General features: G+C 35.1%; 9 protein-coding genes across 16 annotated transcripts; 4 read left to right on the top strand and 5 right to left on the bottom strand.

The window, feature by feature from the left end:
- Window positions 1-4,507: 4,507 nt before the first annotated feature.
- LOC138316651 (short transient receptor potential channel 4-associated protein-like) lies at window positions 4,508-38,249 on the bottom strand. Its single transcript, XM_069258326.1, has 15 exons — window positions 38,106-38,249; window positions 33,018-33,140; window positions 26,414-26,527; window positions 25,306-25,366; window positions 24,817-24,893; window positions 23,186-23,345; window positions 21,446-21,556; window positions 21,156-21,234; window positions 19,551-19,641; window positions 18,767-18,907; window positions 17,709-17,820; window positions 16,787-16,896; window positions 15,856-16,004; window positions 11,699-11,765; window positions 4,508-11,279 (listed from the first exon to the last, which is right to left on the bottom strand). Exons 1-15 carry the CDS (start codon window positions 38,205-38,207, stop codon window positions 11,157-11,159), a joined length of 1,620 nt encoding a protein of 539 aa, XP_069114427.1. The 5' UTR covers window positions 38,208-38,249; the 3' UTR covers window positions 4,508-11,156.
- Window positions 38,250-38,464: 215 nt separating this feature from the next.
- LOC138315614 (uncharacterized) lies at window positions 38,465-45,576 on the top strand. The gene has a single exon (XM_069256761.1). The coding sequence runs from the start codon at window positions 38,872-38,874 to the stop codon at window positions 40,564-40,566; it is 1,695 nt and encodes a 564-aa protein (XP_069112862.1). The 5' UTR covers window positions 38,465-38,871; the 3' UTR covers window positions 40,567-45,576.
- Window positions 45,577-59,499: 13,923 nt separating this feature from the next.
- Window positions 59,500-71,398, top strand: LOC138315613 (regulator of microtubule dynamics protein 1-like). Its single transcript, XM_069256760.1, has 9 exons — window positions 59,500-59,655; window positions 64,185-64,275; window positions 64,877-65,145; window positions 65,491-65,580; window positions 66,229-66,284; window positions 66,784-66,871; window positions 69,373-69,403; window positions 69,919-70,058; window positions 70,475-71,398. The coding sequence occupies exons 1-9, from the start codon at window positions 59,527-59,529 to the stop codon at window positions 70,568-70,570; spliced, it is 990 nt and encodes a 329-aa protein (XP_069112861.1). The 5' UTR covers window positions 59,500-59,526; the 3' UTR covers window positions 70,571-71,398.
- A 3,560-nt stretch (window positions 71,399-74,958) lies between these two features.
- LOC138315611 (protein CBFA2T1-like) lies at window positions 74,959-204,575 on the bottom strand. Of its 7 annotated transcripts, none has more exons than XM_069256756.1 (13): window positions 204,338-204,575; window positions 203,807-203,876; window positions 167,345-167,406; window positions 127,918-127,983; window positions 84,385-84,519; window positions 81,920-82,134; window positions 80,485-80,574; window positions 80,066-80,244; window positions 79,418-79,668; window positions 79,080-79,147; window positions 78,517-78,730; window positions 77,985-78,175; window positions 74,959-77,737 (listed from the first exon to the last, which is right to left on the bottom strand). In XM_069256756.1, the coding sequence occupies exons 5-13, from the start codon at window positions 84,500-84,502 to the stop codon at window positions 77,417-77,419; spliced, it is 1,647 nt and encodes a 548-aa protein (XP_069112857.1). In that variant the 5' UTR covers window positions 84,503-84,519; window positions 127,918-127,983; window positions 167,345-167,406; window positions 203,807-203,876; window positions 204,338-204,575; the 3' UTR covers window positions 74,959-77,416. The 7 variants fall into 7 exon arrangements, with proteins under 7 accessions (XP_069112857.1, XP_069112858.1, XP_069112854.1 ...); XM_069256757.1 differs by having other exon boundaries at window positions 167,350-167,406; XM_069256753.1 differs by lacking the exons at window positions 167,345-167,406; window positions 203,807-203,876; window positions 204,338-204,575 and adding an exon at window positions 147,129-147,725.
- A 956-nt stretch (window positions 204,576-205,531) lies between these two features.
- On the top strand, window positions 205,532-207,222 carry LOC138315610 (testis-specific serine/threonine-protein kinase 4-like). Its single transcript, XM_069256752.1, has 2 exons — window positions 205,532-206,353; window positions 206,780-207,222. Exons 1-2 carry the CDS (start codon window positions 205,631-205,633, stop codon window positions 207,098-207,100), a joined length of 1,044 nt encoding a protein of 347 aa, XP_069112853.1. The 5' UTR covers window positions 205,532-205,630; the 3' UTR covers window positions 207,101-207,222.
- A 331-nt stretch (window positions 207,223-207,553) lies between these two features.
- LOC138315609 (homocysteine-responsive endoplasmic reticulum-resident ubiquitin-like domain member 2 protein) lies at window positions 207,554-218,329 on the bottom strand. Its single transcript, XM_069256751.1, has 8 exons — window positions 217,832-218,329; window positions 217,031-217,114; window positions 216,712-216,789; window positions 216,216-216,364; window positions 215,577-215,759; window positions 213,352-213,663; window positions 212,787-212,913; window positions 207,554-211,822 (listed from the first exon to the last, which is right to left on the bottom strand). Exons 1-8 carry the CDS (start codon window positions 217,970-217,972, stop codon window positions 211,646-211,648), a joined length of 1,251 nt encoding a protein of 416 aa, XP_069112852.1. The 5' UTR covers window positions 217,973-218,329; the 3' UTR covers window positions 207,554-211,645.
- Window positions 218,330-218,525: 196 nt separating this feature from the next.
- LOC138315608 (mitochondrial inner membrane protease subunit 2-like) lies at window positions 218,526-219,864 on the top strand. The gene has a single exon (XM_069256749.1). It carries the CDS (start codon window positions 218,690-218,692, stop codon window positions 219,185-219,187), a length of 498 nt encoding a protein of 165 aa, XP_069112850.1. The 5' UTR covers window positions 218,526-218,689; the 3' UTR covers window positions 219,188-219,864.
- Window positions 219,865-222,752: 2,888 nt separating this feature from the next.
- LOC138315607 (kynurenine formamidase-like) lies at window positions 222,753-229,818 on the bottom strand. Its single transcript, XM_069256748.1, has 12 exons — window positions 229,479-229,818; window positions 228,586-228,642; window positions 227,731-227,824; window positions 227,335-227,439; window positions 226,772-226,820; window positions 226,206-226,291; window positions 225,872-225,950; window positions 225,373-225,476; window positions 225,062-225,140; window positions 224,784-224,919; window positions 223,301-223,393; window positions 222,753-222,893 (listed from the first exon to the last, which is right to left on the bottom strand). The coding sequence occupies exons 2-12, from the start codon at window positions 228,628-228,630 to the stop codon at window positions 222,861-222,863; spliced, it is 903 nt and encodes a 300-aa protein (XP_069112849.1). The 5' UTR covers window positions 228,631-228,642; window positions 229,479-229,818; the 3' UTR covers window positions 222,753-222,860.
- A 2,463-nt stretch (window positions 229,819-232,281) lies between these two features.
- On the bottom strand, window positions 232,282-240,992 carry LOC138315606 (beta-hexosaminidase subunit beta-like). 2 transcript variants are annotated; one of them, XM_069256747.1, is made up of 16 exons: window positions 240,840-240,992; window positions 240,248-240,383; window positions 239,449-239,895; window positions 238,944-239,053; window positions 238,600-238,710; window positions 237,978-238,079; window positions 237,784-237,889; window positions 236,356-236,566; window positions 235,870-235,986; window positions 235,574-235,660; window positions 235,191-235,281; window positions 234,835-234,991; window positions 234,301-234,397; window positions 233,725-233,832; window positions 233,326-233,503; window positions 232,282-232,470 (listed from the first exon to the last, which is right to left on the bottom strand). In XM_069256747.1, the coding sequence occupies exons 1-16, from the start codon at window positions 240,930-240,932 to the stop codon at window positions 232,369-232,371; spliced, it is 2,253 nt and encodes a 750-aa protein (XP_069112848.1). In that variant the 5' UTR covers window positions 240,933-240,992; the 3' UTR covers window positions 232,282-232,368. The 2 variants fall into 2 exon arrangements, 1 of the variants encoding a protein (XP_069112848.1); XR_011207512.1 differs by lacking the exon at window positions 232,282-232,470 and having other exon boundaries at window positions 233,473-233,503; window positions 234,797-234,991.
- Window positions 240,993-243,433: the final 2,441 nt, after the last annotated feature.

Raw genomic sequence — 243,433 nt, 5'->3', positions numbered from 1 at the left:
GGTAATGTGAGACAACAGGTAACACTATGTAGATCATTCAAAATACCCTCACACTGTTTTATGAATCCAAACTTCAACACACAGGAATATTTTTGTCATGCTCTATTTCCTTACACATTAAAATGCATTTCTGCTACTATACACACATTGCCTTAGGAATAACAATGGTGCTTTACTGTCAGCATACATGTAGTTATAGTACATGTAATTAAAAATATAAAATCCTCACTGACAGTTATAGACACAAGTTTTCGTCTCTATACATTACATGTATTTTCACATCTTAGGTAACCTGAGACCAAGCATGCAATTTTGCAGAAACCTTTGATAACCAAAGGTCAATCAAAATTGTGAGTTATGTGGTCCCTAACTCTAGGGGCTTGTGAGGGTGGGCCCAAAAAGGTCAAAATGGAGAAAAAAAATCAAATGTTCTCCTGGAGTCCCAGAAACTGTAGAATCAAGTATACTGCTTAGATGTATTACTATGCATAGATTGATTCTTACTGAAATCCTGGGGACACATCAGGGTTAAGGTCTTTAGGCGCGTAGGCATTGGTTGTGCTGGCTTTTCCTTTTAAGATGAGGTTATAATCTGTTGTTAACCTTGAAAAAATTTCAACAAATTCTGTGCATTTATTTTCAAGAAATTATTAATTATCCTAGGATCAAGATTTTAGATTACTTTTGGCAAGGATAAAGAGTAAAATGGTAACTCTAGTATTTTTTGTGTGAGTTAACACTAATAGAAAATGGGTAGTTCATTACCTTTATGTTCAAAAATACATATTTAACAAAAAATTAAAGGGACAATTCGCTCAGGCTAATTCTTTTACATAACCAAGAAGCAAAATATGGCATAAATGTATTGTTCTACATTTCTTATGAAACATATAACATAAAATATTGACAAATTCCATGTCATTGTTTAGTATTTCAATTAATATCGTTGAAATATCAAATCGTTGATCAATACAATTAAGTAGTTACAATATGGCCGCTGTACCCATACATGAGCCAAAGTCACGCATGTTAAGCAAATAAACTACATAACCACTGAGAAGGTGATGAAATGGTTTTTAGGCAAGATAATTCACCTAATAAGGTAAACACACTACTGTCAGAGCGATTTGAGCAGTTCTAGCTAGACAAAAATTGCATTACTCTACGAGCAAGGGACAGGGTTCGGCATACAAGAAGTTCGACCACAATGTGTAAAGGCGGACAGCGAGCGAGTTTGAACATCTACACACATGTCACAACCATGGGCTTTTCAGGCATATCACAGTAAAACCGACTGATCTAATTTCCATTAGAACTGGTTTTATCTGATATATATACAAATTTTAATGTTCTCTTAGACTGAATTGTCCCTTTAAACAAAATATCAATAATTGAAAAAATGTCCAAATGCATGAACGAACAATAGTGATGAAAATTCATGTCACTTGATTGTATATTTGTACCAAGACACAATGCTATAGTTTTATTGTACCAAGACACTGCTATAGTTTTATTGTATGTACCAAGACACAATGCAATTGTACCAAGACACAATGCTATTGTACCAAGACACAATGCTATAGTTTTATTGTACCAAGACACAATGCTATTATAGTTTTCTTTTTGATGTGTATGGTGCTTTACCTTTGCTGATCAGTATGTTTTGTGTGGTTTCTGTTTCAATATACAATCAATGTGTGTGTGAAGTAATGTTTTACAGATTTTCCAATCTGTATACCAGTAATTGATAATGTTATTAAATGTTATTGCTACTTTTTGTTTGTTCTCATTGTTTATTAGATCACCAGGTTCAAAGAACCAAGCTGAGCTTATGCCATAATGTAGCATCCGTTGTCGCACATCCACAGTAAATTACGTCTTTTTCCAAAGGTCGCCAATTAGAATTAAACCTTTTGACTTTTAGCATCACAATGACTGAGGATTAAAGGTTCCAACGGTTGGGCTGACCTCAAGGGACACAGTTAGTATAAATGTTTTGTTCTTCGATGTTAAACAAAAATTGAAAGACCAGTTTATACAGCACTGGTTATACTACTTTTAAACACAATTTTGGTTTAGAAGATTACTTGACACGACTGAAAAATAAAGATTCAAAAACTTTATGTAAATTTAGAACTTCCAATATGAAACTACTGGTAGAAACCGGAAGATAGAGAGGGTTGTAATGATAGAATATGTACCGATACATTGTGTAATAATGGTTAAGGAGAGTTTTTAGGTCATCTGACCTGAAGGGTCAGGATGATCTATTGTCATCATGCACCGTCTGCTGTCCGCCGTCCGCCGTGCGTAAATTTTTCATTCAAATGGCTTCTTCTCAATAACCGAAAGGCACAGGGTACTGATATTTGGCCTGCATGCTGGGATGAAGGGCTACCAAGTTTATTCAAATGAATGACCTTGACTTTCATTCAAGGTCACAGTGGTCAAATAGGCTAAAAATCCTTTAAACAACTTCTTGTGAATAACTAAAAGGCCTAGAGACCTGATATTGGGCCCGTGACATGCTTTGATGAAGGGCTACCAAGTTTGGTCAAATGAATGACCTTTAATTCAATGTCAGTGGTCAAAAAGGCTAAAATCTTTAAACAACTCCTTCTCAAGAACCAGAAGACCCAGGGTACTGATATTGGGCATGTAGCATACTGGGATGAGGGGCTAACAAGTTTGTTCAAATGAATGACCTTGACCTTCATTCAAGGTCACAGGGGTCAAATAGGCAAACATTTTTAAATAACTTCTTCTCAAGAACCGAAAGGCCCAGGATACTCGTATTGGGCTGCAGCCCAATACGGGGATGAAGGGATTCCAAGTTTGTTCAAATAAATGACCCTGACCTTCATTCAAGGTCACAGGGGTCAAATAGGCTAAAAATCCTTTGAATAACTTCTTGTGAATAACTAATAGGCCTAATGACCTGATATTGGGCCCGTGACATGCTTGGATGAAGGGTTTTCAAGTTTGTTCAAATGAATGACCTTGGTCTTCATTCAAGGTCAGTGGTCAAAAAGGCTAAAATCTTTAAACAACTTCTTCTCAAGAACCAAAATGCCAAGGATACTCATATTGGGCCTGCAGCATGCTGGGATGAAGGGCTTCCAAGTTTGTTTAAATGAATGACCTTGACCTTCAGTCAAGGTCAAAGGGTTCAAATAGGCTAAAATCTTGAAACGACTTCTTCTCAAGAACCAAAAGGCCCTAGATATTGATATTGGGCATGTAACATGCTGAGATGAAGGGGTACCAAGTTTGTTCAAATGAATGACCTTGACCTTTATTCAAATAGGCTAAAATCTTTTAAAGACTTCTTCTCAAGAATTGAAAGGCCCAGGATACTCAAATTTGGCCTTCAGCATGCTTTGATGAAAGGCTACCAAGTTCGTTCAAATTATTGACCTAGACTGTCATTCAAGGTCACAGGGGTCAAATCGGTTAGAATTTTTAAACAACTTCTTGACATTGTATTCTAAGAACTCTTCAGTAGTTGTTAGTGTGGTTAATTTAACCACTGTGATCTTAAAAGTAGGTCAAGGTCATTCAAGTAAACAATCTTTGAAGTGTTTTATCTAGCATGATGCAGGCCAAATATCTAAGCACTTTCATTTATTAAGAAAATTTACGATTACTGGTAATTATTATTGAACAAAAAATAGGAGTAAACCTTCATCCTAGCATACCACTTAGGTATTGGCAAAAATGTCTACTGATTTGAGCTTACATTATCATATTTGACCATTTTGACATTGATTGAAGGTCAAGGCGATTCATTTGAACAAACTTGGCAGCCCTCAATCCCACCCTCAGAAACCAGAGTCTAAACTCCACTACACTCCAGGGTCACACGGCAGGAATCAACATTTTATGTCTAAATATATCAAACAAGAGACCCTGATGGCCTGTATTGCTCAACTAGTTTATTTAGTAATTATCACAAAAATTTTATTTAAACTAATGCAAAAAGTAAAGCTGACCCCTTTTGACCCAACCACTCAGGATCTTTGGGGGTCAGCCCCACCATTTGAAAAATTTTGAATTTCCATCACAAGGATGTGCTTCAACCAGCATGCTTTAGGGCAAATATTGAGAAGTTTTATATCATCTTGGACCTCTCAATGATTCACATTTCACATATGAAGTTCTGATGAAGTAAAGGAAAATATTTATTACAATACACCAAGGGCGTAAACCATCTCCTTGCAATAGTCGCAAGGATAATGAGCGAAAGTACTAAGTACACCTGTTGCCAAGGATGATTCCATACAAGAAATTAAGGTCAGGAAGTAGTTAGCGAGCACTTCATGTCTAACAGGCATATTTCTAGTTTATTTTTTTTTTAATTTATTTATATATTTATTTTTTGCAAAAGTTTCACTTTTTACTTGTCAAAGGCTTGCTTCACAAAATCTATGATCATAAAAGATCCAACATATTTTATTATTAAAGTAACAAAAGCAACAGTAGTATTCCAAAGAAAACAGTGACTTCATTCATGTTTAAAATTTTTCTTTTAATGTTTTTTACTATACATTTAATTTTGTTTTTATTTATATACAGTGTATAATAAATTACGAATTATCTTCTAGTATCTTACATGTTGGCCCGTAAACTTTCAGACTTTCTCTCATCCCAGATTCTATTGGTTACACACACAAATGCTATTCTCAATCATACATGACACTAATGATAAAACTAACAATCTAAGTTTAACAGGAAATCATACAATTTTCCTGGTCAAAAATGTATTAAATATGACCACATAAAGATGAAAAATGAAAATGGTAAAATGATGCAACACCAGAGTTTTGGTGAAATATACAAGATCAAACTTGCAGTATATATACACACACATACAATTAAAGAGGTAACAAACTCTCAATTTAGACGTTTGTTAATTCCAAACACCTGACAATGAAAACACAAAACTTTTTAATAAAGCACTGTTATTAGGAGAGAGCAATCATCTGACAGATGTGTAGTTTTATTTTAGAGGTAGAGGTTCTATCTACACGACACAAGTTTCAACACCTGATTATTATCTACAGAAAAATATTGTACTGTAGACATAATTAGTGTACAGTGGTGCATTTCAATAATGGAATTTTGATGTTGTTCACGTAAATATGAACTTATACAGCCATATCATTTGTTATGGGAATTAATTGTATATACAGGTACAAAGAAAATGACTACTGATTCAGTAATATGCCGCTTCAGAAATAAAAGCAATAAAAAAATTACAACAGTTAAGTGTCCCTTTAAAGTTTAAACAAAAATCAGAGATAGGGTTCACATGTCACTGGCATGCCCTCTCCTCGGTCTGTTGAAATAATAACTTAACTTTAAAAGTCAAATGTTGATACTGTTATCATAGAATTAACACAGAATAAGACTTGCTCTTTTAATTTATGTTACGTACAAGACAAAATACTAAAAAAGATTTGAGTCGAGCTTCAGAACTTGGGGTATGCATCAAAAGTTGAGTTCCTTTCTGCTGAAAGTCATCTAATGTATAAAAGAATTTAAGATTATTCACTTAACAAATTTGATAGAAATCTTATCCTGAATGCCTTAGTTTATAAATATATAAATATTTCATCATCACAGATTATAAAATGCATTTTAATTTTATATTATCTTTGAAGTTTTAAATCCCTTTGTGACATCACTATAATTGTGTAATTATGTTGAACTTATATTATTTGAGGTTTATCAACATGTAACAACTAAGCACAGACTGGCTTACTATAAAACCTTCCATCCGTCATACTATCACTCTGACCCAGACTTACCATAATAGCAAAAACACCATTTCAATCAAGTAATACAAAATAGGTGAGCAAGTGTTTTCAATACTCTAGTACACACATTCAAATTCCATACATTTACAAAATCATGTAGGTACACATATATTTCTCTCTTTTTTTTTCTTTTTTTTAACTTTCACATCTATGCATAAAAGTGATATATATATATATTTATCTATCAATATTTCTTTTTTTTAATTGTCCTTCACTTCTAGTTAACACATAAAAATAAGCCTTTAAGTCAGGTCTATTCTTTTAAAAATATCTACCGAACCTCTAAAATGTATTGCTCTTTTCATTCAACTTGGATTTCATTCCTACTTTTGTGTAGTTCATCAAATCAATTATATTACCTAGAGTACTGCGCAGTGGGTAATTCATTCCACGGAATCATAAGGAGTAAAAAGTTCTAACACATGCAAATGCATACGTAAACAATAGCATTATTTTTTGTTATTTATATATTTATCTTAACCATGTATTAGACAAGCTGTTAAGCTCAACATGTAATAATCAAGTTTAAATAAAGTCTATTATCATTATTCTTATTATGATGTTCCATGACTTCATTGGAAAATTTTCAAAGTTATTCTTCATTCAAAATAGGTTCTAGCATTTTATCCTTTTGGCAATCAAACCATATTTTAACTAAAGACTTCCAGATTTGAAGTCTTGTTTCCCAACTTTGTTTGGATTATGAATAAATAAACTCAATTCCATTTATAAGCACTAGTTGAAGATTTCCATTTAAATCTCACAATTATCCTGAGGTCTACACAGTTTCTTTATGTGTAATTCCTATACGATAATTATAAGCTTGAGCAATGTTTTTTGACAGGTCATTGAAATTATGATATTTGTGAATCTAGATGTCAGAAAAATACATGTTCAATCATTATTAAAAGGCAATTAATGAAAAGAAAAGCATATTACATCAATTTCAAATGAGGTTGGTAATCTGCATTCAAAACTACACATATAAGGAATAGAATAAATTATAATTAATCAAAAACTTTCACCTTTAGCAACTGAAGTTGGAGCATGCAAAAAATACACAAAAATGTACACCACTGACAAAGCATGCTAAACCAAGTTCTGTAACATTGAAATCATTTGCGATTTGAAAATTTTCACTTACTTCCCTTTCATTAAATCTCTGCAAGTAATATCCCTGCATGAACTTATGAACTATAGTGCAAACCTTGACTTGACATACAAGTATTTTCATGTTTACACTATACCTCTGGCCATTTTTTTACAAAAAGAAACACCCACTACGAATTTGCATGTTGCACTCCGAAACAAATTACCAACATCTAAAGGAAATTTATGTTCAAAGGGACACAACTCATCCCCTTAAAATGCCCTAGGATGTAATCTCTGGTAAATAATCTGCTATATGTATATCATTGTGATATTGCAATAATAAATAAACTGGATTTACTTTTCTAATATTTGATTGACCAGCATTTGTACTGAATGATGTTCACTTCAGTAACTCCTAAATTTTTTCCCTAAAAAATCAAATTTTCAACAAATACTCAAGTGTTATATCAATATCAGAACAATTAACTCACAAAATCACAAAATTCTAATTACATTTTAAAGTGAATTGTAACCTTTCAAAATGTATACTTTCCATATGGTATGACATGAAATTTGTGTCTTAAAAGTATATTCTGTTCTGGAAATAAGCCTGCAACGAATCAAGCCATGCTAATTTACATACACCTATATTTGGAGCACCATTGCTACATAAATTAAATGCAGCAGCAATTGATAATGGCATACGTAATCCATTGAAATCTAAAAATTACATTCAAATATTACAAGAAACTGACACATTGTTTTATTAGACTTTAAAAATCATAATTCATCAATAATAACATTAGAGAATACTACCTAAAATGAAATTGTTAATTGGCCTGGCCTACCCATATTCTCATAAAGTTTTGAAATAAGTCCAAAACTTACAATGACAACTTTTAAGAAAAAAATTGTCATTGTAAGTTTTTCTTAAAAGTTTTTCGCAGTCACCTTAAAAGTGGTTAAGGGGCCATAATGGTCATCACTATAATGGTTTGATGCAGTATATCATGACCCCTATATATATAAGCTAGATATCAGCTAGGACTATATATATTTAGCTAGCATTCTGCATGTTCAAATCCAATTTCAATAGGACTTAAGTCAGTAGTTAGACTAAGAAAACCTAAGACTTATCTATCTCTCATAAATTTATCTTAGCAAATGTTTAAATTGAGGAAAGGATTTCTCAAAATTACAGTCCGATCCTTTTCACCACCATTCAAGCCCTTGGGGGTGTATTTTTCCCTTTTGCCACATCATATGAACAATTTGCAATATGCATGTACAGTCGGGTAATAAAATTCACACTTTTTGTAAAAAAAACCTCAAGACTTTTCTGCCTACGAGTCACAATTGATCAAACCGTAGCTGGAGTTAAAAACAATTCAATTGTCAATTATTGATTTAATCTTTTTAAGCCCCAACCTCAGGCTCCTGGGTGTGGGCAAATAATTCACAATCTTGGTTGACCATTGGCAGAAAGGTTTCTGGAAAACTTCATTGAATTTGGTTCAGTGGATTTGGAGAAGTCGAAAACGAAAATTATTTGCAGACATGCATGCACAAGAAACGACTTACAAATGCAGACGAAAGGCTATAAGATTGGGTCATCCTTGTGTCATTAACATTCTATCCTTGTTATATCCAGAATTACCATAACCAGTTAATAAACTTAATAAAAAACCCGAAATTACACAAGTTTATTCCTTTGTACTGAGACAATACAGTTCACAATATTTCCACATTAGTATTTTTCAACGGTCCGTTCTGAACACTTGTTAATATATTTTCTCCTCATATCACAAATTTAGCCTAAACATAAGCTCTTCTTCCATTACAATTCCTAATTGTTCTCTTCTCTTATTCACATGGACAGTTACTGTCATATTGTTAATAAGGCATTTCATAGGATGAGATCAAAGATTGGTAATGCACAAACATATTCGAACATTTTAAGAAATAACTGATTAGTAATTTCAGTTTTCATACAAAATGTAAACCATTCTGATTTCACAAGTACATATACATGTATTCCAATTTGTTATTATAACTTCCAACATGACATTCGTGTGACTTTTCACACAAAAGTCATGTTGGAAGTTATAATAACAAATTAATTCACAAGAAAATCATCCAGAGTGCATCTTTTTTTGTAAAAATAAATAGAAGTGGATTTTAATTAAAACCTTACTCTCCTCCTGAAATAATACGAAAATAAATAATATATGAAATATAATTGATGACACATGTCAGCTGCTAGAGCAGACAAAAAGGGAAATAATGAAAACCTACAAGATATGGTGGTTATTTTTTTTTATCATAAATAAAGTTATATTTTCATTACAATATTACATTTTTGTGTGTTAATCAAAATTCTCCTAGAACTGCACAAACTTCCAATATAAAACCTGCCATTCATAGCTAATAAATGTGTGAAGTTATATTTATTCTCTGTTCAGCCATTACACAAAATAATATTATAATTCACCAAAAAAAACGCAGAAATCTTATGATCCAAGCATACATGTTTGGATATTTATTTGAAACCTACATCTACCTTTTCCATAGTAAATTTTGCATGCATAAATATCGAAATTTCAATTAAGATAAATTCACACCTATAAAGTGAAACTCAACATTAGAAAAGCATATGTATATTGGATATTAAGCAAGTTTTGCCAAACATGCATTTACTTTAGCATTGTATGAAGAGTATGATATTCAGACAACATATATAGAAAACACTTGAAAAAGACTTGTATCTTGAACTCCAAAAAATGGTGAACAATGTAGATTTAAAGGTAAATGTAATTCATCTATAAAAGATTGTTTAGATTTACTGATAGTGAATGAACAGTAAATTTCTGAAATTTGAAACCTTATGTGCCTATTTCAGTATAAATCACAAGAGATCTAATCTTTCTAAAAGTAAAGTGTAGCGAATTGGCCTATAATTTTAATGTTCTAATTAGACTGAAAAGGCACAAGGATATGTTAACTGTAATCACTAGATGACAATGAAAATGAATTACTATGGTACCTTAAAGGCGTTTCTTTACCAAATCAACATTTAGCAAATATCCATTATCAAAATTCTTTATTTTGAAATAAATGTACAGAAGAGCATTTTATTTTAACTTAGTTAGCAATTCACTGTTCATAATTGTCATAGCGAAAGTGTTTTATATTTTTAAAGTCTTTAGTTTTATGATCTTTTTATAGATATCAAACACAAATATAATGTTACTGATTACGTTGTAATAATCTAATTTTAGACAGAAATATTCTGAGGAATTAACTTAAGATTATTGTTGGCTTCACCAAACACAATCTTTTTAATAATATACAATTAAAATTTACCCAAAATTGCTTGTCACTCTCCATACAATCAATATTAAAACAACATCCATACATTACACTCATATAACAAATATTTCCCTCACACTAGTATATGCACTGAAAGTCTGAAATAACATTAATTTGGAGACTCGTACCTCAAACATTTCTATGACATTTAAAGTTTTTACAATTTGTTTGCTGATCAAAAATAATCTGTCCAGCAAAATCTTGTTCAACGACAAATGGTGATACACATTCATGAAAACACTGACTATGTATAAATTTAACACCCATAAATGATTTATATCATCAAGATGATATCGGAACACATCAGGTCAACACGTTACCCAAGGTGTTGGTGTCCCTCGAGCTCAGTCAAAATCTCACCAACTGCAACAACAGTCTCCTTGTCATAGGAGGTAAAATTGAGAGCTAAGAATGGTGTACGTAAATAATTCTGTGTAAAGTGCTGAAGTAGTCCAGTCAAAGTCACACTTCCTCGCCAGAACAGCAGTTCAAAACAGTTGCCTACCGTCAGGTCCAGCTTGTGAAGCCATAACAGATCCAATGTGAAATTGTCTCACTCACACGACCTGTACAATTGAACTGCGGTCATGAAATTTCAATGAAAGACGTCTCATTCAAATGTGCATGATTTGTCAAAGCATATATTCCAAGACTTGGCACAACCAACCACAATGGCCTGTCTCATGCTAGCAAGTCTGCCCTAATAGGACAGCATAATGAAATCAATTGCGGAGCACAGCATGCTATGAAGACAGTCAACTTAATTAGACACTATGATCAACAGTTGTAAAAACTGACACTTTGTAGCAACTGCTGAACAGCTCAGCTTGTAGGCCAAGGCCTATTTTGAGTGTGTGAATGGAAGATGATGGGCTCTCAATTTGGCCGATCACACGGCATTGGAGACACATAGTGAAGGATTCCTGCCTTATCGTCTTTATCATCACATACTAACACCGACACTGTCTGCTTCCAGTACTCAAAGCTGATCCGCGAACTCTGCAAAAACAACCATGTTGATAGGTTAACATAGCAATGTTGTTACATTTACTTGTATTTCTAGCGATGAATCATTGTTTTTTTTTTTTGTTTTTTTTTTTTCTAAAGATAATAAATATGAACGCTACTAGTTTTATTGTTTTTTTTCAAAACAGCATATGAAATGGTAATTTATTCAAAAGTTTTGTGTGCTAAAGTTATTGCTGACATGGCTTTTGTAAAATATTTTTTTGTTTTTGAAAAATATTAATTATATCTCATCCTCACTTTACACACAGTAAGTTAAGGAAATACAAGAAATGTATCCCCCATCCACACACAATAAATAAACGAAATACAAGAAATGTATCCCATCTACACACAATAGATAAACGAAATACAAGAAATGTATCCCTCCATCCACAGACTATAAAACCTACCTTCTCAAGAGCACTACAATCTTTGTCTTTATGGAGGTAGTGGTCTTGCCAAAAGGTCAAGAGGTCCCTGGAAAGATACCATCTAGATACAGCTATCCTCAATTATAATCAACTCAACAACAGAAACACAGATATTGAAAGATTTTTGAAACATTTTGTGCTTCTGTTCTCTTTTTTAATTCTTTGTTGCCTTCAAACCTGCTATTAAAAGGAACAAGAGGCCCATGGGCCTTAACGGTCATCTGACTATTAGTACAATACAACATAGTCGTTTAAAGATTTTAGCCTATTTGACCTCTGTGACCTTGATTGAAGGTCAAGGTAATTCATTTGAACAAACTTGGTAGCCCTTCATCCCAGCATGCTACCAGCATGCCACATGCTCAATATCAGTACCCTGGGCCTTCTGGTTCTTGAGAAGACGTCATTTAAAGATTTTAGTCTATTTGCCGCCCGTGACCTTAAATGAAGATCAAGGTCATTCATTTGAATAAACTTGATAGCCCTTCATCCCAGCATCCTACATGCCCAATATCAGTACCCTGGGCCTTCTGGTTCTTAAGAAGAAGCCATTTAAAGATTTTAGCCTATTTGACCCCTGTGACCTTGAATGAAGATCAAGGTCATTCATTTGAACAAACTTGGTAGCCCTTTATCCCAGCATGCCACAGGCCTAATATCAGGTCTCTAGGCCTCTTCGTTATTCACAAGAATTTGTTTAAATGATTTTAGCCTATTTGACCCCTGTGACCTTGAATGAAGGTCAAGGTCATTTATTTGAACAAAGTTGGTAGCCCTTCATCCCAGCATCCTACAGGGCAAATATCAGTACCCTGGGCCTTCTGGTTCTTGAGAAGAAGTCATTTAAATATTTTAGCCTTTTTGACCCCCGTGACCTTGAATGAACGTTAAGGTCATTCATTGAACAAACTTGGTAGCCCTTCATCCAAGCATGTCACAGGCCCAATATCAGTACCCTGGGCCTTCTGGTTCTTGAGAAGAAGTCGTTTAAAGATTTTAGCCTATTTGACCCTCGTGACCTTGAATGAAGGTCAAGGTCATTTATTTGAACAAACTTGGTAGCCCTTCATCCCAGCATGCCACAGGCCTAATATCAGGTCTCTAGGCCTCTTAGTTATTCACAAGAAGTTGTTTAAAGGATTTTAGCCTATTTGACCTCTGTGACCTTGAATGAAGGTCAAGGTCATTTATTTGAACAAACTTGGTAGACCTTCATCCCAGCATCCTACAGGCCAAATATCAGTACCCTGGGCCTTCTGGTTCTTGAGAAGAAATTGTTTAAATATTTTAGCCTTTTTGACCCTCGTGACCTTGAATGAAGGTCAAGGTCATTTATTTGAACAAACTTGGTAGCCCTTCATCCCAGCATGCCACAGGCCTAATATCAGGTCTCTAGGCCTCTTAGTTATTCACAAGAAGTTGTTTAAAGGATTTTAGCCTATTTGACCTCTGTGACCTTGAATGAAGGTCAAGGTCATTTATTTGAACAAACTTGGTAGCCCTTCATCCCAGCATGCCACAGGCCTAATATCAGGTCTCTAGGCCTCTTAGTTATTCACAAGAAGTTGTTTAAAGGATTTTAGCCTATTTGACCTCTGTGACCTTGAATGAAGGTCAAGGTCATTTATTTGAACAAACTTGGTAGACCTTCATCCCAGCATCCTACAGGCCAAATATCAGTACCCTGGGCCTTCTGGTTCTTGAGAAGAAATTGTTTAAATATTTTAGCCTTTTTGACCCTCGTGACCTTGAATGAAGGTCAAGGTCATTTATTTGAACAAACTTGGTAGCCCTTCATCCCAGCATCCTACAGGCCAAATATCAGTACCCTGGGCCTTCTGGTTCTTGAGAAGAAGTTGTTTAAAGATTTTAGCCTTTTTGACCCCTGTGACCTTGAATGAAGGTCAAGGTCATTCATTTGAACAAACTTGGTAGCCCTTCATCCCAGCATGCCACTGGCCCAATATCAGGTCTCAAGGCCTCTTAGTTATTAACAAGAAGTTGTTTAAAGGATTTAGCCTATTTGACCCATGTGACCTTGAATGAAGGTCAAGGTCATTTATTTGAACAAACTTGGTAGACCTTCATCCCAGCATCCTACAGGCCAAATATCAGTACCCTGGGCCTTCTGGTTCTTGAGAAGAAGTTGTTTAAAGATTTTAGCCTTTTTGACCCTCGTGACCTTGAATGAAGGTCAAGGTCATTTATTTGAACAAACTTGGTAGCCCTTCATCCCAGCATGCCACAGGCCTAATATCAGGTATCTAGGCCTCTTAGTTATTCACAAGAAGTTGTTTAAAGGATTTTAGCCTATTTGACCCCTGTGACCTTGAATGAAGGTCAAGGTCATTTATTTGAACAAACTTGGTAGCCCTTCATCCCAGCATCCTACAGGCCAAATATCAGTACCCTGGGCCTTCTGGTTCTTGAGAAGAAGTTGTTTAAAGATTTTAGCCTTTTTGACCCTCGTGACCTTGAATGAAGGTCAAGGTCATTTATTTGAACAAACTTGGTAGCCCTTCATCCCAGCATGCCACAGGCCTAATATCAGGTCTCTAGGCCTCTTAGTTATTCACAAGAAGTTGTTTAAAGGATTTTAGCCTATTTGACTCCTGTGACCTTGAATGAAGGTCAAGGTCATTTATTTGAACAAACTTGGTAGCCCTTCATCCCAGCATCCTACAGGCCAAATATCAGTACCCTGGGCCTTCTGGTTCTTGAGAAGAAGTTGTTTAAAGATTTTAGCCTTTTTGACCCCTGTGACCTTGAATGAAGGTCAAGGTCATTTATTTGAACAAACTTGGTAGCCCTTCATCCCAGCATGCCACAGGCCTAATATCAGGTCTCTAGGCCTCTGAGTTATTCACAAGAAGTTGTTTAAAGGATTTTAGCCTATTTGACCCCTGTGACCTTGAATGAAGGTCAAGGTCATTTATTTGAACAAACTTGGTAGCCCTTCATCCCAGCATCCTACAGGCCAAATATCAGTACCCTGGGCCTTCTGCTTCTTGAGAAGAAGTTGTTTAAAGATTTTAGCCTTTTTGACCCTCGTGACCTTGAATGAAGGTCAAGGTCATTTATTTGAACAAACTTGGTAGCCCTTCATCCCAGCATGCCACAGGCCTAATATCAGGTCTCTAGGCCTCTTAGTTATTCACAAGAAGTTGTTTAAAGGATTTTAGCCTATTTGACCCCTGTGACCTTGAATGAAGGTCAAGGTCATTTATTTGAACAAACTTGGTAGCCCTTCATCCCAGCATCCTACAGGGCAAATATCAGTACCCTGGGCCTTCTGGTTCTTGAGAAGAAGTTGTTTAAAGATTTTTGCCTTTTTGACCCCTGTGACCTTGAATGAAGGTCAAGGTCATTCATTTGAACAAACTTGGTAGCCCTCCATCCCAGCAACCTACAGGCCAAATATGAGTACCCTGGGCCTTCCGGTTATTGAGAAGAAGTCGTTTGAATAAAAAGTTTACGCACGGCGCACGGCGGACGGCGGACGGCGGACGGCGGACGGCGCACGGCGCACGACGACGGACGGTGCATGATGACAATAGGTCATCCTGACCCTTCGGGTCAGATGACCTAAAAATGCAAATGAAAATGAAATGTTTTTTTTCTTGCACTATCGGTACTTTAACAAAAAATAACATCACATTTCAAACTGCTTATAAATCTGAGTTCAACTGAATAAGTAATAGTTAACAAGGTTATTTAACCAATGATGATCAATGGTTGATATAAAGGTCCCATATATTATGACAATGGTCGATATAAAGGTCTCATATATTATGACAATGGTCGATATAAAGGTCTCATATATTATGACAATGGTTGATATAAAGGTCCCATATATTATGACAATGGTCGATATAAAGGTCTCATATATTATGACAATGGTTGATATAAAGGTCCCATGTATTATGACAATGGTCGATATAAAGGTCCCATATATCATGACAATGGTCGATATAAAGGTCCCATATATCATGACAATGGTTGATATAAAGGTCCCATATATCATGACAATAGTCAATATAAAGGTCCCATATATTATGACAATGGTTGATATAAAGGTCCCATATATTATGACAATGGTTGATATAAAGACGTAAGAAAAAGATTTGTCAGCATACCTGAAGTTGCGTAAGAGATTAGCCGATCCACTAACGTCCATCAGATCCTCCTTTTCGTCTCTTAGGGCCTGTAGATACTTAGGGAGCTGACCCTTACGGTTAGCAAACATCAGAAAAACCAAGGTGGTGTTCAGGCAACTCACGTTTTCCTATCAACAAAAAAAATGTTATCAACTGTCTGCAATGATTCTGCAAACATAACAAGAGAGACTGCTCGAGGATGGAAGGTCTTTGCTAAAGTGTTTGTTAATTAACTTATTCAGCCCTGGACAAGGGCTGAAACACTTCATTATTAGGATTTTTGGAGGTGAATGAGTCAATAACTTAAGAGCAAACAAACATTCTTTCTCCTGGGACTACACTGCAATGAGACATACTATTCTCCACTTACATTATGGTGCAACAGTTCTTTTCCTTTTATGAAGAAAAGGGTAAATGTAATGATTCATTTTGTATGCCGGTACTGACCAATAAAAACCTAACTATTAGTATAGTCTACATTTACAAATACAACACTATTCCAAGTCACATTTTGTATCTAGATCTCTTGCCCTACCAGTGTCAAGATTATATATAAGAGCAGTGTAAAAGAACGAAAAAAGGGGAAAATACAATATGCATTATTTTATTAAAGAATATCATACCCATTTTTTAATATGATAATTACAGTATTCAGAGGTACATCACCAATCCATTTAAAAGAATTGCACAGCTTAAAATTATTCGCTGACTTACTTGTATGAGTATGTATACATATTCACTGATTTACCTTTGCAAGTATATATACCTATTCGCTGACTTACCTGTGTAAGTATATACCTATTCACTGACTTACCTGTGTAAGTATATACATATTCGCTGACTTAACTGTGTAAGTATATACCTATTCGCTGACTTACCTGTGTAAGTATATACATATTCACTGACTTACCTGTGTAAGATTCTCTACATTGATTATCTTGATGAGTTTGTAGAGGTAGTCTAGTTGTTTACTGAAGTCTCCAATATACATAAGTAATTTGTTGTCCTTTTTGGCATATTCTGAAAACAAAAACATATAATTCACACATTTCTTTGTTTATTCTACCTGTGCACCCGTAACACATCACACATGTTAATTCTACAAAAACCTGCCAATTAATACAAATTGTTGTTTATCTCTGTTAATTCTACACAAACCTGCCAATTAATACAAATTGTTGTTTATCTCTGTTAATTCTACACAAACCTGCCAATTAATACAAATTGTTGTTTATCTCTGTTAATTCTACACAAACCTGCCAATTAATACAAATTGTTGTTTATCTCTGTTAATTCTACACAAACCTGCCAATTAATACAAATTGTCGTTTATCTCTGTTAATTCTACACAAACCTGCCAATTAATACAAATTGTTGTTTATCTCTGTTAATTCTACACAAACCTGCCAATTAATACAAATTATCTTTTATCTCTGTTAATTCTACACAAACCTGCCAATTAATACAAATTGTCGTTTATCTCTGTTAATTCTACACAAACCTGCCAATTAATACAAATTATCTTTTATCTCTGTTAATTCTACACAAACCTGCCAATTGATACAAATTGTTGTTTGTCTCTGTTAATTCTACACAAACCTGCCAATTAATACAAATTGTCGTTTATCTCTGTTAATTCTACACAAACCTGCCAATTAATACATATTGTTGTTTGTCTCTGTTAATTCTACACAAACCTGCCAATTAATACATACAACCATACCACTGTAACTTTTCCTAAGTTTTGATATTACTAAATCATAATTGGCATAACATGCCTGTAGATGTGCCTGTACCTGGTAGCTTATTATCAGTTGTATATGGTCGTGTACCTTTATATGTGGTGTCCTCCTCTGTGAGGTGTTCCAGAGACAATACTAGACTTCTGATAAACATGTTGGAGTCTACTAGGTTCCTATTTACAGTAGTGATGAACTTCTCAAACTGTCAACAAATACATATTTATAGTGATGAACTTCTCAAACTGTCAACAAATACATATTATATAGTGATGAACTTCTCAAACTGTCAACAAATACATATTGATAGTATATACAGACCATACAAAAACTCTGTATAAGACACTCGAGATTAGATCTCTATAAACTTGATAGACCAGCATGTTATCTCTATTTAGAGTGGATGTTTTTCACAATCAATTACATATTTAAACAGCTCATAGAATTTGAAGGTTTTGAAAAAAAGGTATAAATGTATAGTAAATCAATATATATATATATATATATATATATATATTTAGATATTCACACAGATTAAGATTCTGTTAGTGGCAGAGATATAATTATTTACATTAGAAAGGATGAATTGATTCTCTTCAATAGATAATTGGATATCACAAGATGTCAATAGTTTAGAAGAGATATGATTCAAATAATTAGCAATGTCAACAATAAAGTGTCTGGAGTCAGTAAAAAGAGGACAGAAGGAAAAATAGTGATCAGCATTTTCACAAGCAGCGCCACAGGAACAAGCAGGGTCATCCTGTTAAATTTGTCATTTAGTTATTTACTTACTATAAATATACCAATTTATGAATATCATAAGCTAATCTTCTTGATGTAATTTTAATCTTATATCTTTAATCAATCTGAGTAAAGCTACACTATGTGTGTAAGTGTGTGTATGTGTGTGAGAGAGGGGTATGTATGTGATTGTTTATATGTATATATTCACTTACATTAATCCTGTAATATTGTCCATCTATGTATGTAAATATGTATTCAATGTAACCTCCGGGACAGGAGAAGACTTATATAGGCTTGCCTGCTGTCAGATCCCTTTAATATTTGTTATTAATAAAATATGTTGAAATGAAATTAAGATTCTGAACATTCGTTTTGCAGGAATCCTGTATTCAGTGTTACAATACCTTTGCCTGTGTTGTAAGGATTTCTTCAAATGTCTTGAAGGCCTCGATGTTGAACTTGATGAGCTCTCCCAGCAGGTCGAAACTGCTCTGTAGGATTTCTTTGTGTCTGATCTCATGTTCCACTATATTACTGGCTACATGCTGTAAATAGGAGTCAACCTCTCAATATGTACATCAATTACACTGAAAAACACCTCAGATTATACTCTATTCCATATTTTGTTCAGTTTAGAAACAGGATGATTTTGAGGATATCAAATTAATGACCAATCTGGTGATTTAACAATGTTTTCAGACAAGCATTGACAAAGCCCACATAGACCAATATCAAAATCTCAAGGTCTGTCAAAATTTATACTTAAACAACAGTCCAATCCTTATAAACGAAAACGGCCCTGGTCATAAACCCTGTCACAGAATACATACAAATACCAGAGATTTGTTTTTGTTGTAAAATCTGTGTATATTTGACCTTTATCATTTACATCAGCATTCCATGATGCAGATATTCCATAAATGCCATTACCATATCTCAATGATTTAGAAGTATTTACCCTTATTTGATCTTTAGGTCAAGGTCACATAGACCTAATAAGAGCAATGCACAATACAAAAGCAAAAGGTTATTCAATAACATTAAGCAATGCACTTCAAATTTGCCTTCTAAAATACCTACAGCCTTTTTTCTTGCAGGAAGATTTCCCGAAGTTAAATATAAACCCAAAATAACAAAGAAATAACAGAAGTTTAAACATTGCAGCATATAGACATTAATTCCACGTACCTGAAGTAGCCCTCTGCGCATTAAGAAGACCTGATCACAGTAAGATGTGTTTCCTCGTAGATAACTCTCCACAGCTCTGGCCAGCCAAAACCTTCAATACGAAATCACACAAGTTTAGTAATCCAAAGCATTCCAAATCTTGGTCTCTCACCTTATATCAGTACATTATATAGTTATATTTTCCTCATTCTATTACCTATTACTCATTTCACTGTACTGTTAACAGTACTTCTTTGTTTACGCAGTCAGTATCATATGATTAGCCGCAAAGTTTCGTATTTTACTCATGGATACAAAAATACTTGCTACGATGTTTTAATGCAGTTAATACTTGGATTAAGATCTGAAATATTATCAAACTATTGTCGTATCAATAGCAATACCGATCAAATTCCCAAACACGACGCAGTGTGAAAATGTGAAAGTATGGCTTCAACCCGGCGCCATTTTCCTACACATGTGCGTAACGATGTTACGAACAACTGCATCAGTGCATGATGTCGGCACGTTGAAGTTAAATCACGATCGTTTGCTCATTTGGCTGAGAAGAATGTACGTAAATTCTTCTGTTTATGAACAAATTTGATATGTAAACGTTTGCAGTGAATTTTAAATAGGGCCTGAGTCTGAACGGCGATCGTCCTTCCGATTCACGTGTTGACTAAGACAGAGATGTAGTTGTGATCGTAAACAATAACCTAATTTGAATATGTTTAAATTCTGGATTAAAGTGACATTGCTTATGATGCTGTTTCTTCGTTTTGATTCATTGGTGAATGTCCGCGTGACTCTTGCAAAAATGTGCGTTTCCCTTTCAGACTTACGTTACAACTGCCCTAGTATTGTTTATATTTTAATTTGTCATAACATTTGATTTAATTTTACTCACACGTCTTCATTATTATTATTGATACTTGAACATCTTGCTATTACCCATCTGTCATATGACAGATACAACAATGACAGGACATTAAAAAATCCAAGATGGCGACCTCATAGATCGATGTTATCAGGCGGGTTGTCCGCAAATAAGACCCCCCACCACTTTTGACCTTTATTTCTTCTCTGGGAGGGGGGTCTTATTTGCGGTGAAATACGGTAATCTGTTTAATGTGACGAATCAATTACACACATATACTTCGTTTAAAGCTCCAGACTATATTCATTTAGCCATTTAGATTTGGATATACCTTACTGAAGATTCACGATCATAACATGTCGGGTCATGAACACATGTGCTTCCAAAACGGAATTAAAAATAGAAATTTTAAGTGAGGTTTTCCTTTTATATTGCATATATACATTGATCATTGACTTAAAGATCCGAGCAATTAATCACAACCCTATCACGACAACATGTTCAAAATGTTACTGCACTCTTTAGCTGGGACCTGCCGGTCGGTGATCAGGTGATCATGACCCAGGCATGGCCATGCCTTGTACCTGCCTATAGTGCGCACCCCAACTTTTGACTTGATAATTTATGAAAAAAAGTGTGCACTATACGCGCAAAAATACGGTATTTGATTTTTCTATAGTATTACTAAATAAATTTAGGGTAATCTCAAGTTAAATCAAACTTCTTGCTTCCCTCAGAAATCTTACGTGGCACAATATTTACCTTGGTTTATGTCTCGAATATTAACAAAGCCTCTACTTCTTTTCTGTTTATTTTGTTGAAATACTGCAAAACAAAAATCAAAGGATATTACAAAGATCACAATGTGACATTGGTGTTAAATATTCTATATAATTATTAACTTTATAGAAGAAATTTTACAATAATATAGCCATTATTATTAACAGTAATTTTTTTCCATATTTGGTCCAAAACAATTGCTAAAATTTAAAAAGGTTAAATCTGAAAGTAAACAGGATATTTCTTGCTGACTTACAAGAGGATTTGTTTTCGTAGATGTCGAGGTCAGATATAGCTACAGCCAGGATCCTACAGAAGTTAGCTAACTGGTGATCCTCCAGTGTACTTATCAAACCTCGCAGATTATCTGTGAAATAGAAATTAAAAGCCCCTGTTATTAATGTAAACTTTATTTTATTCATTCATTATAAGTCATACAATACAAAAACAATCAAATAGATATAACATGAAATGGATTCAGAAACAAGTGTTTTACACTTATATTAATCCGTCTCCATTTTTGACTCATTAGTTCTGTACGGTAATTAAGTGGGAGAATGAATATGAAATATAGGTATTAGGAAATGAAGAGATGAAAAGGGGAAGAGAAGAAGAGAGATTGCCAATGCCATTGTTCACTTTAAATATATACAACTGTGAAACGATAACTACAGAAATGAATCATGGAATCAATCGAATCTCTTGGAGCTGATAATGAATTGTTGGACACATGTAAAAATCAAAGAATTTTCATCAATAGTTAAATCATTGGTGCCAAAAAGTAATAGTTCTGTTGTAATAGGATGATTTAGGACAGCAAAGGAACGATTACGAAGATCGGAAAAAAGTCTACAATGTAATAAAAACTGTTTGTTATTTTCATCAACTTGACAGTAGGAGCAAAGCGGACAGTTTATTAGATACCTACGGAACAAATAATATTTAAGTGAACTGCACTCCATCCTCAGTCTCGCATGGTGAATCTGACCCAATCTAATGCCGATAAGATAATATGGTGGGACTTGGAATTTTTGTGCTTTTAAATGAGTTTTAAGTTTTGTTATTTAGGGACTGCTTTTGATTTCATCAGGAAGTGCATTCCAAAGATTTATTACAGATGGCAGAAAGGATTTCATGAAAAGGCTTGTGCGACAAGAAGGTGGACGGAAGTTATTACCTAATCTAGTATTATGATAATGAATATTGTTGTTGCGTTGAGGAAGTATACCTTGAAGATACTGTGGAAGGAGACCATGAACTATTTTATGAAAGTGGATAATCTTGTGATGTTTACCTATTATTAGAGAAATAATGTTTTTAATTAAAAGGAAGATATCTACTCCAATTAAATCTAACATATCTTTCAAGTTAAATTTAGCTCTGATTTCTCTAAACTTGAAAGGCCCAGAGGGCCTGTATCGCTCAACCAAAATTTAAACAAACTCTACTCCTCTTCCCCCAAGGATAATTCTGGCCAAATTCGGTTACAATAAATATTGAACTCTATGCCTAGTAGTGATTTAAATAATAAACCTCTATTTCCCCTATTGTGCTCCGCCCCTCCTGCCCCCCGGGGTCAGAGCCAAAATTTATACAAACTCTATTCCCTTTCCCCAAGGATGTTTCTGACCAAATTTGGTTACAATCCATGTAGAACTATATGACTAGTAGCATTTTAAAGGTGATGTTGACGGACGGTCAGATGACATGCCATAACATGATCTCACCGGCCCTTCTGGCCAGGTGAGCTAAAAACACTGACTTAGGTCAAAAGTAAAGTTTGTTAATTAAGTAAAAATAATTTACTCCAGTCTGTTTTCTACTGCAGTTTGTTTCGAGATATTGGGGCCTGATTGGATATAAATTGTATCAATACTCTGGAATATTACTGAAATATTTACTATATAATAAATACTAAAAGATACCAATCTTGATGAAAACTAGAACATTTAATAATTTCTTAGCTTCATCAGTGGCTGCTGTGGCCCGTACTCACGGATTCTGTGGAGGTCCAGGACCTCTCGACGTGACTGAAGCATGTCCTCCACCAGTTGACATGAATTAATGAAGGTTTTCTGATGAGCCAGAAGGGTGAACACATAGTTGAGTACATCATCGCTAGCCATCAACTGGGCAGTAACTTTGTCACCAATACACTGAAAGTACAATCAGCTTTTAATATTCACAAATTAGTTTTGTCATGTTTTGTGTTTTCAGAAATCTATTGCTCCCATAATGTGAAGCTTCCTCTTTCCATTCACATTAATGTTTGTTTTTTATGAACATGAATAAGGGACTTACGATAAATAAGTATACTGATTTTTTTAAGACTTAATCTTATCTCTTCTTGCTGCAAAATATGTTAGCTATCTGATATTATAATCACATGATAGCATTTGTTTTAATAGTTTTAACACATCTGAAAAAGTGCAATTTTTTTTCTTTTTCAAATTAACAGATTAAGTATTTCGCAACCCAGGTAAAACGAGACCCAGAGGACCTGTATCGCTCACCTGGTTTTTTTTTGGTAATTATCACAAAGACTCTTAAAATTAGATAAATTAGCAAAATTGACCCTCACAATTTGTTGAATTTTGATTCCCAACAACAAATTGATACTATAGATACTATACAAATATGCTATCCAATACATACCGTAGGTTCAGAGAGGAATCAATTAATATGTAAATAATTGACCTTTTTGACCTTGCCCATCAGGCCCCGAGGGGGTCAGCCCCATCATTTGTACAATTTTGAATCCCCACCATATAAGGATGCTATCATTGCATTATGAGTGGTCTCCCATGCTTAGTTGCAGAGAAGAAGTTGTTTATATGATAACAGCCAAATTTTCCCTTTTAACCCTGCCCTTCAGCCCCCGATGGTCAGTTTCATCATTTGTACAATTTTGAATCCCCATCCTATAAGGATGCTACCATTGCATTATGAGTGCTATCCCATGCCTAGTTTCAGAGAAGTCGTTTATATGGAAATAGCCAAATTGACCCCTTTTGACCCTGCCCCTCAGGCCCTTGGGGGGTCAGCCCCATCATTTGTACAATTTCGAATCCCCACCCCTTTAAAGATGCTACCATTGCATTATGACTGCTATCCCATGCTTAGTTTCAGAGAAGAAGTTGTTTATATGGAAATAGCCAAATTGACCCCTTTTGATCCAGCCCCTCAGGCCCCGGGGGGAGAGCCCCATCATACAATTTTCAGTTAGTAGCCATAAGGATGCTACCAGTCAAATTTTGTTGAAATCCTACCAGTGGTTATGGAGAAGAAGTCGATTGTTGACAGATAGACAGAAGCCGGACACCACGGTATGGCATAAATTAATTGGTTATGATCAAAAATCTCACTTGACTCATCAAAAATAATACTTTACTTCATTTTTTAATCTTTCCTCACAAATTCACCTATTTTAATCCATGATCTTGGTGCCCTATCATTTACCTTTAATAGGAAAACTTGGTGACATGGCTTACTGTTGTTGTAACTTTGGTAACAACTCTGACTTACCATTGTAGTAACCTTGGTAACAACTTTGACTTACCGTTGTAGTAACCTTGGTAACAACTCTGACTTACCGTTGTAGTAACCTTGGTAACAACTCTGACTTACCGTTGTAGTAACCTTGGTAAGAATTTCTAGCACTAAACTTTTCACCCTCAGCAACAACTCAGACTCTGGAAATCCAACTGTAATAAAAGGTCAGAATAGAATACGGTGTTTCAAGATCCCAAAAAGACGTGGGTAAAGTAAATTACAATTTACCGCCGATTAGTCACACCTTCCGGTGATTATGATGTCATCATTTGAGGTGAATTTTGCCTAATCACCAGAAGGTGGGACTAATCGACAGTAAGTTGTACTTTACCCACGTCATTTTGGGATCTCAAAACCCCTGTATTAAAACTTAATTATATTATAATACTTAGATCAAAATAGACTTTCTATAAGTTGACAAATCTCTCAACCATTTTATGCTGCTAATTAAGAATAAAAGATTCCAATCAGAAACCGGGAATTTTCATTCCAGCACATGCTGTGTATTATTTCAATAAAAAATTTGCATGGAATGTGAATAGCTTTTACTGATATAAAGCTTACCTTTGACTTTTCTTCCAACTTTTGGAAAGACTGTGTTGAACATAAGTATGCGGAGAAGTACCTGAAGAAGAAAACATCATTTAAAATATGTCATGATTGAAAGACACAGGAGAATGTGGTCGTAATCAAGAGGCAATTAGTGTTAATTAGTTGTCATAATACAGAATCGTGAGGTGGTTGTAATACTGTAATTACAAATACAAAAATATATAAGGGGGAAAACATCAAGCTGAACAAAATGTACCCATAAATTGGCGTGCGTAACAAAGCAAGGTGGCTGTATTAAAATTAGAGGTGGTCAAGGTTTAATTGTCCTCTGGTAATTTGTGTTTCTTCCATCATTCAATCTAATTAAAATTAGACTTGTAACTTCACTCCACTACCAGGGCTTTTTCTAACTGCTTTGGGAATGGTGCATGTGGCTTTGCATGTGGGGGAAAAAGTGCAACAAAACCAGGATTTTGGAAAAATTATGAAATATGAAATAACATAACAAATAAGATTTTTTATTACAAATGTATTTTTATGCACTTTTCTGAAGCCAATTCACAAATATTTAAAGGCTTAACCAACTACGTTCATGGAATATGTTTGGATAGTTTTCAAGAAATTTTGATTTTGGGAAACTTATGGCTTGAATTGGGTAATGGTTTTGCCATGGGGAATGGGGCCGATTTTCGGCCCCAAAATCGGCCCCAAATCATGTTGAAAAAAGCCCTGACTATGATACGCTCCAAGATCTAACAACACCCGGTTCAGTGTCACCTCAGCATAACTCCAATTTGTGAACCAATTAGCCTGCCACCTTGAAAATCTTCAGTAATGTCGAATGTCTTGGAAGTATTAACGGCTCCTAGTGTATCTGGAGATGTTCCGATTCTAGGCCAGGGGTCATGCTAAGGTGAACCCTATCCTGGAGTTGTTTAATCTTGTATTAGAGCGTATTGTAGAACATCAGTAGTGGAATTCTTATTCTATTTAGAATGTTCCATTACCAAACCCAGCACATTCTTCATTAATGTCAGGCTTTTCAAAAGACGCCATATAAATTCTATCATAAGCCCAAATATCTATGATTTAGGGATGTTGCTTTAAATTCCCTAAATACCTCCACTCCACCATGTTCATAAAACTGTGTGGCATATTTGTTCTGTTCTTCATCCAGTGATGCCTCATCCTGACTTCTTCTTGGCTCAAAATTCATCAAGTTGCCAAGAAGAGTCTGAAACATAAAACAAGGCATTTGGGTTTATATTGAAAAATAATTAGAATTATGTCAGTATGACATGAAAAGCCTCTACAACAACAAACTTTGATTACTTCATCTTAAAAACAATCTATCCCACAGATCTGATGTACCTACAAACTTAGAAACTTATATTTGACACTTTTATGTCCACTCATTTTAATTTCTTTTTAGTGTTATTTCAATTTATGTGACGATCTTGAACAGAAAATAAATATTCAATATTCATCAGGACCTTATCATTTGATGCTAAGCCAAGATAAATAATTTTCTGATCTGATCTGATTTAGTACCCATGATTAACTACAGTCAAATCTGTACTAACGACCATCTGTATTAAGCGACCCTCTGTTCTAAACGACCGCTTCAATTCCCCCCAAGCGTTTTCACTATATATTTTAACTCTATTAAACGACCATCGCTCTAACGCGACCAGCGACCATAAAATTCCCTTCCCGTGGTCGCAAAAAATCTCTATACAGCGACCAGAAAAACGAATGTCATTTCAATCGTTCCAAAACGCCCATCATCCGGTGTGAAACAATTGGCCGGTAACTGAACCCCTGTATAAGTAATGTCACACCGGGGTCATTGTATCTGACTGGTCTTTTCACACCTTTATTACCATCAGACCAAGGGCCCTTAGACGGAATGGGTCAAGTTCAATGGCCATTTCTATCCATTTGAAAGGATATTACGGTTAAATAATAAAGTGTTTGATACAACATGATAAACATTATTTAACAAACACTAGTAGTGACTGACAATACTTTACTTACATGAAAATGAAAGATTAGATTAGATTTAGATTTAACATATTTTATTGCAAATATATACAAAAGGATTGGGTACAAGTTTTATGCAACTTATATTTCCACCCTTTCCAAAATACAGAACGAATACAAACATGATATGCAAAGTAATTGAAATATATAAATATGATTTAATAGTAAATAAGAACACTTTGGAAGAGGAAAACTTTAATAATATGGTATTTTTTAATAAATTTCCATGGTAACAGAAAAAGTATTGAAAATGGAAGGTTCCCATTAGAAAAAGGCACAACTAGAGCACTAGCCTAACATGTACAGAAAGTTTCGTGTAGCCAAATTGAACGGTTTTTCGAGTTATAGCCCAGAATAGAAAGGAAACTTTAATAAATATGGTATTTTTGAATAAGTTTCCATGGTAACAGAAAAAGTATCGAAAATGAAAGGTTCCCTTTAGAAAAAGGCACAACTAGAGCACTAGCCTAACATGTACAGAAAGTTTCGTGTAGCCAAGTTGAACGGTTTTTTCGAGTTATAGCCCGGAATAGAAAGGAAACTTTAATAATATGGTATTTTTTAATAAGTTTCCATGGTAACAGAAAAAGTATTGAAAATGGAAGGTTCCCATTAGAACAAGAGGCCCAAAGGGCCTTAACGGTCATCTAACTACCTTGGCAATAGTAAAATTAATTTCATATGGTGTCACTTTGTCAGGACCATGTCAGGATCATTTTCCATTTCCTTCAACAAATCTTATTTCAAACAAGAAGCCCAAGGGCCTTAACATGTAGGAAATTAATCAGATATAGTGTCATGGTAACCTTTCTTCGATTTGGGATCAACCAGAGATGTAACAATACTTTGTCGAACCATGTCAGGATCATCTCATGCAGATGAAGTTGCAGCCAAATCACAAAGGTAGAACTTGAGAAGAAGTTCAAAATGTGTTTTCAAGATGGCGGCTGTGGCGGCCATCTTTGGATTTTGGATCGACCCGAAAAATAACAACACTTTGTCAGGGCCATGTCAGGATCATCTCATGCAAGTTTCAGCCAAATCGCACCGGTAGAAATTGAGAAGAAGTTCAAAATGTGTTTTCAAGATGGCGGCTGTGACGCCATCTTGGATTTCGGATCGACCCAAAAAATAACAACACTTTGTCGGGACCATGTCAGGATCATTTCATGCAAGTTTCAGCGAAATCGCACCGGTAGAACTTGAGAAGAAGTTCAAAATGTGTTTTCAAGATGGCGGCTGTGGCGGCCATCTCGGATTTCGGATCAACCCGAAAAAATAACAACACTTTGTCGGGACCATGTCAGGATCATTTCATGCAAGTTTCAGCCAAAATCGTACTGGTCAAACTTGAGAAGAAGTTCAAAATGTCTTTTCAAGATGGCGGCTGTGGTGGCCATTTTGGATTTCAGATCGACTCGAAAAAATAACAACACTTTGTCGGGACCATGTCAGGATCATTTCATACAAGTTTCAGCCAAATCGCACCGGTAGAAACTTGAGAAGAAGTTCAAAATGTGTTTTCAAGATGGCGACTTTGGCGGCCATCTTGGATTTCGGATCGACCCAAAAAATAACAACACTTTGTCGGGACCATGTCAGGATCATTTCATGCAAGTTTCAGCCAAATCGCACCGGTAGAACTTGAGAAGAAGTTCAAAATGTGTTTTCAAGATGGCGGCTGTGACGCCATCTTGGATTTTCGGATCGACCCAAAAAATAACAACACTTTGTCGGGACCATGTTCAGGATTTTCATTTCATCAAGTTTCCAGCTAAATCGCAAAGGTATCAACTTGAGGTAGGAAGTTCATAAGTTGTGGTTTTCAAGATGGCTGGATGATGCGAATGGCACGCGAGCAATCTCGGAATTTCGGATCACACACGATAAAATAACAAACACTTTGTCGTGACCTTGTTCAGGATAACTTTCTTAGCAAGTTTTTTCAAGCCAAAATAGGTACTGGATCATACTTGAGAAGTAACGCTTCAATTTGTCTTTTCTTGATAGGCAGGCGTGTGGTGGAAATCTTTTGGATTTACAGATCGACTCGAAAAATAAACTATACATTTGTCTGGGACCATGGTTCAGGTTCCATTTCATAAATTTTTTCAGCACAAATCGCACGCGTTTAGAACATTGAGAAAGATGTTTTCAAAATGTGTTTTCAAGATGGCGACTTTGGCGGCCATCTTGGATTTCGGATCAACCCGAAAAATTACAACACTTTGTTGGGGACCATTTAAGGATCATTTCATGCAAGTTTCAGCCAAATCGAACCGGTAGAACTTGAGAAGAAGTTCAAAAATGTGTTTTCAAGATGGCGGCTGTGGCGGCCATCTTGGATTTCAGATCGACCCAAAAATAACAACACTTTGTCGGTGACCATGTCAGGTTCATTTCATGCATGTTTCAGCCTAATCGCACCGGTAGAACTTGAGAAGAAGTTCAAAATGTGTTTTCAAGATGGCGGCTGTGGCGGCCATCTTGGATTTTCGGATCGACCCGAAAAATAACAACACTTTGTCGGGACCATGTCAGGATCATATCATGCAAGTTTTCAGCCAAATCACACCGGTTAGAAACTGAGAAGAAGTTCAAAATGTGATTTCAAGATGGCGGCCTGTGGCGGGCCATCTTGGATTTCGGATCGACTTGAAAAATAACAACACTTTGTGTCGGGACCATGTCAGGATCATTTCATGCAAGTTTCAGCCAAATTGCACTGGTAGAACTTGAGAAGAAGTTCAAAATGTGAAAAGTTAACGCACGGCACACGATCGGACGGCGCACGGCGCACGGGCGCACGGCGCCACGCACGGACGGACGTCGACGGACAAAACATGACAACTATAGGTCATCCTGACCCTTTGGGTTCAGATGACCTAAAAAGGCACAACTAGAGCACTAGCCTAACATGTACAGAAAGTTTCGTGTAGCCAAGTTGAGGAGAAAAATAGAAGGACAATACAATGTCCTAAAATTGTAATACTAAATCGACTTAATTAATAAATAATAATTTGCGGCAACAGTTGGACTAATTATCTCGTTCTTTGCCTTCCCTCTAAAAGAATGTCCATCACACTCCTAAAATCTTTCTCCTAGCTGTTCAGGTCTTCCATCAAATCCATAAGCAATCGTCGCCTTAGTACCAACTTGCCATAATATCTAAAATAACGTGATTTAAGTCGATTTCTAGATAACACAAAAATATACAAAAGAGATATCGAAAAGAACTGATAGGTGTATAACAATAAAGGTATTCGTCTAATTTTAAAATCTTTTGCTAAATTTAATAAAGTTTTGAACATACAGTCAAAATTGTTTTAAGAGACCTTCCAAAGGAGATTGAAAAATAGGTCACATATGACAGTTGGTCTCTTAATTGAATCGCCCCTTTCGAAACAATTAAATACATGTATCAATGTATATTGTGGGACATGTTTTGTTGTACTAAAAAGAGTCAAAATAATAGGAAATTATTAAATATATAATATATCACATAATCTAATACATCGTTTAATTATGTATTATATTTTAGGCACTTTTATTTTTCAATTATCTATTTATTTTTTATTTATCTTTCTGTTTTTATTCATGAATAAGATTAAAAATTTCTAAAACAAATATTTGTTTAGGCCTACCACTTATCTATCATAATTAGCTACAAAATTACAATGTATTTAAAAGCAGAAAAACAAATAAAAATAGTTTTTAATGTTTTTTTTATTATTTTCTTTTATCATTTTATTCATTTATTTTATAGATAAAAAAATGGAGAAAAAAAAAATAGTGTGAAAAAAAATAATTAAAAAAAATCCGGAAATCAGCTATTTCCGACTCCTCTGTTACTATCTCCCAAAATGGCTGCCATCATGCTTAGCTAGACAAATACATTTTCAGTACCATATTTCTACATTCATGTCGTTCTTATGTGAGTAAATCATTGTTCATCATTATTTTAGTTGGTTTTGGGAGTGATTATTCTTGATTTTTATCACAAACATCGTGAATAAATAGTACATTTTCCTTGCAATATCCAGCTCGGACATGCAGACGGCTTCGGCCATCGGTACCCGAAGCCGAGAGACTTCATGCATGAATAAGTGCTAATTTATGTCAAAGTGAACACCTAGTGTATATAACCAAGCCATATGGATAGCTCTTTTGTCTTGCCTTAATGGGGCTGGGTTGGAAGCCCTACAGGATAGTTAACTGGCTTGGCTTTATATATGAATAGAAGGCAAATGCATGTGTGATTTGGGTCGTTAAATACAGAACATCGAGTGTCGTTGGATCCTAAAAGTATGGTCGCTTGTCGCATAAGACAGACGGTCGTTTAATACAGATAGATTATATAGTAATTTTCCCTGGGAGGAATAATTTAGGTCGTTTAAGACAGAAGGTCGCTGAATTCAGAAGGTCGCTAAGGCAATTTTGACTGTATAAAAATATTCCTGTGTTCGTTTCCAGAGACAGATCCTCATTTCCAAACAAGATTAAATTCAAATCAATAAGAACATTTAAATTCATATTATTTAGGCTTTCCAATAGCAAATTGGATGTACACTCTCACAAATATGTCCACAGTTACAGCATGGAGTTTCCACAAGGTTTATCCTGAACAAATCGTAATTTAGGGAACTACATTGATGTCTAAGTTTTGTATGCAATATATTTAACTTCCGGTCACCAATGCCAAAGTAAGAAGGAGAAGATTCAAAAACCAGTTTTAGTGAATTTCTAAAAAGGCTCAATGATATTGCTGACTTAACAGAGTTTTCTATGTTATTCCAAGAGCGAAGAGTAGAAGGTAGAAAAGAAGTGTTTGTAGATGAAAGTCTGAAATACGGAATTCTATAGTCATCTCTATTTCTTAATAGATAGGCAGCTTGATCTTGAACGGTAGAAGGAAGTAGAGAAGTAAGAAATTCAGGAGTTTGATTTGTACGCATTTTGTAGAGAAGATGAAGTTTTTTCCTTTTCCTTCTAGAAGATAGAGATTCTAAACCAGTTTCAAAATATAGAGAATCGATACTTGCATGAAAATGAAATAAGAAAGCAGTGGAACAGACAACACATGCAGGCTGCCATCTTGGATGGGTCATAGTAATAGACAGAACCAGAAATAGGTATGAAAAATCCGGAATTTATGACAAAAAAATAATTAAATCCTAAGAATTATACAATACAAATTTCCATTTATTGTGTAGCATGATATGATTTTTTTTTATAATACCAGGAATAATTAAATAACAAATATAATATACAATAATTATAATAAATAGAAAATAAACATTTACAATAAATCAAACAATGCCATACCTATGACCTTATTACCACACAAAATATATTTTTTGCTATAAAACTCACTGAGAACCTCATTATTATAATAATAAATTACTGAAATGATTTTTTTAGATTCGTTAATTTCTTTTTTTTATATTTATTTTATTTTAAAATGTTTTATAAATGTTTATAATGCACTGAATTATACTTTATTCATGAACAGTGAATGACAACTCATATTTTAAAACATCAAACTAAATATCCTCCTTAACCTGAGCTACTCTTATCAAGAGACCACTCTCTATTAAGAGACCACTTTTCAATTTCTTTGAGTGGTCGCTTACGACAGATTCGACTGTATATATGTACTTTAAAGATTCATATAACCTCACCTTGAGATTTTCCCAACACAAATCATCTTCAGCATCTAAACGGACACTGAAATGGTCAAGTTCTGCGATCAGCTCTGGTATTCCGCTGCCATCACTTAAATCTTCTACAATATGTTCAGGTAACTGAAACAAACCAATGTATCAAAATATCAAAAATGTAAACAATTATTTTTCAATTTTCTTCAAAAAGCTGTAATAAAAATTGCATCAATATTCAACTCATCTCAGACCATAATATTTTCTTCTTACCTCTACACAAGCATATATCATGACAAAAGAAGGATTTAATTATATCACTGCTATTCAAACTCTATAACTGCATATCACATTTAGGTTTTACCAATCAAGGAATAATTTTTCTAATTTTTCAAAAAATTTAATGAGGAAAATATTAACCTTTTCAATATCTGCTCTATCAATATCCTCAAATTTGTACCTGGAAGGTTATAATTGATTTTATCAATCAATATTTTTCGAAAGTTACTGAGCTGCATCAATAATTTGAAGAAATCTTTTTGTATGTACATGCATTCAACATTTCAATTTTACATTCCATATTCAACACAACACTAAAGGCACTTATTGGGCAGTGATGGAATAAAGTTTACATAGAATTTTAAGTTACCTTTAATTATCTATGAATATATATATTCTATAATCTAAATAAGTAAAAGTTTTCGTATACATACTGTACTTAAATTAGCACTATAATGTGAGTACAAAAGGAGCTAAAATTTGAGAAACATGTTCCACAAAAATTAGTACACTTACAGTAGAAGTACAGTACCAACTGAATTTTGACAGCCAAAATAAGTTATTCAAAGACTTAGAATTTAAAGAGTCTAATATCAAAATCTGTGGTTCCATGCTATGGTAATATAATATTCATGACATTTTGCAGATACTGCATGTACAGAGAATTGTAGCAAATTTCTTTTTGCTTGTTTGAAATGTATTTATTTTCCTTCTCCATAATTTCACATTGAACATCCTTGGCAAACCAGTGATTTTATTATTAGAGTCCATGCAGAGGTCACAGTAATATTATTGCACTGTGCCAGAGATGCAGAACACCCCTTGTCGTTTTATACCATGCCCTATATATATATATATTATCTCATTTAGCGATCACAGTATGAATGCCAAACCTATGAAGGCTAAATTATTGTTCTTGTTGCCATGATTTCAAAACTAGATAATAATTATATACATGTTAGGGCTGTGGATCGTCAAGCAAATGGTGATCCGATTCGATCGAACCACGAATCCCTAGCCATAGTATTCCATAAAATCCGATTCGATCGAACCACCAATCCCTAGCCATAGTATTCCATAAAATTTGAAAGAAACAATAAAATTCTAGACTTATTTGATTTTTGGCCTAAAATTCCACTTTATATTGGAAATAATCCTCATCTTATCTGTTAATATTATATAACATCAAACTGAAATGCATGATCAGTGTCAGTAACTGAAGGTCAGTGAATTCTTTTTGGTGGGAGGTCTTCATATATCAACGCATCAATTATACAATAAAAATTAATCTTTATATCAACATTTATCTGTTCTCTAAACACCAAAACAAAAAATACCATATTTGAACCAATAAGCGCCAAAGGGCGTTTAAAAAATTTTTAAAAAATGCAAAGGTGCTAATAAGACGAAACTGTTGCAAATCTATACAGTTTAGTAGTTTTGGTCTTTATTTATGCCTGGGCAATTGAAATTGATGAGGTCTCAAAAAGGGGGAGGGGAGCTTATAGGGACATGGGCTCTTATTGTGTCGAAAAAGGTACTCATAATTTGTAAACATCATCAGTTAGATAACACAGCCGGTTTTGAGTGTCTGCTTTAATTATGTAGAAATGTCTTATGAAGACATATTGGACAATCGGTATTTGTTATCTATAGTCAAATTATTAACATGAAATTAGCTATAATTATTTTCTCTCTATGTCGTGTTTTTATTATTGCCATGCTGACATGTAAACATAGTGAAAGTTTCATTGATTTATAAATTTGAATCAAACAGTGTTGCTAGCTTCAGTTTTAACTAATGACAGCATGTGTACAAATCATTGAACTTTCAGTTGAACTCGGAAGTGAAAAGAAAACAACAAATCAATGAAAACACCGAAAAAATTCAGCCTTCCATTGTATCTTATCATATTCCATGTTAACTCTATGAAGCATAAATAATTTTGGAGAAAAATCACTATCCACAAAAATTAGAAGTGACGAATATTCATATCTGATCTTTCTTAAAGATTCGCGAGTACTTGAGTGCTCTTAATACTCCTTGCCCTAATACTCGTAAATATTAAGGCTGTAGATCATGAAGCAGGTGGTGATACAATCCGATCCACAATTCACACCTTACTATTCATGGATCGTGCCATGAATCCCTAGCCATACAGTATTCAACAAGAGGCCCATGGACCTGAACGATCACCCGATATTTTATAAAAATTTGTAATTGTAATTTACTAGCAAACTTATGTCTTTCGTTCGAGAAATAGAAACATACATCTAATAGGTCTACATACAAAATTTCATTAAGCTTGGTGCATATTTACTCACATTACTGTGTTCACAACGTTCAATAATTATTATTGCAAAGGGTAATAACTCCATAAGTTATTCAAATCAAGCTTATTTTCAAACTTGATTGAGATATTTCCGATGTTAGTCTACAGACAAAGTTTCATTAAGCTTGATGCATATTTACTCAAGTTATCATGTTCACAAGATTCAATAATTAGAATTGCAAAGGACAATAACTGCGTAATTTATGATCTAATCAGGTCGATTTTCAAACTTGTCCGAGATCTTCTCAATTTAAGTCTAAATACAAAGTTTCATGAAGCTGAGTGCATATTTATTCAAGTCATCGTATTTACAAGATCAAACAATAATTATTAGTGCAAAGGGTAATTACTCCGTAAATTATTGTTGGATCAAGCTGATTTTTGAACTCAACTGAGATATTTAAAATGTTAGTCTACCTACAAAATTTCATTTATATTAATATCAAATGTTTCGCATAACTAGCGATGTCTGAACAATCTCAGCAGTACGAAAAGCTCTTCTGGTAACTATCCAAGAGACACTTTTTATAGCTAGCCTATGAAATTGTAGCAGAGGCCTTGCTCATACTTATAATTAGTGTTTCCCACAGGGAAAAAAAGGGCATGGTGCTGAGTTTTGAAAAGGGCACTTTGGCCGTGATAAATAACCATCAGAGGGGCACAAAGGTTATATCAACGACTTCCAATACAAGGGAAAATCTTTAAAACTGTCTTGTTTTTTATTCAATTCTAATATTCAAATATCATTTAAATGCTTTAAAGTCTCTGAGTTGCTAAGTAATATCAGGACATCTATTTAATTATTCTGAGTGAACAAAATTATTTTGGAATTGTAATCTGCCGATCACATGATCATGACTATAATTGATTCACAAGAAAGATCTAAATTTCATTTATATTAATTAAAAGAATGGGAAAAATGCAAAATGTATTCCTTTATTTCAATGCAATTACCTTTATTTTAATGTATATCTTTATTGAAATATTAAAAATACTGTATTGAATTGAATAAGATAACATGTTTCATAATAATGGAGAATTAATCAAAATAATGTTCTAAATTCACAAGCACTAAATTAAGAAAATACAGATAATTGTTAGAGTAGTATTCAAAATATTTTAATTCAATCTGATAGAGAAAAAAGTTGATTTCTTTTAATTTGATTTATTTTAATTACTTTGCTATTAATAATTTTATTATTATTAATATATCTTTTCTAAAAATAAATTCACATCGAAATTCTAAAAAAATAATACCGTTTTCATTTTAAAAAAACGTGAATATTAGTAAAAATCCTGGAATTCAATACCTCCGGATCTACTTTTACAATACACCAAAAATGGCGGCCATTACGATTGCAAAGCTTGTGTTTAACATTAAAAACGTGAGTAAATAATTTACAGTTGTAAGCAGTATTTGTTTTTAAAGTAATGCTAACTAGCTGTAGTCATATATCTTATTGAAAGGCCAGCTGATTGTTTTCTTGGCTGCAGATCGGCTGCTTGACTTCAGCTTACGTAATACACAGACCTGAAAGTGACACCACAAGCCAAGGTGGAAATAGCCCAAGGCTGCTAATTAGGGCCACTGGGGTGTTGGTCAGGGAGTGGTCACACCTCTTTTGTTTACTTAATTATCAAGCCACTGCCTGGTATTTTGGTAGTTTAGTAAAAGTGTACTGGAGACAAACAGGGCAGGGCGTTAGGTTATAGGGGCATGGCGTCGGGTAAAAAGGGCACGGCGCGGCGCCATGCTAATCGGAGCTGTGGCAAACACTAATAATATTGGCACAAGACACCATGAATTTTAATTAGAAGACTTTCAAGAATTAGAGTAATGTTTTGCAAATTGGGCTTCAATCATCTTAGTGACAGCGCTTTGTATAGATGTGTAGGATGATTTTGAAAGTAAAATTATCGCTCTTTCCAACGATAGTAACCGTTTTTATGAAGATGTGCTAGAAATGTGTTTTTAAAGCCGCTAAACTAGGGGGGTTGGAAATTTTGAGTCTAAGAGCTTTCCAACCTTTTTATATAATATATATAGTACTATGTAGAGTATTATTTTTACCGATTTTTGATCTTGACCCCTAAAACGCCTAACATGGTCTTAGGGCACTCTGGTGGGTCCATAATTATATAATCTGTAACAAATTCTCGGATCTTGTGGGTTGCATAGGTCAAGCATGCGCTTCAAAAATGTCATTCAAGACAAAAGTAAACACAGCAAAAAAGAGCTCAATGACAAAAAAAAAACCTTACATTTCAAAGATTCGATTCACCCAAAACAATAATTGCAGGGCTGCTTAAAATTGAAAAAACACAATGTATGAACAAATAGCAGGATTACACAAGGGATACTTCAAGGAAATGAAATCGAATAGGGTATGGTAAACTATCACGTAGGAAGGTCCTTATGACAAATTGAAAATGGATACAACAATGTCAGCAACCATCCCAATTCTAAGACCGATTTTCCGCATTTAGAGGCTAAACTCACCTGACTTATTCGTCTGTATGCATTTCCTGAATATTGCCATAGTTCATGAGCAAGGAATACAGAATTTTTGTTCACAGATTTGGCTAATTTTCGCCCAAGCATATTTCTTTCGATGAGATCTTTTCTGTGCTCGGCGGTAAAATTTTCATGCGCACATAATTTGCGCATATCCGCAAAGTCGCTTCTATCATTACACATAAAAACATCATTGTATATAAATATTTGTATTGAATATTTTCTTTGTATTGAATTTTATTTGATTTAAAAGTATCCTTTCATTATCATGCACACCGTACCACATAAAGAATTGCTATTTTAATGCGGATTATTATTTTAAATGATATAAGCGACCGGGTACTTGTTGTTGAACAGGGTTACCCTTGGAGAGAGGTCGGTATGAAAATTATTTTTCGGTAAAAGAATTGGAAAATGTCTATTTCAAGCGAATGGAGTCGACGGATCATTATTCTGGACGATTGCCGTGGAGTAAAGACGTCAATGAAAAGTAGTTGTTTTAACCAGTAACAACTACAACTACATCTATGGCCCGTGCTGGTTTTGCGTTCCCTATGTTGCTTGAACGGAAAATATGAGAACACTGAAAAGAAAGGTTTCATTTTTTTTATGTGGGGGAATGGTATCACGATTAACCTTGATATTGGACTGTGTCAACTTCAGCGTATCTAATGAAATAATTTATTTATGGCATATTATTAATGCAAAATCCTAAATAGCCACAGGCACAATTCCAGAATTTTGCCTGAAAATGTCTTATGAAAACCACATGGAGAATGAGCGAGATGTCACGAGCTGTCTGATCGATTTTAGTGATGGAAGTAAACACACTGACAGAAGTACATTCAAAACAAAGCTCAACTGTGATTGGGCTGAAGCAGTTACTGGATGGCAAAACATAGTCCCATCACCGCAATATGTTCCACATCATGTCTCAAATGTGATCAGGAAGAGGAAATCAGATAAGTTGCCTGAATGGCAACGTAGTGCAAATATTGATCATTTTGCTGATATGCTTGGTGAAAACTCTAAAGCTGGGGTACGTTGTGTTGGAGATGACTTTGAAAACTTTCCAATACCTCCATGGAAAGCAAATGTTGAACAAGGGACCTTTCGCTATGTTCCTAACAATGGATTTTATAGAACAATCAAATTTCTGACATTTGATGACAGAAGGGAATGGTTCACAGTCACAAAGAAACAGCCTGAAAAAGTTTCAATGAGTTGGCAGAACAAGAGATTCCAAAAGGAATTAAAACGTCAATTAAGGAGAGAATTCTCAAACTTCAATCACTACCGTAATAGACAAAGTCCAAGTGTGTCTATGCAAGATTCTGTTGACACTTCTGCAGCTACAAGTGAAAACCCAACTGCAAGGAGCGAGTCTCGCCGATCCATGAGGCGGATCAAAAGTACACATTCACAAAGTAGCTCAACAAGTCACATGTCTGAACCTCAAAAGCTGTCAGAATCTATCAGAAGTGCCCCAGTGGGTAACCACCTTCAAAAGTCCACCAGTGACTTATATATTGAAAATTTTACACATAGGATTACTGCTTTAGAAGAAGAGTTAAAGCGAGATTCGAGAATTGTGAGAAAAACCCACGATGAGCCAGCTATAGTAACAAAGATCAATTCAAAATCAAAGGGTCATAGTGTGAAAGACCTTACACAAAAACAACGTGAAAAGGACACAACACCACGCCAACCTCCACCTTATAAGGAGGTCATGTCTAAGGAATCATTTGTAATAAAACCTGTGGGTAACCGGGATCTCAAACCAATCGAGAAACATGTTCCAGTTGTACAAGGTTCAAATGTAGAACATGTTGATAAACATGCTGTCGCTCATCATGCGTCTGACAAACATTCTGTTTCTCACCATACAACAGATAAACATTCAGTTGCTCATCATACAACAGATAAACATTCTGTTGTTCACCATGGGACAGATAAACATTCTGTTGCTCATTATACAACAGATAAACATTCTGTCACTCATCATGTAGGGGACAAACATTCTGTTGCACACCAGCTGAAATACACTACAACTGCAGGTGGAGATGGAGCTGTTCTCAATCTTTCAAATTTTCAAAATCAAGAAAACATTGTGGGAGGTGAATTAGACAAAACTTTGCATTCTTATAAGGTAGCCATTGAAACAACAAAACAGTCATTATTTCAAACTTTGTCTGCAACGAAAATCAAGAGGAGAGCATCCGGGAAAGGATTTACCTCTCCTGCTACTGTAGGTGCCTGTGATAACTCAAATAATGATAATGTTCCTGAAAAAGTAGGCAAAAATGGCCATCCTAGAGGGCATGGTTCTTCAATTACTCAAAAGGAAGTGAAAGCACATGATAAGAAAGCACCTATTGTTGGAATATTACCAGAGATTGCCGGGAAAAGACTAGAAGTACCTCCAAATGGCCATCGCTGGTTGTAGTAAATGTTTTAACTTTTGTCATATATAGGTTGTTGATATGTCATAGTAAAGAAAGTTTTGGGTGCCTTTATTCCAGGTGGGTTTTTGTTTATGTTTTTTTGTTTTTATTTTTTTTTATTTTGTCATTGTGATGTTGTTTACAAGAAGGAGGATTGGTTAAAAAAAAATCAAAGAAAACTGAAATCATAATTATATATCAAATTTAATATCTAAAAGTGAAATACTAGATAATTGAAATTTTTTAGATGTACGCAGTGAAATTCAGAAAGAAAATCAGTACGATATTCCAAAAGAGAAAGCTTCAGATGCTGAAGTTTTAATTAAACTTTGTTTTCCTTTTGAACCTTAAACTACATGCTCTGACTAAATTGATTAATCTAGAGAATTGTTCCCTTGATACATTTTTGACTGTCTACAAATATATAATTATTATACATTTCTTTTGAACGAATGGTCAGTATGAAGAAATTGATAAAAATGTGTGTTTTCTGACTTGTCACCTCATGTTATAATAGTGTTCTTTTCAAGTTTTTATGTAGTGTTTTTGTAAATTATATTTTTATTTTTCTATACTTATTCATTTACAGTATTTATTATATATTCTACTTGCCAATATTTCAAACATGTCAGATGTTCTTACTGTAGAATGCACTAATTTGAACTCCGCTGATCACTAAAATCCATACCTGTGTATTCACATCTTTTTTGAGGTATTTTTCAATACCTTAGGGCTTTAGTATAACTTTGTAACTTTAGTAACTTTATTATAACTAATCTAGATGACAAAGGGCTGTAACATATAGTTTAAGAATCTCTAGGTATTGGGTTTTCTAAATGTTGAGACATAATATTTATAAGTGTGTCCACAAACTTTCAACACCTTACCATATAAAGATAGTTTCAGGGTTACAATACATACCTATCACTCAATCATTATCTGTCTTTGCAAAACTTTTCATTTCCTATGAATCTGATTTACTGCTCAATGGTATTAAAATTGCAATATTTTCAATTTTTTTCGCAATATGTATATTTCTAAAATTATATTATGTATTGGTAATATTTCATATATATATAATTTCAAAATGTATACATATGTATATGCATTTGTTAATTGAATTTGTAGCGTTGATTTGCGCATCCAATTTATATTTTATAAGATCTCACAATGTCTAAGTATTTTAATCAAATGTTTAGAAAAGAGCTATTACTGTTTTAAAAGCTATATGATCAAAATCAAATAAGCTTTCTTGTGAAATTGTAGAATTATTTAGGAAATTGTAGAATAAGAAAAAAAGAAATCTTTACACAATTTACAATGCAATATTTTATTAAAGGTAGGTTTCGCCCAACCAAATAAATATTTTTTTGTGAAATGCGATAAACGGAAGAAAAGATGGAAAAAACATATTAAAATACCTCAATTTAATTTCTTTATGCGTTTGAGATTGAACAAATGTGTCTTGAATACAAAATTGAAGGAAATCCTTGATTTTATTACGGTGTCTGTCATATGCAGTATGCAAATGAAGCTGCGATGGATTGTGTTGTCGAAGTTTCGCGCATGCGCATTGTCACGCACTAAAAGTAAACAAAATGGCTGAACGAAAGTGAAATTTAACTCACCACGTGCAATGCCGTTACACGAGTCCCAACAGATTCGGGCAAGTTCCACTTGAGATGTGGCTTCTGTTTCTTCTATTGCACATGCCATCTCTGAATTTAATTCCCTATATATATCCTAGGACGCTAACGAATCCATTATAATTTCCTCCACTTTGTTGCCGATTCAGATATATTTTTCTTTATCTCACACACTTTCGTTCAGCCATTTTGTTTACTTTTAGTGCGTGACAATGCGCATGCGCGAAACTTCGACAACACAATCCATCGCAGCTTCATTTGCATACTATTTTGTCTGACGGACACCGTAATAAAATCAAGGATTTCCTTCAATTTTGTATTCAAGACACATTTGTTCAATCTCAGACGCATAAAGAAATTAAATTGAGGTATTTTAATATGTTTTTTCCATCTTTTCTTCCGTTTATCGCATTTCACAAAAAAAATATTTATTTGGTTGGGCGAAATCTACCTTTAAGGTGAACCTGGTAAAAAGAGTTTCATCCTTAATTCTAGATGTTAAGCCATTATAATTGATTTTTAAGGTCAACTTTTTAATTCAATCAACAGTTGACCAAAGAAGACGTAATTTTTGCACTAGTTTGGTAAGGCATTAGCAGTATTAGCACATTTATAATTCTCAGATGTAGCTGTAGGGAGTAATCTCCTTATCACAATGTACAGTGAACATATAATTCTCCACATGGTATCGCATTAGGTGCAGGTGCCAACTATGGTAGAGGTGTCAGAGTAGGTCAACATTTGTAGGTGTTACATAGACATCATAGCTCATATAGCTGTCGTGTCATGCATGTCAAAAGCACGTCATAAATTTGAAAAAAAAACCTTTGATAAAAAGTTTGTTATACTACCACAAACAAATTTGATGTATTCGTCCTTCTTTTGTTTCATTATTGACCATTTTGAACAATGTCACTTGTTAAACATTAACAAATAAATATTACATTGTTTCATCCATTTGTTCCAGTAGATTTTAAATAAATATGTACCTACTGTGTACAATATGTTGGCAGATTCACTCTGAATGACTATGAAATAGTCAATAATCTGAATAATCAAAAACAAAAAGCCCTGCAATGTAGTATTAGTATACTGAATAGTTTGTAGGTACATGTATTAATAAATTATGATGGCAACCTTATGACACTATTCTGGTTTAACATATATGCTGTTAGACTTTCTGGGTTTTTTTTTTTTTTGAGAAGCAGAAAAATAATTGCAGTACGTTATGGGTAATTAAAGATGCTCCACCACTGACAAATAGTATTTTTTCACTATCAAAAACAGGAGCAGACGATTTAGTATTTTTCTTCCGTTACAAAAGTTACTTATTTTACACCATTACCAACATTGAGAAGTTTCAGCTTCTCATTTTACTTCAAGTTAAAGATATAAAAAATAATTAATTGCATCCGGAAAAAATTCCATGGCACTATTTCCTATATGGAATGAAGTACTGATTGCGCCTGCACCAAAGGCAAAATAATCTTTTTTATTTTATTTTTTGTGTTAATTAGATATATATATACATGATTAAACACCAATTATTGTTCAAATGATGAATATCATTTATGCTCTGTCGGCGGTGGAGCATCTTTAATGATTGCAATATCCAACAAAAAATGTTCGTATGACTCTTGATAATACATAGAAAGACACAGAATGTCTATTAATCAGCTACCGTATTCACCTACTTTTAGGCTAATATCTGCACAGTACGTATTTCTGAAAATATTAGAAATCATTTAAGTGAACTTTGACTTTTAGTTCAGGCTCTAGTCTAGATATTGAATTTAGGGTCTGAAATTTTTACTCTATACTATGCAAATTTACTACGTGATGGGTTAGAATATTTACAATTCAAACTTTATGTAAACATGCACTTACTGTACATGTATATATCAGATATATAGATCTATAAATACTATACGATATGTGTATTCTGTTTGGCAAATTACAGAGTAATCTGATTTTGCAGGTATCGATAGGCACTGACTGTGACATCATTGATTTGTGAAAAATGATATGTTGTTTTTTCTGAAACATGACGTTACCCATACAAAACATGACAAAACAATCAATGAAGGGAACCTATATATCCTTATAGGGCAGATAACTGTAATTTGTAAATACATTGTACTGTCTATTTAGTTATACATGCATTCAGGTATAATATAAACGTTACAATATGCAAGGTGCCTTTCATATTACATAGCAGAAAATCTTTGAAAATTTAAAAAATATTGTAATGGTAAAAATATGGTATATATATATATGTCATGTTTACAAATTATTGCCTTGTTTATATATGCTACTGATGCAATTTGATGAAATGTTGTCAATTTTTCAATAGATCAGAAATATAGAGCTGTAAATATCAATTGTATCATGACATGTCACTTAGCAGTCATTCAAGAGATTTTCAAGGAAAAAATTAACAGAGGCAGTAATTTTATTTCACCAATTTTGGTATTGTGTCATTGATGATACAAAAGTATTGATTCCTGCTGAATACAGAGGTTTGGAGATACCAAAACAACGTGGGTGGAGTATGATTTCAGTAGTCCCACCTTCTGATGATTATGACATCACCAAATCACATCAAAATCTGACATCACAATCACCAGATGGTGGGACTATAATTTGTGAATTGTACTTCACCAAGTAATTTGGTATTTCTTAACCGATATATTACCAGTATTCACTACTGAATATTGACATATGCAATAAATATTACCGAGAGGAGTTCATTATGTACTTGTGAGTATGCATATTAAGTTTGTTATCTGTGATATATTGTCCGACGTAAGATTCATGAAACATGTTTTTCATATTTTTGTTTAAATTTTAATGTTATACGATATTTGCTGAACATATCAAAGACAAAAAGATTTGACGTAAATGTCCATGTTGGGTTTGTACTATCCCAATTTTAATGTGAAAAAATGTTGAATACATGTACAATGAACAGTCTGTAGTTAAACATATCAATATACTATATGCATATTTAGAAGACTATGTACATATTGTACATGGTTTATGCTAATTTATTTGTTTATTATTGAAAGTGTGTAAATATATGTGTACATGTATATTGAAATTGTTGAGTAGGTTTATCACACTAGATGTTATACTTATCACACATAGTGTACTGTGATCAATCGTGGGTCTCCGACGGTGCATACAACTGTGTCTGATGAACATTTTGTTGCTGATGTTGAATATGCCCATAATAAGTGCTGAGCTAAATGAAGATATTCCTTTATTGATGTTGATTTGTCAGGTTGAAGTATTATAGATAGAAGTACACTGTATTTGTTTTTGATGTTCATGGTGATTAAATCCCAGTTTCTGTTTTTAAAAAAAGTGTGTCTGTTTGATATTGTTCAAATTACCGGTACTGATACAAAAATGGGAGCGTTGGACTTGACATAGTCCATAGGACAGATAAAGTTAGTTTCAAATGCCAAACAAAAACAAGATCACTTCTTCTTTGATTTTTTTAGTGACATTTGTTTTATGAATATGATGCTTTAAAGATGCCGAAATTTACTTTAGAATTCCAAAAAGATAATGGATGTGAAAAGAAATCCGGAATTGACTATTTACCTACAGTGATTAAGAATTGTAGTGTAGTGGGATTGGACTGGGTTGATTATCAGTGACCAGGTAGCTCAGTCAGTAGAGCACTCGGCTAGTGTTCAGAGTAGCCATTACATTTTCTCCTCTCCTGTAACAGAAGTGAACAGTTGTTTTGTGATCATTCTGATCTATGATGAGTAGACATTTCTAACATCGACAAAGGAACACCTGTGGTACCTGCAATAAGGCAGTCACGTGCACGTGGAAATCCAGTGCTATATGTTGTGATTCGTGCAATACCTGGTACCATGTGGACTGCCAATATATGGACCACAGTGGAGTCTCATAGGATTACATTCAATGCAGACTAACAAACTTTTCATCTACACTATTTGACAACAACATTAGCATAAATACATCAAATAGATTCTCACAACTAGACACAGATACAGACCTTAATATGCAGAACATCACCACCAGCCCAGGACCTCCCACTGCATCCTCCTCTCCAATTAAACACAACAAAGATATCACTAGGAAAAATAAATTCAACCAGCCAATCCGCATAGCCACTATTAACTTCCAATTGATCTCCAACAAAAAACCAGACCTCGATCAAATATTACACTCTTTAAAACCAGACATCATCATAGGCACAGAAACGTGGCTAAACACAACATCTTCCTATGAGTACTTCCCGATCCAAGAATACACAGTATATAAGAAAGACCGCAAACAAAATAAAAAGGGACAAAGTCATGGGAGGGGGGGTTACTAATTGCAGTCACAAACAAATACCGCTTAGAACAAATACAAGAACTTGACACTGATAACGAATCCATCTTCATCAGCATATTCATGGCAAACTCGCACAACCTCACAATAGGATCTTACTACAGACCACCCTCAGACAAAGGACATTCACGTGAACAATTAGAAATCTCCATGAAAAGACTAGGACATAACAACAACACAATTACTTTCATTAGTGGAGATTTCAACTTACCACACATAGATTGGCAAAACAACACAACAATTCCAGGAAAAACAGACACAAAACTTCACCAACAACTACTTGATATTATAGACGACAACTCTCTCACACAAATGACTACCAACACAACTAGAGGTGACCACATTCTTGACCTAACACTAACAAATCGCCCTTCAATTGTCAACAAGACTGAAACATCACCACCGATAGGGAGAGCTGATCATGACATCATATTCACTGAAATTGATGTGCGACTCAAGAAAATTAGGAAGCAGCCCAGGGACATCCCCCTATATGGTAAAGCTAACTGGGACAATATTAGAAATGACCTGACTCACATCATCACGAAACTGGACGAACCAACAAACCAAACAATAGACGACCTCTGGAACCTTTTTAAGAACACACTTAATGACTCCGTAGATAAAAACATACCAAAAAAAACACATCACCTATAAATCTAAACTACCATGGATAACACAACCCATCCGTCAACTCATGAAGAATTGTAAAAAAAATACATATACAGAGCAAAAACAAACAAGACCAAGAGCTCAAACAGAAATACAAAGCATGCAAATCAGAACTACAAAAACGCACTAGAAATGCATATCTGAACTACATAGAAAAAATAATATAAGACCTACCAATAGATGAGCAACAGCAAGAGTCACCCCAGAAAAGAAGAAAATACAACCCCAAAAAATTATTCTCATACATCAAAACAAGGATGTATATGAGATCTCACTTATAAATCCTTGATCAAAACAACAAGAAAAGAGAACACAGATATCACAGCACTAAGAAAGGATGGACACCTAATGACAGACACCACTTGTAAGGCAAACATATTAAATGAACAACCAGCCTTCACAACAGAACAGGATCACCCCATACCAGAAAAAGGACCATCACCACGCCCAGTCATGCCTGATATTAACATTACACTACAAGGAATAGATAACCTCCTTAAAAACATCAACCCACACAAAGTAACAGGACCAGACAATATACATGGCAGACTATGAAAAGAACTTAGGGACATAACAGCACCCATACTTACCAAACTGCTCACTCACTGTCTAAATACAGGCACATTACCAACAGATTGGAAACACGCAAACGTAAACCCCATATACAAGAAAGGCGACAGATACAACCCCACTAACTACAGACCAATATCACTCACCTGTATCACATGCAAACTTATGGAACATATCATTACAAGCGCCACAATGTCACATCTGGAGAACAACAACATACTTTACAACTTACAACACGGCTTCAGATCATCCAGATCATGCGAGATACAACTTGCCACATTTATACAAGACCTCGTAAGTAATAATAAAAGCAACAAACAGACAGGCATCATAATCACGGACTTCACCAAAGCCTTTGACAGAGTCCCACACAGACGCCTACAATACAAATTAAAATACTACGGCATAACAGGCAACACACACAAATGGATCACAGGCTTTCTCTCAAAACGCACCCAAACTGTAATACTTGAGGGAAATCAATCAAATAAAATACAAGTAACTTCAGGAGTCCCTCAGTCAAGGAACATGTTTGGGCCCAATTCTGTTTCTCATATACATTAACGATTTCCATCAATACATGCAGCACAGCACACTAAGATTATTCGCAGACGACAGTATTATATACAAAACAATAAACAACAAAGACGACACAATAAAACTACAGAAAGATCTGGACGCAGCAGCACAATGGGAAACAGACTGGCTAATGAAATTTCACCCAGATAAATGCAAAATCATCAGTGTTACACCAAAACGCAACAAAATACATCACAACTACACAATCCATGCGTTTTAAGTATTCACAAAATGTTGGTATTTTTTATGGGGAATAAAACATTAAAAGCTCTTCTTTATTCGTGAATATGAAAATTACGGCACATATAACCTTTAAGAGTTTAAGAATAATAATTGGAATTTTTTTTCAAATGATCATCAAACTTAGATAGAAACCTTGAATTAATTACCTGTTTTGGTATGTAAGCATGATACATTATTTATTGTGATAATTCAAATCAAAACCTAGAAAAATGTTCTTGCAAATAAAAATAGTCTTCTGTTCTTGATCACATTTTGATTTTTTTGGCGATTGGTCAAAGTGATATGAAAATATATGACAAACACAAGAAACCAGAAAACAATCTACAGTGAAAAGATACCACTTACACAATTGTCTTTGACTTGTATCTCTTGACTGACTTAATATGCTTTATAATGTTATACAATAAATTGCATGTATATGCTCCATGCATAATACACACAGGTAGCATCAGTGTAGATTGCTGTAATTCTAAAGTCTAATTGAAAAGTTCGATAATTACCAGATCAATTATCGACATGAGGCTTATACTAATAAACCTGAATCTGGTAATCGTTCCTTTAATGCAGTGTCCTGAGATTTTTGTGATTATTTATGTACATGCGCTGGTGTTTACATACTTTCAATATATGCCATTAACACAAATTAAAATATAAATAGCTATACAAGCTATCATTAATCACTTTAATGAAACGAGTATCCTATAACCAATTCAAACTAAAACATTGTTATTCCTAATATTAAAATCATGATTTAATTTAGGCCTGTAATTTATAAATATTTAAAAATAACAGGTATCTAAAACTACATTTAAATATTAATTAGGATCAGTGCTTCAACATAATGCTGATGGTATCATCATAAATATGTAATTTTAGTTTAATTAAACCCAATTTAGTAAAAAAAAAATTAGCAAAAGTTTTAAACCCGATTTAAAACTTATTTAATTTCATTAACAATATTCAATTTTGAACAAATATTTATTTCATTTCGCTATTGAACAGTTTTATTTTGTGGGAGTTACCTCCCCTAGAACAGCTTCACAACAGAAGCTACAGAGCATCATATCCCGATAACACTCTTCCGTAAATCTCACATTTTCACGACATAAACACTGATAATTATCGGTCCACCTGCCACAAAATGAACACAAATACTGCTTACACTCTTTATGTATACATCTTATACATCACACTGTATCTTATCGAGTCTCTGCTCCAGAGATGGATTTTGAAGACCCTAATCAGTGGTTGGTCAATCCAGAGATTTAAATCTCTGGTCAATCCAATATATCGGTTTCTCAGGCCATAAGACCACTGCTAGTTTAACATATTATTATGCTGCTGACAATCAGATTCAATATAACTAAATATAACACTTGAAAAAAAAGTTTCAAACTTTGAAGCCTTTAAGTGTGCACCGACCGCCGTAGTGAAATGAAGGGAAGTAACCCGTCGAGAAATTTTCTCGACGTCTCCAGACTACGTTTTAGTAGAATATACTGTAGGGATTTCATATCATCTTTGACATGCAATATGTTACTGTCCAATAACTGAAACATGTAATATTTTTCAATTTGTGTGTTTTTTATGTATTTGAATTGTTTGTGTTGTTACAATTTGAATGCACACAGAAAATGATATTAAATAATGGCGGCAAACTTGATTTTGTTGGAAGATATTGTCATCAGGCGGTTATAGTAAATTGTTGGAATAATTGAACCAATCAGATTGCTAGGATTGTTGTCAACTTCCATGGCATAAGGCTGAGCCGCACTGTAGTACGCTAAAGCCTAAAAACCTAAAATGGGACATGCACATAAATAATATCACCGCAAATGCAAACAGATAACTAGGGTTTTTAAAGCGCAACTTAAAATTAATTCACCACATATAAAAGCACACGCATACAAAGCACTAGTCCGACCCAAACTGGAATACTGTTCTTCCATATGGGATCCCCACAATACACACCAAATTCAACAGATAGAAAAAAACACAACGCAGAGCAGCAAGAAATGTTCACAACAAACATGATACATGTTCACAACAAACATGATACATCAACTCAACTGGCCAACATTACAGACACGACGGCTACACACAAGATTAATACTTTTCTACAAAATAATACACAATATAGTTGCCGTCGAATACCATACTCATACCAGTAGACCACAGAACAAGACACTCCAATCTACACTCCTTCAGACAAATCTCTGCTACAAAGGACACATACAAATATTCATTTTCCCGTACAAAAACAAAATGGAATCTCCTCCCAGTGGCAGTGCAGAGTACAATGCACCACACTCGAGGACTTCAAAGCACATAATAATTATTTCCAAAGTAGCCCTTGAAGCCCTCACGCATTAGTTCTGCACACACCTTTTATATACTAAAACAAGAGCTGTTGGAGAACAGCGAAGCTCGCCTATTCAGAAGAAGTTGATGTTCAAGTATTTACTATTTTAAACATGGAAATATGACAAATTAACAGACTCAAAAACCCCCTAAAGGGCCCCAAATTGGTTGTATTATCACGTTCAGCATACATACACATTAGGAAAATAAAATCATAAACATTTATGATGACTTAAGCTTAAACAATAGACAAAATAGAAACTTGCTCAAAAACTTTAACATGGAAATATGACAAATTAACAGACTCAAAAAAACCCTAAAGGGCCCCAAATTGGTTGTATTATCACGTTCAGCATCCATACACATTAGGAAAATAAAATCATAAACATTTATGATGACTTAAGGATGTATTCTTCTGTGGTTTACAGTCCCGTTGAAGGTCTCGTTTCGACATAGATCAAAAACGTATATGAGATTTTCAAATACGATTTATCAATATCTGTAGCATGTGGTCTGTAGCAAATTTTGTCAAAAAAATTACATTTCTATTTTGAGTAGATTTTTTTACACAGCGATTTTAAGAAATGGCACATTTGGCGGCCATTTTGAAATTGTGTCTTTTTTGGCTTTGAGTAGAGCACATCGTTTTCCCTATTTTTTTACCAAAATTGTTTTTTTACTTAAATCATCACTGCTGATCAGCATTTTTCAGCTGTATCAAGTTAATTTTTGCTTAGTAAATCTTCACTGGGGGTTCATGTTAGGTAAAATATTGAAAATTAATGTGTGAAATGATACACTTTTGTCACTTTTATTTCTACATTTAATGGTGATTTGAGCACTTTTTATTTTTTAGTCAAAAATATTGAAAAATAACAAATATTTAAATGGGGGCAAAAAAGTAAGCACACGGACCACCCATTTTTCTGCCTGATTTAGAAAGAACAACCATTTCCCTATTGATATGCAAACCTATTAACAAAAGTTTTTTTAATACCAGAACTTTTTCTAAAAAGGGTTAAATTTGACAAAAATGGCTTGAAAATGGTGCCAATTTTGGAGCTCAAAATTAAGGGGTAGGGTAGCATATGTTGTTATTTTCAGAAAAAATATGACTCCTATTAGAATCATAACTGGTGTATTTTTTAATGAAGGCTACTCTGAAAATAAATTCTACAAACATCCATACATATCAAACAACCTCATTAGGGAATTTATGGCTTTAAATTCTAGTTGTATGTGAGTCAAAATGGGTACTAAATTCCAATAAAATCCACTATTTTTGTCATTTTGGTGTCTTTGAAGTGACAATAGCTCAAAAATGAGCACACGGACATATGTTTTTTTCTTCCATTTTCTCTTTCATGGTATGAACTCCTATTTCCAAAAATCTATATGAGAAAAAAAAGTTTAATACAAGAAATTTTTGGACTTCTCAGAGGAGTACATGATGACTTAAGCTTAAAAAATTTACGGAACAGAAACTTGCTCAAAAACTTTAACGTGAAATGGGACGCCAACGCTGACGCCGACGCCGACGCCGGGGTGACAACATTAGCTCCCCTTATTCTTCGAATAGGAGAGCTAAAAATTCACAAATTTAAACCCTTTATACCCTTGCACCCCTACAGATCACCGTAACATAATCGTCATATTTTGACGGCGTCATGTAAATAGAAGAAGACGGAGACACAGACTCTGAGTACGACTTCGACGGTTTGAGGGGTCATCTCACAATGCATAACAATGTAATATTAACATATCTTTGTACCTTTCTCTTACACTGTAGTTACATATTCGCTTATTGCGGCGCATTTAAAGTATCTACATTTAAAATTTGTAGTTTTGCAGCGTCATAGAAACTACGATTAAACTCAAAGATCCGCCGGAGTACATAATCGTGTACACTTATCCCGGTTGAGACGCGTATTCTTTAATAGCTAGATATACTATCATGTGTACAAGCCATTTCGTCACATCATACATATGCTGTTAGGGAGAAATGACTTTAAATATTCAAAAAGATTATGTTAGCTCTTGACGATATTTCATTTTACCTTTATGATTGGTCAATCCGAGAGGTCACCGGAACTTGAGCTCTTATGGCAACTTAGTGCTACGTTAAAAAAATTGTCATCATTAATGTTCGATTCGCACTTCAATTCGAAATAGACATCGTGCGTATATTGTGCGAGAAGCTCATGGGTCGCCTACCCGATCACTTGGGTTTTCTCCGGGCATTCCGGTTTCCTTTCACTCTAAGACCCATCGTGCTCTTTCATCCGGGCCATCGAAAGTGATTTGTTTAAGTTGTATAACTTTATTTTGCAATCGATGTAAAATAAAGTTCATATTTTTATATCGTGCAGACATGATTTTAAGATTGTACAACCCCAAAACTTGGCATAAACAATTGGTTTGTTTTCAAATATTAAGAAATTTAAAGATACGTGTATTATAAAATAAGTAAAACCGAAAGAAACAGTGAAATCAATAAATCAAATCAAATAGCGCTTTTTTAAAAAGAAAGAAACTTTGAAAACTCATCCTCAATCAAAATATTTATGTTAACTGTTTCCAATGGCATTGACTCCATTAACCATTTTTTATACAAATGTAATAAAACATATGAGCGCAAATGATAGTAATCACGTAAATAACTTAAAGAAACGGGACTAAAGACCTATATAATGCGAATATTAACGGTTTATTAGACACTTTCTACTGACTCCAACCCAAAAAAATTCTGGAAAAACTGTTCGTAACCCTGTATAAAGACATCTGACAAGACAAATCTCATTACCACCACTTACGAATCCTATGACAGGTGACACAGAAACGTATGACGATAGGAAAGTCTAACATATATAAACGATTATTTTGTATCTATTTCAACAATTGACGACACTGACGTAGAACGTACCAAATGCTGACCAAAGGACGGAACTCCTCGTTAACCAGACATTCATTTCACAACTGACGACATAAACTGACATTTTAAAATCTCTTAATATATTAATAAAGCAATAGGGTGCCTGATACTATTAGTAACAACATGTTAAAAAAACACTGCTCAGGTCGGTCTCTCTTATCCCTTATATCTCTCATTTTTCGGTCCATGCGTTTAGACAATGGAATTTTCCCTCGAGCTTGGAAACATGCCCTGGTAATGCCCTGTTAAAAAAATGGGAGGATAAATCTAAAACCTTCTAATTACCGCCCATATATCTCTACTCAGCACAGTTGGTAAAGTTTTTGAGAAGGTTAGTAACCAAATAAATTTGAATAACTATTTAATTGAAAAATTCTCTTATCTATAGATATCAATCAGGTTTTCAAGCCAGGCCAACTCCACTGTACATCAACTCAATAGAAATTTTTGAATAACCATATTTTGTGAAAATCTAGAAAAAAAACATCCAACATGTCTGATTTTTTGTGTGATATATCAAAGGCCTTCGATATGAGTTTATGGCATAAGGCCCATAAGGGGCTGGAAGTGAAACTAAATGAGTATATGGGATATTAATACTGGTATGTAATGATTATGGGAAAAACTGGTTAGTTGTGACTATATTACTGACAGACAGACAACAGGAGTTTTCGTAGGTGGAAACAGCAGATCTATCTGTAAAGAAAAAAACTTAATGCAGGAGTGCCACAAGGCCTTTCAGCTCCCAGTCCTCACGGTTTCCTTTTAAAACCTATATCATCTTGTTATATTTAATATGATATAACCGATAAATCTTGATTGTATATTAATCAAAAACATAATTGACATGAATGAAATACTTTCACTACTTTTGTTATCAGATGAATCCTCCTTAGTTAGTCATCGAAAAATTAAAATTAATAACGATCCTTTCTTCTATCCAAACTTGGGGGCGAAAATAATAATTGGTTAGTTATAAAAATTTAAAAATCCATCCAAAAACAGAAAGCTCTGCTGATTTCTAATGTTTGAAATTATTAGAACATGTTTTATTGACATCAACTTTTAATAAAACGTAAGTGTAGACTTTGTTGACCAACACATAAATACACCCCTCGGTTTGTATTTTATTGATTCAAAAACTGTTAAATGGATGCTCCCTACCATAAATGCATCATATCTAAAACAAGCATCCCAAAAACTAGTTGGTATCTTTAAGAAAAAATAAAAGTATATTTTAAAACCTAGAAATACACAATGAGCAAGATATGATATAGAAACATATAAATACCTACTTCAAACTTTAAGATTATTGATGCTGTGAATTATGGTGGAAAGGGGTGTAATTGTTGTGGTTTGCTGGATGCTGACAAATTAGAGAAAATTCAACTAGAAGCTGCCAGGATAGTTAGTGACTCAGGACCCTTAAACCCTTTCATAGATACTAGTAAAAGCCATCTCTTTATTCCGAAACTGGGCTGGGAAAAGAACTATATCTGACCGCAGATTATAGAACGTAAAAATTTAACTTATTTTCAAAGCTTTAGTACATAATGGACTAAACACCCTCTTATATCCTTTATCTTTCTACCTCTACTACCTCCTATTTCCTTAATTCAGAAAACACTTAGATTCCCAGACTAAGAGAATTCCGAAAATTACAACTTACCCAATATAACCGTCTAGAAACAACAAATTTTGTCTTTTCTTTTCCATCAACTATAAGGATCTGGAACAATTTTTAGATATTAATATTAGATAGACATACAAAGTTTTGGATTTAGCATTTTTTTTAGAGATACCATCCCAGTAAACAATAACATGCTATAATCATGTCCACTACCTATTACCCCCCCTAATCTATTTCTCCTTGGTGACCGGAAAAACTAATATATTGAGCATTGCAGAATTAAGAAATAAAATCAAGTACTATACTAAAATATGAAATGATAGTACAGTGAGAAAATTGATTCTGTTGGTGGGAATTAATGCAAACGTCACTCATCTGTAATCGGAACACTTCATGAAAAGAAAATGAAATCCGATTGAAAGGCTGTTAAATCTTAGATGTTGTCAATGACTTGATGCAGTGATGACAAAGATTATGAGGAATATGAATAGATTATTTGTTGGACAAATGGGCACATTTTTATTTATAGCTACACTATAACCATAAGGAATACTTTTTTTTTTTACTTTTGTAGAGATTATTGATAGTGAGACAGTGTAATTGTTATAAAATAGCGTTAATAATTGAAGATAAAAAAAATAAAGATATGAAAAATAATGCTTAATCAAGGTGATAATAAATACTCTTGATAATAATATTATTTGCCATTTAAGCAGTATGGTGACTGTGCCTGATGTGTATTATAAAAGGAAAAAAATAATTAAGAAAAGTAAGTAACAACATAGCTTTAGTGAGGATCGAACCCGAGACCATTACATCTTGTGCCTTTATGCAGTATCCGTGTAACAACGACAAATAATACATAGCTGGGATGTCCTCGGCGACGTCCGAGCAAAAATTTGAAATATTTCGAGATGATCCCTGAAAATAGTCGAAGTTGGTCTCGAAGTCCGTGGTATGGTGTATATGAAACAAGGGCACAGCCCTTCGTGCCCGAGCCCGAAGGACACGAAGTGCGAAGCACTTCTAAGGTAACAGATACACGAAAATATAAGAAAAAACACAATCTCCAAAATTCAATCCTACACACTGACAGCTTCAGTTTGCGGACGTCATTTTTTCATACATAGGTTGTGCGTTGCTCCGGTACCAGGGTACTGCTCTCCCCAGTCAATATATATTTAACTAATGCAAATGCATAACAGGAGTAATTAAACATTTTTTTTATTATCTTTTAAATAATTATAATAACACTTTGAAAATTAAAAGCTATAGAATGCAGTCAAAATATCCACCAAGGCGAAGATGAGCACAAGGAATCATGACGTCACATAACGTCAACAAATTGCGCGAAATCATAAGATTCGCATACGCGGCACTCCAGGCCTTGAATGGACACAGAGAAATCCGAATATTTGAGTTCATTTCTATAACTTTATGCTTGACAATTATAACATCATATACATCTTTAGTTTAAAGTGCGTCCTTTTATTTCTAAATTATGTCTTCTACATGAAAAATAAAATAAAATAAAAAAGTGCATTATTTATATTAAAACATCTGGCTGCGCCCTTTAAGAGCCTTGCCTTCAGTCATATTATATCAGTAATATAACAGGTGAACCTGTCTCACAATACTAGTTTAAAAAGTCACTTAATACCATATTTGACCCCTATGACCTTAAATGAGGGTCAATCTATCAATCTGAACAAACTTTGTAGTCCTCTTTTCTCACATGCTACAGACCTATTTTAGGCTTCTATGCTTACATACATTTTATGAAAAAGTTGTTTAAAGAGACTGAGTTTATCCTATTTTACGCCTTTGACCTTAACTGAAGGTCAAGGTCATTTATTATAGCAAAGGGAGTAGTCTTTTATCCTAGCATGCCAAAATCAAAATATCAGGTTTATAAAAATATTGGTCAGTGAGGAAATATATTTATTTAAGTATTATGATTATCAAGGTCATTAGAGCAAACTCGGTAGCCCTTCATCATTGTAAACTACATGCTTAGTAGAAGTCTCTAGACCGTTTTTCGTTAGTGGCAGGAAGAGAGTTCAGCCTATTTGACCTCTGTGACTTTGAAAGAATGTCAACATCATTATTTTGAACAAACTCTATAATCTAGTACACCCTGGCATACTACAGGCCAAATACCCAGTTGCCACTGATCTTGTAAAAAGGTAAAGGCCAATCACTTGAAGAAACAAGTGGTAGCACTTCATCTCAGCATGTTATTATGCCTAATATCAGGTATATGTTAAGAGGGAAACATCAAGGCTGAACAGAGGGGCACAAACTAACTGGTGTCCTGATGAGAAATGCCATTCGCTACAAAAATGCCACTTGGTCAAAGGGATATTTGACTGAAATGCTTCCAAATATTTTCCATTTTTCAAACAGTGTTAGAACTGGCGCCGTCGCGTGATTTCGTAAAACTCAGTGTTGGATAAATCACAGGCATTTGACTCAATAGACATTTTCTCTAGATATATATTTACGTAATACTGTGTCCTTAGCCAAACGCCTGTGGATAAATCATTCTACGTCGTACAAACACATAGCAGTTTAGTACATCTAGTCCTACTCGTACTCACAAGGAACGATTTGTTTATTACATGTGTAATGGAACTAATTAAAGCGTGTGTTTTAATCAAATTACAACGTTAGATTTATGAGTGCCGTATTTGATATTAACAAATCAAGAAGAATTTTTAATATGTTATTTACCACTAAAAGATCGCAACATTTTGAAAATTGCAAGAGCTGAAAACGATTTTTGGAATAACAGCCAAAAATCAAAAATCAATATATTTACATCCATTTACAATGCAGTGAAAATAGTACATACGTTAATTAGTAAAATCAAGGATTTATAAGTATACGTCCTTGGTAAAATCTATAAAGTGATTTCTGCAGGTTGGTATGTTTCCATCTAAACAGACATTTATTTAAATAAGGTAATAATTTCTATGTTGTAACTAACGATTATAAGGCATCATTTCTATTTGTCTATCCATTTGAACTTGATGATTTTCACTAAATTTAACAATTTAATTTATCAAATCTTATGGTTTTCACTAACCTCTAGATCACAAAAAAACCCCAAAAAACCACACATTTAAAAAAATTCGCCCAGTTACGGCACGTATAAATTTAAATATCTTTTAGCCTAAGTATCGAGTGACAAAGGTGCAGTCATGTATTTGCATGTGCAATCCACTCCAAACACGTACGAGGAACGCTACCTACGTACAAGACTTGGACCTTTATTTTCCAAAGACGAACACACGCAGTAATAATAGATAGTAATGCAACTGTGTCACAATTAAACTGCTAACATCGCAACATGGACGTCAAGATATCGGGTGCTGTACATAGTTCATAGGCAACGGTCGATTAATAAACAGCTGTACTGTAATCCAGTGTTTTCAGACTAATTACAAACATTTTAAGTGGAACACACGATTAGATTATCTGGCGCTCTGGCTGGAACAACAAGTACATGGTCGCGGTGATCATGTTTTGAGCCGCTTCATTTTGCATGCATGTCAACATTTCATGTTGTGTTGTTTCATGCTCAGAAATGTAAACAAATTCAACAAATGTTTTTGTTGGAGAAAATGTCAAGATGATCCAGGCCAAGGATTTATAAGCGAGACTCGTACATGTATATACGTCCTTGTCCAAGCATATTTTATCAGAAATATACATGTTTAGAGTTTTTACGGCATTGCATATTTATAAAACAAACTCATTCGCAATCATTTTATTCATACTGTTTATTAATATCCTATGGATCTTCTGCCTAGCAATCAAATCTCACAATCGGATTTGTTTAAGAAGACCAAGAAAGAAGCATGCTGTTTTCGTTTTATCAGGCGCGTGTGCTGCTCTGGGAACTCTCCTCGTCGGAGGTCAGTTTGCTCCATTCGTGTGATCAACAAACATGGCGGCGTCCACAGAGAAACTTTACAGGTTACTTCAGTTTTTTAAACAATCACGCAAAATTACTTTGGGTTTTCATCGTAACCAAGCCAGGATACAACTCCTCAGGAATCAGTGGTGTACGCTACAGGTATGTTAAAGGTGTCAGGCTTTTGAAGATACATGTAAGTGCTCCTGAGCTGTTGAGTGTTGTGGATCAGGCGTCTGCATCTGGTTTTGGAAAAATAAAATATCCTACCCCTACTATGAGTAGGGGTAGGTTTGTATGAATTTAAGGCAAAGCCTCAGAAGAGCGCAGCTGCATATAGAAAATGTAAACATAGTTAGGATTAATATGACTGAAGGCAAAGCCTTAAAGGGCGCAGCCAGATGTTTCAGTAACCATTAATTATGCAATGTTAAAAAGTTCAATTTCAGGGCTCGAATTTTACATTTTTTGTCACTTGCTAAAAATAGCAAGTGCCCAAAATTTGTACTTGCTAAAATACATTCTTAATTTTAATTAAATATTTGTATTCAAATCACTATTTTGTTATATATAAAATCATTTATTTTTGCATAATGATGTGAAGTGTATAGGTATATCAACAACATTATAATAAGAACTGTGTCCTCATATTTTCCATTAATACTATTTTTCAAAATCATCTATCATTTTTACAGTTGTCCATAATAAAAACCACTTGCTAAAATATGCTAGTGCGTATTTTTTCACTTGCTATTCTGGTATATCTACTTGCAAAAAGCAAGTAAAACAGGCTGAATTTCGAGCCCCGAATTTATGGAAATAACGGAGCCGAATTTTCTGTATATATTTTATTCATATATTCTCACTCTATCCTTGTCCCAAAAACCCTATTTGAGAAGGAAATCCACATAAGGGAAAGAAGATTTTTTTTATTTCTGTAACAGATATTCCGTTTTGAGTCAGCTGAATATATTGGAAGGTGGTTTATCACTTGAACACTTGCAAATAAAGAGCAATTGCACTGAGCTTCTGCCGGATGAAGATTACGTTCATCAGATCATAAAAGCGTTTGAACCGCTTGATTATATATTGAGCTGACTTCAAAGCATTGCATTCACGCTGATGGGATTTTTTACAGTGGGTTAAATAATGGTGGCCGCAAACTGAAGCTGTCAGTGTATAGGATTGAATTTTCAAGATTGAGTTTTTCCTTATATTTTCATGTATGTGTTACAAGTCAAAGACCAACTATAGACTATAATATGACTGAAGGCAAGGCCTTAAAGGGCGCAGCCAGATGTTTTAATATGAATCATGCACGGCATAGGAAGAGGAAAGCTCTACTTGTTTATTTTATTTTCTATTTCATGTTGAGACAAATGTATTTCTCCCTTCATCATACACAAATTCAATATTAAATAGTGGTGTTCCGATTAATCAAGTTTGTCAAGTACCACTGGTTTGAGGTGTCTCAATTAATCGAGTAAGACATCTAATCAAGTTTCGTCAGAGGTTTCTGACACCATGATATTCCAAAGTATAAAGTTACTAGTTAGCTGATCAGTAAAACATGCCAAAAAACATAGCCAACTCGTTAAAATCATTCCCTTGTGTGTGATTGTCATTTGTCATTTAAAATTTCAATCGTCTACTCTACTGTAGACGAATTGAAGAGCATATAAGCACTACATAGTGATGAAACGTTCAGATGAACTGCATGATTTGATTTGTGAAGAAAAGAAGCGACATGAAAACATGACAGCACAAAGGCCTCATGATTGTAAGCCTTTGAAAGAAATTTTATATGAGACTTTTTTATACATCAAGGAAAAAAATAATTGATTTTATTCTATCATTGATTGGTTAAACAAAAATGATGATCGACCATAAAATTTCAACCAATTCTCAACACTAATATTAACACATGTACATGACTACAATACTGGATTTATATATAAAATATTATAGATCACACACAAAAAATATACTTCAAACCTCAGTTCCATCATACTAAAGTTATTCTTATTAAGGTTTTAGTGATTTTTGGCCCTTTTCAAAGATACAAAAGTCTCATCGTTTGATACCATATTAATGATGTATCTAGTTGTAACACAAGGAAAATAGGTGATAGTTAGCGGCTGGTGATAGTTGTATGGGTGCACACATACAAATAGCTCTCTAGATCTGTGTCTATCAGGTTCTCTCTATAGATCTGTGTCTATCAGGTTCTCTCTAGATCTGTGTTTATCAGGTTCTCTCTATAGATCTGTGTCTATCAGGTTCTCTTTATAGATCTGTGTCTATCAGGTTCTCTCTAAACCTGTGTCTATCAGGTTCTCTCTATATATAGATCTGTGTCTATCAGGTTCTCTCTAGATCTGTGTCTATCAGGTTCTCTCTACATATAGATCTGTGTCTATCAGGTTCTCTCTAGATCTGTGTCTATCAGGTTCTCTCTAGATCTGTGTCTATCAGGTTCACTCTAGATCTGTGTCTATCAGGTTCACTCTAGATCTGTGTCTATCAGGTTCTCTCTAAATCTGTGTCTATCAGGTTCTCTCTAGATCTGTGTCTATACAGGTTCATGCCGTGTAGATCTTAATTATTGTAACCCAAAGGGAAGCAACCTATTCTTGATATTGCTGAAGTCCTGACCAAAAGTGTTAGATGCAGTCTTTGACTTCTAACATCACACTTTTTTGAGAAGTGGCACTTGCTGCCGTTCAATCAATATATGAATAATTATAAACAAATAATTATACCCTGCCTTTCACTTCAACAAAATCTTCTGTTTGTTGTCCAGAGCTGGTTGAGCTCATTAACATGCATCATCACAGTTACAATCATGCATCTATCAATATTCTTCCATCCAGAGCTTCATCATCACTGCTAGTCTGATTATAGCTTCCTGTCCACGCGGGGGTCACAAAATGTTGTAAAACTCGAGGCTTGCCGAGGGTTGTACAACATTTTGTGATCCTGAGGGAAGAATATCCCTATCCTTCACATTCTGGTATGAAAGAGTATTTTCTCTCATACCTCGACGTTTTCTTGCAATTTTACTGCCATTAATTTCCGCCATTTTGATATAAATTCGAAAAAAGAACCACGGCTGCAAGTCAAATCTCCATGTATAAAAAAATGTGAGATATTTTCAAAGCAGAAAAAGAAATTGTTATAATTGTGCCTAGAAAATAGTAATTTTGTTGATGCTGTGACGTCATGAGGTTTTATTGCATGGGTAGCCATGCAATACAGCTCCAGGCGACATGGGTGTATTGCCCTGGACCAGCCAGTATTACACGTATAGGTTTGAGAGAAATACATATACATGTATATGATGACATCAAACTCCATGTGATGTCATGATAGTGTTATTACACATGTGCACGTGTCTAACGATATTTATGACATGGCCATATGATTTATGATCTTATTTGTGATTTTTATAAATGATTTACCGGAACATACCACACCAAATACTTTCCTATTCGCCGATGACACCAAAATCTACAGGGAAATTAGAAATGAAGATGATAAAAAGGCTTTACAATCAGATTTGGACAAACTGCAAGAATGGTCAAACACATGGCTACTGAAATTCCACCCGCTAAAATTGTAAGGTTCTAACCATAAAAGGGAAAAGCAATGAAAGTCGGAAGTACAACATGACAATGCAGGAGGTAATAAAATTAATCTTGAGAAAATATCATCAGAAAAAGACATAGGAGTGCATGTGGACAAGGATCTAAATTTCTCTATACACATTCAACAAGCAGTCAATAAAGCCAATAGTATTCTTGGACTAATAAGATCATTTGTATACATAGATGAAATATCATTTAAACAACTTTTCAAAGCATTAGTAAGACCACATTTAGAATACGCTGCAAGCGTCTGGAATCCATACAGAACAAAGGACATTGAATCCATAGAAAAAGTGCAGCGTAGGGCAACCAAACTAATTCCAGGGCTTAGAGATCTACCCTACAGCGAGAGATTAAAGTGACTAGGTTTACCTTCACTATCCTACTGGAGACTGAGACTGAGGGGAGACATCATAAATGTATACAAGATAATGAAAAATTTCCATGACGAAAGGGTTACCATTGGAATATTTGATCGTGATACCGCATCCCGGATGAGAGGTCATTCGCAAAAATTAAAGAAAAACCATTGCAAGTTAGATATACGGAAATATTCCTTTGGATTTAGAACTGTCAATATATGGAACAGTTTACCTGAAAATATCATAAACACAACAACAATAAGAGACTTGGAGATAAGTCTAGACAAGCACTGGGCTAATTTGGAACTTAAATACAACCACTTGGGGAGCTATAAAATGGAACACGGACGTGCCAATTAACTGACTTCATTTAATAATTGATATCACTTAAATACTAATTGTACATCATGGATATTATTTCATTGTTTTTTATTGTATGAGATATGGACATAGAGGCATGTTACTTGCCTGCGTCCATAAAATATCTTATTAATTCTTCTTAAAAAAAATGACATGGCTGGATGGGCCAGTCATGTAATAATTGTATATTTATATTCATTGAATTATTATTAGATTGTTCAGGGACTGAAATAAGATTTTATAAACCAGTTTGTATTGATCCTGTCTGATTCCTTAATTGGATCCGAAGATGCAAAAGTAATCCTCTGCTACTTTATTTCAGAATTACTCTGCCTTAAAGCTGTTGCCAAGGCGATCGACCATAACGTCCATAACAACAGTGTGTGCAGTAAGCTGGTTTAAAAAGACAGAAGGTAGGAAGCAAGAAAAGCCATAGTTTTGCATATTACTGGTCAGGGTTCTCGTTAAAAGTCGGTTGCCGGTCTATTTCCTTGTTTACAACCAGCTATTTTTGTCAGAAATAAGTATTGGCCACCACAAGGACCCGTGGTCTCCAACCACCTATTATTAATTTTCAACCATCTATTGAAAAACTTAGTGAGAAACCTGCTGGTACATTTAGCTTGGATACCATATAGGGATTAGAACTTGAGCAAAAGTTACGGGGTAATGAAACTGATTTAAAAGAAGCATTTTTAATGAAGCTGTCAAGTGATCATGAGTCTACAATGATTAGAAATAATGCCTATAATTAATTTTATTTTACAAAAAATGTATTTTAACAATTATACACTATTCTAAGATTACAATAGTCCATGCTTCCTCAACCATAGCATGCATGTCATTTGTTGAATTTTTTTGTACCAAAAATTTCTCTGTTATCATTCACTCCAGAATCTTTATAGAATATTGTGGATTAAGAAGTCAAATGTGAATAAAAGAAACAATTTGTCTTATTTTGCTATCTGAAAACTAATATTATATCAAATATGAATGTTGTATTAATTTCTACAGAAGGTGAAACTGAAGTAGGAAAGAAACTGTCAGTGGTAGAGAAGGCAGATGAACTGTACAGTGCCAATGAGACTATAGCTTTGTATAATTTACTAAAGGACAATGTAGATGAGACAGATGATGAAGTACTATGGCGTTTAGCCAGAGCATGCTGTGATATGAGCAAAATGACACAGAACTTTATAAGAAAAAGGGAGTACATGTATGAAGGATTTGAATACATTAAGAAAGCAATAAAGCTCAATGACAACAACTTTGCCTGCCACAAGGTATAGTATTTTATTTGATTTCTAATAAGTATTAAAGCTGTGTTTCTTCCTTTCATATTTACTGAGATCATACTATCTGTTGACCTCAGTAACATTAATGATTGATGTTCCCTGTTTTGGCTTTCGACAGAATAAAGCTGGTGGCTATAGTCATCATTGATGCCAGGCTAAATAGACTGCATATATACACTAATATGTATACAACCATACTTTACAAAGTTGAAGAAAATAAAAATGCAAATATTTCAATGATATAATTTCACAGTATTGTCCATGTAGCAAAAAATGAAATTGTTTAATTTGTTGAAAATAATTGATTTACCATGATACTTAATTTTACTTCAGTGGTTTGCTATCCTACTAGACAAGACAGCTGAATTTGAAGGAACAAAGAAAAGAATAGAAAATGCATATTTGGTAAAACAACATTTTGTGGTAAGTAACTTATTTATTAATTCTAATTGATCCAAATCATCATTCGAAACCCACACTCTATCATTTGTGACAAACTATAGAGATGTGACTTGTAGGTTTTCGATGATGGATCCAAATTGGTCTTTGGATTATGATAACATTTAAACCTTTATAGCTAACTTCCAATTCAATTTTTATTTATTTGTAAAATAGAGGATCTTGCATGAGTGGCTATGTAATATGAAATTTATGAAACAAGTTCATTAATTTGATATGCCAAGAGCCTTAAGGCGAGCCTTAAGCCAAGGAGTTTGATAAATTTCATATTACATAGTCACGAATGGATCAGATTTATCACATAACTTTTATAAATAAAATTATAAGTGAAACTTTTAATTTCGTCTCTATATAAAACAGTAGAAGTCCGGCTCGGATCTACGGGAGACTACGGAGACAATCATACGACGTCATATATAGATTATGACGTCAAATATCAATGTGACGTCATAATAATGTTATTACACATGTGTCATAACATATTTATATTTATGACATGGCCGTATGATATGGCTAAATGGGCTAGTTATGTGATAAAATAACTTTTGAAATGCATACATTGTCCTCCAAGATTATGAAGTTACATGTAAAGGTCAATTGTTTCTGTTTCAGAGAGCTGTGGAACTGAATCCAAAAGATGCTACATCCATGTATTCTATAGGACACTGGTAAGGCCACTGCTAAACTATTACTGATTTAGGCATTAGGGCCTCTTCTTAGTACTAGTTAAATAAATGAGGATTGTATAGAGTGAGAACTTGTCAGGATTTTGGTTTGCGGTAACATTTTAGTTAAGTTTGAGTGTTAGGTCACTTATGCTTTAAATCTTAACTTGCCTAATAGTGTATAAAAATAAATTTCCATTTGTCTGTCTTTTTGTCAGTCTTTGTTGTAATGATTTTTCATTCAACGCGGAGCTCTTGTATCATGGCTATCTGGTATAGCACATCTAGTGGTGACCTCTTGAACCATTTTAGTTATAAATTTTCCTTCATAAATTCCCTTAATCCTATGAGATCTCTTCTTAAAGATCTACAATACATCTTAAAACCAGATAAAATGGTATGGTAGGTGACAGACTATCTATGATACACTTATCCCCCAGTTAATATCAACCGTGGGTCTCTCACCATGTTTATCACTATTATTCAGTAAGTTTGTTTTCAGGTGTTACCTATTTGCTGACATGTCATGGTTCAACAAGAAAATAGCCAGTGCCATCTTCTCAACACCACCATCTTCTACATTTGAGGAGGTCAGTAAAAGATTAATTACTTACCATATTTTTCAGAATATAAGTCGCGACATTTTCCCCTGAAAATTGGTAGTGTAACTATACACCAGTGTGACTTAAATGTGGCAAAACGATAGTCAGACCATGTGTTTGCATTATTACGTCGTGATTCACATGTGAAAATCGTAAGTTTTACTCGCTGGTTTAGTAAAGTTATATGTAAAAAAAATCTCAGCAGAAGTGTTTAAAAGATATAAAATGTATTGTAAATATAATAAAGATGAAAATTATTACCTACCAGATGCATGTTCAGTCGTAAAATAGTTTAATTCCCGACAGAAGCGTGGTTGTTTACAATCACAACACAAAGGCAGACTGATTTCGCTATCAATTTTTTGGGGAATTGTTTTCGAGGAAATAATAATAAAAACATTAAAAGTTATAATTATATAAATATTATGTGTTTGCAAGAAATGTGGCAGACAGTAAAAAAATGATCTTCTGAATGACTTCTAACTTGCACATGTGTTACACATATATCAGGTGTATCTCCCAGAATTCTGTTGCTGTGATTTCAATGAAATAATCAGCAATCAGGTTTATACATATAAATTACATGTAATATAGAACATAATACTGATTTTATAAACACAACACAGTCGTATAAAACATCATTTAATCAATCTCTGCCACGGTAAACACCACAAGGTCATATCCGATATTTTACAAAAATAAGGCTTTTGTAATGCATCATGGGACACATTATTGACATAGAACATTCCAGAAACAAAGTCGATTTTAGGTTACGATGCGAGTCTTGATAATACATTATAGTTAACCCTTTACACAACAATATCTTAATACACGAAAGGATCATTGAAAAAATAAGAGATGCAACTCCTGAGCCAGGTACTAAATGGTATATTCTAGGTTCATCTGGTGCTGCTGGTTGCCGACATGTTTCGGCCTTAAAGGCAGGCCTTCATCAGGGCACAGCTTACATGGTGTACAAATACATGTAGTACAGTATGACAATAGAGGTCATGTGATAATAACAATGTATTATGATGTCATTGATCAGTTGCTAAGGAAGTAATGGAGGAAATGATACAAAGCTAAATGGTGATCGGTCTGAAATCTAGGAATGTGAATGCAAAAGTTTCATGAAATTTTAAAGATGAATGATACAATAGAAATAATGAATTAGTTTGATGAGGATATATGAGTAGAAATAAATTAAATATGTATAGTTCATAAATTTTATATAGTAAATATATTAAGCTGTATGAGGATCTCATATATAGGGCTATGCGAGCAAGCTTAAGGGCTAAGAAATATGTCAAAAGTTGTCAGAATTATCAGTATTAGATGGCCATTGAATCCTATTAGCAATTTTACCACGACTGACCCCCCAGGGGCCTGAGGGGTGAGGCCAAAAGGGGTCAAATAGACTAAAACTTCAAAAATCTTCTTCTGAAATTCCAGAAATGGTAGAATCAAATATTAATACTCTTCATAGATTGAAAGGTCTTGAGGTCTTTTACGAAAATTGTGAATTATATGACCCTGGGGTCTTGCGTTCCCCTCTGGGGAGGGGGTCAAGTTTACTATAGTTTATATAGGGAAAAGACATTTTTGAGCATTATTTGGTCATTTGTAATAAGAAATAAGTCAAAAGTTGACAGAATTATCATTATGAGATGGCCATTGAATCCTATTAGCAATTTTTCTACGACTGACCCCCAGGGGCCTGAGGGGGTGGGGCCAAAAGGGGTCAAATACGCTAAAACTTCAAAAATCTCTTTCTGAAATTTCATAGGTTTGATGGAACCAAATAATCTTCATAGATTAAGAAGTGAAATTTATAAAATCACTGACACTGACTGACTTCTAGTTTGGTTTTGTTGTTTAATATTGGCAAAGAAAATTGGAATTCAAAGCATACGGTTTGGTAACATAACTATCAAAAAGAAAAACAAAAAATAAAAATACTGATACGAAGGTTCAACTTTAAAGTTAATTCTAATTGGTAACTACTTTTTACAGATTTAAACCAACTTTGCAATGCTCTTTCTGTATCAGCACTCAGGTGACCGTCAAGGCCTCTTGGGTCTCTTGTGTGTTATATATTTACTGTACAAGTTTACAGACTGTTTTAATTATACTAACCAATCGGTAATCATTACCGTACTTCATTAGAGATTGATCATATACACAGAGGGTTACATGGGTACATAGGCCTAACTTTTAGGTGCAACTTATTTTCTAGTGCGATTTTGTGTAAGAAAATTGAAAAAAATTGTTAAAAAAGGCCTTTGCGACTTATACACATGGCAACTTATCATCTGGAAAATATGGTAACTGTATTTAATTAGTGAATAAGAGTTTCATTATTTTGGTCAGTTGTAATGGAGACAAACTATTTTCTATTTGACAACTTTTGTAACAGAAACTGTTTTGTACAAAAATAATGCAATAACACAAAAGAATCAAACTAATCCACAAAAATCTTTATTTAACAGGCCTTAAAGTACTTGGAAATGGCTGAGGAAGGTAAAAGACAAATTCCCTATCTCCAAATTCTTTGTAAAACAATACCTTAACTGTCAACTAAACAACTGTCTGTTTCCAGACCTAGTCACATAGTTACAATATTAGGTAGTTCAATTTTACAATATTAGATAGTTCAATTTTACAATAATAGGTAGTTCATTTTGACAATATTAGGTAGTTCAATTTTACCATATTAGGTAGTTCAATTTTACAATATTAGGTAGTTCAATTTTACAACATTGTCATCCACTTTCCCAAGAATTTTATTTTGTTTTGTTCGTTAGAATTTTTTAAAGCAATCATTATGGAATATTTATTACAGTAGATTTCTTTGGTGCCTACCGGTTTTATTCTAATCATGTGTCTTTGACTAATCAGGATACAGCTTTCATAAGGATTCATGAGGCATTTATGCCTTGTGTTATATAGGTAATTCTTTAATCTTGTGACAAGTTTTAAGTTAGATGCTCAAATTTGCGATAAATCTGTGATTTATTTTGATGGTTGATTGACAGCTGACCCCGATTTTTACCTTTGGAACCATGTTTACCTGGGGAAGACCTACCTACAGCTTGGTGAAGTAGAAAAGGGAAAGTGGTACCTAAATAGGGCCAGGGAAATGACACGAAAGAACATTTCACTGGACGAACATGAGGTAATTTATATTTTTAGTTACAGGTGAATTCAAGTTACTGATAGTCAATAAAGTTAACTCCAGCAAAGTTTGACTGCACACAAAAGTCCTTAGAATTACGATTTACACAATTTTAGAGTTACCGGTAGTGAGTGTGGTTCTGCTAGTCTAAATTTAAGAATGTATTTATGTTTTTACTGGTGTAATTACTGTTGAGAGATCATACATGCCCAAAATTTAGGCAAAAATGAAGCCCCCCCCCGCCCCCCCCCTCCCCCCCAACCCCCCCCCCCCCCAAAAAAAAAAACCAATTATGATTTTGCTTTAAAATATTGAAAGTAGAGCTCTTAAATGATTTACTTTCTAAAATAGAAACGATTGATTTATGTACAGAAGTATGCAGTGGTAATGAAATAACAAAATATACTTTGTTTTAGGCTCAAATGGAGGCTTTCAGAACATTGTTGAATCACAAGTTGATTGATCCTAAAGATAACGACCCCAAAAAGAAGAAAGCAGAAGAATCATCATGAAACCATGGGACATAGAAAGACAAAACTGGTGTGAAATAGGTAGACTTAGATCGAGCTGTGTAAAAACAGAAATAGAGGAGAAGCCCATTTGGAAGAAATACGAGTACATAATATATACCAGTTAATGCAGGAATTATTAAAGTCTATATTGTGCCTGTATATCAAGTGTGAGATTTAAAGACCATCTACAAAGATGCACTGAGTGATTGTGAACGAATGAGAAGAAAGAATGATGAAAATGCTTATGTTGTGATGGAAATCAGTGAAGGAAAACATTGAATTTTATTGAAATTGTACATCAAACCTGAGATTCAAAGACCAGATAAAAAGGATCCTGGAATGATTGTGAACGAATAAGGAACAGAACAGGACGATATGTTGTGTAGTTATATTTATTGTATCATTAGTATGTGTGGACATTCTGAGACCTTGTTGGTATGTGTATCTCTGATGTTGGCTGGTTTTCCTAACTGTTGAGATATTTCTTGTGTGAATGTTTTAAAGTTTTAGTGTTGTGGTCAGAGTGTTTGGATCTTTAACAAAATATCCAATTCTAATGTGCACATATATCACATAATCACAGACTATTATTTAATTCTAAGCAGATACAAACTATTACTTACAATGGAACTGTTATAAAATAACATTGATCAACATGGATTTTATATACAAATTGCTCCTAAAGTAAACAAATATCATGAGAATAGGATTTGGGTAGCATATATTCCATTTTACCTAAACTACAGTTATGTATCGATCGATGTGAAGTGAGTGTTGTTGTGAAAATAGATATCTAAATTTATAGAGGATTAAAAACATCTTCTTATCCTTTCTGTTAAAATTTTATTTCAAGTAACTCCAAACTCACAGATATACATAGTAAAGTTGATATTTTTAGTTCTACTTTTATTATTGTTAGGTTTCACCAGTGGTCAGTCTTATATTGTGACCATCCATAGGAGTCCGTGACATCTTTAGGAAACATAAGGAACCGCATAATGAAGTATAATTTGCTTGATAATTATTTTTAGATAATATAACATTAAAAAAGCGGTTAACGTGTATGTGCAGTTCATACTGACAAATCAATAAGAGCTTTTCATTTTATTCACCGCCTACATTTTTGAGAATGCATAAGGTGTTATTTTTACACAGTCAAATAAAAACTCAAAATGAATTTGGCAGTACTGCCCAAAATCTACAACCATGTAGAGACATACTGATTGTTTGACAAATTAAATTTTACTATTCTATTCCTTGTTGAAGCATTAGACAGCCTATTCCACATTTATTTGAAATGAATAATCAAATGGAAGATACCTTAGCAAAACAAATAAAGCTACATGTGCCATAATTTTCATACTGACATATCAAGAACAGTTTTTGATGTTATTCAGCACCAAAAGCTTTTGTTTTGTAGAAGTTGTCTCCCTTACAACACAAAACCAAAGGCATGAATTGGTTAGGCCTTATTTATGATAGGACAGTATTGTTCCTGTATTCATACTTCTATTAGATAAAAAGATACGTTTTAAAGGAAAATTAATATATTTCAGTGTAAAATATACAACTTTTTGTTTCCTTTGATTACTTTTTAGAGTCCAAATTTCAACATCAATATTAAACAGATTGTTCAAACATTAGTTATGCTCAGCTGAGAACTTAAATATAATTTTGGAATTTTGAAAAGTCTTTATTCAGCTTTAACAAACTCTAAATAGTTGAAATCCTGGTTTTCATTGGTTCTAAAATATAGTATAAAATTTTTATTCAAACAACTTCTCATTAAAACCAGGTAATGATATTATTTATATGCTGTAGATGAAGGACTGTAATATTTGTTCAAATGAATTATCTTGACCTTAATTCAAGGTCACATGAGTCAAATAGGCTAAAATCTTTAAACTGCTTCTTGTCAATAACCAAGGATTTATAAATGAGAAGGATTTGTCACTCTGGTTTTTGGACGAATACATCGCGAGCGCTTTTGTGTTTGTTACTGACCATGACATTGGGTGACGACTGATTTTCTTTCTTTAACCACTAGAACAACCTTTGATATAACCTGTGGGTGCCAGGCTTACGTCTTACTTTCTAAAGGGGCCGTCATTTCATGAGCTGTCAGATATAATTAATGAAAATTTAAGAGATTTCTTCTAAATCTTCCGTCCTTAAAACAAGGACTAGACATTGTGAAATTTATTAAGCTTTATATGGCTTTTAACTTTATAAGACAAGTATTTGTTGAGAAAAATGGTTTTTATTCCCGGTTCATAGGCGTCTCGTGTGGTGTTTAGTAGTGTTAAGAGACAGTGAAAAATCCTTTTCACTTAAAAATCCCTGCAATAACCAAGAAGCCTAGAGACCTGATAGTGGGCTTGCAGCATTCTACTACATTTGTTCATATGAATGACCTTGACCTTCATTCAAATTCACAGGGGTTAAATAGGCTAAAATCTTTTTAACTACTTTTTTCAATACCGGTAACTAAGAGGCTTGGAGCCCTGATATTGGGCTTGAATGCTTGGATGAAGGGCTACCAATTTGTCAAAATGAACATCTTCGACTTTCATTTAAGGTCACAAAGGTCCAATAGACTAAACAATGTCTTAAATGATAATAATTAGTATATTAATGGATGCAGGCAAGCATATGCCTCTATATTCAGATCTCTAAGAGAAATTGATTTAATCATTTTTGAGGTGTTTTTTTAATTATCTTATTCTGATATTGTGTCCGAAAACAACACAAAAAAAGTTCTTCGGTTTCCAATGATTTTGCTTCTTTTTCTCTCCCTTCTTTTAATAGATAGTTTTCGTATCTGTACAGCGGGAAACTTATGATGGGGCTTCAGTTTTTGTGTCGCCTGCAACGCAAGGGCAACACTTACCCGGTAGGTATCACTATGTCGGCGTCGGTGTCCAGGAAATGGGTTCTGTGCGATAACTTAAATATTTATTGTCAGATTTCAACCAAATTTGGTATATTACTCAATATTAATGAAATCTCGGATGAGTTCGATAGTGGTCAAAATCCGTCAATATTTACAAGAGTTATGGGGCTTTAAAATCATCAAAACAGATAAATACATGGTTTCCGCTCGATAACTTAAATATTTATTGTCCGATATCAACCAAATTTTATATATTGTTTTATATCAATGAGATCTCGGATGAGTTTGATAATGGTCAAAATCTGTTAATATTTGCAAGAGTTACAGGACTTCAAAATTGTCAAAACAGATAAATCCATGATTTCCGCTCATACACTTCAATATTGATAACTTGATAACTTCACCTAATTATTACGAACAATATCTTCAATGTAACTATTTTTTGTGATGCTGTGGTATTCTTGTTAATGTTTCTGAATTCTGTTTTTTATGTAACTAACAAGGACCGGCTGGTTGGTGCCGTTTGCCTCTGGTGTCCTACCCAGTCGAATAACATTCCTATTCCTTTTCACTTGTTGACTTTGTTGTATATCAAATACATTCAACAAGTCTTCTACCATCGCTGTATTGGACTCCATTCGTTTTCTTCCGTCATGTTCAGATTGTTAAGGGATTCCAAATAGGACGATGTTATTTCTGTTTCTTCCTGTCCTTCATTTCTGACACGATCATGTCTGTATTTGGCTGCGATTCCTTTGTTTTTATCTGTATCTTAACTTTAATTTATTCTGTATAAAGGCTTTGATCTCTGTTATATCAGTTTTACATTTCACATTTATCAAACGTTCCAGCTCTGATATCCTTTGTTCATATTCGTCCATTAGTTCTCGACATCTTTCTTTGATCTTCTTATTCGTTAATATGCTTTTTTCCACTGTCACTCTACAAGGTAAACAAAACCAAATGGAGTCCAATTTTCATAGAATTTCATATTTGCGTTTGTCAAAGTCTAGGCATCCAATGCAGAAATTGCCTTGACATCAATCACATTTCATCATTTTCGTTTTACTTTCTACGTATTGTTTTGAGCATATATAACTTACAGTAACTCTCTGTCTGTACACACATCCTGAGAGGATTAATCAGATTGCGAAATGGTTGCTTTGGATCCAGACTTTGGAACAAATTGAGCTTGTGTTGCTACAGAGTCTACAGGATTCCTTGAACTTTTGGTTTTGCTTTTTGTCATTTTACAAGTATCTTTTTCATACTCGATGACAGAAATGCACACAAATCAGATCAAAAATGTAGACAAGATCACATTCATACCTAATTTGTTAACATTTACCTCATCATACAGTAAATATCAGGAAAAACTGCCCCGGCACCACAGAGCTTCCTGGAACACAACTGTAACCATGTTGTGATGTTGCAATCTATGTACAGCTCTTGTGACTTTCCGTCAATGGTGTGACAAAAAACAAAACACTCGAAGTTCTATTTTTCATCATGAGTATTTATTTCAGAGTTCTGAAAGATTTCAAAGAAACGTTTACTATTCAATATATGAGCACTGACCTACACACTGGACACTAGGAGACAGGACACATCTACATATATTGCACAAAGGAAGGGACTATAGGCTGAAGGGGCTCTCACAAACCTCTTACTGGAATAGGATGGGAACTTTAGAATAAACATTGTAGTAGGCTGTACAGGCTCTCACAAACCTCTCACAAGTCTCTTACTGAAATAGGAAGGGGACTCTTTAGGTTGTTTGAGACAACAAAGGGTCTTAAAGGACTAAGAAGTGGACTTAACCTTGTGTAATGCTACACAAGCTCTCATAGAAATAGCAGTGAGGTCTCCAGGCTCTACTGGGAGACTTAGGTTGTATAGGCTCTCACAGGAATGAAAAGGAAACTTTAGGCCCTACAAGCTCTCAAAGGAATTAGAAACAAACTCTAGACCCTAAAGGCTCTCAAATAGATAGAAAGGGGATTTTACCAGCAGGCTGTACAAACTAGGGAATAGGTAGGAGACTCGGAGCCTCTCTTAGAGAAATAGAAATGGAAACTTATAAGTCTATAGAAGGCTGTACAGGGTTTCACAGGAAAAAGGGGTCCAGACTAGATGTACATGAGGCTGTAAAGGCTCTCAAAGACATATAGGTCGTACAGGACCATACAGTATAGAAATAGGACCATTTAGTCAAGTAGATAGGACCATACTAATTCTAGTAACAATATAGCTACATTTATGTATATTTTTGGAAAATTGTGTAAATATTAAGACATTTTCAGTACAGAGTGATATGTTCGACATTTATTTGTAAATATTTGAAAGGTCCTAGACTAGATTTCTCATGAATCTAGATATACACTTTTCCAACTTTACTATTAGAGCAACAAAACAAAAGTAAAATTGAAAAACAATGGTATATGATCCCACATATAAATTTCATTATCAGGGGAGATAATCGAATGTTCCCGCTTTATTAATGACCAACAATAAGTAAGCCATAATTGAATGAGACTTGTCATGGATTTCGTCACCATTTACATATATCAACTTGGTTTTGAAATATGTTATAAATAACTCTTATCAATCAAATTTCAATCATTTTTTTTGTATGAGGAAGTTTTAGAAGATTCGGATTCTGAGCAAATTTTCAGAAATCAGGTAATTGAATAGGAAATAAAAGTCTTAATTGTTTGGAGTGTGAGATCCTTAAAGGACATTTATAAACATTATAATTAATCCAAAACTGACAAAATAATTAGCCTGCAATTATTTGTCTGCATTTAGAGAACATATGTTATATTGCTTAGCTGCCAATTAATACTCTGAAAGTTCAAACTTTATGTATAATGCTGCTGTTTGATTTCATGTAGTTTTGGTTTTCTTATATGTCAATGCTCTAGAATGTATTTTGTAATTCTAAAACAAAGCATCAAATGCGACCTTTTTATCATCAGATATCATTAGTGAAATTATTGACCTGACAGCGATTTTGCAGGTGTTATTTCTAGAGGTACTGTGATTGTTTCAAAGGTAAAAACAGAATGGATATATATGAACAAAGAGAACAAAATTCTTTTTAGGGCTAAATTTCCAGGAAAGATTACATTCATTATCCCTAGTGTGTACAATTTAAACAATGGATTTGTTAGTATGGACCCTAGAGACCGAGATAGAATCTTTACATTACATGACAATATATTACGATACCCTGTTTAACTGGAGATATACACGTCGTTAGGTGACATTGATCAGAGAATTCATCATGCGTATATATATATATATTTTAGTCTCCAGTGTTAACACGATACACCACCAAACACAATATCACATTGTCTTTGTTACACATATTGATACACAGATCTGCCATCACAGCACACACTGCTCCTCAGACTTTTATTGCTGGGTACCAACACACAGCCCGACAAGTCCAGCCAAGAATTACCAGTTCAATGACAGAAAAATGTGCACATTTTGTCTTTTCAAAGAGCAAACTTAAAATCCATAGAACATGGTCCAATACCATCACACTGCTGCAGTCCATAGCTGCATGGTAGTCTCTCAAACCATAATTAGTTTCTTCATCACCACTTTTAAAACATGGCTGTGTGAACATCTTGCACATCAAACCAGTGCTACTGTCTCTAATATATATAAATCTTGTGTTGAACATCTATAATAATGTCTCTGCCATTTAGTAAGACTGTTGCAGTATTTTCCTGAATACTGCCACATAGCCTTGTAAAGTACCTGAAGTTATGGGTCCTGCCATAAATTTGAATAAATTCAATGAAAACATCTAACAATGTCATGGTAATACATTTATGTAAATAATTGTCATGATATTGGTCCAAAAGTTTTTTTTTCTCTGTAGGGGAGACAACTCTGGAATCTTCTTAGTAGAGTAACTCCAAATCGCTACCCCCACTTCCTTAATGTGCCGCCTCTGCTGGTTTGGTTTCAGCCGGCGTACTAGACCGAGAGGCCCCCGAGGAGTGGGTGGGGGAAGTTGTCGAGCGGGCGGGGCTAGATGCTTGGGTAGTAGTAGCGGGTGGGTTGGAGTCTGATTGTAGTCCGGGACCCTGGGGTCGATGAGAGCGTGACGAGTCGGAGCGGACATCCGACACCTGTGACTTTCCACAGACATGATGATGATTCTCCCAATCCTTGTGTTGACAGAATGAGCCACAGTAGCGTGCTATGTTACAACCGCTGCACGTCTCGCTGGCCTTCCTTCCACAATTCCAGCAACTCTGTAATACAGACAAAATTATGTTATTAGAATAAGAAACAGCATACATGTATTTGATTAATTACTTTAAAACCTTTGAGCAAATCTTTATATAAAATGAGGTATTGTTTGTGACCAAAGATAATTTTCAAACTCTACTTTCATACAAGTCTTAATGGATTTGCAGATAATAATATACTAAAATTTTCAATTTTTTCCCCCAAAGAACTGGAAATTCCTGTGGATGAAATATTTATAATTACATGTACCTCACTAGAGTCTTCCTGATGATTCAGACTGGCCAGAGTTTCATTGTGAGCTTGTTTACGTGCTTCACTGACTGCCTGGTCCATCTTGAGTCGTTCAGCTGTGACCATTTCTCTTGATTTCTGCTCGGCTGCAGCTACGGCCTTCTGTAACTCCAGCATAGCCTGTCTCTTTACTTCATTCACAGCCTCCTCTGTAATATAATGTTATCATCAGCAAATGTCTCCAAGACATCTAGGTGCATCTATTACATATCACTAGATGCTTTCAAGAATTGAATTAATCATGAAATACAGATTCCTTTGCATATTGCTTACAATAAGTTCATTATCAAGTGTGGATAAAACTGAATTTTCATTCATTATCAAAACACTGATGCTTTCTTATTATCAAAATTTGATCGAGCAATGAAGCAAATGGAATTGAACTTGTGAAACTGGCTTTCATAAACTAGTTTTTACGTTAAATGTGTAACACTTGCGTCAATTTCTTGATTCTTCATTAGAATTCTATTTATCAAGTGAGTGAACTCACCAGCTCTTCGCCTCACATCAGAGACACGGTCCTCTGTGTGACGTAAAGTGTGAGCCATCATGTCATTGGAGCGTTTTTTCATGTCCTGATCCAGACCCTCGGCATGGCGACGCATCCATAACGACAGTTCTTCTCTGTCTCGCAGACTCCGTTCCTGGAGAACAGCCAGGGCTCTCTTGGTCTTATCAACCATCCCAATAATACAGTTTAGCATCTGTAGTGAAAGTTATAAAATGTTAATGAACGTCTCAATTTGTATCTTATCCTTAGCAAGATCACCATTTGATTATTACTATCTTTAGTTAATTTACTTTGAAGAAACATCTACATCAATGATTTGAGCTATAATGTACGATGAAAAATGGCACCATTTGTTTGATAAGGTTCCAGTAATAATTAATTGTTAAAACTTGCTATGGAAGGAACTAAAACATCAAATTAACACAAACACTTTCAAAAATGAAGCTTTTAACATGATTCCAAATTTTTTATCATCTTTGTAAACTACTGAACAGATTTCATAAGAAGTTGTTTCAAAATAAGTGCTAAAAAACCATACTTACTGTTTCTACATGTCGCCAGTCATCATCCAATCTCTCAAGAGGTTCAAATGAATCTGAGCGATTAAAGTCTGCAAAATCAGAACAGAAAAATCATCCACTGAATATGATCTAAATGTTGTCTAGACTTCATAACTACCCATTAACACAATATAGAAAACAGAAAAATGTTTGTCCTCATTACTACAAAATTATTACATTTCCCTTATAGCATTTGCAAACCTCTCACTTTACTGACTTTTCTCTCTTTTTATAACCTACTTTCATAAGCAGAAAATAAAACAATTGCTACAGGATAAAAACCAATCTGAAAAAAGAGTTATGTCCCTTTGTCCACTTACTGTTGTTATTGAAAGGTGCCGAAAAATTAGGCTCTCTGTCACGGTCACCATGTTCTCGGTCAGTCCGTTCTCGCTCTACTCTCTCCCGTTCCCGAAGTTCACGTGATATACTGATGTCCTCTAGTCGAATTGGTCCTGCAGTGAGATTTAGGACACCATTTGGGCTGACCCTCGGGCTCAAGGAATGATGGCGTTTGGCAGGATGCTCTGGTTCGGAGTGTGGGGGTCCAACACCATTGTCCTTGGGTCGACTACAATGACAATAAAATAGTTGCTTAGGTACAATTGTTGGGTTTGACAGGTAGTTTTCAGATAATTCTACCAAAACTACAGTTGCTAAGGTAAAATTGTTGGGCTTTAAAGGATAGTTTTCAGTGCATTCATCATTGTAGAAGATAGACAATTAATTACAAAGAGGTAATTTTAATTGATGTTGAGATACATGTTTATTGGATAGACATGTTTATATGTAAATCATTTGAAATATTTCAGAAAAAATATGAATCTCACTTTTCCTTTATTTTGTTACAACAACATAATGTGATGTAAATGAATCAAAATTCACTTAAAATAGAAATTCAGTATTTCTGATTTTGTCAATAGTATTTGTTACATCAGAAGCCAGAGTCAACCAGTAATTATACATACCTATCAGGAGAACGACGTTTTCCATTTTCATTAAGATCTGTCGGGATGTCGTGGGAGTCAATGGGTGATGATGAAGCATCAAACAGAATGTGTTCGTTCTGGTTTAGGAATTGCTGTGGCGTCTGCTTGGCCATCCGTGCACAGTGAAGTAGCTCCCTCTGGAGTAAGGGCAGGTTTGCCTAAAGTTGGATATTATTATAAGTAAATTATGTTAAACTTCGGCAAACATTAATAGCCACAATAGGATAATTCAACAATTCTATATGATGTGTTTGCAAAAGAATCAAGTATATATTCTTATAAACTTGTTGTATCAAATTATTCTTGCATACATTTTATACTGGTGCATAGAAGTCTATTTTTTGCATCTATATCATAATATTAGGAACAACTATGGAAGCACAAACAACCAAACATACCTTCAGAAATGGTATCACAAATGGTCGCAGAGGAAAATTTGTTGCTTCTTGTAGTTTTGCATGGAACTCTTCAATGGAAAGGTGAGAATTCTGCAAAAACAAACAAGTAAATATAGACAGAGGATATAAATATATACCTATGTAAACAGTAATCCATATATTTTATGGTATTTATCTTTGTGTATTCATTGTTGCATAGTGATATTGTCATGTGGCAATTCAAATCTTTATTTTTTTTGCTACGCCCTAAATGCAATCTGAATATGTCCATATCTTTTTTTAACCCTTTTATTGGGCATACTGGCATACTTAGAACAAAAACAAAATTTAAAAATAACTATTATTCCTAATTTGTGAAGAAATTGCCAACAGTGTAAAAAAAAATTGACGCTTTTGTCAATTACAAGCATCTCATAGACATTGACTTTGTGACAAAATTACGTGAACCCTGTGTATAAGTGTCGCCTTTATTATCTGTCAAGAAACATAACCAATTCAGTAAAACGAAATTTCATTACAGCAGAAAGCAAATTTCACTCTAAACCAATTAAAGAGAATTGAGACTTGCACATTCTCCTACTGGTTTTTGCACTTAATTTGTAAACTATCTCCTGAGTAAATCGTTTCGCTGAAGAGCAAAGTGGAATATTTCTTGCTTACGAAGGTCAGAAGGCCACCTGAGGCTAACTCAATATCAGCTTTGTGACATTTCCTTGTCAATAATCTATTAAAACTCATTTCGTTTCTAAATGATAATTGATTTAAGCATCCCCAGTTGGGGTTAATGATTTTCTTAAAGCTATATTCAGCTGAAAAGGATACGGCTGTAAAAATATTTTAAAATTAAAATGACAGTTTAAAGTGTTTCTTTCCCTTGAGTCTATTTGACTACAATATTTCTACTGTACATTATTGGTAACTGAAATTCTAGCATTGTATTTTGTTTTATTCTTTCTGGAAAATTGTTGACATGTAATTTGCTTTGGGCAACTATTGTTACTGTAACTGCTGCATAATAAGTGATTATATATACGATCTATTGTAATAATATACATTAATATCATATTCGATTATTGAAGTAACATTTTAAAGACAAGGACATGAATTAGAATTTTGCAGTCGCCAATGAAAGTAGCAGTGATAAAGATCTGTTACTGACATAATCTATTAACCAATAAATCAACTTTCAGGTACTATGTAGAAATATAATGAACATTTTTTAAAACTTTATATTCCTTGCATGAATATTTTGTTATTTCATTAAATGATTGATGGGCTAATTGGAGAGTGTATATGAATTTTGAGAGAGATCCTTTCAGTACCTTTTGAGAAATAGCGTAAGGACGGATTGATAGACCGAAGGAGGGACGGATGGACCATGGACACCATCTGATGATTTGCAATGTCTAATGTAGTATCACTTGTTATAACTTACCACTAATCCTAGCACTAGTGTTCGCACTCTCTCCCCGATCTCTGGTGAAATGTCGGAACCAAACTGCTGGAGTGTTGTAAGAAAGCGTTTTAATTTGCTGAGTTGTCGGGCGCCACATGCAGGAGGAAGCTGCTGGCTGACTGACGAACTGACCATAAGATTTGGTGATGGTGTGCGACCATTCAGACCACTCAGAGGAGAGTGTGTTCCATTCACTGCAAAAACAAACATGTACCATCTTTTAAATGGTTAAAGTGCTGAAAACATTATACATCTGCCATCTTATCATATCTTATGAATTGCCATATTTTTTTGGCGAACACAAATAAGTCATAAGATATTATATTGTAAATACATTACTGAGGCCATTGTTTGTAAATTCTGATGACAAAAATAAATAGATAAAACTGTTATCATCAGAATAATAACATATTTTATTTTTTTCTAAATTTCACTTTTGAATCATTGAAATTTTCATTAAAATCGTTTATTGATTACATCTCTACATCGATCTATCTCTTTTTCTTAATGACCTTGACCCTTTTCTAGATATTTGTTCATACATTAGTAAATTAATGATTCTTGTTTTTTAATAACCTTGATCCTATTCTAGGTGATTGTTCATACATTAGTAAAATGATTCTTGCTTTCTTAATGACCTCGATCCTATTCTAGATGAGTAAATTAATGATTCTTGATCTTATTCCAGATAACTGTTCATACATTAGTAAATTAATGATTCTTGTTTTATTAATAAACCTAGTAGTTGTGGAGACGATTGGAGACAAATACATTTTAACCAAGTATACAGATGACATATATATATACTTCTCTTCATGTTAGGCATTATTTATACAAATACTGGATCATCTGAATTTTACTTGCCATGGAAAATTCATGATCACATATGGCATATTGGGGACAGGTTGTGTTTTAATACACAGAATAATACCCACATGTCAACAATGCAGGAGAAGGCGAGCCCTCATCTGTTCAGCAATGGTGGGCTTCAGGCTTATGGTACCAGCATGCGTAAGCTAGGCCTACAGTCTACGGCCAGCAATGCCATTATTGAATTGGATCGCCTTAATTTCATCAATTTCAGAGCCTAAACGTAATATTGGATCTCACTGTACAATCAATATTTGTCAACCCATATATTTCTTTGTTTTTCATCCAATTATGTTCAAACAGAAAAATTTGCTACGTTGATTAATTTTACATGGCATGTTCCATGAAAATCTCTGAAGACAATGGAGATTGATTCCGATAAGATAGCTCCTTTGATTTAGAGCCCACAACATTATAAAAGAAACAAAGAGCTGCTTACTCTGAGAAAATCACAAAAAATACTATGTATTTCTATCCTCTCCCAACAGTTATATTTCAACTTAAGTTCTTGTCAGTTATCTTCTTTTTTTATTTACCAAGAATTATTCAGTTTAATCCTTTAAAAGCAAGCATTCACTTTTTTGTGTGGTTGATGCTTAATTGATGTAAAAGTCTCGATTTATATGATGTTTTCGACTTCGTAGAATGTAAAAAACAGATTTATTTCATATGAAATTGATACAGTGAACACACATTATATAAATTTACAGATTTGTGACCATTTTAATCTATGAATCACACAGCTCTATTACCAAACGTCCCCACTTGAAAGGAAATAATTTTCTACTGACAAATTGTCTCCCCTTACTTTTTTTTCTTTATCAAACCTTTGTTATGTTGAAAGTGTGTTGTTATGTTGAAAGTGTGTTGTTATGTTGAAACTGTGTTGTTATGTTCAAAGTGTGTTGTTATGTTGAAAATGTCATCTCAATAATTGATAAGCAGGATTACATTGTCATGACTTATTGGTCATGTTTAAATCCCTAGACTGGCCACCAGACCCTAAGTTGTTGATAAACACAGTTCTTTACTAGATTACCTCCCCTTAGTTTGAAACTTAGAATCAGATATGTAGTAGAGATAAAAATAATCAAACCAAATTTTAGTGTTTTTTTCCCCAATATACTAGAGACTGGTGGTCAGTCTATTAAATGCATGTGGGACAAAAGCCATGTATCTGACCGCTATAAGGAAGTTTTTCTCCATATAACTCCGGCTTTACTTTACCAAGTAAATCTGGCACATATTCCTTAAATGACTAAAAAGCCTTGTCTGTAGTCTACATAGGTCTTTGTAAATGAGCTGAAATATCATTGCTCCTATTATTTACATAACCTCTGTCATTGACCTAAAAGACTATTGTCCATACAATCTAGATATTAATCAAGCTAAAGTCATGCTGCTCATGACTATATTGCCGTGCTAAAGAAGTATTGTTTATAGGAAATAGACTAACCACAATGGGAAACTAAAATTTGAATCCTGTCAGGGTACTCAGAACTAATATTATTTTCATGGTTTTCCCCTACACGGCTGTTTCTCCTTTTTAATAAGGGAACTTTTGCGGTTCTCACCTGACAGGGTGCTTCCCCTGGAATGGGGACGTGGCACATCGCGGACGGAGATTCCCCCGGCCATACTGGATGCTAGCGGAGACTGTAGTGCTGACTTAGGGTCTGGTGATTCGGGCATTATATTCTCTCGGTAATCTAAAAATAGACAATACATATGAAATATAAGTAAATTAGCCCAATGATTCTAGTTTTCGTAAGCTTTGAAAGTGAAGATTCATATCTAATGATAAACTACAGTACAAAATATTCTTCTTGATATCTCAGATTAAAGCTGGTAACTCCCAGGAAGCATCAATATGAATAACCTGCTTTGACGGAAAAAAACAAATGTCAAATCAGAGAAACAGATCTGTTATGTGGAGCAGGTGATTATTTTTCTTCTGGTATCAGAGTTGTTAAAAACACAACCCAAACTATCAGAGTTATAAACCTACCTGCAGAGATAGTTTTAACAACATAGTATGATAGAATTAATATTTTCAATAAAACAGTCCAGAAGATCCCAGATGTTCAGGCAAGTTTTGCCAATAATGTCAATAAATGGACTGAACGTTCTCATTGGCTTTTCGATCGCTATGTCTAATTGAGTCCTCAATAGTCTTGCATGCCTTGTGGTACCAAAGTTTAGAATAGTAATACTTGTTATCCCTAAATCTAGATGTTTTTTACCCATACTGTGTCCTTCTTTATACAGATATAACAAATTTATGTGTGGAATCATTCTGTGAAAATGACAGCTGGTCAGAGGTTCATTTACTTATTGATCATATCATTTAATAATTATATGATATAGATGTCACAATGAGTACTTATAATTCAGCTTCATTGTAAAATATTCGCATTTCTATTTAACGATATTTTTTGTAATTTTCATGGGTATACTTCCTTTCATGGTCAACTTTCTTAGTGGAAACATCCACAGCAACCATAATAACATTCAATGATAATTATACATTATGTCCAATACACTGTGTATATAAAGTGCATGAATTACAGAAGATAACATGTTTACATTATATATCACTGATTAATATCACAAACTGTCCATTATATAGATATATAACCCTGGGGGAGGGGATGTGGGGTGGGGATGGGGTAGGATATGATAGGTAATCTGGGGAAGTGGAGATGGGGATAGGTTATGATGGGTTGTCAGGGAGAGGGGGATGTGGGATGGGGATGGGGGTAGGTTATGGTAGGTAGTCAGGTAAACATATGAACAAGTCATTGATTAGAATATCAATGATTTGAAAACCTTTACAAATAATGCAGTCCTTACAAGATGCATGAATAAATAGATCAGCTATCAAAACAATTTCCATCAATAAGAATCTTGTCTTACCTTTCAGAATCATCCTCACACAGAATCATTAACAAACACACCAATAATGTTCCTTAGGTGGATAAAAACACTACAAATTGGAGTCTTATGGGAAACATATATCAAGTGAGTGAATCTTTAAGTGAACAGAAAAGTATCAGAGCACTTAGAGAAGAAAACAGCACAGCTCATTATTGTATCCTAAAGAAGTCTTCAGGTGGAGAGGATTTAAATCACAAATATCAATGAATGGATATGAAATCACCAGTGTCCTTGGATTGGCATGAAATCACCAATGTCCATGAGAGGAAATGAAATCACCAGTATCCTTGGATGGACATGAAATCACCTATGTCCCTGAGAGGATATGGAATCACCAGTGTCCTTAGATGGACATGAAATCACCAATGTCCCTGAGAGGATATGAAATCACCAGTGTCCTTGGATGGACATGAAACAACCAGTGTTTTTTAAATGGATATGAAATCACCAGTGTCCTTAGATGGATATGAAATCACCAGTGTCCTTGGATGGATATGAAATCACCAATGTCCCTGAGAGGATATAAAATCACCAGTGTCCTTGGATGGATATGAAATCACCAATGTCCCTGAGTGGATATGAAATCACAATTGACAGGATATGGAATCTCTGGTGTCATTAGATATAAATGAAATCACCAATGTCCTTGAATATAGATAAGATATCACTATAAATCTGTGACCTTGAGTGAATTTGTCACCATAAGTGGGTCCTTGATAGATATGAAAACACCTTGCCACACAATGACTTCCTTGAGATGTAATAGGGCTGGAAGGATGTGTGCAGGCCTACGATGAAGATGGTTACTCTCGACAAAATAAAGGGCCACAATTAAATAGGAATCTGCAACTTCCTGATAGAGAAGGTTATCAACTTCCGAGGGCCTTCTGTCACCAACAAACCTCTACACTGATAGCCTTAGGACAATCATACTAAAAACACAATAGCTGTGTCTTCCGGGGGGCTCACCATGGGGGCATTGTAATTAATGAAAAACAGGGGAAACTTTGTGTTACAACTTCAGCTTACACAATAACCAGAGGGCCCAGAGGGCCTGTATCGCTCACCTGGTTTGTAATGCCAAGTAATGTTCTGAATACAAGTTCATTGTTTCTTTTCTGAAGGAATTTTAATATTAACCTCTAAATCCCCTATTAGGCCCCCACCCCTCCTGCCCCCAGGGGGTCAGAGCCAAAATTTATAAAAGTTCTGTTCCCCTCCCAAGGATGTTTGTGCTGATTTGGTTACATGGGAAATTAATTGTTCCTGCCCGGGGGTCAGCAAATTTATACATTCTGAATTTTGTGCCAAATTGTTGATCAAAAGATAATTGTTCATGATTTTGTTATCACTCTGTTCCTTCAGTAAACATATGTCTGTCTCTAAATATCTGTTATATTAAGTTTTACTATTCTTTGTTTATTATTTTTTACTGCAGTACATAATAAATTTTATCTAAAGCCTTCAATAATTCCATTACGTAAAGGATAACACAAGTGAACATGGACATTTTTCGGAGAAGAATTAAATGAACAATGTCTTAAATGTGTCATATTTGTATCTCAATTATCATGGTTAAATATTTAAAAATCTCCTTGTATCCACCCTATATAAACTGGAGCATGTGGCAGGCTGCTCGGGTACATGGTCACGGTTGAGTGACTTATTGATCCTACCCTGCAACTTCCCTATCCTCTCGCCTACTGAAAGTCCTGTATACAATGGGTAACAATGCTACCCGCAACATAGCTGTCACAAAGACAACAGAAGACAGGTGATGGCCCTTATTCCCTACGACCCCTTGTGACCCCTCCCACCTGGTGAAAACGATGTCTGCGATGAAGCCCTAGTGTGATCTCATAATTAATGTAGCATGACCCCTTAAGTACTATGAAAATACCAATACTTTAATAAATCATTATCCACTCTATGTGATGTCCTTATTGATTTGATGCAAAATAGTGGTTGTGATCTGACTATTACATTAATATTTTGTTTATTTTCAAAGACAGGAACTTTTTTTCATAAAAAGTCATTATTACTTCCAGGAAATGCTGAAAATATCTGATGGGAAACGCAGCAACACTTTTAAGTAATATCATGTGGTACCCGTCCATTAATCATCAACAAAAAAAGACCCCAGCTATAGTATACAGCTGGAGTTTATTGGATTTTCATTACCTTAGGATAACTATTCCATTGCATGTTGTAACCAAATCCCATTACTTAAGCATTATTACTGACAAAGTATTGTTCTATATAAACATCATAACTTTGATTACATTTATTTTCCTTTCCAGTTCATTTTTTTCATACCACTTATCACTAATTTCTCTAGACTTGTGCAAGGTGACCTCCCTTTAATTATACCCTCTAAATGTCATAGACACACTTTACAAAATGTCATCTGTAAAATGTACTTTTATCTGTTAATATAAGTACAAAATAACCTAGAACCCTAGGGAGCTAACTACATAACATTCAGCCCTTTAGCCTCCTTCACAAATGTCACTAATTCCCTAAGACATCAGTCAGCTCCAATGGAATTTTTCTCCATTAGACATGAAATACCCCTGGGATTTTGCATCATTCTATATACTAGTATTTCCTTTGGCCTAAACCGATAGATCAGAGGAATTTAACATGTTTCATTTTTAACTAAATTGTAATTTTTTGGTGATGTAAATTGTCTAAGGTCTGTATTAAGTCATTCTTCATATCCATTTTGTAAGCACAGAAAATAAAAATAACCACATTTTCTTTCTGAGAGTCCAATTTAAGTATAAAGACCACATTTTTGTTTATTACATATCATGATGACTGACCTTCAAAGTATTGTTATCTCAACAGTTGCCTTTTTTTTTTACATAAACATCTACATGGTCTTGAAGATTATAACGTAACCTGTGTTGAAGACACAGCAAGTTACGAACGTAAGTGTTAAACATTCCTGTTTTTTCATGTATAAAACTAGACCTCCTTGACGCAGTGACATATTGTTTGCAGTAAGTCACAATTAAATTTCTGTCTAATTTTTTATTTACTTCTGTTACCTAAAACATGTTTATTGAATATCAGCATTTGTCATGACAAACATACCCTTTACCATAAACATTTTTACAAAGTTTGATAAGAATTTTATTCAAATTGTTGACAAGAAGGGAAATTGATGGCTCTCTATTAAAATCCTGATATCACATTCTAATAAATCTCTGATGTTGTCACATTCTATTATATCCTGATATTGTCACATTCTAATAAAACCCTGATATTGTCATATTCTAAATTAAACCCTGATATCGTCCCATTCTAATAATACCTTGACATTGTCACATTGTAATAATACCTTGATATTGTCACATTGTAATAAAACCCTGATATTGTCACATTCTAATAATATCTTGATATTGTTACATTCTAATAATATCCTGATATTGTCACATTCTAATAATATCTTGATATTGTTACATTCTAATAATATCCTGATATTGTCACATTCTAATAATATCTTGATATTGTTACATTCTAATGATATCCTGATATTGTCACATTCTAATAATATCCTGATAAAGTCACATTCTAATAATAGCCTGATATTGTCACATTCTAATAATATCCTGATATTGTCACAATCTAATAATATCCTGATATTGTCACATTCTAATAATATCCTGATTTTGTAACATTCTGAAAATATCCTGATATTGTAACATTCTAAAAATATCCTGATATTGTAACATTCTAAAAATATCCTGATATTGTCACATTCTAATAATATCCTGATATTGTCATCGTGAGACTATTATTTTGGAAAATCTTTTATCATAATTAAGTACAACATTAATATTGTTTCATTCTAGCAAATCTTCAATATTGCCAGGTGAAGGATTACTATTTTCACTTACATTGATATTGTTTCAAAATTATTCTAGCAAATCTTCAAAGTGAAGGATTGCTTTTTACTTGTGTCCTTTTATCACAAACATACAGTTAAGTTACAGTTAAGATGAGAAACAAATTGTAACAGTTGTAATCTGGACTGAAATTCCTCAAAGAGTCTAGTTAGGTCCAACCTAACAAAATAATGTAATGTGATATACATGCCATATAACTTGAAAGTCATGACCCTGACAAAGCAATGTCATGAAATGCATGACAACTAAAGCCAATGAGGGACAAATCCAACAACATTAGGCTCATGTCATGTACCTAACCTGACAATGGGGTCATTTGAGTATTTAAAGAACCAATAAAATCTGATAGGTGATGCACATTCAGAACAATTAACACATACACACTGGAACATCATCAGAGATAAACAGTATATGGAGTGCAAACCAACAGTATAAATTAGACCATGAGGTTGTATACAGAAACTTAAATTGATAACATAGGGTTATCTAAAGACAACCCTGGGTTGTATGATGTCTAAAGACAACCCTGGGTTGTTTGATATCTAAAGACAACCCTGGGTTGTATGGGACAGAAACTTAACTTTATAGGGTTACATGGAAACTAAACATCTCTATAGGTTGTATGAGGTAGAAAATAATACCATGCTAAAGTACCCACCAAAGTCACATGAGCTTTACAATACTTATCAACTGTGTGATAATTCAGATCAAATTCCAACATATATGTTCTGTTAACCTACATATTTTTATAGTAAAATAAATGAGCCTTCAAAAGGACATCTGTTTCCATGCATTATCACTGACATGTCTGGCATCTATAATTCTCAAATTGGAGGAAGATGAACTAAATCGTGAAATGTTTACCATCTTACCTTAGACATGGTATACCAATGTAACATTAATCCAAGTGTTGTTCTCTCCCTGTTGTGAAGACGATTATGTTGTTTACAATGTAAAAACCTTGAATCTATTCATAAGACTATCAACTGTAAACACAATGTACCACCCTCTCTCTTCATTCACAATCCAATACAGGAAATCTGAAGGAAATTTCAGCAGATTTTTTCCTAAAACTGCCACACATACAAACAACTCTTGCTACTACTATGGCTTGTAAATCTGGCCAAAGCACATGCCAGCTATGTTAGACTGAAGTGGTCAATACACACAATGTGTGTGTGGCTGCTGCTGCTGAACTAGAGATGAGGCAGTACAACCTGTGCCTGCAGCCTATACACCATCAGATTGTACCCACTTAACTACAGCAGCTGTTGTGTATCAATCTTCACATCTCTCTCACTGACATTTACATCCCTTCACTCACTTATTTCCTCCTTCCTTTCTCCTACCTTCACTCATTTCCTCGTTTTCTCGATGTTGTTTCTGCTCTCATTTCTCACTCATTTCCTTCATTTTTCTATATTTCTGTATGCCTAAATAATATCTCTTTTATTTAATCATTTCTGTAAGTGACCATTGTCTACACAATGTCTTTCTTCTTTCTCTCTACATTGGTTTTCCTCATTCTAGTCACGTTTTTTTTCTTTTTCATTTTCGTGTCTCCCCCCCCCCTCCCATTTTTTCCTTTCCTTTATCTTCTATTTCCACTCAACTATTTCATTTTTTTCAGTCATCTATACAATAATTTCCATTTTCCTCTCTTGCTGTTTCTACTTCATTTTATTACCTTTAGGTCGAGTTCTCTCTTTTTCCCCTCTAACCAATCTCCATTCTCCATCCACCCTAATTTCTTTTTTTATGTTCATTTACTCCTTGTTTTCTTTCCCATTCTCTCATTTCACCCAGACCTTTAGAAACTGATAACTTCAGAATCTTCTCTGGAGAAAGAACAGTTTTGTAATGCAGACTTTTTCTTCTGAAATATTCTGATAACAATTTAAGAGAAATCTTGAGAAGAATTTAATTGCTCTTCGTTAAAAAATATTTCACTCAACACAACAAATGTGAAATAGTAGACCAGCATTTTCTAATTGCTTAAGAATCCTATTGTAAATTTCCTTTCAATCTTTCGATTATGCCAAAACCATACTGGTACCAAAGATTACAAATGCAAAAAAATCTCTTCCAAATGGAGAAAGAAAAAAGAACTCATTAGAACTATTGTTTCACAAGCTACAGGTTCAGAAGTGTCTTATTCCCAGTGTAAATGGCGACATGTTTTTTCCTGTCAATTTCCACAAGATTAAGCATTAGATATAAGGGGCTTTGTACAGGACAGCCTCCATGTTTTTATCATAATTAACTGCCTTAATCGCCCCACCCACATCTGAGAGAGGAGCTCCAATCTGGTGCTAATCAGAGAGAGCAGGGCCTGGTAATAACTAGTGTTTGGCACCATTGATAAGAACCTGACAGTTGGAGTTATGGAAAACAAAGATGGCTTACCTTTCAAGTTTGTCTTTACAAAGATAGCATCTCTAGATTCATTAACATCAAACAATTTTCAATTTTCAGGCAAAAAATTTCATCTAACTATTACAATGTGTATTGAGAGTGATCATATGTTTCAAATGAAGGAATAATCAACAATCTCCTTTAAACTCGCAAACAAGTCTAACTGAGAAGATGTCTTTGATATCTGTGTACTGACGTGTGTTTGCAATGTAGACATTTGTAGCAGATAATAAGTTTATTCAATAAGCCTAAATGATTTTTCTCCAAAAATATATCGCCAATATATATCCTGATTCTCTAAAGTTTTTTTTATCTTTTCGTTTATGAATCTGGGATATATTTCTCTACAATCAAGGATGCCGTCATGATTAGCACATGTTTCTCATCTGGTATCTTCTTTGGTCTTAACTGTGCAAAAACCTAAAGTATTACTTATGTGATGTATTAATGACATGTTGTTTATTGTCATATTTCTCTTATAATCATGATCCATAACTGCTTGTTTTAGACATGTTGCAGAAAACTTAAAATTCATTTTATCATTTTCTACAAAATACTGTTTATTATCACACTTTTCTTAACTGTGCATAAACCTAAAGTATTACTTATGTGATGTATTAATGACATGTTGTTTATTGTCATATTTCTCTTATAATCATGATCCATAACTGCTTGTTTTAGACATGTTGCAGAAAACTTAAAATTCATTTTATCATTTTCTACAAAATACTGTTTATTATCACACTTTAATTTAATTCAATAAAACCATATATTTTTTTATTGCATGTCATACGAGTAATACACAACTAGTCCTTGTTTTATTCACTAAATGGCATATTGCTTATTGTGATAATTCTGTTAATACCACAGTTCTTTAAACAATTGCTCCCTTTTGCTATTGTAAAATATGTATTGGACCTCACATTGCCCTGTAGTTCATTTATATTGTTACAATAATTAAATCCAGTAAATCTAACCACTGAAAAGTTTTCTATCATAAACTTTTATTAAGATAAAACATCTACTGTATGAAACATGTACATAGTCTCTGGGTCTTTGTGCTTCCAAACCATATGTATATTTATCAAGTACAATATCTGGAAATACCTATGCACTGGTTTCAGTGAAGTCCTTCAGCACACAAAGTTGACAGTCTCTATATATAAAGCTACATCTGTTCCCACCACAGTGAACAAGAAGCACATGTCTATATGTGTTCCAGTCTAGTTCCCACAGACTAGTAAAAAACCCAGGAATGTCTTTTGGCTGTCACTGCCAGTCTCCTGCCCACATGGCCACACCCTCTACAGCAGGTGGCCTCACCCTCCCTGGTACAGACAGATCTGATCCCCTCCCAACCTCTCAGAAACTTTATAACCACTACCATCAATGCTACAAGTAACATGACCACTACCATCAATGCTACAAGTAACATGACCACTGCCATCAAAACCAGCACCACTACCACACAAACACCACCATCCTGACCACCACATACCACCACAAGCACCACCTTCTGAGCCACCACCAACAGCACCATAACCAACCCTATCACTACAATCACCACCACCTGGTTCACTGTTGGTACCACAATCTTAAATATAATTAGAGCCACATTATTGTCACTGCACCACAAACTATCAACAGCAAAACCATATAAAAAGTCTTGTTTATCTAGGTCTTGCTTCAGTGGTAGTGACTTTGGTCACAGCTTTCAAGGTTAAGTTGGAATAATAGATATTAGTAATAAACAAATGAAGTTATAGCCTGGTGGCCAGTCTATCAAATATGTTAGTGTCTTATATTGGACCCAGCTATCAAAATATTGATAATATTAAGTCTGACCACAGCTGTCCACATGGATAGCCCCAGCCACATCAACTTTATGTACATAATTGATCATCAATGAGCATGTGTTCTATGTAACCTGATTTGTACCTACAGCTGGCTTAAATTAGGAAATCTACAAAACAACATCACATCTCAAATTTCAAAACAGTCAGCAAATGGAAACAAATAATTTCGGAATCAAAACTGTAAATACCAAGAACTTTCTCATTTTTCCTGTTTCATAAAATATGATGACCATGCATTGCAACATGATATTCATCTATAAATAACTTGGTTATTTTAGTTCTGCGCCCTTTACAATTATACTTGACCTTTATTACAATAAAGGTTGATGACCTTGACTTGTTGACTTTCACAACCATCAAAGAACTCCCAAAATAATAATCACTGTCTTTATATCCGCCAATCAACAATTGTCCTTGGCATCTTTGCAATATCTTTAAATGACCTTGACCTCTATGACTATATTGGTATATTTTGATGACCCTGACCTCTATGGCTTTGAAATCATCACTGACCTCTATGACAATATATCTTTTATTGACCTTGACCTCTATGACTACATTGAATTTGACATGATACAGCTTGAAAGTTAAACTGGACACCAACACAGTGTAACACTAAACAGACTTTAATTTGTTTCATTAGGGTAGTCACAACAGATACAGATAACAGGTTAAACAAATTTGATCAATTCAGTCAAACCAGAAGCAGCTCCCATCCATCACTTATGTGGTCAGTGTGTGGGCTGGACACTGGCCAGCAGGTTTGAGGTCAGTTACTTATCAGTATGGCTAGGATGAGACTAGATACAGCTGCTGGGATGAAAACACTGCTCACATGTGGTTTTTCTCTGTATCACATTATAGATAAAAGCCTTTTCCCTTGCTCGCCAGTTCTCTCCTTCAGTATATCTGAAGTTGACCATTCTCATGTATCTATATAAGAATCACTAAATTACTCTTCCATTAATGTTTTCAATAGAAATATTTTTCCTTTTTAAACTTATTATGTTTACTTGTTGAAAACTCTTAACTTTTTTTATCCCCCCCCCCAAAAAAAAAAAACCAAAACAAAACTTCTTCCTTAGTTCCTCTTTTCTCCTAATGGTACCCAACAAACCATCTTTATAAAGAAAAAAATCAATATGAATATATCCTGATATTCTATTTTTTCAGGACAAAAATTATACATTACACAAAAATTCTCCATTGAATCCCCCTTCTACTTTCAGGATTTCCCTGTTCCTGGATGAAACCCTCGCCTGCCCCTCCCCCAGTGTACTTTAGCCTATCTATGTCAGGTTTATTTTGACAGCAGTTGATATTCCCCTACCCTGGATTATCTGTTGATCTGTTCAGATGTAGGTATTACTGTAGCCTTTCTCAGATTATTTATAAGATGCTATCAGTTTCAGTCTTTGCACAGCTGTCTTCCTCTCTTCAGATATACAGAACAAGCTGTATCTGTCCTATGTTTTCAACATAAGATTCTAATCTTAAATCACTTTTCATTCGTTCAATATTGTTTTAAATTCCCAAAAAACATTTTTATCAACTTAAAATAGAATGATAAAATGCAGAAAGTATCTCTTAAAACTTCATTTTTGCTGTAAGAAACACATCCTCTTGATGCTAATCCTAATTGTACATTGATTCCATCATCTAAAAAAAAATTATGAATCAATTAAAAAATTAACTATATTGATTGATTATGAAATGTATATGTGTTTTGGTACTATACTATACATATTTTAGCAACATTCTTGATGACCTGATTAATTGTTCCATTAAAAGTTTCCATCTGTAGCGGAAATATGCATGGTTGGAGATAATATTCATTAATCACCATGCTTATCTGTTCAATTAAATCACACTTCTTATTGAGTATGGTGAAACAAGTACTAGGGACAGTGGATCCCTGCCTACATATGTAAACAAGCACCTTGACATATGCAATGTTTTCCAATTAAATGCTGCCCATTTTCCATCCAATATAACAGAGTAGAGCCTCATTGATCTACTCCCAGTAATTTACACAGTGTCTAGTCTGGCCAGCATGTTTTGGTGGGCCCCACCAGCTGGTAGGTACCAGGCACATCTGGCCAATTTATTGGTGGGGAGGGGGACACAGGAATGGGGAGGGACAATAGGATAGGGAGGGGGACACAGGAATGGGGGGGGGGGGCAATAGGATAGGGAGAGGGATACAGGGATAGGGAGAGGGACACAGGAATGGGGAGGGACAATAAGTTAGGAAGAGGGACAATAGGATAGAGGAGGGACAATAGGACAGGGAGGGGGACAGAGGAATTCGGAGAGAGACACAGGAATGGGGAGGGGGACAATAGGACATGGAGAGGGACACAGGAACGGGGAGGGACAACAAGATAGGGAGAGGGACAATAGGATAGGAAGAGGGACAATAGGATAGGGAGGGGGACACAGGAATGGGGATGGACAATAGGATAGGGAGAGGAACAATAGGATAGGGAGGGGGACACAGGAACGGGGGGTAATAGGATAGGAAGAGGGACAATAGGACAGGGAGCGGGACACAGGAATATGGAGGGACAATAGGATAGGGAGGGGGAAACAGGAATGGGGAGGGACAATATGATAGGGAGGGGGACACAGGAACGGGGAGGGACAACAGGATAGGGAGAGGGACAATAGGATAGAGGAGGGACAATAGGACAGGGAGGGGGACACAGGAATGGGGAGGGACAATAGGATAGGGAGGGGGACACAGGAATGGGGAGGGAAAATATGATAGGGAGGGGGACACAGGATAGGGAGAGGGACAATAGGATAGGGAGAGGGACAATAGGACAGAGGAGGGACAATAGGACAGGGAGGGGGACACAGGAATGGGGATGGACAATAGGATAGGGAGAGGGACAATATGATAGGGAGGGGGACACAGGAATGTGGATGGACAATAGGATAGGGAGAGGGACAATATGATAGGGAGGGGGACACAGGAATGGGGATGGACAATAGGATAGGGAGGGGGACACAGGAATGGGGATGGACAATAGGATAGGGAGAGGGACACAGGAATGGGGATGGACAATAGGATAGGGAGGGGACACAGGAATGGGGATGGACAATAGGATAGGGAGAGGGACAATAGGATAGGGAGAGGGACACGGGAATGTGGATGGACAATAGGATAGGGAGAGGGACACAGGAATGGGGGAACAATAGGATAGAGAGAGGGACAATATGATAGGGAGGGGGACACAGGAATGGGGATGGACAATGATAGGGAGAGGGACACGGGAATGGGGGAACAATAGGATAGAGAGAGGGACAATATGATAAGGAGGGGGACACGGGAATGGGGATGGACAATAGGATAGGGAGAGGAACAATATGATAGGGAGGAGGACAATAGGATAGAGGAGGGACAATAGGATAGGGAGGGGGACACAGGAATGGGGAGGGACAATAGGATAGGGAGAGGGACAATAGGATAGAGGAGGGACAATAGGATAGGGAGGGGGACACAGGAATGGGGATGGACAATAGGATAGGGAGAGGGACATGAGAATGGGGGAACAATAGGATAGGGAGAGGGACACAGGAATGGGGGAACAATAGGATAGGGAGAGGGACAATAGGACAGGGAGGGGGACACAGGAATGGGGAGGGACAATAGGATAGGGAGAGGGACACGGGAATTGGGGAACAATAGGATAGGGAGAGGGACAATAGGACAGGGAGGGGGACACAGGAATGGGGAGGGACAATAGGACAGGGAGAGGGACACGGGAATGTGGAAGGATAATATCATTGAAAGGGGTGAAGAATGGTGTGACAAGGAAGGATACACAGCTGTGAATTTGGGGCGATAGGATTGGGAGGGGTAAGGAATGGTGTGACAAGCAAGGGTGGAAAAGGGGGACACAGGAATGGGGGGCAATAGGATTGGGAGGGCTAAGGAATGGTGTGACAAGCAAGGTTGAGAGAGGGGGACACAGGAACGGAGGGGGGGGGGACACAGGAATGGGGGGCAATAGGATTGGGAGGGCTAAGGAATAGTGTGACAAGCAAGGGTGGGGGAGGGGACATTGACAGGTTGGGAGGAGGAGCAAACAAATAAGGGGGAGAGATTGAGAGAAAGATAAGAATGGGTAGACAAGGATGGGGAAAGATTAGAAAGATAAAATCAAACTAGAGAGGGTTAAAATTAGAAATGGGGAAACAAATAAAAGGTGAAAGAAAAGGACAGGGAAATGGAGGTGAGTAGAGACAAGAAAACGTGGGGAAGGGATAAGAAAAAATGTGAGTTGAGGGGGGTGTGGAGAAGGGGGATAGGGGTATGAGGGAGAAAAAGATAAGGATAAATAAGAAAAGACTGAGGACCAGATGATTGGGAGGGGGGATTGGAGCAGACAAGGTGGAAGGCAAAGTGATTCTTCTCCAATCTAATTTAATCTCTCACAATCAAATGTAATGAATGAAATCTGGGATTGGGCTGTAATACAATGGTGTTTTGGTGTTCATCTGTCTGTCCATCTGTCTATTGTCTTAAAACAGATCCTGCTGCATGGACAGAGAATTATCTGGGGAGATAAACCAGATAATCTGACAAAACAAACATGCCAATTTTTTCTGGCATTTGTACATTTCCAAATGAAAATATAAGCAAGATATATATCATTGGATAGAAACCAGCATTGCACTGACACGAAAAAGTCAGGGAGATTTTCAAAAGATATTTCTACATTTTCACATGAAAACTGTAAAGTTCACAAGATAACGGGCCATAATTTGATGGAACTTATCTTGACAGAGAAATTCACACAACTGGTACTGATCAAAAGTCAAGTTTGAGGAGATATCTACTTCTACATGTACATGCATCCAATTATGATAAATGGATGTAACCAAAAGTTTGTATAAATATGGTCCTGTGAAACCGCCCAACATTCCTGACAATTACAGATAATTCAACCATTAACTAAACTAACCCTTTGTATTCCACAGGCTCTTTTGTTTTCTCCGTAATAATAAAAGAAACAAAAAACACCCATCTTTTGGCATCAAATACCTCGTGTAGAGCTATTGTACATGGAGTTGAAGCTTATGTGTGCCATCCTGCCCTTCTCTCTGCCATCTTGACTGTTTCAGCCAAGACTCTGCTCCTAATTGCAGCTGACGGCGGCCATGTGTTTTTGGAATTCCACCTGATAGATCAACATGTTGTAACATCTGGTGCTAGTTTACATCTGGCCGACTATGTGGTACCAAAGTGGAATGCCGCCCTGCCACTCTCTCATAAGCACATGCACTTCCTTTTTCACTTCCGAGTGAAAAATGTATTTTTTCCCTCATTTAATTTCTCACACACGAGTAAACCTCTCAATTCCATTACAACTCTATGTAGCCTTTAAAAATATCCAAGTTTCAATGAAAATTGAAAACACATTTTCTATAGGTTTAAAGGGAAATGGGAAAATGCCAGTGTATATTAGGAGCAGACGGTTCTGATAACTTCTCCCCCTTAGAAAGAATTGCTTCAAAAATTCTTGGAATATGTTTATGAAGTATACCTAATGAAATCGCACAAGTGTAAAGGATGTTTTCAATCTAACTAACAAGATGCTGAGCATTAATTCATCCTGTGGGAAGGTTTTCCACACAATTTGTTTGTGAAAAGATTGTTACGTATTATAACTTTACCAGACAAGGTGGTTCTCATTAAACACAAAGACAGATGATGGAGTGAATTAACGGGTAGATTCGGTCAGAATTATAACTAATAATGTAAATTGTGTTTTGATATACACGTGATCATACTATTTGTATATTGACCAATCAGATGGATTGTAACTTATTTTAATTGTTATCCACCTATTCCCAGGGAAGCTTATCTTTAACAGCTACAAAGGTGTAGATTTCTAACTGACACTGTTCATAATAATTTCCATTTAAAAAACTGCTGTTATCTGATGTGCTCTTGAGAAGTGTAAAAAGGCATTAAAGCAACATTAACTTAAGGAACAAACATAAGATTTTAGAGAAATCATAACTTTATAGTCTCTCATAGCATTTCATTTCCAAGTTGTCCTTCATTCAGATTGCATAAATATATATTGACTATAATTGTAAACACAAAGTTTATTGCTAATTCCTGTTGCAACACTTAAATTAATCTACCTCTGTATAAAATTGATATCCGTCTATAACTTCCATGTGTCAAATCATATCTTTGTCTATAACTACTTTTCTTCTACCACCTGTCTTCAACTACGGACCGAAATAACCAAAGTGGTCATGTGTTCCAACATTTCACCACTAGCCTTCTACCTCTAGGTTTCTAGTTTGAATTTCATGAGTGTAAGTTGTCATGACCTAATCATAGGTCTGTGGTATTTCTCTGGGTAATATGGCTTTCTTTCTAAGCATTGCCCTTCTTTAATGGCGCTGGCTGTTAATTGATTGGACGTAAAACAAACAATGCCTATATGCTTACTATTCCTTGCCTATAACTACTGCTTATCTAGCTATAACTACCATATTTATCTATCACCTGTCTACCAGTATATATCTTTCACTTGCCTTTACCTGTCACCTGTCTACAAATGTACCCATACCTATCACCTAACACTCTATATGAACTAATATGTCTTCAAATAGATTATCTCTAACACAACTAAGATATGAGAATTTTAATATATACATACCAAACAATCTTCCAATCTATCTGGCTGTCTTTAATACAAGATGATTAAGGTCACAGTCACAGTGAAGGAAGGATTAAAGTTTTCCAAGCTACGGTATGTCACCATCAATCTTTCTCCTGGTCCTTTAATAGTACAAGTCTTTGGCACTACTGAAGTCTCTAGTAATAATACTCGTAGGTCAATGACTTCAGTCAGAAGGTTTTTACCTTCTATATATACAAAGTTTTTTTTGTTTATTTAAATTCCTCGATTATCTCTTAGGATATTTAAATTTCTATAAAATGAATGTTGCTAATGTTTATTACTCCTCTGAAAACATGGCTGATTGAACCGAGTACAGGTGTGTCTTACCAGATATATTGTCTCGTTAACATTGTCTCCAAGCAGCCATATGTCTCAGCATATAAAACCAACAACCATAGACATGTTTAAGTTGTTAACATTCCTCAAGAGATGCGACACAATAGTCAGCCAGCGATGCCTTCTGCTTCAATCGCATCTTCTTCCAGGGAAATATCTGTATGTTGTGTGTTGAGGACCGTGTATGAGAATCAGAAAATTATGCTGGGGAATTTCCAATAGTCTGTGCCTGGCACCACCGAGGAATCATCAATACAGCGATGTTGTCTCCGAGACGGACTCAAACTGAATGACAGAGAACCGTCTGCTCCATACCGTCACCTTCTGTCACCTGCATCTTTTGGCCAGCCTCAGCAGCTGCCATCTGGTAGCCGTGGGGACGGGACTACAGTGTAAGACACCAAACCGATCAATAATGGTAATAGGATACAAAGCACCGACCAACCATTGCCCACGTCTCAACAACACTTCTTTCTACCTGGTAACTATCGCAGAGCTATGTAATCGCAGAATATCATTTGGAGTTTCAGTGGTAATTTTCTCGATCACAGTGCTACGTAATCGTAATTGTAGAATATCATTTGGAGTTGCATGGTAACTTCCTCTATCAAAGACTACGTAATTGTAATCATAGAGTATCATTTGGAGCTACCTGGTGGCTCGCTCCAACCAACATTTACATCATCGTTACGACAGAATGTCATTTTGAGTAGGTGTCTTGTTAAATATCTGTTGTATAATCAATGATTCGCTTCATATAAAGGCCTGGACCGATGAAAATGGAAACTGTCCGATATAGAGCTTATAGAACTAGCTACAGCATTCTCAATTTATTGGAAAAATTGATAAAAGTATACAAGTATCAAGCAAATGCATATGTACAGGTGCTAAGTGATTGAAACTCATTGGGATGTCATCTTTGTCAAGGCCAAGATGTTCTTTTACTGACACATGTTCATAAATGCAGATCTTATATCAGAAGATAAATATGCGATATTCACGATCAATAATTAAGCAAAAGTAGAGACATGTGACATTTTGATAGCAAACTGTTACTTTCAGCAGGCCTGCTAATAAATGACCAGTGAGTAGATTGCACACACTGCAATGGTAAAAGTGTACAATATGGTAAAAATTCTAGTAAGCATTAAGTAAGCAATCATTTATGATCTTAGTACAACACAAATGTTGCTTCTTTAAAGTCTACGGACCCCCTAATCTCTTTAGAAAATTTCCAATGAGTTGTATCCAGATGGAATAGATATACACACTCTTTTCATTTTCATACCAGGGTAAACTTAAAAAGTGTGACATATCTTATATCATTTGTGACATCCATACATGTGTTTAAGATATAAAACAGGCTATTTTGTGACAAATAAATCTTTTAGTGCCATATATTATTTAATTGAACAAATATTGCAAGAATTTAAAAATGCTTCCCCTTTATTTAAATTTTACACATACAGGAAGTTTACATATGGTAGATTTAGAGATGAAGTTTTTGTAGGTTGATAAAAATAACATTTGTCTTTTTTATTTCAAATAGTCCAATTTCCATCAAAAACAAAAAGGAACGAGGATATTTGACAATATCAGTTTGGGATATCCCTATTTATAAATATATCACTAGCAACAACAAAGCTGTTTTTCGGCCTCTGTGATTTAGGGAATAAAATTAACACATAACCTTGTGTATTTTGATGAAGAAGGTGACAAATATTGCATTGTCAATTCTAAGTCACCCAGATTGCATGCCATTCTATACTTTGTCTTTTGCCTTGCTTAAGTTTGCATAGAACACACAGATCAGAGCGTCCCTGCAGACTTATTAACCAATGTTTTAGTCCACATTCCATGAAGCTGCCGACTAGTTTTTCCTCTCAGCATGTCACGATTAAGCCGATGATGCTCCTGTTTGACCTCAATGACTCCAATCTCTATCAATGTTGTCACATGGGAACCAATGTCAGGTGCAGGGAAAAATGACTTCATTAGCCAAATGACTTGAGAAGCCAGTCAATGCAGGGATCAGCAGACCATCTGACAACCAGCACAAATCAATCCATCTGTTTGTCCACTTTACTTCTTATTCCTAGAACAGGACACCCAAGGGATCTGTATGACATTAATGGGGCACCATCAAGGGAACTGTACTGAATGTAATAGTGTGGAAACACAAAATGGGGGCTCCAAGACTGCCCCTGTGGTGGGAATTTGTTTTTGTTCAAATGAGGGTCTCTTAGAATGACCCCTTTAAGGGTTCTTTTTTTTGAGGTTCCATCAAAGTCTTTGGGGTTCTTTTGTGAGGTTACAATGTGAGTCTTTGAGACTTAAAGACTTAAGACTTTTGGAAATCTTTGGTGACCTCAGGTTCTTTAGTTTTAAACTTGGTGGATGGAGGGTAGTGATATCAAGAAGTACATACTGGCCATTTGTGGGGTTTGTGACAATATCCCTTTTATGATAACAAGCTTTCCTCACAATTTAGGATTAATGATGATGAAAGACAACTATATCTTTCTTAATATGTTTACTGTGCATTTTTCTGATTTTTTTTTTTCAATTTTGTTTTATGATATAAATGGGAAGATAACTCTAACACTTAATGTGTAATGTAACAAATACGGCATTAACCCAATGGGAATAAGGAGGATTCCTTTATGGATCCCTCTTTCAGGATTTTACAGTTTTATCACAAGTCTGTGGAATTAGAATGATTATCTCCTAATATCTAGTCACTGTCCCTGAAATGGTGGGCTCCCCTGGGGCCCAAATGCCTTAGAGGGAGATGAAGGAATCCTTGTTATATCATCAACAATGACTTTTGTTGTTTTATGATTATAGATATCAAGCCACACATCACCGGCAAATCTATCGGGGGCTATCAACCATGCTCTTTGAACCAAAGAGAAACACAGCACTGCCGTCTACGCTGTAATGTCGATTTATGACAGAGACTAGACACGAGACATAAGTCAACAGTGCTGAAGACCTAAAAAAACACTAGTAGTTTTTTTTCCTATAGAATGCTATATCTGCTGCATCAAATATACCTAGAATAGGATTTTAATGAGGAATTTGACTTCAAATTTTGGTACATGAAGTTTTACTATGGACAAGGATTGGTTTGGTTAGGTTAGTATAACGTCCTATTAATATCCAGGGTCAGTTAAGGGCATGCCAGGACTAGGTCGGGGAGGAATTTTCATTAGGTTATGGCAAAGAAAACCTTTTCATATAGCATTAAATGGTTATTATTGAACACTAACATTTATTTCCTTATTGATTTTAAATTCAGTTTTCATTAACAATAATCAATATAAATTATTCAAGTCTGTCAAGTGTTTTCAATTTAATTGATCTTTTTTTTGAAATGATAATGTTTCATTACAGACTAAGGTAAAATATTTCACCTTATTTGTATCTTTTGGTATTTCTATTAATCTTTTTATCAAGAAGACAAATCTACAAAGTCAAGATCTTTTAGAAAGCAATCTTTCATTGATTTAAAACAAAAAGCTCATAAAAACATTGAAGAGTTGACATTTTGATAATAATTAGATGATGAACAGCTGTTGAAGAAGTTTTCTTACCACAATATATAAATATAAAGCATTTGATATGGGAAAAAAATCGTCCACAAAGAGTTAATTGTGTTGTGTTTTGGTAAACATGATGAAGTGTGTTTATCTACGACAATCAATTTTACAGAAAATAATCGCTGATTGCTGCGTGAAAGCGAAGCAGTGTTGTGTGACACTGGCGAGTGCACCAATATACCTCACATCTGGTAAAATTGCCCCCTCCCTACAACTTCTGTATATACACTCATACATATACCACATGTAACTATTTGAAAAGAAAACAGCTCAGTGGCGCCATACTGCTATTAATTCCGTATGTTCTGTCTGAATGATGAGGGACACAGTGTTTTTGAGTGGAAACACAGACATGCTACACCCCCTCCCCCTTCCGCCCCCACCCCCACCCCCTCTATATATAAACTCATTATTGATGACATCACATAAGTATAATCTGCAGCGTGACCATGATCACTGACAGTCATAAAATTCTGCAGGACAATAACGTGGAGGTGCAGTTCCTGGGAGAGTTACATAATTAATGCAGGTGGGGTGACATTTCTAAGGGGGAGGTATTGAACATTATACAAACACTTGTAGACGCTGGGAGTAGCCAGAGTCGACACATGGTTTAGTAATTATGAGGTAAATATTTCCCAGTCCCCCTCCCCCGAGAGGCTCCTCCACTACCATCAATCAAGATAAGTATATATATATATATGTATGTATATCAGAAACACATGTCAGACTAAGAACTTCAACAAAATAAAGCAACATCTAAATCTAAACAACACAAAAGAAATACTACACCATGAAAATGATATTCATTTTTCATAAATGTAAGGATGAATTAAATATTTGTAAACATATTATCATAATATCTGGGAAACAATTTTTTATTCCATTTACATGTTATTATGTATCTAGTCGATGTTTCTGGTCATATCAAAGAATGTTTTATGAATAAACAAGGATGTTTTGTTGATAATACACTGTACATACATCTGTTGCATTCAGGTTCACTTGTAGTAGCTGGTGACTATAGTTCAATGAATAGAACATCAGCACATAATTGTCCTTAAAATTGCCTCATCTTATCATGCAGTGGAGTACAGACTATTTGATATTCTGCCCTCTAAAGATAATCATCTTAAATTACTGTTATAGTATGTTAGTAATTTATGTGGGGCAAAATTTTTGCAAATTTTAAGTAAACGTAAGAAAATTAAATTAAAATGGTTGCAAAGGTATATATATCAATCCTTTCTTAATATTTAGGAGATCAAATTTTCGAAATTATAGCAATGTTCTTCAATTAAATTGCAATAACAATCACTGCAAATACAAAGGTGTGTCCTTCCCCTCTTAAAGAATATTATGTTTTCTATCCCTAACACCAGTGACCACCCAAACAGTAACCCACCCCTCTTACCATATCATCCCCACTCACCAGTACCTCTTACCATATCATCCCCACTCACCAGTACACTATCCTTCTAACAATGTCCCTCCCCTCTAACCATATCATCCCTATTCACCAGTACACTATCCTTCTAACAATGTCCCTCCCCTCTAACCATATCATCCCCACTCACCAGTACACTAAACAGATCACATTGGAGGGCCCAGTTATGATTAGCAGAAATATGCCAGTAGGAGATTCGCCCCCCTGGTATCAGAACAAGTGACAACAGTGCTCCTCTGTTTTCTGTCCCGTCTATACTTATCAGTCTGTGACATATTATAGTACAGAAAGTTTTACTTATCTCTCCATACAAAAATTTACAGGTGCTTACATCTGCTTTTAATACTGATAATCCTGCCACAAATGTTTATCTGAAAATTGTCTAGAGATGTGCATGTCTGTGGCATTAAATCTCCTGCAGGTTAAAAGTACAAGTCGTCTTACATTCTTTAATCTTTTAAAACAACAACACGAAAACCATTACTATCTCTAATATCCACTGCTTCACTATCAATCTTTCCTAATGCTGCATTGGCATTTTTTGTCCAATGTCATCATCCACCTTTTTTATTATTTTTTTTGAATCTTAAAAAAACAACCTCCTTTTTAGAATTTTATGACATTTGGCCACTGCAGCTGTATATTCCTGATTTTGAAGAGAGTAATATTATTTGTCCATTCTATTCACTTTCAGATTGCATTTTTTTTAATTACTTTGTACACATTCAACATCATAGAAATCATTTTTGAACATGAAAGACTGGTTTAAACACTTGTTAAATGAAACATACAAATATCCGCCCATTTTTGATGAAAACAAAAAAGGCAGCCAAAGGCCTTTGAGTGAATTTGCCTGTTCCTCCAAAAATAGTTTGATCAGACATAAATTGTAATTGACACAAGCCACCTGCTTCACTCAGGGGAAGTGGCCAGCCCACTGCTGCCACTACAAGGTTGTGTATTGACAATTGACACATAACAGGCAGGGCCTGGCCAGTATAGCAGACACTCTACTGTCCACAGAACAGACAGGGCCAGGCCAGTACAGCAGACACAACAGTCCACAGAACACACAGGGCCAGGCCAGAATAGCAGACTGTCCACAGAACAGACAGGGTCTTGCCAGTAAAGCAGACATTCTACTCTCCACAGAACAGACAGGGCCAGGCCAGTACAGCAACACTCTACTGTCCACAGAACAGAAAGGGTCTTGCCAGGAAAGCAGAGACTCTACTGTCCACAGAACAGACAGGGCCAGGCCAGTACAGCAAACACTCTACTGTCCACAGAACAGACAGGGTCTTGCCAGTACAGCAGACACTCTACTGTCCACAGAACAGACAGGACCAGACCAGTACAGCAGACACTCTACTGTCCACAGAACAGACAGGGCCAGGCCAGTACAGCACACACTCTGCAGTCCACAGAACAGACAGGGTCTTGCCAGTAAAGCAAACACTCTACTGTCCACAGAACAGACAGGGTCTTGACAGTAAAGCAGAAATTCTACTGTCCTCAGAACAGAAAGGGCCAGGCCAGTACAGCAGAAATTCTACTGTCCATATAACAGGATGGGCCTGGCCAATACAGCAGACACTCTACTGTCCACAGAATAGACAGGGCCTGCCCATTACAGCAAGACACTCACTACTATTGTCCACGCGACAGAACCAGACATAAAGAGTCTCCTGCCAGTAAAGCAGACATGCTCTATTGTCCACAGAACAGACATGGCCAGGCCAGTGAAGCATATAGCCTACTGTATCCTAGCCAGTCAACATACTGTCTACAAATGCCAGTACTTCACTGCATAAAACAGTAAACACTGTCTATAAGGGCCAAACTACACTGTCTATAAGGGCCATACTACTTCACTGTCTATAAGGGCCAGTATTTCACTGTCTATAAGGGCCACTACTACACTGTCTATAAGGGACAGTGCTTCACTGTCTGTAATGGCCAGTACTACACACTGTCTATAAGGGTCAGTATTATACTCTCTATAAGGGCCAGTACTACACTGTCTATAAGGGCCAGTACTACACTGTCTATAAGGGCCAGTACTACACTGTCTATAAAGGCCAGTACTACACTGTCTATAAAGGCCAGTACTACACTGTCTATAAGGGCAAGTACTACACTGTCTATAAAGGCCATTTCTACATGGTCTATAAGGGCCAGTACCACCATTCAATAAAGGTCAGTCTACTACACAGTCTATAAAGACATTTCTACATGTCTATAAGGGCCAGTAATACCTAAAGGACCAGCAATACTTTGTTTCCAGTGGCCAGTAATGTCAAATTACATACTGGATAATAATTAGGACTAGTCATACTGATATCACAAATACTTGACACACACCACCAATAAGGCCAACAATAACACTGTCCATTAAGGTCCAATCACACAGACTAAATTTTCTTTTGTTATCTGTAAGTGAAATAATGACTAAATTAAACATTATTTTCATGCCTAGAACGCTTCTTAGGGACACAATTTACCTGCACCGTTGATGAACAGCTACGAGGTATGTACATGTTTAAGGCATTGTCATGTGCTATCCAGGTATTATGACCAAACAACACTTTGACACACCACTATCACAGGCAACTGGCAGCACAATAACTTAAATATAAGGACAAGTTTAGGAGACTAACAAGTGTTCTTTTTCTCAGGAATGCTCTGTGTATTCCCAAACTTATCAAGGACTCAGGTCAGTGCAAGTCCAAGAATTCTTTATGGTTTGAACATATGCCACCTAAAATGAAAATACTGGAACAGTGTTTGACTAACAATCATACTTTGCTGCAGATTAGGTTGAGAATCACGGGAAATAAATGCATTTTGTCATTGTGGCAAAATAAGTTTGTTTCAAAAATGATTTTCAATGGATTAACTGAGAAAGATTGAGTCAGAAAATTCAATCAAAACATTAATTTTGGAACAGAACTGTGAAGGAACTATCACAGACAACCAGGAAGCTTTTTCGGTAGAACAATCCACTAGTGTACCATGATCTGGTTGTTCATTTACCACTTCTACAAAAGTTGGTGTCCATATTCAAACCTTTTATGAAGAGTGGTGAAATTTTTTCAAGGGATATCTAAAGCTAGATGTGAACTTGATTTTTAGGGATGAAGGTTTCAACAGGGGAGTGAGGATTCAGCTAAACTGGATCTATTGATCATCAGTGACCAGGGGCTCAATTTAGTGTTTAGGGGACCTGGGTTTGAACCTAGTGTATTTTCTTGCTCTTAGTAAATTTGTATAGAAGATAACATTACAGTGAATATTTGTATTGAAAATTTATCAACTCCCATACTGACCTAAAAATTTGAAAGACTGGCATCATTTGAAGCCCAGTCTTTATTTAAAAGGCCTGATCAAGACTATCTATGACCAATGTCAAAAATTACTTCTTCTACTAAATAGTTGTTTTGTTTTGAATTTCAATTAATGTTTCAAATCAATAATTACAAAGCTTTTATAACAATTTCATCTAAGTTTATAAATTTAGTTATAAAAAAAGAATCCCTAAATAGCACAAAAAGAGAGAAGACAGCATGAAGTAAATGTTGATAATAAAAGGAAAATGAAAGTAGAAAACTACTTACAAAGGTGTCAGAACTGATGTAAACATTTGGGAACAAATAGTGATAGTGAAATTTGTGAGGCCTTTAGCGACATCACCACTCAGATCAGTCATTGATTGTTCCAATACAGACTGAATCATAATGAGGTCTGCTAGAAATATTCAATATGTATGCCTGATGTCTCGCCTCTCAAGTGTGGGCAGAACAGGTACGAAACTGACAGGTGTGCAATGGGAACCAAGCCGGCTGTCAGACTAAATACATATCGACATTAGGTAAGCTAGTATTTACAAAACTATCACCAAAGGTTAAGGCTGCATGCTCCGACTTTTATTTGTAAATATGAGCGCCACTTGATCGAATGAAAAATATTCAAATAAGCCATTAAAATATACTTTCAAACTATTTGCTGTTTTTGAATCAAAATATAAGGCTGACAATGCATCCTGGCATATTAGCATTGTTTTTTATGTTTGTATTTTCTTTTTCAGGCAAAATTTTCTTGAAATAGTTATAGGCTCTTTTATTGAAATAAAGTATAGAAAAGTCTTTTTTTCCCCTTCTATTTATATCATACAGTATCATGATCAAAATAGGTAATGCACTGTATAAAGGGCATTACCACAATAGTACAGACCTGTCTGTATGGTAGTTTCTCAACATCACAAACCACTAAAGATCAACACAAAACATCAAAAATAATATTGTATTACCCTATCCTTCACCTCATCCCTCACTACTATGGACTTACACACATGGAAGGTTAAGCCTCCTTAATTATATAGCAGAAAGGTGATACAGCATCACAACAGTACAGACTTATTTCCCTGGTAGTTTCTCACCAGTACCAGAGACAGATGAGCTATCACCCACCTCTCCCCACCACACCCTAGTTTCCCACACACAGGATAAGTCCTTTTATAGTACAACACATATCACAACAGTACAGACTTATCTCCATGGTAGTTTCTCACCAGTACCAGTACCAGATGGACTATCACCCACCCTCTCCCCACCCCATGCTGGTTTCCCACACACAGGATAAGCCTCCTTATAATACAAGAGATAGGTGGAGAAGCCCCCTTAATGACACTACTGATAGATGGCACACAGACGGTGACAAGCATCCTTAATGAATTGATCTGTCCACTTACACCATGCACTGACAATGATGAGTCCATTTAGACATCAATAAATCGCCTGCCATTAAACAGCCCATTAAATGTTTCCATTCCTGCTGTTAGATCTGACCTCATAATACTAAATGACCTCATCCGCTGACCATCTGCTGTTTACCCAAACAATTCAATATTGTCCAGAGACCATCTTTAAAAGACACCAAAATAAAAAGGTACTTTGTCAGAATGGGAAATTTGTCAATGGTATTATTTTATATCAACATCTGTATGAGTTGACTGGTACTTGGTTTGATCCAGATATAATATTACCCATTCCCCCTGTTGTGCTATGATAACATATTTCCTTGCAAGGTTACCATTGTCATCCATACAGCTAAAGATCTTTTGAAATATGGAACATCATTATAATTTACATATTGATTGAAGATCAATAGATCATCATATCAAAGGGAAAAATCATTGTAGATGTATTCTATAACCATGATCAATTAATTTGTGAACGGGTCCTTTTAGGGAATTAATTTGCATAGTTGTCCACTCATCACTTTCGAACTTTTTAAAAAAAATTCACTTTTCAACATTTCAACACTTTTCATTAATACTGTAGTTTAATCCTGACAAATCAAAAGAGTGAAATAATTTAATAATTGAATCAACATTTTAAGTACTTTATAGGTTATATCTACCTTTCTTTGTCTTCATTTCTTTTTTTACCTTATAATCCTCCTCCTTATGTTGATTTAATTCCTCTTCAATTCCATTATCAACCTAATTCATGAACTCCCAAGATCACTCCCTGCAGAGTTCTTGGATATAATTTGATTTATTATTACAAAAAGCGCAAAAATCTCTGAAATGTTTTTATTTGCATCCATTATTACAAACACTCCTCTAAAACAGCCATGTCTATAGAAAGTTTCAACTGTTGCAATACAAGAGGATAACAAACTCTACATTGGTAATTAACAGTAAAGGATTGATAATTACTTCTGGCCAAGTGTGACAATGTTAACGACAAAAGTGAAATTAATTACCAGGTACAAACATTTATATTAAAATGGAAAGAGTTAAATCAACTCAGAATTTGGACATTTCCTGAATATTGGATATTTCCATGGAGATACTGACTATTTCCTGGATACCAGGAACTGCGGGGAAAATTAGAATTATCCACTACCTGTATTGTATATATAATTTATGTGTGACCGCGGCAGAACCAGATGGCATACACGCTGCTATGATTGCCATCTATGCAGCCTCTGCAGCAGGGAAGGTAGCCTATAATCTTGGAACAGCTGGGGAATGCAGATTGCAAACTTTACTGATATTTTGGAAAGCAATCTTTTAATCCCTGAACAGATGGTAATGGATCGGCCCCAATCAATACACAGGAGAGCCCACTGTTCAAATTAAGGGGTGATTTGCCAAGTTAAAGGAACACCATATGGTCATTTGGGGCTGACAGTTGTGGAAAAATACAAGTATTGATTAGATATAAGAAAGACAATTGAATGGGGAATCTCTATGAAGTGTATCATTAAATTGTGATTCTACACCTGTGATCTTAATAAATCCAGGTAAAAAACACACGTCATTAGCTCAACGCACACCTGAGATCAGGTAATGTAAAACGGTGAGGCACATCAGAGCTCTCATCTAGGGAATTAAACCAGATCCAATCCAATTTTAGAAAATTGCAGATTGAAATACAACAGAAAAAAATAACGAAGGAAAGTAACCAAAAAGCATTAAAATGAAAAGTTTCTTGGTAAAGAAATCAAAATGTAAAATAAATTTGAAAGCTTGAAAGGTTCATTGGTTTTATGCACCTGTTCATATATATCATTAAAACTATAAGTTATAGTAATTTTATCATTCTTTAGCCATCAAATAAAGAATATAGCAAATCAAGCTATTTTACTCTCTTTGATGTCAGATAAATTAACTCAAAAACTGAATGTCCTTCAAATGAGAAGTATATTTTGTCATTTGTGCTCATTACACACAAATTCTAATTATTAATCAGGAATAGGATATGTGCATGAAAAGGTTTAAGAGAGATTTTTATAAAATTTGAAAGTAAATCAAAATCATGCCATTTAATTGAACAAATTTTGAGATTTTCTCCTTAGCATCGCACTGGGCCATGAGAATTGCTCAAGTTAAGATGTGTTTTGTCTCTAAAACCCTGTGGTTTTCAGGAAAATTACAATGCTATCTTTTAAACACTGAAACACATCTCACCTATGTGAAGCACTTAAACAACATCATTAATATCTTCATGGAAAAGTTTGGCTGGCAAGCCTTATTCTGGTCAGCCAGAATTGTTCACTACAATAAACATATATATACATGTACCCATATTTACTAGACAGACCAAAATAAGATTCTATAAAATCACATTAACTTTTCAAACATCTGATACCACTAACTCACTCTGCACCTCCTGACCATTCAATTAGTAATCATTATTAAAATTTTATAAACTTTGAACAAACATGAAAAATGTGCAAATGACTTTTTTATTTGGCAATTCTTGATACTTGATTGGTTAGGTATACAAGATTTCATTTGAAGAGAAGCCTGTGACAGCAAGTGGTTAAGATGTCCCAACCTTTGGGTCATGAGTAAATACTGACCACTGGTCAACAGTACCACTGGCCAGTGGTTATTCTCCTGTGTACTCCAGCTCCCCTCCACTCATAAACCTGATGAGTCCTTAAATGAACCTGGTTGTCAATAGGACATTAAAATAACCAAACCCAATCTTTTGAAGTCACATGAAGAGATACTAAGAAAGACTAAATGGTATATGGCACTTGTTTTGAGTATAAAATCTTATTCACATAGACCAACAATAAGTAACCAATAATTGTCCACTATCTATTTTCTGAAGCTTATTATGAAAGCAAAGCTCGTTAATTTGCCATGAGTTGCGAGCAGACACTGACTGGGGTGTATCAATATTTGATGTCAATTCTGTCGTGTAACATCTGGTGCTGAGGACGTGTCACCTGTCCACTGATACTCGTATAATGTAGCCATTACAGCATACTTTAATGCAAATTAGGTTCAGAGAAAGGCAGCGAAGATAGAGAGAAATAAATAGAGAGAAAGGAAAGAGAAGAGAGGGAGGGAGGGATGCAGTTATTTAATAGAGGAGAGAAATAAAAGGAAAGAGAGGGAGAGATGCAGTTATTTAATAAAGGAGAGAAAGAAAAGAAGAGAGGGAGAGATGCAGTTATTTAATAAAGGAGAGAAAGAAAAGGAAAGAGAGGGAGAGATGCAGTTATTTAATAAAGGAGAGAAAGAAAAGGAAAGAGGGGGAGAGATGCAGTTATTTAATAAAGGAGAGAAAGAAAAGGAAAGAGGGGGAGAGATGCAGTTATTTAATAAAGGAAAGAAAGAAAAAGAAAGAGAGGGAGAGATGCAGTTATTTAATAAAGGAGAGAAAGAAAAGGAAAGAGAGGGAGAGATGCAGTTATTTCATTATAAAACAGACAGATAGTCCTTACTGTGGGAAAAGGTTGTTATATATAATTTAGCATTCCCAGATAGGTTTTCAGGAACAATTAATGATAACACACATAATTGATCTTAATACAAGGCACATACCTGGACTAATTAATAGAGGAGGATGCAACAGTAATGGCAACATGCTTTAATACCCTTTCCAGTTAGAGGTTAATAGGGATCCAATAACTCCTTCAGGTGAGCTCCCCCTCCCCCCTCTTAATGATTGTGTAAATGCATAGATCATTAAGCTTGTGCTGTTAGACTGTGTACTATGGAAACACAGATATGGCTTGAAGATGATGTTTAGTTAGCCACCAGCTGCTACTAACAATCCTGCCAAACATTTTATCTTTTCAAAGGACATTTTCATTATAAATGTCACTTATAATCAACACAGTTGGTTTTTAGTCCTAAATTCATGGTTAATACTAGACTAGCCACCAGTCTTTAGAATACTAAAAAGATCATAAAAATTTGGCTTGATTAATTTCTGCCTTTGATTCTAGTTTAATCTAGGGGGAGATATTCTAGTATTAGAACTCTGCTGAGAAAGTCATATCAACAGTTAAAGCCAGTGGCTCCAAATTTCTGGTACAGAAGCTAGAATATCACCATAACTGGACACATTTTATTGAAATTAATTTTTCATTTTAACAGAAAATATTTTAAGACAAATTCACACTATAAAGACAAATCTACACTATAAAAAGACAAATCTACACTATAAAAAGACAAATCTACACTATTAAGACAAATATACACTATAAAAAGACAAATCTACACTATAAAGACAAATCTACACTATTAAGACAAATATACACTATAAAAAGACAAATCTACACTATAAAGACAAATCTACACTATCAAGACAAATTTACACTATACAGACAAATCTATACTATAAAGACAAATTTACACTGTAAAGACAAATCTATACTATAAAGACAAATTTACACTATAAAGACAAATCTACACTATAAAGACAAATTTACACTGTAAAGACAAATCTACAAGACAAATCTACATTATAAAGACAAATCTACACTATAAAGACAAATCTACACTGTAAAGACAAATCTACACTATAAAGACAAATCTACACTATAAAGACAAATCTACACTATAAAGACAAATTTACACTGTAAAGACAAATCTACACTATACAGACAAATCTACACTATAAAGACAAATTTACACTGTAAAGACAAATCTATACTATAAAGACAAATTTACACTATAAAGACAAATCTACATTATAAAGACAAATCTACACTATAAAGACAAATCTACATTATAAAGACAAATCTACATTATAAAGACAAATCTACACTATAAAGACAAATCTACACAATAAAGACAAATCCACATTTTACCAACATTTAAACAAATTTGTGAATGTTACACAGATAAAAGAGGGGAGATATGGATAATTTATACAAGACCATATAAGGAGAATCTAATTATTATACAAATAGGTACGTCAGCTTGAAATTTATATTCAAAACAAATATATTATTTTATAACAGAACTTATTATTCAAAATGGGGAAAGCCATTAAAAAACACCCCAAGTTAATTAAAAGTGATACCGAATGTTATGTGACGTGAACTACTGCCTAAAGAATGAGATAATGATAAATATAGAGATAGGTTAAACAGATATATACTGCACATGAAGACAAATACAGGTAGTATAGTTTCATATTTGCATTATTGATGGTAAAGTAACAGCTGTCACAGAACGGAATACACAGATGTTCATTTGGGGACCAAAAGGGGGTAACTGCAGCAGGTATTGGAGGTCAAAAAAGGGTAACTACATTGTGTATTGAGGGACAACAAAGAAGGTAGCATTTTGCGAACACATATCATCAAGCCTTAAATGGGTGAATGTGACCTACACAGGTTACTGTTTACAGACATAAAAAATGGTCATGATTACAGCCAAGTTCATTTAACGCAGGCCAAGTTTTCAGTACTGATAAAATCCAGACTAATTGGAGCAAACACCATCAACCTTCAGTCAGTATATGACACTTGCTCTACATAGGGTTCAGCTCAAGTCATCAATGAACTGTCCAAGCTCAAGTCATTATTTGACTCTTCAGGAATCAACAGAAACTATTTGGGTCTCACAAAGGTTAACTGTTCACCGAGTGTACAACAACCTTCAGTCAGTATATGACACCAGCCCTACATAGGCTTAAGTCATCAATGAACTGTTCAAGCTCAAGTCATAACTGGACTGTTCAAGCTCAAGTCATCGATGAACTGTTCAAGCTCAAGTCATAACTGGACTGTTCAAGCTCAAGTCATAACTGGACTGTTCAAGCTCAAGTCATCGATGAACTGTTCAAGCTCAAGTCATAACTGGACTGTTCAAGCTCAAGTCATAACTGGACTGTTCAAGCTCAAGTCATAACTGGACTGTTCAAGCTCAAGTCATAACTGGACTGTTCAAGCTCAAGTCATCAATGAACTGTTCAAGCTCAAGTCATCAATGAACTTTTCAAGCTCAAGTCATAAGTGGACTGTTCAGCAATATGCAGAAATTATTTGGTTCCCACAAGGCTTAAGTGTTCACTGATTGTACAGAAAAATAATAGGATCACAAAAAAGTGTAAATGCAGTTAAGCTACAGCAGAATATCTAAGGGGTGGGGATGGGGAAGGTTGCTTGGTTCGTAAAAAGTGTTTGTTTTGAGATACACAGAAACATATTGTATGTTAAGGGGTAACCATTGCATGACACCAAAGTGAAAGAAATAGAGCCAAACTAGATATATCTATAATACATAAATACAGCTGGAACAGGACAGACATGGGTAATACTATATGTCTCCGCCTCTCAATGAAATATACCCCCACAATTTTCACTGAGGGGACATAAAGTGTTAGCATGTTTAAGTGACCTTTTATGAGCACTTTTGATGTATATCAATAACAATCAAGGAACATCACACAAGCACAGCTCAAAATGACAGGGTTAACAAATAAAACTTAACTCCTAATGGAATTCATTTTCAGGTTAAAGCTCCATGAGAAAACAGAAGTCTACTACAAACCAATCCCCATTTTTTGAAAAAGTAAACTCTATAGAGTGTTTTAATGCTGCACAACAAAGTCCATTGTCCATATGTCCACTTAAACGAGAATATTCAACTTTGTGTTGTAAAGTTATTGAAAATCAAATCTAATAAAGGTTTAATAATAACTTTTCCTTCTCCACTTAATCACTTTAAACCATATGTCCAGGAGTCAATATTTTTACTACCAGGATGGCTGGATATGATTTCTATTGCCAATTGAATAAAAGTTGTTGTAATTGTGGTTGAGATGTAGAGCTTTAATCTTTATGAGGAGGAGTTCCCATCTGGTTGGACATCTGGACTCGTGTGGACATACGGAAGTGTTGTCGTGTATAACACAATTACATAATTAACGGCCTTCAAAAACAACAAAAAAAAAGAGAGAAAAACTCCTACATATATATCAATGACCAATAACCTCTGCTTTCACAATTCTACAAAATTTTATCAATGAATAACAGACTCTGCTTACTAACTTCCGAAATTCAAAAAATAAAAAAAAATAAATCCTAAATATACCAAATGAAGTACACACTCCCGTCTCACTAACTTCCTAAATTTTCTTTCTTTTTAACAAAATTAAAAAATCCAAAAAGAAAAACAAAAAAATCTTTATTGGTCCTAATCTGGGCCATTAGTGTTTTGTGCTAATTTGATGAATTAGGAGCCAGGTGTGGGTTGAAGTGTGGTCAGATACTGGTAGGGAACAGACTTAGTACCATATGGCCCCTCTATTTACTGCTACAATACAACACATCTGGCACAGTCTACACCAAGACCTGCAAAAACTTCCAATATTGCATAAAATTAAGAAATGGACAGAGAAACCAAATCCATGGTGATATGGCATATGGCTGTCTGCACTCGTTTTAATCAGAATCCAATTTAAGGCATTTTCTCCGTGAGCCTGGGAGAACTATGATTTTTCCACTGCACCAGATGCCAAGGACCGATTCTTCATTTTCTCTGGTCCCTAGGCATTTGGAAAGTTCTATGTGTTAATCTGAGATAATAGTATCATGGCCAATGCTTTATGTCACAACGTCTGTCAATAATACTGTAATGCACACACCTTTAATCTTAATATTCAGTATATCAAATTATGACTAATTCATTTTATAATGATTAAGAAATAACTTAATTTCATTCCTTTAATTTTTTCAGCCTTTATGATTCGGTGTAAGTCAGAAGCATTGTGTAAAATTATTGGCACCTTCACCCTTGAATACCTTAAAGAAATAGACTTATTCAAGAGTTTGATGTCTCAGAAATCAGAAGTGCATATTTCATTTTTATTCATTAATTAATGCATTTTGATGCCATGAATGATATTGTGAACTTCAAAATTTATAATAGTACACATAGCAATTATATAATTTCAAATTGCACATTTTTGCTTTATTTTAAAAGATTTATATTGATTAATCGGCACAAAGAGTGGGTGACCTTTGATTTTGTATTTATAACACAAAAACATCACATGTTTATGTGTTATATTTATAAAAAGTGGGTATTCACCTGTCATTCTATAAAGAAAGTTTGATATATGATTTCAACTATAGAAATACAAGTTTATGCATGCCATACATTGTCAAATTTGAAGTCATAATGATAATTTTTAAACCAAATCAAAAATGAGAAATAACAAAAAAATAATTTCTATGTATTAAGTCACATACCACAGGTATTATAACACAAACTAATGAAATCTTAATTCATTCCCAATTAAATCTTATACTTCATACATATCTTTATAAAACATATTCTTCCCTTAATTGAATGCTTGCAATTAACATCAATCAATTGATTTGGTTTAAATACCATTCCATTTTCTAATTTGAGTTTTTGATTTGGTTAAGTTAACAGTGCTTGACTATCATGCCCCTGAGCCGTTAGATGGCAGATGTTCATAGAGGATTCTGGGCCTCTCTCCAATGCGATTGTCTGTCATTCTTGTCAGCAAGAAAACCTGTCATCTCAGCCAATCGTATCCGGTGAGGTAAAGATAAGGAAAAGAAGAAATTATTGATAATGAAATATTAAAAGATTTTGGAGCTGCATGCCTACAGATACAAACGTTGGTGAGAAGTAGACTAACTCCAGGAAATCTGGGGGAAGGTTGTCGACATCTGGAGTCCCTGATAATACCAGGAATGGACCATGTCCCTACTCTGAGTCTGGATTTGAGGTGGCCAAATCCTCCTAATTAAAACATACACTACCAACTTACAGGAGTCCCACACTTATCAGCAATGCTCCAGTTGACAGGGATATCTTAATTATTGAAACAGACATTAATTTACATTATCAAAGTCGTCAGTTTCAATTAATTTTTTTTTAATAAATGTAATCCATACAATCACATAGACCCACATAGACTTTAAATATCTTCTACACATTGTGTGTTTTTTAATATCCTTTTTCAGTTTAAATTAATTTTAATGTCTGTTTAAATATTTTTCATCAAAGATTTTTTTTATTTAATTTCACATGCACATATTTGATTTGTTAAAGTTCTATTGTCTCCACAATAATAATCTGAATCAATGTTTGAAATGAGTGTATTTACAGAATGGAATATTCCAACCTCTGATGTAAGATGTGTAATTTAATCTACCTTGATTTTATAAAAGACATTTGATGACAATTACAGTCTCCAAGTTAAGAAGCCTATCAAGACTATACAATGAACTTAGATTAACCAGATAAAGCAACACATGAGACTGAGCCACAAGATTAATGCTCAGGTATAAGCATATTATTTTTACCGAACGAAAATAAAAACTTATCATAATTACATTCAGTGACTTTAAATAGTCACAAAAACTAATTCTTTCCCAGCAGATGAGGTTAATCTCAAGCAAAACTCTGTTCCAGGGACGTTGGACATCCACATCATTTGTGGTAAGAGCAGATAAATGTTGCCCTAGGGATGGCCGTCTCGCACCAAACAGCTGATGGAGAAAACATTGTGAGTAAGGGATGACACACTTGTTAAGTTTACCATCTGTGTGTACAGATAACTGTATTACCAATAGGCTTTTCCTTTTCCTCTCATTGTGTCAGCTGATTCATGTGTGTCAGCTCTACAGTCTGGTGGTCGGCATGTCATATTTTAAGATGGGGGGTATGGGAGTAAGATATGGGGTAGGAAATAGGGGGTGGATGGTAGTAAAGATATATAGTGTGGGGTGGGGAATAGAGTGTGGGGTAGGGAGCAAGATGTGGGGTGGGAATGGTGTGTTTAGTAGAAGATATATAGTGTTGGGTGGGGATAGGGTGTGGGGTAGGGAGTAAGATATGGGGTAGGAAATAGGGTGTTTGGTAGAAGATATATAGTGTTTGGTAGAAGATATATAGTGTTGAGTGGGGGATAGGGTGTGGGGTAGGGAGTAAGTTGTGGGGTAGGGAATAGGGTGTTTGGTAGAAGATATATAGTGTTTGGTAGAAGATATATAGTGTTGAGTGGGGGATAGGGTGTGGGGTAGGGAGTAAGTTGTGGGGTAGGGAATAGGGTGTTTGGTAGAAGATATATAGTGTTGAGTGGGGGATAGGGTGTGGGGTAGGGAGTAAGTTGTGGGGTAGGGAATAGGGTGTTTGGTAGAAGATATATAGTGTTTGGTAGAAGATATATAGTGTTGAGTGGGGGATAGGGTGTGGGGTAGGGAGTAAGTTGTGGGGTAGGGAATTGGGTAGAAGATATGTAGTGTTGAGTGGGGGATAGGGTGTGGGGTAGGGAGTAAGTTGTGGGGTAGGGAATAGGGTGTTTGGTAGAAGATATGTAGTGTTGAGTGGGGGATAGGGTGTGGGGTAGGGAGTAAGTTGTGGGGTAGGAAATAGGGTGTTTGGTAGAAGATATATAGTGTTGGGTGGGGGATAGGGTGTGGGGTAGGGAGTAAGTTGTGGGGTACGGAATAGGGTGTTTGGTAGAAGATATATAGTGTTGAATGGGGGATAGGGTGTGGGGTAGGGAGTAAGTTTTGGGGTAGGGAATAGGGTGTTTGGTAGAAGATATATAGTGTTTGGTAGAAGATATATAGTGTTGAGTGGGGGATATGGTGTGGGGTGAGAAGTAGGATGTATAGGGGTAAAGGACCACGGAGAGAGTGAAGACAGGTAGGGAGAGAGGAATAGAGTTTTGTTTGTGTTTTATATGGAAGAAAAGTCAGAGGTCCTGGCCCTCATAGCTAGGACTGAAGAAATGCAAGTAACTGAAGTGTATATGGGCTATAGATATGAGAAGAGGTATTATATATAGCTAGGGAGAGATACCAAGTATTACAGAGAAATCTATAAGGATAACTAGGGATAATAATTTTTCAAAAATCGAACACACAATACAACCTACCCCAATTTACACACAGACTTCATTGTAAGATACTGACCAGTGATGGTCAATCCATCAACTGACCACTAGGGGATCAGAAATAATGGCTGACCTATTCTTCCAGATGGATTTATCACCTCCTCCAAGTAAACACATGGGTTTATCTATCAACATTGAGTTATCACACTTCCAATATACCCCAGCTGGCCACACCAGTATTATAACTTATCTACACCTAAACCTGCTCAAGTGACTCCTCAGTCAAATTTTTTTGTATGATCAAAAAATTTACTTGGATTGTTTTTTGTATGAACACCAAAAATTATAATAAATATTGTTCCAATGAAACCAGGAAGCAGCTTTGTTGACAGCAATGGCGTCATAGGTTATCAGTCAATGCCGTCATAAGTTATCAGTCAATGGTGTTATAGGTTTTCAATCAATGGCATCATAGGTTTTCAGCCAATGGTGTTAAAGGTTTTCAATCAATGGCATCATAGGTTTTCAGTCAATGGTGTTATAGGTTTTCAGTCAATGGTGTTTAAGGTTATCAATCAATGGTGTTATAGGTTTTCAGTCAATGGTGTTTAAGGTTATCAGTCAATGGTGTTATAGGTTTTCAATCAATGGCATCATAGGTTTTCAATCAATGGTGTTATAGGTTTTCAGTCAATGGTGTTTAGAGGTTATCAGTCAATGGTGTTATAGGTTTTCAGTCAATGGTGTTTAAGGTTATCAATCAATGGTGTTATAGGTTTTCAATCAATGGTCTTTAAGGTTATCAGTCAATGGTGTTATAGGTTTTCAGTCAATGGTGTTTAAGGTTATCAGTCAATGCTGTTATAGGTTTTCAGTCAACGGTGTTATAGGTTTTCAGTCAATGGTGTTATAGGTTTTCAGTCAATGGTGTTATAGGTTTTCAGTCAATGGTGTTATAGGTTTTCAATCAATTAGGTGTTATAGGTTTTCAATCAATTGTGTTTATAGGTTTTCAATCAATGGTGTTATAGGTTTTCAGTCAATGGTGTTTAAGGTTATCAGTCAATGGTGTTATAGGTTTTCAGTCAATGGTGTTATAGGTTTTCAATAATGGTGTTATAGGTTTTCAGTCAATGGTGTTTAGGTTTTCAGTCAATGGTGTTATAGGTTTTCATCAATGGTGTTATAGGTTTTCATCAATGGTGTTATAGGTTTTCAGTCAATGGTGTTTAAGGTTATCAGTCAATGGTGTTATAGGTTTTCAGTCAATGGTGTTTAAGGTTTTCAGTCAATGGTGTGTTATAGGTTTTCAGTCAATGGTGTTTTAGTTTTAATCAATGGCGTCATAGGTTTTCAGTCAATGGTATTATAGGTTTTCAATCAATGGCGTCATAGGTTTTTCAGCAATGGTGTTATAGGTTTTCAATCAATGGGTCATAGGTTTTCAGTCAATGGTGTTATAGGTTTTTAGTCAATGGTGTTTAAGGTTATCAGTCAATGGTGTTATAGGTTTTCAGGTCATCAATGGTGTTAAGGTTTTCATCAATGGTTTATAGGTTTTCAGTCAATGGTGTTATAGTAGTTTTAATCAATGGTGTTATAGGTTTTCAGCCAATGGTGTTAAAGGTTTTCAATCAATGGCGTCATAGGTTTTCAGTCAATGGTGTTATAGGTTTTCAGTCAATGGTGTTAAGGTTATCAGTCAATGGTGTTATAGGTTTCAGTCAATGGTGTTTAAGGTTTCATCAATGGTGTTATAGGTTTTCAGTCAATGGTGTTTAAGGTTATCAATCAATGGTGTTATAGGTTTTCAGTCAATGGTGTTTAAGGTTATCATCAGTCAATGTGTTATAGGTTTTCAGTCAATGGTGTTATAGGTTTTCAGTCAATGGTGTTATAGGTTTTCAGTCAATGGTGTTATAGGTTTTCAATCAATGGTGTTATAGGTTTTCAGTCAATGGTGTTAAGGTTTTCATAGGTTTTCAATCAATGGTGTTTAAGGTTATCAGTCAATGGTGTTATAGGTTTTCAGTCAATGGTGTTTAAGGTTATCAGTCAATGCTGTTATAGGTTTTCAGTCAACGGTGTTATAGGTTTTCAGTCAATGGTGTTTAAGGTTATCAATCAATGGTGTTATAGGTTTTCAGTCAATGGTGTTTAAGGTTATCAGTCAATGGTGTTATAGGTTTTCAGTCAATGGTGTTATAGGTTTTCAGTCAATGGTGTTATAGGTTTTCAGTCAATGGTGTTATAGGTTTCAGTCAATGGTGTTATAGGTTTTCAGTCAATGGTGTTAAGGTAGTTTTATAGGTTTCAGTCAATGGTGTTATAGGTTTCAGTCAATGGTGTTTAGGTTTTCAGTCAATGGTGTTTATAGGTTTTCAGTCAATGGTGTTATAGGTTATCAGTCAATGGTGTTATAGGTTTTCAGTCAATGGTGTTATAGGTTTTCAATCAATGGTGTTATAGGTTTTCAGTCAATGGTGTTTAAGGTTATCAGTCAATGGTGTTATAGGTTTTCAGTCAATGGTGTTTAAGGTTATCAGTCAATGGTGTTATAGGTTTTCAGTCAATGGTGTTTAAGGTTATCAATCAATGGTGTTATAGGTTTTCAGTCAATGGTGTTATAGGTTTTCAGTCAATGGTGTTATAGGTTTTCAGTCAATGGTGTTATAGGTTTTCAGTCAATGGTGTTATAGGTTTTCAGTCAATGGTGTTATAGTTTTCAGTCAATGGTGTTTATAGGTTTTCAGTCAATGGTGTTATAGGTTTTCAGTCAATGGTGTTAAGGTTATCAGTCAATGGTTGTTATAGGTTTTCAGTCAATGGTGTTTAGGTTTCAGTCAATGGTGTTTATAGGTTTCAATCAATGGTGTTTATAGGTTTTCAGTCAATGGTGTTAAAGGTTTTCAATCAATGGCGTCATAGGTTTTCAGTCAATGGTGGTTATAGGTTTTCAGTCAATGGTGTTTAAGGTTTTCAGTCAATGGTTATAGGTTTCAGTCAATGGTTTGTTTCAGTCAATGGTGTTTATAGGTTTTCAGTCAATGGTGTTATAGGTTTTCAGTCAATGGTGTTATAGGTTTTCAGTCAATGGTGTTATAGGTTTCAGTCAATGGTGTTATGTTTAGTCAAATGTGTTATAGGTTTCAATGGTGTTATAGGTTTTCAGTCAATGGTGTTTATAGGTTTTCAGTCAATGGTGTTATAGGTTTTCAATCAATGGGTTCATCAATGGTGTTATAGGTTTTAGTCAATGGTTAGTTTCAGTCAATGGTGTTATAGGTTTTTTCAGTCAATGGTGTTATAGGTTATCAGTCAATGGTGTTATAGGTTTTCAGTCAATGGTGTTATAGGTTTTCATCATCAATGGTGTTATAGGTTTTCAGTCAATGGTGTTATAAGGTTTCAATCAATGGTGTTAAGGTTTCAATCAATGGTGTTATAGGTTTTCAGTCAATGGTGTTTAAGGTTATCAGTCAATGGTGTTATAGGTTTTCAGTCAATGGTGTTATAGGTTTTCAGTCAATGGTGTTATAGGTTTTCAGTCAATGGTGTTATAGGTTTTCAGTCAATGGTGTTATAGGTTTTCAGTCAATGGTGTTTAAGGTTATCAGTCAATGGTGTTATAGGTTTTCAGTCAATGGTGTTATAGGTTTTCAGTCAATGGTGTTATAGGTTTTCAGTCAATGGTGTTTAAGGTTATCAGTCAATGGTGTTATAGGTTTTCAGTCAATGGTTTTTAAGGTTTTCAGTCAATGGCGTCATAGGTTTTCAGTCAATGGTATTATAGGTTTTCAATCAATGGCGTCATAGGTTTTCAGCCAATGGTGTTAAAGGTTTTCAATCAATGGCGTCATAGGTTTTCAATCAATGGCGTCATAGGTTTTCAATCAATGGTGTTATAGGTTTTCAATCAATGGTGTTATAGGTTTTCAGTCAATGGTGTTTAAGGTTATCAGTCAATGGTGTTATAGGTTTTCAGTCAATGGTGTTATAGGTTTTCAATCAATGGTGTTATAGGTTTTCAGTCAATGGTGTTAAAGGTTTTCAATCAATGGTGTCATAGGTTTTCAGTCAATGGTGTTATAGGTTTTCAGTCAATGGTGTTTAAGGTTATCAGTCAATGGTGTTATAGGTTATCAGTCAATGGTGTTATAGGTTTTCAGTCAATGGTGTTTAAGGTTATCAATCAATGGTGTTATAGGTTTTCAGTCAATGGTGTTATAGGTTTTCAATCAATTGTGTTTAAGGTTTTCAGTCAATGGTGTTATAGGTTTTCAGTCAATGGTGTTATAGGTTTTCAGTCAATGGTGTTATAGGTTTTCAGTCAATGGTGTTATAGGTTTTCAGTCAATGGTGTTATAGGTTTTCAGTCAATGGTGTTATAGGTTTTCAGTCAATGGTGTTATAGGTTTTCAGTCAATGGTGTTATAGGTTTTCAGTCAATGGTGTTATAGGTTTTCAGTCAATGGTGTTATAGGTTTTCAATCAATGGTGTTATAGGTTTTCAGTCAATGGTGTTATAGGTTTTCAATCAATGGTGTTATAGGTTTTCAGTCAATGGTGTTATAGGTTTTCAGTCAATGGTGTTATAGGTTTTCAGTCAATGGTGTTATAGGTTTTCAGTCAATGGTGTTATAGGTTTTCAATCAATGGTGTTATAGGTTTTCAGTCAATGGTGTTTAAGGTTATCAGTCAATGGTGTTATAGGTTTTCAGTTAATGGTGTTTAAGGTTTTCAGTTAATGGCGTCATAGGTTTTCAGCCAATGGTGTTAAAGGTTTTCAATCAATGGCGTCATAGGTTTTCAGCCAATGGTGTTAAAGGTTTTCAATCAATGGCGTCATAGGTTTTCAGTCAATGGTGTTATAGGTTTTCAATCAATGCCGTAGTAGGTTTTGAGTCAATGGCGTCATATTCCAGTCATGTTTTGGACTAACAGTCCAACATTGTGTTTGATGATGATTTTCACTTCAGCAAATACTGTAATAAACAGATACCTGAGTGTGAAGATTTAAGAGAAGATTGTGGAGATTTTGAGACCTTCTGAAAGTACAGTTTTGGTGTTAAGAGATCAACAGTACTTAGTTATGACTTTATGAAAGGAAACCCTTTGTTGAAAGAAGATAACTTTGTGAAGTGTTAAAGTACCAATATATCATACATTAATGCAAAACCTAATGTTATAAGATCCACTTGTGTAAAGAGACCACCTGTGTAAAGAGACCACCTGTGTAAAGAGATCACCTGTGTAAAGAGACCACCTGTGTAAAGAGATCACCTGTGTAAAGATACCACCTGTGTTAAGAGAACAACTGTGTATAGAGACCACATCTAGACCACCTATGTAAAGAGACAACTTGTGCAAAGAGATCACATGTGTAGAGAGACTATCTGTTTAAAGAGTCAAACTATGTAGAGTGACCACATGTGTAGGGAGACCACCTGTGTAAAGAGACCACCTGTGTTTAGAGACCAGTTGTCTAGAGAGACCACATGTGTAGAGAACACCTGTGTATAGAGACCACTTGTGAAGAGAGACCACCTGTGTAAAGAGACCACTTATGTAGAGAGATCCTTTGTGCATATAACTCTTAAATTAAAATTCCAAAATAGTTGTTATGGAATCAGTTTTGGTATCATAATATTATAAAAACACTTATGACATATAAGTCTTCACAGTGACCTTCATGTAAAGTTTATTGTAGTATTTAAGGTTGTTTTAGTTAAAACAATACAACAGGATTGTTTTCCATGTCACTTGATTAGAAGTATAACATGCTATTTATCTTTTACAGGTTCTCTACAGTACATAAATCCAGACCAATATATTTTCTATCAGACTGATTTTTTTTTCAGGCGGACAGGCAGAACTTAATTAATTTGCAAAAAACATTTCACCTACATACAGCAAATGGACATATAGAAAAGCTGCTTCTATTTGAGAAGGCTTGCTTACCCTAATGACATCTCCCACATCTTAACTACAATGTGGTCATCCAGAACTGACCTTCATCAAGGTCATTTGTATCCTAGTTTGGTTCAGTATCATACTACAGGCCTATTTCCTACCACACAGAGTAGAGAGTATTGTCTATGGACAGTGCCACAACAGGGTAGACCAGACTGTTTCTTAGCTTACCAAGCAGCAGGAGCCAAACTGGTCAGATATAATCATCAACATTTTGATCTAGATTTTAACTACAAAATAAAATAAGCACACTACTATATAAATACTTACAAGTCGATGTTACAGCTGAATGGAAAATGGGTCGCCTTCTCAACACACTACCGGTCAAATTGTGGCCTGAAACAATACAACAGATTTATCTTAAGTCCTCAATACAGGCAAAGAAGGCTGCATGCCTATGATCAAATACATCTAATACAAGCTCAATAAAACTTAAACATAATACTGGACATTTTGAAACCTTAAATACTGAGTTACCAAAACTGTAAACTGATTTTTGCAAACAAATTTCAACACCAACATCATCCCTCACCACTTGTTCCCTTCTCCAATTTTTTCTTTTTCACCCATTACCTATTCCAATGACTGACCACCAGACCTTAAAATGTTGATAAGATTTTCTCAGTCAAATTCTTACAGTAGATTACATGTATCTCCCCTAGTTTCTAAAAGCAGACAAAATATGTCACAGAAACAGAGAATTATCAAGCAAAATTTGGGTGATGATTTTAGAGACTGGTTGGGAATCTGGTCAATGATTATATACTTTTCTAGACAAGAAATTGATTTACAGATTTTATCAATGTAAGCTACTGTGATGGTATAAAAACTTGGTTCTTCTATAAGTGATGGTATGATTAACTCTTCTTTGACCTTGACATACAGACAGCGCCACCTATCATTTTGTTCCCTAACTAGAACCATCTCTGTGATATATCTACCTATGTATGTACCAGGTAGGGTCTGGCATACCTCAAATATCACAGTAACGCCAAAACATAAACTACGTCTTTTACAGATTAAAACATCGATTTTATTAACATGGAAAGTGAAAACATGACAGCAGGCCAAAGTCTCTGGCTATTCCTATATCTCTAGTGGAGGGTCCTAATGTTTTTGAACTTTTGACTTTGACTTTAGATCTGATGATAATGCTGACACCCAAGTAAGCCAGGTCTGTTCTCCTTGCCTGATAACATGACAGTGTGCCTTTGTGGTATTTTAAACCTATTTCTATGTGATTGTAAGACAGATGCTAGACAAGAGTTTACCCCAAATTATATAGTATACACTGCCATCAAACCTTCTGGGATGTTTTGGATGATGGAGCTTTTTTTAGTGTGACCAGACCTATGCTGCTGGCCTGAAGGGACAAAATTACTTGCTTGACCACAGACAAACCAGGGTCATTAAAACCAATAGTCAGTAGCCCAAACGTCTGTAGGAACCGATAATTCTATAAGACAATGCTGTTTGAGCACGGCAAAGTTTATCTAGTCTGACCATATCTGTATAAACTGAGTTAGGAATTAAAGAGCAGCACCATGAGGGGGCCCAGTCCTGTTATGTTAAACTCCAGTAGACAAACACAAATGTTATCTTTATAATTTGTTATCTCCCCCTATTATATATATTCTTATAGGTTTTGTATATATCTGGTCTAAATGTCCAAAGTACTAATATATTCTTCTCAGGATACAAAGGTATAATATTACTTTATAAGCAACATGTTGTATATTCTGTAATTCAATAATTTGTTTCTCAGAAAAAAAATATCAATGAACAGTTGTCAATAAAAAAAAAGAATAGCTTTAGCAGATACCTACAAATGTCATTGTAGTTACCTACAAATATCAAAGCTAAGATATCAATAAGACCAACGGCAAAAACTGTTTTCGTCAAGGTTATTCCTTGATTTTATCTCATAATTTCCTCAGAATGCTATTATACATACATACATAATATTACACTAAAATATGACTGTAAAAATTGCAACATATTTTATGTTGTTCATTAGCAGCCCCTGTGAATGGGCAAATTCATTATTTGAGCTGATAATCTACTGTGTAAAATCAGGTAAGATATGGCAAGAGAGATAAATAATGGTAAATGTTAAATTTCATATCATAGTTTATAATTATGGTATTACATGTACAATGGAATATTCTAAGATTTCTATAACTAACAAAGAAAGGAGAAAGAAACTTTAACACAGAACAAAATCAAAGAAGGAGAAAGTAAAAAGTATTTAATATATTCAAGTTCTATATTATCAATTAAGCAACAAATAATGATTGATTTACAGCAACAACAATACTGTAATCAATTAGAATATTATTAAGATCAACAAAACCTCATTAATTTCCCACATTACATAAAACTGTGATCCATTTCCTTGAGTTTTTTCAACTCAATCATAATATTAAGATGAAAGAAAATACAACTGTTTAAACACGAGAATTCCTAGGAATACCCATTCAATACCTCTCAAATATTTATTTTTCCACCACAGGCCTGTGACTAGACTGTGCAGCCATGAGAAAGTTTGGGGTGATAACAGACAGAAGACTACCCAAGACCCCAATAATTGATCTAAAATCTATAAATCCATAGGTACTGGTAAAAAATATGTTTGTTTTTGTGTTGTCAATTTCTTGCACTGAAATTGACGTAGCACATTTTGAATTGACAAGCCTGGGAAAAGAGCATTTGCAGTAAGAAGGCCTCCCAAGAGAATATAAAAACTAATAAAATCAATCATTACTACTGGATATTTTTACTTTAAATTTTTATAATGAAATATGTTTTTCAAAATGATAGCTTATATTTTAATAAAAACAGAAAGGGCACATTTTACACGCACCAATCTGATATTATGCAAACAACAATATAGGGGAGATATACAGTACTTTTACTCAAATAAATACCTAGGTAACCATGCAGTTCATAAAAGTATAGGTACATATATATTAAGGTACTTAAAGACTTCAATTCATCCAAAAACATGTAAAATAATTTGCCTGTCTTCAAGAATATTTTGTAATCTTAAAGATCAAATAGCAGGTCCTTTTTGCCTTTTCTGTATTCAAGAAAATTTTGAAATTTTACAGAAAAAATAAAATGTCTTTTGAAGCCTTTTCTGTCTTCAAGAAAATTTTGATATAAGAAATAAAATGAAATTATTTTTTTTGTCTTTTATCACATAGGTATGAAGAACAAATGTATCTCGATATGAATTATGTCTTTGATAATTATAGATACTTTAATTACAATTTGAGAACAATATTGTGAAAAATAAACCTGTTCTTTCCATCAAATCAATGGTATGTTGTTGCTGTTGGCCAGTCAGCACCACCCAATCTTATCAATTATCGAGTGAAATTCATCACTATACATGAACAATAATGTCAAGAATTCTAAATAGATCTCTTAAGCATGTTATCTTGTCTGTCATGACCATCGATAGCTGTAACTACTGTTCATCTCAGTAACAGGTGCATTTCACATTGGGCAGTTTTTTTGAGGAAGTGAAATAAAAGAAAATTGATTACGAGGCTATTAAGACAGGAGTAGATACTGAATTATTGAGGCCATAGCCTCAGATGTTCTCACTTTATTGGATATTAGTTTATGAACAGCCAGCTGCACAATTTTAATTGTGTACATGCGAAAGGTTGGAATGTTTAGTTAATCTCGACCACTGATAGGTGGGAACAGGTTTAAGCCTCAGTGTATTGCCTACAGCTTCCAGAACAAAAATTAAGAATTGTTGTGTAAGGAACATTTCCCTTACATTACAAGGTCATAGAAAAGGCATAACATCCTTAAGTTTCCATGTCACAGTAAGGTAACATACACCCTTAAGTCTCTATGTTACAGTAAGGTAACATACACCCTTAAGTCTCTATGTTACATTAAGGTAACATATAGCCTTAAGTCTCCATATAACAGTAAGGTAACATACATCCTAATTAAGTCTCTATGTCACAATAAGGTAAATATACAGCCTTAAGTCTATATGTTACAGTAAGGTAACATAAAGCCTTAAGTCTCTATGTTACATTAAGGTAACATACATCCTTAAGTCTCCATATCACAGTGAGGTAACACACAGCCGTAAGTCTCCATGTCACAGTAAGGCAGTATACACCCTTAAGTCGCTATGTCACATTAAGGTAACATACATCCGTAAGTCTCCATGTCACAGTAAGGCAGTATACACCCTTAAGTCGCTATGTCACATTAAGGTAACATACATCCGTAAGTCTCCATGTCATAGTTAGGCAGTATACACCCTTAAGTCGCTATGTCACATTAAGGTAACATACATCCTTAAGTCTCCATATCACAGTGAGGTAACACACAGCCGTAAGTCTCCATGTCACAGTGAGGTAACACACAGCCGTAAGTCTCCATGTCACAGCAAGGTAACATACACCCTTAAGTCTCTATGTTACAGTTAGGCAGTATACACCCTTAAGTCGCTATGTCACATTAAGGTAACATACATCCGTAAGTCTCCATGTCACAGTTAGGCAGTATACACCCTTAAGTCGCTATGTCACATTAAGGTAACATACATCCTTAAGTCTCCATGTCACAGTAAGGCAGTATACACCCTTAAGTCTCCATGTCACATTAAGGTAACATACATCCGTAAGTCTCCATGTCACAGTAAGGCAGTATACACCCTTAAGTCGCTATGTCACATTAAGGTAACATACATCCGTAAGTCTCCATGTCACAGTAAGGCAGTATACACCCTTAAGTCGCTATGTCACATTAAGGTAACATACATCCGTAAGTCTCCATGTCACAGTTAGGCAGTATACACCCTTAAGTCGCTATGTCACATTAAGGTAACATACATCCGTAAGTCTCCATGTCATAGTTAGGCAGTATACACCCTTAAGTCGCTATGTCACAATAAGGTAACATACATCCGTAAGTCTCCATATCACAGTTAGGCAGTATACACCCTTAAGTCGCTATGTCACATTAAGGTAACATACATCCGTAAGTCTCCATGTCACAGTAAGGCAGTATACACCCTTAAGTCGCTATGTCACATTAAGGTAACACACAGCCGTAAGTCTCCATGTCACAGTTAGGCAGTATACACCCTTAAGTCGCTATGTCACATTAAGGTAACATACATCCGTAAGTCTCCATGTCACAGTTAGGCAGTATACACCCTTAAGTCGCTATGTCACATTAAGGTAACATACATCCGTAAGTCTCCATGTCATAGTGAGGTAACACACAGCCGTAAGTCTCCATATCACAGTGAGGTAACATACATCCGTAAGTCTCCATGTCACAGTAAGGCAGTATACACCCTTAAGTCGCTATGTCACATTAAGGTAACATACATCCGTAAGTCTCCATATCACAGTGAGGTAACACACAGCCGTAAGTCTCCATGTCACAGCAAGGTAACATACATCCTTAAGTCTCCATATCATAGTTAGGCAGTATACACCCTTAAGTCGCTATGTCACAATAAGGTAACATACATCCGTAAGTCTCCATGTCATAGTTAGGCAGTATACACCCTTAAGTCGCTATGTCACAATAAGGTAACATACATCCTTAAGTCTCCATATCACAGTGAGGTAACACACAGCCGTAAGTCTCCATGTCACAGCAAGGTAACATACACCCTTAAGTCTCTATGCTACCGGGTGGGGTGTGTTGCTTGGTGTCTTCAGCGGCATGCTTCAGTGATATAGCACTATAAAAAGGGCAACAGTTCCACTATGCAAAAATACACAGGCCCAAAGGGCCTTAACGGTCATCTGACTACCTTGGCAATAGTAAAACTAATTATATATGGTGTTACTTTGTCAGGACCATGTCAGGATCATTTTCAATTTCTTTCAACAAATTTTATTTCAAACAAGAGGCCCAAGGGCCTTAACATATAGGAAATTAATTAGATATAGTGTCATGGTAGCCATCTTCAATTTGTGATCAACCAGAGATGTAACAATACTTTGTCGGGACCATGTCAGGATCATTTCATGCAAGTTTCAGCCAAATCGCACCGGTAGAACTTGAGAAAAAGTTCAAAATGTGTTTTCAAGATGGCGGCTGTGGAGGCCATCTTGGATTTCGCATCAACCCGAAAAATAACAACACTTTGTTAGGACCATATCAGGATCATTTCATGCAAGCTTCAGCCAAATCGCACCGGTAGAACTTGAGAAGAAGTTCAAAATGTGTTTTCAAGATGGCGGCTGTGGCGGCCATCTTGGGTTTCGGATCAACCTTAAAAAATAACAACACTTTGTCAGGACCATCTCAGGATCATTTTATGCAAGTTTCAGTCAAATCGCACCGGTAGAACTTGAGAAGAAGTTCAAAATGTGTTTTCAAGATGGCGGCTGTGGCGGCCATCTTGAATTATGGATCGACCCGAAAAATAACAACACTTTGCTTGGACCATGTCAGGATCATTTCATGCAAGTTTCAGTCAAATCGCACCGGTAGAACTTGAGAAGAAGTTCAAAATGTGTTTTCAAGATGGCGGCTGTGGCGGCCATCTTGGATTTCGGATCGACCCGAAAAATTACAACACTTTGTCGGGACCATGTCAGGATCATTTCATGCAAGTTTCAGTCAAATCGCACCAGTAGAACTTGAGAAGAAGTTCAAAATGTGTTTTCAAGATGGCGGCTGTGGCGGCCATCTTGGATTTCGGATTGACCCGAAAAATAACAACACTTTGTCGGGACCATGTCAGGATCATTTCATGCAAGTTTCAGTCAAATCGCACCGGTAGAACTTGAGAAGAAGTTCAAAATGTGTTTTCAAGATGGCGGCTGTGGCGGCCATCTTGGGTTTCGGATCAACCTAAAAAGTAACAACACTTTGTCAGGACCATGTCAGGATCATTTCATGCAAGTTTCAGTCAAATCGCACCGGTAGAACTTGAGAAGAAGTTCAAAATGTGTTTTCAAGATGGCGGCTGTAGCGGCCATCTTGGATTATGGATCGACCCGAAAAATAACAACACTTTGCTTGGACCATGTCAGGATCATTTCATGCAAGTTTCAGTCAAATCGCACCGGTAGAACTTGAGAAGAAGTTCAAAATGTGTTTTCAAGATGGCGGCTGTGGCGGCCATCTTGGGTTTCGGATCAACCTTAAAAAATAACAACACTTTGTCAGGACCATCTCAGGATCATTTCATGCAAGTTTCAGTCAAATCGCACCAGTAGAACTTGAGAAGAAGTTCAAAATGTGTTTTCAAGATGGCGGCTGTGGCGGCCATCTTGGATTTCGGATCGACCCGAAAAATAACAACACTTTGTCGGGACCATGTCAGGATCATTTCATGCAAGTTTCAGCCAAATCGCACTAGTAGAACTTGAGAAGAAGTTCAAAATGTGTTTTCAAGATGGCGGCTGTGGCGGCCATCTTGGATTTCGGATCGACCCGAAAAATAACAACACTTTGTCAGGACCATGTCAGGATCATTTCATGCAAGTTTCAGTCAAATCGCACTGGTAGAACTTGAGAAGAAGTTCAAAATGTGTTTTCAAGATGGCGGCTGTGGCGGCCATCTTGGATTTCGGATCGACCCGAAAAATAACAACACTTTTTCGGGACCATGTCAGGATCATTTCATGCAAGTTTCAGTCAAATCGCACTGGTAGAACTTGAGAAGAAGTTCAAAATGTGTTTTCAAGATGGCGGCTGTGGCGGCCATCTTGGATTTCGGATCGACCCGAAAAATAACAACACTTTGTCAGGACCATGTCAGGATCATTTCATGCAAGTTTCAGCCAAATCGCACTGGTAGAACTTGAGAAGAAGTTCAAATTGTGAAAAGTTAACGCACGGCGCACGGCGGACGGCGGACGACGACGGACGAAACATGATGACTATAGGTCATCCTGACCCTTCGGGTCAGATGACCTAAAAATACACAGCAATAGTGACAGCATAGTAATATACCAAAGTCTCCCAAAACATGCACCTCGCACAACATACACACAACACACCGCATACATGGGAGGCAGTCCTTACATGATCATGGCTGTTAATAGGACGTAAATTAATCAAACAAACAAACAAACTGTATGCTACAGTAAGGTAGCATACACCCTTAAGTCTCTATGTCACAGTAAGGTAATTCACCTTAATTCTTCAAGTCACAAAGGTAGGATAAGCAAGAAAGTTCGAATTTGAAGTAGTAACCATGGTGAGGTTTAGTTCTCATATAAACCAATAAGAAAATGGTTCATAATTCCACAAGCCCTAGAAGGTTAAAAGTTTAAGGGATATAAGTTTGATAAATTTTATTTAGAGGCTGTAATGATTTACTTAGATTTTGACAAACACCTAAAAACATAACAATTTCATTAAAATGTTCAAGTTAAAGTAACAGACGTGATCTATAGGATATGCTAAGGTAGAATGGTCTTTTTAATGTCCTGCTAATTTACAAATTATTTCATTTTATAGGATCTAATATCTTAACTTGACTTTTGGAAATTGGTCAATTGAAGCTAAACGATACTGTTCCGCCTGTGATCTATTTTATACCCATATATAATGCTTAATTAAATTTAGTTCAAGCAGAATAAGTTGCTTCAGTGTGAATCAGTTTGAGAACTTATACTGGACATTCAGGATGTATATTGGATGGACCACATGCACTGCATACCGTATAATATGTGTAAGATGAACTAAAACAATGGCACGGTGAACGAACAATAAATAACAGCACTTCTGTGTGCAATAACAAATAGATATATAGCCATGGAAATGATTTGTGGTACTTGTTACGCAGTAGGCCCGCAGGCTGGCCGAATTAGTCGCCACATGTGGTGCCCACATGTACACACCAAAATACATATAGGCCTATAATTATGATGTGGTGGCCGTGCTCCAGGAAATCTTACAACACACCTGATCACAATTACAAAAGTGATACCAGGTTTGTGGACATACCATAAGTAATATGCTACTAATAGCCAAATTGTTACCTGGTGTTTACCTGTCGGTCGCCCTCGCTATAAAGCGTAGGTATATTACTGTATTACAGACAGACTTATTACCCCTGTATTCCATAGGGAAAATCCGTTTACTATACACTCAACATGTGTTCTGATTTGTTTTCCTGTATAGTTTTCATTTGCATACTGAACAATACCATACCACACAGCTGGATATCATTAGGGCTGCTCAAAGAAGTACAAAAAATTCCAATCCTTGGCCAATATACCAGGTACAGGCCATAAGAAAAGTAGTATAGTACTGTGATCAAACATACTTTGGCAATAGTGTAATATTTTGTAGATTTTGATGCTGGTAGCAATTTCACACAAAGACAAATTACTACAGAATAAAAATAGAACAAAATTTTGAAATGCACTAAAATAAGAATCCTAGAATGTCCATTAAGAATTGTTGCACTGTAATTTTAGTGTACATGTTACACATTTTCTATCAATTTGTATAGTAATCAGTAAATCACCTATAATTATATATTATACATATCATTCAGTAAGTCTGTCACGTCCTTTCACTCATATATTTGATTATATTCTTAAAGTATTAAATATGAATGATGAAATAGGTACATTAATTTATAGCACATTAATCCATCAACTCTACCTATTTAAAATGCAAAACTTCTATTAATATCTTTAAGAACCTCATCATGAGGGATGGATCTTGGCGCCCACCAAAGAATGATCTCCATCTGACAATGGACAGGGATCTTTTCTCTGCTTTTCAAAATTTGACTACATACAACATAAGAAATTTGAGAAAGATCCCTCCAGTACTCTCTAAGATATATAGCAGTAACAAACTCCAATTATGAAAATCCAAGATGGCGGCATCTCAGCCATCTTGTTGACCAATCGGTCTCAAAATGCAGTATGCACAATTAGGCTCCTAGGGTAACCTATACATATAAAATTTAAGACAGACCGCTTTAGTACTTTCTGAGAATTAGCAATAACAAACTTTAATGATCATAGGTGTGTTGAGGTGATATTGATGGCCTTTAGCCACATTTCAAGATTGTTTAGGATTACAGTACCTATACTTTTTGAGAAAAAGAGTTAAGTATAGTTTAGCATCACTAAGTTTCACAGCCTTTGAGTCCCACACCCTGAACTGAATCCTGCAATAATTAGGTGTGTTGAGGTAACAAGAATTCCACGGAAGTGGATGTGTTGCCTACACAGAATCGCAAAAGTTATTTACAGTTGAAAATATTGTTAATAATTAGGTGAAGTTATCAAGTCCCGTAACTCTTGCAAATATTGATGGATTTTGACCAGTATCAAACCCATTTATGATCTCATTGATATAAAGCAATATACCAAATTTGGTTGAAATCGGACAATAAATACTAAAGTTATCGAACGGAAACCATGTGTTAACGATTTTAAAGTCCCGTAACTCTTGCAAATATTGACAGATTTTGACCAGTATCGATCCCATCTAAGATCTCATTGATAAAAAGCAATATACTAAATTTGGTTGAAATCGGACAAAATATACTAAAGTAATCAAGCGGAAACCATGGATTTTTCTGTTTTGACGATTTTAAAGTCCCTTAAATCTAGTAAACATTGACGGATTTTGACCAATATCGAAGCCATTTGAGATCTCATTGATACAAAGCAATATTTTGATTGAAATCGGACAATAAATACTTAAGTTATCACAGGGAAAATGTTTACAGGATGCTGACACTGATGCCGACATAGTGATATTTAAGTGTTGCCCTTGCGTTGCAGGCAGCACAAAAATGATGTCCTTTAGCTATGTTTAAAGTTTGTTTAGGATTGGATTTATAGTTTTTGAGAAACAGAGCCAAAAGTAAAACTTTAAAGTGAAATGTTGACTACAACCCTGCCTCTGCGCCGCTGGAAAACTAACACCTAAGTTTCGATTTGCAAACTATCGTCACGGGCGATTTAAAAAACCTTGATGACAGCCTGTCGGCCATCTTGTTTGTTCACTGATCGGTCCAAAAATGCATTTTGCACAACTAGGACCCTAGGGGAACCTAGAAATGAAATTTGAGAAAGATTCCTTCAGTACTTTATGAGAAATAGCGATAACAAGAATTGTTAACTGATTGAAAGAGAAATAGAGGTAACAAGAATTGTTAACTGATTGACAGAGGGCGATTTGGATAGCTCATCATCATCAGACCTATGATTTGGTCGATAGCATAGATATTTTCAGACTCTTTGAAAGATTGATGACATTAAATGTTCTCAAAAAGAATTGTATACCAGTTTTAAGTGAAATTAGACCATTCAAAAATTTTAAACACTTAAAAGGTCATTTTAGTCAAGAGCTTGTAACTTTTTTGTTTCTGATGTGGGGCCCTACTATTCAACGAAAAATATTACGTAACCAAAGTTGGACATGTTGTAATCTAGGAGATTTCCCATACACCTAGTCTTACCAAACCTTCCACCACAGCGGTAAGGCGTGGGTCGGAATCTTAATTCACAAAATGTGAGTATATTCCAGCAATTTATGAACAGTTCCTGTTTGGTTAAATACTATCAACATATGCTTGATACATTTAAATAAATAAACGACAATAGCAATCATTTTGTGATATGTGCCACATGTACAGTTCTAGGTACGAACATCTGGACCAGAGTCATGCCAAAACAGGACAACTATTACATCACATACACCAGGCACAGTTCTCCAGTCCTTATTGGAAAACATCATGCAATTTTCTCTGCGAAATCTGGTATAAAAGTGCTTAGCTAAATCTACCAGACATTTACACCAAGTAATCCCCAATGTCTCATGGCATGAAAGAACTATGTACTGAATGTTACAAATCACATGCAAGCAAAAACAATGAAATATGCTGTTTTCTGAAACCTCTGGCAATATAACATCATGATGTATTTCTGAAATTGAAAGTAAATTTGAAATAGTGAAACCTTCACTTCCCATATCTAGTCTATTTTTTGTTTTCAATTAGCAGCTATTGCTATTCAAAAAATATTTGGTCGTGAGTTTGAACCAGTTTGGAGCAGTTGCCAGGTTCTGATTGCTGGTCAGTGGTTCTTCTCCAGATACTTTGACTTTTCTGTACCATCTCAATCTGACATGTCCTTAACTGACCCTAGCTCTAATAGAACTACGTAATATAGACCTCCCAAACACTGTCATCCTTAAATACACCTCCCGTACCCTGTCACCTTATATACAACTCACATACACTGTCACCCTTATATACACCTCACATACACTGTCACCTATATACACCTCCTATACACTGTCACCTTATATACACTCCTCTGTCACCTTATCACCTCCTATCCTGTCACTATACACCTCCTATACACTGTCACCTTATATACACCTCCCATACACTGTCACCCTTATATACACCTCACATACACTGTCACCCTTATATACACCTCCCGTACCCTGTCACCTTATATACACCTCCCATACACTGTCACCCTTATATACACCTCCTATACACTGTCACCCTTATATACACCTCCTATACCCTGTCACCTTATATACACCTCCCATACACTGTCACCCTTATATACACCTCCTATACCCTGTCACCCTTATATACACCTCCTATACCCTGTCACCCTTATATACACCTCCCTACCCTGTCACCACCTCCTACGTTATATACACTCCATACCTGTCATACCCTCATATGTCACCTTATATACACCTCCCATACACTGTCACCTTATATACACCTCCTATACACTGTCACCCTTATATACACCTCCTATACACTGTCACCTTATATACACCTCCCATACACTGTCACCCTTATATACACCTCCTATACCCTGTCACCCTTATATACACCTCCCATACCCTGTCACCCTTATATACACCTCCCATACACTGTCACCCTTATATACACCTCACTATACCCTGTCACCCTTATATACACCTCCATACACTGTCACCTTATATACACCTCCATACCTGTCACCTCTAACCTGTCTATATACACCTCCTTCATACACTTCACCTTATATACATATCCCTGTCACCTTATATACACCTCCCATACCTTCACCCTTATATACACCTCCATACACTGTCACCCTTATATACACCTCCTATACACTGTCACCCTTATATACACCTCCATACCTGTCACCTTATATACACCTCCTATACACTGTCACCTTATATACACCTCCTATACCCTGTCACCCTTATATACACCTCCATACCCTGTCACTATATACACCTCCATACCTGTCACCCTTATATACACCTCCTATACCTGTCACCTTATATAACCTCCATACACTGTCACCTTATATACACCTCCATACCCGTCACCTTATATCCATACCGTCACCTTATATACACCTCCATACCCTGTCACCTTATATACACCTCCCATACCCTGTCACCCTTATATACACCTCCTATACCCTGTCACCCTTATATACACCTCCTATACCCTGTCACCCTTATATACACCTCCTATACACCTGTCACCCTTATATACACCTCCATACACTGTCACCTTATATACACCTCCTATACACCTGTCACCCTTATATACACCTCCTATACACTGTCACCCTTATATACACCTCCTATACACTGTCACCCTTATATACACCTCCTATACCCTGTCACCCTTATATACACCTCCTATACCCTGTCACCTTATATACACCTCCCATACCCTGTCACCCTTATATACACCTCCCATACACTGTCACCTTATATACACCTCCTATACCTGTCACCTTATATACACTCCTATATACTGTCATTACACCTCCATAACCCTGTCACCTTATATACACCTCCACCTGTCACCTTATATACACCTCCTATACCCTGTCACCTTATATACACCTCCTATACACTGTCACCTTATATACACCTCCTATACACTGTCACCCTTATATACACCTCCATACGTCACCTATAACACCTCCATACCGTCACCTTATATACACCTCCTATACACTGTCACCTTATATACACCTCCTATACCCTGTCACCCTTATATACACCTCCATACCCTGTCACCCTTATATACACCTCCTATACCCTGTCACCCTTATATACACCTCCTATACCTGTCACCTTATATACACCTCCCATACCCTGTCACCCTTATATACACCTCCATACTGTCACCTATAACACCTCCTATACCTGTCACCTTATATACACCTCCATACACTGTCACCCTTATATACACCTCCTATACCCTGTCACCTTATATACACCTCCTATACCTGTCACCTTATATACACCTCCCATACCCTGTCACCCTTATATACACCTCCCATACCCTGTCACCCTTATATACACCTCCCATACCCTGTCACCCTTATATACACCTCCTATACCCTGTCACCCTTATATACAACCTCCTATACCCTGTCACCCTTATATACACCTCCTATACCCTGTCACCTTATATACACCTCCCATACCCTGTCACCCTTATATACACCTCCCATACCCTGTCACCCTTATATACACCTCCCATACCCTGTCACCCTTATATACACCTCCATACTGTCACCCTTATATACACCTTATATACACCTCCCATACCCTGTCACCCTTATATACCCCCTCCATACACTCCCATACCCTGTCACCCTTATATACCCTCCCTATATCACCTTCACGTCACTTATATACACCTCCCATACCCTGTCACCCTTATATACACCTCCATACCCTGTCACCTTATATACCCTTATTATACACCTCCCATACCCTGTCACCCTTATATACACCTCCATACCCTGTCACCCTTAATATACATTCCTATCCCTGTCACCTTTATATACACCTCCCATACCCTGTCACCCTTATATACACCTCCATACCGTCACCTTATATACACCTCCATATACCCTACCCTTATACATCCACCTTCACCTTATATTACCCCCTATACCCTGTCACCCTTATATACACCTCCATATCCTGTCACCTTTATTACCCCCTATACCCAGTCACCCTTATATACACCTCCATATCCTGTCACCTTATATTACCCCCTATACCCTGCCACCCTTATATATAATGGTAGTTTTGTATCAATAGAAGTCACTTGTTTTCTGCCTGTCTATGATAACAACCACACAGCCCTGCCTCAGCACACAGATGTGCCTCTCATCACAGGTATAATGTTTAAGGCATTACCATGCCACCAAATACTCATCTGGTTTGTATTTTTTGTTTTGGCGGAGGTCAGAGTTAAAAACGGTTGTGCAGATTTTCAAGCGACAGACTGGCGCCAGTTGGAATGAAAGAAACATGTGCATCACATCCAGAAGGACTGAGTAAAAACGCCCGCTAACCCCCCTAGTATGGCTAACACATGCAGCATATTTCTACATGGTCTGTTATTCATCAGGGAGATCGCTTAGTATCCCACTCGAGACCATGCAATATTCTCTTGTGATACAACTATCCAGTTATGCTAAGGAAAAAAACATGTACACAGAAAAAAACCACAGTAGTCGTTATATCGTCATAGCTCAGCTCGCATCTTCTCAGCAGCACTAAGCCTTTTAAAGGGCTGGCCCAGTATCTTACAGAGAAAACCAAATCTTCGTTATTCATTTAACAGTTGGAATTATTGTCTGACCGAAACGTTTCGTTAATTGAATAAAACCAATTGTGATAACTTTGATTAATTCTATCACTGTAGAACCTTGTTTAACCAGGTCCTTGTTAATTTGGAGTTGTTTTAACCAAGTTCACTAATTAATACAGACAACACAATTTTCTTTACATTTATATCTGAAAATTGACTTTATTTTTGTAATGCTTTTTTCTAGTGTCAATAAATGCTTGGTTGTTTGAAATTCTAGTGAGACTTAATGCAAACTTCTCCGCATGAACCATTAAGTCTTATCATTTCTTATTTCTTCAATAATGTACAATTGTCTGTTACTTGTCAATTAGGAAAAGCTTTCGACAATTTTTCATATTTCAACTTATAACAGTTTTCAATGAAGCAGTTATGAAATAATTAAAATAAATTAGAGATCAAAGAATCATAAACAAAGGTTTACTACCATAACACAGAATATTTTCAACATTTATCAACTATACTTCAACAATATTTAGTAGAAGAATTACATTATATATAATATAACACTACTAAGACATAAAATATTACACTTAGTTTTGAGCTTTGGGATTTGCAACAGATATTAAGATTTTTTGCAATTGTACCTCCTTATAACCACCACCTAATTAGTATTAAACTTCACAATTTTGATTGTTTTATGTTATATCATCAGCCAGAGTAATTTCAGGATGTGCCAGGTTTTTCAGAATAGGAAGGCAAGAGTATCTAGAGAAAAAATACCCACTATGGTCAGTACCTTGCAACTGCCTTATATGAGAATCGAACCAGAAACCCAGGTGTGGAGGGCTAGTAGTTCGTTTTATGTTGAAACATCTGAAAAATAACACTTCCCTTTTATTAATATTGAAACAAGAGGCCCATGGGCCTTAACTGTCACCTGATAATTGATACAAATTAGTTATGTCATTTACTAGCCAATCAATTCTTTTGTTTACGAAATAGGAACATACATCTAATAGTTCTACATATTTACCCACATTACCATGTTCACAAGGTTCAATAATTATTATTGCAAAGGGCAGTAACTCAGTAAATAAGCTAGAGTTGAATCAAGCTTATTTTCAAACTTGTTCGAAATATTTCTAATTGAAGTCTATATGCAAAGTTTTATTAAGCTCAGTGCATATTTACTTTAGTTATTAAGATTCAATAAATTTTATAATTACAATGGGCAATAACCCCGTAATATACAATCTAATCAGCTCAATTTTCGAACGTGTCCAAGATCTCCCCAATATTAGACTAATCACTAAATTTCATGAAGCTAATTGCAAGCTGATTTTCAAACTTGTTTGAAACCTTTCCATTGTTAGTCTACACACAAACTTTCATTAAACTCGGTTATTATATTTACCCAAGCTATTGCTCTCACAAGGTTCAATAATAATTGTTAGTGTAAAGGGCAATAACTCCGTAAATTACAGCCGAATCAAGCTGATTTTTTTAAATTGAATGAGATAATTCCAATGTTAGTCTATATGCAAAGTCTCATTAAGCTCAGTGCATATTTACTCAATTTATTATGTTCACAAGATTCAATAATCATAATTGCAAAGGGCAATAACTCTGTAAGTTATGATCTAATCAGCTCAAATTTCAAATGTCTCCAAAATCTTTCCAATTTTAGTCTAAATACATAGTTTCATGAAGCTGATTGCATATTTATTCAAAGATGCTCCATTGCTGACAGAGCTTAAACGATATTAATCAATTTAACAATAATTGCGTATATATATGTCTAATTAACACAAAAAATAATATGAAATAATTCATTTTGTTTTTTGTGCATGAGCAATCAATACTTCATTCCATATAGGACATAGTGCCATGGAATCTTTTCGGGATCCAATTAGATATTTTTGATATTTTTGTCTTGAAATAAAATTAGAAGCTCAAACTTTTCAATGGTGGTAATGGTGTAAAGTAAGTATTTTTTGTAACTGAAGAAGAATACTAAGTCATTTGCTCCAGTTTTCAAACTTTTTTCCAGAAAAAATATCATATGTCAGCGTGGAGCATCTTCAAGTTATTGTATTCAAAAGATCCACTGATAATTATTAATGCAAAGGGCAATAACTACGTAAATTATAGTTGAATCAAGCTGTTTTTCAAACTCATCCCGGATATTTCTAATATTAGTCTACATACCAAATTTCATTAAGCTCGGTTCATATTTACTCAAGTTATGGTGTTCACAAGCTTCATTATTTATTATTGTAAAGGGCAAAAGTAACCATCCAATCAAGCCGATTTTCGAACTCGTCTAAGATTTTATCAATGCTAGTTTACATACAAAGTTCATTAAGCACGGTGCATATTTAACCAAATTACCGTGTTCACAATGTCCATTAATAATTATATGTGCAAATGGCAATAACTCCATAAATTACAGTTAAATCCAACTGATTTTCGAACTTGTCTGAGATCTTTCCATTGTTAGTCTACACAAAAAGTTAAGTTTGGTTTATATGGTCAAGTGACCTAAAAAAAAGTCCATATAAGAAGGTTTTTTTTTTCGCTAAATGTACAAGGTATATAGTCTATACTCCATTCTCACGTATAGACTTAAAAATCTACCTTTTGTAAAATTATGGCAGGCATGCATTTTTAATGTTTAAGAGTTAAAATTGCATAAACTTTCGACCTGTAGTATAAATTAGGTTGTTGACTACATGTGTTGGTGATGTAAGGTAGAAGTGCTATGATTGCAGTTTAAAAGCTACTTAAGTTATACAATATGTGCTTTAAAATGCCACTTCCGTGAAATCTGGAAAAAGACCTTGAGTTTAACCTTGAATTTGAACATCTTTAAATAGGTATCTTCATTGTTGTTTGAGTTGGCAATGTGTTCATAAAGATTAGCTTATAAATATGAAAGGCTATCTAGATTTAGGATGAAAATGTTCCTGTCTATTAGACAATTTTAAGGTGCATGATTCTATACCTTTTACAGATGGAAAGTCTCCAATTTAAGGTGATAGTAAAATAAAAAGAAACACAAAAATATGTTCACAAAGATTAAATGGGTCTGTTTAATTCTAATATATTTGAACTATACTGGCATTAAAGCAAAATATAAAAATAGGATCTTCTAATTTTTCTGAAAATATCTAAGCTCTTTGACCTTTAGAAACTTTAAGTCATCTAAATAAGTAAATATTTACATTTCATTCCAGCTATTTTGTAGCTCTATTTTGTCTTTAAGTCACAATTAATACCTGCTCACAGTGGGAGTTAGCGCTACCTTATTATGAAGGAAGGCAATATACAAAATGTATTCTTAAATATTTCATTCATGATAACTCAATCTAAAACCATAGCCAATCATGGTACACCTCATGAAGTCAGTGACCTTGATCACATGGAAAGATAAGAGGCATGCAACCTTGACCTAAAGCAGAGAAAAGAGGCCTTTGAACTTGACTATAAGTAGAGATAGGAGGCTTGTAACCTTGACCTGAAGAAGAAAAAAGAGGCCAGTAATTTTGACCTAAAGGAGAGATAAAATTGCTGTGAATATGACTGCAAGGCAAAATAAGAAGCTCTGACCTTGACTATGAGGGGTAATAATTGACTTATGACCTTGACCCCAAGAGATCAGAGGTCAATAACCTTGACATAGGAAGGGGCAAAAGCTCTGTGAACACAATTCATTGGCCTATCTAAAAGAAAAAATTCTAATTGATAATTAATTCAGAAATCATAGAGAAATTAAAGTATTTGAACTACTGATTTCAATGCATGCAAAATCAAAAATACATAGGGAAGCAACTAAAAACATGCACAACAGTAGACACCAACAACTGGAGCATGCAAGAAAGCATTAGATTTTGGTACCTACTTTTCGTGTCACCTTGGTAACGATGAGGATGACTGCTCATCAATTTCACCAAAGAAGTCTTTTCCTCCTTTGTTCCCAACATTATTAACCGTAATCCTCTTGTTTCTCGACAGAAGAATTTCACAAGTAATGATAGTGATTAACCTTCACAATGTCCTAATGCGTAGAGACTTGTTACAGAAAACTTTTTGTCAGTCATTGTAAATCTGCTTATTAATCACAATTAAAACAGTTAGAAATCCACAGCTTCTGTCATGTATCAGGTGTCAAAGGCAATGCTGTTGAGTTAACACTATTCCAAACAGTGTCCAATAACTTTTTTCATATCCTCTAAATCCAATTGTCAAAATCATGTGCTTAAATGAATACCGCAGAATCAAACGCCTCTGAAGAAACAAGAATAAATTTAAAGAGCGTTTCAATGCTGATGCAAAGAATGCAATGGAACTAAGGCAGTCTGGATGTCTTCAAATCACCAAAATTGTAAACCTCCCAGCAGTTGTGTTCCTGAAGTACTGTGTGTAAGGTGGTGGATTCCAATACCCGTCCAGCTGTTTAATTGAGGGATGTTCAGCTGTGACAAACACAGGTCAGTAGCCACCACCACAATAACACAAACACTCCAACTCAGTTATTGTCATCAATTTTCCAAAACAAAACATAGCCCCCCCCCCCCCCCCCCCCCCCTGAAAAGATCAATTATTACCAATAAGCAAACCAAAATACAACGCAAGACAGTGCAGTATAATTGGTAAAAAATTGATACCAGAAAGATTTTTTTTGCATCTGATTACCATTGGCAATAAACTGGGTAGTAATGGTTAAAAAAAGTAATTAAACATTGATGATGTAAGGTTTATGGTGAGTGGTACGTCACCCGAATAATCAGTATATATATGTGACTGCTGGTGCTGATGCTGCTGATGATGATGGAGAACTTAAAAGGCCACCTGTCACTAGAATTGTTTAGTGTATATACCTGAAACTGTGAGACAAACTGTGAGGTAACTTATGACAACATACTACACCTATCTCTGGAGTGACATTGTGAATTACGAGGTAAATCCTATCTAGGGGATAAAACATGTGTTGTTTCAGTCACATATTTATAAGAATGACTTTGTAATCAATAACAAATTAGGTCTTGGAATAAAAATATATTTGACTGTCTGGTAGGTTTAATAAAGACAATAACTTTAAAGTCATACAATACTAAAATGAGTTGTCACAATACAAAGAAATTAGATATAACTCATTTAATGAAGGATAAATATACTATCTCCTCCACATCCTTTTATAATGAAAACCATCAAAGGGGCATAACTCTTAAGGAATTTCTATGAAACTGTAAATATGAACAGGTAAAATAGTCTTGATTATAAATTTACCTTTCAAAGTAAAAAAAAAAAGATACAATCTTAAAATTAGTTAAGGATAGGTTCCAGGTACTTTATATATGTTGACCAAATTTTAATTTTGTCATTTTTAAAAAGGATCAATATTACATAAGCCATATCAGGTGGTTAAAGCCCATCTAAGTAGTATCCTTGAAACCTTAACCTTCAAATATTGACCCACCTTTACGGAAGATTCTAGATACTAATTGAATTTCGTCAACATTCCTGCAGGTATTAATGTGAATGAGCATTTTGGAAAAAAAAAGTTAATGAAGGTTGATGATTTAGATGACTTACATAAGATTGGTATCAGAAGTGAGCAGCCTTTGCACCTGGAGGAGGCTGAGAGGTCCTGCTCCAACACCTGAAGGAGACTGTTAAACCCAGCAGAGAACACCTGACTATTCACCTGTTGTATCTATATCTCTCTTCAGCTCTATATATCTATACAGCCAGGGAACAGCACTAGGTTACAGCTACTATTTACCCTACACTAAAATCACAAATATTCATATTAAATTACTCAATGAAAGAGAGAAAAAACAGGGACAAGTTTTGTGTACAACCTTGGGGGCAGCAAGGGAAAGGCCGGCTATCTCTTAGACATCTGGTGTTCCTACACTCAAGTGCCAATGATGGAAACACCAGCTGCATATAAGAATCACTGGCGCCAGAGTTTGATACCGAGATAGATACACCAGTTGGGCTGAATGGGAAAAACAGCCAAAGCATATGCACTCCAATGCGGATTTGTAGACAGACAGACGAAACTGGGGTCTGCTTCCCTTCAACAGATTCAACTTGGAGTGTGTACACCTTTCCATATGACAACTAGCTGAGCCAGCTGTTAGGTGATGAGCTTAGATGGGCAGAGTGAGGGTGGTGGGGAAATAAAGAAGAAAATGTATAAGGAGTAAATGAGAAGATAGAAATGTATTAGGAGTAAACTTGAACTGTAACCCAATGGCTGACAAATACCACCCACCCCACCCCTACCCCGCTTCCCTCTTCCTCTTATTAGAGGTGTCAAGTTTGAAAAAACAGCATGGTCACAGGAAATTTATAAGTTGTCAAAAAAAAATTAACCTGTGGATATTGACCTGGTTACCATGGCAACTACACTTTTGACTTAAAAAACCTGCATGCCCATCCCCACATAATTGATCTAGTTGTTTAGGTGGAATTGTTGGGACAAATTTTGAAACCTGTGTATAGTGACCTGGTTACCATGGCAACCAAAATTTCGACAAACGGAAACCTGCATGCACATTCTGACATGGTTCTCAACATTATTGCCAAGTTTCATCCAGTAGTTTAGCTGAAGTGTCCAGACAAATTTTGAAACCTGTGTATAATTTTGAAACCTGTGTATAGTGACTTGGTTACCATTGGGACTAAATTAAAAAAAAAAAAAAAAAAAAAAAAAACCTGCATGCATGTCTACACATGGTCCTAAACATTACTGCCAAGTTTCATTGAAATCAATCCAGTAGTTTAGAAGGAGTTGTTGGGACAAATTTTGAAACCTGTGTATAGTAACCTTGTTACCATGGAAACCAAAATTTTGACAACCAAAACTTTCATGCACATCTACACATGGTCCAAAACAATACTGCCAAGTTTCATTGAAAAGTAGTGTAAGAGAAGTTGTCCAGACGGGGTATAATGAAAAGACAGGAATGAGAGAACTGGGGAATAAAGACAATATATAAGAAGTAAATGAAAAGACAGGAATGAGAGAACTGGGGAATAGAGAATATATAAGAAGTAAATGAAAAGACAGGAATGAGAGAGCGGTAGAATAAAGAGGAGAATATAAAAGGAGTAATTAAAAGATAGGAATGAGAAAAGAGGAATAGGTTAAGAAGACAAAATAAAGATGAATGAGAGAGTTAATGAGAAGTAAATAATAGAAAGCAAGAGAGTATGAATATAGAAAAGAATGAAAAAATAAAAGATACGATGAATGAGAGGAATAAGACTGGAAAAAGAGTTATTTATTAAAGGAAAGGGGAAATAATGAAAGTATAAGATGGAAATAAAATAGTAAGGTGGAGAAGATTTGGATAGAAAGAAGAAAACATAGGATGGAAAGGGGAGAGAAATGGAGAAAGAAAAAATGATGAAAGGTGAGATAAAATAATGAGGAGGCATGAGATGAAAAAGGAAATACTGACAGAGGAAACTGGTTAATATTAAGACCTATCGATATAAGAAAAGGGATAATTGATGAGGAAGGAAATGTAAAAGCAAATGAGGACGGAATTCAGTCTAGTAATTTTAAAGTTGGTCAATGAGACAGAAAACTTCATAAGAATCAGATCGCTAACAGGACTGTAGAAGAACACCAATGGGAAAAGAAATGGAAACATGACACAAAAGGAAATATTGATAGGAATAAATAATTTGAAGAAATAAACGAGAGATGAGGTTTTGGGATCAAGTAGGATAGTAACAGTAAGAGCCACAGCAGGAGTGGGAGGGAACCGGAATGAAAACAGAAGCTGACTCTATAATTATAGTCTCCCTTATCACCACAGTGATAGAGCCCATGTGTGTGTGTCCCTATCTGCTCCACACCTGATCCTACAGCCCCCACACCTGTCCCGCCGTCTGATAACAGCCCCCTATCATAAGCAGCAGCCTAGCCGCAGAGTATACCTTTATTAACCTCCTGAATTATCACACATACTTTTGATGTAACTGATAAAACACAGAAATCACCACTAAAAACTCTTCTCTCCAATCAACATTTTTGATGTTTATATAGATGTGTCGGCATAATTTCCCATTTTAGCCATATCAACTATCTTTTAATACCAACAGCCTTTAATTCTAAAATTCAACTTTGTGAAAAAAAGTGTAAAATTTCAATGTGAAATACATTTTTCTTAAATAAATATTTGTAACAGGAAACAGTAAAAATTTAGCACATTAAAAATATTTTCTTTTTCTTCCGTTATTTTCTTTTTCTAGCCAATAATTCAAAGATATCAAAAAACTGATAGTTTCATGTCATATGGGTAAAGAAGGTAAGTATCTTTTAGTATTATTTCCCAACATTCCAAGCTGACAGATGGTACTGTGTCACAACAATATTATTGTTGTACCTAATTATGCTAAATCTGACCTAATTATGTTGATTAATCAATACTTCACAGGTATTACCTAACTCTATTGATTTATTTCAGTTTTAGAATTGCACTTGCTTCTGATTTTAGATTCTAAAGGACAAACTAGAATACCTTGAATTGATGTTAATGCAATGGTCCCAGTCTGTGACGCTGTAGAGAAAACTGAAGCAGATGTCCTAGACGTCACATGGTACAGATATCACATAATGTAGGTCCTATGACACATTTATAACATCATCTATTAATGGAGATGTGTTGTGTTGCCTCATTGTTTTTTTTATGTGTAAAAACAAAAATCGTTTCACATAATATTAACAGGTATCGTTATTTAATAATGAACAAATTTTTTTGTTAAGGACAAAGGCTTGTGTGAAGCAAATGTACTAAACCTCAAGTTCATGGTCAAAAGATTGATCACTAAAATTTCAAACACACTAACAATAAGATCTTATACCAATAGATTATAATGATATCAGGGGTATGGTAATTAATCTTAATGGATTTTCAACAAGAAACAACTATAGGACAGAGGAGAGACAATTCAAGAAAATAGCTGGGCACCTTAAGAAACCAAGGGGAGAAAACTATACCACAGAGGGGAGACAACTGTAGAAAATAGCTAGGCACCTTTAGAATTCAAGGGGAGATAACTATACCACAGAGGGGAGACAATTGTAGAAAATAGCTAGGCACCTTTAGAATTCAAGGGGAGATAACTATACCACAGAGGTGAGACAGCTGTAGAAAATAGCTAGACACCTTTAGAATTCAAGGGGAGATAACTATACCACAGAGGGGAGACAACTGTAGAAAATAGCTAGGCACCTTTAGAATTCAAGGGGAGATAACTATACCACAGAGGTGAGACAGCTGTAGAAAAATAGCTTGGCACCTTTAGAATTCAAGGGGAGAAACCTATACCCAAGAGGGGAGACAACTGTGGAAAAATAGCTGGGCACCTTTAGAAACCAAGGGAGATAGCTATACCCAAGAGTGGAGACAACTGTAGAAAATAGCTGGGCACCTTTAGAAACCAAGGGGAGATAGCTATTCCCCAGAGGGGAGACAACTGTAGAAAATAGCTGGGCACCTTTAGAAACCATGGGGAGAAAAACTATACCACAGAGGAGAGACAATTGTAGAAAATAGCTGGGCACCTTTAGAAACCATGGGGGGATAACTATAGTATACCCCAGAGGGCAGACAACTGTAGAAAATAGCTCGGCACCTTTAGAAACCATGGGGAGATAACTATAGTATACCACAGAGTGGAGACACCTGTAGAAAATAGCTGGGCACCTTTAGAAACCAAGGGGAGATAGCTATACCCCAGAGGGGAGACAACTGTAGAAAATAGCTGGGCACCTTTAGAAACCATAGGGAGATAACTATAGTATACCACAGAGGAGAGACAACTGTAGAAAAACAGCTCAGCACCTTTAGAAACCAAAGGGAGAAAACTATACTACAGAGGGGAAACAACTGTAGAAAATTGCTGGGAATCTTTAGAAACAAAGGGGAGATAACTATACCACAGAGGAGAGACAATTGTAGAAAATAGCTTGGCACCTTTAGATACCAAGGCGAGAAAAACTATACCACAGAGGAGAGACAATTGTAGAAAATAGCTGGGCATCTTTAGAAACCTAGGGGAGATAACTATAGTATACCACAGAGGGGAGACAACTATAGAAAATAGCTGGGCACCTTGAGAAACCAAGGGGAGATAACTATAGTATACCACAGAGTGGAGACAACTAGAAATTAGCTGGGCACCTTTAGCAACTAAGGGGAGATAGCTATACCCCAGAGGGGAGACAACTGTAGAAAATAGCTGGGCACCTTTAGAAACCATGGGGAGATAACTATAGTATACCACAGATTGGAGACACCTGTAGAAAATAGCTGGGCACCTTTAGAAACCAAGGGGAGATAGCTATACCCCAGAGGGGAGACAACTGTAGAAAATAGCTAGGCACCTCAGGATTCAAGGGGAGATAACTATTAGAATACCACAGAGGGGAGACACCTGTAGAAAATAGCTGGGCACCTTTAGAAACCAAGGGGAGATAACTATACCACAGAGGGGAGACAACTGTAGAAAATAGCTAGGCACCTCAGGATTCAAGGGGAGATAACTATTAGAATACCACAGAGGGGAGACAACTGTAGAAAATAGCTGGGCACCTATAGAAACCAAGGGGAGATAACTATACCACAGAGGGGAGACAACTGTAGAAAATAGCTGGCCACCTTTAACAAGAGGCACTTTGGCCTTAACAGTCATCTGACAATCAGCACAATACAACACCTCAAAGAATATAATACAGTGGACCCTCGATAATCTGGACACCTTCGTTCCCAGCCTAAACTGTCCGGATTACGAGTTTTCCGGACTGCTGAATTCCGTGTTCTTAGTCAATTAAATTGGCACGTACGAGTTACTCCCCTTGACCTTGTAATCGATGATAGGCTTTTATGTAATATACGTGTATCATAATTAATACTTTGTTTGTTATGATTTATAGGTATTTTTATACCATTACGTTAAAAATATTGAATACACGTATTTCTCCTACAAAATACGAAACCTAAAGCCATTGTTAATTGTGTACTATGTATGCATATAGCTACGTATCCCACTCTTGATCTATCGTACGGCAAATTGCCTAACAAAGGATCAATATCATCTACGTTCTTGGCATAAAAAAACTATGATAACAAATAGTTGTAAACATTTTATGAACTCATATAATAGTTATTTTGTATAATGTGTGTTTTTAATGACCATTTCTACAAGTCTTTGCTTTCTGACTTACAGACGTTTGTAACAACCACGTGCCCGTTCACGTCTAACTTCGTGCACAATGTCACACACGTGTAAATGGCATATGCCGTAGCCTTTATATCTTATATCATAGGCGATGAATTCGAATAGATTCACATACATTTAAAATTCGTATTAATTTTGTGAGTATTATCTCACTTTGTTGTATCCGATACTCATAGCGATATATTCTGCATGCGAAACAAGTAAGGTATCTACAGCATACGTACCCGTACCCAAACTCAAACTGCATGTTTAAAAGCGTGTGGCTAAACATATATTGCGTATCTCAATAACAACACTGAAGTTTGATCTCCTATAGAAAACCAATGAACCGTTACATGACTGCATGTACCCGTGTGAAAGGTGTTCAGGTAAACAACGCCCGTGGCTATAATCTGGCAGCCGTCGTTATGACAACACACTCAGTGTCAAGTGATTGTGTGTATTGTACACATGACTGTAGCTGACCTTGGATTTTCTCTGCACGTGGCGACAACAAATTGTCCGGATTATTGCGGGAATTTATTAACGAAAATGACATTCCGTTCCCAAAATGGAGGTCCGGATTTGGAATACGAATTTCCGGACTAGTGAGTATAAATAACGTTACGGAAATCCGTTCCCTGACATTTCCGTTCGGATTGTGAGTTTTCCGGACTACCGGCGTCCCGATTATCGCGGGTCCACTGTTGTAGCAAACAATTAAAGCAATACAAAAGCACTCTTTTAATAGAAGTTCTGGATATGATATATATGTTGGATTAGACTATGGATGAAAATCCCTTATTCCTCACCATATTACAAGTCCAATATCCATTCTCTAGGCCTTTTAGTTATTTGCAAGAAGTTATTTAAAGATTTTAGCCTATTTGATCCCAGTGACCTTGAATGAAAGTCAAGGTCATTCATTTGAACAAATTTGGTAGTCCTTCATCCCGACATGCCGCAAGTCAAATATGAGCAGCCTGGGCCATTCGGTCCCTGAAAAGAAGATGAAGATTTTAGCCTATTTGATCCCCGTGACCTTTAATGAAAGTCAGTCATTGATTTAAACAAACCCTTGTAGCCCTTTATCCCAGTATGTCACATGTCCAATATCAATTAAGTCTCTATGCCTCTTAGTAATTCACAAGAAGTCATTTAAAGATTTAAGCATATTTGACCCCAGTGACCTTGAATGAAGGTCAGTATTACAACACTTGCACCAAAATCTTTCCCTGGCTATTTCAGTCCATTGGGCCCCTTGATATTATCAAAATCCAACATTTTCCCTCATTAAACGATTGCCCATATCCACCAAAACAATTATAATCCTAAATAATTGTGGAAATCAATGTCATTTGTGACAGATAACAATATTACAACACTTGCTCAAAACCTTAACCTGACTATTTTGGCCCATTGCGCCTTTCGAAATTCTCAAAATTCAGTATTTGGCTCCTTTAAATGATTGTCCACACCCATAAAAACAATTGTAATCCAAAATGATCGCAGAAATCAATGTCAGTTGTGATGGATAACAGTATTACAACACTTGCACAAAAACCGTAACTGGGCTATTTCGGCCAATACGGCCTCTTGAAATTCTCAAAATCCAGCAGTTGGCTCCTTCAAATGATTGCCCATAGTATACCCATAGCAACAATTATAATCCAAAATGATTGCAGAAATGGCAGATAACAGTATAACATCACTTGCACCAAAACTTAACCTTTGATTTCCAACGCCAACGCCAAAGTGATTCCATAAGCCCCCTCTCTTCAAGAGGCGAGCTAAAAACTGACCCCTTTTGACCCCACCCTTCAGGCCCCCTGGGGGTCAGCCCCATCATTTGCAAAATTTTGAATCCAAACCCTATAAGGATGTAACCATTGCATTATGAGCGCAATCCCATGTTAAGTAGCAGAGAAAAAGTCATTTATATGGAAATTGACCACTTTTGACCCCGCCCCTCAGGTCCCCGGGGGTCAGCCCTATCATTTGCTCAATTTGGAATCCGTAGCCCATAAGGATGCTACCATTGCATTATGGATGCTATACCATGCTTAGTTGCAGAGAAGAAGTCATTTATATGGAAATAGCCAAATTGACCCCTTTTGACCCCGCCCCTCAGGCCCCGTGGGGTCAGCCCCATCATTTGGTCAATTTGGAATCCCCACCCTATAAGGATACTACCATTGCATAATGGGTGCTATACCATGCTTAGTTGCAGAGAAGAAGTCGTTTATATGGAAATAGCCAAACTGGCCCCTTTTGACCCCGCCCCTCAGGCCCCCGGGGGGTCAGCCCCATTATTTGTACAATTTTGAATCCCCACCTTATAAGGATGCTACCATTGCATTATGGGTGCTATCCCATGCTTGGTTTCAGAGAAGAAGTTGTTTATATGGAAATAGCCAAATTGACCCCTTTTGGCCCCGCCCCTCAGGCCCCCGGGGGGTCAGCCCCATAATTTGTACAATTTTTAGTTAGTAGCCCATAAGGATGCTACCAGTCAAATTTTGTTGAAATCCGACCAGCGGTTATGGAGAAGAAGTCGATTGTTGATGGATGACGGACGACGGACGCCGGACGCCGGACGCTGCGGTATCCCATAAGCTCACCTCGGTCCTTTGGACCAGGTGAGCTAATAAGGACTGTAGGATAAAGGGGAGACAACTGTTTAACAGTGTGGAGACAAATCTCTCACAAAGAATAAGGACTGTAGGACAAAGGGGAGACAACTGTTTAATAGCGTGGAGACATATCTCTCACACAGAATAAGGACTGTAGGACAAAGGGGAGACAACTGTTTAACAGCATGGATACATATCTCTAACGCAGAATAAGGACTGTAGGATAAAGGGGAGATAACTTTTTAATAGCGTGGAGACATATCTCTCACACAGAATAAGGACTGTAGGACAAAGGGGAGACAACTGTTTAACAGCATGGATACATATCTCTAACACAGAATAAGGACTGTAGGACAAAGGGGAGACAACTGTTTTACAGCATGGATACATATCTCTCATACAGAATAAGGACTGGAGGACAAAGGGGTGACAACTGTTTAAGAGCATGGAGACATATCTCTCACACAGAATAAGGACTGTAGGACAAAGGGGAGACAACTGTTTAAGAGCATGGAGACATATCTCTCACACAGAATAAGGACTGTAGGACAAAGGGGAGACAACTGTTTAACAGCATGGATACATATCTCTAACACAGAATAAGGACTGTAGGACAAAGGGGAGATAACTTTTTAATAGCGTAGAGACATATCTCTCACACAGAATAAGGACTGTAGGACAAAGGGGAGACAACTGTTACCCAGAGGGAGAGACATCTCTTACACAGAATAAGGACTGTAGGACAAAGGGGAGACAACTGTTACACAAAAGAAGCAGTCGCATTGATAAAATGTTTTGAAACAATATGAATTTTCACATCATATCTATAGAATCAGGCTTGAAAGTTCGCATATACAAGTTCTTGAGCATTTTGTAAATGATTTAATATACTTTCTAACTGTAAACAGCCTTATTTCAGATGTTTGTTCAAACATTTTGGCAAAAGAGAAACACATAACTGTGATTCTCTAGGAGATTCTTTGGTCAACCAGAGCAATTTCCTGGATTGAAATGCGACTAAACATGTGTTCAGAGGGAACCTTGACACAGCAGTATATACAGAGAGAGGGTCTCCAACCATCTGTATATAATTATGATGTCACCCGTAACAACACTGACATACACACCACCAAACGATTTGCCTGCCGTCATACTAAAGTAATCAGTAGTAATTGGAGTCATTACTGGGATAAGTAAGAGAGCTGTATGATGTGAATCAGCTATGTCGCAGACTAGTTACTCCCAATGTCACATCAAATCAAAGGAAAACCCAAAATTTACAGCAAACCAAGCCAGATGTAGTCCAAGATGAAGGAAGAAAATACTTCCCGGTTTGTAAAAAACTTTTTATAGAGATTATTTACAGTATAACAGTCTTCAAATGAAAGAAAAATAAAATCTGTTTTAGTCAAAAAAAGGAAATTCTTGTTACTGATTTCATTTTTATGCTATCCAATTAAATTCATTATCTAATAATTTAACCAGTCTCCCAATAAAAAACAGATTTTCTATAAATCTAATTTTGAACTAACATATGCCATTGAACAATCTGAAACCACAGCAGTTATGGTTGTGTCTATGAGGGGTGAGAGCGAGGGAGAAGAAACACCTGACAAGGGAAGTAACTCCAGATATAAATTGGTAATTGAAAGACTGCAACAAAATCAGTGTAAGCTTTTGTGTACTTGGAGGATAAAGATGGCATCAAGGTTGTAAATCTGGTTTGAATTGTACTCAAAAGCTTAGGAAGTTATAAATCTGGTTTGAATTGTACTCAAAGCTTAGGAAATTTAAAGTTTCTATATACCATTCCCTATATATACATGATAATAATAATAGTTTCTATATACCATTCCCTATATATACATGATAATAATAATAGTTTCTATATACCATTCCCTATATATACATGATAATAATAATAGTTTCTATATACCATTCCCTATATATACATGATAATAATAATAGTTTCTATATACCATTCCCTATATATACATGATAATAATAATAGTTTCTATATACCATTCCTTTATATACATGATAATAATAATAGTTTCTATATACCATTCCCTATATATACATGATAATAATAATAGTTTCTATATACCATTCCCTATATATACATGATAATAATAATAGTTTCTATATACCATTCCCTATATATACATGATAATAATAATAGTTTCTATATACCATTCCCTATATATACATGATAATAATAATAGTTTCTTCATAAAAAGTAACTCTACACTGAGCAACAAACTGTGAAAAAGGACAAATTATGTAGTACGATGTACTCGTTACATATAAATACTATGCAGCTGTAGAAACCTTTTTTTGATGAAATTTCATTAGCAGAACTGAGAAATACCAGAAAACAGAATCAAAAGCCTACCTCACCAAGAAAAATGCTTAATTCAAAAAGTCAAAAGATAAATGCTATCAAGGGATACTTGTTAAGGAAAAAGGACAACAATAATATGTTAATGAAAGTTTCTTCTCATGAGCAATGAGCTACAGACACTTTACCTGTAGAATATGCATGTACAAACCAATGTGTGCTATTACATTGTATAGATGTAAAACTGACAGTGTCAAGGCTTACCTAGAACAATACACAATATAAAAGATTTAAATTATAGACAAAATAACTGGGTCATAGAGAAAATAACTGGGTCATAGAAAAAATAACTTGGTCATAGAGAAAATAACTGGAAAAAAAATACAAGATTACATAAGAGTCATGGCAACTAATTATCGTGTCTATGTCAGATCTCTCATCATCTCTGAAATCTTTTGATAATCAATAATATGAGTAGCTTTGATAAGCTGTTCCTGACATAACACAGGTGGTGCTGGCCATTTATTAATTCAAAACAGAAAATTTGTTGCTACGATGTGATTAGGTCCATCATTACCTCTTTGATATAAATCACACCTTTTGTCTTTTCTTTAGCGATTATTAGAATGACAATATAACAAAACTAATCTCTTTTGATATATGTTACATTATCTTTGACTCAACAAAGACAGTTCTCATCTGTTTGATGTTTGTCAGAGTTATTAAGAAACTATCAATCAATACTTCAATTATCAACATAAAAAAAAACATATTTTGTAACAAATTATAAATTAATTTCTCTCGTCATTTGCCGTCATCTTCTATATTTTTGTCAGTCTAAACATCAAAATTTTCAAGTTCAATGTTCTCTATATCGGAGTACAATATATTTCTTAATTCCACAAAGACCACAATATTACCCTACCCTAACATTTGCCAAACAAAGACTACAGTGTTGCTCAACCCTAGCGTAAACTTTGCCCCACAAAACTACTATATTACCCTACCCCAAAGTTAGACACACAAAGACTACAATATTGCTCTACCCTAATGTAAACTTTGCCCCACAAAGACTACAGTGTTGCCCAACTCTAGTGTAACTTTACCCCACAAAGACTACAGTGTTGCCCTACCCTAAAGTTTGCCACACAAAGACTACAGTGTTGCTCAACCCTAGTGTAAACTTTGCCCCACAAAGGCTACAATATTACCCTACCCTAAAGTTTGCCACACAAAGACTACAATATTGCTCTACCCTAGTGTAAACTTTGCCCCACAAAGACTACAGTGTTGCCCAACTCTAGTGTAAACTTTGCCCCACAAAGGCTACAATATTGCCCTACTCTAGTGTAATCTTTTCACCACAAAGACTACAGTGTTGCCCTACCCTAAAGTTTGTCACACAAAGACTTCAATATTGCCCAACTTTAGTGTAAACTTTACCCCACAAAGACTAGTGTTGCCCTTCCCTAAAGTAAGCCACACAAAGACTATAGTGTTGCCCTACCCTAAAGTAAGCCACACAAAGACTATAGTGTTGCCCTACCCTAAAGTTTGCCACACAAAGACTACAGTGTTGCCCTACCCTAAAGTTTGCCACACAAAGACTACAGTGTTGCCCTATCCTAGTGTAAACTTTACCCCACAAATACTACAGTGTTGCCCTATCCTAAAGTTTGCCACACAAAGGCTACAGTGTTGCCCTACCCTAGTGTAAACTTTGTCACACAAACACTTCAATGTTGCCCAACTTTAGTGTAAACTTTACCTCACAAAGAATACAGTGTTGCCTACCCTAAAGTTTACCCCACAAAGACTACAGTGTTGCCCTATCCTAGTGTAAACTTTACCCCACAAATACTACAGTGTTGCCCTATCCTAAAGTTTGCCACACAGACTTCAGTGTTGCCCTTCCCTAGTGTAAACTTAGCCCTTCATAGACCACAGTGTTGCCCTATCCTAAAGTTTTCCCCGCAAAGACTACAATATTGCTCTACCCTAGTGTAAACTTTGCCACACAGACTACAACGTTGCCCTAACCCACTGAGAGAATACAATGTTTAGATTTTGCCCCACTAAGAGCACAATGTCACAATGTTACCTTAGCCTATTGCAAAATTTGCCCCACTAAGACTACAATGTTATCCTTTTCTAAAATGCATATGTTACCCCACTCACAGTAAACTGACCTATCCTGGTGTAAAATGTTGCCCCACCCTAAGGCATTATACTGCCCTGCCTCACCCTATTGTAACATGTTGCCCCAGCCCAAAGAAGTATACTCTCTCTCCCTAGGGTAAAATGTTGCTCCACCCTAGAGCAATACACTGTCCCACCCTAATGTAACATGTTGCCCCACCCTAGAGCAGTACACTGTCCCACCCTAGTGTAACATGTTGCCCCACCCTAGAGCAGTACACTGTCCCACCCTATTGTAACATGTTACCCCACCCTACAGCAGTACACAGTCCCTCCCTAGTGTAACATGTCGCCCCACCCTACAGCAGTACACAGCCCCTCCCTGCTATACCTCTACAGTTGAGACGTTGTCCAGCCATTGATCCTGTACATGTGTCACTGGTGCCACATCTGATACAGGCACAGCATATGGCCTGAAAACTTGACGCTCAGCAATGTTAACGTCAGTAGCCCAAATACACTAAGTGCACCAGCTTGTCCAAACTACATATATAATACCTATATTGATATGTATATATATCTACAGTCTGAAATTTATTGAACTACTGTTACATTGACAAAAACAACAGCAGGTATCGTGATGATGTAAACAGAAATGTCATATCAGACAGCTGTGTGAGGTCCAACTATGGTATCATACTACTTTATATAGCATATTTCTATTAACACCAATTATTCTGTGGTAGGGGGGAGAACTTTTCTAACTAGTCAATAATTATTTGCTTGTGAAGGCACACTTTTTTATAATTATTTTGCAGATCTTCACTTGACCATCATTACTTTTCTTATTTTAGGAAATGCTTTGAAAGTTACCATATTCACAATTCAGGATATGTTTTTCTAGATATTTATCTATTTTTTCCATAATTGGAGGTAGTCAAACCTGTCTTAGTGATATCCTCTGTATAAAGACCACCTGTTTAATAGGACCACTTTCTCACCATCCCAAATGGATAATTTCAACACAATTTTCCCTGTGTATAAAGACCACTGGACCATGAACACTATTTTTCTTCATCCCTTTGGAGGTTTGTATAGACAGGTTTGATTGTATATGACTATGGTGATGTATAGACAGGTTTGACTTTATATGACTATGGTGTTGTATAGACAGGCTTGACTGTATATGACTATGGTGTTGTATAGACAGGTTTGACTGTATATGACTATGGTGATGTATAGACAGGTTTGACTGTATATGACTATGGTGTTGTATAGACAGGTTTGACTGTATATGACTATGGTGTTGTATAGACAGGTTTGACTGTATATGACTATGGTGTTGTATAGACAGGTTTGACTGTATATGACTATGGTGATGTATAGACAGGTTTGACTGTATATGACTATGGTGTTGTATAGACAGGTTTGACTGTATATGACTATGGTGTTGTATAGACAGGTTTGACTGTATATGACTATGGTGTTGTATAGACAGGTTTGACTGTATATGACTATGGTGTTGTATAGACAGGTTTGACTGTATATGACTATGGTGTTGTATAGACAGGTTTGACTGTATATGACTATGGTGTTGTATAGACAGGTTTGACTGTATATGACTATGGTGTTGTATAGACAGGTTTGACTGTATATGACTATGGTGTTGTATAGACAGGTTTGACTGTATATGACTATGGTGATGTATAGACAGGTTTGACTGTATATGACTATGGTGTTGTATAGACAGGTTTGACTGTATATGACTATGGTGTTGTATAGACAGGTTTGACTGTATATGACTATGGTGTTGTATAGACAGGTTTGACTGTATATGACTATGGTGTTGTATAGACAGGTTTGACTGTATATGTATGGTGTGTGTATATTTGACTGTATATGACTATGGTGTTGTATAGACAGGTTTGACTGTATATGACTATGGTGTTGTATAGACAGGTTTGACTGTATATGACTATGGTGTTGTATAGACAGGTTTGACTGTATATGACTATGGTGTTGTATAGACAGGTTTGACTGTATATGACTATGGTGTTGTATAGACAGGTTTGACTGTATATGACTATGGTGTTGTCTAGACAGATTTGACTGTATATGACTATGGTGTTGTATAGACAGGTTTGACTGTATATGACTATGGTGTTGTATAGACAGGCTTGACTGTATATGACTATGGTGTTGTATAGACAGGTTTGACTGTATATGACTATGGTGTTGTATAGACAGGTTTGACTGTATATGACTATGGTGTTGTATAGACAGGCTTGACTGTATATGACTATGGTGTTGTATAGACAGGTTTGACTGTATATGACTATGGTGTGTTGTATAGACAGGTTTGACTGTATATGACTATGGTGTTGTATAGACAGGTTTGACTGTATATGACTATGGTGTGTATAGACAGGTTTGACTGTATATGACTATGGTGTTGTATAGACAGGTTTGACTGTATATGACTATGGTGTTGTATAGACAGGTTTGACTGTATATGACTATGGTGTTGTATAGACAGGTTTGACTGTATATGACTATGGTGTTGTATAGACAGGTTTGACTGTATATGACTATGGTGTTGTATAGACAGGTTTGACTGTATATGACTATGGTGTTGTATAGACAGGTTTGACTGTATATGACTATGGTGTTGTATAGACAGGTTTGACTGTATATGACTATAGTGTTGTATAGACAGGTTTGACTGTATATGACTATGGTGATGTATAGACAGGTTTGACTGTATATGACTGTTGTGGATACAGCCAGTGTGTCCTATATAAAGTCACCTTTTGTTAGACAAAAAATAAATACCCCTTTTTGGAACAAGATGTTGGTTTTTTTTGGTTTTTATTGGTTTAATGTCCTATTAACAGCCAAGGTCATGTAAGGATGTGCCAGGTTTGTTGGTGAAGAAAATCCAGAGTACCCGAAAATAAAAAACCACCGGCCAGCGGTCAGTACCTGGCAACTGCCTCACATGGGATTCGAACTCGCAACCCAGAGGTGGAGGGCTTGTGATAATATGTCGATTCGTCTTAACCACTCAGCCACTGCGGCTCCAAAGATACATCTTGTAGTTATATTTAATTAAAGCTACATGAAGTTGTTTGCTACATTTTAAATTACTTTTGATTTTGTATGTAATTAAGTATTCTTCATATTATACCGTAGAGTTAACAGACCTCCAATGACAAACAAAATTTTGTTTAATCTGTTGATTCCTTATGCCATCTGCATTCCTTGGCCAGCATTGCTTGTTCCATTCTTTGGAAGAATTTGGACAAGTTCAAAATTTAGAAATCAGTGCACTGGTATGTATTGTGTTCTGCTTAAAATTGTCCTTTTAAACACTTAGACATTTTTATCAGTCTTTACATTTCAAATAAAATGGTTTAACGTACATTTGACAAAGTTATTGAATGCAAGCAGCAGAAAACAAAGTTATTCATTAATCAAACATCCATAACTCTAACAAATGTCTTTTGGAAGCTTGTAATGAAGTTTTGAAAAAATAAATCCCTATTTTTGGTAAAAATGGATACTAAATATGAAATTTCAGATGGTTGCTGTAACATTATCATCTGAAAATCTAGTTCAATTTGCATACTTCATAAAAAGTCATACAATTTCAACTGTGCTGCCTTATACAATCACAAATTGAACAGTGAAAGAAATGAAAAGAAAAAGAACAAAAAATAATTCAAACGACATAAGACAATCAAACTTTTGAACAGGAATCTGGTAGTGATGCCAATGAATAAACTACTATAAATATACAAAATAGAAATTAAAAACTTTGAATAAAAGTAAAATTTCTTCAAACATTTACATTGTGTATATCTGTTTAGTGAAATAAAGCAGGACAGCATCACGACGTCTCTATGACTGGCATTTGGGTACGTGAACAAAAAAGACGTTTAACAACACTTATCATAACAATCTACAAAATGTTCTCCCCTTTTCTAAATTCTTCTGTAAAAATTGCATGTTCAATTTAGTCAGAGTCTGTCAGTTGACATGAACAATTACATATAGACGCTGGTGCATGTTCCTATAGCTCGCTCACTGTTTTGACACGTTATTTAGAAAAATGGTGCCCTATACAATGATCCGAAACAAGGCTTTTTCAGATACTGTCATAACCATTAAGTTGGAGTGTAGAAATATATGCGAGACTTTATACAAGACTGTATAAGGCCTATGTCTGTGTTCCTGGAGGAATTTCTAGAACAATACGCCAACTGTCTGTGTAAGAATTCAGCAAAGTGTGAATGACAGGAAGTCAATGTTGATCATTGTCTGACAGAGGCCGTCATAACCAGAGCTGGTGGCTAGCTCCGACACATCCCAGCCCAGTGTCACTGCCAGGGGACCTGCCTCCATGAAGGATTGCATGTTTACCAGTACCACAAGTAAATTCAATATACTGGCATAACTAAAACTCTTCTCCGACTACACCCAATTATTGTTCCTGATTTGATGTTCCGCAGATGTGATTTCCTAGCTCAAACTTGTTTCTTTTTTATCCCCCGTTATATTCATTTGATTTTATGTGCATGGCTAACCTTATCGAATACATCAATACAATAGATGATATGTTGTAATATCTCAATGGCCATACTGTAGAGATGCACATCGCTAAACAACGCATACAAAAAATGACAAAGTACATGTTGGAAACGAGCAACATGGGCCAGCCGGTCTTAAATATGTTCAAGACAGTAACAAAATACAACTGAAACATATCAGTAATATCTGGAATTTCATTACCATAAAACCGAGCTCTCCAATCTTACCGTATCAAACTACTCAATTTAAATTTCTTATTTTCTTGATCATATAGAATGCTACATAAAATACTGAGCTGTCGATCTATAGGGTATACAGAATCGTGTCTGGTTTTTGTCACAATGTTACGTAACATTGATAGAAAGTAATGTATATATACATCACAATTAGGTCGCATCCTCAATGTTTCCACAATCTGTTGCAATCACGAAAATCTAGCCGTAACAAAGACAAGAGGTATAAAATAGCAGTCTGTGACTGGTATAACATAGCAGTCTGTAACTGATTTGTCAGATACGTTTCCTTATCGAACATAAGGTAATCCTAAACCCCATGTCATACTTACAAAACGATGTCACTGTAATCACAAACTATGACCATGAACTACAGGACAATTCTGACAATTCTATACTGGGTGCACGAGGTCGCCATGGCCGTGCTAGGTATGGACCACTTGTCAGTGGGTTTTTTCTGGGTAGGTCGATTTCATTTTCACCCATAAACCTGGCATGTCCCTAAATGACCCTGGCTGTTCATAGGCCATTGAAGTAAACTAATCAAACTGGGTGTATGTACTTTAGATTTTGTCCAGGTTTGAAGTAGTACTGATGTTTCCATACCAAATTGACAAAATGATCAAATAATGGATGAGCAATAGGCAATAACAAAAAATCTTGTTATAGTCACAATTGATTGTTACCATAACAATTTGTTACTGAAAATTCAGAAAATTACATCTCTGCATTTAACTGACCATTCAAACAAAATTCAAAACTACTAGTAAACCTCCATCTCTGAGCAATGAGTTGGTGTTTTTCTCTCTGAGTACTCCAGCTTCTTCCACCTCCTTAACTGACTGTTGCTGACCAATTGTAAAAAACACTGAAACAGTTATCTCCCCTGTTACATATGTTGAGTCAGAATATCCCTATAGAAAACATAGGTACTTACGTTACCTTCTACTTAGGAGCCAATGCAAATTCACTGAACTGGAGCAACTTCAACTACAGATCCTGAAAAAGAAATCATGAAAACCAATAAAATCAAGAAAACTTATGATTTGTTTCTCATGAAAGTAAGTCTTACCTGAGTATGTTCAAGAAAGCTCTTTCCTATAAGCGATTTGTTTTTCAGCATTTGATACCGAAATAAAGGTCAAGATTGTTTATATATAAACTCACTCTGTCAAAGGATAGCTGGTATCTCAGAAAAAAAAAGACTTTTTTCCACTGTTGTGTATATTTAACAGTACAGATCTTGTTAATTTATGTCCATTTCCCTTCACATGAAACAACTTTTGTTTCTTCCATATCTGCTGTATACTGATCAAACAATATTGTAAACCTGATTTCCATTTCAAAATAAATTTGGGAAGTTTTATTTTTGCAAAATTTTCAATTAAAATCAAATATTCAATTTATAAAAGAGGCATTTCATTTTCACAAATTACTTTACAATAATTACAAAATCTCAAAAATAAATCATACACAAAGAAAGTTGGTATCCAGTATGTACACCATATAATAATATGATGTTTTCATACTTTAATTCTGCTAGTTCAACTTTCAAAATCATCCTCCATGTGAATTTCTATGTATAGTAACAGTGACCTTGAACTTTAACATTTAGACCCGAAAAGCAACAGAAAGCATTTTTTTTTTTTTTTTTTTTTTTTATCAATGATCTGCATTGCAGAATTAAGTGTTTGATTTAGATTTCAGACAAGTTTCCCATAATTTGTAACATTGAGAAACCTTGACCTTTGACCTAACAGACAAGAAAAGCCATTTTCCAAAAAAAGATTTTTTGAAAGGAAGGTCTGCATGAAGTAAGGGTTCGCTGAATAGACATACAGTGTTATCTATATGAGGAAAAAATGGATATGGAACTCTCACAGTAATAATTACTAAATCAAAATAGCTTATTTAGCACATACAGATACACCCTGATTGTTTAAAGCTATATTTATTTCATTTTATCATCCTTATTAAACTGACATTGTTTGGTTTAGCTGTTCGCAATAAGGACACACTAAGGTTTAACATCATATTCTTTTTTTTTCTCCAGACAAATGAATTCTAGTAGAACACATGGAAACTATCTTTCAGCAGAAATAGACAACATAATGATATTTCTGAGGCCTTTTGTCAGAGTAATGCTTTTAAGGGAACCATGTGCGTCTCGTTGCCGAGTCTCCATCAGCTTAGTGAGACTAAGAATGTTGACATCCCTTGAGTAGAAAACACAATTATACCAATACCCACCGAGGTATTGAAAAACTCTCTAGCATGCAAGGAGCAGGAACTTGGGGGCAGGTGCACATCGTGGAATATCATTACAAAATAATGGAATTTGTTTGTCGTAATACCTTATTCACAACATCATAAGCTTAACTCTAAATCAAAATGAACATTTCTTCAGATAGAAGAGCCAACAACCACATGTGTCCTCTGTGGAGTTAAATTCATTTAATAGGTTTCTGGTCTAAATACACATGTGCACGAAAGTTAGGCAGATAAATCACACCTTGTGTGTCGCTGCAGAACAGTGGTAACATATTAGCTATAATTATACACTGTGCCAGTAATGAGTCCATGGATTTAGCTATAGACAGAATGATATATATCTCTTTTATTGTGTCACCAGTGCACAGATGCCAACATCATAAAGAAAATGTTTTAAAAATTCTGTCAGTTTAAACTAAAGTGTTAATACTTCTATTTCTTCTCAGGAAATAGCCAACACAATAAAGTTTTGAAAAGAAACACCATTGCATTTCAAGAACACTATACATTTCATTAGATTTCATTTATACTTACCTGGTAAAAGTTTAAAACTGACAAAACAGAATATTTTTTACTATCATTAGATTTACTTATAATTATTAGATAAAACTTGATCATATAAATAAAATAAACAAAATTAAATGTGACAGTATACCTATTTTACATACAATCAATTTTGGTTTGAATTTTCTGTCTGTCTTGCTATTTTGTGATTTATTTTATTTCTTATTTTTTAAGGGGGGTTGGGGTGGGGATGGTGGTGGTGGTGGGGGGGGGGGGAGAGGTGCAGCTAAAGATGTAGATATAATATTACATAGATAAAAGATAGCATTTACATGTATATGATAACATGTATATATGACAATATGTGAAATTCAAATGACTTGTGAAATGTAAAATGTTGTTTGATTAGTTCTAAAACAATTTTTTAGGTGTGACACTAACACATTTGTTTTAACACTTAATCATCAATTTAAACACCATTTAAAGAGATGCTAGTTAACTAAATTCCGTACAATAATAGACTTTACTAAAAGTGACCTTAGCCTCTTGTTTCCAGTATACGTAGTACTAAAATACTTTTTAAACTGTTGCTAGTTTCTCCAAAGAAATCATACTTTTCTCTCTCACACAGACGATTTCTATTCAAAAGGAACAACTGATTTTCATATTGGAATCTATTAATTATTTCCCCCATAATTAATCAATATTTCAAGCTGTCTTCAATTATAATATTACAATTATGTGCAATCAAGGGGAGACAACCCCTGAGAAAACTTATTACCACCCTGTCTGATGAACTGGTTACTAATATACAGAGCCCTGAACAGCGCGTTTATGTTGGATTAGAAATGAAGTAATCTATTTTGAATCAGAGTAGTACATAACCACAGGACAACCGTAACTGGAATATGAACTAAACAACTAAGTAACAGTAGTGTCTGGTGAAAATGGACAAAAATGTTGATGAGCAAGAATTCCTCTTCCCTCTTACTACAAATATGGTATGGACAACCAGAGCATTTACAATGTAAATGAATAAATGATTAAATTGCCTGTATCCAGATCTAAAATGCATGCAAGAATAAATTAAAATAAACAAAGTTTTAAAGTACCACACAATATTATATTCAGACAAAAATAAAGAGTTCAATTCACTGTTAAAAAGATGCTCCTGGTACTTTTTCTCTATCAAAACCAGGAGCAGATGATTTAGTATTTTTCTTCAGGTACAAAATCTACTTACCATTACCACCATTGAAGAGTTTGAGCTTCTGTTTTACTTAAAAGATATAAATGTTAAAAATAATAAATTGCATCCTACAAATTCCATGGCACTATATCCAATATTGAACAAGGACATAGTCATTCAGATCCCCCGCCAATGGAGATATCAAAGCTGAAGTAAGTTTGATTGTGGAGAATTATGTGTATGAAAAAAAAACAGGAAAAAGGAAGTTGAGCTAAAGAAAGATGGAGTATAATTCAAGTAAAGCGGGGCTGCAATTGTTGAATCAGGTATACAGCCTTGACATTTATATTAGACTATATACACAAAGATGGGTGGAGTTTTGCAAAGTAACATTTACCATTTACCAAGATATTTTCAGCAATGTTTCCATGGTAACTGAAAAAGTACAAAAAATGAAAACCTAAAAATAGCAAAAGGTACTACTAGACTATAAAAAGAATGTGTCTATGAAGTTTCATGGAAATATCTCTGCTGGTTTTAGAGTTGTGCTCCGGAAACGATTCTTACACAAAAATCTGCCATTTTCAGCAATGTTTCCATGGTTACAGAAAAAAGTACAAAAAGTGAAAACCTTAAAATAGCAAAAGGCACTACAAGACCATAAGACCAATGTGTCTATGAAGTTTCGTGGAAATATCTCTTCTGGTTTTAGAGTTATGCTCCGGAAACGAACCTGGTACAAAAATATGATATTTTCAGCAATGTTTCCATGGTTACGGAAAAAATGCAAAAAATGAAAACCTAAAAATAGCAAAAGGCACTACTATACCATAAGACCAATGTGTGTATGAAGTTTCGTGGAAATATCTCTACTGGTTTTAGAGTTATGCTCCGGAAACCATTCGTACGGACGGATGGAACCCATTTTGTATATCCCCCGCCAACTTCGTTGGGTGGGGGATAATAAAATACTGATTGTGCATGCACCAAAGGCAAAATACATGATTATATTTTATTTTTAGTGTTAATTAGACATATATATACATGATTAAACACCAATTATTGTTCAATTAATGAGTATCCTTTATGCTCTGTCGGTGATGGAGCATCTTTAATTCTCACAATTAGTATAAGTCATCATGTTCTGAATCAATATAGAATTGCTTTTCTTATGACAAATTTGATATATTAGGGCATGTCTATAAATATTTTTTCTTTCTTTTTGTTTCCTCTAGTCTCCCCTCTCCAAGAAAATTTTTCTTTTTAATTTTATTTCATTTTTAAATTATTTATTAATTTATTTTTCAGTTATAACTGGTTTCCAGATACCTGTATAATAAGTATACAATACTCGTAGACATGTGTTAAAGGTCAGTCACGATGCCATCTTTTGTGATTGGGACCAAATGTGGGGGAATGCCATAAACAATGATTGGATTACAATGGTGACCGCCACAAGGCTGTGGGACTGGACACTGTAAATCATTACTGGTCAGCATGTTCAGGACAGCACTTACTGAATGATAATTTGGCCACATGGATACATGGAAAATAGCTTATTCAACTAAACACTCGAGTCATAAGGGCACATTTACATCTTGGACAACAGTCTACCGTAAATGTGACACAACTATTAATGCTTGAACGAGAAAGGCAAGGTAAATGTGACACAACTATTAATGTTTACAGGAGAAAGTCAAGGTAAATATGACACAACTATTAATGCTTACAGGAGAAAGTCAAGGTAAATGTGACACAACTTTTAATGCTTACAGGTGAAAAGTCAAGGTAAATGTGACACAACTATTAATGCTTACAGGAGAAAGTCAAGGTAAATGTGACACAACTATTAATGTTTACAGGAGAAAGTCAAGGTAAATATGACACAACTATTAATGCTTGCAGGAGAAAGTCAAGGTAAATGTGACACAACTATTAATGCTTGCAGGAGAAAGTCAAGGTAAATGTGACACAACTATTAATGCTTACAGGAGAATGTCAAGGTAAATGTGTCACAACTATTAATGTTTACAGGAGAAAGTCAAGGTAAATATGACACAACTATTAATGCTTACAGGAGAATGTCAAGGTTAATGTGTCACAACTATTAATGCTTACAGGAGAAAGTCAAGGTAAATGTGACACAACTTTTAATGCTTACAGGAGAAAGTCAAGGTAAATGTGACACAACTATTAATGTTTACAGGAGAAAGTCAAGGTAAATGTGTCACAACTATTAATGCTTACAGGAGAAAGTCAAGGTAAATGTGTCACAACTATTAATGCTTACAGGAGAAAGTAAAGGTAAATGTGACACAACTATTAATGCTTACAGGAGAAAGTCAAGGTAAATGTGACACAACTATTAATGCTTACAGGAGAAAGTCAAGGTAAATGTGTCACAACTATTAATGCTTACAGGAGAAAGTAAAGGTAAATGTGACACAACTATTAATGCTTACAGGAGAAAGTCAAGGTAAATGTGACACAACTATTAATGCTTACAGGAGAAAGTCAAGGTAAATGTGACACAACTTTTAATGCTTACAGGAGAAAGTCAAGGTAAATGTGACACAACTTTTAATGCTTACAGGAGAAAGTCAAGGTAAATGTGACACAACTATTAATGCTTACAGGAGAAAGTCAAGGTAAATGTGACACAACTATTAATGCTTACAGGAGAAAGTCAAGGTAAATGTGACACAACTATTAATGCTTACAGGAGAAAGTCAAGGTAAAACTTTCCAATTGGTTAGTGTCTGGCTAATCTATTCTCATTGGTTGGTTGACCTAAATTCATCCTAAGCTGATTTGGTGGTCAGTCTATGGTCAACACATTCCCTTTGGTTGTTAAGTCAATAGAGGATGTTTTTGGTCAAATTTGGTTACAATCCATGGCAAACTCTATGACTAGAAGCGATTTCGCATTGGCTGGTTAGTTATAGGTCAATGTTTTCCCATTGGCTGGTTAGTTATAGGTCAATGTTTTCCCATTGGCTGGTTAGTCAAGGTTCAATGGTATTGCCATTGGCTGGTTATTCAAGGGTCAATGTATTCGCATTGGTTGGTTAGTCAAAGGTCAATGTATTCCCAATGGGTAGTTTAAGTCAAGGCTCAATGGATTCCCATTGGTTGGTTAGCCAAAGGTCAATGTATTCCCATTGGCTGGTTATTCAAGGGTCAATGTATTCCCATTGGTTGGTTATTCAAGTGTCAGTTTATTCCCATTGGCTGGTTATTCAATGGTCAAAGTTTTCCCATTGGCTGCTTATTCAATGGTCAAGGTATTCCCACTGGCTGGTTATTCAAGGGTCAATGTATTCCCATTGACTTGTAATTCAATGGTCAAGGTATTCCCATTGGCTGGTTAGCCAAGGGTCAATGTATTCCCATTGGCTGGTTATTCAAGGGTCAATGTATTCCCATTGGCTGGTTATTCAATGGTCAATGTATCCCCATTGGCTAGTTATTCAAGGGTCAATTTATTCCCATTGGCTGGTTATTCAAGGGTCAATGTATTCCCATTGACTGGTAATTCAATGGTCAAGGTATTCCCATTGGCTGGTTAGCCAAGGGTCAATGTATCCCCATTGGCTAGTTATTCAAGGGTCAATTTATTCCCATTGGCTGGTTATTCAAGGGTCAATGTATTCCCATTGACTGGTAATTCAATGGTCAAGGTATTCCCATTGGCTGGTTATTCAGCTTTCAGCTTCTTGGTTCACATTATTACCTAAGGTTCTACAGATGCCATTCCAAAGTAAATTGACAGGTGGGCTCTTACACACAAAATTTCATTGTTACGACTTTGAGTCTACTTAAACCCGGGGTTCCAGACAAAAATAAATAAAGAGTCTGACAGAGAGAAACCCACTTATTGTGTTTGAGACAATAACTGTGTTGGTCAACAGTTTTACCTGATTAAACCTGCCACAGGACGGAGGCTGGTCTAGGCGGGCCTCAGGTGTACTGATCAGCATCCAGTCAATTAGGTTTGTTATAGCTGTTTCAGGTGTCAATAAATATTCTTTAAAACAAAGGGCTGAGGAAATATCCAATAGCTTCCCAAACATCATAGCATGAGAAACATAAGTTACAATACATAAACTTATCCTAAAGATCTCATAATCAATGCATTATTATTATCAATCATTGTTCTATTGTTATTATCACAGTTTGTGAAGAAAAATCAATAGGACCTTGAAAATCATAGATATCAGTTATTTTCTGTTCTGTTTTCAGTATCTGTTTTATGTATTAAATGTCTTTGAACAAAACATTTACAAAGAAAGTTTTTTCGGACAATTAAGTTAACAAGAGGCACAGTGGTATTGCTCACCTGGTTTACAGGTTCATTTTTTTCTTTTCTAAGGGGAAATAGAGGTAAATATTTAAATTCCTATCAGGCCCCGCCCCTCCTGCCTCCGGGATGAGGGGAGAGGGTGATGAGTGTGGGGGTCAGAGCCAAAATTTATGCTTATTCTGTTCCACTTCCCCCAAGGATGTTTCTGGCCAAATTTGGTTACAATCCATGCAGAACTCTATGACTAGTAGCAATTTTACAATCCATGTAGAACTCTATGACTAGGTGAGCTAAAAAAAAGATCTGTTTGAGAACAGCAAAGCTCCTGACCGCTTTACTAACAACAACTAAACTAGATAAATTCTGGCCCATTGGGCCCTCTTAAAGATATTACATTTCATCCTTGAAAATGTTAGTCCACATTCATCACAAAAGTATCCTTTTACAATTCTATATAAAGACAAACAATTTCAGTAATAACAGATAACAATATCTCACAACTTGCACCACAGTTAAGAAACAAGAACTACCTCTTACTATAAGATACATACTCCATAGAGACCACCATTGAATCAAAGGAAACAGTCCATCTTCTGATGATTGAGGGTTGTATAAACAAAAGTGAATCAGGTCAAGGTCAATGATAAATTGTAACAACACTCTCTTGCTCATTTTAGGTGAAGAAATTCACAAACGACACCAACCCCAAGATCAAAAAACAGTCTTAAACAAAATTGAGTTTAGTGATAACTAATCAAAGATGACATCACAAAAGTCACATCCTTTTAGAATATCAAGGTCTTAAGTCTTGTTCTTGGAGCCAGCACAACTGCATGTGTTTGTTAGAAAATACGCTCCATGCATGTATAGACCCTTTTCAATAAAGAAGGAAAAATGGTTTGCACGACATTCTCTCCCATAAAACTCACGACATGCACATGTTCATACAAAAAAGCTTTTAAGCAAGTAAATAGGAGGATATTTAATTGTGGGATAATGAAGACAGGATACTTTATTTACTGTTCCCCGTATTCCCAGGTGGTGAGATTTTAACGACAAACCTTCTACATACTCAAACTAAATGCACTCAGCTGATTTTCCAAGTCGATCCATGAAGCCACAGAAATTTATTTTCCATGGCGGCCTGACAGGTTTAACTAATTTTAAAAGCAATTTGAGCAGAGACCAGCTGGAAAGTCCCACGAGCACCTTGTTAGATAATGGAAAAAGGAACGAAAAAAATAAGCAAATTTAATTTCTCTGTAGAATTGAAAGCACAGAAACTCATCTTTCCAACCAACCCTGATATACTGTTTCTTCTAAAGCCAAGAGGGAGCCCATCAATCTGAATTTTCTGATAACGCCACCATATCGTAATCCTTTTCATTATCGAGTCCCGTGTGGGTAGTTTGGGAAAGAAGCATGAAATTCCGATTCATTTTCCTTGATTTACTGAACACCAATTTTGAATACAAGTACACAAAATTTGTTTGTCATTTATATTGCTAAGGCTTGTATTCCCTTGGTCCTCCTCATCAAATTCTAGGAAAAGTTCATGGGAAAAATAACTTACTTTAATGTTGGTGTAGGAAACCATGTTTGCTGACGTTTATTTGGGAACATATTGTAATTTCTTTGATGATAGATATTTGTATTCAATATACTCCAAACAGTTGGCTCATAAAATGTTTTCATTTCTGATTTCATCCATTTTCAAACCGTTTTATCTTTCAGAGCAATAATTGCAATACAAAGCATTTGGTACTAGCTTATATTCCTTCCTATAGTGATATTTTGTACACTTTATAGATCAACTATATGAACATTATATACACATGTATATCAACTATGTTCATAAACTATTTGTAGATTATATATATAAACTATTTGTCCATTATGTAAATCAATTATTTGTACACTATACTAACTATTTGTAAAAATATGTTGTACAATATCATCTATTTGTTCACTATATACATCAACCATTTGTACACTATGTGCATCAACTATTTGAATATTTTTTACATCAACTATTTGTACATGATGTACATCAACTATTTGTATATTTTTTACATCAACTACCTGTACATTTTGTACATCAACTTTTTGTACACTATATGCATCAGCTATTTGTATATTTTTACATCAACTGTTTGTACATGATGTACATCAGTTATTTGTACAGGATATACATCAACTATTTGTACACTATATGTGTCAACTATATGTATATTTTTCACATCAACTTTTTGTACACTTCATGAACAATTGTTTGTACATGATGTACATCAACTATTTGTACACAATGTACATCAACTATTTGTTCATTACAGTGTCTTTACTTTTATCTCTTTATAAATCATCAGAATATTTGTACATGTCACCAGTTCATATACAATTGTGTGGAAACAGAATACTGTGCTATTTGTAAATTGAAAAGTTTTCACACATTTTCACGTTCAAGATGGTATACAAGCTGCTTTATCTGTAGCCATTATCATTTCTTAAAACAAACAAAACAAAAAATGATAATTTTCTCCTTTCCTTTCTTGTCCTTAGTAAATCTGATCATAATTCTAATCAACATTACACTCTGTCATTACAATAACACACATTTAAAACATCTCAATTCAAATCTGAATTCCGGTCACTATAGAATACCCTTATTGTGATTCCTTAGATTTCCAATCAGCTGCTTTTATTCCAGTGGCAAATTAATTGAAGCTTCAATGGATCTGTGTTTTAATACACAAAAAATTCTTCTATAAATCATCACCAGCATGTTTTCAAACCCCCATAAAATCCAATATAGTGAACATGGGCAGGTTTTAAAAAGTACACCTTCTACAAAATTATTTCATCTGTGTGTGAATGAATTCGGTTAAGGGAGGCTTTTTTGTTGAAATCAATTCAATTAAATGTGGAAAAGATAAGGGTATATAGTGAAGGCAACGGACGCTAGGAAATAAACAGATAGAAAGACAAAAGAAGGACAAATAAGGAGATCACAGTAGTCACCACAAATCTTCCAACATGTGGACAGACATGGATAGGTGTGAAATGGACAGGATATTTAAAATAGATAGCTGGTCTTTGAGTTAAAGAGTGGCTATTTAAGGAAACACAGAGACCAACTTTCTGAATCTTACAATAACATCACAATTAGAGGACAACATAAAGGGACATTACTCTCAGGCAAATAAAAAGTAAATCAAAATATTTCTGAAGATAATTTTCCAATATTTGTACATCAAAATAGCAATTTTATCAATTGCACTAGAATTATTTATATCTGGGCTAGTGTGGGCTTGTCCGATATTCAACCACTTACATATTTTACTTTTTTGGTTAAGATTCCGCTATGTACATGCCATATAGTATAAATAAACTACAGTGAGTGCCTCTTTAAACAATTAACTGGGATTGAGGTCATAGTTCCAACATTAACTGTTTGTCCTCAACCTCAAAGTTTTGAGAGTTTGAATCCAATGATCTGACTGTAGGTTGGTAGTTTTCTGGGTACACGTAAGCTTTCCTCTGTCTCCTGAACCTGGCACATTAACCTTTTATCAGTAAACCATTAACAAACCAAAATCAAACTATCACTTATTCTAGCTGATCATTCTACCATTTGATCTATGGGAATAAGTCAAATAAGATCTACCTCTGTGTTTTAGAATGGATTCTACCATATAAACTATGAAGTTTCCAAGGACAGATTTTCAGAAATCATTGATGATAAATGTAGCTTGATCCACAAAAGAAGGTAATCGGTCATCAGAGACTGCATAAAAGCTTTTCAATATAAGGTTGCAGGTTGCAAACCATTGCATTCATACTCTAGAAGTTTGCTCTACCAGTTAAGATATCCCCTCACCAATAAAAGTCTGGACAAAGGCTTAACTAATTGAGCTACTTGTTGACCAATGGTTAAGTCTGGACAAAGGCTCAACAAATTGAGCTACCTTCTGACCAATGGTCAACGCATCTGTGATCTGCATCTTTCTGTTTTAATGATGGTTCTAGGTGGCTTTATATTCATATCAAGGCAACAAAATACTGGATCTTTGTATTTGTTCAAGTAGGAGTAAAAGTACATACATGTATCCCACAAAATTAGTACTTTGCAATAAAAAATGTACAAGTTAAACAGAAAAATAATTTTCAGGACCTTTTTATATTCCCCATAATTCTGTCAATGTACAAAAATCATATTGATTATAACCTTCATGGTGCTATCTTTTTTTTCAAGATTTATGCCAAACCAAACAGCCATTTGCAGTCATGCTGTATTGCAACTTTGATGTAACTATTATAATTTTATTTCAATAGGAATGAATATTCAATATACCTACAGTACCTGTTTACTACATGTATATTGCACAGGAAGCAAGGAATACATCAGTTCTATACCCACAATATCAGCACCATCTGTCATACGTTATTATATATTGTTCAATACATAGTATGATAGGAGAAGCAGCTGAGTAACGATCGTAAAACAGTCTAATCTGTACCGATCTCAGCTGTGCCAGTACTTCCTGTCTCATTAACAAATTCAACAAAATATTACAAACACCTGAGGAAGATAAAAAAAAAAAACCAATTTGGACTATAATTCATTCATTTAAACAACAAGAGGCCCATGGGCCTTAACGGTCATCTGACTCATGGCACAAAACAACAAAGTCACAGTATAAAGTATTGGTTAACGATTAATATAGACAATACAAGGAACTCCTTAGTTGAATATGTAAGTTTCTGAAAAAGATAAATGTCATTTGTTGAACAAACTTGGTAGCCCTTCATCCAAATATGGTCGAAACCTATTCAAGGATTAATATAAGGAGGAGTCAAATTTTAAAGCAAAATTTCAGCAAAGCTCCCATTTTGCACCTCGGTCATACTATCCCCATGGGTCTTAGGTCAGTCCTTTATAAAATATGATTGTCCTTACCTAAAGTTCCCCCTTCTGAATCAATTAAAACTACCATAGATCAATTTTCATTGAGATTGGGGACTGAAACCTTAAAACAGGTAGTGGGCCAGCGGCCATCTTGAAATACCAAAATCTTTACAAAAATGTTTGCATGTTGTTTGGCATCAATTAAAACCCCTACAGACCAATTTTCATTGAGATCGGAGACTGAAACCTTAAAACAGGAAGTGGGCCAGCGGCCATCTTAGAATACCAAAATCTTTACAAAAATGTTTGCATGTTGTTCGGCATCAATTAAAACCCCTATAGACCAATTTTCATTGAGATTGAAACCTTAAAACAGGAAGTCAGCCAGCGGCCATCTTCGAATACCAAAATCTTTACGAAAATGTTTGCATGTTGTTCGGCATCAACTAAAACCCCTATAGACCAATTTTCATTGAGATCGGAGACTGAAACCTTAAAACAGGAAGTGGGCCAGCGGCCATCTTGGAATATCAAAATCTTAACGAAAATGTTTGCATGTTGTTCGGCATCAATTAAAACCCCTATAGACCAATTTTCATTGAGATCGGAGACTGAAATATCAAAATCTTAACGAAAATGTTTGCATGTTGTTCGGCATCAATTAAAACCCCTATAGACCAATTTTCATTGAGATCGGAGACTGAAACCTTAAAACAGGAAGTGGGCCAGCGGGCATCTTGGAATACCAAAATCTTTACGAAAATGTTTGCATGTTGTTCGGCATCAATTAAAACCCCTATAGACCAATTTTCATTGAGATTGAAACCTTAAAACAGGAAGTGGGCCAGCTAAATTTAGAAAATTTGCCCTTTCGGGGCCCCACCCCTCAGTTCCTAGAGTTCGGACCAGACTCATTTATATATAATATAATTGTGTTTCCCCAATGATGTTTCACACCAAATATGGATGAAATCCATCCAAGGATGAAGGAGAAGTAGGATTTTAAAGCTAAAATTAAGAAAATTTGCCCATTTGGGGCCCCAACTCTCAGCCCCTAGGGGTTGGACCACGCTGATTTACATGAAATATTATTATCCTTCCCCAATGATGTTTCACACCAAATATGGATGAAATCCATCCAAGGATGAACGAGGAGTAGGATTTTAAAGCTAAAATTAAGAAAATTTGCCTTTTTGGGGCCCCACCCCTCAGCCCCTAGGGGTCGGACCAGGCTCATTTATATATAAAAAGTGATTGTCCTTCCCCAATGATGTTTCACTCCAAATATGGATGAAATCCATCCAAGGATGAAGGAAAGGTAGGATTTTTAAGCAGCCCCTTTGGGGCCCTGCCCCTCAGCCCCTAGGGGTCGGCCCATGCTCATTTATATAAAATATGACTGTCCTTCCCTAATGATGTTTCACATCAAATATGGATGAAATTAATCCAAGAATGAAGGAGGAGAAGGATTTTAAAGCTTAAAATAAGAAAATTCGCCCTTTTGGGGCCCCACCCCTCAGCCCCTAGGGGTCGGAACAAGCTCATTTATACAAAATATGATTGTCCTTCCCTAATAATGTTTCACACCAAATATGGATGACATCCGCTTAGCGGTTAAGGAGGAGTAGCGTTTTAAAGGAAAAAGTTTACGCACGACGGACGGCGCATGGCGGACGGCGGACGACGACGGACAAATCACGATGACTATAGGTCATCCTGACCCTTTGGGTCAGATGACCTAAAAACTGTTCATATCCTCCTTAAAAAAATAGTTGTGAGGCCTAGAATCTAATTCCTTGCATGCATTTTTCAGTGCTAAATATAATACAGTCAATTACAGTCTTAGTATAAAACATATCACTGTAAATGACTTTTTTTTGCAATGGTTTTATTTTAGTGCTTTTTGCACATAATTTATAGTTTTCCATATTTGTACATTCACAGTATGCATGCTGATTACATGTATAACATATATATATATATATTGCAGTATGCAAAATCAAGTAAATTCTTCAATATACATTTATGTAGTAAGAATGATGTAACACCCCAAATTAAAGATCATTGAACTGTCTGCCTTTTCTAGACTCTAGGTCGAGACAAATGGACATTCTTGTCTTCTGTGAGACTTGATATACTTTGATAATCGATAATAAAGTTGTCGGACCTCACTGACTCCCATGGAAGTCCTATATTGGTGACATCATTGCATGGCTGAAGTGATTTCTACATGTAGTACGTGTAAGTCATGTAAAGTACATTTTAAACCAAGGAGACATTTGTGACTTCCTGGTTTCCCATGAAATGTTCAAACTTTCCACATTACTTGCAAAACTGAGAAATGAATCGGCCTAGCTGTTCACTCAATAGCAGAATGGTCACCAATCTAGTTAATGTTATACATGTACAAGTTCACTCAATAGTAGAATGGTCAACAATCTAGTTAATGTTATAATGTATATGTTCACTCAATAGCAGAATGATCACCAATCTAGTTAATGTTATAATGTATAAGTTCACTCAATAGCAGAATGATCACCAATCTTGTTAAGGTTATACATACATAAGCTCACTCCATAGAAGAATGGTCACCAATCTAGTTAATGTTATAATGTATAAGTTCACTCAATAGCAGAATGATCACCAATCTAGTTAATGTTATAATGTACAAGTTCACTCAATAGTAGAATGGTCAACAATCTAGTTAATGTTAAAATGTATAAGTTCACTCAATAGCAGAATGATCAACAATCTAGTTAATGTTAAAATGTATAAGTTCACTCAATAGCAGAATGATCACCAATCTAGTTAATGTTATAATGTATAAGTTCACTCAATAGCAGAATGATCACCAATCTTGTTAAGGTTATACATACATAAGCTCACTCCATAGAAGAATGGTCACCAATCTAGTTAATGTTGTACATGTATGAAGTTAGAACAGGTCTTAAAATCACCAGTACACGTTATGGTGACAGGTTGCAGTTATGCAAATAAGTTTGAAGAATAATTAGTCCAGAAGTATGCAATAATGGCCGACACTTACAAAATACTAAATGTGCTCTGAATGATTGCCCACGATCCATGAGAAATTGTACTTAAAACAGGTCAAATGTGAAGAGAAAACAACTGTATCAATGGCCAATGGGCAGCTTGTGAAGAGAAACAACTGTATCAGTGGCCAATGGGCAGCTCATGAAGAGAAAACATTTGTAACAGTGGCCATTGGACAGCTTGTGAAGAGAAAACAACTGTATCAGTGGCCATTTGGTAGCTTGTGAAGAGAAACAACTGTAACAGTGGCCATTGAACAGCTTGTGAAGAGAAAACAACTGTATCAGTGGCCAGTGGACAGCTTGTGAAGAGAAAACAACTGCATCAGTGGTCATTGGGCAGCTTGTGAAGAGAAAACAACTGCATCAGTGGCCATTGGGCAGCTTGTGAAGAGAAACAATTGTATCATTGGCCAGTGAGCAGCTTGTGAAGAGAAAACAACTGCAATAGTTGCCATTGGGCAGCTTTTGAAGAGAAAGCTACTGTGTCAGTGGCCATTGGGTAGCTTGTGAAGAGAAAACAACTGTATCAGTGGCCATTGGGTAGCTTGTGAAGAGAAAACAACTGTATCAGTGGCCATTGAACAGCTTGTGAAGAAAAAATAACTGTATCAGTGGCCATTAAACAGCTTGTGAAGAGAAAACAACTATATCAGTGGTAATTGGGCAGCTTGTAAAGAGAAAACAACTACATCAGTGGCCATTGGGCAGCTTGTGAAGAGAAACAACTGTATCAGTTGCCAGTGGGCAGCTTGTGAAGAGAAAACAACTGCATCAGTGGCTATAGGGCATCCTCCATCCTCGATACTCCAGGGGTTCCGATCACTTATGATCTCTACACTCCTGGACTATCTCATTGTAAAATTGAAGGCAGTTCAGTGAAAAACATTTGACCAATCACAGGCCAGCAAAGATTTCCTTTGAAGGCTACAGAGAGAGCGACGCCTAACATCAAAGCCACACAGTCAACCACAGTGTACCGTTATACGGCTCTTTTGTTTAACATCAAAGGACTAAATTACCTGTTCTGTTCTGTTGCGCTCAGTTTTACTATGAGATAGTCCAGGGATGGAGAGATTGTAGGTGATTGGAACCCCTGGCGTAACGAGGATGCTATAGGGCAGCTTGTGAAGAGAAAACAATTGTATCAGTGGCCATTAGGCAGTTTGTGAAGAGAAAACAACTGTATTAGTGGCCATTGGGTAGCTTATGAAGAGAAAACAATTGTATCAGTGGCCATTGGGCAGTTTGTGAAGAGAAAACAACTGTATTAGTGGCCATTGGGTAGCTTGTGAAGAGAAAACAACTGCAGTGTTGCTTCCAGAATTTGAGTGATGTGGGGCAGGTGGCCCCTTATATACAATAAGTAAATTCAAACACAAGTTAAAACTGACGACAAACACATCCACAATGTTTTAAAGCCTTTATCTAAACTTCAAATTATGACTATTATAAAGTTGTATATTAAAGAGAGTGTCTCATTTGTTACCTATGTCATAGAACACATTTTCTACATCATTGATTTACAATTTTGCCTTTCCGTTGCAATACCCAGCACACTCTAAATCTGTCCTTCTTTAAACAAATTCTCCATTGCTTCTTTCCCTTCCAAATTTTTATAGCACTTGAAAAGCCATAGTCCTCAACCTTCCCACCTTCGATTTTGATAGTCATGAGAATGTTTAATTGTTCAGACAGGAGTGCACGTGCTATACATGTCAAATATACAAGCGCAACATTGATTGGACAACGGTGATACACATTACCCAATGAAATTTGGCCTACTGAAGACCGTTGGCATACAGGTAAACATTACCGAGCGGCAGATTTATTTTTTGAAAACACAGAGAAGGTGGCCTGTACAAATAAACGGGGCATTTCAATTACAAATGCAGCACTTAGTCCGCACACAATACGATTTTATGAGGCATTATTTTAAAAGTAGCGGAAATACCGCAAATCCGCAACCTAGAAGCAACACTGAACTATAACAGTGGCCATTGGGAGGCTTGTGAAGAGAAAATCAAAGCGTGACGTAATATTATGCTTTTCATGGCTACTAAATTTTGAAATTTCACTAGTTTGTAAGAATAACAACTTTAGCAAAATTAAAATTTAACTTAAATTTACTTTAATTAAATTCAGTTAGATACTTATATGCTTAAAAATAAGCTTACACAAATTTAAATATTCTAAAAAGTTGCGAAAATTCAATTTCATTTGAAACTGACAATCAAATTTGCAGGGTACCGCACATGACTTTGCAAATTGTATAGTGGATGCTATGACGTTTGTTCCAGCATTGAATGGAAACAAGTTCATGCTTGAGCACAAGACGTAGCTAGAGTCATGTAATGTCTGGCGATCAGTCTATCGTAATGTTTCCCGTTAGAAGAGTTATATAGCATGACATCAAAAGTTTACTGAATAAGCGACCGAATTTATGGAAATAAATGTACGTATATGGTAGGTAATTAATGTGACATCTTTTTACAAGAAGATATCCTTTGAGGTTGGACTTAAAGACGAAAGTAATGCTAAAATAGAGTCAGTAAAGAAAGTGCGTCACAGGATTAAGTATATACGTATACACTGGTTGATCCTTACACATCCTCATCGACCTATATGGTGAGGACCTTTAAAAAAAAAAAGCAAAATCTGTAAAACAGTAAATATAAAATATTAAATAACTCTTATTCAAAATATAACAATATAAAAACATTTGAAACTTTTCTCAAATTTCAAAATTAAACTTTTCAAAAACAAAATATTTTTCAAGATTAAGAATGAAATAGTAATAAATTGTAAACAGATATTTATTCTGTATTGAGTCCTCCCTGATCTTCCTCATGTAGGCCCCACTTCACCTATTGGTCACATGTGTTACATGTTCAGATACGGTGTCATTGCATATTGAAGTGGCCACCATATGCTGTGTAGAGCAGTTGTTACCGTCAGATCAATAGAATATTACATCCATAGACAAACCTTTTACCTATATTCGTATTGTATACTGGAATGCGACAACTACTCCAGCTGGCGACAGTAAAACGAGCCAACAGATGGCTCTCCAATCTTAATATCGTTATACCTGTATATTTCATATTTTCATTCCCCTATCATGATTGAATAAACAATTTAAACATCCACCATATACAGAACCATCACTTTCTATGTTTCCAAAATCTCACAACTTCAAGAATGAGTCAAATTCCAAACTGATAAAATTCAAACTTAATGTGAATTCACAAAATTATGAAGATAAAAATGTCCATTGCTATACTGTATATTAGGGAACACAAGTCATGGTATTACAACATCTTTCAAACAACATCCCTCATTTCATAAACAGTGCAAGCACAGATTGTAGTTTCAGTTATATGTGAAAGCAGGGGAAAAATGTACCACCAGACGCAACTTCAAAGCCTGACCTCAGAGCACTAGACTGATGCCCTGCTGATTGAGCTATGCCTACCCATGTTAAATTCAACTTGATAGAGAACCTTTACACTCTTCCCTCCATTAAAGTCTCCACCACAGAGACAATAAAAATTGCTGGATCTGTTATCCCATTGTCAATTATATATAACTTCCTTGTAGCGAATTTGGTCACAGGTACCAAATGTTACACTGCAGAGCTATTAAATTTGAACCTGGGACCTCCAAGAACAAGTTAGAATGCTTAGCAATTGAGCCCAATGCAGAACAGAGGCAAATGCAAGCCAATGTTGATCTCATGTAAACACATAACAAGAGGCTCATGGGCCTTAACGGTCATCTGACTCATGGTACAAAACAACAAAGTCACAGTATAAAGTATTGGTTAACGATTAATATAAACAATACAAGGAACTCCTTAGTTGAATATGCAAGTTTCTGAAATAGGTAAATGTCATTTGTTGAACAAACTTGGTAGCCCTTCATCCATATATGGTTGTAACCCATTCAAAGATTAATATAAGGAGGAGTCAGATTTTAAAGCCAAATTTCAGCAAAGCTCCAAATTATGGACCTCTGCCGTACTATCCACATGGGTCTTAGGTCAGTCCTTTATAAAATATGATTGTCCTCACCTAAAGTTCCCCCTTCTGAATCAATTAAAACCCCTATAGACCAATTATCATTGAGATCGGAAACTAAAACCTTAAAACAGGAAGTGGGCCAGCGGCCATCTTTGAATACCAAAAACTATAGAAAATGTTTGCATGTTGTTCAGCATCAATTAAAACCCCTATCTCATTGAGATCGGAGACCGAAATCTGAAAACAGGAAGTGGGCCAGCTAAAATTAAGAAAATTTGCCCTTTTGGGGCTCCACATCTCAGTCCCTAAGGTCGGACCAGACTCATTTATATAAAATATGATTATCCTTCCCAATGATGTTTCACACCAAATATGGATGAAATCCATCGAAGGATGAAGGAGGAGTAGGATTATTAAGAAAATTTCCCCTTTTTGGGCCCCACCCCACAGCCCCTAGGGGTCGGACTATACTCATTTATACAAAATACGATTGTCCTTCCTGAATGATATCTAACATTAATATAGATGAAATCCATCCAAGGATGAAGGAGGAGTAGGATTTTAAAGCTAAAATTAAGAAAATTTCCCCTTTTGGGGCCCCGCCCGTAAGCCCCAAGGGGTCGGACCTATCTCATTTATATACAATATGAGTGTCCTTCCCCAATGATGTCTACCACTAAATATAGATGAAATCCATCAATGGATGAAGGAGTAGTAGGATTTTAAAGCTAAAATTAAGAAAATTTCCCCTTTTGGGGCCCCATCCCTCAGTCCCTAGGGGTCTGACAGGCTCATTTATATAAAATAAGATTGCCCTTCCCAAACGATGTTTCATACCAAATATGGATGAAATCCATCCAAGGATGAAGGAGGAGTAGGATTTTAAAGCTAAATTTAAGAAAATTTGCCGTTTTGGGGCCCCACCCCTCAGTCCTTAGAGGTCTGACAGGCTCATTTATATAAAATAAGATTACCCTTCCCAAATGATGTTTCATACCAAATATGGATGAAATCCATCCAAGGATGAAGGAGGAGTAGGATTTAAAAGCTTAAATTAAGAAAATTTCCCCTTTCGGGGCCCTGCCCCTCTGCCCCTAGGGGTCGGACCTATCTCATTAATATATAATATGATTGTCCTTCCCTAAGGATGTTTCACACCAAATATGGATGTAATTCACTCAAGGGTTTAGGAGGAGTAGGCTTTTGTATAAATAATTTTACGCACAACGCACGACGACGGACAAAACACGATGACAATAGGTCATCGTGACCTTCGGTCAGATGACCTGAAAAACAACTCTGCATTAAAACAATATAATAAATGAAGATATCAAAATGGTGACCATCTCGAGTGTTACCTTAGATGGATCTCAACGTTAGCAACAAAAAGATTTGCAACTCTTCATGCAGACCACTTAAAGCTGATGTATAACTAAATCTTCAACATATCAATAGAACTTTCAGTTGAAGTCAACTGGAAATGTCAAAGATCTATGACGCAAAACATCAACCAGACATAAAAATAGGATTATAAATGGCAATCACCAATTAATCGACACCTCAGGCACAATATCTTGGGTCCTGTCAGTTGGTATTTTTGGCACATGGCCCACTTTCAGTGTGGTAAGTGACAGTAGGAATGAGCCAGAGGTTTCGTCTGCTATTCAATTTGTTAAGTATCAGTTGTAAATAAAATTTTGTTTGAATCCATATATTGTGGTTTGTGTATACATGTAGTATATTTCGTTTTCAAATGTCTTTGACAATTTACATAGGCCTCATGTACTTGCATTTTGCCATAATCTCTGCATTGATCAGTTACATTTGTACGTTCCAAGTATTTTATTTTGAACGTTCTGGACATCGTCGACAGAGCATAAACAATACTCATCATTTGAACTATAATTTATGTTTTATCGTGTATGGATATGTCTAATTATCACAAAAAATAATATAGAAAATAATTTATTTTGCTTTTGGTGCATGCACTATCAGTACTTCATTCGATATGACATAGTGTCAAAGATATTTTTTGGAATGCAATGAATTATTTTCATATTTTTATCTTAAAATAAAAGAAGCTCAAACTTTTTAATGGCGGTAATGGTGTACAGAAAGCAACTTTTGTAACTGTACAAAAAATACTAGTTCATCTGCTCTTTTTTTTTTGATAGAGAAAAAATACTGTTTGTCAGCGGTGGAATATCTTTAACATGCAATATAAATTACATACAGCATCAAAAATAATTAAAATGATAAATTCATCATTTTTTTTATTACTGAACACTGACTCAATAGTTAATGAATATTTTGAGTCAGACTTAAATTAAAATGATGATGATAATTTCCCAATTTTTTAAAAACACCGATAATATTTTCCCAATTTTTGCTCAGGGTCCTTTTCCCAAAATAGCTGGCAAAAACCCTGTATAAATGCCAAATAAGTCGTATAGAACAGGTCTGCCTTATTTTATTCTAAAGACTTTGTTTTGGAATAAAGTAACACAAGTTACTGTGGCAGAAATACCTCAGGTGTAGAAATTACAGATAGATAATTCATGTGTATATACACAGGTGGGCATTTACAGGAATTTGTAAACATACAAAATCGTAATAATACCACAGGAATATCATACACAGAGAATACATAGAAAGTCGTTATCAATACAGGTATGTCAATATATATATACAAGTATAACTGAGAGGTAACACCATAGATATTACATTTCTGGCCATAATAGATCATCTTATACAGTGGTTATAATGACAGATTATCAAGTCTTAATTTCTTCATAAATCTATAAAAAACAAATATAATATTCATTTTATTGCAAGTTTATTTTATAAAATAACGCTGTTCTATGAGGATGCTGAATTTAAAGGATGATGCAACTAGTGTACCTGGAGGATATTGCACTTTTTTCATAAATAACCGTCCGATCAAGCAAATTAATGACAAAAACAATACATCACAAGTTTTTCTCCCCGAGGTGCAACAAATTGCAATCAACAGATGTATAAAATTGATATTAAAGCGTTTTACCTACGTCAACTTTTGTAAAGAATAGGGGCTTTATTGGTAAACTGAGCGGCTGTTACATACAGCTGTCACACCCCCTCTGTCCCACAAGCTGGTACAATAACAGTATCTACCACGGACACGCCATCACACAAAACATTAACAATACATATGCATTTCTAATAAGATCGTTATCGAAAAATAGCCTGTTTTACACCTATTTGTAAATTTACATTTCTTTAAATACCTGTAACAATACTTGGGCTGAATTTCATTTGAATACGCAGTTTCCATTTTTGTTTTTATAATAAACAATTCCCAACTTTTGAAACATTAATTTTTTGAGTGAATCATACTCCAAAACAGTCTAAGAGATAAATGATTTTTGAGATATCATTCATTGGAGATGTATTTTTTTTCCTATCTCAATCTACTCAAGACAGTTAGACTTGAAATGGGTAAATGGGCTAAAAAATGGAAGTTAAATGTAGATGTTTACAAAAACCATGTCTGAAAAGAATGTCCTTTAATTGGTTTGGTTTGATTAGTTTAACATCCAATCAACAGCTATGGTCATTTAAGGATGTGCCAGGTTAAGAAGGTGGAGGAAAGCTGGAATAAGAATAATATCCCCTGTTTCGGTGAAAGCGGGGATAACAATATGTTATCAATTGCATTTTGCATTTCTGTAATTTGTCTATTATATGTGTAGTGGTATTGAACTGGGCCGATAATTAACAACTAATCGGTAGCTAGCATCTGGCTAGTGTTCAGAAGTCCCAAGTTCGAGACCCTTCTTTGGACTTCTATCTTGTTACAAATAGGATTCTTCATAGTTGTTTAAAGCAATGCAAAGAGATAAGACTAAAGATATGGAACACATATTTCATTCAGTTACATTTAAATGTTAAATGGTATAACTCAATTTATTTTTGTAAGTACTGTTTAATCTAAATATTTATTGGTAGCACAATTTCAAATATTTACTTAACAAGAGGCCCATGGGCCTTAACGGTCATCTGAATTCAGATACAGAATGAAACACACGTATAAGCACTATACAGTCAAACCTGTGTATAAAGGACACCCAGGGGACAAGGCTAAAGTGTCCTTTATAGAGAGGCGTCCTTTATATAGAGGTCAGTGTTTTGACGAGTTATGTCCCCTGAGCGGTTCAACCTAAACAATCTTTCCATACACAAATACATGTCTTTGTCTCATTTTCTTTTCATTTGGTTCATTTTGGAATAAGGAATATGTACAGTATATTTATATTTTTCATTTCAATCAAATCAGAAAAAATGAATCTGAAACAATTATTTAATAAATCGTATATACAGTACAACGCATACATGTATCTGTGTTTTTCTTATTCACTTTCAACTACATACTGCATATGAAAAAAAAGCAAGGTTATTCAGGACAAATAATTTATTAACATCTTCAGGTAAATAAAACAACTCTTTCGTATTAATTAATACCCACAATTGCACATTATCACAGAGCCTTTCGCGAAGGTTTTGAACAAGCCATAATATTGTCTGTGTTTGTAAAATCCCAAATAAAAAGTGGCACAAAATGAGAAAATTGATGTTTGGCCTCGTTCAAAAATTTCCATTTGGGGTTGCCAATATGCTGGAAGATTCCATCTTTTCGCCACTCATTGGTCCGTATATGTAATTGTTCTAAACACATTGTTAATGAGCCAAGTAAAGTGTCCACGCTGTCTTGAATCTCTGTTATTTCAGACAAAACAAATGTAAACACGTGTAGTCGTGAACTGGCTGACATCAAAAAGTCGCTATACTAACAATGGTTCACACCCAACGAGTCCCGAAGGTGTATTCCAACACTGATTTAATGCAAACCCCAGGGTGTTACGAAAGGTGACGTAAGGGAAATAACTCTAATTGACTAACGCAGAAGAACATTGCCGATATGGCTTCCATTGTTGTTTTACCAATGCACAGGTTCAAAATAAGATGTTCGCTGTTTGAAATATAGAACATTTACTGTCTTCAGGTTAAATTTAAGTGTCCGCTTTCTTCATAGACAGTGTCTGCTATACACATTCAATTCATACAGTGATTTTCATTCAAAAACGATGTCTTTTTGTGTCCACTATACTGTATATTTATGTAGTCTAACTTCTACTGAAAGCTTATGTTATTTTCGAGTGAAAGTACCGACGTTCAGAAAATTTATTTGTGTCCGTTATATGGAAATTTTACCGACTTACAGACTAAATTTAGTGTCCGCTGTCCGCTTTGAGTAGGTGTCCGCTATATACATAACATTTATATAGTGATTTTTGTTGGGGATTCCTTGCACTGTCCGTTATGGACAGGTGTCCGCTATATAGAAGTGTCCGCTATTGCAGGTTTGACTGTATATACCATATATAGATATTGACCTATTGCACCTTGAAATCAGTCAGTAATTTTATCGATTTGACCTTTTAATTGATGGCAAGTATTTGGGGTCAACCAGGACCAATTTAGATATGATATTAAGATGCTATCTTTTTGTAAAGGGCCTTTCCCATCTATCTATGAACAGTATTTGATTCTACTACATCTGTACATTGAGAAGATTTTTTGAAATTTCACTCAATTTGCTTCAACATTTTTGAGAAGAAGTCAAAAATGTAAATTGTTTACGACACATGACCACACACAAAAGGCAATTAGAATATGTAGGTGACAAATCACTTCAGACTTTCTCAGGTGACCTAATGAAAACATCACATAACAAGAGGCCCAAAGGGCCTTAACGGTCATCTGACTACCTTTGCAATAGTAAAATTAATTATATATGTTGTCACTTTGTCAGGACCACATCAGGATCATTTTCAATTTCTTTCAACAAATTTTATTTCAAACAAGAGGCCCAAGGGCCTTAACATATAAGAAATTAATTAGATATAGTGTCATGGTAGCCATCTTAGATTTGTGATCAACCAGAGATGTAACAATACTTTGTCGGGACCATGTCAGGATCATTTCATGCAATTTTCAGCCAAATCGCACCGGTAGAACTTGAGAAGAAGTTCAAAATGTGTTTTCAAGATGGCGGCTGTGGCGGCCATCTTGGATTTTGGATCGACCCGAAAAATAACAACACTTTGTCGGGACCATGTCAGGATCATTTGATGCAAGTTTCAGCCAAATCGCACCGGTAGAACTTGAGAAGAAGTTCAAAATGTGTTTTCAAGATGGCGGCTGTGGCGGCCATCTTGGATTTTGGATTGATCCAAAAAATAACAACACTTTATCAGGACCATGTCAGGATCATTTCATGCAAGTTTCAGTCACATCCCACCTGTAGAACTTGAGGAGAAGTTCAAAATGTGTTTTCAAGATGGCGGCTGTGGCGGCCATCTTGGATTTCGGATCGACTCGAAAAATAACAACACTTTATCAGGACCATATCAGGATCATTTCATGGAAGTTTCAGTCAAATCCCACCTGTAGAACTTGAGGAGAAGTTCAAAATGTGTTTTCAAGATGGCGGCTGTGGCGGCCATCTTGGATTTGGGATCGACCCGAAAAATAACAACACTTTGTCGGGACCATGTCAGGATCATTTGATGCAAGTTTCAGCCAAATCGCACTGGTAGAACTTGAGAAGAAGTTCAAAATGTGTTTTCAAGATGGCGGCTGTGGCGGCCATCTTGGATTTCGGATTGATCCGAAAAATAACAACACTTTATCAGGACCATGTCAGGATCATTTCATGCAAGTTTCAGTCAAATCCCACCTGTAGAACTTGAGGAGAAGTTCAAAATGTGTTTTCAAGATGGCGGCTGTGGCGGCCATCTTGGATTTCGGATCCACCCGAAAAATAACAACACTTTGTCGGGACCATGTCAGGATCATTTGATGCAAGTTTCAGCCAAATCGCACTGGTAGAACTTGAGAAGAAGTTCAAAATGTTTTTTCAAGATGGCGGCTGTGGCGGCCATCTTGGATTTCGGATCGACCTGAAAACTAACAACACTTTGTCGGTACCATGTCAGGATCATTTGATGCAAGTTTCAGCCAAATCGCACCTGTAGAACTTGAGAAGAAGTTCAAAATGTGTTTTCAAGATGGCGGCTGTGGCGGCCATCTTGGATTTCGGATCGACCCAAAAAATAACAACACTTTGTCAGGTTCATGTCAGGATCTTTTCATGCCAGTTTCAGCCAAATCGCACCGGTAGAACTTGAGAAGAAGTTCAAAATGTGTTTTCAAGATGGCGGCTGTGGCGGCCATCTTGGATTTTGGATTGATCCAAAAAATAACAACACTTTATCAGGACCATGTCAGGATCATTTCATGCAAGTTTCAGTCACATCCCACCTGTAGAACTTGAGGAGAAGTTCAAAATGTGTTTTCAAGATGGCGGCTGTGGCGGCCATCTTGGATTTCGGATCGACTCGAAAAATAACAACACTTTATCAGGACCATGTCAGGATCATTTCATGCAAGTTTCAGTCAAATCCCACCTGTAGAACTTGAGGAGAAGTTCAAAATGTGTTTTCAAGATGGCGGCTGTGGCGGCCATCTTGGATTTGGGATCGACCCGAAAAATAACAACACTTTGTCGGGACCATGTCAGGATCATTTGATGCAAGTTTCAGCCAAATCGCACTGGTAGAACTTGAGAAGAAGTTCAAAATGTGTTTTCAAGATGGCGGCTGTGGCGGCCATCTTGGATTTCGGATTGATCCGAAAAATAACAACACTTTATCAGGACCATGTCAGGATCATTTCATGCAAGTTTCAGTCAAATCCCACCTGTAGAACTTGAGGAGAAGTTCAATATGTGTTTTCAAGATGGCGGCTGTGGCGGCCATCTTGGATTTCGGATCGACCCGAAAAATAACAACACTTTGTCGGGACCATGTCAGGATCATTTGATGCAAGTTTCAGCCAAATCGCACTGGTAGAACTTGAGAAGAAGTTCAAAATGTTTTTTCAAGATGGCGGCTGTGGCGGCCATCTTGGATTTCGGATCGACCCGAAAACTAACAACACTTTGTCGGTACCATGTCAGGATCATTTGATGCAAGTTTCAGCCAAATCGCACCTGTAGAACTTGAGAAGAAGTTCAAAATGTGTTTTCAAGATGGCGGCTGTGGCGGCCATCTTGGATTTCGGATCGACCCAAAAAATAACAACACTTTGTCAGGTTCATGTCAGGATCTTTTCATGCCAGTTTCAGCCAAATCGCACTGGTAGAACTTGAGAAGAAGTTCAAAATGTGAAAAGTTAACGCACGGCGGACGGCGGCGGACGGCGGACGGCGGACGGCGCACAGCGGACGGCGGACGACGACGGACGAAACATGACGACTATAGGTCATCCTGACCCTTCGGGTCAGATGACCTAAAAACTATGGTACTCATCTTTTCAATTAACAAATTACCCAAAGTCTTGAATTTTGGTAAATGCTCAAAAAATTTGACTAATCAAATCGGTAAATTTGTCCAATCAGTTTTACAATATGTGTTTTGAGATATAATTAGCCACTACTGAAATTAAAATGTAATTTGTTTGATATTGATAATTTTACAGAGAAACAAAACACTGATGCTATGATCTATAGTAAATCACAGGGACCTGACAGTTGGGAATCTAGGTTTAAAATTTGGTAAAAAAAATATATATCTATATGAATTCAAATATTTATGTAATGTAACACAAAGTGGCATTAGTCTTACTTAATTTGAATTTTGATCACCAACATGTCCGATATTGTTTTATAGATACTAGAATAGGTCCAGTTGTATACAGACTGTTCAGTTTCCTGGGCCCTGTGTATCTGATAAATAAATTACGGGGTAGCATATGTTGAGGTGTACTCGTATATGGAGGGGAGACAAGATGTTGCTACGCGACATAATGATTCTAAATGACAAACATGTAGCAACACTTTATAATAAACAGAATATTTCAAAACACAATTTAAGTAATTTTCAATTCAATTTCATTTTATAGGAAAAGATATTCAGTAGCACTATTCCATTTTATGCTATCAAGATTTGCCTTCAAAATGTCAGATAATAGATGTTAAATAGCTCATTGTGTGTATAGTTCCTAACTGATAATTACATTTGTAGTAAATGTTTAAAATAAAGTAAATTTAAAAGAGGACAAGTGACATCATTAAATTAAGAGTTATAGTAACTGATTTTCATGGTGACGTAATTTAATTAAATTTCTAATTTTAACACCTATTGACCTTTTAACCCCAATTTAATTTCATGATTTTGAATGGTATTTCTGATGGACATGCACTCAGATTATGTTTGTGGTGAAAAGTTTTTGTGTTTGATTAAACAAATTCTACCAAATAAGTGCCCAGGGCGCTTAAAAAAATTGAAATATATAAGGGGGCGCTTAATAGAACCAAATGTGGACTATAGCCTTTCATAAAATTAGTGTACATAGTAAGCAATATCATTTTGCAAAAGAAATCAATAAAGAAATCCACACTTAACATATTTTCAGCCTGAATTTGATTCAAGGTAAATGAAATTGAGGCAAAAGGAGGAGGGGCGCTTATAGAGAAGGGGGCACTTATTGGGTCGAATACGGTAATATGCTAATTTTAATCACACACAATTTTGCTTTAATTAAGGAATCTGTTTATAGTTGTAAATGTCTAGTTAGTCATAGAGCTCCACTCCTGAAAGTCCGGAATTTGATATCATTGACCAGGAATTGTTTTAAATCCTTTTCACATCCGGACATTTAAGGTCACGATCATGCCAGGTTTTAGAGAACTGATCTCTTATAAACCTGTTCACTTGTGTGAAATGGTTAAAATGAGATGCAATTCAATATCCATCTTTTGCATTTTTTTCAAGCAATCAATATCCTAAAATAGATTCTACTCTCATTTGTGTGTTTGAATTATTTGTCAACCACTCAACCTGACATTGCCCTAAAAAAGTTTAAAACAATATCGGAGGTAATTAAATGTGATTTATTAGAATGGGATCATGTTTTATTTTATCTCCATCTTTTTACTCAAATAGTCATTAAAGCAATTCTAGAAATCTCCTAAGATCTTTAATAACATATTCCTCTTTGCTCTAATGTAAAGATACTATAGGTACATAAAAATAAAATGACTGTGTCACTTAGGACATAAAAGGACACTTCTCGTTAATTACTGATTTTGATTTTAAACATATTTTTATTGTCGTAAATTATTGACAACAGGGATTGGACACAAGTTTTGCCAACTTATATAGTAACGTCCTCTCCCGAATACATAATATGAATATATACATAATGGACAGCAATGAAGACAATACATATATATAATATGAATCAAAATTTTCTATTTTAAGAATTAATTACTGTGGCTGATTTGGGGAGAGTATGTCATTTGAAAAATTGCCGCAAAATGTCAGATTTCTGAAAGTAATAGAACAGCTGTTCTGTGAAAGGAAGCCCATTGGGCCTTTCAGTCACCTGATCATGACATACAATACAAATTTGTATGGTCATCAGGACAGTTTCATCAAACTCGTCATAAGTCAGACATACTCTTGAACGATTTTTATATTAAAACTCGATCATCTAAGATCTTGTAGATGTTTGGCAGCATACATAATCTCATTGTGCTTAGAGAAGATCTACTCGAGCTATGGTGTTCACAATACCAAACAAAATTTTATTCTTATAAAGCAAGGGCCTATCATTTAATTTCTTTTAAAAGAATCTCACTCTAACCAATGAGTAGGTGGGTCTGGTGTGTGTCTTTTCACAGTTTGCCTCAATTGTAGCGTGATTGGACTGGGTCAATCATCAGGGACCAGGTAGCTCAGCGGTCGAGCATTTGGCTAGTGTTCGGAGGTCCCCAATCGAATCCTGGTCTGGCCGCTACATTTTCTCCTCTCCTGTTAGGCTGTTACATTAACATTCAGTGTAATTTGAAGATGTGCCAATTTTAGGAGGTGGAGGAAAGCTGGAGTTCCCAAGGAAAACACACTGACCTACAGTCAGTGAGTACTTGAATTGGCAACTGCTCCATTTTGGTTTAGAACTCGCCATCCAGTAGTGGATGAATCAACACCTTAACCACTGAGCCACTAAGGAATGATACAGTACATTTTAATGAGATAGAAACATGAATAGTGATCACAATCACAATCACACCAGTCTCAGTTATACCAGATATATACAGCAGTTTCTGAGAATGATGCTATCCTCAAACAACCTTTTGGTACAATGTTAAGAAAAAAAAAAAACATTATGAATTATCATTAATTGCACTATAATTTATTTTCAGAACTCTTTATCATTTATAATTTGATGTTACCAAGAAAACAAATTCTCTTTAGAAATAAAATGTATAACCAGCTCCTTTACCTTCCACTACCACAGTATACAGTATCAAATGTACTCCGTCTATATATTACATATGGCTGAAACCATCAAAAATATGGATTTCTTTAATAAGCAGTAGGCATGCACAGAATTTTTGATAGCGCAACATTTACAAGCTTTGGAAAAATGACAAGCCAACTACACAAGAAATGATAAAAAATGAAGCTAAATGATAACCATATTCCTTCTGCCTCCCTTTATAATTTCATAAGAATGACAAAATCCAAATGGAAGCATTCTACACAAATTCAATTTAGGAGGCCATCTGGAAATCCCAACACCAATTATCTCCCTTTGATTTCAAACGAGGCACTGTTTACATGCGCATAAAGTCTTTATCCAATAAGCAAAGTTCTGGCTTGTGTAGAAATACAGTGCTAATCACGATATATGAAAATAATTATATGCCAGCCTTTCTATTTTATACAAAACTGTCAGTGCAGGATATCTTGCAGGTGGTTTTAACCTCCAGAAAAGTGTAGCTGCACAGTTTTAACAAAATTCTTCATATCATGCATGGTCGTTTTATTGCTTTAGAAAATATTTCATTACTCTTGGCTAAAACGAGACATGGAGATTGTGTTTAGACAGCATGATGCGTTGCTGTGTACCCATACATGTCAAAAAACAAAGGACAAGAAGATTAGTAAGTTGAAATCTGCTGAAGAAGCCCTGAGGAGACTAGTTCATAGGGAAACACGAGCATCATCCCATGTACTGGCCGATAAGGGTTCAATCCCAATAGGTCAATGGGAAATAGATTATAGATTTTTCTAACATATATATAAATATATATATATATATAGGGTATAGATTCTTGTCACCATTGTAAATAGCTCTTCATTACTTCATCCATCATGTAATTCAGTTTTATTTTTGACTTACTCTATTGGAGAGAAGATGTATAGTACATGACAGAATAGGTGGGAGGCAGGGGTTGTTACAAATGGTTTACAATTAAAGATTTTATAGTGGATATTCAAGATTCTTTTTATGAATAACAAATGATTTACAATGAAAGATTTTATAGTGGATATTCAAGATTCTTTTTATGAATAACAAATGATTTACAATTAAAGATTTTATAGTGGATATTCAAGATTCTTTTTATGAATAACAAATGATTTACAATTAAAGATTTTATAGTGGATATTCAAGATTCTTTTTATGAATAACAAATGATTTACAATTAAAGATTTTATAGTGGATATTCAAGATTCTTTTTATGAATAACAAATGATTTACAATTAAAGATTTTATAGTGGATATTCAAGATTCTCTTTATGAATAACAAATGGTTTACAATTAAAGATTTTATAGTGAATATTCAAGATTCTTTTTATGAATAAAAGACATATTTCCCTGTCCCCATCACCTTCCCCAATCCCCAGATTTTTCCTATTATTGAATTTTTAAATGATGCACTCTAATAACATATTTTTTTCAAGAATGAATATATATAAAAAAAACACATGTTGCATCTGAAATATAAAGATGTAATTATGCATTATGAAAAAGACTGGAGAGTCAATTTCAATAGTTCACATGCATTTTGATGCTCCACAGACAATTGTTAGACATAGCATACTAACATGCAGATTTCTGTAAATGGCAATGTAAATGACGTTGTGGAAGTTACTGCAGTAACATTGGCATGCCCTTATCTTGTAACTACAGAAATAAATACAATAAAAGTCCAGGGTATTTGATAAAGCTAGGGGTGATCACATGTCCCCCGTACATTGAAGCATAAGCCCACACATACCAGTCACTGATTTGTGGTTGGAGGTAAGATGTAACAACATTAGGGACGAACCCATGCCTTTCTCTGCCCACTGGGGACTATCATGTGTCCTATGATCAGTCAGTCAGCTAGTATGTGTAATATCGAAGTAAAAATGTCAAATGACAGCAATGGCATTTTAATTCAAAATCACAAAAATTCAAACGTTATGAATTTCATCTTTTTGCTTTGAATCCAAATGTTATATTCAAACACATAGAACATAATATCATAGAGCTGAAGAATGAATAAGGACCTATACTCATTTGATGACAACCTTTTTTTGTTTTGTTTTTTTAACCTTTTCCCCAATTTCTTCTTTTCTAAACAAGTCTAATGAAAGGAATCTAAGGAAAGAAGATTAAAAACATCATTGTTAATGTAATTGATGATGATAAATGTATGAGGGAATTATTTCATCAGACTCAAAAGTTCTTTATTTGGTAAAAAAATAAAATAAAGGGCCATAACTCTCTTAATCTGGTTACAGGTGGTTTTTTTATGTCCTTTTAACAGACAAGGTCATTTAAGGATATACCAAGTTCACAAGAAGAAAAGTTGCAATGACTGGAGGAAAACCACCAAACTATGGTCATTACTTGTCAACTACTAACTGCCCCAAGTGGTAATATGTCGAATACTAAACACCTTAACCACTCAGAAAATACAGAATAAAGATGTACAAAATTCATCGAATATGCCTTGTACAAGCATGTTAACATACTAATGATTAACTACCCATATTAATGATTACCAGGTAACTACCCATGTAATGTTTAATATTGAAAACCCAATCTAATACTGAAGTATACTATACCAAGGGAAGCAAATCTTACATTTCATATCTCAATAATTTACCCCTTTTGAAGCAAGAAAAAATATCTATGCTGCTTTGCCATATTATATCTATCTGGACCAAAAAATGTTTCCTCATTTGGAAGCAAGTTACAATATTTTCAAGAAATATTTCACAACAAGAAAGACCAATTACAAGGTATTTAAGATTAAAAAAGATCACATATGATTTAAACAATTGTTACATTCATTTGGATTAACACATCATAATATAATTTTAACTTCTTAACATGATAATTGCATCGGGTGATCTTAAGCTTGTTCATGAAATGTGACCTTTACATTACAATAAAGTAAACCAAAATGTGAGGTACTGCAACAACTTCCCATGTAAAGTTTTAGAAATAATAGAGATTACACAACTAATTTAACTATGGCCTTTAATTGCCTTAACATATTTTATATGTCAAACGTCCATTGTCATCTAATCTTGGATTAAATTTTTTTAGAGAATAAATCTAAACAGAACAAGGGTGTGTGTTCTGCTATAAATTTAATCGTCATCCAAACCCAAGCAGATATAAGAATGTCTTAGAAACATACTGGGTATTTATGTTATGCCTGTGTGATCTGTCATAAAGGTAAGGTTACACACTACCTTGGCTTGTTAATTTTCTTTCTTTAATTTGATAAAGATTTTATAAAAACCATCCCCACTCATATAATTTTTCTTGCTAACCTGAACAATTATGTTACATACAGTTATGTGATTAGTCAAAAGTTGCCAATTTTTCCTTACAGTAAATGAGTGACTGCAAAATTTTACCTCTGTGAAGAATGATCCAAGTTTTCAATTATATACATAATACTGATAGAATGAGAGAACTAAATACATTTTGCATAATTACCTTGAACTTTCAGCAATAATGATTCCTCCAGAAAGTTTTAAAATTTACAAAACTCAAATTTTGTTGATTTCCGGCACTTTTTGTAAAATTTTCCAACAGCTTTGTATAGAAATCTCCACATGAACCCTTCCTATGAGCCTTGACAATAAGAAAAACCGGAACCCTAGATTATCCTATAATCGGTATGATAAACATACCCAGAATCTGTACAGTAGACCCGAGGACATTGCTAATCCACCGGAATATGTGACTACATTGATACAGAGAAATATAACATGTAGGTAATGTACAGCTAATATAGACAACACTAGTGAATGAATCACGCTCCCTAAATCAACAAGACAGCGAGACTTAATCATGTAATAGCTTGATCAAGGAGGCGATATAATGAGATTCTATTGTGACCCCGGTTCAAGCTGTACAAATCTAGAGAAGCTTTACCAGAATAGCATTGTAATGTCCTCAATACGCCGCCCAACTCAATTACCAACTATCAAAATAACAGAAAGTCCTCTGGATGATTAGAGTAAACATAGCTATTCAGATTCACCCAATAATACCCGTTCTTTTTATTTCCCCAGGGGGGTACTGGTATTTAAACCTTTATTTCATTCCTGCTACCTGCCATATCTCAAGTGATGGTATAACATGGAGCAGTGACCCTCCTTGCCCTCCCCCTCCTCTCCGTAAATGAAAACGCTAGGTGTGAAATGTTCAGAATTTGGAGGATACAAACAAAGCTAAACCTGTTTTAACCTTTAAGTAAACACCGTCATTTTTATCTTGTAACTGGACTCCTTTTAGAGTTCTTATACCGCAATATATTAGCTATTGGAAAATATATTAAAAGTTGTAAAAAGGTTCCTTTTCATTAGTGAAATCAAAGGATAAACTACTTATGTTCAAGAGTATTAAATGGCTATTCCTATTACAATCCTTTTATGAGTTTTCTTCAAGACTGACCTGCATTTTAAATACTAGTACATGTACAAAATATTTTTTGAAAAAAAAATAAAAACAATTTTTTTTTTTTAATTCTGCGATAGTTAAAGTTAAAATTCATAAAAGATTTGTCTAGCAATTTTTACTTCAGTTACCATTAATTTCTTTTTCTTCAAATTAAGCCACAAACATAATTATAAACTTTAATGAAGACAACATATTTTTATGTATTTTAATTTATAAATTTACTTCAAACAAATTTTGTGTCTATCTAGTTTTCAAATACTTTCTATTTTTGATTTACTAAATGATATTTATTTCAAGTTCCAAAGATGATTCTATGTTGGTTCCTACCTGTAAATAATTCGGGTTTTTTTTCTGTGCATTATAAACAACCCTCATCACACACTACTGTATAACTTAATTATGTATGACAGCACACACGACTTGGATGAGTTTGTCAACATTTACATACCTTCTTTAACTCCTCACCACAATACCGGCCACCTGCCAAAGGAAACAGGTCCTACTCCAGTCTTAATCCAAACTAACAGATTAGTATAGCCCCCTTGTACAAGTCTAAATCACATCTGGTCAGAACAGTGGGTGTTAGTTTAGGTATTTAACTGGTGGGGTATTTCACACATTAAGTTATGTAGTAATTCTTAAATCCAATTTGCTGGAAGGGTATTATACAGTATTCCTTTACTGGGCTTTATCATATATAACTGGTATATATGCTGAATTATCCCTCCATGTTTCTGAATTAAAACGATCCATTTTCTAGCTGTGGGATCAATCATGTAATTCTTTAGTCATAAGCCCTGTTTACATAACCAAGAAATATGTATTGTTTACTTAATACATTTGCAAAAGTATATTTACTAACTAGCCACGTGTTAATTACAAATTGCAGTTATGGGCTTTTATAAATATTCCAATATATAAAGACATTTTTTCTTTTTTGACTAGCTCTTATTAGGTATATGCCTAGTGTATACTTCAAACTTCAGACATCAAAACCCCATTTTTATATTGTGTGCAATATATGATAAAGTTTACACTCCACAAATATATAAAATAAAATTATCTATCAAAAAACATTCAACTGAATAAGAAAACCATGGGTTATTTCAATATATCAAATTGTATTATCAATCAAAAAACATTCAACTGAATAAGGAAATCTTTTAAAAATGTACTCAATGCTAGAAAATGAAAACATAACTTGTTCTGTTGTTCTTTCAGATATATCAACAAAACAGTATAAGGGTACCCCACGAATTACTGCTACAAACAACAAACCCATCTACTTACTTATTGCCTTCAGGGTCTTCTGCCAATCAATGTATCCTCTTCCATATGTATAGCATGTCCAGATATGCATCTGTATTAATTAAGAGGTATACATTAATATGTACTTAAATCAGAACCAAATGTCATAAATATAAGTGACTGATTATGGACTATACACAAGTATTCACAGGCTTATAGGTCATGTATTTTGATATAATGTCAATGAATTAGGTCTTTGTCTTTGTGAGATGTTATTGAAGATTCAGAGTGTACCTAACATTTGTTCCTTCGCGTCTGACAATACTCATAGATTTTTCTTGTGGTTGGTTTCCATTATAGTCTAGTCACAAATTAAAACCACAACCAGAGACTTACCCTCAAAGTAAAAAGTAGAGTCAAAGACTCAAAGTACCCTCCAAAAGAATAACTGTTTCTTTACAAGTTTGTAAAAACTAACAATATCATGTGCTTGGTAGAAAAATGCTAAATAGTTAACTATAGTGAACCAGGCACATCTATATAATCTACTTTAATGTAAAGCGACAGCGACACCTTCTGATACGGAAACACGTCCTCTTAGTTGAAGTTGCTCACAAGCTGATCAGGATCCAAAATTGCGATATCGTCTGGACATTGCCTTGGATTGGCATAATTTACGCTCCGGAAAGAAATCGATGGGATGACAAGTACTTCATGGAAACCTTGTAGCTAATAAAAGATACTATCTTTCGCCTCTAACGGGTATCACGCCATTCTCTTCATCGCAATGTTCGAGAGCGCGATGGAATCTAGAGAGCGCACGTGGCTTTATTCATTCTAATTTTAGTGCGGAATTCCGGATGTAAATGACATGAGAATATAATTTATCTTCGCGCATACTAAGAGGTTGGAATGGGAAAAGATCATCAAATTAACATTTTATTCATATGACCAAGACATTTACGTAAAAATTTACTTACAGCCCCACTAGGCCTAATATTCCGAAACGGCTTTAATTTTTAAAATTGGAATGTAAAAGGAGATTGGTAATTTTGTAGAAGTCGCAAAAGTTATTAGCTTACCATTCATCCTACACTTATCTCATCTTCTGAACAGTTTAAATAAAATAAATCAAATGTTAATTTTCATAACGTGGGTCATTATATGTTTCCCGGCGTCGTCCTAATTTAACGCGCGTTATATAATTAATTGGTTGACTAATAGCTATCACTGCGCCAGACGCAAAACAGAAGAGCGAAATGAAGCTTCACTGTTAACACAGATTACGCAGGAAATCTTAAATTTGTTTGGTGTTGTAACATCATCTTGGGCCATCGATAATATATATTCTTATAATGTTATTATTTTTACTGACTGTTTTAATGGTTGTTTCGGAAAGGTAGTGAGCCTTTAAGAATCAACAAATTTCTCAGAAATGTCTTCTCTTTCATTCAAATGTTTTATTCTCTATGGAAGATTGACATAAAATACAGAGAGCATGTGCATTGTACTGAATTTTTATTAACCTACGTCCATCATTTTTCGTATTAGATCGTATTAAATAACTCCTCTGCGAAAATCGTTTTGAGTTTTGAAACGAAGTTAAGTTTGTCCTTTTGTTCAATCCTAACTAGGTCCCTACATGAGTTAACGCGATTTGCCCTCAATCGACAACGATAAATTTCATGGGAGATTATTTCAAGACGTGCATTAGCAGACATGCTAATTATGACGCACTGTTCTTTGTGACGTCATAAATATATCGCTATCGGGATCGAACTAATTATGACGTCATCATCGCTGGTTACCTTATAGACAATCGGGATGGGGACATCCTAACTTTCTATCATGTTTCATTAGCCATGAATGATGGCGGAACGAGATTCCACATATGATATACCGGACCAGGACGAGAAGCAGACACATGCTGCCAACTCGTCCACAACTTCGGCACGTGTCAGTCGGACCAGTCGGCGGTTCCAGGTGCTAGAGAGCCAGGGATTCATAGTTGGGAAGACCCTTGGTACCGGGTCTTATGCATGTGTCAGATCCGCCTATGATGTCAACAGAAAGCACAAAGTTGCTGTGAAGATAATTTCTAAACGCAAGGCGCCTGATGATTACTTAACCAAGTTTCTGCCGCGTGAAATAGATGTTATTAAAGTCCTGAAGCATCCGTCCCTGATCGCCTTCTACCAAGTCATTGAGACAACTACACGGTTCTTCCTGATCATGGAACTGGGATGTGCCGATCTGTTGGATACAATCCGAGAGAAGAAGATGATAGAGGAGGATGTCGCCGGGGTGTGGTTCTACCAACTCCAGGACGGAATCCTTTACATGCATAACAAGGGGATCGTCCATAGAGACATAAAGTGTGAGAATCTTCTTCTTGATTTCAAACAAAACCTAAAAGTTACTGATTTCGGATTTGCTAAGAAGATTACAAAAAACAAATCTGGCGAGGTTAAGCTCAGTGAAACATACTGTGGAAGCTATGCTTACGCCCCTCCTGAGATTTTGAAGGGACAAGCTTACGATGCCTTCTTGGCCGATGTGTGGAGCATTGGGGTCGTACTTTTTACTATGGTAAGAACATGCACGAAGATGCTATTTTAAAAAAAGAACTGTGTTGAAACTGTAGTTATACGAATTATCGTTCAAACAAAATGCTTTGTTGAACCATCAAACTTCGCGTCTTTGACCAGGTACATGTACTAAATCGGCAAACACCTCTCAAAACGCCGTTACTTTCTTACCTTAAATCGACTTCTTTTAAATTTGTTTGAATAAGAATACGGGTTATGAGTAGAAATAAAATGCTGCATTAATTATCATGTAATAGTAATTGAAAGATAAAAATCTCTATTTTTTTACCTTTGTAGTTGATTGGTGGGAACATTCAAAATTTAACTTTTTTTATCGAAAAAACCGAAAGTAACGCTATAAATCTTATTCTTACAACTGTTTGAATTATATACGTACATGCAATACATATTTATTTTCATCTTTCAGCTTTATGGCCGCCTTCCATACGATGATTCGAATCACAAGAAACTGCTGAAGCAAGTTCAGAGCCGGGTGTCATTTCCGTCCAAACCGGAAGTGAGTGAACCATGTCGAATTTTGATCCTTAAAATGTTGACCAGGTCTCAGGAACGGATACCCTTGGGAAATGTCCGGTTTGACCCTTGGTACAAAAAATACAAGCCTAATTCAGCACAATCTACAGAAGTTATCCACCCGTGTGGGTCTGGCGCCACATATAAAACGGAAATAGCTGTTGAAAAGGCGCCTCCATTGGCAACCATAGATTCTGTAATGCCAGCAGAATAGCATTTGAGTTCTTGCCCTCTTACATGCAGAAAATTGTTGTACTGTCTCTTGAAGCTTTGAATATTTCTGTTCCTTTCATTCATTAATAAAGATACAATTGTTGTTGTCAATGTTGAATAGTATTGTTGTTCTGTTTTATTTCACCTGTGAGGTGCAACAATGACAGCAAATATGCATCATGAATACACTTTCAGTATCCTTTTCATCCAAGGTGCTAGCCTTGACACTGTACTGTTTACTTTTGAAAAGAAATTATTTATCTGTTTATCACTTTTGGCCATTGCAGTAGTTCAAGTAGGTAAAGGTCAATTAACTGAATAAACATATTTGTCTTTTACCTAAACTTGCTACTTGCCTACTGTTATGACCCTGGATTCTCTTTCTTATTGGGAAGCAGCTGAAAATTTATTTGCTGAGATGATGCTAAATGAAACAAGATATGCAGACAATAAACTCTTTACCAATATAGATTTAATCAGTCTATATAGAGTCAACAATGACAAACTTAGTGTGCTCAGCACAAGTACACAAATGGATTTCTGTAAGTGGATTTAAAAACATGATCCTACAGACATCGTCTACTTCAGACACCTTCAGACGATAAATGGAGAATTAAAGCTTCTGGAAAAAGGTCAGGTGGCCCGATTCTCAAAATCAAGAGGAAGATCATTCCTAACAAAAAATACTTTTCTCATTGTCTAAGTTGATTTGGAACTTATTGACTAAGGTGCAATGAAAACAATATAGGCAGATATTTTTGAAAAATGAAAATAACTTGCTTTACTTCTAATTTTTAGCAAATTTTTGCCTGTTTTATATGATATGACAAAGTCTATACAATGAATGAAGTATAATTGTATAGAGAATGATTTAAAAAAAAAATCAGTTATAATATTCAGTCTGAATCAGTTTGCAGATTTTAGCAACATATTCTCCCATATCACTAAAACCCTCAATCTCTGTGCTTAAATACATTGTATTGCATAAAATATGAGGAAAATAACCTGTATTTTCATCAACACATATAATTATAGATTTCTATATTAATTCAATCACTATGTTTATAAAACAGTGAAAAGAGACAACATTGTAAATAACTGTAATCTCTCAAACAAAAATTTGTATCAACTCGGTGTAAAAAATTATGGATTTAATATAGGACAGTGGTATTGTATTGTAGTGGTATAGAACAGCTGGGTACATCTACGAAAATTAGATAAGAACTAAGTTTTGAAATACACCTTTTACTTATGAGGATTTCCTTAAAAGAAGAAAAAATATTTAACCCCATTGCAACAATTAATTTTTATCTCCGATCTCACCAGGAGTTTTCTGTGTAAGGAACGATAACACCTGGTAGATTGATATTTTTCTTATGCAGAGTTGTCTGCTCTTGCTTGCTTGTGTAAGCAAACTAGGGGATATCCATATACCGATAAAGACAGAAACATCTTAAATAATAACTATTTCTAACAAGCAAATGGCACCCACAAGGGCAGATAACTCGGCATCAAGAAAAATGATTTGACAGACCGGTAGTGGAATCGACATGTATTACCCATGCTATTAATACTAGTATTAGTAATCACACTTACATTTAAAATTTCATGGGAAATTTTTTTCAAACAACATCATGAAAATTTGGAGACATAAGTGAACAGATTAACAATACAATTGACTCATAATATGAAAAAATCTCAAGTTTCCACTAAAAAAACAATCACACATAATGTTTTATCCAATGTGATGTAAGTTTAGATTGGCTAAAATTGTTTCATATTCAAGTGCCTGACAAATAAATGTGTTGAAAAAAGTAAACCATGTTCACATATAATATATATCCCTTCACCACTCTTTGGGAACACTGAAACATTTTGCTGAAAAACATAGATTGTACGAGAGCACACAATTGGATTTCTACACAACATAACTCACAAAAATGATCACAGTCTGTCAATCAACTTTGTTTCTGAATTTTAGAGATTATGAACAAACATTTCATTCTATAACTCTTCAGCAAATACATGATTTTAATCTCAACAATTACCATTTTGTTCACATTCTAAAAATCTGATTAAAACAAGCCCTATCGACTGTTTTGTGTTTTGGCAGTGGGAAAGCACTGTACAAAGAACGTAGAACATGGAATTACATTATCCTAATTAGAGACATTCCCAATCCAAGGAATGACTTCCCCTTCCATAGATTTCCGGATTACGAGAATTAATATATTGTGTCCGAGTATAAATAAGGAAAAATTTATCACAATGAAATGATTGTAATGCTACAACACTCAGAGGCGATAAACCCAGAAAACAACAGATGTATAGTGAATAATGATGATATATGACCAATAGAAACCTTGTGTTACCTATAACGGCTTAGTATGGATTATCAACTCACATCCCATTTACACATGTATGTTATGTTTATATATACTAGATGTTGATTGGAAATCTATACCAAGCTCTTCTGGTGTTCTGAAAAAAACCGAAATGACCCTAAACCAGCGAGCACTTGTGCAATATGATTCATATCAATATACTATCTCAAATCCTAAGGTGTTTTAGACACCATTTCTTGACACCCCTGTGGTGCCTGCTGACAAAAGTCATGCATCAAAGGGAGGTAACTGAAATAAACTTCCTTTACTATATAAACCAAAATGACAATAAAGCTACTATCAGTTTTACCTCCACTGATTTTCAATGGTATGTAGGTAATGTACCTACCACACTAACATTTTAGCATTATACACATTACATTTACAAAAGTCTCTAAAATGAGACATCCCCAAATGTTCAGTTAACATACAAAGCATGGGCGTAACAATGAACCTGTGATGCCTCCCCCAGCCAGTGTAAGATGTGTATAACCTATCTAGCTTAATGAATATTATGTGATTGATCAGAATTGATTCGTTTACAACGTGATATAAAGTTGTTTACAGTTCACGCTTCACAAATTAGTGGGTTGTAGATACTTGAATGATAAAGAATAAACATAAACTGTGATGAAAATTAACATGACTAACTTTTACATCTCACTCATTCTCTCTCACTAACAAAAAACTATTTATATAAATCACAAAATACAACAATTACTAATTAACTGACTAAAGAGATTTTTTTACTATCACAGATAGCAAGTTTTTGTTTTCTTTCCAAACCATGAGTGGGTATTAAAACTTGAGCTCTGCACTTGGACTCCAGGTTATATGAGAGATTGTGGCAACTTTCATTCATTTTCATCTGAAAATGCCTATAGTTATTAATTTTCTGATCACATAGAAATGCAAAACTATGTATAATAGGTACCAGAACCTATTTAAGGACTTGTGCCATTATAAACTGTACTGTCCTTTGATAAGTTCACAACACATAACACACTGAAACACCCATCCTTTCTAACTACATCTCATAAAATAAATCAGTTTGTATCCCAGCAAGAAGGACAAATGTGAAGGTACTAGATTAAAAGTAATAACTGGAAAGCTCAGTAAATCTTGTTTAACATACTTTTCATAAATATCAATTCAGCCCCAAAGTTCACATTTGAATTCTTATAATTTCAAGACCAGCTAACACAGTTCATTATGAAATTTCAGGTGAAAATGGTCAAATTCTTTTGTTTTAGAAGATGCATAAGTACCAAAATCTTTAAAAAAAAAAAAAAAAAATATTTTGCACTGAGGATAACGAATTATGACAATACCTGCAGAATGCCTCAATTTCATCTTAAACATATAGTTTCTAGCTTTTTATAAAAGTAATAGCTAGATAATCAAATTAAAATATATAAAACTTTATAAACATATCTCTTTTTAAACAATAAGCAAAAACAAAGTGAAAATAATATGATAACAACAAAAATAGGGAAAATTTCTGAATATTGGAAGACAAAAACAAAAGCCGACAAACATTAAACTTTCATACAACCACAGAAAGATACAGATATATTTGGGCATTACAGATGTCATCTAATATAATTTGGCTAATTATCATTCATACAAATGACAATATGATTAATTAGAAATAAGCAGTGTATTATGTATATGCCATGTGTTATTGATGTACTGTAGGTGTTTAATAAGTGTGGGGGTTTAGTACTTTGGTATGCTCATTAGAGCATTGAGTAGATACATACAGAAACTAAAATTGCCTGTAGCAGTTTGTACAATGTCACAATAATGTGAATTAAGATCATCAGTGATGAAAAATAAGCAGATCTTTTCTTGATCACCATTCTGTGTGTAGAAATTTGTCATCACATTAAGGATTACTAGAATTATAATAAGGATTACTGGAATTTGGTTTTGTGTTGAAAACACTCTCTAAAATTTCATCTCAAATATTGTTAGATCATGTTTAAAATGTATGTAGTGTTATTTAAGAGTTTCCAGGGATGTCCATCTTAAACCGGCCCTTTATATTTAAATCAATCAGAGGAACTATTTTCACAGTCTAGCAAATGCTATTTCACAAAGTGTTCCTCATGTGACACACAAAAAAATGCCGTTTTTGGGTGAATTAAAGAACAAGTTGATTAATTTGCGTTGACAGCTTGAGGCGGCTGTGGTATTAAGGACGTAAAGAATGTAGATATAAAGCACCAGATGATAGCTAGGACACTTGGCTGTGGAGGAGGCAGTTCAGCCGGGGCTTGCTGTTCCTCTTCTGTCTGTGCCTCCCCTGTAGGTACCTCGTCTGTTTCCTGATTGGCCTGTGTAAATATATCAAATTGTTAATATGGAAATATCAGTATACTTTAAAGATGCTCCACCGCTGACAAATGGTATTTTTTCACAATAAAAAACAAGATCAGACGATTTAGTATTTTTCTCCAGTTACAAAAGTAACTTACTTTACACCATTCCCACCATTGAAAAGTTTGAGCTTCTAATTTTACTTCAAGTTAAAAATATGAAAAATAATTAATTGCATCCCGAAAAAATTCTGTGACACTATATCCTTTATGGAATGAAGTACTGACTGTGCGCATGCACCAAAGGCGAAATAATTATTTTATATAATTTTTTTTGTGTTAATTAGACATATATATACACGATTAAACACCAATTATTGTTCAAATGATTAACATCATTTATGCTCTGTCGGCGGTGGAGCATCTTTAAAGTCAAGGCTAAATCAAATTTCTTGCTTTGCAAAAATACATTCAGGTCTATCAAATTACTGACCTTATTCACTCTCTCTGTATTTCAAATTTGCAAAATGGGATCAATTTCCCTTATAAGTACATTAAAAGACTGTGTATTATTTAAACATTAGATACTGATAAACCAAAATATTATAGCTTCTGTAAGTTATGGTTTTTCTCAAAGTATTAAAGTAAGTTTCTGCAAGTTATGGGTTTTTTTCTAAGTATCAAAGTATCAAATACTTTTTCTGCACTTGAAAAAGTGAAATCAAGGAAATAGTATTTAATTGACTGATCGCCAGCTGTCAATCAAACTGCATGTGATTTTACATTTTGTATTGTGTATGCTACGATGTTTGCTCTGACATTGAATAGGTACATGTGCGTTTGCGAGCATGAGGTGAAGCTATATACCACCTGGCGATTGGTCAATTGTCAGAACATTTCATATAGGAAATTCAATCATATATCCTGCTTTAAAGTATCAAGCAGATGGGGTTCTCTATCCCAATAAGACTATACAGCTAACCTGTTGTTGTTGTTGTTGTTGTTGTTCCTCTTGTTGTTCTACTGGAGGCTGATCTTGTTGTTGGACGTTTGCTTCCTGTCGATTTTCTGGAACTCTTCTAGCAAGCTGGAACCAGCCAGTCTGATATCTGAAACAGAATAAGACAACTATTTTAAAGGATTATAAAACATACTTGATACGGAAAATTAATGATGTAATCAATAAGACAAAGGCTCTTTGGATATTTCTTTACAATATTGGGCCAGAAAGTATGGTTGTAGCATTGATTTGTACCTTGTATATGCTATAATGTACAGTATTTGGTAGGCCAAACTAACTATCACAACTTTCATTAGAACTGGTTTATTTCCTATATATAATTTAAATCAGAATTTCAATGCACTTTTTGATTAAAATGTACATCCATTTAAACCTATAACCCCAAGGACAACAGAAAGTAAAAAAGTGTGAAAAAAAAATGTGAAAATGAAATCTGAATGTATTTAACCGAAATTTTGTCTAACAAAATTAATTGCTCTATGGGCATTATAATTTTCTTGTGATAATTTTTAAAAAGTCAACTTACAAATAGATAAGGAAAAAGAATGCAAACACAACTAAGAAACGTGTGAAGTTTGAGTAGAAGTAGACGATGCTGATGAGTACAGCAAAGCGAGCGAAGGTATGGACATAGTCTAGCCAGTCTCGCTGTCCGAAATCATCATCGTCATCATCTGCAGCCATCATTCCACCCTGGGCATTCATCACCAAGTTATTTGCATTAGCTTCACCTCCATTGACTGGAGCCTGATTGTTAGGGTCAACCTGATTGGGTGGTGTATCCTCTACTGGTGTTGTAGGTGTGTTGGGAGGTGTAGGGTAGACGCCTGTCTGGTAGCTGTTTACAAATAAATATCATAAAATGATTTATAGATTTTTCTAATTTACCCTGGATACAAAGTAGTATACTAGAAGTATACATACATATATGTTTAAAGATGCTCCACCGCCGACAAATGGTATTTTTTCACTATCAAAAACAGGTGCAAGCGATTTAGTATTTTTCTTCAGTTACAAAAATTTCTTACTTTACACCATTACCTCCATTGAAAAGTTTGAGCTTCTAATTTTACGTCAAGTTAAAAATATAAAAAATAATTAATTGCATCCCGAAAAAATTCTGACGCACTATATCCTACCGTATTTTTGCGCGTATAGTGCGCACTTTTTTTCATAATTTATCAAGTGAAATGTTGGGGGTGCGCACTATACGCAGGTACAAGGCATGGCCAGGTCCTGGGTTATGATCACCGACCGGCAGGTCCGAGCTATGCAGTAACATTTTGTACACGTTGTCGTGAAATCATTATGATTAAATACTTGGATCTTTAAGTCAATGGTCAATGCATATATTCAATATAAAAGGAAAACATCTCTTGAAATTTTTATCTTTAATTCCTTGAAAATCCGTATTGAGAGCACGTGTGTTCATGACCGGGTTCATGTTACGATCGTGAATCTTCAGTAAGGTATCTCCAAATCTAAATGGCTAAATGAATATAGCCTGGAGCTTGAAACGATGTATAAGTGTGTAATTAATTCGTCACATTAGACAGATTACCTTATAAATAAGTTTCTCCAGCATGTGAAAACTTTTGAACTTGCAAATGTTTACGGAAGTGAGTGTAATCCCACATGCAGAGCCAGCAAATTAAATACGAAACTAAAACCTTCCTACATTAACACTGACCAATCGGCACTATAAATGATGGTATGACTGTAAAATTTACTCTTATTACTATCTTTTGAAATGGTTCTGTAAGATATCATCCTGATTTCAATACTAATTGAAATAATTGAGAATACGGAAGCGTGCAGTCAGTAATCAAATATGGCGGCCACCTGTGGTTGATTGGCCTACTCAGTCGGCTTTCCAGCTAATATCTTGGACAATGATTAAATCTAAATGCCGAACAGATACACAATAGACTTGATTGATACCACTTGAAATAACACAAGGTATGGTTAATTATTTGATTGTAAAATCATCGTTGTTGATATCCTCATTATAGTGTCACCGGCAATTCACAAGCTAACTAGGCCTGCCGTTGTGTAAACAAAGTGTCAATCATCGTGTCAAACTCCTCTCGCCAGTTAATTTTAATGAACAGAAGGTTGTTTTAAGCACTGATAAACAATAAGAACCGTTTGATTTTGTTCTTCAAAAGTGCTTGGAGGCAATGCAAAATGTTGTGAACGAAGATACAAAAACTGAGATTTTTTTGGTTAATAATTTTTTTTTTCCAAAATGAAACTCAAAAACGTACCTGCGCACTATACGCGGGTGCGCACTATACGCGCAAAAATACGGTATATGGAATAAAGTACTGTTTGCGCATGCACCAAAGGCAAAATGAAAAAAATATATATTATTTTTGTGTTAATTAGACCTACATAAACACGATTGAACACCAATTATTGTTCAAATAATGAATATCATTTATGCTCTGTCGGCGGTGGAGCATCTCTAATCACTACCTTTGATTGTTTAAGATTTCTTCCTCAAACTCCTAGTGGGAACCAATCAAATGATCAATCATAATGTCCATGAAGTCGCAGAAAATGTGGCCCACCATGGAGTAAATAAAATATAGTTCACTTTGCACCTTGGACCAAGGATTCGAAATAGATGATTTCTAAGCAATTTAATTTTTTTCTTGCAAATATCTTTGACTTATTCATTTGAACAAAAGATGGGGCCTGATATATCATTATGTAACATGATTTACAGTTAGAACACGGATGACTTACTATTGCATGTACTGTGCTGTAGCCATCTGATAGTAGTAGTTCTGCATCATCATCATCATCTGTTCTGGTGTATAGAAAGCCTCAGCACCAGGAGGCATCATCATCTGGGCCATTTGCTGCATCTGAGGCATCTGAGGCATATGGGGCATTTGTGGCATTTGTAAGTTTGCTTGGGGCATCCCACTAAAATAACCAAGACAGGAAATTTACTTCAAGTTAAAGTATTCTGTCTCTGCATACTACAGAGTTATCTCCCTTCTGGGTAGGTATCCATTGTGACATTAACTTTTTGTGAATGAAACTCACAATGTTTTCTCTCAGAAAACTTTGAAAATATGATGTTACGCTTTGAAAACAATACCTACCAGCAAGTGCACACAACTCTGTACCATACAAATACATAATAAAGCATATTAATTGATGCAATTTAATTATTGTCTCTGGGGTATATTAGACACCAAAGACCTCCATACTAGTCTTAATATGGTTAAGAAAACTTCTATTACATTTAAATCTATAATTCGCTGTGATGTCATTTACAGCTAAATACAATACTTTGTCCTAAAAAATTGGTGGAAATATTTTTCTGCTCTTGACAATTAATTAACCTATGACTTAAACAATTGAAAAGTTGTATACCCTTGTGACACCCCAGGTGTTGCTGTTTCTGTGCTGCTATGACCCCTGTGACGTAGACCTTCTGTCGTAGATGTTGTTGTGGGTATCACATTTGTCTGTGTGGGTAAGTTATAACTGGGATCGGACATATGGTATGATTTCCCAGTAGGCTGTTAACAGAGAAAGTATATAGAACCAGATTTTAAGGTATGTATAACAACACATGCATAATTAAGTTCCATCAATCATTGGTTAACCTACTCTTTCAAAAATATATACTTCTTAAACATAACACTATTGAGAACATTTCCAGGAAATTAAGGAGTCCTGATTTATTTGCCAAGTCAAACTTACTTTCAGAATAAATTGATAATTATAATTCTGTATCACAATGTTTTCAGATGATTTGCCCACAATGACTTGTCTTCATTATTTTACATTATCAATGTACAGACTACAGAAAATTTGATGTGGATCTTCATTCTTCATACAGATGTAATGGAACCTAACAGCTTACCTTTTCAAGAAGATTTGTAGTGTTAAAATCAAGCCCTGTTGAACACACAAGATGGACTGTATGTTGGGAGGAACAGCCCTGCAAAATAATTATCATATCATAAATAATTAATGAGGTATAAAATGATACTAATGAAAACAATTAATGTTGAAGTTATATAAATATATATGTACATGTATTTTATTTTTCCTCTACATGCACCAACCCATGCTATAGCTATAGTCTTTTAATGAAATCAAATGCATTCTAAATTAAAGACTATACTTAAATTACATGGTCTCATAATTATGGTATCAGAAGTCTTGTTATATCAAATTACCTGTGGCTGTCTCAGCACATCTTTTAAGGTGGCATCATCTGGTAGAAGCTTGCCTGAATATATCAACTTCTGTTGAGTTTCTTTCTGTTTAAAAGAATAAACAACCATTGGATATAAACTAATGTGTTAAATTGATGAGTTAATATTCCAGACTTGAAATTCTGTCTCATAGCAAAATATTTGTGTGCACTTTCTTTAGTGGATTGGAGCTTTGATATTGTTTCATAGATATATAGAAATTAATATTCATCTCAAGTTTATCGTGGTTAGATGATGAAGCAATATAGTTGACAATTATACATTTACATAAATATTTGTTGTTTTTATAAATATTCATGGTTTCACAGCAACACAGATTGTACAGTTACCGTGCACACACTGGTGACCGTAATATATATTACGGTCATCAAAGATCACTCTAGGATGCCGGCAAAATTGGTTAGATTTGTTTTTTGGCTGATTTTGATGGTATATGATGACGTTAAAAGTTTTCCATTGCTTTCCGAAGGAAGATTTTAACATGCTGTATCTAAAAATCATATTGGTTTACACAGAAAATGTATGGCATAATGCTTTTAACATAATAGAGGCTAGAAATATATCTCTGAGAAATTACCTGTTAGTCCAAATGAAAAAGAAGTAAAATAAATATTACAGTATAACAGTAGGAATTAACGTTACATGTGTACATGTACATTAATTCTTATGATGATATGATAATATTAGCTTTGCTATAAACCTACATTGTATTTGAGTATAGATTGCCGTGATCACAAAACCCTGTTTTTTTTTAATACTTACTGGTTTACTAGGATAGACATTTTCTAGGTGTTTCTTCAGCTTCCTTACAGTCCATCCTAACATGCATTCCACAGTCTGATCTTCAAGTCTTTGGTTTGGAGCTTTTATAACTAAAGTTATAGGGCTATCACCCAAGTCCATTTTTACACAAACAATATCTAGGTCTCAATCTTGTTCTGTTGATGTCTGAATGCAAACAAATAATCAATTTCTACAAGTAGATTCTTCTCAAAATATTTTAACAACACGACATCAAAAGCTGAAAACGAAACTGTGTTGTGATGAAATCTTCTAATCGTTGGTGACACGGTTGTATAATACATTTACCAGTCCTTGAAGCTTGTTACGGGGTCTGAATTTCGTGTATTCAGCTTCTCTGAAGATAGTGATAGGTCTGGTTTCTTTTAAAATACCCGAAAATGGTTATTGAATGCCAGAATGACACCCAAACCAAAACACTGAATGATGACGTCACGATTTGGACACGGAACAAGGAGTTGTCGTAATCTGATTGGTTTAAATCGACGCGAAAATGTGCATTTCTTTGTCCTCACAATAAAAAGAACAACACTTTATTTTTTATAAAGTCTATAAAGTGTGAATTATATTCTAAATGATCATGAAAATAAATATAATTTAAATATATTTTCTAGAACTATAAAGTTTCACGACACTGTAGGGGCGACAACTCGCATTTATAATCCGTACTTTAACGTTATGTGTTGTTGCTGGAGTTCAAGTTCATCGTGCAACAGACATTACTGAAGTCTATAACAGCTTTGAAACAGATTAACGGTTACATCAAATTGATGGAATTGTGAAGATTTATGTAGAATCTTTTCGCCTGAAAAAGGGACAATGAATTGGATGAAAATTGTCGTCGGAACAGTGACTTTCGTAGTGCCAGCTACAGTGACTTTCCTGAACACAATCGCCTATGTTGCAGAGGTTCGAGGAAATTCGATGGAACCTTGTTTAAACCCATCGTTTTCAAAATATTCGGACTATGTGTGTCTTAATAAGTGGAAAGTGAGGGGCTATTCATTTGAGAGGGGCGAAATAGTATCTCTACTTTCACCAACCGATAAAGGTGTCAAGTTGATCAAGAGGATTGTTGCTTTGGAAGGAGACAGCATTTGGACCAGAGACAAGAAGAAACGCGTGAAAATTCCCCGGGGTCATATATGGGTTGAAGGTGACTACAGGACGAGTTTGGATAGTAACAGTTTCGGACCTGTTCCTTTAGCATTGGTCAATGGACGTGCAACTCGCATTGTGTGGCCGCCGAATCGATGGCAGAAGTTACCTGTGACTCCACTTTCACACGACCGAGTTTGTCCTTGTTACAGTCATTGAATAATGAATATTCCTACACATTATGCAGTCGTGAAAAGATATGACGTCAACTCACATGATAGACATAAGGATGTACATTGACATGTTTTTTATGTAAAAGTGTCATTTCCAGTTGTACTATATCGTATATAATATATCCAGTACTCAATTGTACATGTACCGTGCATGATTTTTCTAAAGAGGATGAGGGTCACCAAGATGAGAGATTGCCATGCATTGTTTTGACAATGCACACTACACGGACTGTCTATGTCTGTGACATAATAACTGTTAATTAGGGTAGCCAATGCAAGTTTGGGCAAACATTGAACTTTGCACACATGATAATTTCATCAGCATTCTGTGACACATAAAATATAGATCATATTACTTTGTATTTTATCCATATCATCTTCATTAGAGATATAGATATTTGTCCTTATATATAGGCCTTTTTTGGATTGTATGGATCATTTCAAATCTAGTCATACGTTGTATCTACTGTGGATGGTTTTATTACGTTACTATAAACAGTAATAAGAAGAATGAATGATGTTTGAAAAATATGGAATGTCTTCAATTTCAGATCCATTTGTTAGAACATGACATTTACAACACAGCTATCTCTTCAAAAGTGCTGTGCATCGCAGACAAAACTACTGTAATCACTTGTCATTAAAATATTGTTTGAAAGCCTCATCAAACTATTGTGAATTATTTTTAATACAACGCATGTAGCGTTGTATTATTGCTATTTGGTTTACTATTGATTTGTAGGGTTTCTTGAACCTCTTGAACCATTTCATTCATAAACTTCCATTCATAAATTCACTATTTATTGAATAATATTCCTTTGGACCCATCAGTAGTCATGGGAAGACTGCCTTCTGATTGGTAGAATACACAGAGTGTTATATAATACACAGCACCATCTAGGTCAACTGTACCTTATACCAGTACTCCCAGACTGTTGCCTGCTGGTGACTCCTCTGTCCAACTTACATAATTCAAATTGGACTTACTATCTAAGGCTTATAGACCTGAGAGTTATAAAGTAAACTAATAAGATTTCTTTATGTGTACCTTAAAATGATGTTTTTAATTGCTTGTTAAAAACAGATCTGAGGTAAAGCCAATATTACTTGTAAGGCTGTCCTCGTGTGTATGTGTGCATGGTTTTACCAAAATAAGTGTATGTGCAACATTATAAGAAACAAGAGTATAGGATAAAAATCCACAATCTCCTTTGGAGGTGTCATGACCTGTACTTTGTAGAAACTCCATTTAAACATCGTGTAGCTCACTTACTTTAACCGTCACCGCCATGTTCATTTTTCTCTCGGAACGCTTCTAGTCTTTACATATCATGACTACATTATGCAAATTATGTAATGTTGTGCTTGTGGGTAAACTCGAGAAGCGTTCCGAAGAACAAATGAACATGGCGGTGACGGTTAAAGAAAGTGAGCTACACGATGTTTAAATGGGGTTTCTACAAAGTACGGGTCATGACACCTCCAAAGGAAATTGTGGATGGACACAGTTATGGGTACTGTTTACCACCACAAGCGCAGATTTTGTGATTTTGGCTTGTTTTTTTGAGGTGCCCATTAGAGCCGAGACGACATTTCGACCGGTCAGGGAAATGTCTACCTAGCATATTTTTCGTAAATTTCCCGATTCATCAAGCCATAACTTCGTAAATACTTGGCGAAATTTGTTCACCAAGCACTCAATGGAAAGATAAATTATTTCTCTTTAAGGTAAGATATCCGTCAATGTTGTATAGAACTCATTTATTAAAATAATCACGCTTTTAAAAAAAAATAGGTCCGTTTTTCTCTACTGCCGAGTTCATACCCTTGATACTATCACAGGCGTCTGCATCTGGTTTTGGAAAAATACAATGTCCTACCCCTACTATGTAGTAGGGATAGGTTATTATATTTTTTATCAAACCAGAAGCAGACGCCTGTGATACTATAATATAAACATATGTATACTGTTGGTTTAAAAAAAATCGTGCCAGGTCCCTGTGGTAGTTAGTCTATACTAATCATGAACCAGAAATCCTAACATTTTGTCGTGAAAATTAGCCCTAGTTTTGGTCTTTGGTGTATATCCGTAAATTTTTACCTAGTTGAGTTTTAACCAATGTCAAGTAACTCGATTATTGAAGATCCAAAAAAAAAAAAAAAAAAAAAAAAAAACTGAATGTCAATGAACCTTGTCACCTTTAAAGTTGAGCTACCGACAGTGGCTTTGTTAGACCGTATCATTTTGAAACTCTTTTTAAGTTGTGCCAAATTCTCAGTTTGTGTAAATACTTTTCATAAGATTTACGAAAGCTCTAATGCACGGTCACTGAAAACACAATTTGGTTCTGGTTCTGGTACCGTATTAGCAATATGTCGTCATTGTTTAAGGATTAACCTCTAACTTTGTTTAGTATGAGATGATAAACCCAACGGAACACGAGGTAAATTATGTATACGTTTATGCAAATATTACTATATATCCATATAAGCAAATAATGGCTTTCCAATGATGTTACACTGATGATAAGATACTGTTGAGTTTCTCCGTTTTGGCCTTTCCTTGAGTGTTCCCCACTTCTGAAAAGCTAATGGGTCTGCGTCTTATCCGCCGAAGTTAGCAATTGTCGAACTTGGACAGATCTTGAATGGGTGACCACTCACTGGGCTATCGTCTGGGTAAGTTCCAATGTACATTTGATGGCAGGTAACGGCTTCGAATCAGACAGTATGTATATGGAAAGCACCATGTCCGGAGAATCATGAGGTGGTATCACCGTAGCATTAGAAAGAGATAGTTTTTGTTAGCGATTAAAAAGGGAGTACGAGTGTCAATCCATGGACTGAATGAATGCTGCTCCCTTGTGTATACCACAAGTAAGTTGCAGACACGAAATTCTGTAAATTTTGAAGTTTATGCTCTTGCTTGGCGCCCATGGGCCAGCATAAAGGTACTGGTACTACTTTAACTAGTCGTTCCGCTTCTTGTTAGCATGAACGACGACTGTTCTTTTATAAACTCTGATGTGTCATTGCGAGAATGCAATTTTAATGTACGATTAGAATTTTGGATAAATATAATGTGATAATGTTTATAAGAAGAATAGGAAGTCTATTTAGAATAACTGGTAGTAAAATAGAATTTAGTAAAATAGAATGGCCATTAGCGATATCTATGTAACAGCAATTTATTATAAGACTCGTGTCATTTTTTGTAAAGGAGGCATAATCTTTTTGTAATGTTTTTATAGATAGTCCATATCCAAAGCTACAGAAATAAGATTTTTTATAGAAAGTCCATATTCAAAGCTAAAGAAATATTTTTTTTATAGATAATCCATATTCAAAGTTACAGAAATAAAATGTTTTAACTGTTTAAGACAAGTATTTCACACATTGATACATATATCAATATGAAGAAACAAGAATACGTACACGTAAATTATTTAGACCCATATGTCTATATTTACATGCTCATATCTTGTTAATGATGTTATGCTCCAATATTACACTATATCCAACAATAATGATTTTACAATATATAGACAAAATAAAATGTATATCAATATTTTTATTTGAACACAAAATTAAATATTAGATACTCGTGAATCGATATGATATTTAACGATATAAAACATTTTGACCATTCCGTGTAGGTTTCAATCTTTACTGAGAATCATGTTGGCGATTCCCTGAAACAGACGTAAAACAAAGTCATTAAACCGAAAGTTTGCGGCGTAATTGTATAAAGGGAATACTCATTTATCGAATTTAAGAACACGATTTTGAATATGAAATATTGAATATCAACTTTTTAAGAGGGTTCACTTTTTTTTCTAAAATTAGTTATAAGAAATAGTAATCCAAACATGAAAAATGTTTCACTTCCGCCCTAATATTTGGCATGAAATTAGATGTTAAAAAGATGTTAAAGAATTTGTTAGATTTTGATGCTATCAGGGTTACAGAATGTGTGTTTCAAAATATTGTATTAAATCATTTGATTTAAAAGGTATTGAGCAGCAGGCTATGCCTATATAAACCCTCTCCCTGATGTGATGTGTGTTGATAACGACATTGATAGTTCTTTGAACAGTACCTTGTATTCGGACCAGGAATTTTCATTGATTTGGAAATGGTCGTATTCTTCAAAGTCCTTGACTTGTACAGGTACGCCCCTTTTCTTCAAGGCCTACAACACGATGTTATGTGTATAATCAATAGACATATGCGTTAAAATCTGATCTACGACAAAGCAATGAAATTGATAACTACTCAAAGAATACAAAGGCCACACGCAGAGTTCAGAATAGTATTTATACACACTTAAAACATGGCTATGATGTCATCTTTTGTTGTCCCCAGTACCTTATTTAGACTATTGTTCAAGTACTTGTTCTGTCTGTAGATTAGTACACCTTTCACTGTTCATTAGTTTACCTGTAGCTGTAGATTAGTTTCAACTAATCTACAGTTCCAGGTAAACTGTACAATGAAAGGTAGAGAGTGACACTACATGCAGCATTGTAAAATTGGACAGATAAATAACAAATAAATGTAATCAAATTCAACATAAATGTAATAGAAAACTTCAATAATACATATTATTACATATTTTCTGTTTTATATATTGATTCTTGGACATCGGAATAAATCCAATCACATCAACCACAACGCATAAAATTACTCCTTGTGTTGAAAATCAAGACTCCTTAGTATTTCGATAGCACAGACATTCCTACAATAATGTTTTAATTTTAGATAGATATGTGTACTTTCCTTGTTTGAATATTGAATGAATGCTTTCGGTTTATTTCCCAATAATTTCACTGTTAATTGCTTCATTTCTTGAATACATACACGTAACACATAAATCCACGTTTTCCAAATTGAATAATTTCGGTATAATTCCTTATCCAAGAATCACACAAAGCCTACTGAACTAATTTGAAATTTTAAGCATTCTTTTCATCACTTTGCCGTTTTCAATGAATTTCAATGTAGTTTCCTTTAGAATCCATTCTAAAAATTTGATAATCATTTTAGATAGTTTGACTTCGTAAAGATCTGATCTGCACTGTCTGCCATGTTGCCTCTTGTACAGCTCCACTCAGAATGAAGAGAATTCAAACTCACGACAAAATTCTTTGGTAAAAACATTGGTATGGAATTTCATGAAAATTTCATGCAATGCATGCACGGCCAGAGTAGACATATTACAACAGTTACTATGCTGACATTGTCTAGTGTCAAAGATGGGTGTCGATTAGTTACACAATAGCTATAGTTAGCATTGTACATCAGATTGCCATGTTTTAAGTAAGTGTTTCTCCTATACAGAACTCATTATAACATGCTTTAACATTTTGTTCCCGATTCTTTTTCTAAGGAGTGTTTTTTAACCTACATTTGAATGTCGGATGCTGCTAATCATGAGGACGCGTACCTTTCCGGACTACATGACTCCGCTCTTTTCTATGTTTTATCTCATACTGGCACCTTTTTATTCGATTAAGGGTGTTTTTATTTTATCTTATTTTTATTTTATTTATCTGTAATGTTTTCTGTTTTCGAATAGTTACCTCGACAAATTGGATACTTTGCTGTCTGAATGCTGGTGTGTCATTTTCACCCATCACGGCCATTAACTTCCTGTGTCTACTAAGAGAAGCTATGGCGTCCACGTGTCTACATGGGCTACACTCCCAGGCCACATCTCTTGAAATACGAACAAAAATTAGATAGTGTAATATGCTATACAAAACATAAGAACAAAACTACGCTTATGCTTTAATATCTTTCCAAACGAGACGTTGCCTACTGTTGCTGCTTATTTTGTCATAATGTCAAGAATCTGTACCTTGTTAGTTTTAGTGGGTCGCCGATGTAGGTATCTACTAATGGACGGAGGTCGAACACACCCGCTACCAGAACTGCACCTGGTATGTAAAAGTATGTAAGTAAATATCTCATGACATAAAAAACAATGTAGGTACGCAATAATAAGAAATGCTAAATGGAAAACTCATGCTAGTGAAAAAAATCCTTTTGAAACTGCAGCTGATATGAAAAATAAAACGCAAAAATAAAGACTTAGTAATAACCGCAAATATACAAAAATAGAAAATAAGATAATAAAAAAAATAAAGAAAAACGTTTTAAATCATATACCTTTAAGTAAGTCCTTGGATACACCTAATTCTTTTGTCCAATCAACACTCAGCATCATAGCAGCCAGGTGTCCTCCGGCACAGTGACCCCCAACATACACAGATCTGGCCACCAAGGTAACATAAAACGTGATATGATACTCATAATACAATAACTCACGCATTACATGTAATCCATGAAGGAGTATATCATCTAAAAGCGTATACATTGTACCGCAAATGTTATGATTTTGAGAGGAGTTACAGCATCAATCAAATGTATTCTATTGACATTTAACATTTTTTTTTATTTGGAAACTGAAAACTTCAATAACTGAAGTCTATAAAGAGCAGTAACTAAATATATAGTTTACCTTTTGAAGCAATTGTACTTAGTGTGAGCACAAAATAAAGAAAAAAATTTTTTGGAATGTTAATGGAACTTTCAGCATTGAAATTTCTCAATTACGTACGCTCACAACCAACACAAACAATCAGTATCTGTTCAAAATTTAACTTACCGTGATCCACGATTATTCGCCCATTTCAAAATATAAGACATGGCCTTCTTCACCTCGCATACGATTTCTGGCATGTCCACTAAAATTGAATATGCCCAGTTAACAAAGTAGCAATTGAGAATTATTTCATTATCTGTATCAATACATTGTATCTGTCATATTCTATCAACAATGAAGAAACTAATAAAGTTTTCAATGGTTGACGTATCTTTACGAATATCTATTTTTTCGCTCTTTTTGCTAGCACTTTTGTAAAAACACAACTGTGTTTTTTTTTAAGTATATTTTCGACATTGAGAAACTGAATAGATTCTATGAAGAATCTTGTTCCTACCTTCCGGTGCCTTGTGGTATCCAATCACAATCACTATGATTCCAGCGCTCATCAGAGGGGGCGCCATGAAACTAGACACTTCTCTCCTGCAGAGGGAATAAAAATATTACCTGTTAATACTTTTATCATTATTGTCATTATAATAATTTATGTATTTAACTCCGTCAAAAGAATACAAATGCAATTACGAATTAGGTTTTTATCTACACTGCAATACTTCAAAATATATTTACATTAAATGAAGGATGTTAAATTGTGCCATCAGCATAATATCTTCAAAAATATACAGCTGGCCCAAAGGTACCTTTCACTATCTTGTATGCTAATTTATTATGATATACATGTACTTACATATTTCATACATAATATATCATTCTTGAATATTGATTGTTTCATTAAGAATAATTTAGACCATTTGTAGTTTTCTCGAATAATAACTAGATATATTTCCTTTTTGCACGGAAAAATCTCATCAGCCTAGTATAAATGAATTTTGATTTTAAATCAAGTTTTCACATAATGATCAAGGTAACTGATTTCTGGTGTGTAAATGTAATTGTACCTACCCCATCATAGCCCAGTCACCTCCGTGTAGATAACATAGGATGGGTGCACCTGTGTGGTCGATGAAGAATGCATATCATTATAGAGAAAACCGTGAATTCTCAAGCACATTAATTAAACGCGATTACTCAAATGTGTAAGAATTATGTGATATACACTTTATTTTGAAAGGGGATATTATCGAAGCTTTAAACTGTTTTATTTAAAAAAACGAAGAGAGTAGAGTAGATGTATTCACAAACATAATTACTGATATAGGCAGATAAGAAAAAACCTGATATCGATATTGTTTATTTTTTATTGTCTTGATATATTGATGTAATTTCATCAATAATGAATACTTTAAGCGCAAGCATTGTATAAGTTAAATTTGTTACTGATATTAGTTTGTTTAATAGTAAGCATTGTTGATATTAGTTTGTTTAATAGTTAGCATTGTTGATATTAGTTTGTTTAATAGTTAGCATTGTTGATATTAGTTTGTTTAATAGTAAGCATTGTATGTTAGAATTCCTGATCTTCTCCTTTTATTACCCTAACCTTAAAGCGCCATTGGCCTGCCTACCTGCTGGTAATGTCTGTCCGCCGAATATGTCTAATTTCTCCAGAGGTTTGTCGCCATATGATATATTTAGAGCACACTCCAAGCTTTGTTTGGCTTGTTCACTTCCTGGTTAATCAGTATAACAGGCATTTTAAATGTAACAAGAATTGGCTTAACACTTTACTTTATCTTAAAGTTGACGATAACTTCACCAGGTTAGGTTTGTTGCACAGAAATTGTTTGCGACAAAATAAGAATATAATTTACAACATACGAATGTTGGCCAGAACCTCAATATTGTTCTCCATCGTAATTCGGCATTGCTTACCACAAATAATGCATGGTATCAAATAATACCATAGTATGTTTTTCCCTATGGTACAGTATTTGAATGATGTGATATATAAATAGCATCACCTTTTGTAAGTAAACTGATGTGGTGTTCCACGAATGCGGCCGGTGGACTGATCCTGGTGAACCATTTGGAAGGAGAGTATTGTAACTCGCGCTCCTGAGGGACAAAATATTCCCTTATAGAATGTAGTTTTCATAATCAATCTATTTATGATCTATGAGCTCTTTTGAAGCTGTATGTACCCGTACAGCAGTAAAGGAGTCCCCATAAAACTATTGTAAAGAAAACAATTAGTACAGGATATTTAGAATAGTAAAAAAAGAGGAATTGAAGCACAGAGGGCTTCTTTGTCGTCTATAAAAACAAATCATTAATGGCTAGTTCTGAGTTATCGCTGTTGAATTAATTTGATAAAATTCTAAATAGGACATGATTATACGAGACCCGTCTTTGTCATCCTCTATATGGACATTATATGGGTTACTATCACTCGTGATATCCATCCCTGCACTATTTCATAGCAAACTAAAGGCTCTGCACGTGTGCGATCATAGATAAATTGTTTGGTCTTTTAATGTAATCAAAAGAATTGGATGATGATACACTGTGTTTGATTGTGTGACTTTTAAGTCGAACGTCCCTCTCTATATAGTCTTCAAAGGATGTCACTGCAGGCCTATGATTGATAAGTTGTTTTTCTTCTGAATTGTAATCAGTTTTGCTTTGAAACATTGCATGGGTGGATATTACGACAGTGATAGTAACCCATAAGATAAAGAGGATGATTTTTCAAGAAAGAATTATGTTTCAAAGTTATTTTGTGTTTAAATAATAGGAGATAATGACAGATACACAGTCTGAATATTTTTTTATGCGCAGCTTCACTTAATTCACGTTAAACAATGCGGAAATCAAACCTTCCTCGTTTGTTGCATAAAGGTTTCGTCCCATTCGGATGTCATGTCTCTGTGTTACTAAACAGAAAATATAACAATAAAATCAAACAATATCATCAGATAGAGGGCTCAACATTGTAGGACAATAGTTGATTACATCAATTATATCTAGAACATTAAACGAATTTTAGCATCCATCTACTTCTGCTTATATTTACCAGTTATTTTACCAGGACAAATATCGCGATTTTTTGGAGAAAAAAGAACACACTTTAGACTTGATATCTATAATAAGTGATGCAATTCACAGCAATATTCTTTGTCCTAACTAAATATCTTTGTGCCTCAGCTTTATAGAAAAGGATCTTTGTTTAATATCTTAGTTAAAGATCGTAATATACAACAAAAAACACCTCTGGTTCGTAATACAATAAATGCAAAGCTCGCCTCTGGAAGCCATTAAAGAAGTAAGATATTATTTTGCAAGAAGAAGTTTACAAATTGGGCCTTTTGAAATTTTCAAAATCCGGTGTTTTGCTCCTAAAATGAATGCCCATATCAATAACATATAATCATAAGAACCTATGTAAACCAAGGCGGAAACCAATGTCTATTCTAATGCAAAATCCAAACTGGCAAATAAGCCATCTTGAAATTCTCCAAACTTTTCATCCTTTAAATATTTGTCCATACCAAAAGCAAGACTTACAAACCTATATTAATGTAGAAATTAATATCAGCTGTTATGGATAACAAGTTGTTCACACTTACACCAAAACCTTAACCAGGTAAATTTGAATAATTTAACAGCGTTGAACACATGATAATTAACATTTAACAAGCAAAGTATTTTAAATCTTAAATCGAAGATGTACGTTTCAGTACACTATGATAATGGTATAGTTAACACTTACCCGTCCGTTTGTATACTGCCACAGCCGAATGAAATAAGACAATGTCTGACGTCAAACTTGACACCGGCGACAGAACATCAGGTTCACTTCAGATGAAGGATGGTGTCCTCTGTAGACAATGATATATTCTGTCCATTTGTTCATTCTGTCATAAACATGACCCACTTGGTCGTGTCTCAAATACACACTTAGTATTGTCGCAGATGTCTCAGATATGACACCGTTCAGCCACTACTGGTATGTTGAGATAGCAGTTATATAGTCTGCTTCCTTACCTGCATTTTACCTGTGATTCCCAACATTACCAGGATTTCACGTTTAAAGAAATGTAGAACATTATCATTGAAATCTATTTTTTAATATATTTAGAAATCATTTAGCATTTTGGTTGTATGCGATAATTAAGGCTATACAAATAATAAAGGTATTATAAAATTTCAGTAGTGATGGTGAATGGTCCAAGCATATCAATAATATTTATACCCAGGCCTCTAAAAGAACTTAATATTTTAAGAATACTTAAACACAATGTAGATAGAAAAAGCATTTAAAATAAATATTTATACGTCCTGTTTTGAAATATTGTGATGTCATTTGGGATAATTGTACAAAACAGGATAAAGACTTATTATAATCTGTACAGATAGAAGCAATAAGAATTATAACAGGCCTGAGAAGAGGTACATCGCACAATAAACTTTATGCTGAAGTTGGACTTGATTCACTAGCATTCAGACGGAGACTCCATAAATCAATATTGATGTTTAAAATTGTAAACAATGAATCCCCTAGATGTCTTACTAATTTGATTGAACCATTATTTAATGATAATAATAACACTACTTACACATTAACGAATAGTCGCTATTTAATCCCCCCTCTGTAGAACTGAATTATACTCCCAACAGCTTTATTCTCTTAATGCTAAGAAAATTTATCAAACAGATACAGAACTCATTTTTAATATCTCATAAGAACAATTTTAAAAAAGTATGAAAATAGAAAATGATATTCCAACTACAGAAATGTTTGATATTTTTACATATCATGGCGACCGTAAATAGAACATTATTCTGTGCCAACTACGAAACCAAGCAAGTAATTTAAACTCTGATCTTTATTACGACCATTTAAGAGAATCTCCAGCCTGTTCCTGTTATTATATTAATGAAAATTCATATCAAGTTTTCTTTGACTGTGGCACTTCTATGAACAGAGAGCAGTTCTTATACAGGGAATACAGAACTTAGGTTTACCGGATAATCATAAGCATTTACACATTGAAACACTATTATATGGTTGTAAATTTTGCAATAATGATATTAACAAAGATATTTTACAATGCGTGACTGAATTAATCCGCCATACTCAAAGATTTGACTTCTGATAAACTTGTATATTAATATACATGTATCATAGCCCTCTAAGCAGAAACCAAGTAACAAGTACCTATATCTGATTACTTGACAGTCAAAATACTATTTAGCGATGCAATTTAACTAATCTACATGTTGATATTTATTTCTAACTTACTCTAAACTATCCGGGCTGGATGTATACGGATTATTGAACATTGAGAATCTATTATACTATAATAATTATCTAATTGAATGATTAAACAATATACATATTAGAACCATAAATGTTGGTTAACTCCAATTGTATGAAAAAATTGCATTCAATCTCCTACCAAATGGTTTTTTTTCATATACAACGAAAGATAAAATGCTTAGTTGTTGTCAGACTGTCATACAGATTCCAAGGGGATGGGTCAGTGTGCATAAGCACAGGGACTTTATGACCAAATATCTCATGGTGTGTATGTATGTTAGGCTGTCAATAAATGAGCATGGTTCTTATCCCTATTCGAAAACTAAAATCGTAAGGAATTTGAATTCCAAATAATTAAACTTGTATCAAAACATTTACTATTAAAAATAAAATTGGAGTTATCCTCCTTTACCTAGTAATTACTTTTTACTGTACTGTTCAATTTATATGTATATATATATATATATATATATATATTAATGAATGCAGAATGAATTTATATTTGTACTTAAAAATATGAACTGAAGAGGACTTAAATAGGCGTAGCCTGATGTCCGATCCTTTTGATGTATATAATGTCAATAAAATATTGTTGAAATTGAAAATGAATATACAGGATAAATATAATTCTTGGGATCGATGTGTCCTTCCCCTATGACTTCTTAATTGGCTATACTTTACACCATATTCTTATTAAAATTTTATATGCCTTTTATGCCTATTTAAAAGAGCGGAACAGGTTCCCAAATTCCCCTCGCATTAGCACTGTGTTCAACGTGAGGTTATCTCGTCTCAACTGTTACTACTGTAGATAAGATATGTATTGTTACTAAGTACGTATTATCTATTGAATATTGATAGTGCTATTATATCATTATCCTAGTAATAAGGCTACACAAGTCAATATTATAGATGTGAACGTTCATGACCGACACGTAGTATAAAGGATAACAAGTTAACATATTTTGAATTTCTGATTTTTTAAAGATTTTCAAAACATATATGATATTTAAACATAACTTTAACATTCAGACACACACATTCTCATAAATCGAACTTTTTTCAAATTCAAATTATTCTCACGGGCCATTCAATGTTATCTTTGATACAATATTTTATTATCTTTCTGATAACAAATATATAGATACATGTACTTAAAAAGGTTACATAGAGATACCAGTATACGGTGAGATATATGGTTGGACGTTGATGGAGAAGGATCTCTAGGGGGACGGAGACACAATGAAGAACATTTTGAATCACTTGTTTATTCAAAGTAGCAATATGATAGATAATAAATAGATAAAAATAAATAAATGTGTAAACCTCAAATGGATATCTAACAAAATTGGCACCGGATGAGTCGCCTCTTTCGTTGTGAATATATCATTAATATCACAAACAATACGGACACTGAAGTCATGTAGAACAGGTACATGACCTGAAATGAGAAAAAAGATAGAAAAATGTCATTGATGCAAATAGTCCACTGAACGCTAGAACAAATAACAAATTCTAGTAATATGTTTTTAACATTGTTCACTGTAAATACGTTTTTCTTCAGTTACTATACTATAATTTTACGCCGAATGAATTTATACCGATGTGAAATTCTCATTGAATTTCGAGGCATAACTGTAAATAATTTGTCATATTTATCATTCAAAGATTCGCCTTTGCTGGTTCAAAGATTTGTATGCAAACGTAATTTTCATGGGATTGCACTTAGTATTAAAGGCCCACTACCTTTCCGGAGGAAAATTTAAAGGTTTCTTAAAAACATTAATAACAAAAGAAAATATATATCGATGGCTTAAGATGAGGTTACAACACCAAACATATGCAAGATTTCCTGTCTAATATACGATAACAGTGGAGATTCATTTCGCTGTTTTGCCGTCTGGCGCAGTGATAGTCAACTACCGCGCGGCATTTAGGACGACGGCGGGAAACATAAAACGACCCGCGTTATGAAAATTAACATTTTATTTATTCTAATTAAACAGTTCTGAAGGTGATGATAAGTGTACTAGTAAACGTATAGTTAATAACTTCTGCAACTCTATAAAATTCTTGATCTCGTTTTACATTCCTATTTTAAAATTAAAAGCCGTTTCGGAAAGGTAGTGGCCCTTTAAGTATAGTTTTTATCGTGTTTTACCTAAATTCAATTTAGTTTTGATGCTGTAGTCACATTTCTTGTTTTTAGTGGGAAAGTGTCCTTTGTCCTTTCCGAAGTATAAAATTAAACATACATAGAAGCTTTTACTATTCAGTAAAGTTAAATAAGGTTTACCTCGGTGTCGGTGGTCCAAGGTACTGCTAGTACGGCGCTGTTCATTGGATAACGTGGTACTGAGCTGTGATTGCTTGACAAAGCCACATGGTATCTTGTTCGTCGTGAATTGTGTCTATTAGGCTTCTTCCTGAGACAGAATTCGGGACCATTAGCGAATCCAGGATCAAGGCCTCTCCTATAGATCAAAGACAAAGGAATTTTCTATATAACCCTAGCGCTAAAGGACTGTAATGTATTTCTCCCTATGCACAACAAGTTTGCATTTTGTTGTACTTTATTGGACTCTCTTGTCTCAGATTTTGCTCGTATCTTACAATACCTCTTGCGATTCTTCGGTTATGGTTAAGATATTTATGATATTAGCTTCACGTCTTGTAAATATAATCGGCATTGTACCTGAGCATACGACATCTGTGCTCTTCCAGCCGTCGGGCGGCGTTAAACAAATCGAGCGTGTCCTCCCTCCTACTCCAAAGACGCTCTGCTGCAGCAGACCCACGTGGCCTATTTAAGAAGTAAAACAACAACTCTATATCTCAGAAATGTCTATGATTTGCAATGATTCTATTCTTCATACTGTAAAATATACATGTGTATACTTCTAATCAAATCATGTAGCCGACAAACTACTAACTTGTTTAGTATAATGGTGTGTAAAGATAGTATGATGCGCTATTGAATTATTCACTGTAAACCTTAGAGATCCATTCATTCAATATCATTTTGAGTACAATGTTTATCACCAACCCATAACCAGAGACGCCCTAACTGTAAAACGATTCTCCTGTTGTTCATTGTCTTGCACGAACGACACCAAAGAGACATGCAGACGCACTGCTATCAACCTCTGTACGTCCCCACCTTTACAATGCTAAATCAAAAGCGCTTACTTTAATCAAAAATGGTATAAATGTGAAGGCAAATTTATGGGTATGATAGAATTGTGCCGTGCGATAGACAATGTTAACGTACCAAAGCCACTTCATCAGCATCTCACTTGACATGTACTCTCCCCACATACATATTTCTCCTCCAAGTATGGCTTTGTCATGGGCATAACGACCATTATCTATACAAAAAGAATTTAAAAAAAAAATTATAGCAAGTTGTTGGAAATGGAAACTTATCTCAAAGGTAACACAAATACTTATCAACTATTGCATACCGTTCTTAAAATTACAAGAGTGCATCAAGACGTGTATCACCATTCACAGAACGTTTCGTAATCGATGAACAAATCCATTCAAGTAAGACTGTTAAATTTCGAACTACATGTATATCACGTGAACAGAATAGGAAAGCAGTAAAACCGAAAACGTATCAAATTAGAAAAGGTCAGACTTGCTCTGTGTTACCAAATTGATTCATTCAAGCCGAGATTGGACATTCAATTTGATTCTATTTACAGTTTTGTTTGTTGTACTGTACACGGTAATGATCACACTGGTAGAACTTGTTTGTTTTATACCGTAAGGATCACACTGGTAGAACTTGTTTGTTTTATACCGTAAGGATCACACTGGTAGAACTTGTGCCAGTGGACGCCAGGATCAATTCTGTCTAGGTACCAACAGTACGAGTAAATCACCCGGTACCCGTCCAACAGAACGCGCCGCAGGTACGTGTCTGTCCGCCATACCTGGATGATTGTATCCTTTGGGATCTAGTCAACATTAAAATTAATAAACCAAAAATGGAAATAAGTATTATTCTGCTGGTAGTTTTTGAAGCAATGAACAACTAAAAATGCGACAACAAGAAATGTGTGTTTTTATTAATTTATGTGTGGTTGTATCCATGATTTACAGAGTTGTTGGCCATAAAGATAAATATAAACCAATTAACTGAAGAAGATACTCTACCTCGATATCTTCATGAAGTGCGTCTTCCCACATGATGAACTCCATTTTGTCGTCTCGAACACTTTGTAATTTTTCGAATTCATTTTGCATTCTTCAAATGGACCAACAATAAAAAGACTGTATTAAGGAGTTTCCATCTCAAAGCATGTCAAACGTTTCATCAACATTAAAAATAGCAAATACTTACACAATTCTCTCGATCTAATATTCTTAAAAAATAATGAAACACATAGAAGGAGACAAATAGAGTAACGCATTATCTATTTCGTGTTTGAACGGATACTGAACATTACCATATATACGCAAAGAGTAATGCCTATGATAAGGTCGCAGATCTAATGACTAAAATAACTGATTCTTTAAATACAGCGTTGAAAGCCTACCTTTTGACGAAGTATCGCCAGACATATTTCGGTAACAATCGCTCTTGTTCATCATCTGCCATCATACGCATAGTTCTATTCAATATTCTGTAACGAAATGCAGTATTTATCACTGGCGTGTATGTTATAACACATTGTATCCGTCGATACAAATTGTTCGGGAAAAGAAGGGTTGACAATGGTGAGAGATTAATGCATGTTTTGGTCCCTAACTTTCATCAATTGAACTGGCGTTCGTGAAATTATTCCTAAAAGATACGCTTATGCTGTAGTGTTTCAAATGATTCAGTATATACCTTATATCTATATCTATCAATGTCTTTTCTTCATCGGTATGTTCCGCTTTTATCGATTCAATTCCTTCTTCCAGGTAAAGTCTTCGAAATAGCTCTATAACCCTGGGATTTGACGCCCTTAAAGAGAAATAAATGTGAAAAAATATTGAAATGTAATCCGAAATATTGAAAAATAATATTTGGTATGTTCGTCTATCGGTCCATTTAAACCGATCACAAATAAGAGAGTAATATTTGTGAAACAATTTTACGATAGAAATGGAATAGAAAAACCTTTACGCGTAGTAAATATGCAAATAGATGTTTGAGAGCCAGGAAAAATCAATGAATTCTAAAAGTAACAAAATTAAAAACAGAAATATTACTTGTTTTAATTGTTTGCCATACTAATGGGGGAAAGATGATTAAAATAATGGCTGAGTAGGTTACAGAAAAGCAATATTGTTTTTTAAATACAAATTCACAGAGTGACAGATGGTGACCTACCAGCATTCCTTAAACACCTCATCGTTCCCGAGATGAAGGTATGGGTCTTTAAACAACATTAACACCTCCTTGAAGAACTTAGCCAGGACTCTGAACAGACGCTCATTGGATGGATCCATAGGGCCCAGGTATCCAGGTACAGCCTCAGAATTACCAGGGTAGCACTGAGTCAGTAGGTCGGGGTTAGACAATCCCCAAGAATACGTATGGCCTAATGACAGAAAATGACCCGGCATTGATAACCAAAACCCAATTGTTTGAGGTCTCTCACGAAAATTAATTGGATTACAGTACTCTGGATTACATTACTCTAATTGGATTGCAGTACTCTAACACGGAGGTTTCGACATCCCAAAACTACGTGGGTAAAGTACTATTTAGCGTCGAATAGTCCCATCTTCTGGTATTTATGACGTAACAAAAATTACGTCAAATGACGACGTCATAATCACTGGAAGGCTAAATAGCACTTTACCCACGTAGTTTTGGGATCTCGAAACTCCCGTATTGTATCGCAGTACTCTAATTGGATTACAGCACTCTAATAGGATTACAGTACTCTAATTTGATCACAGTACTCTAATTGGATTACAGTACTCTAATTGGATTACAGTACTCTAATTGGATCACAGTACTCTAATTGGATTACAGTTGTCTAATTGGATTACAGTACTCTAATTGGATTACAGTACTCTAATTGGATTACAGTGTTCTAATTGAAATTACAGTACTCTAATTGGATTACAGTACTCTAATTGGATTACAGTACTCTAATTGGATTACAGTATTCTAATTGAATCACAGTACTCTAATTGGATTACAGTACTCTAATTGGATCACAGTACTCTAATTGGATTACAGTACTCTAATTGGATTACAGTATTCTTATTGGATTACAGTACTCTAATTGGATTACAGTACTCTAATTGGATCACAGTACTCTAATTGGATAACAGTGTTCTAATTGAAATTACAGTACTCTAATTGGATTACAGTACTCTAATTGGATCACAGTACTCTAATTGGATTACAGTACTCTAATTGGATTACAGTACTCTAATTGGATCACAGTACTCTAATTGGATTACAGTACTCTAATTGGATTACATTACTCTAATTGGATTACAGTATTCTAATTTGATCACAGTACTCTAATTGGATTACTTTTCTTACCAGTTGTATGGAGTCACATTAATGACATTAATACACCCATTTGAATTAAACTTCAGATACAACTGGTTTTCATCTACTCACTCTGCTTTTGGTAACTCATTCATTCGTGCATATTTATAAAAAAAGGTATGCTAGAATGACATTTTAACTCTTTTAGTTGTTTACTGTATGCATTCTGTAAATCAATATTTTATGTACATCCAACGATATTCAATGTTAATGTATACGAATGCAGGAGTGTTTAGTGGTACTTACCCGGTGTATCAAACTCCGGTATCACTCGGATCCCTCGAAGTCGTGCGAATTCGATGATATCAGCAACGTCAGTACGAGTGTACACCATGCTCCAATGATAGGCACCCTGAAATAATTATCACCATAGATAAAAAATGAAAACATTTTGTCACATATCCGGGATCTGTGTAAAGAAAATCATATATAACCGTCACCTTTTTGCTGAGATCAGGAAAGGCGTCACTTTGGTAGGGAAATGACTGATCATCTACGATATGCCAGTGTAACACATTCAGCTTGTTCTGGGCCATACCTTCCTGGAAAGTAATGAAAAAGGTCATTTTAACATCTTTTATACCAAGTACAGTGTATTCAAATTTCAAAATCCTGGTTGATATAGGTGTAATTTCCACGCAAAATATTATGTGGTTAGAGACTTTCCCCCAAAACGATTTGCAGTTGTAAATTGATAAAGTGAATAAAACTTATCCTGAACACTTCTTAAAAAGCTGTTTGTAATGTTTTTCATGTCAGACAACTTGGTATGATCAAAATATACGAAAGAACACCCACAGACAAAAATCGATATGGTAAAGGATTCTACATAAAACACCAGCAGGCCCCAAGATCATGAAACATTCTTAAGTCTACAACAGCCTTAACTTTACACGTAGCCAATCACAGATGATGTTTTGATTGGCTAAGCAAAGTATAAGACTGTTTCATGATCCTGGGGCTAGATATAGCCATGACTAGCCCTTGTACAGTTGGCAAACAATGTTCGTTTTGGGTACAATTTACAGATATTCCGTATTTCGTTTAGATGACGGTACCTACTATTACGTCCAGTATGACTGGTTTTGTGATGTAATGTCTTGCTGTATCTAACAGAAACCCTCTATACTGGAACCGTGGGGAGTCTCTTATAGAGGCTTGACGAACGTAAAACTGAGGGAAAACAATTATCATACATTTCATTATAGTTATTTCACAAGAAGAATGCTGCTTGATAATGTCATTTTCAGTTCAGTATTCGTAACAAAACATAATGATATGGTATATCAAAGAATTTAAAATGTTGAATGTTACTTTAATTTCATTTTCTTCCTTCGCAACTAAATTATAATATACAGGATTAAATGTTAGAAAAGAAATTTGTAAAATGATACAGAAATAAGTACATGTCCAGTATTGTTGACAACAAGTTGACTCAGAGTCTCAAGACCTCTGATGACTCCCCAAGCCTCTTTAGCTCCCAATGATATACCAGTGGGATCCACGGTCAGTCGGTCTACAACACAAAGACATACATCCAGTATATACAGAACAACAGTATATGTGACCAATATGTTATTTAGGCTAATTCTGATCTACCAGAGATACTTCCCTTCATTTCACACTGTCAGTACTGATGGAGTGAAACGAACGTAAGGAACTGTGACAAATAAAAAAGAAGGGATCTTAAAGATTTCTGAAGGCAATCAGCAAAAATCTGTATCACAATATTTAACGAAATATGTCATCTGCACTTATTTGATTTTGTATCCATTTAGGGTTTATATTTATTCCGAATTCTTAACGTTAAATCATCTTCTTAGCACATTAATTCACACATATCAAATACAAAGATATGACAAATATGAATTGCATGATTAAGTTTTGACTCTAACACTGATAAATACTTACATGATTCATCTGATGATGCATTAGGGTAGCTGGTACACTTTTCTTTAATCTTTATCTGTACGTAGGGAACTGAAGTCGTGTCAATAAAGTACAGAAGCTTTTCACGAGTCATTTCATCTTTTATTTTCGACTTAACAACGTTGGAAAAATTCTCCTCTGTAACCTCCGTCGAATGTTCAAATATTGTTTTGTTATAACGACGAATAGCGTCATCTATGACGTCACACGAGTGAGACTTGACAATATAGGTGAAGTTGTGCGGATGTATTCTGTACAGATGATTGGTTGAATGGTGGACACGTGGTATTGGCCAAGGCTCGGCTACGGAGGATCGAAGGGAACGGCGAATAGTGACTGGATGTCGAAAACCATCAAAGGCAACTTCATAGCTATCAGGTCCTCTTTGCCAGTTGATGATGTCCTCTAATTTGATTGGACTTGGTGTAACTACATGTACATGAAATTGATAAAAACAGAAGAAATAAAATTTTAATTACAATTTACAAAAGCCGAAGGCTCGACAGTTTTGTCTTTTTTAAGTTTCGCCAAAATACAGCTTATATTTTAAGACACTGGCCATGTATTCTCTATGTAATTAACCGATATATTTACTTGATATAAACAAAAGTAATGTTTTGATAGTTAACATACAAGGGATTAAAATCCATGGAAATAAGAATTTATTAATCATATAGAAAGCATGATATACATCTTATTTATTTCCTTTTGATATGCAATGATTGATTTTTTTCTTTTGAAAATAATTTGTAAAGCTCGTTCTTTCATATAAAACACAAACCATTAACGTCTGACGTCCCTTCTACCTTATCGTTGTCTGTGTAGTGTTCGTCCTCATCGTTATCATCTAACGGCAGACATTGTACAGTGTATATAATGACCGTCAGAAGTAGGAGGGGCACATCTAATTGCATTACCTGAGGAAATGTGATAAATAATTACCATAAATTTATTTCGATTCTTTAAGTGTGCGCTCTCCAGAATGATTTTCTTGAGGTTTTTATTTCCTGGGAGAAATTTTCACAAAAATGGAATTCACAATTTAGTATTTTACGGTAAAACCAAACGATCAGTCAATTCATACATTTGCTTGTATTTTATCATTATCACCATAATGTGCAAATATTGAAAATGACATACTCCAAAATTGTTATGTTGTGTTTTCTTGGTAAAGTATTGCATAGGAAGGGAAGATAACTATGTGTTCTTTGTATTAAAATGTGTATATTTTGTAAGTTACAGAGAAGAATAGAAAATCGTAAAACCAAAAAAAACATTTAAACGTTTTGATTACGAACATTTCATCTGTGTGTTGGTATTTACGATTTAGTACAACAAGAGTGCATTATAGAATAATAGTAATCTTTGCTTACCTGTCTGCCTTCACTATGAATCCTACCTTCAGTGACATACAGTTCAGTAGATGACTGGCAACATGTGTTCTTGTAATTGTCATTGTATCGCATTGAGTTCGCGTTGGTTTAACGTGTATGATCAGACAAAATCCGATATCTGATCAGACTGATAATATATGTAATGAATTTTCAATTTAACTTCATATACCTTAAATTATTTAAGTTTTTATTTTAATATTATTTCTTAACGAATTTTTTATTGTTAGTAATTTAAAATATATAAATCTTAACATTCTATAAATCGAACTACAATATAAGTGTGGTATCCGCATACATGTATATGTTTCCTTATTAAACGTTGGAATGTTACGTATCATTTATGTTAGACAATAGACTTTGTCCTACAATAGGAGATTAATTAGGTATATCGAGACTGCCATGTGATATAGTCACCAGACCGATGAAAAGTACTACACTATTTATCATTGTCTACTTGACTTGACTTTAAAGTCCCATTATGCTTTCACCAAACTTTGCTAAAATATACATTAACATCCCTTATGAAAGGTTCTTCATTTGGTTTTTTTCCAATGAAGATAATTACGCCATAATCAATTAGAGGCTTTAAATATATTTTAAACATATTTTATTGTCATGAAAGTACAAATGGATTAGACACAAGTAATTTCAACTTAAGAAGCCTTCTTCAATCAACATGAAATATTTGCAGGTGATGTCACATACATACAATAGGTATAAATAATAATTGAATTTATCAGAGTATATAATAACAAGATATGTTATATATTATAAAATTATATGTCAAAAAAATTCAAAATCTTCTGCTGGACTTTATAAATGATTGCACAAGTTCAAATACATGACAATTTACTTCCAAAGCCAAGTTTTCATTTCCGTAAAGTAATAAATTTAGATTTAGATCTTTGTCTAATCAGTACATGGGAAATTCCTGCTACTCTGACATGCGATATGCTGCTGATCTGGTTATGTGTTGCCACTATAACACGTTCATATCGTGTGTGGCCACTATAACACACTCATATCTGGCTGTGTGTGGCCACTATAACATTCGTTGGTGGCACACACTCATACACACTCATATCTGGTTGTGTTGGCCACTTGTGGCCACTATAACACACTCATATCTGGTTGTGTTTGGCCACTATAACACACTCATATCTGGTTGTGTTTGGCCACTATAACACACTCATATCTGGTTGTGTTTGGCCACTATAACACACTCATATCTGGTTGTGTTTGGCCACTATAACACACTCATATCTGGTTGTGTTTGGCCACTATAACACACTCATATCTGGTTGTGTTTGGCCACTATAACACACTCATATCTGGTTGTGTTTGGCCACTATAACACACTCATATCTGGTTGTGTTTGGCCACTATAACACACTCATATCTGGTTGTGTTTGGCCACTATAACACACTCATATCTGGTTGTGTTTGGCCACTATAACACACTCATATCTGGTTGTGTTTGGCCACTATAACACACTCATATCTGGTTGTGTTTGGCCACTATAACACACTCATATCTGGTTGTGTTTGGCCATATAACACACTCATATCTGGTTGTGTTTGGCCACTATAACACACTCATATCTGGTTGTGTTTGGCCACTATAACACACTCATATCTGGTTATGTTTGGCCACTATAACACATTCATATCTGGTTATGTGTGGCCACTATAACACATCATATCACTATAACACACTCATATCTGGTTGTGTGTGGCCACTATAACACACTCATATCTGGTTATGTGCACTATAAACACTCTATCTGGTTGGTGTGGCCACTATAACACACTCATATCTGGTTTGTGTGGCCATCTATAACACACTCATACTCTATCTGGTTGTGTGTGGCCACTATAACACACTCATATCTGGTTGTGTATGACCACTATAAACACTATCTACTACAATGTGTTATACATGTATGAATGCCTTAATGATTCCGGTAATATTAATATTAAGGAATCAAGATATGCAACAAAAAAGTCACAAAATGCTTTATTCAATTAAAAAGCATTTTATGCATCTTACTATTGAACAAAAATTGGTAATTTAATTTCAAAATTTAAGGGGACGTCACACGCACGTTCATATCAGTTGAAAGTTTTAATTACGTATATATTTTAATAACGTATTTAAACAATACATAGAGACTATTAACAAGCATAAACTTTGCTGTTCAAAATTATTACCAATATTTACCTTTTTAATTTCACTTCATTCATCCAAAAAATACAATAGTATAATGCGCACGTCATTATCGAACGTTCTTTGCACCCCCCAATCAGTTCATCCGATGACACTTTCATCCGATGACACTTCGTGTGTTTTATTTAAACCCTGACTTCGTTGACTCCATCATTTCTGTTATGATACAGTTGAATTTATTAACAGTTTTCACTCTCACCGATCACTTTTGTACCGTTACATATTTTCTATTTCTTGGATTACAATATGGAATAGCAACAATGGGCTCCATCAACCATCACAATTACACCATGTTTGTAACAGTATGAAAATATTTCGTTTTTTCAAACTCCTTTTTTTCAATTCC

This window comes from Argopecten irradians, chromosome 2 (genome assembly GCF_041381155.1).
Source record: "Argopecten irradians isolate NY chromosome 2, Ai_NY, whole genome shotgun sequence".
Taxonomy (NCBI): Eukaryota; Metazoa; Mollusca; class Bivalvia; order Pectinida; family Pectinidae; genus Argopecten; species Argopecten irradians.
The sequence above is the reverse complement of the archived record's forward strand: the minus strand, read 5'-3'. Positions and strand labels throughout refer to the sequence as shown.

What these genes read in the sequence shown, in the direction of transcription:
- LOC138315608 (XM_069256749.1), top strand. Translation starts at nt 218,690, where the DNA reads ATGAATTGGATGAAAATTGTCGTCGGAACAGTGACTTTCGTAGTGCCA.
- LOC138315613 (XM_069256760.1), top strand. Translation starts at nt 59,527, where the DNA reads ATGGCGGCGTCCACAGAGAAACTTTACAGGTTACTTCAGTTTTTTAAA. An exon ending in ACAACTTTGCCTGCCACAAG is followed by an intron (nt 65,146 to 65,490) that starts GTATAGTATTTT and finishes ATTTTACTTCAG; the next exon opens with TGGTTTGCTATCCTACTAGA. An exon ending in CATCTTCTACATTTGAGGAG is followed by an intron (nt 66,872 to 69,372) that starts GTCAGTAAAAGA and finishes TTTATTTAACAG; the next exon opens with GCCTTAAAGTACTTGGAAAT.
- LOC138315609 (XM_069256751.1), bottom strand. Translation starts at nt 217,972, where the DNA reads ATGGACTTGGGTGATAGCCCTATAACTTTAGTTATAAAAGCTCCAAAC. An exon ending in CTACAAATCTTCTTGAAAAG is followed by an intron (nt 216,365 to 216,711) that starts GTAAGCTGTTAG and finishes CTCTGTTAACAG; the next exon opens with CCTACTGGGAAATCATACCA. An exon ending in ACAGCACAGTACATGCAATA is followed by an intron (nt 213,664 to 215,576) that starts GTAAGTCATCCG and finishes ATTTGTAAACAG; the next exon opens with CTACCAGACAGGCGTCTACC.
- LOC138315610 (XM_069256752.1), top strand. Translation starts at nt 205,631, where the DNA reads ATGATGGCGGAACGAGATTCCACATATGATATACCGGACCAGGACGAG. An exon ending in GGGTCGTACTTTTTACTATG is followed by an intron (nt 206,354 to 206,779) that starts GTAAGAACATGC and finishes TTCATCTTTCAG; the next exon opens with CTTTATGGCCGCCTTCCATA.
- LOC138315611 (XM_069256753.1), bottom strand. Translation starts at nt 147,210, where the DNA reads ATGTTGGGAACAAAGGAGGAAAAGACTTCTTTGGTGAAATTGATGAGC. An exon ending in GGCACCTTTCAATAACAACA is followed by an intron (nt 79,148 to 79,417) that starts GTAAGTGGACAA and finishes CTGATTTTGCAG; the next exon opens with ACTTTAATCGCTCAGATTCA. An exon ending in TGATGTGAGGCGAAGAGCTG is followed by an intron (nt 78,176 to 78,516) that starts GTGAGTTCACTC and finishes ATTATATTACAG; the next exon opens with AGGAGGCTGTGAATGAAGTA.
- LOC138315606 (XM_069256747.1), bottom strand. Translation starts at nt 240,932, where the DNA reads ATGCGATACAATGACAATTACAAGAACACATGTTGCCAGTCATCTACT. An exon ending in TTCCTGATCTCAGCAAAAAG is followed by an intron (nt 237,890 to 237,977) that starts GTGACGGTTATA and finishes TAATTATTTCAG; the next exon opens with GGTGCCTATCATTGGAGCAT. An exon ending in CTACCAGTGTGATCCTTACG is followed by an intron (nt 234,398 to 234,834) that starts GTATAAAACAAA and finishes CTTTTTGTATAG; the next exon opens with ATAATGGTCGTTATGCCCAT.
- LOC138315614 (XM_069256761.1), top strand. Translation starts at nt 38,872, where the DNA reads ATGTCTTATGAAAACCACATGGAGAATGAGCGAGATGTCACGAGCTGT.
- LOC138316651 (XM_069258326.1), bottom strand. Translation starts at nt 38,207, where the DNA reads ATGCTTGGGCGAAAATTAGCCAAATCTGTGAACAAAAATTCTGTATTC. An exon ending in CCTGGACCTCCACAGAATCC is followed by an intron (nt 21,557 to 23,185) that starts GTGAGTACGGGC and finishes TCTATTTCACAG; the next exon opens with ATAATCTGCGAGGTTTGATA. An exon ending in AATCTCTTACGCAACTTCAG is followed by an intron (nt 11,766 to 15,855) that starts GTATGCTGACAA and finishes GTATCTTTCCAG; the next exon opens with GGACCTCTTGACCTTTTGGC.
- LOC138315607 (XM_069256748.1), bottom strand. Translation starts at nt 228,630, where the DNA reads ATGACATCCGAATGGGACGAAACCTTTATGCAACAAACGAGGAAG. An exon ending in TTATGCAACAAACGAGGAAG is followed by an intron (nt 227,825 to 228,585) that starts GTTTGATTTCCG and finishes TTTGTCCCTCAG; the next exon opens with GAGCGCGAGTTACAATACTC. An exon ending in CGGACAGACATTACCAGCAG is followed by an intron (nt 226,821 to 227,334) that starts GTAGGCAGGCCA and finishes TCGACCACACAG; the next exon opens with GTGCACCCATCCTATGTTAT.